This window comes from Cydia splendana, chromosome 25, assembly GCF_910591565.1.
Source record: "Cydia splendana chromosome 25, ilCydSple1.2, whole genome shotgun sequence".
NCBI lineage: Eukaryota > Metazoa > Arthropoda > Insecta > Lepidoptera > Tortricidae > Cydia > Cydia splendana.
Genome location: NC_085984.1, coordinates 2,358,645 through 2,618,151, shown reverse-complemented (window position 1 = coordinate 2,618,151; position 259,507 = coordinate 2,358,645). Strand labels below are relative to the sequence as shown.

General features: G+C 38.4%; 5 protein-coding genes and 1 non-coding gene across 9 annotated transcripts; 1 reads left to right on the top strand and 5 right to left on the bottom strand.

Moving 5' to 3' along the window:
• Positions 1-63,647: 63,647 nt before the first annotated feature.
• Positions 63,648-70,473, top strand: LOC134802807 (isochorismatase domain-containing protein 1-like). 2 transcript variants are annotated; one of them, XM_063775526.1, is made up of 4 exons: positions 63,648-63,843; positions 64,899-65,105; positions 66,893-67,009; positions 69,029-70,473. In XM_063775526.1, the coding sequence occupies exons 1-4, from the start codon at positions 63,712-63,714 to the stop codon at positions 69,188-69,190; spliced, it is 618 nt and encodes a 205-aa protein (XP_063631596.1). In that variant the 5' UTR covers positions 63,648-63,711; the 3' UTR covers positions 69,191-70,473. The 2 variants fall into 2 exon arrangements, with proteins under 2 accessions (XP_063631596.1, XP_063631597.1); XM_063775527.1 differs by lacking the exon at positions 69,029-70,473 and adding an exon at positions 67,414-67,568.
• Positions 70,474-71,135: 662 nt separating this feature from the next.
• LOC134802814 (coatomer subunit zeta-1) lies at positions 71,136-87,266 on the bottom strand. 2 transcript variants are annotated; one of them, XM_063775539.1, is made up of 6 exons: positions 87,114-87,266; positions 86,197-86,342; positions 85,380-85,479; positions 84,834-84,967; positions 81,618-81,708; positions 71,136-71,263 (listed from the first exon to the last, which is right to left on the bottom strand). In XM_063775539.1, the coding sequence occupies exons 1-6, from the start codon at positions 87,144-87,146 to the stop codon at positions 71,216-71,218; spliced, it is 552 nt and encodes a 183-aa protein (XP_063631609.1). In that variant the 5' UTR covers positions 87,147-87,266; the 3' UTR covers positions 71,136-71,215. The 2 variants fall into 2 exon arrangements, with proteins under 2 accessions (XP_063631609.1, XP_063631610.1); XM_063775540.1 differs by lacking the exon at positions 71,136-71,263 and adding an exon at positions 74,084-74,203.
• A 2,956-nt stretch (positions 87,267-90,222) lies between these two features.
• On the bottom strand, positions 90,223-222,160 carry LOC134802758 (uncharacterized). Of its 2 annotated transcripts, none has more exons than XM_063775453.1 (8): positions 222,079-222,160; positions 102,642-102,900; positions 100,742-100,849; positions 97,404-97,608; positions 96,060-96,300; positions 94,573-94,771; positions 90,795-90,950; positions 90,223-90,358 (listed from the first exon to the last, which is right to left on the bottom strand). In XM_063775453.1, the coding sequence occupies exons 1-8, from the start codon at positions 222,126-222,128 to the stop codon at positions 90,299-90,301; spliced, it is 1,278 nt and encodes a 425-aa protein (XP_063631523.1). In that variant the 5' UTR covers positions 222,129-222,160; the 3' UTR covers positions 90,223-90,298. The 2 variants fall into 2 exon arrangements, with proteins under 2 accessions (XP_063631523.1, XP_063631522.1); XM_063775452.1 differs by lacking the exon at positions 222,079-222,160 and adding an exon at positions 103,961-104,026.
• On the bottom strand, positions 135,121-144,189 carry LOC134802771 (uncharacterized). Its single transcript, XM_063775468.1, has 7 exons — positions 143,944-144,189; positions 142,478-142,585; positions 141,074-141,278; positions 137,784-138,030; positions 136,991-137,189; positions 135,958-136,113; positions 135,121-135,258 (listed from the first exon to the last, which is right to left on the bottom strand). The coding sequence occupies exons 1-7, from the start codon at positions 144,148-144,150 to the stop codon at positions 135,199-135,201; spliced, it is 1,182 nt and encodes a 393-aa protein (XP_063631538.1). The 5' UTR covers positions 144,151-144,189; the 3' UTR covers positions 135,121-135,198.
• On the bottom strand, positions 146,047-146,119 carry Trnad-auc (transfer RNA aspartic acid (anticodon AUC)). Its single transcript has one exon. It is a non-coding gene; the product is annotated as a tRNA-Asp (tRNA).
• LOC134802588 (uncharacterized) lies at positions 197,391-219,336 on the bottom strand. The gene is made up of 8 exons (XM_063775224.1): positions 219,329-219,336; positions 218,964-219,219; positions 217,506-217,613; positions 216,116-216,320; positions 215,042-215,282; positions 213,478-213,676; positions 198,402-198,557; positions 197,391-197,689 (listed from the first exon to the last, which is right to left on the bottom strand). Exons 1-8 carry the CDS (start codon positions 219,334-219,336, stop codon positions 197,630-197,632), a joined length of 1,233 nt encoding a protein of 410 aa, XP_063631294.1. The 3' UTR covers positions 197,391-197,629.
• Positions 222,161-259,507: the final 37,347 nt, after the last annotated feature.

The following is a 259,507-nucleotide window of genomic DNA, read 5'->3' as shown; positions in this document are numbered from 1 at the left end:
TACGAATAACATATTAATTACGTATACAAATATACTATGATATATATGTACATGTATATATTATATACCTATATATATATATAAATAACGACGAAACATATTATGAGACTAATACACTAAGATTTTTTCATTCTGCTAGCAAAGAAAGCACGTACGGATTTTTTGAAAGCGAACTTATTAGGCGCATTTTTTATGTTGAAAGGAAGTCCGTTCCAAAGACGCGCCACCTGCACAGTGAACGAATTCGACATGAACCCGGTTCGGTGAGGAGGGATGGACAGAGACATATTGCCAGAAGAGCGAAGTTGGCGGACGCGAGAAACGCCGTAGTATTGAAAGAAGGATTTGAGGTATTCCGGAGAGAGTGGATCATTAAGCACAGAAAAAAGAGTGGAAAGCAAGCGAATATTGCGACGTTGTCGAATGGGAAGCCAGCCAAGCTGAGAGCGAAAAGAAGAAACGTGATCATATTTGCGGAGGCAAAAAATAAAGCGAATGCAGTTATTAAGCAGGCGGTCCAATTTATCAAGAAGCTCTTCGTTTATGCCCGGATAACAGACATCACCATAGTCAATAATGGGTAGTATAAGGGCGTTAACTAATGCAACTTTAGTTTTGGCCGGTAAGAAGTGTTTCAGTTTGTTCAGATAATGAAGTGAGCCCATGACCTTACGACTGATTTCAGTAACCTGTGCTCTCCAACTCAAGGTGTTGTCGAAAAGAACGCCCAAGTCTTTAACGCTCCGACTAAATGTTATTGGGGAGCCGTTAAAGCTTACAGGTGCAAGTGCGTCCAAGTCTAGTTTTTCAAGCTGTTTGGAACTTTGGGTAGTTCCATTTCATAACTTTGACGATAAAGAGGAAAACCCACCTCACCCCGTAGTGCCTCGTATGTGGGGTGAAAGGTGATTTTGGAAGATTGTTGGATCGATTTTTTTTATTATGCGTGTTACTATAGCTCCATTTTAAATTGGAATACATTATTTTTGTAGCAGTAGCCTTAAAATCCCTTCTCACCGGTCTCAAACCTTCTCTCCTCATTCATAACCCACCTCTCCCCGCGAAACCTACTCACCCCGTTTTACGGTATTACCTATATCGTCGGCTAGTGAAATTGTTTATCTGTCTATAAACATAAACAAGCCTTAGTTTGAATCCAGATAGGTCTTCTAAGATTGACCCCAAATATTAAAACGTTTATATTGATTTTAAAAACTACCTACTGCTGAGCTTTTCTGTCAATGTCGAGCGCTCGATTACGTGTGGCTCCCTTCAATACACCTATTTCCACAACTAGGCATTTAAAACCTACTAATACATTTTAAAAAGGAGTGTCAATACCACTAGATTCCCAATTTCTATTGTTCTTATTTCAAAAATATCGATTCGTCGTTTTCCACAGATTTTGGAGATACGAAATCGAGCGCTCGAAATTAAAAAATCGGCCCCAAGTTCTCTTTGTTATATCTTTAGATTGCGAGACACCCTGTAAATATAGATATAAGGCAAAGTGGGATGCATAGAAAGTAGGTTACTTGACGTGAGTGAATATGTCGATGTCGAAACTGGTGGTAGTGGTACTGAAATCGACTATACAATGTGAAAAACTTGCTGACACATGCTGCTTTCCAAAGTTCACACAGTCGATTGCAGGGGGGGGGGCTACCGCAAACCACGTTCGAATTGCTTGTCTTCACACTTACGTACGAATTTACAAGTGTGAAAGAGAGGCAACACGTCGAAAGTGGTTCGCGGTAGGCTCTCTGGATCTGAAGTGCCAGCGACGAGACCCAAGTCATCTTTATTTATTTATTTATATGAGCCTAGAGTGTCCCACTGCTGGGCAAAGGCGTCCCTCCTCCCTTTCCACGTATCTCGGTCTTGACCCGTCTCCCACCAGGTCTTGTCAATGTAACTTGTTAAAAGATAAATTGCATTAAATTGGTTGTAATCAAATAATAACATTTACAGAATTATTTTTATGAATTTTTAAAAAGTGCAGATTTTTTTGGCCCAGTTTGTATTATAGAAATCAAATGTCCGCGTTGTTTTACATTACGGGCGGAATTATTTTGTACTTATGGTTAATATTTTCATTGTATTCATTGTATTTCTTAAGTAAAATGTTTCTCAATATAGGGTAATTCCTGGTCACTTTTAGTAACTGGCCGCCCTAAACTAAAAATGAATTCTATTTATAGGTGAATAGAATTCATTTTTACTGGCGAATGACCCTACTTCTCATTCTCAGGTCCTATGCTAACCACCGTTTAATATCCGCCCGTATTTGATTTACAAAGTCATGTTAGCACAATCGGATTAGGACATTTAAAGGGGCCCACTGATTAACAGTCCGCCGGACGGTATCGGCCTGTCAGTTAGAACAAAATTTTGACAGTTCCGAACAACTGACAGGCCGATACCGTCCGGCGGACTGTTAATCAGTGGGCCCCTTAAGGCTAACCTCGAAATCTCTAGAACAGTCCTAAAATTTGGTATGTATGATTAAAGGTGTATTTTTCATGTCCACACTGACATTTGTGGACATCGAGGATCCGCCGCCATCTTGGAAAATATGTAGAGTTAGACCAAGAAAAGTCTGCAGCGATTTTGATAGCCCACGCAGTACGTGTTATTTTAAACGTCAAACTTCTATGAAATTATGACGTATAAATAACACTTGCACTGCGTGGGCTATCAAAATCGCTGTAGACTTTTCTTGATCTAAGTCTACCATCTTGAAGAAATTTGCATTTTACTCGGAATCTAAGTTCTCTATGACAATAATGTAAGGCAACATTAAAGCTGAATAAATTCTACACAAAACAGTTATAGACACCTTTGCGGATTGGGCTATATTGCAATATTGGCATGTAAGTAAACTAAGGTAAGTACCCCTATTAACGAGGGGGTTAAGCAACTTTTACAAAGACAGCCAAAAATGAAGCATAATCAGGCTCTGTATGAACAAAGACATATTTTTTTATGATAGTTTGTACATCGAAATTTAAAAAAATAATTATTAAACCTGAAACGTCGAAATCGCCTATTATTACCGTGGTAATTGATCATTGCTACCCAAATACCGCGGATATGGGTTCCTTTTTACGAGGGTAGATAAACCCATCGCATTTTTAGTTCCTTCTTTATATACCTACTTATATTTATTTGACAATAGTAATTAAATAAATATTAGGTATTATATTTAATCAGATTTCCAATCATAAGATTCAATTAATATCATCCAATGATACAAGATATGTGAAATCAAATATTAAAAGAAATTTATATTGGATGTACTGCATCTTTTATTAATAACACATAATCCAGACATAATTTTAAATTAATTAAAAACTAAACTTACATATAAATTACATTACATATAAACTAAATATGTAGGTATATTATATAATAAACAACCTACTGAAATCCGTCCCGGGCTGCCCCCGACGCAAAGGTGCCCATCACGCTCGCTGCGTTGCCGCGTTGGATTACGATTGTATGTTGGTGTATTATATGTTCTAATTAAAATAATACAATAGGTTTTATAATAATTATATTAGGAACCTATTTATTTCCTACCAAAGTTGTAGGTGGTTCGGTATTGGGTGCCCATACATCTTATTACCGAGTGATGTCTTTTGTAACCATCGCTAAACGGTTTAATTCACATTATTGTAAAACTCATTTACGAGTAATGAAAATATATAAAAATCGCGTATATTTTGAATACAATCAAAATGGCAGATACTAAATATTACGAAACATTTTATAAAACAGACTTGACAGCCATGCTTTTGTTTTTATATCAACATTTAAACAAGATTCTCATATAATGGTTTCTAAGGAAACCTCCAGTTAAGTGCTTAAAACTGTAGTCAAAATTAAGAGTTCTTGAATAGATTTCATACCACGTTAATAGCTCTTTAGCTTTATAGATGGTTAAATATTTCAATAACATCAAGAGTTAAGGAAATATGTATTTACATATGAATATATAACCCTTCGAACTTAAAATACCGTTTCCGCTATTACCGAGGTATACCTCGAAATTAGGAACCACACCAAAAAATTGAACCCAACACCGAGGTTTTTAATGTCCTGTTTTTTACTATTAGCAAGCAAATATTTACAAATTGAGTATTTGGGAACCATAAATATCATAATTAAGAATTGATATAAAATTTTAGTCTTTCTATAATATTCATCATTACTATGAAAATCACTAAATAAAATACGCGTTTGCTTACTTGAGGTGTTGCGCGTTAGTATGGAGCATTCAAATCCTGCGCCCCCGATGAGTTAGTTTACGCTTTTCGAATTGTTTACTTTGTGTTTCTTTACTAGTGCTATACTTATTCGACAGTCAATAGAGAAGGCTTTGTTTGTGTGTACTTCAATTTTAAAAATGTTAATAGACTTTCTTATAAAACGCCTTTTTGTACATACCGCGGTAATCAGTGCCGATTTTAATGGGCTCGTTAATAGGGGTACTTACCTTAATATACAGACATTTAGAAGTTTTTGTGGCAAAATAAAGTGATTGACAAAATGAAATATCGACATGTCTGTTATATGTTACCTTAACGTTATGCTTGGATATTTATTACATTTTATAAGAAGATAGCTACCGCGAAATACACAACACATTCGATATCTTCTTCTCTTTTGATATACCTATTGGTAGTTTTCTATTATTTTAGCACTGTATACTACAGTTTAATTTTTCATTTTTAAGTACTAAATATAAGTACCTAATTGATTTGCATTATTGAAATTTCTCGGTAAATTACCTACAGCAAGTAGAAGTTATATATTTTAAATATTAACCTATGACTTATCGATAACAGATTTATCGATGTTTCATTTTCTCAAACACTCGTTTATGGCACAAAAACTTCTATGTCTGCTAATAAAGAATAGCTAAAGTATGAATAACACAGAATCTTTACCCCAGGGTTCAAGCAGAGGGGAAAAGGTCAAACGGGGTAATAACCAACCCTACTCGTTAGTTGATTACGAAATATTGACGTAAGATTGCTGTAAAAATAGGTTTGAAAAGCCATTGTTTTATATTTGGCTTTATTTTACTTGATCATTTTAAATTGCTATAAGTTCGGCTATAGATAAATAACTTTAGAGTGCTCTCCATACATAAGTTTATTTAATAAATAATAACTCTTATGGGAAGTATGGTAAAACGTATTATTAATTATAGTTGGTCAAGCAGATCTTGTCAGTAGAAAATGGAAGCAAAATTTGAAAAATGTAGGCGCGAAGGGATATCGTCTCATAGAAAATTTGAATTTCTTGCCTTTTTCTACTGACAAGATTTGCTTACCCATCTATAGTTTAACACTCGCTTAAAAAAACTTACATATTCTTTATGGTTCGACTGAACTCCTTATTTTCTAGGTAGAGAATACGTATTTTTGGTGTTATAATACTTATAATATAGCCCGTCAAACAACTTTATCAGTTGTTAAAGGCGCAAAATTCAAATTTTCTATGGGACGGTTGCCCTTTGCGCCGAGTGACTTGACAGACTTTAGTAATAAATAGGTATTATTAGTAAAATTATCAACTTAACCTACATAGCGAACTTTTTTTACAATAATTACAATGTGAACTACCTAAAACTTCCTTATTAAGATTCATAATAGTTACTATTTATTAAGCATCTTATTTTATTATGAAATAAAGTTACTTTCATATATATATAGAGTAAAATGGCATCAAAAATAAAGTAATACTTCATTAACAGTTTTAATTGATTCTCGGTTAGTTTCACTGCACTTATATCGACCGGGATATAAACCCCGAAAACAATACAAAAGGTAATCAGTAATCACGGGTCATATTCCGGTCAATATAAGTCTAGTAATACTTCATTTCAAACTACATATTATTTACTGTAAGTTTTCTCTAATTACGACTTTGCATAAGCTACATGGCACATTATAAGTACAAACACAAGACACCAAAAGCCGAAACCCCGTAACTCTAATAATTAATCTTAGTTTACAACCCGAAAGACTTTCTGCAACATAGCGCCATCATTTGACAAACTAAACAAGTGATCGCATTATGCCATTGTACATTTTTTCCCCACAAAAGACGGCCTCTTTGCCATTTTTTTTACCCTATAATAGGGTATTCTTCTATTGTTATGGGGGGTCGGTTTTGTTGCGAATTTTTTGTGCTGGCAATACAGGTGAGTTGACTAGTTGAAAGGGGTGCCGATGTTTAGCTAGTTAGTTTAATTATTGTATTGTATTGTATTATGAAGGAATAAATGTTAGATGACATTGTAAGGGCCCGGCGGTGTATGTGGTAGCTGGTAAAGTGTTGCTATACAATATAGATGATTATTATAGCTATTAGGTACTTACTGAAAAGAGCATACCTGATTAGTTTAGTTTAGTCTGTGCTGTATTGTAGTACATACTTATAGTATTAAGAACTGTATTTACTAATGTATTAGTTGACATTCTGTCTTGCAGACGTCCAAGGTACAGGCTCAGCCTAGTTTAGAGTCTCACGGATATATATATGGACATGTTTACAACCTATAATATGATAATAAATAATTTGATTTGATATCTATTTCTATAGTTTACGATTCATACCTACTTGAATTTTGGCGTAAGCGCTTAATAAATTATGAAAATACTATTTTATTAGACACCGGACTCTTCTTAAATTTTTGTCTCGATTCTGTGATATTGATTTATTTTGTACGAGTTTCTATTCATTATGTTTTGTTTCATGTCATTGAAAATCAGGTAGAGTTACACCAAGATAACTCTACAACGATTTTGATAGCACACGCAGTGCAAGTGTTATTTATATGTCATCATTTCATAGAAGTTAGACGTTTAAGATAACACTTGCACTGCGTGTGCTATCAAAATCTTTGCAGACTTGTCTTGGTCTAACTTTAAGGCTTTCCATACTAGTTAGATCAGTTATGTCGGTCTCTGCACTGACTTAGTAAGAAACAGAGTATTAAAAGGCCATCGAATGACAAATTTCTATTTCTAGTCATTTATTTGTTAAAGACAATACATAATGAATAAAAAAATGTTGCAATAAAGAAACAACTTACTTACAAAAGAAAACCTCAAATTATAAATATATTTTTAAAAAACTCTACATATTATCAATCAATTCCTATTAAAATATCGCATGGGAACTTACTATCAGGTGAGATTGTGGTGATATGCTTACTATTATCAATAAAAAAAAGTTATTTTAGTACAGCCACACTTTGTCGCTACCAAGCTATTTTCCTTTAGCACTACATACGACACTTATTACAAAATAGCTTCTAAATGTCAATGTAATAGAAATAGTCCCTTGATCTGTGCAAAAAAGTACTCGAAAGTATCGTAAAAGCGCCATCGCCACCCATACATTTTTTACACAATTCGCATACCTGCCTGCCTGCATCGGTCCAAAACTAATTCACATTTCACGCATTTCACATTTAATTGTATTTAGTGGCAGTTATCGCTTGTATTATTGTATTTTGTGACATTTATAGTTTGTTATCGTGTTTTAGTTATTTTATAGTGTGTTTGGAAATGTTGGTTAGTTTATTAGGTGTTAAGGTGACACAGTTTTGTTGGCAATGGTTAGTAAAAGTAATTCCATTCATTCTTTTTTGTAATTAAAGTTTTAAAGAAAAGTAACTGTCAATAAAATATTGATCTTGTTGCAATAGTATACAATTTATAATCGTAAGGTTGTAGACTCATGATTTAGGTACCTAAGAAGTTTGATTAATTCTGTCTACATATAGTTTGTTTTACATGATTTATTGAGAAATAGGTATAAATGTCAATATAATTTATTTAATGCATCTTTGTAAACTGTACCTAAGTGTTGGAAGAAGAAGAAGAGCTCGCTTTTTTACCTAAGTACCTATAGCTTTTTAATTTTTGACAGTTACATTATAATCTAAGTGTCATTTTACGTTTAATATATATAGTTATAAATGTGTTGGACGAGAATTGATATCCGCACTAAGTTACGATTACGATGCACAAAATATTTACGAGTAATATAATTATGTAGGTATTTTATTTATGTCGCTTAACTTCAAACTCGGATAAATCCATCTGTAAGATTATGCGACTTTGGTGTTAAGAAAATAGGGTAGATGTTTACATTGGGAGGTTCGAATGGATTTATCCGATATTGAAGTTAAGTGACACATTTATTCAGTTACAATGTTTGAAAAAAAAAAATAAACCGGGTACCAAAGTATAAGTAGGTATAGTAGAGTTGCAGGCCAGTATCCCTTGATCGCGAGTTCGAGTCTCATCCGATGCAGTGAATAGATTAATATTACCTTATTTTAAACATTATCATACCCACAGGCTGCTATGTAAATAAACATAATCAGGTTTTAAATATCTTTATTTAATAGCGCTAAGCACAATTTAATGACCTTTTAGTGATTTAATCGTTGAAACGGCTCTAAATTGGTTATTAACACTAACACAGCATTAAACCACTTTAATTGCACAAAATAAATGTAATAAAACATCAATAACCACGTTTCCAAGTAAAATAAATAAACAATAAAATTATAAAAAGCTCTTACTCCATTTTACCCTATTAACGCTTCTAGGAACGATTCTAATTTCAAATTTAAATTTCGAAAAGGAAGCCGGTTCGCGCAAAGTTCTTTATAGTGCTATAAAGCGGTTCAAGCATTATTACGATTATTATAGCATCGCAAAGTTAACTTTGCTGCCCGTGGTGGCGCTAGTATCGTACAAATCCCTAACATTCAGTATAAAGTAATCTTAGTCCTGTTTTTCGCCACCGATGCGGTTAAGGTGGTAGTGCTTATGTTATGGGTGCGTTCCGATTTTTTCAAAATGTATATTGGATGATAAAGAACCTTATTTTGCCGCGCTTTGCACGAAACACATGAAGTATAGAGTAGATCATATTTTTTATTGGACCATAGAAAATTTATTTTATTGGTATTTGTTACATTGCTATTGAATTATACTCGTTCAAGCAAGTTTTCAGTAACAATAGAATACTTATCCCTCTCTTTGGGATTACCTATATAATACTAGTATAAGCAGGCGTGGCTCACTCCGCGATTTCGTCGCTTTGCAACAGGTAGCTAAAAGTACATCCGTTCCACACCAATTTTGGTGGCTAGCCATATGCCGCGCGTGGCCCTGTCGCCACCTAGCGGCCATATCTGTCCTGATAGTAACAGCCGCGTTTTGTTAGAGAGTGAGTCTTCTGTACCTAATACTATTATTTATTCTGTGGTATAAGAAAAAGACAGTAGGTACCTATGATTCTACCTATACTCCACTTACAACTGTTACCAAACTGTATGTTGTATTATGTATTTAAATATGCTCAATTTAGAATATGCAGTAATTATAAGAATAAGCTTTATAAATAAAGTTTTTATTTAAAATGTGAACGTATGTATAGTTCTGTCAGTAGAAAATTTAAAAAAATGGTGCTAAAGGGTTGTATTCCCATAGAAAATTTGACTTTCGCGCATTTTTCTACCGAAAAATTGGTTTTGCCAGAGTATATCAAAGTTATTGTAAGTAAAATAAATGCGATTGAAATCAGTAGATTTTGCATAATACCATAATCAAATTTGTGTAAGTAGTTTTTAAGAAATTATCAGGTACTTTTTATTTACCCCACCATTCCTAATTGACAGTATGTAGGTAGGTAAAGTGTCATTCTATGGAACTTGCCAACTATGTGAACAAAAGTCACTAGAGTTAGACCAAGAAAAGTCTGCAGCGATTTTGATTTGCAGTGCAAGTGTAATTTATACGTCATAATTTCATAGAAGATTGACGTTTAAAATAACACTGGCAGTGCGTGGGCTATCAAAATCGCTGCAGACTTTCTTGGTCTAACTCTAGTAAATTCACATCATTCATCATCATTCATCATTCTTTGACAATTTAAATATGGCGGTTTGTTTACATAGTTAGCAAGTTCCATAGAATGACAGTTAGGTTAATTAGGCCTTTATATAACTAAGATATATTGTGTAAAATATTTGATTTAAACTACCTAATAAAATATGAGTCAAAGCATTGTGTTTTTATTGCTATATCCAATTTCTTTTTTTCAATTTAGCTTAGAATAAATTTAATAGTGGAAAAAATACTGTCTTGGGTGAGACTTGAACTCACGGCCTCTGGATCGATACTCCAGCGCGCTGCCATCTAAGCCACCAAGTTGAGTTGGGTGATTACAAGTCTCACCCAAGACAGTACTTTATCCACTTTTAAATTTACTCTAAGCTTAATAAATGCTGAATATCACATTTGTAAACTCATGTGAACGGTTTTTAGGGTTCCGTACCCTAAGGATAAAAACGTCACCCTATTACTAAAGCCCTTGCTACACGGTCGCCAACGAGCCTTCTAACCGTCTGACCTTGGTCTGTCCTTGGTCCCTTTTGGTCAAATTTTGTTGGAAACAACTGTGTACACGGTCCGGGACGGACCAAGGCCACGCGGTTTGAAGGCTTGTCGGCGACCGTGTAGCAAGGGGCTTAAGACTCCACTGTCCGTCTGTCCGTCCATCTGTCTGACTAAACATTTCACAGATGATATATTTCTGTTGCCGCTATAACAACAAATACTAAAAACAAAATAAAATAAATATTTAAGTGGGGCTCCCATACAACAAACGTAATTTTTTGCCGTTTTTTGCGTAATAGTACGGAACCCTTCGTGCGCGAGTCTGACTCGCACTTGGCCGGTTTTTTTATATCTTTTCACCACACCAGTTCGGAAAGGCTTACTTTGCACTTCAAAAATGGATAGCAAAGTTGCACTTTGCTATCAGTAATTAAAACATGTGAGGCAAAGTAATCAAATGCAAATTTTGAGTTGTTTTCTGGTAGAATTGACTTTTAAATGATGATTTTGGATGATAAATATTTAATAACATTCATTTGGATTTGATTTAGTTTGATTTTGTTTGAAATTTTACATTTAATATTTGCTTCGGGTTGGTGTGGTGAAAAATTTTGTGTTTCACTCGGGGGAAAATTTTGTTTAACCATCGTGCTTTGAATCCCTCGCAACGCTGAAGATTCCATTTATCGAAATTTTGGAATCTTTCGCTTGCCCGGGTATCAATATTAGCACGAGCGGTTAAACAACTACTTTGCTTTGTAAAATAAATAACTACTTATTAGTTAGACACCTAAGGGTTATATCGCGAAACAGAGTCGAAAGCGCCCTGTTCACATGACTGAGACAAATCATCCTCATTACTATCTCGTGCGCATAATGACGGTATATAATGACAATATATAATGATGTTGATTCAACAAATACGAACAAATTGACAGAGCGTTCGCCATTAGATGCAATTGCATGTCAAGGTAGGCTTTTGAGGTTACTCTTTTCATTGTACAATGATGGAAATACATGCACTTGAAAAAGGTAAGTATAAACAATTTTTAAAACCCGGCAAAGTGCGAGTTTTCCATCGTATTTTCTTGGAAACATTGTTATTGGTTATGCTACTTCAGTCAACCTCAGTACTTTTTGTACGGAGACTGAATTAGCAAGACAAGTTCGTACGTTTCCGTGAAAATACGATGGAAAATAATTATGCACTACATCTGTACATGAAGAAAACAAAGAAAAAGAAAAAGGAAAAAAAAGATAAATAAGAAAAAAGAATTACTAGCCACAGTTAAGCGGAGAAAGATTGCATATTTTGGACATCTACATAAAAATTAAAAGTATAATCTGCTGAAAGTTACAATAGAAGGAAAACGGGGAAGGGGAAGAAGGAGGATGAACTGGCTTGACAACATCAAAAAATGAAGAAACATTAAAGACGCGGCCACGCTAACAAGACTGGCCAAGAATAGAAAAGACTTTGCAAAGGTGGCCACCGACGCCCGCTAGGGCATGGCAGCAGAAGAAGACATTCTGTACATCGTTATCGAAGAATAACACGACTTTACCTCTCGTACCTTTTCTAAATTTAAAACCAAAACTTGCCAAAATAAAGTAGCACTCAGGGTTGTCACCAAAAACGCGACGTCATTCCCTAATGCATTTAAAAAAAAACCGCGTTTCGTCGCGTCATCACTCTAACAAATGGACCTGGTAGCACTCATGGCTGTATTAACTCCTGTCAAAATATGTTGAAATATTTATTTTACGACTTAAGATTGAGATTTCACACAATCCTTTGGTCATTTGTCAAAAAATTCAGTTTTTGTAAGTAACAGTTTTGATGGAAACGTCAATACTATTTGCTTGATGAATCGTTTGTAAGGAAAGTATCAATAGTTTTGTACAATCAAGTCCATAAAGAGGTATCTATAAGAATGTTATTAGATCCGGCGAAAATATATAAAAATCAATAGGTAAGTATGTACTTAACGATTTTTAACTATCGACTTGTCTGGCCTAGTGGGTAGTGACCCTGCCTATGAAGCAATTGGTCCTGGGTTCAAATCCTGGTAAGGCTATTTATTTGTGTGAAGAGCACGAATATTTTTGTTCCTGTTATTAATAAGTAACTATAATAATATGAAATCCGTTTCTCAAACTCTGGGCTTTAACAGTGCACAAAATGTACAATAGACGTCAAAGATATGTTAGGTTTTTGTCCATACCCTTTTAGTACATATAATAAGGCGAAAAAAGTAAACATATATTTGACGTTGACTGTACATAATTCGGGCGAAAACATACGGGTATAGTTAATAAAAAGATATCAATGTACTCCAATAATTAAGTAAACTCGATAAAAGGCAATGATCCCTGGACGATCCGAAAAACAGGTAGTCCAAATATTTCGTTAACTATCCTTTTATATTTCTCAAGAGACAATCAAATAAACAATAAAATGTGAAACGCAATTTACTTTGCCACATTTCGCGAACTGACAACGCCGCCATTTTCTCCCGCCAAAACTGACGTGCCACAAACATCAACCTTAACTTTTTAAGCTTAAGCGCGCAGCCAAACAGCCACGCGTTCTAAACGCACAACGATAAATTGGTTAAGAAATAAAAACGTCCAAGCTCCTACTAACAAGGTGGTTTTTAATTATTTTAAAGTCAGTGTTAATTTAGTTTTTTTTTCGACGGAGCGGCCGCGGCGTCTTTGGCTTTCGGCTTTGTTTTTTTTTGGTTTATACAATTTGTAAAATGGCATGTTAGCGCCGTCGTGTTTGAGCCTTTGAGGTCTTTTTAAATTATTATTGATATTCGAACAGTTCCGGTGCGGATTTAAATTAGGATGCCACCCAGTTCTTTACGACATGATGGATAGTAATCTATGGCTGGATGGGATGTTTCCTTTGCCTCTTCAAATATATGAGGAAATTAGCAAACAACGGTCATTAAATGGTTTGATAATCACTGCCGAAAGATAATTTACAGTAGGTACATTTGGTGCTACTTTCTGCGCCTAAGCACTAAATAAGCACTTTCTGTGCTTATGTAACGTTGTACCATACACGTGCGAATAGGGAATTCGCAACTCCCTTCGGTCGTGTTTTAATTTATCACCTCATTGTGAATTTCCTACTTTCCGCCCTTGTATCGTAAATAACTAATGTACGTTAGTATTGAAATATAAATTGTTCGGTGGTATTGTAAATTACATAATTATAAAAGTTTTTGTTATATTGATTTAAAAAATATAAGTAAAAAGAAAATATAAGTAGAAACAGCTCGAAAAGATTTAAATTATTATGGGTATCTATCAAGAAATCTTATATGCCTCTTACAAGAGTCAAATGTTAGATACTAGATTTTCGTTGGACAGTATAATATTCATACTCATAGGACAGGTACTCATAATTTTAGAATAATATGGAGACAAAACTGCAAATTTCTCGGTCCTTGAGACCTCACACTCAAAATTCGACCCACTTTTTTCACCCACACCTTTCTAAAGAAAGCCGGTACCACCATAGCTTTGCCTTCCAAAAAAACTTGCTCCATATATTTTATTTTAACTAACCTAAATTTTACCTGTATTATTAAGTTTGTATAAGCACAAAGGATACCGAAATCATAAGTTGTCAGTGTCATTATTATTTTTATGATGGATGCGTGGCATGTACCGTTTCGGTTTTGCCCAATGCTGTGTCGAATCGATTTTTGTCAGGTAAAGTTTATTATAGAGTATTTTAGCACTAGTTTGGGCAAAAATTATATTTAAAATAATTGCACATGTTCTCTAATCATGGTACTACCGCCTACACTGTTAACTGTACATCGGTCGACCTTATGCCCTTCGAGCAACACGGAAGGGAGGCGGCATTCGCACTATTTCCCCTCTGCCGAGGTACAAGATTAGCGCGTCAATCTAATCTAGCGCGGGTAATAAAACTAGTTGCACTTGGATTTTTCACTAGACCGAGTCCAGACGCGCGCGTGAACACTGCTGCACAAAAATGCCTGTTTGCTCGGTTTTTCGTTATAAAAAGAGGTCGGGGACATCAAATTTACAAAAAGAAAGTGTTACATTTCACATGTAATATTTTTTTTTACATATCATACGTTTAATTACATTCAAACACAATTATTATAGTTTAGTCTCATGTAATTGTTGGATTTATCGATTTTGCTCGCTCAGTACAAATTGCGGATCGGTCGAGCGACAAATCCGACTTCTCATCTCTCAGAATACAATAACATACTTCAACGAAAATGTGTTAGTGTGCGTGTTGTGACACTTGTCACTCGTCCGTACACAAAAAGAGATCGAGATTTGCAAGATTTGTCTTTGACGTGTGTCATTTTCTATGTATTTGTGTCGTCATTACAGATTGGATTTTGTATGTAAGTGTGTGAGAAGTGCGACTGTGTGCACCTTTCCCCCCGCGAAAAATGGCAGAAAGATTTGTACGGTGAGATATCGCTTGGGCCCCTCCCTTCCGATGTGTCGGAAGCCGGTGTTGCTCGAAGCTTATGCCTTTTGTCATAAGTCATATAACTTAAAATCCACCGATGTACAGTAAGGAGTGTTGCTGTTTGTACATATTAAACTCTGGGGTCCCTTTGTTTCCCATAAAGTTTTAAGTCATAATGTACTGTTTGTCATATTATCGTTAGTCATAAAACTGAAACCGTTAACTTGTCAGGATTTCGTAAGGTTATTCTGTAGATATGTTAGGTTAGGTTTGTTTTACGGCAATCCTGAAAAGTTACGCGTTTCTGAGAAAAACCAATTATGACTACCTAACGAAAATTCGGACAAACAATACATTATTTATTACTTAAAACTATTTGGGAAACAATAGAGACCCTTAAACTCTGCATGTTTTCCTCTATTGGAGTCTCGGTTATTGTAACTAGTTTTCTGCTACCTTCTAATTACTACTGTTTAATAGAAAATAACAAAAACTTTATGTATTCTTCATGTTTCCACAAAAGAGCCTTAATAATGTGGGACTAATTAGGTTGATTTGTTATTTGTTGTTAAGAATGGCTATTAAAATTTTTTAGCTTATTTATTTTATGAAATACATGAATAGGTACCTATGTACTTAAATTAAGACAGCGTTAAATCATGAAAGATCAAAGAAAAAGTTAGATTTATAATAAGCCATTTATACATGTATTTGTGAACTTGTGTTTAGAAAGTCTTATCTAAAAAAGTCTAGAAGATATTTATTTTAAGGTATTTGTAGTAACGGTTCTAGAAGACTCCATAATGGACTGTAATAACTACAAAATTTATGATATGTGAGGGGGTCTCTATTGTTTCCCATAAAGTTTTAAGTCATAATGTATTGTTTGTCCGCATTTTCGTTAGTCATAATTTGGTTTTTCTCAGAAACGCGTAACTTTTCAGGACTGTCATAAAACAAACCTGACCTAACCTATATATAGGATAATCTGACGAAAATCCTGAAAGTTAACGGGTTCAGATTTATGACTAATGATAATCTGACAATCATTACATTATGACTTCCAATAATTATGTCAAACAAACGGATCCGTATGTGAGGCAAAGGAGCAGATGATCACCTGATGGTAAGCAATTACTGTCCCCCATGGATACCTGTAACACTAGAAGATGGGAGTAGGTAGGTACGGAATTCTTTGGGCTTTGAAGGTAGTATCATCATCTTCCTCGCGTTATCCCGGCACTTGGCCACGGCTCACGAAAGCCTGGGGTCCGCTTGGCAAATAATCTCGAGAATTAGCGTAGACAAGTTTCTACGAAACTGCCATCTGACCTTCCAACCCAGAGGGTCAACTAGACCTTATTGGGATTAGTTCGGTTTCCTCACGATGTTTTCATTCACCGAAAAGCGACAGGTAAATATAAATGGGGCTTTGAAAGTCGTATCGGTCCATAAATACCGCAGGTAGCAGTTCATTCCATAGTTTCTGTGAAATGCAGGAAGTTTCTGAGGACACACACGGCCCGATTCGAACTTTAAGATACGTCAATAATAGATCTAGAAACGATATGGATTAGATATGTCAGTGTCAAATGTGACGTTTCTTCAAACAAAAACGTCACTTGACCCTGACATATCTAATCCATATCGTTTCTAGATCTATTCATTGACGTATTTAAAGTTCGAATCGGGTAGACAGTTGAGGACTGATAAGTGATAACCATATTTAAGTTATTTTAAGTCACGATAGAAAAAACAGTCTAAAAGACTCGATAGAGGACTCAAATAACTGCTAAGAATTATATATTTATTGATCAAATAAGTAACACAGCATTACAGTATAAAACCAAGGCACTGTGAAACTACAAAATAAAAGACAAAGAAAAACAATACACATAAAAATGAAATTAACTAAACATTAGATTTGGGTGACGACGTAACAGCGTGGCTCCGTAGCGTCGTCTGACTCGGCGTAGAATTCGGCAGGTTGCCCCGGAACCGCCGAAACACCACACCCTTCGGCCAGAAGTCCGCGCTTGCGATGGTGTCCAGCAGCGGCCGCGGCACGCGCACCACAAATGAGCTGAAGTGCATATAGTGACGCGACTGTAACTGGTGCACCCTCAGCGTGTTATATCAAACTCTCTCTCATTCAACTCAGTCATTTTCTTCAAATTCAATCAATTTTACATACATATTTCCTTTAATTTATTAATTTGTTTTGTGAAATATGTAAGATCCACAAAAGTCCGCAAGTTCGTATCTTGCTTGAAGCGGTTAACTTTTATTTTTTCTTTTATAAAAAAAAATGTAGTAGTTACTTAGGTATCGTTTGCAGAGTAGTTCAAACTTTACTAAAAACACCTCTAGTGTGGCATTTTTCTGAAGCTAAATATCTCCAACAACATTTTTGTTACAAAACTTAACGGTATCCTATCCCTCACAAAACTAATACTTTTAATCGCATCTCACGCCCGAGCGACGCCATTGCTCTTGAATGGTCTATGGTAAAAAAACAAATGGTCTATGAAAAAAAAAACAATGTGTATATGCTACTGTATTTGGGATTAGTCTGTTGCCGTTTTTGAAACTGTATTGTGCAAAGATGGTTGAATTTGAACAAGTATAATGTTAAGCATTTAGGGATGGGTTAGAAAATAAACTTAGTGGCTCTATGATTTAAAACCTAGGGAGTCCCCATGACTCCGCCATTTGATAAAAATTCTAAAAACTGTATCAACTGTATGCCCTGCTAATTATAAAGGATGTCTCACGTTAGACCGGGCCGTGTCCGAGCCGGAGCTTCCGGCGCTTACTTTTCTGTGACAGATGACGTGATGATTTCAATAGAAAACGAAGCTCCGGAAGCTCCGGCCCGGACACGGCCCGGTCTAACGTGAGTAATAAATAGTCTATCTGTCTGTTAATTTTCACACAAATAGAAATATATGCCCTTACCACAATTCGAACCTGGGGCCGCTGCTTCGAAGGCAGGGTCACTTCTACTGGCTAGGAGTCCATCTATTTGAGAGTACGTATTTTTTTTGAGGATAAGAAGGTTTTTCTAAAAAAAGCGCTGGTGGCCTAGCGGTAAGAGCGTGCGACTTTCAATCCGGAGGTCGCGGGTTCAAACCCCGGCTCGTACCAATGAGTTTTTCGGAACTTATGTACGAAATATCATTTGATATTTACCAGTTGCTTTTCGGTGAAGGAAAACATCGTGAGGAAACCGGACTAATCCCAATAAGACCTAGTTTCCCCTCTGGGTTGGTAGGTCAGATGGCAGTCGCTTTCGTAAAAACTAGTGCCTACGTCAAATCATGGGATTAGTTGTCAAGCCGACTCCAGGCTCCCATGAGCCGTGGCAAAATGCCGGGATAACGCGAGGAAGAAGAAGAAGAAGGTTTTTCTAGTACCTACATACATACTTATTATCGCTGATATCCTAAGGTACTTTAATTACGTCAAACCGTAAGGGCCACTTGCACCATTCACTAACCCGGGGTTAACCGGGATAAACTTAGAGTTAAAATAAAATAATAATAATAAATATTATAGGACATTTTTACGCAAATTGACTAAGCCCCACGGTAAGCTCAAGAAAGCTTGTGTTGTGGGACTTGTGGGTACTCAGACAACGATATATATAATATATAAATACTTAAATACATAGAAAACAACCATGACTCAGGAACAAATATCTGCATCATCATACAAATAAATGCCCTTACCAGGATTCGAACCCGGGACCATCGGCTTCATAGGCAGGGTCACTACCCACTAGGCCAGACCGGTCGTCGTTACCATGGTTACCAGTAAAATTTAACACTGGGTTAATGGTCTAACCGGTTAACCCCGGATTAGTGGGATGGTGCAAGTGGCGCTAAGGGTCCCCAGCAAGCTCGGTTTTTCCTGGAGCGGCCATATGGCAGATGTGAGCAGAAAGGTTTCAGGAACATTAAGATCTCTCTATAAGTTTAAGAATTTCCTTCCATACAAAGCTCTCATTTTAAAATGACTAGCTAGATTACTCTGAAACTTTGTACTTACAATAGGATTTAGGATATCTAGTCCTGTAACCAGTTTATGTAGCTTCAGATACCGTAGTTACTAAAATACAGCGAATATAAGTTTTCATACAAAACTTGTTTTTTCTCTATTTCGTTTGTTTTATAAACTGGAGCTATATAAACTAATTATAGGTATAGATACACCTCATGTCATTGTATGAGCAATCATTACAATTCAACAAATATAGTTTGTCAAAGGACCGTCTCATTTCAATCATAGACAGAGAGAATCATATTATCTTTGTCTTACACTAGTAGGTACTAGCACCCAAAAGAAAAGGATGAGTATAGTTTTCCTGGTTCTTACCGACTGACAAATAGGTTTGACCAACTATAGTTTTAAAATGAGAACGAAATTCCGTTTGTATGGAAGGGGTCATCCATTAATTACATCACACGTTTAGGGGGAGGGAGGGGGTCAAGAAAATGTGACATGTTGTGACAAGGGGGAGGAGGAGTCACAAACTTTGTGACGTCACTTTAACTTCATCAGTATCTGAAAGTTTATTTAAATTATTTTATACGCTAATATACATTTAAATAACAAGTTTTTGAAACGATAATCGTTTTTATTCGTTTAACTTTATTTCTTAATCAGTTTTGGGTTATAAAATTACTAATATTTCTTTTGTCAAAAATATTTTGATAAAATATTAAATATTTTATTGCCGATTTCGTTGAAGAAATGTGACGTCACACCAGGGGGGAGGGGTTTGCCAAATGTGACCAAGTGTGACAAGGAGGGGGGGAGGGGTAAGAAAACCTAGAAATTCGTGTGACGTAATTAATGGATGACCCCGAAAGATGAAATTCGGCTGAGCTTGCTCTCAAAAATCAGATTCTTCCAAACAAAGATAAAAACACAAAAACCTATATACATACCTCGAAACGAAAAGCTAAACAACAAAAACTCGCGTGCGTACATAAGCGCGGTATAATTGTATATAATCCTTATGTACCGAAGGATATAATATAATTTGCGTCCACGCCGCGGGTAATAACAGGGAGCGTAGCACGCATGCGCCCACGATACACACTAGGTGGTTTTGCAATCGGAATTTTATTATAGTTCGCTCACCTAGCAGGCATTTTTGTTCCATGAGATATTTACGTCAGTTTAGGTATGTCTAAAGGGGCCCACTGATTAACAGTCCGCCGGACGGTATCGGCCTGTCAGTTGTTCGGAACTGTCAAAATTTTGTTCTGACTGACAGGCCGATACCGTCCGGCGGACTGTTAATCAGTGGGCCTCTTAAGGCACAGAATAACTAATAGTACTAAAAGGTCGGTTGCACCAGACCTTCAGTCACCGTTAAAGCGTTCACAAAATTTTATTGTATGGGAAGTTTCATAGTTCTCTGCTGCGTGACGTTGATCAGTCTGTTAAGTGTGGTTGGTGCAACTGGCCCTTAATCGTGCAAAAACCGACTGTAACGTGTGACCGTAACGTGACAAAATAGTGACATTGCCATGGACGTCTGCGGTAAAGTAGGTATTTTTGAAGTGAAAACTTCTTTAGCGGCGCTGTGCACTTTTTGCGATGGGGAAAAAATGTTAAGCTCGCGACAGCCGACAGGTAAGATTCGTAAGTGACGGACACGTAACGAACGTTACGTGATTTAAATGCCATCTAGTGAGTTTCCCTCTAACTGGTACTAATATAACTCGAGTACTGAACTAACAGTGATGTGCTTAGGGGTTTCAATTAATGCGACGAAATAACGCTAGATGGCGTTAACCTCAATTATACATAGTGCTGCAGACATTTTGCACTAGATGGCGCTGTTATTAATATTTTGACGTAAGACGTAAGACGCTTCGTAAGACGGACACGTGATCTGATCGAAAAACTGTTACAATGTCATTAAGTTTTCACTTCTGCCGGCACTCCCGGAGTGCAACCTGTTGTTTTTTTTTTGTTTTTATTAAGGGCCACTTGCACCAATCACTAACCCGGGGTTAACCGGTGAAATCTGTAGTTACCATGGTTACCAGTACAATTTGACACTGGGTTAAAGGGGCCCACAGATTACCAGTTCGCCGGACGATATCAGCCTGTCAGTCGTTCGAAGCTGTCTTTTGCGTTTAACTGACAGGCTGATATCGTCCGGCGAACTGGTAATCAGTGGGCCCCTTAGTGCCACTTGCACCATTCCACCAACCCGGGGCTAACCGGTTAAACCTGGAGTTACCATGGTTAAGTACAATTTGACACTGGGTTAACGTTTTAACCGGTTAACCTCGCGTTAGTGGGATGGTGCAAGTGGCCCTTACCGGTTTAACCGGTTAACCCTGGGTTAGCGGGACGGTGCAAGTGGCCCTAAGTCTGTTTTCTTAGATGCACGGGTGAGTTCTTACTTGACTTGCTTACACGAACACAAAAACAGGCGTGGCTCACTGCGCGATTTCGTCGCGTCGCGTCTCTACAAGTATTTGTAGGCCTATAGGTATATGTATTTGTTTGGCCCACACCCACACCAATTTTGGTGTCTAGCAGTAGTAATTGCCGCGCACCGCTATGGAACGGACGCCTGCTCACGCTTACGCCGCCTTCCCGTAACTGTCGTAATAAACGCGTTTTGTTAGAGAGTGAACCTTAGTACTATTATTTATTCTGTGATAAAAATCGCCTAGTGTGCACGCGCAGCGTTCGGAGACGTAAAAACAATCGCGTTTCCTCCCGCAGACGTGATTGAAGCCGTCTATTGCGGTACAGTCAGCTGCATCTCCACTCAACTTGATTTGTTATCGACCGAGCGTTAGCGAAGGTCTCCGTTTCAGCTTGGGCAAAAATGATTTCGTATGTCCGAAAGTTCTCCTCTGCAGATTGCATTTCTCTACAGATTCTCGTATTTTGTGACCTGGCGGCTTAGCACGGTCGCGTTTTTATCCCTTGTCACCATGCCTGTCACGTTCTAACAAGTATGTAAGTGCGAAAGGGACGCGCATAGTGATAGTCGATAAAAATGGAACCGTGCTGAGCCCGCTGGTTTGATATCTAGATATTTTTCTGTCCTGTCTCTTTTTTGGGAAATGTTCAAAATTGGCATATTAAAAGACCTAAGTCTTGCAATGATGGCGCTAACGCCACTTGCACCATCACACTAACCCTGGGTTAACCGGTTAAACCGTTAACCCAGGGTCTAATCGTACTGGTAACCATGGTAACTCCAGGTTTAACCGGTTAACCCCGGGTTAGTGGAATGGTGCAAGTGGCCAAGCGGCAGTAGGTCTAAAGACTCTAAAGTTATTATTCATTTTCATTCAAAACATAAATTGGCTTTGACTGTATAACGTACTTTTCCAAGTACTTAGATATATCGCTTTTTAGCGATAAGACCGCATGTTGTTTAACCTCTTCTTTCTGTATTATTTGTATTGTTTTTTGTAATGAGGTGTGCAATAAAGAGTAATTGTATTGTATTGTATATATTTAAATCTCTACAGTTTGCGTTCAAAAGTATCTGTCAGTCTAAAGGGGCCCACTGATTAACAGTCCGCCGGACGGTATCGGCCTGTCAGTTGTTCGGAACTGTCAAAATTTTGTTCTAACTGACAGGCCGATACCGTCCGGCGGACTGTTAATCAGTGGGCTCCTTAAGTAATTGTTCTATACGTAAGAGATATACAAGGTGGAACATTTCTAGAGACTGAGCTGAAAGGATAATGTTATCTAAGTGATCTACAATCGAGTTATTATAATCGTAAAGCTGGATTTAAAAGTAAAACAAAATCATTAAAATGAAATATATTTTGATATTAGTGACAACCCTACAAAGTAATTTACATTTTAAACTGACACATGTCATTCAATAAGATGTATTTGCTAGGGTTGAAACATACAGATTTTCGCACTAAAGTTTAACAAGCTGTATCTCAAAAACGGTTAGAAATATTAACGTGATTAAATAAGTGAAAAATAATGTACGTAGCCTGAACAATTTCCAGTTTGTGTAAAAGTCCTTCGTTCTGTTCCACCCGATATAGTCTGTAATACAACTTTGTCAATAGAAAAAAAAGGTGCCAAATTCAAATTTTCTATGGGATTATAACTTGATAACCCAATCGTAAAAATAAATTTAAATAAATAATAAATTTTGCATGCCCATGCAAATATATTGTAGGCGAGATGTGCTAAACATCATCATCATCAATATATTTATTTGCGTGATGTACCATCTAAATTGTTGTACCACAATTCACGCAAATAAATATACATATAGCTGGTCAAGCAAATCTTGTCAGTAAAAAAAGGCGCGAAATTCAAATTTTCTATGGGACGATATCCCTTCGCGCCTACATTTTTCAAATTTGCCGCCTTTTTCTACTGACAAGATCTGCTTGACCAGCTATATTTCTATAACCCTTCGTGTCTACATTTTTTTTAATTTGCCTTTCTACTGACGGAAATGGCTTGACAGACTATTTCGTTTGTTAAGCTATTATTGAATGAATGTTGCTGACTGTACTTACTCGTACTACAGTGGCGCCGCAGCTTTCAGCGCGCGCCGCATCTCCCCTCTCACTCCCTCCCCTACAGAACTCTCTCCGTCTCCCTCCATGCGCAGTGACATAGGCTTTCACTTTCGATGTAATTTAGAATTTCTTTTCGATCTCACGGCTTTTTGAGGTTGCGTGTGAGATTTGAATATTTTTAGGAAAAAAAAAAGGTGCTATCTTGTTTTTAGGGTTCCGTACCCGAAGGGTAAAAAGTCCTCTGTCCGTCTGTCTGTCACATGCCAGGCCAGGCTATATCTCATGAACCGTGATAGCTAGACAGTTGAAATTTTCACAGATGATGTATTTCTGTCGCCGCTATAACAACAAATACTAAAAACAGAATAAAATAAATATTTAAGTGGGGTTCCCATACAACAAACGTGATTTTTTTGCCGTTTTTTGCGTAATAGTACGGAACCGTTCGTGCGCGCGTCCTACTCGCACTTGGCCGGTTTTTTTTAATTACACAAAGCGTGACATAATATTGACGCCTGTCATAATTTTACCTTCTTTTCAGTTTGACCAAGTCCACCGACATTATTTTGAGTTTCAAACTTCAAACCAGTGAAAAATAGTTTGTAGAGTCCGTCTATTAAGGTAACTTTGCCACCAACCTGAACAGAATAAAGTGAGGTAGTGTCAATATTATAGGTACCTACACGTCATATTTTTATAGAAATTTGATAATGATGACATTGCTACACTTGCATACATGCATGGACCGACTGTAGGCAGAGTACCTACGACCAAACTTACCTACTCTTCACCGACTTTCAAGTTTAAAATTACACAGGTAGTGCCATTAGGTAGAACTATTAAGTAAACAACGGACTGCAACTTATATGGGAACTGCACGTCAACTGCAACGTCGGCGTGCAGTCCCCATACAAGTTGCAGTTCGGTTGCAGTCCGTCTGTACCGGCCCATATCTTTTCGGTTTAGCCTTAAGACCATTTTAAGGACTCACGCTAGACCGGGCCGGGCCCGTGCCGAGACGTCCGACATGACAGTTTCTATGACGGCTGATCGTGGTGGTTTCCTTAGAAAACGAAGAACAGGAAGCTCCGGCCCGGCCCCGGCCCGGTCTAGCGTGAGTAAACTAAATCCATGAGAATGAATCACAATTAAGCTGGACCTTTATTCTTTGACCTGTCATCACTTCCATTTAAACCAATTCAAATGTAAAAAACAGGTAGTTGGATGAAGATACTAAAATCACTAATTAATATCTTTACTGTGGTAATATTATATTACTTTACTAAACTAAAATCGACCTTATTAACAGAGCCATAAGGAATATATTTAATGTTATGAACCACCACGTATAATAAAAGGAAAGTTTAAAATTTTAAAAAGAGCGTATGTGTCTTTGTTTATAAAAAGAGTTATGACGTTTTGTTTAGGGCGTCAGATGTGTAGCAGTGAGTCAGCAGTATAGTGTACAGTGGCGAGCAAATAAAATGGAAAGTTAGATTCTGGTCAATTCTAATGTAATAACTTGTTTTGATTTTAGAACTGGCGCATCTCACGCCCGACGTTCATTTTATTTCGAATGCACCAATTAGTTAGTCAATCTTAATAATAACTGTAAGCTTGTATGTTGTATGAATAAACAATAAGAATTTCACAATATGATCGTCAAACACTAAAAAAAAGATGTACTCAGGTACTTACTAATATTGTCTTCGGTTACCGCGATAGTTACTCATAAAATAAAACTATAGAAACGGATTATATCGCGTATATTGAATACATACTACATCCCGACGTTTCACCTCAGATTTCCTCAGGTTTTTCCTCAGACACCCGTTGACCACGAACGCTGTAAAGGGTTTGAAACGTCGGGATGTAGTACGTATTCAATATACGCGATATAATCCGTTTCAATAGTTTTATTTCATGTACTTACTACACTTAGATTAGTTTCGTTTTTAATTAGGGCGAGCGAAGTGAGCCCTATCACTATTCGACAAACTATGCATTCTTATGGTACACTTTACGGAAAAACTATCGCACTGTTAGGTTTGAAATTTAACATAGTAATTTAAATTCATGTCTAGATGTTTTATCAAACAAAAAAATATAATTTTATAAACCTAAAAAATAATAATAATGGAATGCACTTTGTATTACTACTAGCGCCATCTGTTAGAAAAATTATGAATTAAAATTCGTTCTAATGTACTATGTGCTAACAACGATGAATACAAAAGTGGGTTAAAATTTTGGATTCTGACCCATCTCGCTTCGCTCGGTTGGATTCCCAATTTAGCAATTAAGTTTCTGTGAATACTGGAACATTCAATCTTGCTGTACTTATATTCACTGCGGAGGTCAATTTACTCGTATGTTCTGTTCTGTGACGCCGATGTCACAGGTCATATTGTGTTAGTAAACTTAAATCGGATATTTTCAGTTCGAGAAACAGTTTAGGGCTGATTTACACGGCGCGCGAACTCTCATGGGATTTTAGTTACATTGCGGACTGTTGGTTACGTCCAATTCAACCGACCGATCAAAAACGGCAATGTAATGAAACTCGCATGCGAGTTCTCGCATCGTCTATATTAGCAAATGTTGTAATACAAACTTCAGTGACTTCAGCCAATTGCAACGTCGGCGTGCAGTTCAACAAAATGACCCAGAACCGTGGCAGTAGGTACCTAGTGGAACTCAGGTTTGTTGCAACATAGGCACACGCTGTTTTAGTAGTTCGACACGTCTTGATGAGCACTTGGGACAGCAGTACCCAAGATAGAACTGATGCTGAACCCTGGCTGTACCTAGCGGAACTCAGGTTTGGTGCAACATAGACACACGCTGGGTTGGACATCCGACTCGTCATGATGATCACTTGGTAGAGCAGCCAATCAAGATAGCTGATGCTGAACCCTGGCAGTACCTAGTGGAGCTCGGGCTTAATACAACATAGGCACACGCTGTTTTGATCATCCGACTCGTCTTGATGAGCACTTAGGAGAGTAGTACCCAAGATATAGCTGATGCTGAACCCTGGCTATACCTAGTGGAACTCAGGTTTGGTGTAACATAGGCACACGCTGTTTTAGTCATTTGACACGTCTTGATGAGCACTTGGGAGAGCAGTACCCAAGATAGAACTGATGCTGAACCCTGGCTGTACCTAGCGGAACTCAGGTTTGGTGCAACATAGAAACACGCTGTTTTAGTCATTTGACACGTCTTTATGAGCAGTACCCAAGATAGAGCTGATTCTGAACCCTGGCTGTACCTAGTGGAACTCAGGTTTGGTGCAACATAGGCACACGCTGTTTTAGTCATTCGACACGTCTTGATGGGCATTTGGGAGAGCAGTACCCAAGATAGAGCTGATGCTAAATCCTGGCTGTACCTAGTAGAACTCAAGTTTGGTGCAACATAGATACACGCTCTTTTGGACATCCGACTCGTCAGAATCAGCACTTGGGAGAGCAGTACCCAAGATAGAGCTGATGCTGAACCCCGGCAGCACTTATTGGAATCAGGTTTGGTGCAACATAGGCAAACGCTGTTTGGTCATCCGACTCGTTTTTTTGAGCACTTGGGTGATATCCAAGATAGAGCTGTAGCTGAAACCTGGCAGTATTTAGTGGAATTCAGGTATGTTGCAATATAGGCACACGATGTTTTGGTCATCTGACTCGTCTTGATGAGCAGGAGAGTAATACCCAAGATAGAGCTGATGCTGAACTCTGGCAGTAACTAGCGGAGCTCGGGTTTGGTGCAACATAGACACACGCTGTTTTGGTCATCCGATTCGTCTTTTTGAGCACTTGGGAGATACTCAAGATAGAGCTGTAGCTGAACCCTGCAGTATTTAGTGGAACTCACGTTTGTTGCAACATAGGCAGACCTTGTTTTGGTCATCTCACTCGTCTTGATGAGCACTTAAAAGAGCAAATTATAGTTTATGTGCGGAGCAGCATGATTACCGCCAGTAGGTGTACATGTACAGACGGGATAGTTTTACGCTCAATTGTGTGGTGTGGACGCATAAATAAATTCAAGGACATTGGCTCGGTGACTCAACATTATGAAGGAAAGCCAGTTGGCTTCCTTACAAAAAGTACTGGGCGACCGTGTAGGATGTAATAAGCGCTTATGAAATTGTATATTACGTGTGGATGATATTGACAATTTGATTTTGTCCCCTGGACACGTTTGGACAAATTAAAGCTGTAACAGACAGGCGTACCGGATAGCGACCGGGGTCCGGTTAGTATATTTATTTCTTGCTCTCACTTATAGCTGCGTCCTTAACGAACTTATTACGAACCCACTCGATCGAATATGGAACAAGGCTGGATCAAAGTCGCGGTCCGGTACGTTTAGCTAGAAAAACTCCGCGAGCCCTTACAAAGCTCTGCTTTTTGCTAGTTTTATTGTATTTGTAATTATAAGTAGTTTTATAAATATTTGGTAAGTATATTTGTAACACCCAATATTATGGTCAATAAACTTATCCCCTTACTACTAATCTAGAAAGTTTCGAGATTAAAATCTAAAATTCGAAAGTCCTTTAAGTGTCCGCCACTGCATGCACCGGCGCCTATATCAAGTGGCCAGTCATGATGACTCTCTGCAGTTAATGCAATTCATTAACCGTACTACACTTTATACTTCTTGCTATAGACGGCCCATGGATTCCTTCCTTATTAGGTATAAGGACCTTTAGAAAAACATTTTTTTTTTTCATTTTCGTCTAAAGGAGAAGGAGCGTAAGTATAGATCTACAAATATCAGAGCAATTTATTTAGCAATCCAAAAAATTATGTAGTTTTAGTTTGCCATGAATAAATACAATTAGTCTTTATTCTTTATTCAATTTCTATTCTAGACAAGTTTCTAGTTAATAGAATTATAAAGTAACCGATTTTTAATGATAAACAATGCTATTAAGGATTATTTTGTATAATGCATTAGGCGACGAATTAAATTACTCGATATATCAATATTAATTAAAACAAAAATATGTACTTACATATTACATTGATAATTTCTTTTTTTTGCTTTGCTGTAAGCAATGATTAACTAGTAGAAACGTTAATTATTTCACGGATTAGGCGTTATTCATTTATTTAACCCGGCTAACGGCTAACCCGGGGTTAAGCGGTTAAACTGTTAACCCAGTGTCAAATTGTACTGGTAACTCCAGATTTAACTGGTTAACCCTGGGTTAGTGGAATGGTGCAAGTGACCCTAATACGATTTAGGAGGAAGGGGGGTCAAACATATTTTATTTTTTCTTACAAGGGGGAGGGAGGGGGTTTTCATAGTTCTTACGTAAGATCACAAAGATGCGATTTTTTTTAATTCTATGAAATTATGACGTTAAAAATAATACTTCCACACTCTATGCTATCAAACACGGTACAGAGTTAGCTAAAACGGGCTCCAGTACCTTTGTAACGTCGCCTCCAGAAACTCGCGAACTAAATTGACATGAGTTTGACAAATAAAATGATACCAGGAATAGCAAAGAAAAAAAATAGTCACGGGTATATGTCGATAAAATGATATCGATAAGTAAGATATTGCACTTACTACTCATGTCATAATTATAAAGGGGTCACAAACGGTTTCGATTTATATGAATGTGACGAGAAAAGTTGTTGATTCGATTGTAAGATTGTGACGTTACCGATCAAATCAGGAGGTGCGGATGCGAAACTGACAAATTTCCATGTTAGTATCCAGGTTTGGGGGCAAGTTGTTTATTTCAAGAGCTCGGTTGTCGCCATAAATCTAAAATTGGTGATTTAATTTTATACATGTGGCCGGTAGATGAGATTGATCCATAATTATTAAAAAATTTCGAGCTACTTGTCAACTTGAATGCCCGGTTTAGGGACTGGTCTTTACAATCGAAGCAATAGGGATCACCGAGACGATTTAATTTTTGCGTCCACACCACACAAATTAAATGAGAAATTATTGTACGAAATATTTCCCCGTTTGGGCCTACCTTTCTTTGTATTTTGAGCCAAAATCTCTGTTTCTATGTTATCACCTACATCTTGTTACTCTAGCTGTAAATTTTCCTAACACATAAAACAAAATAAATATAATAAAATATTTATTTAATTACGATATATTTATCCAATATCCTTGTCTCTATTACTACAAAATTAAACTATTTTCGAAATACCAAGTTTGTAAAATAACTTAAATTACTTAAAGATACATTTTAACTGACCGCGCAACAGTAGCGCCCCTGGCGGTGAATTCTCGCGATATTCTCTAATTAAAACTTTATTGAAAATATCGATATGAACAGCACTGGCCGAACTGTGGTATCATTTGTGCACATTAACCTGTCAAATTAGTTCGCGAGATTCTGGAGGCAACTTTTAGGTACAAAATAAACATTCCAAAGAAGATTTTTTTTGAAAAATAAACACTAAAACTGCTAAATCAAACTAAACGTGTTCTTACGTAATATAGGGGGGAGGGGGTCAGCCCATTCTTATTTCTTATTAGAAAGGGTGGGAGGGAGCCAAAATCTTTTAAAAATCGTCTTAGTAAAATAGTTTTTGTTTTAATTAACATGGATTTCCGCAAAGTGACGCCCGATTCTATCAATCTTAATTGCGTAGGTTATTCAACAAAATCCTCATTAAATAAATATTCTCATAACTTAACAACAGATATAAACATGACCATACAAAGTTAACATTATTACAACTCCATCAAGCCATCACCGTTTGATACGCCGTTCCGGGAATCGAACCTTGGACTTAGTCATAAACCGCTTTACTGCTAAGCGGGTTAATGTGTTTAGTTTAAGTTATAAATGTAAACGGACAGACAGATGAACAACTTAAGAGTTTAGTGTATTGGATTATACAGGATGATTCAGGAGACGTGAGCAGGAAGCAGGACTAACACTGCGCATTTCGTAAATTATAAGCAACTGTTTCGTATCAGTATTAGTGTGGTTAACGTTAATTTTCTAGTCGTGTTGAAAAAAGTTATTAATTTATTTACGACATGCATGGTCACCCTAAAATTAGAATACTAAACTACCGATATTCTGTGTCAAATTGAATGTCATCACGGTCTGATTACTTTTGAAAACTCGTATCTCACTCAAGTTTGACAGTTTATTTTCTTCGTAATCAAAATGCTGTCATTACGGTTAAAGAGGTTTTATGTTTATTAATTAGGTCTTGTAGGGTGACCATGATTGTAGAGAATTAAATTTGCCCTCACCAAAAAGTTATAAAATAGGAAAAACTGTGGTTGTTTCACCTAAATACGACGGTGGTCGATCAATTATCAGTTATTGAGTGTGCGGGATTAGCCCTGCTCACGTCTCATGAATCACCCTGTATACTTGAAAATATATCGAGAATATTTTTAATAAGTAGGTACCTAAGTATTAAATATATTAATTTATTTTTTAATATTATAGGACATTCTTACGTACACAGATTGACCAAGTCCCACAGTAAGCTCAAGAAGGCTTGTGTTGTGGGTACTCAGACAACGATATATTATATAATATATAAGTACATAGAAAACAACCAAACAAACAAAGGAACAATGTGTCATCACACAAATAAATACCCTTATTGGGATTCGAACCAAGGACCATCGTCGGCTTCACAGGGAGGGTCACTACCAACTACATATATATTCATTACATATATTCTTACTCGTGTTTAACCCATATATGCCCACTGGGTCGTTCTCGACCCACACCCTTAAGGTTACAGGCCCACTGTCCTACTAATTTTAATGTGTAGGAGCTAGAGTTAGACCAAGAAAAGTCTGCAGTGATTTTGATAACCCACGCAGTGCCAGTGTTATTTTAAATGTCAAAGTTCTATGGTCAAATTTCTAAAATAACACTGGCATTGCGTGGGCTATCAAAATCGCTGCAGACTTTTCTTGGTCTACCTCTAGTTTTATTTAGTGGGTCGAAAACGACCCAATGGGCACATGTGGGTTAATACTTTAGTTTTGGGCAGCCTTTGGTAGCTCAGTTGTACCTAGGTCATGTTTGACGCTAGAGTCTGGCTAGCCAAAAATTGTTGACAGATATTTCGTTGTTGTATCACCAATTGTCTATGATTTAAAAAAACCGGCCAAGTGCGAGTCGGACTCGCGTTCCAAGGGTTCCGTATATTACACAATTTTTAACAATCAGTGCCGGATTAAGATATTTTGATGCCCTAAGCATTTCTAGGTGCCCCCTCTCCCTAGGGTCATCAAGATTACATTGATTTTTTGGTAAATTGAGAGAAGTTCATTGCCGCATTACAGCTGAGAATGGAAATCAGTCACATCATTTTATCACGAAAATTGACAGTGCCGCAGCAGTAATGTTGTAACAGAGTACCTAATGCTGTTGCAGTCGCCACCCGAATGTCACCTTTATCATAGCGTAGAAAGTAATACAAACGCGAGCGAAGCGAGCGCGGAAATTTTTCGATATAAAAACGCAATATGATAGACAGTTGTACATTTTTACTTTTAGTATGGAAATCAGTCACATCTGTTTATCACGGAAGTTGACAGTACTGCAGCAGTAACGTTGCAACAGAGTAATGTTGCTGCAGTCGCCACCCGAATGTCACCTTTATCATACCTTATAAAGTAATTGAAAACGCGAGCGAAGCGAGCGCGAAAATTTTTCGATATAAAAACGCAATTTTAGTTTTAGTCCCAACCAGGCGCGAATCCAGGATTTCATACAGAGAAGGGATGGGACAGTTTTCTATCAGCCTAGCTTCGCATAGGGCTCGATATTTAAGGGTCTCAGCGAGGTTGTTTTCATGCATAAAATATGCAAGAAAGCAGAGAGCTTGGAATTGAATTGGCGAAGTGTGAGAAAGTCAGTAGGCCCAGCCTGCGAAAGAGGAAAGCTTGGATTTGGATCCACGCCCAAGTGTAATTAAGGCAGAAGATCAACTTTGCCGTAAGGCAGAAGGCCTCGCATAAGACCTAACGCCGAACCGCAAAAGAGTGGGTTGAAATCGAATCTATGCATGTAATCACGACTCTTCTACTACTACCGATTGTTTCCCAAAGAATTACGCGCCATTATTTTTGCAAATTAGCTTTTGGACAGCTAAAAAAATCGTGTGGTAAAAACGATGTGTCTGTCCCTAATTTTAAAATTTGTTCACCTTTTTCAACCTGGCATTTTGTTGCCCTCCCTGAACGTGGTGCCGTAAGCACGTGCTTGTTTTGCTTATTGGTAACAAAGTCTTTATTAATTCAACCATTAAAGTCGACGAGTACAAAAAACTTTAAGCTAGCTCTCAATTTAACATTTTTTTAAACATTATTTTTAATTTGACCTTACAATTACTCGTAAGTAGGTAAGACCGTTAAATATTTAAAATGATTATCTTATCAGAAAATTATCACCAATTACTCTAAGAAAACTACTACTCTAAGTAATCCGGCACTGTTAACAATGTATTTTTTATGTGAAACGTGAGTGAAATTTCTTTAAAAAATTCGTAGGGGTCGGATTAAAAACTGTAATTAAGTCCGACTCACGCTTGACTGTACATTTCTAATAGGTTTTCCTGTCATCTATAGGTATAGACCTATTTTATGTATTTTTTTCAAAATTTTAGACCTAGTAGTTTCGGAGATAAGGGGGGGGAATGGTCATTTTTTGCCTATTTTCTTGAATAACTTCTAAACTGTTGATTCGAAAATTATAAAAAAAAATTATTTGAAATCCTTACAATAAGCTCTTTCATTTGATATGTAACATGATATAGTTTGAAAAATTTTTTTTTTCATTTTTTCATTTACCCCCCAAAAGTGGCCCCCATGTTTAAAATTCATTTGTTTACGTTACATGTCCGTATTCGGGTCACAAACTTACATATGTGTACCAAATTTCAACTTGATTGGTCCAGTAGTTCCGGAGAAAATCGGCTGTGACAGACGGACAGACAGACAGACAGACAGACAGACGCACGAGTGATCCTATAAGGGTTCCGTTTTTTCCTTTTGAGGTACGGAACCCTAAAAAAGCTAAAAGTCAGTTGTCAATTTATGTCATTCATTCAAATTGTTTGCGGTTTACAAGGTGTTTATTTTAAATATTATTAATAATCTCTATACTGCGTGAGGTCAGCAAACTATTATTTAAGCTCGTAAATAATTACGACAATGTGCGAAGTCGACGTGTAGCGTTGTATAACGAAAAACTGCAATGTTTACAACTCCTAAACAAATGTAAACAAATTAGGAGGTTGGTGCTCTATAAATATTTTGATACTTAGCATTTAGCATATTTGGCATATTACTTACCTATGTAATCTTTTTGGTGATGGATTAATATTACGGTATTGTCGAGCTAGGTCTTATTTACACTATATACAGTTAATTTTTCGCCTTGTTACAATAGTATATGGTGAGAAAGCGTTAACATATGTGTTTATCGTTGACTTTCAGATTTCAGATAATTTATTCATAAATGTACATCTCATTTACATGTCAAACAAAAAATACAAAATATACAAAATAAAAAATTAATTATTAAGTTATTAGTTATTAACATACTGTACAGAGCAGTGTTGGCCGTAATGGTTAATTCTAATTAACAATTAATCAATTGCATTAACCATTAATTCCGCAATTAATCAATTGCATTACGCATCAATATAATTAAAGTTAGTTAGAATTGAATTTTGAGACGTTTAATTACATTGCTTGTCAATCTGCATTAACGTTTAATGGAATTAAATTTTTTTTTTCATAAACTAATAATTAATGTTACTTTTGCTTGGAACTATTAAAATTATAAATAAAAATAACCATTAATACAAGCTTCAGTGAATTATCAGATCGTGATACATATTTTAACATGAGACTCTACACTATATGTTTCTATACACTCATTATAGGTGCATTCCTATTTGTCCCTGCCATATGTGAGTTGGAGACAAATGGGAAACGGGGACAAATGGGATTTATATGCAGAGCCTATTCCGTCTGTTCCAGGTGGGAACAAATGGGAAAACATCAGAAAATGATGTGTTCCCATTTGTCCCCACCTTATTGGTGTGGAAACAAATGGGAAACGGGGACAAATGGGATTTATATGCAGCGTCTATTCCATCTGTTCCAGTTGGGAAAAAATGGGAATGTTTTATATGAATGAATATGAACGGCGGGGAACAAAAGGGATACACCCGATATTAGTGTTCCCATTTGTCTCCGCTCCAATGAGATGGGGAAAAATGAAAATATTTCTATGCAGCGTCTTTTCCCATGTTTCTACACTCATTATAGGTGTATTCCTATTTGTCCCTGCCATATATGAGTTGGAGACAAATGGGAAACGGGGACAAATGGGATTTATATGCAGAGCCTATTCCATCTGTTCAATTCTGTTCCAGGTGGGAACAAATGGGCAAACATCAGAAAATGATGTGTTCCCATTTGTCCCCACCTTATTGGTGTGGAGACAAATGGGAAACGGGAACAAATGGGATTTATATGCAACGTCTATTACATCTGTTCTAGGTGAGAACAAATGGGAAAACATCGGAAAATGATGTGTTCCCATTTGTCTCCACACCAATAAGGTGGGGACAAATGGGAAATATTTATATGCAGTCTTTTCCTATACGTTCCCCGCGGGGACAAATGGGAATACACCCACTGTTGGTTATAATGGGTGCATTATTGGTGTTTCCCACTTGTCCCCTATCCACGTGTCCTACGCCATACATGAGAAGGGACAAATGGGAATACATCATTTTCCGATGTTTTCCCATTTGTTCCCGATTCGCTTGACCTACGCCATGCATGAAGCTGGGACAAATGGGAATGTTTTATATGAAGGAATATGAACGGCGGGGAACAAAAGGGATACACCCGATATTAGTGTTCCCATTTGTCTCCGCTCCAATGAGATGGGGAAAAATGGAAATATTTCTGTGCAGCTTCTTTTCCCAATGTTTCTATACACTCATTATAGGTGTATTCCTATTTGTCCCTGCCATATGTGAGTTGGAGACAAATGGGAAACGGGGACAAATGGGATTTATATGCAGAGCCTATTCCATCTGTTCCAGGTGGGAACAAATGAGAAAACATCGGAAAATGAAGTGTTCCCATTTGTCCCCACCTTATTGGTGTGGAGACAAATGGGAAACGGGGACAAATGGGATTTATATGCAGCGTCTATTCCATCTGTTCCAGGTGGGAAAAAATGGGAAAACATGGGAAAATGATGTGTTCCCATTAGTCCCTTCTCATGTATGGCGTAGGACACGTCGATAGGGGACAAGTGGGAATACACCAATAATGCACCCATTATAACCAATAATGAGTGTATTCCCATTTGTCCCCTCGGGGAACATATAGGAAAAGACTGCATATAAATATTTCTCATTTGTCCCCACCTTCTTGGTGTGGAGACAAATGGGAACACATCATTTTCCGATGTTTTCCCATTTGTTCCCACCTGGAACAGATGGAATAGACGCTGCATATAAATCCCATTTGTCCCCGTTTCCCATTTGTCTCCACACCAATAAGGTGGGGACAAATAGAAATGCACCTATAATGAGTGTATAGAAACATATGGGAAAAGACGCTGCATAGAAATATTTCCATTTTTCCCCATCTCATTGGAGCGGAGACAAATGGGAACACTAATATCGGGTGTATCCCTTTTGTTCCCCGCCGTTCATATTCATTCACATAAAACATTCCCATTTGTCCCAGCTTCATGCATGGCGTAGGTCACGCGAATCGGGGACAAATGGGAACACACCAATAAGCACCCATTATTACCAATAATTACCAATAATGGGTGAATTCCCATTTGTCTTCGCGGGGAACATATGGGAAAACCATGCATAAAAATACAGAGACAAAAATTACGATGTTTATTCTTGTTAATTGTTAATTATCAATCACATTTTTAATTTTCATTCAAAATTGATTTAATTTTTAATGGTTTGTAAAGCAATAACCATTAATTCTTTTTAATTGTTAGTGGTTCGAAATAAATTAATATTAATGCAAATTGATGATCAATGCAATTGATAATTAATTTTCCTTCAATGGTTAATGGTTAATGGCAATTAACCTTTTCAATGGTTAATTTTTAATGGTCAATTGCATTAACGTTCGGCCAACACTGGTACAGAGTATACTTTACCTAGTGGTAGAAATTATGTGAGCTGACTTTGAGTGCACGTCAACTTATCCTTAGGTACCTTACGTGTGCACAGAAAATCAAAAATATTTTCTAGTATCAAAACTTTAATTCCTACTAAACAAAGTGTGACCAGCCCAAGATTTTTTAAATTTCCCGCCAAACATTTGTGTAATATTTCAGTAGCCAGACTCTATCTATTTCATCGGTCATAATCTAATCAAAAAGGATCGGCGAGCTGTCTTTAAATTTTGGCGTCCACACCACGCAATTAAATAGACAATTTAATCAGGTTGTGCCAAAAATGTATCCGTGTGGATCCCATTTAAATTTTAAATTAAGTAGCTGTGGGCTAATCCGGTCTTGTCATAAACTATACCACAGAACTAGAGACAGTCCATGAAAAGTCTGCAGCGGATTTGATAGCCCACGCAGTGTAAGTGTTATTTATACGTCATAATTTCATAGAAGTTTGACATTTAAAATGACACTTGCACTGCGTGGGCTATCAAATTTCTGCAGACTTTTCACGGTCTGACTCTATCTATTTAATCGGTCATAATCGAATCAAGTGGAATCGGCGAGCTGTCTTTAAATTTTTTCGTTCACACCACACAATTAAATAGACAATTTAATCAGATTGTACAGTCGCCGTCAGATATATCGGAGCGGCCAAGATGATCACATTATCTGAATACGCACTCTAACGCCTTGAAAACAGAGGCGAGGTTAATCTGGTTATGTTATAAACTATATACCACAGAACTATACTCTGGCAAACCCACTTTGTCGGTAGAAATTTAGCGTTCGCGTCTACATTTTTTAAAGCCGCTTTTTCTATTGACTGAAATGGCTAGCCAAACTATAATCTGCGAAACAACTTTGCAGTAGGAAAAGGCGCGAAGTTCATCTATGGGACGCTAACACTTCGCGCCTAATTTTTTTAAATTTGCCGCTTTTTCTGCTGACGGAAAGGCTTGCAAGACTATACATTCGTTCAAGACAACAGTCATAATGAAGAGAACAAAACCATTTGACAAATTGTCTATTCCCTGTGAATGGCATTCTTGTAGACTAAGAATTATTACGATTTTTTGTGGACTATCGTGATATGTCTAGATCTAGATTTATTACCGTTGTGTCTGTAACCAATGATTTATTGTGCATAATCTGTGTAACTTGTAAGAAACAGTTGTAATGAAGACGTAAAGGGGGCCCACTGATTAACAGTCCGCCGGACGGAATCGGACTGTCAGTTAGAACAAAAAGTTGACAGTTCCGAACAACTGACAGGCAGATACCATCCGAATCAGTGGGTCCCTTTACGAATATCGCATGTTCGAATAATAGTCAGTCGATCGACTATAGTATACCATAGTAATTTTAAATTTGGCACATTTTTCTACTGAAAAATTCTCTGCCAGACTTATCACTACACCTAATAAAACAGTCCCCCGCCGCGTCTCTGTTTGTGTGTATGTATGTTCGCGAAAAACTCAAAAACTATCGAACGGATTTTCATGCGGTTTTCACCTATCAATAGAGTGATTCTTGAGGAAGGTTTAAGTGTATAATTTGTTAAGGTTTATGTTACCCTTGCGAAGCCGGGGCGGGTCGCTAGTACTTAGGGGAGACCGAGGTGAGTTGTGACAGGGGAGAGTTGTGACACTGTCGATTTTTTGGAATCTAATAACTGTTAGCTAGCTCGCAACAGTGTGCGTTTGTTAGCTCGTAACTTGAACTAACATACGCGCATTATTGAGACCTAGTTTTTAGTTAATAGATTCCAAAAAATCGATGATGTCACAACTCTCCTCTGTCACAACTCACCTCGGTCTCCCCTAATATGTCTGATGTTTTGTTATTAATTAATGACTAAACAAATATTAAACTAATATTTCCAAACATTATAATTGTTAGCTAAGTAGATACCTAGAATCCGTCTAAGCTAATTTTGCACCAATTTAAACAGAACAAATTGAAGCAATGCCATTATAAGCGTCATACTTTAATATAATTTGACATTGCCACACTTTGTCTTGGCAAATGGCATGCAGAGTTAGCTTGGTTCGACACTAAACATAAGAAATTCCTTGTTTATAGATAATTCATCAAACATTATTCCAAACAAAATTATTATTAGGTACTGCGGTATTTAGCCAATTATTTTAGGAGACATATATTATAGAAATAGTTGTACCTATAAAGATATTTTACATTAAAAAAACATCAGACTGCCTAGCATCAAGCATCTTGCGCTGTCGCGCGCGACTCGCGCGTGAGAACGCAAGTCATGCTAGCCGGTCATACAGAATACAGATTACAATTCGAAGACACATATCATAAAATCACAACCTCATCTAACCTCTAACAAAAATAAACAATGCATAACTTTCCCGCACACATTCATTTATCAAACGGAAGTCATTGTTAATGATTTATTAAATATTAAGCTTTCACACGTAATAAAACAAAAGCTTGGGCGATTAATTACTTTTTAATTCGCCATTTTGGTTGCGCCGTGAGTGACGTTTGCGCGGCAATGCGCTGGGTTGCCAGGTTCTACGTGAAATTTTCTAATTTTTTTGAAGTGAAAACTTCTTAAGCGGCGCTGTGCACTTTTTGTGATGGGGAAAAACTCGCGACAGGTCACGTGACCGTAAGATTCGTAAGACGTAAGACGGACACGTGACCTGATCGAAAAACTGTTACAATGTCATTGAGTTTTCATTTCTGCCGGCACTCCCGGAGTGCAACCCGTTGTTTTTTTAAAGTAGTAGCAAACCGTCGTTATGCCTAAATCCAACATGATAATTGGGATGACAACGTGCTAAAACGTTTGAAATGAAAGTTTTTGACCCTCGTATTATTATTATTTTAATTGACAAGAAAGAACTATCTATATCGTGTTCCAAATCGTGGCTATCAGAATATACCTACCCCATGTATGTTAGCCGATTTTTCGTAGTTTTCGAGTTATGAATTTTTTAACTTTCAACTTTTGTTACGAAATTCCGGGGTAGTTTTCCGAGAAAACCGTTTAACGTTTCCGAGAAAATACGATTAAAAACAATTATGCACTACATCTGTGCCTCATGTATGTTGTGTACCTTATGTTGCTAAGTAATAATTTGTCAATCAAAAATCGAACACAACGGATCTGGCATTCTCAACGACATAAACAAACAGCAAGAACCAGGAAACGGCATACACTGGCAACACCGGTCAACTTTTTTTTCTACGAGGCGAGTGAGATGTGCCGATGACCGCGCGGCATTCGGCCTTTGCTGTGCCGCCGAGAATATTTCGAATATTAACATTTCTACGCGAATTTATTTAGTATTGAAATAATACAAAGAGCATGTCGTACAGATGGTTTTATATGTTTGTAGTTGACAGTATAGTTTTGTACTTTTTTTTTGTATTTAGTACAATAACGTTAAAATAAATAAATACAGTCTCTCAATTTCCGTCAGTAGAAAAAACCGGATAGGTAAGTGCGATATTATAGGTTAAGGTTTGCCTGCTAGAGGGCTGCCACTTAGTGACCTATATTGAAAACTTTAACTTGATAATGTCGAACGATATTATTGAACAATGAGGGTTTCCGCGATCGAGTTTTTCACTAGATTACAGCACCGTGGCGAGAGGTCTAGCTGTCATAATCCACCAATCATGTTTAACCATGTTTTTTTTTATTGGTGGATTTTGACAGCAGCTGTCAAAAAGACCTGTGCTGCCATCTAGTGAAAATCTCGATCGCGGAAACCCTCATTGTCATCTCGGCTAGGCCCCAAAGAAGACAGGCAATTTGAAAAGCAAGCCGCCATTTTTTGAAGAGCTGTCAAAGCGCAGATGATTCAATAATCGGACAGAAACATTTCCTATTGTTTATTGCGATGTTAATTGAAGGAAAAATTATAACACAATGGACAATCGAGAGCTTCTTCTTTGCGAGAAAAAATTGGTCAAGGGTGAGTCGGCGCGGAGCTTGGGTTCTGCAGAGCACTGCCTAGCTAGACAACAGAATAAGTAATATAGTAAGTACACTCAACAACAGAGCTATGAATACAGGCAAAGTGCCAAAAATATGTATACACGACCTTAATGTACAGGCAATAAAGTACTGTATACATATTTTTGACACTTTGCCTGTATTTATAGCTCTGTTGTTAACTGTACTATAGAGTCTGTGCGAAAAGAGAAGAGTCGTAGAATGTATGGGCTATTACATTCCATGACTCTTCTCTTTCCGCACAGACTCTACCGTACAGAAAATAAACTTCCTACAAAACCGAAGTTTGACAGCGATTCAGGGACGTATCATGCTGTCCCTTTCTAATGTATGGCACTATACCTGTCAGCTATTTAGGATTGTCAAAATTGAAGTGATTATCTTATCTGTGGACGTCAAATTGTGCCATGCCTAATAATTTCTCGGAGCAATGCTGAGCCGAGCGGAGCCGAGAACACCCGAAAGGATCAGTTTCGCCCTTTCGCCTAGACTACGGTGGCACATGAGAGTAGACTTACGATCCTAGCCGCCTCCATACAATCAAAATTACGCTCTCATTTTATCCCTTTATAAATGGTCATAAGGGTGTCAGATATGCAAAATTTAACCTTATAATCATTACAATCAAATCTTAATCGTAGAATATCCTCTAGCCGCCCAGAGACCTATAAAAAGGTCTCCTGTTCCATTTTAATTTAAACTTTGTGTTGACAAAATAATATTTCATTTTGCTTGGCAAGGTTTGACGTGTGGGTGGCTAGAGGATATATTTCCAACTAGCGGCCCGCCCCTGCTTCGCACGGGTTACACACAACGTTAGGAAATTATACACCTAAACCTTCCTCAAAAATCACTCTACTGATAGATGAAAACCGCATGAAATCCGTTCAGTAGTTTTCGAGTTTATCGCGAACATACATACACAAATTTAGATTTTCGCGTTTACCGGTAGGCCTTTGTTAACAAACCGCCTTGATGCATCAATGTCATATTTTATTGTCTGTGAAAACTTGTCAAAAAACAGTTTAAGGCACAGTATGTATAAGTTACTCTATGGTTTACTAGCTAGCTTAGTGCTGTACTCTGGCGGCAGGACATTGCAGTAATACCCCCTATTGTTATAAAAAGAAAATACAGCGAATACAAGTTTTGTATGTAAAACTTCTACGCGCTTTAATTCTTCGTAGGTATTATTAAAAGCTGTGTGAAGGAATATAAGCTTCCCGAGGATCTCTATAAAGTTCTAAAAATGATTAATGCCTTTTGGAACAAATAAGTTATTCTATAATAAACCTTAGGCCTCACGGTTTAAGGTCTACATTTCAAGAATATAATTCAGCTCTTATGACTCTTATGATAAATTCTTAATGATACATGAACCGATTGTATGATAATGTAGTACAGAAGTTATTCTAATTCTCAGAGACAACTACCAAATAAAGATAGTTAATCTTTATGTCTAGATACCTACATCATCGTTTGCTCTAAACAAAATCGCATCATGGGTCTCTAATCTCAATCTCTATTGTTTACCATAAAGTTTTAAGTCATAATATATTGTTTGTCCGCATTATCGTTAGTCATAATTTGGTTTTTCAGGTAACTTTTCAGGATTGCCATAAAACAAACATAACCTAACCTGACCTACCTATAGGATAACCTTACGAAAATCCCGAAAAATTAACGGTTTCATAATTATGACTACTTAATGATAATCTGACAATCATTCATTACATTATGACTTTCAATAATTATGTCAAACAAAGGGATCCCTCGCATCATGCATTGAATATTTACTGTTTTAAAACATCAGTCAGTCAGGACTTCAGGAACATTGCTCAGGGGGCCGATTTTTTAATTTCGAGCGCTCGATTTCGTGTGGCTTCCTTCAATATAATATATCTCCACTACTAGGCATTTAAATTCTACTAATAGAATTGAAAACGAGTGGTCAATACCACTAGATTCCCAATTTGTATTGCTAGTATTAGGTCCTTACCTATGAAATTGGCGTTTTTGTTCATAGATATAAGTCTGATCCTAGTTTTTTTTTTTTTACAAAAGTACATACACAATTACAATAAAACTACAATATGATTTCGCCAAACTGCTTGACAGCAATTAATTGTTATTTTTTATTGTTAAGTGTTCAGAATTAAGCCTTGAAAATAGGTCTTTTCATGTGCTGTCGGTTCGAGTATTAAAATTACTTATATTTTTCTAATGGTACCAATTTTCAAGAAATGGAGATATTGAAAACATACCTTAAAGGTGTCAAAAATTACTGGAAAAATTTTGTTTGGTTTGAATTAGCCATCAAAAAAATATCCGCAAAATTAATTGTATGGAAATTCGTGTTTCGTTGAAATTCTCCGAACAAAACGCCAATTTCATAGGTAATGACCTAATATTTCAAAAATATCAATTCGCCGTTTTCCACAGATTTTCGAGTGACGAAATCGCCCCCTGGTCGATATGTATTAAGTCAAAACAGGAAATTAGACTCCATTATTTTTAACTGAAAGGGTTTGTGCACAAATCACGCGAGGTCCGATAGGGGGAGCGGGGGTCACGAAAAAAATCACGCTAGATCACGTTGGGGGAGGGGGGGTATAAGGAAACCTCACGTATATTTTTCTATACTGAACAAAACTAAGAAAAAAAGACCATGGGTAGATACTTTTTCTCGGTTACGTTAAACATAAATCTTCACTTTGCAATTCAAAATAGCGAGTCCATTTAAGGGGCTACCCGAGGTTTTCATCGATTTTTGACAAGTTTTGAATCGTATCTCCTTTTTTTGCACTTTAGATAGAATTATAAGACAAACGGTTATCGGTTTTTCAATATTTTATCTCCGGTTTTGTCCACCGGATTTTGATAAAAATGAATACTTATTTTTTTATGAATTTTTTAAAAATTGTCTAAAAAAACACTTTTTTCGTATCTAGTTTGCAGTGAAGGATCTTATATGTACGAAATCTACATATTTGGGTTCGTCTTTGACGTCTCGAAAAACGTGTCCAGGGTTTTAATTTTAAACTAATTAACACAAAAGTTATGGCCAGAAAACCAGTTTTTTAGCCTAAAATTGTTCAACTTTGATGCCATATATCTCGAAGACAATGAACTTTGAAGTAAATATGGGATACTATATTGCTTAAAGCCGTTGCTGTTAATATAATAAGCTACAAAAAACATTAGAAAACTAAGGGATTCAGATCGAAGGTCATTGGCGTGGGGTAGCCCCTTAACGAAAATAGAAAAATAAACAAGATTTTCTATATACAATACTACTTATCTTAAAATTAAATCGAATGAAAAAAATTCAAAAAAATACACGTGAGGTTGTGTGGGGGGAGGGGGGGTAACCAAAAACCTCACCAAATATCACCAAGGGGGAGGGGGGGTCAAAAAGTAGCCGAAAACACCACGCGTGATTTGTGCACAACCCCAAAAGAGAGAACTTTTTCATTTTGAAATAGAAATGCAACACCATCTATAATATCTTCGAGAGTAATAAAAAACATGGCATCGCTTTTACTCTTATGCCTATTTAAACCTCTCTAACCCGCGCTATAATGTAATGAAGATGTAGTTAGACCAAGATAAGTCTGCAACGATTTTGAGACACACACACAGTGCAAGAGTTATTTATACGTCATAATTTCATAGAAATTTGAAGTTTAAAATAACACTTGAACGGCGTGTGCAATTAAAATCGCTGCAGACTTTTCTTGGTCTAACTCTAGAGGTCTTTTATTGGCCTCCTTAGAAATGATTATTATTTACTTGTCTTTGACTATGCTGTAGTAAAATATAATTCTTGTTTTACGGAATTTGATGGCGTGTCGATGTCAACTTGTAGCATTTTTTAATTACAATAGTTGCTAACAAGCGCACAGTCCGTCTGTTAGGAAGCGGACATCGTAGTCTACTGGCAATTAAAACTACAGAGATTTCATAAATTTGCCGCTTTTTTCTACTGACGGCAATTAGAACTACAGAGATTTCTTAAATTTGCCACTTTTTCTGCGTACAGTCTGCCAAGCCATTTCCGTCAGTAGAAAAAAGCGGCAAATTCAAAAAGAGCCTTTGGCCTATTTTTGACAAAAATAGGCCAAATATGATCACATGATTTCTGGACGACTCCATACCGGGCCGGCAGCGAATTTACAAAAGCAATACTATTTCAGTCACGACTCAGATTCTAATAGGTGAGCTATTGTTTATGCATATTATTTAACAATATCTATACCGTTTCGGTAAAAAGTAGTCACTGAAATGCATTAGCTTTATGCATACCTACATATTTTTTTTTCAAATATTGTTCACGACAAAACCTAGTCGTGTTAAGTAAGGTCAGTAACGTTTGAATGTGATATCTAAATTTTAATACTCAAATGTATTAGCTTTTGTCGCGATATATTTAAACATGAATGCTCTCACAAAACCTAGTCGAGCGGGGTTAATCAATTTTTACATAGAATTATTATTAATTGAGTATTATTTGTATGACACTACAGTTCGCTGAATATTGATTTCAACAATTATTATCTTACTAAATTACCTTACACATAGTATTCACATAAATTGCTAAAAAGGAGTATAGGTTTGTTTAGAGCTTCAACCTCCAAGAAAACGAAATGTTTGTGGAAAATTCGGTTATAGGTTGGGATAGAACTATGACTCCCAAGAAAACGAACTGTTACCAGAAATGTGGGTTAGGTTTAATTAGAACTACGACCCCCAAGAAAACGAACTGTTGCCAGAAAAGTCGGTCGTTCGATGTAAAAAAAATCGGTTCGCTGTTTGGTCGCAGTTCAACTAACACGCTCCTCCTCGCTTCGCTCGTCGTCGCACCTATCTTGACTCTGCCAAATGACTAGACGTTATCGTATCAATAAATATTTAGCCAATTGAATAAAATGACCAATAAATGTACTTATTCCAAACGTTGTACCTATACTACACATAATAATAATCTACTTAACAATAATTCTATCAAGTAAAACGTTGTCATGATGAAAATTTGGCAAATGTTGGTTGCCAAAGTAAATCATCTGCGAAAAGTTGGTTGGCAAGTGAAATTCGGACAATAAAATTTAGGAGAAAAGGCAGAACACCGTAGTAAATCTTAGTCCTTAAATAAATCAGCTAATTCGTTATATACCTATGTATTATAAAATACAGTCGACTTATAGGTAATTTTATTACGATTTCAAACTAAATAAGTCACAACTGAAATAGTTCTTCAATGAAAAAAAAAGGCATTGTTAAGCAATTAGCACGAACGATAATTAATTCAATACGATTGGAGGCGTTACTAAAATATTATTTAAGTTTTAGATCGCAACAAACTAGCATTTGTAGCAACAATATCCGAATTAATTTAGTGAATAAAGTCTATACGATTTCAGTCAATTTCTGTACCTACTGTAATGGATTAGGGTTTTGTCAAGTTTTGTCCAAATAAAAGCTAATCCAGTTCAGTTGGCATCTGAACCTTATCAGTATAGGCTTTGTACATTCGCGGGCCGGCAGTATCCAATGAGGATTAACCTCCAGCTCTGATAAAAAAAAGACCGTGTGTTATATATTATGGCTCATCTTACAATAAGCTGATTTTTACTACACTTACAGTGCGACATAAAATAGTAGAAATTAAATAAAATGGAACTAAAAAAATTCCATACTAAATTGTTGCCATGTTTAAGAACTTTACGTCAAAATTGTGACAGTTACGTAGGAAGCGGCGCCCTCAATAATTTTCTACAATTTCTTGTCGGACTATAAAATACCTAAAATAAGCAAGTGCTACTGGCCTTTGATTTTACCAATCACCCATATTTAATGAGCAAAACAAAAGTACCAGTAAAAAGGTGTTTTAGTACTTAAACTATCTTTAAAACAATAATATAACCGCCGGCGCCGTAGGCGTGGCACTCTATAAAACCCGATGTCAGTGGCGCCTCTCTCTGACGTTTTTTTTTTTTAAAGCGACGCCCCGGGGCCAAGGCGTTAGAGCCTTTCGGCCGGATAATTTAATTAATAGATTGTGACATGGATTTTGGCGCGTCGCCATTTTGAAGTCATTCAAGCTTTTCGGCAATTATAAGCTCGTTTGAGTTAATGATTGTGTAATTTATGATAAGTTTGTGATACTAATGTTAAATCAACACGGTGTTTATTTTATTAGGATAATGATTTGATTCTTAAAATAACGGTTAATATTTTTGTCGATATGGTAGAAGAAAAGTAGCTTTTCGGTAGATTTGTTGTTGGAAGTTTAACACACAAATTTATTTAGATATTTAACATTTATAGTTTGTCAAAGGACTGTCTCATTTCAATCATATACCAGAGAGAATCATACTATCTTTGTCTTACACTAGTACTAGCACCCAAAAGAAAAGGATGAGTATAGTTTTCCTGGTTCTTACTGACTGACAAATTGGTTTGACCAACTATAAGTACCTAATAAGAGTTTTTTTTTTCTAAAACAGATTTCTACAATATTTTTTTAAATTAATCCAATAAAAAGAGATTAAAGGAACTGTCATAGGGACCATCTTTCGAAACTGGCAAAAAGCCTCGACTTCAATGATTTCACTATGCTCATTCTTACTGGCCAGTAATTAATGCGCCCTCTGGGATACGTAAAACGTTGATTACGGTTTTTAAAAGTTTAAAAATGGAACATAAAGTCAAAGGCACCGCTTTGCCGCGGGTAACAACCACTGGTCTAAGTATTAGCAGTTTTCGTGAGCTAATTTTTGGATGAGTATTTAATTGTTATTGCTGACTTTTCCATTGAAGTATGAGCATTTAACCAATGATATAAGTATAACTATAGATATATATATATATATATATATATATATATATATATATAACCTATATACCTATCTATAGGTTAGGTCTATAGGTTATATATATATATATATATATATATATAACCTATCTATAGTTATACTTATATCATTGGTTAAATGCTCATACTTCAATGGAAAAGTCAGCAATAACAATTAAATACTCATCCAAACTTTCCATCGATAGACTTTATTTCCTATGAATTAAGGTTTAAAACAAGTCAGTTAAATATGATAATATATATGATAATATGATTATATATATATATATAATCAACAACAATAAATTAATATAACATTTCATTTCATATATTGTCTCAAGGTCACAGTTACCGATTCACCAACTGTGTTAATACTATATGACACATTTAACTGACTTGTTTTAAACCTTAATTCATAGGAAATAAAGTCTATCGATGGAAAGTTAAGTGCCTTGCTGTTAATACACGCTTATGATGACATTCTCAGTAGTACAGTCAGCAGCAAAAGTGGATAACATTTTCCGGGACTCAAAACTATCTCCATACCAAATTTCGCCTTAATCGGTTCAACGGCATACTTACGCGTGAAGAATTACCTAACAGACAGAAAGTCAGACACACTTTCGCATTTATAATATTAACCCCCGGAACTTATGTACGAAATATCATTTGATATTTGCCAGTCGCTTTTCGGTGAAGGAAAACATCGTTAGGAAACCGGACTAATCCCAATAAGGCCTAGTCTTCCCTCTGGGTTGGAAGGTCAGATGGCAGTCGCTTTCGAATAGTGATTACGTCAGATCATGGGATTAGTTGTCAAGCGGATCCCAGACTCCCCTGAGCCGTGGCAAAATGCCGGGATAACGCAAGGAAGAAGAAGAGTACATGGAAGTATGGATCGCACTAATTTGTAAGAGTGATAGAAAAACAGATAGCGTTTCGTTGTCGTACGGAGCGCAAACGATTGGCATCTTGGCTGTGCTTAGGCCGTCCTCTTCCTCTACTGGCCGCGTAGCCAACATGCCAATCCCTAGCAATCGAAACGCAACTGTCACTTTCGCACTAATCTGGAAGAGTGATAGAGAGACACAAAGCGTTTCGTTGTCGAAGCGATAGCGACTGACACCTTGGCTAGGCCGGCTGTTTATGCTAGCTGTACTTACCTATGTATAAAGTATAGTTTACATTGTATATTAGTGTCATGACATATATAAATCATAAGCCGGCATGCCAAGCGTGTTTATTGCTATACGGTACTTGTTTATGGCACTAAAAGTTCAGATAATCTAGGATTACGTAAAGCATAGAGTTATTTAAGTATAATAATATCTATTATTTAACTTGATTTCTGTAGTAAAATATAATCTCTGGCTCTGGTCTATACCCAGAAAAATTAAACGAATTTTAAGCGGGAAAAGACACATTCAGCATATACTTAAAACGGATCACTTTGTATGGAAATTTTGTATCTATACCTAGGTAGTTGGTCAAACCAATTTGTCAGTCAGTAAGAACCAGGAAAACTATACTCATCCTTTTCTTTTGGGTGCTAGTACTAGTGTAAGACAAAGGTAGTATGATTCTCTCTGTCTATGATTGAAATGAGACAGTCCTTTGACAAACTATAGGTATCTACTTCATTTTTAATGGTGAAAAATCTCATAGTAAGTAAGTATCGAATTAAAAATCGGAAATCGCAATTAAATTGATATCAAATTGAAAAATCTTGCCGCGAAAATCTACAATTCGTTATCTGCCTCTCTATCACACTCTAATAATTGTTAACTATAACATATAACAGATAAGATCATTCGTGGTTGTTTTTGTTTATAGCATGTGTACATTTATGTAAATCTCTTCCCTATTTTCGTTTCCGAAATTCGCTCAAAATTATTTTATAATAGCTCTCCAACCAACAATAAAAAAAACAGACCCATTCTCAAACCCGCAGACGTATTATTATACAACAGCACGCAATTTCTCCTAAAAAATCACCCGAATCTTTAATTTGCCAAAAAACTGTATCATTCAGACCTTTTTTCGACTTTTTTCTTTTTCGAACGCGTGACTTTTGACTGACTGTTTAGCCCGGGGCCGTAGCCTATCCCGAACTCCCAACTTTAAAAAAAATAAACAAAATATGGCGCCGGCTCGCGTGCGCGCCGGCGCGGGCTTTTAGAAAAAACTAAGACCATAGACTTTTACCTGTGACGCGGCTAAAGACAAAGTAGAATTTAATTTTAATAATTTAATTGAGGAAGCGGGCATTAGAAAATGTCAGGATAGAAAGTAGTTTGACATGCGATGCAGGTAAGTAATGATATAGTGCAGATTGTAGATCTTTTGCGATGTCTGGGGAAATTGTATGTGGTGGGTCTGGTGGTCACAAAGATCTACAATTTACTGTCAAGTTTAAAAATATGTATGCACACATCATAGGGGTTGTGCACATATCACGCGAGGTGTTTTCGGCTACTTTTTAACCCCCCACCCCCTTGGTGATATTTGGTGAGGTTTTTGGCTACCCCCCTCCCCCCACACAAACACACGTGTATTTTTTTGTTTTTTTTTATCGACCTAATTTTAACATAAATAGTATTGTATATAGAAAATCTTGTTTATTTTTCTATTTTCATTAAATAGACTCGCTATTTTAAAGTGCAGAGTGAAGATTTATGTTTAACGAAATCGAGAAAAAGTATCTACTCATGTGGTAGGTTCTTTTTCTTAGTTTCGTTCGCTGTAGAAAAATACACGTGAGGTTTCCTTATACCCCCCTCCCCCAACGTGATCTATCGTGATTTTTTAGTGACCCCCCCTCCCCCTGTCGAACCTCGCGTGATTTGTGCACAAGCCCATACTCATAAATAATGTCCCATAACTCTAAGGCTCATTTAGACGGTGCGAGTTTCATTACATTGCGGTATTTGATTGGTCGCCTGAACTGGATGTAACCAATAGTTCATTCAAGCGGCCGCTAGCGGCCGTTGTGTGGCTCAAATGAAGTCACGTTTTTATAAGTAGTTGCCTCTTTCGCACTCGCCTTTGAAATAAGTTTCCGACGACGGTCTTTCTTAGAATAACTCTCGTTTTTAAAAGTCGATTAAAATGTAGCTTTCGTTTCATAAAAACGAGAAAACAAACGTACGTGATTCGTAACCTTTTCTGTGCTTCCGGTAAGAACCAAATAGTTTTTGACTGTATTACGAAATCAACAGCTGAAGTAGATGGCGCTATAACGGCGCCATAATGTTTTGTGCTTTTGTGGCAACTAAATACTCACTGCCTTATTCATAAACGCACTACAAGCCTCAATTAGCTAATAATCGTTTGTTCTTAGCTGTCATTTTGACTTATAACTTATAATTGTGTATTTGTAAGAAAGGGATAAAACATAATTTAACTAAATCAGGCCCGTAAAGTTTTATGAATAGGGGTTAAACGTCAACTTTTGATCAACCAGAGATACAGCATATTTTTACTTTCTACGTAAATGCGATAAATGTTCAATGCCAAAGTCTCATCTAATCTATCTAATACCTTTAAACGAGCTATTCCGTTTATTTATATATGTTTCGGGGATCTCAGAAACGGCTCTAACGATTTCGATGAAATTTGCTATATAGGGTTTTCGGGGCCGATAAATCGATCTAACTAGGTCTTTTCTCTGGGAAAACGCGCAGTTTTGAGTAATTATATGTTTTCCGAACAAAGCTCGGTCTCCCAGATATTGTAATTTAAGCATGTCGTTTTAAAATATTAAATAAGAGAGTAACTTGGTTTGTATGGGAGCGGCTCTTTGGCAGCGAGTTAGACTCTTAATACAACGAATGCAGCAAGCGAAGTCATCGAATTTAAACTATCGTGAGACATACTATACATTAAGCGACGTCATATTTAACCACAATGCATTTTAATAATGCAAATGAATAACGTCAGCAAACGCCTGACAATCTTGTCATAGCAAAACAAAGTATGCGAGTGCAAATATTGCTTTTGTATTTCCTCCAGGCGCTTTTCTAAGGATAGTGCTAGGGACAGAAGACTCACTCTCTAAAGAAAATTTACTATTTACTCTAAATGTAATGTGACACCAACCGACGACTATCCCTGTTTGAACTATAGTAGTGCACCCAAGGACAAGCCCCAGTTAGTGTAGCACTATTGTAAGAAAAAGGTAGAAAAAGAAACCGGGCTATTGAGGTGAGTTGCTAGTGGACTAGTAACCGGGACTATGGCACCTGCCCTGCTCATATATTAAAAAAACATGAAAAAATGGGCCAGGTGGTGACTCGCCAACTCACAATATGGGTCCCCGAGATCACGTGAGCGGCTCAGGTCGTGGAGAGGTGTGCACCGCTTTCTACCCAGTGGCTTTAAGCAGCCACTGGGCCAACTCGCGTCTTAGGCATATTTCACTCTGGACGGCCGGTTAAGGCAAGCCAGAGGTGAGAGTCCTGCGGCCCCTGCTCAGTGTTCACTCCAGCCGGCCAATTAAGGCAAGCCGGAGAGGGGCCTGACATGAAAATCCGTTCAGTAGTTTTTGAGTTTATCGCGAACATACATACACACAAACAGACAGCGGCGGGGGACTTTGTTTTATAAGGTGTAGTGATATGTTGTTAAAAATTCATGTTATTTCGGAATGACATTTCGAAATGAGAGTGCAATTTCGATTGTATGCCTGTGCGGTGACTATACTCTGTATCTTTAGGTATTTACCTAAATAAAAGTAAACAAATAATTTGTACATTTTCGGGTAGTTATAACATTTATTGGTTAACCAACCAAATAAAAAACAGCCTGGATTTGTCACTGAATGACCTGACTTTAACCTACATTATTTCATCATGTAATGTTTTCATCTAGCCTCAACTGGCTTAAGGAGCCATTTGAGGGTAGATTTAGTTTACTTTTATTTAAATACCTAAAGATACAGACTATACGTTTATGCTGTAGAGTTAGACCAAGAAAAGTCTGCAGCGATTTTGATAGCCCACGCAGTGCAAGTGTTATTTAAACTTCTATGAAATTATGACATATAAATGACAGTTGCACTGCCTAGGCTATCAAAATCACTGCAGACTTTTCTTGGTCTAACTCTATCTTATCTGGGAAAAAAATATATATTTATAATTTACAATGTACTTTAATAGCTAGTAAGAAACACATTCATTTAAGTTTACTTTCCTAAAATTATCGCACATACAACATATGAAAACGATTCTACGTTTTAAAGGACGATAACATTTATCCAGCTCAAGTATTCTATATGTGTTTGAAGACACACTCAATAGGCCTTTAACATAATTTTTCTCACTAGACAAATTTCTGTTTTTAAACGACCAAACTCGATACATGAAATCAACCCATGCTGTGAATATTTCAAAGACTCCTTCAGTGCTTATATTATAAAACAAACTTAATTCCAAATCACACTTGTTCAGTCTTAATTTCATTAAAGTTAGTAAAAATTGGTCTTCGGTACAAAGGTCACAGTCAAAATCATCTAATTGACTTATCATAGGAGTTAAAGTCGAATATACGAAAAATAATTTCTTGTACGATTCGAAACCGGTGTAAAATTTCATTGCCGCATCATTATTTTTGAATCTATGGATGGTTCCATAGATAAATGGTATATCCACTTTTTTGTCTGTAGATGATTCTAAAGGGTCTAGACTAGGCAATTCTATATCTTCAAGTTCAACTTTTATTTCAACTTCTTTCAATTCTGATGCCAATTCTTTCTCATTTTCTGGATTAAAACATGAACTTGATACTGATATTGTTTCACTTGAAGATGAATCTTTTTCAGTGTTATTCTCTTTGGGACTGAAATGTGGAGTTCCACATTTCTCTTTCTTATGTTTAAGGGTAGACAAAATTCCTCTTTTTTTGGTGAGTGTTTTCTCTTCATCTGCACTGTTTGAAAATACTGACGGTATAGCAGTTTTTTTTAGAAATCTTGATAATGGTTTGTAATCTGAAACAAAAATTTTCCTATATATAAAACCATACACAAATCTACTTCACAACCATTTCACAACCCTCACAAAGTATAGTCCTCAAGGTATCAATATACCTAAGAACTATATAACCAAGCTCAAATAATTAAATATAAATAAATAATCATAGTCACAGGTCTCTTGGTCTAAATTTATTTTAATTTTTGATATATTATATTCAGCTTGTGTGTGTCTAACTCTGAGCGGCTACCGCGGAAACCGAAATTCGCAAATTGCGGGGATCTCTCTCTTTTACTCCAATGAAGGCTTAATTAAAGTAACAAAGAAAGATGCCCGCAATTTGCGAACTTCGATTTTCGCGGTTAATAGCCCTGGTACGGAACAAACATAACAGTTTTACGTTTGTCCATGTAAACGCTTTACTTTGGGCGCGGGAAAATAATTAAAAAAAAACCTGTGTATATGCTCTTCCAGAAATAATCATCAGGTTTAAAATGGGCTCGGCATAAACGATTAGTCGGGTTTGCTTTAAAGTTTGGTCTGTTCAATGCATCCTCCCATGCCTTTCGACGTATTTCATCTTTTGGAAAAAGATGTGCGCCCACATTTTTGCAGTTTGGGGCACTACACTTCGGCATTTTTCTGCAATATTTTTTACTTGTAAAGTCTATTTCAATAGAACTTGCTAACTATGTAAACAAACAACGTAACTTTGTTTTATCACTGTTTCTCTTTGAATTTTTACACCACCTCATCAACTACCATTGAAACCATACACATATACACTATTGAAACGGTCCGTTCCGTAAAATACATAAATATATAACTGTATCTTGGATATTCAATTAAAAGTTTAAAATGGGTTCATAAGTTAGGTTATGAGGACCTGATGGAATGACGGTTTTGTTTCTTTTAAATTCTACAATTGCCTATGATGGGTAGTGTTGTGACTAAAGTTTGTGATATAAACCCGCTACACACTACCCAACCCATGATCTGTACCTACCGCCGCGGTTATAAAATACATCAATACATCATTCTTAAGTACTAATTTGTCTTCTGATCGTGATTAAACAAATTAAAAATATGTAACTACTTGTTTTTTACTTTTGGTATTTTATTATTCGAGATGGTTTGACATTAGTAAAGTAGTAAGTAGGAGTCTTGCCCATCACTAGTAAATTCATCATTCAGAGACAATTTCAATATGGCGGTTTGTTTACATAGTTAGCAAGTTCTATTGAAATAGACTTTAGTGTTATTTGCAAGTTATTTTGTAAATCTATAATATTTGTGTAATTTTTTCGTATGTTTTCCAATTTCAATTTGACAGTTGACATTGACAGTTTTACAATAAAGGCTCTACAGACGGCTGGACTCGCTGGGCATTAAGCCCCTGCTACACGGCAGCCGACAAGCCCCCAAACCGCGTGGCCTTGGTCTGTCCCGGACCGTGTAGACAGTTGTTACCAACAAAATTTCGTTTGACCTCCGGACGCCCTTGGCATGCGAGCGCGCGCCAGCGACCGCGGTCTGAGCGGTCGGTCCGGAACCGTGTAGCCGCCCGACGCCGACCGCACTAGGCCATTTCGCTTGAAGGACGCGCCGTGTGCGCCCGTGTGGTTAATAGCCATGCCATGGGTACTCAGTAGCATTTATAATAATTCATCAAATACTTTCCTCTTCATTCTCAGAAAGTTATGTATGTCCCCGTAGCGTAGTCCAGCGAATTCATTAAGTTGAAATGACTCAACAAATGCCGTTTTTTGAGCCAGCGTTTCATTCATATACCCTTTTCTTTTTTTACAAACTTTTTATTAACTTGCAATATGTTTTATGTGGGCCTTTGACTGTCGCTTCGACCAAGCTGTGATCTATTGTGACGGCTCTTTAAAGTTCATTACTAATGCCCGTTGAATCCAGGAAATTCCAGATTCTTTGGGCCGTAATGCTCTGTACCTCATAGGGTTCCAGTATATGTCGCCCTAGGTAGGCACTTCTTTTGGACATTAGTGGTCCGCAGGAGCAGAGGATGTGCATAGCAGTCTCCTCTGACTCTTGGCAGAACCTGCATGTCGCATCTTGTTTTTTCCCAATTTGAAACATGTGTTTGTTCAACTTGCAGTGTCCAGTCAAAATTCTAGTCACCGCACAAGTTTTGTGTCTTTTGAGCCCTAGAAGCTCCTTAGCAGTTTTGCTGTTGAACTTGCAATATACCTAATGTAAGTATGTAAATATGTTTTTACGGGTCAAATCTTGCAAGTTAAATTAGACCCACTTTCTAGTTTCCGATAGAGCTGAAAATTTGCATACATATATAAGTCGGGTGACAATGCATTATTATGGTACCATAGAGCTGATCTGGTGATGGAGACAGGAGGTGGCCATAGGAACCCTGTGATAGAACAACGCGACCTAATTGTGTTTGGGGTTTTTAGAATTGTCTCGACGAGTATTAGATGCCTCTGGAAAGAAAAGTACAGTCAGCAATAAAAGCTTGTACCAAATATTATTTTTTTGCCAAAAACTTATTTTTTTGTCATTGCACTAGGTTATGAAATTTGGCACCCCGGCCAATAAGTTTTGCCGCCCCAGAAGTGAAGGAAGAAAAACAAAATGCAATCCGCCAGGGGTGGCATACGCCGCCCTTAGGGCCATACGCCACTGAGTAGGTACTAATGCCACGCCAACTTTCTGAAAAGTTAGGGGCCAATTTGTGCGCTTGCAATACGTGTTTTGCCACCGTCTAGCCAGACAACTCAGACGGACCCACACACCAAGGACAGACCAAGGTCAGACGGTTAGTAGGCTTGTCGGCTGCCGTGTAGCAGGGGCTTTATCATGATAACTGATGGTCTAAGCTCCCACATATATGGTCAACCTTCACCAATCTGTCTGACGGCTGAAACTATGAAAATATGAAAGAAAATATGTTCCTGGACATAAATAAACAGGGTTGCCTAAAGAAATATGGTCAAGGCTATTTTTTATAAATTAAAAAAAAAAATTTTTTTTCGGCAATTTTCACCGATTTGTCTGACGATCGAAATAAGTTTCAATGGAAAGTATACAACTTGTACAACATAAATCATCTAGGGTGCCTATCTTTTTCCGGTCACTATTATGTGGTTGCCGTGTTTAAAGAGGTGATTTTATATCGATAATTGTACTCATCTGTCTGACGCTTGAATTATACATCAAAATGATGGTAATTTTATTGCAAATACAATGGCATAGGGTTGCCTGCGAAAATCTGTCAGTTCTGTGTTTAACCACTGACATCCTGGACGCATAGACACTTGTAATATTGCTCTGTGCTAAAGCACTGACATCCTGGACGCTAGTGACGCTACGGGCCTTCGGCCCTACGCGGAGCTCGGCCTTCAGCCTTCGCATTTAGATACTTATACAATTGTTCTGTGATTAAGGACTTAAATCCTGGACGCTTCGGGCCTTCGGCCCTACGCGGAGCTCGGCCTTCAGCCTTCGCATTTAGACACTTATACTATTGTTATGTGTTTAAGCACTAACATCGTGGACGCCTTCGGCCTTCGCATTTAGACACTTGTACTATTGTTCTGTGTTAAAGCACTAACATCCTGAACGCTTCGGGCCTTCGGCCCCACGCGGAGCTCGGCCTTCGCAATTAGACACTTGTACTATTGCTCTGTGCTAAAGCACTGACATTCTGGACGCTTCGGGCCTTCGGCCTTCGCATTTAGACACTTATGCTATTGTTATGTGTTGAAGCACTAACATCCTGGACGCTTCGGGCCTTCGGCCCTACGCGGAGCTCGGCCTTCGGCCTTCGCATTTAGACACTTGTACTATTGTTCTGTGCTAAACCACTGACATCCTGGACGCTTCGGGCCTTCGGCCCTACGCGGAGCTCGGCCTTCGGCCTTCGCATTTAGATACTTATACTATTGTTCTGTGATTAAGCACTTAAATCCTGGACGCTTCGGGCCTTCGGCCCTACGCGTAGCTCGGCCTTCGGCCTTCGCATTTAGACACTTATACTATTGTTATGTGTTTAAGCACTAACATCCTGGACGCTTCGGGCCTTCGGCCCTACGCGGAGCTCGGCCTTCGGCCTTCACATTTAGACACTTGTACCATTGCTCTGTACTAAAGCGCTGACATTGTGGACGCTTCGGGCCTTCGGCCCTACGCAGAGCTCGGCCTTCGGCCTTCGCATTTAGACACTTGTAATATTGCTCTGTGCTAAAGCACTGACATCCTGGACGCTACGGGCCTTCGGCCCTACGCGGAGCTCGGCCTTCGGCCTTCGCATTTAGACACTTGTACTATTGTTCTGTGTTAAAGCACTAATATCCTGAACGTTTCGGGCCTTCGGCCCTACGCGGAGCTCGGCCTTCGGCCTTCGCAATTAGACACTAGTACTATTGCTCTGTGCTAAAGCGCTGACATTGTGGACGCTTCGGGCCTTCGGCTCTACGCAGAGCTCGGCCTTCGGCCTTCGCATTTAGACACTTGTAATATTGCTCTGTGCTAAAGCACTGACATCCTGGACGCTACGGGCCTTCGGCCCTACGCAGAGCTCGGCATTCGGCCTTCGCATTTAGACACTTATGCTATTGTTATGTGTTTAAGCACTAACATCCTGGACGCTTCGGGCCTTCGGCCCTACGCAGAGCTCGGCCTTCAGCCTTCCCATTTAGACACTTGTACTATTGTTCTGTGCTAAACCACTGACATCCTGGACGCTTCGGGCCTTCGGCCCTACGCGGAGCTCGGCCTTCGGCCTTCGCATTTAGACACTTATACTATTGTTATGTGTTTAAGCACTAACATCCTGGACGCTTCGGGCCTTCGGCCCTACGCGAAGCTCGGCCTTCGGCCTTCACATTTAGACACTTGTACCATTGCTCTGTACTAAAGCGCTGACATTGTGGACGCTTCGGCCCTACGCGGAGCTCGGCCTTCGGCCATCGCATTTAGACAGGTAATATTGCTCTGTGCTAAAGCACTGACATCCTGGACGCTACGAGCCTTCGGCCCTACGCGGAGCTCGGCCTTCGGCCTTCGCATTTAGACACTTGTACTATTGTTCTGTGTTAAAGCACTAACATACTGAACGCTTCGGGCCTTCGGCCCTACGCGGAGCTCGGCCTTCGGCCTTCGCAATTAGACACTTGTACTATTGCTCTGTGCTAAAGCACTGACATTCTGGACGCTTCGGGCGTTCGGCCCTACGCGGAGCTCGGCCTTCGGCCTTCGCATTTAGACACTTATACTATTGTTATGTGTTTAAGCACTAACAACCTGGACGCCTTCGGCCTTCGCATTTAGACACTTGTACTATTGTTCTGTGTTAAAGCACTAACATCCTGAACGCTTCGGGCCTTCGGCCCCACGCGGAGCTCGGCCTTCGCAATTAGATACTTGTACGATTGCTCTGTGCTAAAGCACTGACATTCTGGACGCTTCGGGCCTTCGGCCTTCGCATTTAGACACTTATGCTTGTCGCGTTACGTGCTCTGCCAATGAGTTGGTAGAGCACGCAACTGAGCAGCTGGAAAGATGAAGGTTGGAGAAGGTGAGAAGTGATTAAAAGTAAGGACTCAGGGGTAGGTAACGTTTATTTTCCAGGTATATATGGGTGGGTCAATATGGCACTTCTGAGATTTAAGATCGTCCAGTAACAGGGTAGCGGTGGTAGCGTAGTAGGTAGACCGGTGCTCCGGGATGCGGCGCCTGGAGAAACGCGTTCACACGTTCAGGCGCGTGGTGACTAGAAGGGCGCGCGCGCACAGGAGCGCGGCGTCAAGCAGGGCGCGCACAGGCGCGCGGCGTCAAGCAGGGCGCGCACAGGCGCGCGGCGTCAAGCAGGGCGCGCACAGGCGCGCGGCGTCAAGCAGGGCGCGCACAGGCGCGCGGCGTCAAGCAGGGCGCGCACAGGCGCGCGGCGTCAAGCAGGGCGCGCACAGGCGCGCGGCGTCAAGCAGTGCGCGCACAGGCGCGCGGCGTCAAGCAGGGCGCGCACAGGCGCGCGGCGTCAAGCAGGGCGCGCACAGGCGCGCGGCGTCAAGCAGGGCGCGCACAGGCGCGCGGCGTCAAGCAGGGCGCGCACAGGCGCGCGGCGTCAAGCAGGGCGCGCACAGGCGCGCGGCGTCAAGGAGGGCGCGCACAGGCGCGCGGCGTCAGGAGGGCGCGCACAGGCGCGCGGCGTCAAGGAGGGCGCGCACAGGCGCGCGGCGTAAAGGAGGGCGCGCAAAGGCGCGCGGCGTCAAGGAGGGCGCGCAAAGGCGCGCGGCGTCAAGGAGGGCGCGCACAGGCGCGCGGCGTCAAGGAGGGCGAACACGGGCGCGCAGCGAGGGCCACCAAATCTGGGAGGCTTAACGACTTCAAGGTGTCGCACGATGTTCGTAGTTTATAGTGGTAGTATTTTATGGTAGGAAGTTACGCCAGGAAGAGGAGGGTTTCTTGAAGGTGCGGGGCCTCACTTGGCCCCGCACGGACCCTTAATTTGGAATATGCTCAGAAGAGAGCTGGCGATAAACTCGAGTCAGAATGACGGTTGTACCGCTTTTATAGGTGAACTTAAGAACTAGAATTACATAATTTGAAATTTAAAATTAGTTGAGTACCAGTTATTAATTGTAACGAAATTTAGAATAACCTTTGCCGAAAATATACAGACTAGCCTTTTTAGTGGTGAAATCCGAACAGTTGAAGAGTGATTGACGGGTTACGTCAATCATCTTGCAAAATGTAAACAATGAAAGAATCCCGGAATATTCACCATTAAAATTAATGAAATTCCCCTAAGATTACATAAAATAATTGGAAAAACCTAAAGGTATGTATTGAGGTGGCTTAGGGCCGCATTGCATATTGAAAGTCATAGAAATAATAGCCCAAAGTAAGCCAGGCAGAAGTCCCAGTCTCCCCATGTATCCCGAGGGTTGATAAGGACTTTGAGAGTCTTATTAACGTCTGTAAATTTCAGATATAATTCACGAAGAATCGTAATGTGATCGCAGACATAATAAGCAAGTCAGAATGATCGGACGCGGAAAGCTAATTGCTGGAATTGGAATATAGTACGCAGAAAAAGGAAGGTAATGCTACATGCTATTGTTATGTGTTGAAGCACTAACATCCTGGACTCTTCGGGCCTTCGGCCCTACGCGGAGCTCGGCCTTCGGCCTTCGGATTTAGACACTTGTACTATTGTTCTGTGCTAAACCACTGACATCCTGGACGTTTCGGGCCTTCGGCCCTACGCGGAGCTCGGCCTTCGGCCTTCGCATTTAGATACTTATACTATTGTTCTGTGATTAAGCACTTAAATCCTGGACGCTTCGGGCCTTCGGCCCTACGCAGAGCTCGGCCTTCGGCCTTCGTATTTAGACACTTGTAATATTGCTCTGTGCTAAAGCACTGACATCCTGGACGCTACGGGCCTTCGGCCCTACGCGGAGCTCGGCCTTCGGCCTTCGCATTTAGACACTTGTACTATTGTTCTGTGTTAAAGCACTAACATCCTGAACGCTTCGGGCCTTCGGCCCTACGCGGAGCTCGGCCTTCGGCCTTCGCAATTAGACACTAGTACTATTGCTCTGTGCTAAAGCACTGACATTCTGGACGCTTCGGGCCTTCGGCCCTACGCAGAGCTCGGCATTCGGCCTTCGCATTTAGACACTTATGCTATTATTATGTGTTTAAGCACTGACATCCTGGACGCTTCGGGCCTTCGGCCCTACGCGGAGCTCGGCCTTCGGCCTTCCCATTTAGACACTTGTACTATTGTTCTGTGCTAAACCACTGACATCCTGGACGCTTCGGGCGTTCGGCCCTACGCGGAGCTCGGCCTTCGGCCTTCGCATTTAGATACTTATACTATTGTTCTGTGATTAAGCACTTAAATCCTGGACGCTTCGGGCCTTCGGCCCTACGCGGAGCTCGGCCTTCGGCCTTCGCATTTTGACACTTATACTATTGTTATGTGTTTAAGCACTAACATCCTGGATGCTTCGGGCCTTCGGCCTTCACATTTAGACACTTGTACCATTGCTCTGTACTAAAGCGCTGACATTGTGGACGCTTCGGCCCTACGCGGAGCTCGGCCTTCGGCCATCGCATTTAGACACTTGTAATATTGCTCTGTGCTAAAGCACTGACATCCTGGACGCTACGAGCCTTCGGCCCTACGCGGAGCTCGGCCTTCGGCCTTCGCATTTAGACACTTGTACTATTGTTCTGTGTTAAAGCACTAACATCCTGAACGCTTCGGGCCTTCGGCCCTACGCGGAGCTCGGCCTTCGGCCTTCGCAATTAGACACTTGTACTATTGTTCTGTGCTAAAGCACTGACATCCTGGAAGCTTCGGGCCTTCGGCCCTACGCGGAGCTCGGCCTTCGCATTTAGACACTTATACTATTGTTATGTGTTTAAGCACTAACATCCTGGACGCTTCAGGCTTTCGGCCCTACGCGGAGCTCAGCCTTCGGCCTTCGCATTTAGACACTTGTACCATTGATCTGTACAAAAGCACTGACATTGTGGACGCTTCGGGCCTTCGGCCCTACGCGGAGCTCGGCCTTCGGCCTTCGCATTTAGACACTTGTAATATTGCTCTGTGCTAAAGCACTGACATCCTGGACGCTACGGGCCTTCGGTCCTACGCGGAGCTCGGCCTTCGGCCTTCGCATTTAGACACTTGTACTATTGTTCTGTGTTAAAGCACTAACATCCTGAACGCTTCGGGCCTTCGGCCCTACGCGGAGCTCGGCCTTCGGCCTTCGCAATTAGACACTTGTACTATTGCTCTGTGCTAAAGCACTGACATTCTGGACGCTTCGGGCCTTCGGCCCTACGCGGAACTCGGCCTTCGGCCTTCGCATTTAGACACTTATACTATTGTTATGTGTTTAAGCACTAACATCCTGGACGCTTCGGGCCTTCGGCCCTACGCGGAGCTCGGCCTTCGGTCTTCGCATTTAGACACTTGTACTATTGCTCTGTGCTATTTAGCACTGACATCCTGGACGTTTCGGGCCTTCGACCCTACGCGGAGCTCGGCCTTCGGCCTTCCCATTTAGATACTTATACTATTGTTGTGATTAAGCACTTAAATTCTGGACGCTTCGGGCCTTCGGCCCTACGCGGAGCTCGGCCTTCGGCCTTCGCATTTAGACACTTGTACTATTGTTCTGTGCTAAAGCACTGACATCCTGGACGCTTCGGGCTTTGGGCCCTACGCGGAACTTGGCCTTCGGCCTTCGCATTAGCTGTCCACACCACGTTTCACGTCAACCATAGCGGCTGTGTCCCTGATACAGCCTACCTCCATTTTTTCATATTTTTTGGACAGATGTTTCAAAAGTTGGAAGGAAAAACCTTTTTGTTTTCTTTCTATAGACGGTCAAGCAAATCTTGTCAGTAGAAAAAGGCGCGAAATTAAAATTTTCTATGAGACGATATTCCGTCGCCCCTACATTTTTCAAATTTGCCGCCTTTTTCTACTGACAAGATCTGCTTGACCAGCTATACAACCACATAATAGTGACCGGAAAAAGATACAAGTTGTATACTTTCCATTGAAACTTATTTCGATCGTCAGACAAATCGGTGAAATATGCCGAAAAAATATTTTTTTCAAAAATTTATTTAAAATAGCCTTGACTATATTTCTTTAGGCAACCTTATTTATTTATGTTCTGGAACATATTTTCTTTCATATTTTCATAGTTTTATCCGTCAGACAGATTGGTGAAGGTCGGCTATATGGGGGATCTCCTACTATGACAATTGAAAATAAAAATTATACGGTAGCGGTGGTAGACAGGTCAAAAAAGGAGTGTACAGGTTTTTAAATGGTCTGGATGTAATCTGCATGTAACCCCTCTGGAGCTCTAGGCGTCCATTGCCACCGATGTTGTATTAAAAAAAAACTCATTAGTATGTGAAGCCCTTGAGCACCACACATGCGAAATGACATTGACAGCTAAGATTAGTTTACGTTATGTCAGGTGCGAAGTGATCTAGTTTACATTATACTTTTGCTAGTGTATTTTACAAAAAGAAACTCTAATGTGATTGTCTTAAAGACTAATATATCTGAGTAAGAAATTAAAGAACCTTTTTGACAATGACCATATTGGCAACTGTCCAAACGTTATTTTAATACTTTTCTAGTTGGCTCACTTCAGTTCAGTGTTTATTTTGCGTATTAGCCGGTTTAAACACTAAATACCTATAAAATGGCCCGTAATATTGTAAAACTAGGTGCTTTAGAAGCCCAGAGAACAGCATTCCTCCTATGTGATATTCAGGAGACATTCAGGCCCCATGTTAAACATTTCGGCGAAGTTGTTAAAGTTGCTAATAAAATGGTATGTATTGATAACAAGTGATAGTTACGTAAGTTTGATAACAATATCTTCTAATTATCGTATTTGCTTATTTTTTGATAGTTACAGTATAAATATTTAGTTTTTGATGTTAGATTTCTAAAACCGGCTTAGTTCCTAATGTGTAACGTGTTAAGTCTTTATATCTCTTACTAGCGACCCGCCCCGGCTTCGCATGGGTACATTATATATATATAAAGCTTTTTCCTATCGGGTTTTGCCGATTCCGCGTCGACATATTTGGGGGAACCCTTAGTCACCTTAATAAATTATACACTTAAACCTTACTCAATAATCACTCTATTTACACACTACCGCACCGCATGAATATCCTTTCAGTAGTTTTTGAGTATATCACGAACATACATGATACAAATACTAACAGACAGACGCGGCGGGGGACTTTGTTTTATAATATGTAGTGATTAAGCAGACAACATATTATGTTTAAAATTCTTCATTGTGCTCTGAACGATAGGTAGACATTACTAATTTTCTAATTGACTTAGAATAATTATTCAGTAGGTACTACTTCATTCAGCTTTCTTGGCAATTATGTATTTTGTTATAATTGCATACAGGGGTCTCCAAATTGATAACAAGCGACCCGCCCCTGCATGGGTTAACAAATAATACACCTAACCCTTTCTCAAGAAGCACTATTGATAGATGAAAACCGCATGAAAATCCATTCAGTAGTTTTTGAGTTTATTGCGAACATACAAACAGACAAAACGGACAAAATCGACAGGGGTCTTTTGTTTTAACACATTCATTGCCAACCAGGCAAACAAGACATCCACGCCAGGCCACAACAATTTCATCATATAAAGCAGTAGTACCATGATCCCGACTATCGGGTCATCTGGCCTGGAAACGAAATCGTAAAATACCCATTAGTCGGGTTTTCGGCACTGAATGTGTTAATAGAATAGGTGCTGTGATAGATGTTCTATTGTACAATGTATAGTATGATGATGATGGTGGTTGGAACACTGTCCAATGTAAATACTAAAATGTATCCTCCATCATTCCAGATGGTAGCGGCAAAACACTTCAAAATCCCAGTATACGTCTCGGAGCAATACCCGAAAGGGCTTGGACACACAACTAAAGATATTGATGTGTGCAACGCAGCCTTAGTTTACGAGAAGACTAAGTTCTCTATGTACACTCCGGAGTTGCAGGAGAGACTGAAGAGAGATGTGCCGGCGTTGGAAACGGTGGTTTTATTTGGGATTGAGGTTTGTCATAGTTATTTGTTTTACAAGGGGACAAAGTTGTTGTTTACGCGAGTGGTACGAATAATGGAATCTTGAGCGTTGCGAGGGTTTCAAAGCACGAGGGTTAAACAAAATTTGCCCCCAAGTGAAACACAAAATTTTTCACCATACCAACCCAAAGCAAATATTAAATGTAAAATATCAAACAAAATCAAACCAAATCCAAATGAATGTTATTAAATATTTATCATCCAAAATCATCATTTAAAAGTCAATTCTACCAGCAAAGCAAACATAAGAAAACAAATCAAAATTTGCATTTGATTACTTTTCCTCACATGTGATTAAAATGCAACTTTGCTATGAGTTTTTGAAGTGCAAAGTAAGCCTTTTCGAGCTGGTGTGGTGAAATCACATTTACTGCTAAGCTACGGTCGTAGTGCTACCTTGTAGCCGATAACATGGGTTTATTGGTATATAGCAAAAAAAAAAAGGTTGACTGCTGAAGTAGTTGGCGCTGTTTACACAGCTCTAGTTTATGAGTGACTGCTGAACTAGGTGGCGCTGTACGGTGTGACGGAACCACTAGTACATCAGTGACTGCTGAAGTAGATGGCGCTGTACGGTGTGACACGGCTATAGTGTATGAGTGACTGCTGAACTAGGTGGCGCTGTACGGTGTGACGGAACCACTAGTACATCAGTGACTGCTGAAGTAGATGGCGTTGTAAGGCTATAGTGTAGGTACGAGTGACTGCTGTAGATGGCGCTATAAGGTGTGACGTAGCCCTAGTTTATGAGTGCCTGCTGAAGTAGATGGCGCTGTACGGTGTGACGCAGCCCTAGTTAGACTCTCTCTCTCTCTCTCTCTCTCCCTCTCTCTCTCTCTCTCTCTCTCTCTCTCTCTCTCTCTCTCTCTCTCTCTCACTCTCTCTCGCGCTCTCTCTCTCTCTCGCTCAAACTTTCGAGCGACGTGCGAATCGGACGCAGTCTTGCAGTGCAACATTATTGCCAGCTGCATTGTGTCAAATATCTGGCCAGCAGGATCGATTTTGACATTTGGGGCAGCAGGAAACTAAAAATAAAAAATTTCGAGAAATTTATATAAAATTTGACAATTTTCGTCAGCATTTCTGCAGCAGTATTGCAGCTTGCAGCACAGCATTACCTACTGCCAAAATGGATTTTGCTGCCCAAATTTTTTACATTTGTGGCAGCCACGCATTCTGCAGTAATGTCACGCTTTTGCAGTCTGACTGCTGAAGTAGATGACGCTGTATTGTGGAATGTATTTATAGGTATTGACTGGATTGTCAAGTGTCTAGCAATATCTATCATCAGCTACATAATATTTTAGGATATTCGAATCTTGTTTGCCATACAATTAAATAACATATTTTTTTGTATCATATTTGATACAATACAATACATAAAATTTATCTTACTCTCAAACTAAAAATAAGTAACTTGTTGATATTGCTCTATTCTACAATATTATGCATTAATAATGATTTGATTATATCAATCATATACACAGTGCCATTATTAATCCCGACTCATTATAACACTATTTAAACTGCATCATAAAATAGCCTGCGGTATGCTTAGCCAACGATTAATTGCAGGCACTAGTTTTTACGAAAAATAATTTTCATTTCACCCATATTAAAATTGCTCATTGTTAACCACACTCGCACATGGCCAAGATACAGGCTCAGCCTAGTTTGATCTCTGACGGATGTAGTTATATTTTTGTATATTACCTGAATTCGTAAATAAACTTTTTGTATTTGTATTTTCTATTTCAGGCCCACGTATGCATCGAGCAGACAGTGATAGACTTGCTGAATGAAAATATTTCAGTCCATGTCTTGGCTGATGGCGTGTCTTCCAGGTCTTTGATGGACCGTGGCTTGGCCTTGCAGGTAAATATAGTACGGATCAAAATTTAGTAGGTCATGTATCACATATGATACACAGAACTTGGTAAGTCATGTATCACATATAATACACAGAAGTTGGTAGGTTATGTATCACATATTATATACAGAACCAGAACACATACGAGTCACTTGGTACATATAAATAAATTAAATAAATGGTAAGTATGCAGGTAGTAATGTATAATACATGATACATTACACGTGACGATCCATTATCGATTTCACGACATATTTAAATAGGTTCATGCTTCCCTTATAACTCACGTAAAGGGTTCTATAACATCAGAATGTACTATCACATCTCTCCATTTCTGTAATCCAACTTCATTTACCTAAATTATATCTTACTTCTTTATTCGACTACTAACTTACCTTTTCCATTTCAGCGCATGCAATCCATAGGTACCTTCATAACCACATCAGAAAACGTCCTTTTCAAACTGATGAAGGACAAAAATCATCCCGCCTTCAAACACATTTCTAAACTAAATAAAGAACCTACGGTGGATACGCTGGGATATACGATGTCGAAACTGTAAAAAACTAGGTATATATATATATATCCATGTATCATATGTGATACATGAATTTAACATTCAGCCTCGCATTGTCCTAATTATCAAGCAGGGAATAAAAATAAATGTTTTTTTGTACATATCTTGATTTCTGCTTTTTAAGTAATTACTACTATTACAAAAAATAATATATCTATAGTCTGTTATGCCATTAACGTCAGCAGAAAGAGCGGCTAAAAAAAGTAGGCACGAAGGGCAATCGTCTCAGAATATTTGAATTACGCACCTGTTTCTACTGACAAATTGGTTTGACCGGCGATAATAACAATCTATATCAGTTTTTTTTAGAATTCTTAATATTTTTCCTCTATTCTGTATTTTGTGAAAATTAAGTCCACCTCTATGGTATTTGTTAAAATATGACGATTAGACTGGACCAGGCGTGGGTCACTCCGCATTTCGTCGCTTTGCTACAGGTAGCTAAAAGTACATCCGTTCCACACCAATTTTGGTGGCTATAGTTCGTTTTTTTTAGCATTAGAAAGAAGGTAAGCGATCTTGACATGTCTTATAATTGAAAAACGCTTTTAAAAATCAATAACTATTACTTATGAAAGCAGAATAGTATAAATGATCGTATTAGGTTCATAATTGTTACATATTTTCCGTGACTTATTTTTGAAGTGAAAACTTCTTTAGCGGCGCTGAGCACTTTTTGAGGTGGGGAAAAAATGATAAACTCGAGACAGCGTAACGCGTAACGCGCTGACGTCATGTGTGACGGACAATGTTATTCACCAAAGAACTTTAGTCATAACGTAACGTATCATAATCAGGTCAATTATTTAAAACTGGACTGTTAATATATTAAGCAATAAAGCTCAATGTTCTAATCTAGTACGGGCTGAAATACGAGGATCTCACAGTTACATAACTTTATATCACTCCAATATAATTCAATAAAGCTACATCTTGATGAAATCGCTAGTAAAAGTGAACTCTAGTACTGGTGAATAAAACTCAAAATATCATGACCAAATATATTTAGATGCGAGGTCTGCAAGGTAACTTTACAATATCTATTCGAATTTTAAACAATTAACGCTACAAATTTAAGCTCACTGGCTAGCAATTTCGGAGCTCAAGTTTTTCAATAGAAAGGAGGATGGGTCAATTATACATAGTGCTGCAGACATTTTGGACTAGTCATTGAGTTTTCACTTCTGTCAGCACTCCCGGAGTGCAACCCGTTGTTTTTTTTAAAGTGTTTTTCAATTAAAAGACACGTCAAGATTGTTTACCTTTTTTCTAATGCTAAAAAAAACGAACTATAGCCATAAGCCGCGCGTAGCGCTGTCGCCACCTAGCGGCCATATCTGTCCTGATCGTAACAGACGCGTTTTGTTAGAGAGTGAGCCTTCTTTACCTAGTACTATTATTTATTCTGTGACTACTCTTCTTTTTAATACTAATTATTTTTTTCCAGCGCTTCCAAACCATCGGCTGCTTCGTCGGAACGTCAGAGAACGTACTATTCAAGCTGTTGAAGGACAAAAATAATCCGGCTTTTAAACAGATTTCTAAACTCAATGTTACACCTACTCCGGACGAATTTGGAGCGCTAACATTAGACAACGAATTACATTAATACGTATACAGGCTGACCTTAGGCCATTGGACAAGCCCTGAAATCCCACGTAGGGTTACTGCTAAGAAATGCTCGAACGGTAATATTTTATTAAATAGAACAAAAGTTAAAGAAATAAATTATCAAACAAAAGTTATTTCCAATAATCGACAACAAAAAGAAACATACTGTATTAATCATTGGCAGTGCTTTTGACAATTTGTTTGAAAATGTGCGGCAATGATGACATTTATCCTTCGAGCAACACGGAAGGGAGGCGGCATTCGCACTATTTCCCCTCTGCCGAGGTACAAGATTAGCGCGTCAATCTAATATAATACATATAGTTTTTGACAGTGTAATTAATTTCGCCATCATAAATCCGCAGCTAACTCCTGCATCAGTGAACTAAAATAATTATTTGCTTTTAATTATCCGCCATTACATTTCACTTCAAGCTGTCACAGAGCAAGCTTACGATACAAAATGGAAACATCTGCAACCAAAGCAGATAGGGTTAAGGAAAAAATGTGCAATTACCTTCTTGAGTGTTACAAGTATTGACTTTAAATGCTAATATACCATCTAAAGCTGAAAGTATCATCTATATGGCCCTACACTACTAGGTACTCAAATAGTTAGGATTCGCTTATTTGGCACCCTTTTAAATCCTAAATACTTAATCAACGCTATTACAACACTACTTTAGCGCTCTTCTACTACAACAGTTTGTAGTCACCTATATGCAACCCATCTAGCTCCTAAAGAATTAATTAACACTATTGTAGCTCCACTATACCGCTCTTATGTCTCTTTTTTTATCCGCTAACCCTACTGTAGCACTGTTATAAATCTTATGGTGATAAAATTTGTGCCCAATCGGGTTAAAACGGGGTTATAGCCGGCTATAACTCATATTTTTAGAGAACTAACAACACCTAAAGAGTAAATAGGCGCTTATATAAATCTCTTCTAACCCTTAAATTTAGCGCCTAATGTTAGTTGGGTTTCTCATAGTCCACAAACGCTAAGCATAATGGCAAGTTATACTCTTCGGTCTTCTGTATAACTTGCCGCAGCGTATGGATGTGGTCTATGGTACTATAGCCTTTTCGGAAACCGGCTTGTTCGGGAGGCTGGAAGTCATCAAGTCTGTGTTCGAGACGGTTCGTGATGACCCTTGAAAACAGCTTATAGACATTGCTCAGAAGCGTGATGGGTCTGTAGTTCTTCAACAGGCTGTTATCACCTTTTTTAAAAAACAGCACCACCTCGCCTCTATTCCATGTTTCAGGCGTTTTGCCCTCGGACAAGACGGAATTAAAGAGCTTCTGGTGTCCCACTCGCTCTCAGAAGCTCTGAAGTGATTCCGTCTTTGCGCGGCGCCTTGTTGTTCTTAAGCTGCTTCAGGACCATCCTAATCTCGTACAGACTGATGTCCGGGATATCTTCGGTATAATGTCGGGAGAGCTTGGCTCTTGGATCTCCTACCAAGCTGTCAACGGGCTTTGCGATCGAAGTGTATAACTGTCCATAGAACCTGTCGATCTCACCTAAAACCTCCACTTTGCTCGACGCTATGCTGCCATCTTCCCGTTTCAGCTTTGTCAGCTGGCTTTGCCCAATAGACTTGTCCTTTGCGAACACTTTGAAGCCTTGGTTTCGCTCAATAGTCTCTTTAATACGGTTAGTATTAAAGAGACGCAGATCATGTCGCATGGACTTAGATATACGTCTATTGAGCTGCCTATATGACTTCGCGTCATCGGGAGACTGCAACTGTAGCGAGCGTCGTTCAGCCATGAGGTTTAAGGTGATCCCATAGAAAATTTTCATTACGCGCCTTTTTCTACTGACAAAGTTGTTTGACAGACTATGTATATCTATAGAATACTGCATTTATTAAGTGTGATTTTGACAAAAGATTAATATATTTATATGCCATAGTATAAATTAAAAACAAGGCTGTTTGTAAATATGTTTTAATTAATAATAATAATGGAACTTACATAGATCAAAATAAAGTTATACTATGTTTCTTGTTTTTCATTTCAGCAGCGACCATTTCAGCTGCTCCTTCGCTGATTGTAGGACCTGAAAAAAAAGATATTAATCAACCCTTTGGCTGTCAATGTCAATAATACTTTACCAAAATAATAAAAGATACTTCTCGTAATTTTTTTACCGTATGACGTATTACATGCCAATTGAATATAAATATAAAAATAAAAAGAATTTTGGTTTACTCAACTACAATAAAAAAAAATTGCTTATTTATAATCTCATACAGCTATTTAAATATGACAAATACGTATACCACGCGAACTTATACAAACATATATAAACTTTGGTCAAATAAATTATTATTCCTTTAAAATGGGTCGATAACGTATTATCCATTCGTATTTCTTATCGAAATAACTTAAGTTGTAAACACATTGATATTACACACCATAAGCCGTTGTCAGATATGTAACAATGATAAGGGCCATTCCACCGGTGTCACTACTGAACGCTACATTTTTAATACTTTGAAAATATTAGTAAGCCGATTTTTGGTGTGATAATATTCCACTCTTATGTAAGTTCCATTCCGAGAATCAACTATTTCAACCAAATAAAAGAAAAGGTTCAGGTCGTGTCATACCAGAAGGTTAAGGAGTTGGCAGAGGACCAGACGAGTTGGAAATTGCTCCTCCGACAAGATCACAGCTCTTAAATATAAAGAAGAAGAAGAATATTCCATGGTTTGGTTTTAAAAACACTATTAAACTTTCTTGCATTTGGAAATAAATCAAAAGAGTAGCGTTCGTAAACGACACTAATGGATTATTAAATAAAATTTCCTTTAACGTAGGTACTGGCCACTGGGTAGAAAAATAATGCTTAAGCACAAATGTGACTTTCCATAGAGAAGGGTCCTTATGCTTAATGTGCAATAAGGACCATTATATAGGAATTTCTGTTGGAATTACAGATACAAATAGGCCTTGAAGCATAAGGACCCTTCATGGAAAGCCACAAATATGTAAGTACCCATGCGAAAAATTACATGGCCAATTAATGAATTGATTCAAAATTTGTCCATGCAATTATGCAGATCGGTGTAGAATATTTCTTGAGGTACTAACGAAGTTATAAACTTATAACACAGTGTCGTGAAATTTAATTTACTATATTTCCCTCGTGTAATTACGATAGCTTTTACATCTAGGTTTGTCTAAAAAAAAAGCTGGCATACTTGAGGATTAAACAGATAGTATTAGGAAGAATGTGATTGTGGTACCTACAATATTGATGGTGCAGTCAGCAGCAGAAGTTGCTAAGCGGGCGAGGTGTTCAAAATTACCTTGACAATAATTCATCCATTAATTACGTCACACGAATTTCAAGGTTTTTTTACCCCTCCCCCCCCTCCTTGTCACACTTGGTCACATTCGGCAACCCCCCCCCTGGTGTGACGTCACATTTTTTCAACGAAATCGGCAAATCGAATTAAGTATTATTAATTTTTTGTCAAAATATTAGTAAATTTATAACCCAAACTGATTATGAAAAAAAATTAAACTAATAAAAACGATTATCGTTCCAAAAACTTGTTTTTGAACTGTACAGTAAATAAAATGATTAAAATAAAATTTTGGTTACTGATGAAGTTAAAGTGACGTCACAAAGTTTGTGACTCCCCTCTCCCCCTTGTCACATGTCACATTTTCTTGACCCCCTCCCCCCCTCTAAACGTGTCATGTAATTAATGGATGACCCCTTATTCTCTTAACAATAAAGTCGCGTCAAGATAATATTGAACACCTGGCCCGCTTAGCAACTTCTGCTGCTGACTGTACCCATATTATTATTTTTCAGTTTTACTGATTGTCTTTGGCCAGCATCATATTATTATGTATGATTAGAAACCTAGAGTCGGTCCATGCTAACTCTGCATGGTATTTGCGATGACAAAGTGTGGCCATGTCATCATTAATTTAACTATCAGTTTAATTTAATCTAGATTTATAGTAATTTTATGTAAGTTATGATGCTAGTTGGTCGAAATAAAAATGACTTAATTTAATTAATGTAAAATCTCTGAAGATATGTTATACGTTTTTAATAACACATCTTCACTTTGCTCTGTCAAGTCGGTGCAAAGTTAGCTTAGACAGACTAGTCCAGTGGTGGGCAAAGTACGGCCCGCGGGCCAGGTCCGGCCCGCGAAAGGGTTCTATCTGGCCGGTGGGCCGGTCATTTAAAAAAATGCATAATATGGCCAGCAATATAATAAAAATACATTTTTGCTGTAAATCTGGCGCTCCTCTGAAATTCCTTCAAGTTTTGGCCCCTCATGAAGAAAGTTTGCCAACCACTGCTCTAGTCACACCTATAACTGTGTGTGTCTGACTAAATATGGGGTTAAATTGACGCCCAAAGATAATAGGGTAAGTAAAAAGTAAATAAACTTAAGAGCGAATTGAAAATGCAAGGTAGTTAATAATACAGTACTTCAAAAAATCTTAACACATTCAGTGCCAGTGACTCCCTAGGGGAGTTCACTGTTCGTAGGCGCTTTTCGCTACATACGGTTTTTCCCGTGTTATCGGCTACGCTCGTAGCGCGTAGCTCGGGCTGGCACTGAATGTGTTAAGAGATGATATGGCGATTATTTGACATTTTCTTGGCTTTTCCCGACTGTCGGTCATTGTATATATATTATGACAAATAAATTTCGTGTGTGATCCGGTACACATGGTAATGTGTAGTAAAGCAAAGATAATTAGGTATCTAAAATGGAAAAATAAATAAAAAAAAGTATCACATTTGATACATCATCAAGAAAAGGGTTAAATACTTGTGCAATAAACACACTTGCATTTACTAATCACTCTCAAGTCAGAAAAGAAAAATAAAATAAAAATAAAAGTTAACAAAATCTATATTTAGATATATAAAGCTAATAACAATAGTCAATACATAATAATAATTATTATATCCAATTCGTTGTGCTTATTAGTTATCATTCATTATCTTGTAGAGTATCTGAAACGGGCAATATAAAGCATTTGTAATATAATAAAATATAAATATTATAAATAAACATTATTATTAGCAAGTTAGTAGAATAATGTGCCCTTACAAGTTAGGGATTAACAAAATTAAAACAAAGAGTTAGCAATTGTATAAGAGGTGTATAGTATAAGAAAAACTGATGCTTCGAATTTGAGAAGTAGATGGCGCTATGCGGTAACGCTGTTAAAAATGACGTTTGACAATCCAGTTACCGCAAAACGTGTCGTCGCACAGCGCCATCTACTTTAGTTGTCATAGTCGGGGCACGATTTGTTATTATGATTTATTCTTTGATAAAAAGAATTATTGTTGTTTTATATATTGTCTTTTTATTAATTCATTTAATTTTGTCACTCCCATATAGTTACAATAATAAAATAGCATACTTAATTAAGATTGTTAGTGTACTTACAAATGTTTAAACTATTAGGATTAGTTAAAAGTGCAAAATAGTAGATTGTACAACAAGGGCATAAAGTGACCCATCATTAGCCGAGGCAAATTTGATATATGAAAATAGTAGACGAGGGTAAAAATGGACATTTATGCCCTTGTTGTACACTCTGCTTTTCACTTCGATTGCGAGGAAAATAATTATATTTTTCACGGCAATTTACACCACGAAATTGTCGTAAAGCGAAAGAACTTAATACATAACCGCCAATTAACTTTTTAATTATTTTTTTTAATTTTCAACATGTGATCAGAGATCCAGACGCTTGGTTTTCTGCCAAATCAAACATTTCGGAGCAGTTTTGAACGATAATCGACTCCTATTTTTTTATGTGATTTACTAAATTTAATAACAGAAAATACGGATTTCTAATAAATTGTAGCAATAATAAAATAATATAACAAGTTTTGTTATCTACACAATTTTATTGCTCGGTAAAATTGTGCAATAGGTTTTAACTGTTTGGCTGTTGAAACCGATTACCTTAGTCTTAGAAGAAAATTTTACTTTTATGCTCTACGAGCATAAAAGTAATAAATCACATAAAATAGGAGTCGATTATCGTTCAAAAATGCTCCGAAATGTTTGACTTGGCAGAAAACCAAGCGTCTGAAACTCTGATCACATGTTGAAAATTAAAAAATAATAATTAAAAAGTTAGTTGGCGGGAATTGGTTATGTATTATGTTCTTTCGCTTTACGACAATTTCGTGGTGTAAATTGCCGTGAAAAATATAATTTACACTTCTCATGCTCAAAAAGTGCACCTTTATGTCGTGCTCTAGAGCATAAAAGTAAAATTTTCTTCTAAGACTAAGGTAATCGGTCTCAACAGCCAAACAGTTAAAACATATTGCACAATTTTACTGAGCAATAAAATTGTGTAGATGACAAAACTTGTTATATTATTTTATTTTTGCTACAATTTATTAGAAATCCGTATTTTCTGTCATTAAATTTAGTATATCACATAAAATACGAGTCGATTATCGTTCAAAAATGCTCCGAAATGTTTGACTTGGCAGAAAACCAAGCGTCTGAAACTCTGATCACATGTTGAAAATTAAAAAAAAATAAAAAGTTAGTTGGCGGGAATTGGTTATGTATTATGTTCTTTCGATTTACGACAATTTCGTGGTGTAAATTGCCGTGAAAAATATAATTATTTTCCTCGCAATCGAAGTGAAAAGCAGAGTGTACAACAAGGGCATAAATGTCCATTTTTACCCTCGTCTACTATTTTGCCTCGGGTAAGAATGGGTCACTTTATGCCCTTGTTGTACAATCTATTATTTAACATCTTAACCATTTCGCTACGAGTGTTACATATTTGTGACCAATAATTAGTGCTTTTAGGAATTTGATGTTTTTGTCTGCTACAGCAAAAATGATTTTTATGTTTGTAAACTTACATGCATAAAAAATGTTAAACTTAGTATAAGTAAGTGATTTAATGTTACATTGCATTTGGAGTAGAAAAACGTAGTAGAATAATCCAAACAGAAGCGGTATTTCAGCTATTAACCTTTTCGACGCCAATGACGGTTATCCGCACCGTAGGTCCAATGCTAAAGACGGATTAATCCGTCATAGACCACAGAGCAACATAGACTTACGTGCATATGCATAAAGTTCAATTTCAGTTTTGACACCTCGGTGACGTGACGTCCGCGTTCTCGGGGGAGCCTCGCCCCTAGAGAACGCGTCCACAGGCGGCGGATAGTGGAACGCCCGCCTGGAGCTCCAGGAGGGTAGGAGTGAAATAAAATAGCTCCCGCGGACCAACAGGCCGGAGAAGGCTACTCCGTTAACAAACCCCTGTGTCGGGCTTCTTTGACATCTTCAGAGGTGAGGTCGGCAACAGTGCTGGATGTTTGGACTGGAGCATTCAGAAGAGACGGTGGCGGATGAGCCCAACAGGGCCAACGGCAGCGCTCACGTCCTAAGGAGGACGACAGCCTTGGCGTCAGGTGGCAACCGGCCGTAAAACTAATAGCCAAAATTTTCTCCTCGTTCAAATCATGATAAATACAACTAAAAGAATCCAAGTCAATACTAGGGCGTCCCCCGTAAGCGACGTGAGTGCACATGCGAATAACCAGAAAGTTAAGAATGTTAGGGCGTACCCCCAAAGCGACGAACAAAATGACAAGAATATACATTCGCGGACCGACAAACCAACTATCAGACTTGCTACATGGAACCTGGGGTCTCTAAATGGTAGAAGCCAGGAACTTAGCAAAACTCTTGAAAGAAGAAACATTAATGCATGCTGTATTCAAGAGACTAGGTGGAAGGGATCCAAGTCGAGGGACATAGGACTAGGCTACCAACTTATCTATCATGGCACTTGTACCACACGAAACGGGGTAGCCATCGCACTAGACTCTCACCTTAAAGAAAGGATCATCCAGGTCGAAAGAAAAAGCGACCGCCTGATCGCCGTAAAGTTAGCCATGGATAAACAACCGCCTTTAAATCTAATTTCTGCGTATGCCCCACAGGTAGGATGTTCAGAAGCGGAAAAATCTCAATTTTGGGAAGATTTTGATGACTTGATCAATCAGATACCATCCCCAGAAACGAAATATATCGGCGGAGATCTGAATGGTCATGTAGGCGTTTCCACTGATGCATACCCGGGAGTGCATGGAAATCGAGGCTATGGGACTATAAACAAACAGGGAGAAGAGATCTTGGAATTTGGGATGAGACATAACCTCGCCATCATTAACACCTTTCAAAAGAAACCAGAACACCTAATCACGTATAAAAGCTCAAGACATGGTACACAAATAGACTACATTTTAGCAGATAAGAACTTACTTCGAAACTTTAGGGATTGTAAAGTGGTACCGGGTGAAGCGCTGACTTCGCAGCATAGAATATTAGTAGCATGTCTCAAACTACCCAGGCCTATTAAGACAACCATTGATAAAACGCCGAAAATCAAGTGGGGACTACTCTACAGCCCTAAAGGTGAAGACCTTGTTGCTACTCTCAAACAGTATCTGGAGGATGACATGAACAACGAATATAACAACAACGCCGAATGTATGTGGTCAAATTTTGCACGCACTTGTAAAACCCATTCTTCCAGCATCTTAGGAGTCTCAAAGGGAATACTTACTAATAACAAGGACCCAAGATGGTGGAATGATGATGTTAAAGGAGCTATAGCTGCCAAAAGAACTCTATTTAAATTATGGCAGACCACTCAACTAGAGGAGGACCGCATAGAGTACAAAAAGGCCAAACAAGAAGCGAAACGGAAGGTAGCCCAAAATAGAGCCCAATCTCAGGAATGTTTTTATAGCAGACTGGAAGATGCTAAAAATGACTCAGAAATCTTCAAAATCGCAAAGCAGCGTCATAAGTCCACATTGGATATCAAAGTCAACAAATACATCCGTGATGAAAACGGCCTGCTTCTAACAGATAATAAAGACATAAGCCAGAGATGGCGTCAATACTATGAAAGGCTCCTTAACGAAGAATTCCCAAGCCAACCACTGCCTTTAATAAAACCTTCGGCGGGACCAATATTAGAAATAAGTATTTCAGAAGTTAAACTTGCTGTCTCGAAAATGAAGAACCACAGAGCTGCTGGCCCAGACGAAATACCCTCTGATATATGGAAACAAACAGGACCCATAGGGCTTGAATGGCTCACCAAACTATTCAACGCGGTCCTGAACTCAAATAAGATCCCAAATCAATGGCGACAAAGTTCTATCGTTCCCTTTTTTAAGAACAAGGGCGACGTCAGCGTCTGTGGGAATTATAGGGGTATAAAACTCACTTCTCACACCCTCAAAATATGGGAAAAGATATTACACAACCGTTTCTTAGATCACGTTGTCATCTCTGAAAACCAGTACGGTTTCACCGCGTCCAAATCCACTATCGATGCTATACAAGCAGTACGAATCGTCATGGAAAAGCATCGGTGTAGCCGGGAAGACTTGCACCTCGTCTTCATAGACCTTGAGAAGGCGTTTGACCGGGTACCACGAAATCTGGTATGGCAAGCGATGAGAGCGCAAGGTATACAAGAAACATATGTCGCTTTAGTCCAGGACATGTACCATAGATGTAGCGCGAACGTGAGAAGTCTGGCCGGAGTGAGCAAGACGTTTGAAGTAAATGTTGGCGTACATCAAGGTTCAACGTTAAGCCCATTACTTTTCAACTTAGTAATGGACTATCTCACCAAAGATATCCAAACTCCCTTGCCATGGTGTATCTTATACGCGGACGACATCGTACTCATTGACAAAAGTGCACAACAACTGCAAACGACCCTAGAACAATGGAGGCAGGCCCTGGAAAGAAATGGACTTCGCATCAGCAGAAGTAAGACCGAGCATTTAGAATGCAAGTTTAGTAGTGATACCACCATCTCCAACAGGATCTATATCGAAGGAGATCAACTTCCAAAGGTATCCCAATTCAAATATCTCGGAACGATGCTCACGGCCGATGGTGCCATTGAATCCGACGTCACTCACAGAGTCAACGCTGGCTGGCTAAGATGGAGAGCCCTCTCTGGTGTTCTTTGCGATACAAGAATGCCTATCAAAATCAAGGGCAAAGTCTACAAGACAGCCGTGAGACCGGCAATGATGTACGGTGCTGAATGCTGGGCAATCAAAAAGGCGCATGAACAAAAATTACATGTGGCAGAGATGAAGATGCTGAGGTGGGCGGCAGGAGTAACAAGACTCGATAAAGTGAAAAATGAATACATCAGAGGTAGTTACAAAGTTGCACCCATCACAAACAAAGTCATGGAAAGCAGGCTTCGCTGGTACGGTCACGTGATGAGACGCCCCGAAGACCACGTAGTTCGGGAAGCCTTGGCATTGCCGAACAGGGAAGCGAGCAGACAAGGAAGACCTAAAGCCACGTGGTGGTCTACAATGACCCGCGACTTGGAACGAGCCCAACTTACCCCAAAGACAACTCAGGACAGACGGTCCTGGCGCATGAGAACGAGGAGAGCCGACCCCAAATAATGGGAATAAGGCAAAGAGAAAGAAGAAGAGGTGACGTGGCGTCCGAGTGACAGCTTTTGTGTTTGACACGGCGTCGAAAAGGTTAAAATCTGGTTTTGTTTTGACGAAAATCTTTGGGCAACTCAGTCGTATTTGTATAATGGGGCACACTAAGTGCCACCTCACACATAGCGTCTTGAGCGCTGGCGTCTAGTCAGCGCTATGGAAAATGGCGTCGCTGCGCAGTTGCGTCGACGTTGCGTCGAGCAGCGGCCATAGAGTTGACTACACGCCGACGCTCGCGAGACGCTAGTGTGTGGCTAAATAACGCAAGTTAAATATAATAATATAAATTAACGTCAAATCAAAATTATATTATTAATGTATGAAATGTTATTCTACTTTCTAATATAATAGGTACTAAGATTAGGAAGTACATACATGCAAAAATTAAGTTGTAAGCCATACAAAGTATTTCATAGAGCATTAACATAATATTAAATTATAGTGGTCAGTAAATAATAATTAAAAAAAAAGTTTAAAAGTAATGAAAATATTTTGAGGTAGTTATAATATAAGCCCTTTACATATTATCAAAGAGAATTTGAAATAGAGACGGATTGTCAAAGTAAATTATGTAGTCACGGTAAATTTACTGCCATCTTTCAACGGATGTTTAAAACTTTTTTCATCACACTCGCTCAGTAAATGTGGAATTGCACGCAGGTTTAGCGGGAGTTATAGAAAAATCGTTCTCCCTAGGGAGTTATGAAGTTTCTAGTGCCATAATTAACAGTTTTTTGTCTTTATAGTTTTTTTTTGGTTTTTTGTCTTTGTATCGCAAGTGTGATGAAAAACATTGTGTGTAACTAGTGGCGTAATAATATTGCAAGCTCGAGTCTATAAATCGCTCCGGCAAGCCGTCGCGATTTAACTTACTCTCGTTTGCAATATTCAACTTACGCCCCATGTTGCACAATGTACTATAGAACGCCATTTGAGTTTGATCCTTATTCTTTCATTGATATGTGAAAGACACAGATCTCTAACACATATCAGTGAAAGAATAAGGATCAAAGTCAAATGGCGTTCTAAAAGTTTTATACATCTGTCGACAGATGGCAGTAAATTTACCGTGACTACATAATTTATTTTGACTATAGGGACCGTGCGCGTTGGAGGGCCTGCCATCTTGTGGCCTGAATCGGAAACATATGTGCACATGTACATTGCCAAAGCAAGTGCTGCCAATGCTACCATCTACCGTTCTTATAGGTACGTTTCCTTGTGCATAGTAGGTTCTGCCATCTTGTGGGCTACATCGGAATCATAAACTACACATTTACGCTTCGCGCCAAACATCTGACGACTCCTGTGCTGCCCCCTATAGTTCAGGCACTTCTCCTATCGGCCTCGATTTCAAATTCTCTTTGTCTATTGCATACGACGCGGCGCACTGTCAAGCTCGCACAGTAGGGTAATTAGCCAGTAACTGGCCACCTGTTAGTAACTGGCGACCCTAAACTAAAAATGAATTCTATTCACCTATAAACATAATTCACTTTATTATAAGGTGGCTAGTTATTGAAGGCTGGCCAGTTATTGAAACCTTATACTAAAATGAATTCTGTTTATAGGTGAACAGAATTCATTTTTAGTTTAGGATGGCCAGTTACTAACAGGTGGCCATTTACTGGCGAATTACCCTACCTAACATTGACAACCGGAATCAAGAGCGGGACACCAATATTATGCGCGAGAGAGATAGCAAGAGACGGGTCAACGTACGAAAATCTACGTGGAAAGCTTGTCTTCTTTAAGAGGAAAGAAGGAATGAAGAAGGTAGACGTCAGAGCTAGTTAGAGAACGAAAGTAAGTCAGTTCACCAGAGTAAGTTATTTCACCAGAAGAGGGTATTGACGTGTCGTATTACCTGCGCGACGGTCTGCTCGCCGAGCGGCACATCCTCCGTGCGCAGCGCCGCGCGACCCACTATGGATGTAGGGTCCGCGTCCAGGATTACTCTGCAACATTATAAAAATATAAAAATAATAATAAATAAAGAGAATAATATTATAATAATTCAGCCTATATACGTCCCACTGCTGGGCACAGGCCTCCTCTCATGCGCGAGAGGGCTTGAGCTATAGTCCCCACGCTAGCCCAATGCGGTGAAGGAAAACATCGTGAGGAAACCTGCATACATCTGCGAAGAAATTCAAAGGTGTATGTGAAGTCCCCAATCCGTATAAAAATAATCAGATTTTCATTTTTCATATGATTTGTGTCATATGACAGGTTGTGGGCAAAACTGGAGACCGAAACGAGTGTTCCTAGGGAGCTTATTAGTGTGCTTAGGTACTGGTATGAAAACCAAAGCAATTGTGTTAAATGGGCCGGTTCGCTCTCAAAAATGTACAAGCTTGAGTGTGGAGTAAGACAGGGCGGGCTTAGCTCGCCCTGTCTTTTTAACCTGTATATGAACAGCCTGATGGATGAGCTCAGCAGTGCCATGGTCGGATGCTCAATTGACGGAAAAATGGTCAATAACATCAGCTACGCAGATGACATGGTACTGCTGGCCCCATCTGTCAGCGCCCTCAACAAACTGCTGCGCATATGTGAGAGGTACGCGGAGGCCCATGGTCTGAGGTACAATGTCACAAAAAGCGAACTGCTCCTGTTCAAGGCCGGTAGCAAAACATACTCAGTTCCACAGGTAAAGCTGAATGGCGATCCTTTGAAGCAAGTCACGCGTTTTAAATACCTCGGACACTGGGTCTCTGAGTCCATGAGTGATGACCTGGACATAGAACGGGAGCGTAGGGCCCTGGCGGTCAGATGCAATATGGTAGCTCGCAGGTTTGCAAGGTGTTCTAAGAATGTTAAAGTGACGCTCTTTAAAGCATATTGTCAGACCTTTTACACCTGCAGCCTGTGGGTTAACTACACGCAGAAGGCGCTCAGGGCCCTTAGAGTCCAGTACAACAATGGTTTTAGGATGCTGTTGGGGTTGCCGCGATTTTGTAGTGCATCGCAAATGTTTACCGATGCTCACACGGACAGCTTTGCCGCTATTTTGAGCAAAAGAGGGGCATCCTTAGTGAAGAGGTTGAGTGGCAGCCCAAACAGCATACTAAACACCATTGCAGATAGATGGCAGGGGCGCTTCCAGGAGCACTGGAACCGTTTGCATTGCTCACTAGGTTATGTATGATTGTGTTTTGACTGTGATAATATTTATGTGTGTATTAATTGTACTAACGCTAGCTCTTAAGTTATTTTTTGTTACTAACAACTATGGACATATGTTTCCAAAATAAATTATTTGAATGAATTTGAATTTTTAACAAGCAGAAGACGTCTGCGGACGATGCTATTAAGCTTAGAATAAATTTAAAAGTGGAAAAATTACTTTCTTTGGTGAGACTTGAACTGACGGCCTCTGGATCGATACTCCAGCGCGCTGCCATCTGAGCCACCAAGACCTCATCCATAGCCAGTAAACCTTGACCTAATATGACGATAGATAAGATTGATAATGATAAATGACCATAATATGGTGGAAAGATTTGCTGGCTATGGATGAGGTCTTGGTGGCTCTGATGGCAGAGCGCTGGAGTATCGATCCAGAGGCCGTGAGTTCAAGTCTCACCCAAGACAGTAATTTTTCCACTTTTAAATTTATTCTAAGCTTAATCAGATTTTGTCAAAAACGACGTCAACGGTATATTCTATAGGGACCGTGCCGGTTGAAGGGCCTGCCATCTTGTGGCCTGAATCGGAAACATATGTGCACATGTACATTGCCAAAGCAAGTGCAACCATCTACCGTCCTCGTCGGTACGTTTCCTTGTGCATAGTAGGTTCTGCCATCTTGTGGACTATATCGGAAGCATAAACGACACATTTACGCCTCGCGCCAAAAATCTGACGGCTCCTATGCTGCCCATATTAATATTTTGATACCCTTGAGAGTGTCGAAATATGCGTTTTTTGCGGCATTAAACACCGTATCTTTTTTGACGTGAAACGTTAGGTGAACGTCTTTAAAAACCCGTAGCACAGATGACTAAATGTTACCATGTATGCAGGGTAATTCACCAGTAACTGGCCACCGGCCAATAACTGGCCACCCTAAACTAAAAATGAATTCTATTCACCTATAAACAGAATTAATTTTAGTATAACGTTTCAATAACTGGCCAGCCTTCAATAACTAGCCGTAGCCACCTTATACTAAAATGAATTTTGTTTATAGGTGAGTAGACTTCATTTTTAGTTTAGGGTGGCCAGTTACTAACAGGTGGCCAATTACTGGCGTATTACCCTAGGCAAAGACATATGTAACTTCGTATAAGACGAATAAAGTCTAAGGAAAAAAACGTGCCTCAGAATTCAAGTAAAAGTCATTCTCGAATAGATGCCGCACACACCTTTAGCCTATCCTCGGCTAGATGGCGTAACGACACCGTTTCATATTTAACAATTTTAACACATAGATATCAGTGAATGAACATGGATCAAAATGATATAAAAATAATAAAATAATTTATCCATATATATACATTTTTTGATAACTTTATACGTTTTCATTTTGAGTTTTAGTCGTGTGTCAATAGATGGCAGTAAATTTACAGTGACTACAAAATTTACAATGACAGGACCCCTCTATACTATCTATTCTTTTTGCCCTAGGTAAAGTGTACTTGGTGCAATGAGACAGGGACCATAGAGTGAGACCGAGATAAGTCTGCGACGATTTTGATAGATGCAGTGCAAGTGTTATTTTAAACGTCAAACTTCTATGAAATTATGACGTATATATTAACACTTGCCCTGCGTATGCTATCAAAATCGTTGCAGACTTGGTCTAACTCTATGTAGATATGGGTGAATCAACTTTTTCTTGCCAGTTGCCATGGTTACGGTCTCCTGGGTCACTCTTAAAATCCTAGTTTTTTCGTATTTAAATGACCCAAACTTGATTTTTTTGGTAGTTATAAAGCCTTTCCATAATGGGACACCTACTAAGCATGTTTTGAGAACATGGTACAGCAGCTCTTCTAAAACAAACTATGCTACTATTGTCTCCTGGCTGATGGGACAGAATAACAAGAAATAGTTGATCGACCCATACGACACTTACCCGCCATCACAAATCTCGTCGAAAGCCAACATGACGGCGTCCAAATTATCGAGGAGTACTCTCCTCTCGACGTTCCGACGCAAAAGGATACTCACGGACTCGTACAGGGCGTTCAGTACTGACAACAGGATCAGCTGAAATGGGTAATGGTAAATATTATTGTGTGTAAAGAAAATAGATAAGAATTATTGTCAAAAAACTGGCCAAGTGCGAGTCAAACTCACGCACGAAGGGTTCCGTACCATTAGGCAAAAAATATGTTTGTTGTATGGGAGCCCCACTTAAATATTTATTATATTCTGTTTTTAGTATTTGTTGTTATAGCGGTGACAGAAATACATCATCTGTGAAAATTTCAACTGTCTAGCTATCACAGTTCATGATACAGCCTGGTGACAGACAGACAGACGGACGGGCAGACAGACAGACGTCTCCTTAAGTCTAAGTAGGGCTCCCATACAATAAACGTAATTTTTTTGCCGTTTTTTGCGTAAATGGTACGGAACCCTTCGTGTGCGTGTGTTGTTAAAAATAATTTATAATTACCTCATTTTCATGCGAGCTCCCCATAACGTAAAAGAACAGGTCCACGTTACTCTTGTAAACGCAGGTTAGGCCTTCCAGCATTATGATTTCAGCGTTGGCTCTGAAACAGTACAGTAACATCATTTTCACATGTCCTTAGACATCCCACTGTTGGGCACAGGCCTCCTCTAATAACCAGTTAGCCCCTCAAGTGGCTCATGTCATTAAAACTTTATTTCTAATAAGACAATTTTTTATCACCACACCAGCTCGGAAAGGCTTACTTCCGACTTCACTTCAAAAACTGATAGCAAAGTTGCATTTTATTCACATGTGAGGCAAAGTAATCAAATGCAAATTTTGAGTTGTTTTCTTGTTTGCTGGTAGAATTTACTTTTAAATGATGATTTTGGATGATAAATATTTAATAACATTCATTTGGATTTGATATGGTTTGATTTTGTTTGATATTTTATATTTAATATTAGCTTCGGGTTGGTGTGGTAAAAATTTTTGTGTTTCACTCGGGGGCAAGATTTTTATTCCCTCCTGCCTTTGTAACCCTGCTACGCTAGTAATCTTTTGTTAAGATCTTTCACTTGCTCGGGTATCAATATTAGCATGAGAGGTTAAACAACAACTATATAACAAATATCTATAACTTTAATTTTTAACCCTTTATAAGGAATAAGCGTGTCAGAAATTATGCAAAATTGAACCCTATTACTTTGAAACACAGTTCAAAATCATGTGGGAAATATATTCCCTCTACCTTTAAAAGGCTTAACAAGCAGAAACGTCCGCGAACAATGCTATTCATTCTAAACTATTACTTTACCTATGTGTCTTGTTGAATAGGTTCTTCTCAAAGGCCTTCTGCTCCTTGGCCGTAGGGAGTATGTTCTTGTCATAGTACTTGGCGAGTATTCTGTTGCCCTCGTTGTCCAAGATGCACATGCCCTTCACGATGTACAGAGTAGGCTCCTGGAATGTACGGGTATGTTCATGATGCAAGTGTGAAAAATAGGAAATATGAAACAAGTGGTAAATTTTAGAACATGACCGAAGGGAGCATGTATCTGTTAAACAATGTTTTAAAGTACAGGGCCCTTTAAATTTTCGACGTAGTTACGTAATGTGCTTATTATAGCACCTGGTGTTGTAATGTAGCACCTGATGAGAATTTTTATATTTGCAGTGAAGAATTTGCATATTAGTTCAGTTGAAATTGGAACAAAAATTCTTGATGATACTGACTAATAGGTCATACAAATTAGAGGCAAAGACCATAGGACAGTCGCTATCAGATATATTGGAGCGGCCAAGGTACTCAAAAATATCTGAACATGCACTTAATAAAATAATAGAACAACTTGACAATAGGAGCTGTGTTTAGGTATTTGAGAACACCCTTGGCCGCTTCGATATATCTTATGGCGATTGTACTAGATTTTAATTTTATTAATAATATAAAAAAAATATAACTGTTATTTCTAGCAAAAATCTTGCATTGAAGGAGTGACATTCAAATAGATAATTCGTATTGAATTTTTATATGTTTCTTATGAAATATTGGCCAGAGTGAAGCTAAAGGCAGACAAATTCGGACGATCTGTGTTATAATTATAAATGAATACTGAAAAACCACTAATTTCATCAAAACATGCCGAAATTACACCGACAATACCTCATACTGTTCGTTCGATATAACATCATTTGTGACGTTTTATATAGTTAAATAAGTATAATACTTACAAACAAAGATCCCTCCATGCTTGTATGAACCATACTTTAATTATATTTACGCCTAAAACGAGTCTTTTTACAAAAAAAGAAATGCAAATTTATTTACACGCGTTGACGTGTAGATATTTTGACGTTTGACGTGTCGATGGGATTGCCAGACTTATATTTACAAACTCCACCCACAGTGTGTTTTCAAATTATTTTCACACAACGATGACAACGTATAATAAATCAGAATAATATAGAATAATGAACACAACATAAAACGCTATAGTGCTGTGTTAAATACTTTCAACAATAGTTGAAAATATTTCGTCGAAATAAATAAATAAATAAATAAATATTAGGGGACATCTTACACAGATCAACCTAGCCCCAAACTAAGCAAAGCTTGTACTATGGGTGCTAGGCGACGATATACATACTTATATAGATAAATACATACTTATATACATAGAAAACACCCATGACTCAGAAACAAATATTAGTGTGAACAAATAATACTGGGATTCGAACCCAGGACCATCGGCTTCGCAGGCAGGGTCACTATCCACTAGACCAGACCGGTCGTCAAATATTCAGTCGATAACGCCTGGAAGAGCTTCTGGTCCATGAAGGCGCTATTGAAGGGTGACCTTCGCCTGTGTCTCAAGCGCAAACTCATCGACATGCCTATCCTGCCTATCCTAACCAATGGTGCTCAGACATGGTCATTGACTGAGGCTTTAAAGTCCAAACTCAAGGTTCGCCAGCGAGCGATGGAGCGCAGTATACTGGGTGTTCGCAGGACTGATAGAATCAGAAACACGGAACTGCGCTCCAGTACTAGAGTTGTAGATGTAGGTGTCAAGACCGCTAAGCTTAAGTGGGACTGGGCTGGACATGTCTGCCGCATGCACCCTGAAAGGTGGGCCAAAATGGTTACGGAGTGGGACCCACGGAACACCATAGACGGTGCTTGCCGGAGTGCAGGCAGACCGAAAAGGAGATGGCGGGACGACTTGGACGCATTTTATCCGGATTGGCGGGAAACTACAAAAGACAGGGTGGAGTGGAAGAAGCGAGGGGAGGCCTTTGCCCAGCAGTGGGACACTTAACCAGGCTAATTAAACAAAAAAAAAGTTGAAAATTGAAAAATTGATTTATTTGATAATTCTGTTACATTACCCGCATTCTATGGACATATTTTATGTGGTCACCCAATAGTATTAAACTTACTGTATCTGGCATCTAGCGCATAACGCTGGAACTACTGAGCTTTATTTAACGCTGATTCTGGTTCAGGAGTCGTTGAACACTAAGTAAGCGCTGTAGGAATGCTGCTTAGGTAACATAGATGGCGTTATGGTAGACGAGTTTTTTATTTATTTGTACCAATTTGTACCTAATATTGTAAATTTAACCCATACCCCATACCTTTGCCCATACCCCCATACTATAATATTGTTCAAACTCGCTGGAACGCTGACAGGTGTTTATTTTTATTATAATAAATTTATTAAATGAATTCATCAAAGTTAGAATGTATGGATGATTAAGTATAAAATTGCAAAAAACACAATAGCGGCTTGTGTCACCATGTCGTAAACTTAAGTGAATAAATAAATAATAATAAATCCCGCGCGCCTTGAGTGGTTGGGAACTCCTCCTCTTCTTAGATTGTCCGGTAGATGTCGTTAGACTCGCAAACTTGCTGTCTCGCTCACACACCGAGGCGGTGGGCTGATCCGCATCAGTGTGATAACCGCATTTAGCTTATTCAACCTCATTACCACATCGTAGATTGATTCGTCTTCCCGCCAATTCTAACGGTTTTCAAGATGGCAACCGAAATAGCGCTTTGATGTCTCCGCGTCGAATTACAAAAATCGAACTTCCTCCCGTGTGATCTCATTGCTCATTGATCTAGGGTCGGTTGCACCAAACCGTCGGTCACCGTTAAAGCGTTCGCTAAATTTTATTGTATGGGAAGTTTCATAGATCTCTGCTGCGTGACGTTGATCAGTCTGTTAATATAACTGTGGTTGGTGCAACTGGCCCCTAGTCTAGTTTATCCTCGCAAGGCCCAGTGTGCATTACAATGTACATTTCGTTTAAATCTAATTAGGACCTTTCCTAAACCAAATAAAGCAGCATTTATTTTGTTTCATTGCTTTCATTGTTAATAATAATTGAGTAATGTAATGTACGGAACCCTTGGCACGCAAGTCCGACTCGCACTTGACCGGTTTTTTACACAAATAAAATGTACTAACTCGCTATTGTAAGATTCTTAAAATCCCATCACAACCGGTGGTCTTTAACAGTAACAAGACAGTTACCTTTAGTTCCGCGCCGTTCCAGACTATTATAATATATTATATTAAAATTTATCGATTAACAAATGAAACCAAAGGAATTCGTATTTAATTGGTGTATGAGTCAACCGGATTTTAGTGATGGAGGATTTTACAATACATATTTAGATAAACGCAAAAAAAGGTTTAAATACTGGATTATTCACAGCACCTAAACTGACCTAAGGGGTCATCCATTAATTACATCACACGATTTTCTAGGTTTTTTGACCCCTCCCCCCCTCATTGTCACATTTGGTCACATTTAGCAAACCCCTCCCCCTTGGTGTGACATCACATTTTTTCAACGAAATCGGCAAATCGAATAAAGTAGGTTGTACCTACCTATTAGGATTAATATTTGATCAAAATATTTTTGAAAAAATATATATTAGTAATTTTATAACCCAAAACTGATTAAATAGGAAAGCAAATTAAACGAATAAAAATGATTATCGTTCCAAAAATTTGTTATTTAACTGTACAGCGATTTAAATAAGTACAAGTGACGTCACAAAGTTTGTGACTCCCCCCTCCCCCCTGTCACAACATGTCACATTTTCTGGACCCCCCCTAAACGTGTGATATAATTAATGGATGACCCCTAAAGTAATTTCAAAATTAGTAATTATACTTTTTTGCGTTCTTAGATTCTCAATTTGTCCACGAGTGTATAATCCATACTAATATTACTAGCGTTTAGTAGTGCCACTGTATATATATTGTATGTAAATAAATGATAAAAAAAAGATAAATAAATGCCTATTAAATGGTAATATGCATATATTGACTATTCTATTAAATGGACATAATATAAAAAAGTAAGCATTCGAGATATTTCCCCCCACTCCCACCAAATTATCGTTCCCCAGCTAAAGCCTTCAGCATCATGTAATACGAGAACGTAGTCTTCAGGACCTGAAAATAAAACTTACTGTTTATGTTACGGTTTATTTTCAGCCATTCGCAACATTGCACAACACAGCGACGTGCAACGACAACAACAGTTCGGAAACGCGTAACTTTTCAGGATTGCCATAAAACAAACCTAACCTAACATGAACCACTACCTACCACCAGTTTTGGCATTGACAGATACGCTCGCGTCTAAGTAACTTACTTTCTATGCATCTCGCTCGTACTCGCATATTAGTGCAAGCGAGATGTATAGAAAGTAATTTACGTAGACGCGAGCGTATCTGTCAATGTCAAAACTGGTGGTAGCCGTACTAATCTATAGAATAACCTTACGAAAATCCTGAAAAGTTAACGGTTTCAGTTTTATGACTAACGATAATATGACAAACAATACATTATGACTAAGAACTTTATGGGAAACAAAGGGACCCCTTACCGCAGACATAGTATTGACCCCAACAGGAACCACCTTGGCGGCCTTCAGACTGACTGGGGTCTGGATTCTTTGCAGGAAAAACAACACAGTTCTTCTGTTGCGCGTGTCCATGTGCTGCCACGGGATGGCGTATACGGCGTCGATGAGCTGCTCACTCTGAGGATAAAAAAAAATATGGTTATTTGGTAAAATAAATGAAATATTTTGTTACTGTGGATAAAATGCAAATTTTTCATCAGGTTTTGAGAAATAAAGAGAGCCTTTACCGGTAGTACTATTAGTTATTCTGTGCAATACTAGCTGAGGCCCATTTCTCGAACGCCTTCCGAACGAATTCCACAATGCCTGAAGACTCACCTCTTTAACTAAGGTTCTATATCTGAATCCCTAAAGTCTTTTCTCCTATCTTTGCATTCCCTAATATTGTTTGTCATAATGATCAGTTGTCCTAACACTGGTATACCCTAATTTTGGTTTCCCTATTATCGAATGGGCGATTTTTTTGTCCTAATATGTTTTTCCCTAATGGCACTTTCCATATTGAGTATTTATCCTAATGTTATGTAGCATAATTCATTTTTTGCCTAATTATTGTTACCTAATTTTACTTAGCCTATCGTTGCTTGACCTAACACTCCCCAACTAGCAAAATAGATACTTATAGTATTCTTGTACTTATACTTATTAGATACCTAGGCATTGCTATGATCCTGGCTATGGGTGCAGTTATAGGAGCATTGTTTAGTTGTAACGATCTTATAATACACTTTCAGAATCGCAATTTCTTCTATAATGCTCTGAGAAACCACATTTTTAAACACAAATACTCTTATAAGTATCTGATTTAAGTATCTTATTAGAGTAATATTGTTTATAATGAACTACGAACGTTCTTATAGTTATAGTTATAAGTACGATTCATAAACATTTCTTCGTTGTATCGGCCGGTTGGTGACGTGATAAGAAGAATAAATACTTGAAAACAAAACATAATTAAGTATATTTTATCTGTAACTTAATGAAATTTGTTTCATTGTAGAACATAATCTAAGTATTGTAAACACTGTATGTATAGTGTGTGATCTCACCGGGGAATTATTTTTTATTGTAAATAACTACCAAAATTTGTTATATTTCACAATGCGCTTCGAAAAGAAGCTCATATAACATTAGTTATTAAAATAATATTCGTACAATTATTACGAATATCCGCCATGTTTTGAAAATACTCTGCATCGAGTGTGATATAAGACATTTGTAGATAAATTTGGACTTATATCAGTTTCAATCAAGATAACTCGCCTTCATATTAAAATATATTACTAGTAAAGTGATTGATCGAGTATCTTAAGTGATTGTTTAATCTTGTATCGCTCTAACCAAGTACAATTACGTTTAAAAGAATCTTGAACAAGTCTATTAATAAAGCAAACTTATAATAAGTTATAATAAGCTCAGCTTAGTGTATTACTATATCTTGTTCTCTTACAAAATACTACTGTAGGATCAAATATTATTCAGGACTATTTAATCTTTCTGCAGACTATTATAGGATACTTATACTTATTAGAGTCTTATAAGGATAATCTTGTAAGGAACTAGAAGACTGTGATATAAAAACAAATGATCTTGAGAGTATTTACGCTTGTGAAATGTTACTATTAGTAACAGTATCCTGTAACCGTCTTGTGCGCCTGTCTTGTAGCAAACTATAGGAGTGTGATATAAAAACAAATGATCTTGAGAGTATTTACGCTTATGAAATGTTACTATTAGCAACAGTATCCTGTAACCGTCTTGTGCGCTTGTCTTGTAGGAAACTATAGGAGTGTGATATAAAAACAAATGATCTTGAGAGTATTTACGCTTGTGAAATGTTACTATTAGTAACAGTATCCTGTAACTGTTTTGTAAGCTTACCTTTTAGCAAACTATAGGACTAAATATAAATACGAATGCTCTTGAGTATGTTAAAGCTTGCCCAATGCTGTTATTAGTAAAAGAGTCTACAACAATGCCTTTATAAGATCGTTACTAGTAGATACTTACGAATATTTTTTTTAATAGGATTACTTTGCTAGTTGGGTCGTATGCCCTAATTTTGATTTCCCTATTATGGAATAGCCGATTTTTTTGTTCTAACCTAACCCACTTTTATGGCAACAGTTCGTTTTTGCAAGGAACGCAGTTCTAACCTAACCTAACCCACTTTTGTGGCAGCAATTCGTTTTTGCAAGGATTGCAGTTCTAACCTAACCAAACCCACTTTTGTGGCAGCAGTTCGATTTTGCAAGGATCGTAGTTCTAACCTAACCTAGTTTTAACAGCAGTTCGTTTTTACAATGGTCGCAGTTCTAACCCAACCTAACCCACTTTTGTGGCAGCAATTCGTTTTTGCAAGGATTGCAGTTCTAACCTAACCAAACCCACTTTTGTGGCAGCAGTTCGATTTTGCAAGGATCGTAGTTCTAACCTAACCTAGTTTTAACAGCAGTTCGTTTTTACAATGGTCGCAGTTCTAACCCAACCTAACCCACTTTTGTGGCAGCAGTTCGTTTTTGCGAGGGTCACAGTTCTAACCTAACCTAACCTAACCCACTTTTGTGGCAACAGATCGTTACCATTCATTATGGAAAGTAATTGTTATGATAATTGATCAATAGGAAAAGTAACTGTTATGACAATTGATCATTAGTGCAATAGCCATTAGGTCAAAACAGTTCGAGCATGTTATTTTATGCCAAACATTGTTAGGGATTTCGAAGAATATGGTAAAAAACATTAGGGATCTTGATAGTTATGGTACAAATGCTTAGGACAAATGAGTCTTAGGCTAACCATTACATTATGGAAAATAATCGTTATGACAATTGATCGTTAGGGCATGTGCCCATTAGGACAAACCAGTTAGGGCAAGTGACTTTAGGACAAACGTTGTTAGGTATTCAGAAGGACACCCCTTTAACTAATGTCCTGCCCACCATGACCTACGGTGCCGAGACATGGACGCTCACTAGGCAGGCAGTGCATACAATCCAAGTGGCACAGAGAGCCATGGAGCGCGCCGTGCTCGGCATCAAACTTCAACATCGAGTGAGGAATGTCGAGATCCGACGTCGCACCAAGGTGCAAGATGCAGATGCGGATGCAGCTGGGCGGGACACGTTGCCAGGCAGAGTGATGGCATGTGGGCCAAAATGTTAAACGGAATGGTGGCCGCTTACAAACGAAAGGAGTGCCTGGCGTCCGTTGGCTCGTTGGGTGGACGACATTCGGAACATTGCGGGTCACTTCTGGATGAGATTGGCTCGGGATCGGGAAAAGTGGCGTACTCGAAGAGAGGCCTATACTCAGCTGTGGGCGATACAATGCTGATATGATGACGATGATGATTACTCGAACGGTAGTCTAAATTATTAGTGTGTTGCCATGATAATCAATACGATTTGGGGCCCATTTCTCGAACGATATTAGTCTAATATTATTAGTGTGTTGTCATGGCAACCCATACGATTTGACAGTTCGTGGACTAATAATATTAGTCTAATATCGTTCGAGAAATGGGCCCTTGACAGGGGCCTATTTCTCGGACAATATTAGTCTAATATTATTAGTGTGTTGCCATGGTAACCCATACGATTTGACAGTTCGTGGACTAATAATATTAGTCTAATACCGTTCGAGAAATGGGCCCCTGAACGTAGACTAATAATATTAGTCTAATATCGTTCCAAAAATGGGTCCCTGCTGTTGTGAAAACGAATTAAACATGTATAACCTTGGTATTCAACATCTCAAACAATATGGACACTTGTATTAACTGCTGGTGCATCCCAATGGTCAAGGGCCCGTACTTAGCCAGCGCGTCCGCTGTGAAAGAGGTTACTTCCAGCAGTAAGATGCAGGTGATGAACTGCATGAACAGATAGAACGCGAACAAATATTCGCTGAACGCATCCGAGCATCTGTCGACGAATCTGTTAACATGAAATTCTTTAAAAATGAATGCAAAGATTTATAACAGCGTCATTAGTGAGTCCTTTAAGAGCGTTTTCACATTGTCCGATCCGATTTCGGATGTCGGAAGGAAGTAAAATGTAAGATATATGTGTTTCTCTGTATTTATTTATGCATTTAATAATTATCAATCATTATTACTAATAAACTATAAATAACGCAAAAAGGCCAACTTGCAGCTGTTTTTGTCAATGGCGCCTTCTGACATCCGATATCGGTGTACAAAGATGTACATTTTCTGCAGCTATGCATGTGCACTTTGATCTGACCCAAAACAACATCTCAGTGCAAACGATGCATCTGTACTTTGCCCAAAAAGTAGAGCGTCATCTTGCACACGCATCGCAATTTCCCACTCAACCTAGCTGTAATTATTAATAAGATCAACATTTTGTATCCATTGTAATTTCTAACCTTGCAGTAAAAACTCGCTTCTTATATTTGACATCTTTTCGTTGGTGTTTCGGCACCTCTCCTTACATTTGACATTCCTTGACAATTCATTGGCATTCGATATTGACATACATTTTACAATCGGAAAGGCGCTTCCGATAAATTCAGCCATGTCTGAGCCCCCCGTCAGCTGTCGGACCAATAATATTTGTTTGTGTGCGTATGTGTAGGCATAATGTTTATTGTAGTGTGCGTGACCGCTAAAGACGGCACCCGGGCGCGCCCCCGCGTCCTGATTACGGGGATGTAGGATCCTAAATCCGATGTCGGATCGGACAATGTGAAAACGCTCTAAGGATGACTCACGTTAGACCGTGCCGTGTCCGGGCCGGAGCTTCCGGCGCTTACTTTTCTAAGCGGCGCTTACTCTATCTAAATTGTTGAGCATTAGACTTCCGTGCGTCGTGAAATCTATTGTCGAGTACCTACGAGTAGCAGCAGGCGTGGCTCACTCCGCGATTTCGTCGCTTTGCTACACGTAGCTGAAAGTACATCCGTTCGGCCCCAATTTTGGGGAAAGACATAAGCCGCGCGTGGCGCTGTCGCCACCTAGCGGCCATATCTGTGCTGATCGTAACAGACGCGTTTTGTTAGAGAGTGAGTCTTCTGTACCTAGTACTAATTATTTATTCTGTGGTAGCAGTAGTGATAATTCCACTACGTGACGCTAGATGTCGACTACGAAAATAATAAGCGTTTTGGTACCTAACAAAACTGATGTATGAGTGAGCAATTTATGCTTAATTATTTCTCTATGGCCTTAAAATCAATATTTATGTATTTAGCTGTACTTACTTTATAATAAAGTTGTGATGTAATATATTCTCCTTTAACAACATTCGTATGTTATTATTCTCTTCAACTGAGTACATAATACTATTCTCGGGCAGAGGCATGTTTTGCAAATTGTGCTTTAGAATTCTTAGGTGGCCCCAAATTTGGAACACTATCAGGCACAGTAATAGATCAAAAACGCAGAGGCCAATTGTGGTGACGTAGGAAATTGGAATATTGAAGATGAATAGCATCCAGTATCCTGAAAAATCTTATACTAAGCGCCACTTGCACCATCCCACTAAGCGCCACATACACTCTCTTACTTACCCAGGGTTAACCGTTTAAACCTAGAGTTACCAGGGTTACCAGAATAAGTTGACACCGCTTAATGGTTTAACGGTTTAACCCCAGGTTAGTAGGATGGTGCAAGTGCCCCTAACCGGCTAAACCGTTAACCGCGTGTCAAATTGTACTGGTAACCAGCATGGTCACTCCAGATTGAACCATTTAACCTGGGGTTAGTGGGATGGTGCAAGTGGCGCTAAGTGAATTAGTAGGTAAGTATGTAGGTACCGAGAGATATTTATTAAAAAAATCTAGATGTAATTTTCTACATTTTTGATACTTTTGTCTACGGACATGACATCAAACTAGAAATAATTTACTTATCGAAATATGAAATCTGGCTTTTCTCTATGTACTTAATTGGTGTCCCATTCAAATTTAAAGGGGCCCACAGATAACCAGTTCGCTGAATGATATCAGGCTAGAGTTAGACCGTAAAAAGTCTGCAGCGATTTTGATTTGAAGTGTCATTCTAAACGTCAAACTTCTATGAAATTATGACGTATAAATAACACTTACACTGCGTGGGCTATCAAATCCGCTGCAGACTTTTATTGGTGTGACTATATCAGTTAAACGCAAAAGGTGACAGTTCCTAACAACTGACAGGCTGATATCGTAAAAAAAACAAGGAGTAATCAGTATTCCTAGTAGACTAGACTACTAGTAGAGTAGGGGTAATCAGTACCACTTATTTACACCAGATGTCACAAGTGTCGCTACTGACGAAAAATGTACTACTAAAATAATTTACAACTAACATTATAAGCAGAGGGAGTTGAAATATACTTCCAGTTAACCCGGTTAATATCATATTAGCTGAAAATTGTTGATGATTAGAGTTTTCGTTCGCCGCGACATCTATTGTCAACTAGCAGTACTGATCAATTCCGCTACTTGACGGTAGATGTCGACTACGAAATAACTCGCGTTTTGGTAAGAAAACTGATGTATGTATGGAGTTAATCACTCTTTCTTTACTCATATTAACTTAGGTACTCAATGCATTCAACACACCCTCTTCCGTAGTATAAACGGCATCAGGAAAATAATAGTATACAGAGTGTTCAAACGTGCTATTTTCGGGCCGGTTTTCGCCGAACATGTCTCTGCTATAGTTGTTGTACCACGGCATGAATATGAACAGGGACACTCCTATGAACATCTGCCACATCACGTAGATTGTGAACATTCCTGATATGATGTGGATTTGCGCGTGTACCTAAAAAAATTGTGACATTAAAAGCTTTCTGTACAATATCTATTAATTACATCACACGTTTAGGGAGGGGGAGGGGGTCAAGAAAATGTGACATGTTGTGACAAGGGGGAGGGGGGCGTCACAAACTTTGTGACGTCACTTTAACTTCATCAGTAACCGAAAATTTATTTAAATTATTATATTCGCTGTACAGTTAAATAACAAATTTTTGGAAGGATAATCGTATTTATTAGTTTAATTTTCTTTCGTAATCAGTTTTTTGGCTTATAAAACTAACATTTAAAAAATATTTTGAGTAGGTATAAATTAATAATACTTACTTAATTCGATTTGCCGATTTCGTTGAAATGGGACGTTATACGAGGGCAGGGGTTTGTGAAATGTGACCAAGTGTGACGAGTATATGATGGTAAATTAGTGTAACGTAATTAATGGATGACCGTAATTTTATGTCCTAAAAATCTTACTCTGCGTTACGAAGACTAGGTACAGACAAAAAAAATAGTGTTTATTCAGCTCAGAATGAAAAGCTATTCAAAGTTACCGTAAAACGGGGTCAACAGGAATCGCGGGGTGAATAGATAAATTTTGAACCTTTTCTTTCAAGTTGTTATATTTAAAAACGTACATCTCTAAAATTAGATTTTTTTGAATGCGTATATAGTAGACTATTTATTCTCTGCAATCTACATTGATACCAAAAGAACTTAATCAAATTTAACTGCCTAAGTATATAAAAGTTAGATTTTTTTAACTCTAAAGTAAGGTCTCGCCGAGGTAAGAAATGAAGCCTGTCTGAACTTTGTTCTAGCGGTAAATGTTTTGACATTAACTAAGTAAAAGTTAGCTAACCTAGTAATATAGTATCTGTAGTACCTAAATAATAAATAATATGTGACGTCCCACGGTCAAAGGTACCTTATGGCGGGTATGGAGTTATGCATACCCCAGTAATCTACAATAAATAAGCTATCGATAACACAAAAGATCAACCTTCTAGGTTGCGTAGTTACAGAGATATGATTTTTTGAAAATAATGTTGTGAAATGAGCAACTTTACGATAGAGAAGTTTTAAGTTTAGCCGCCTAAAAAACTATGTTCCTGAAGTAAGTTACATAGTTGACTACAAATAATAATGCCTTATATATCTGAGATAAAAAAAATATTGCGACTTGTTCTGTAATGCAAATAGAAACTTTTGATATCGACTGATTTATGTGTATACTAACCAATCTCTTGAAAATAAAGTTTTATTTCATTTTCACGATTGATTGCAATGAGCTCTCAAGATTTAAATTTTATCTATTAGAAAACGACACTGACAGACAGTTTAAGCAAAAAACAATACCGATTTAGAGGTGAAAATGTATTTTCTGACTTTTTCATATAAAATCACAAAATTGAATATTTTTACTTTTAATGTGACACACAATCAATTTTTCTGAGCACATATGAAAGAAATTCTGTCATTCAAATGAAATAAATCCTAAAACCCCAACTAAATACTATATTTAACCCCTTATGCCACTTTAAACTTACATAACAATAACAGTATTTGCTCCATACATTTACGAAAAGGTACCTTATGGAAATAAATCTAATAATACATCACTACAAAACATCAATCATATTATAGTTTATCTTTTATGAATAGAAAATATTAATTTACATTAAACTGCCCCCAATTTAATTAGTTCTTCGTCATAATAATCTTAAAAAAGACCAATAATTTGTATGTAATGAAAAGGTACCTTGTGGTCAAGTTACATGATGAGGCATGATGATGATGGAACAGTTAGGATAAACTAATAATATTTTGGGGTTAAGATGGTATAAATCGTCTATTTCTTATCAATAATATATTTCGGTTGCTATTGAAGATAAGCGGCATTGAGGTTCAATGACCTCAGATATTCCATAAGGTAATGCGTCGGGTATTGGCATTTTTCAGCAAACCAATGGCTGATTTACTGCATGCGACCAAACCAAATGAAGATTATTCTAGTTAAGAAAGACTTGACGAGAGTAACTTTGGTATAATAGCAGTCTACTTGGATTTGTGATGTCGGTCTATGTACGGTTATAATATTTGCGAGGCGCCCCAACCAGAACTGAAATTATCAAATTAGTTTTGCAGAATGCTAATACAGTTCTCTACCAAACTTCTTTTCCCGTATTGACTAGTTTTTTTGGGAATTTTCAATCTTTTTTCCATAAGGTACCTTTTCTACTAAACTCTGAGACGACATTACTAGGCTTATAACTAACTTATAACAAAAATAAAAACAGGTAAACAAACGTTACGCATTAAGGTTTCAGATCACACAATAAAAAAAAATTGAGCATTTTTTCACCTCTTTACAAAACATTTAATATCTCCGAAACTAGAAACCCTCATAAGGTACCTTTTCCCGTGGAACGTCACATATCACTAATTTTCTCGATAATAAAGCATTTTTTTGCAAAAAACCAATAACAAGCAAATTTACGTGATAAAGGGGTCAGTGGACAGGCATATGGGGTGAACAGTTACGCCATTGGGGGGGGTGATTAGATACAACAAAGGGGTGTAAAGACACGCCTTGGGGGTTAAAAGACACGAAAAAATAATTTTGTTTCAAATAGCTGTTTAACAGATATATATACCATTTGCCAATAGAGTAATATCCACATAATAATGACCAAATTCGATGCCTATGACAACTAAAACTTAATATTTCTATTCACCCCTTTCTTGTGTCTATCGACCCCGTTTTAAGGATATGGAGAAAACAGGTAGTTTTCTTTGATTTTCTCTGAATTGGGTTGGTAAAAATTTCTTTCACAAATGCAAAATTGAAGAAAGACTCAAAAAATGATATCAAAATTATTACTTTTATCATTTGGATTATTGGCGAAAATCGTCCTTGAACTTGAAAATCGTGTCTTTTCACCCCGTTTTACGGTACCAAATTTTATTAAATTGAGTCGTAAATAAATTTACAACAAAATACACACACTTAAGATTAAAAAAAACTGCAATCAATATTTTTGTATTCGTAACAGAGCATGGGGTTCACTCGATAACCTAATCCCAAGAATAGGCACAGATAAACAGATATGTATTTGTTCGTATAATTAATATTATATTACCTTAGCGGCGTATGGTGACCGGCCCTTGAAGTAGAACAAGTTGAAGTCAAGTAAATAATCCTTTATTGTCTCTTGATATTTCCTTGTCCTCGCTGTCAAAAGCCTTTGCTGAAATTATAATCATTATAAATAAATATTGCACGCAGAGAAGATGGCCGATGGGGTCGAAAAGTGCTCGAGTGGAGACCACGGACTAGCAAGCGCAGCGTAGGACGTCCATCCACAAGACGGACAGACGACCTTGTTAAGGCCGCCGGAGGACAATGGATGCGGGTCGCTTCCAACCGGTACGAATGGAGGTCCAAGGGGGAGGCCTACGTTCAGCAGTGGACGTCTTATGGCTGAGATGATGATGAAATAAATATTGGACAACACATGCACACTCGGAGTAATTAACAATGGAGCCGCCATGTCTAAAATTTTCGGTACAAAATAGTCTGCCGTTTTTTGCGGGGGAGGGGCACATCAAATGTATAGGTACGTCATGTCAGATAAACGTCAGTCCATACATATGGTTGACATGTGGTTGACCATTGGCCGCCTTTTTTCGACAGAGGGGAACGCCTGTTAATGGGGGCTCCATTGTTAATTACTCCGAGCATGCACATGTAGAATTTTTTGTATCAATTATTTTATTTTTTGTAGGAAAATTAATTCTTTCTTCTTTTTAGACCTTTTCGATCCTTGAGATGTAGGTCTCCTTCAATTTTTGCCATTCTGTTCTATTTCGTGCTCTTTGTACCCATTTTGATATTTTTGATCCAGTTGTTCTTTTGATGTCGTCTGTACCACAAAATAAATAATAGCACTAGGGTTTACTAATGTGTTGCAGAAAGATTTTTGACATATTTTTGTATTGCATAATGTTACTTGGCAGAAATGTCGTTTGGCAGAATTACCTTTCCCATATATCATTTAGCATACAATCATTTCGCAGAGTTTTAAAATCCAGAACCATATTTTGGCATACTGGTGATGATCATAATAGTCTTTTAAACGAGTATTAATTTCGCAGATAAATATATTGCATAATATTTAGGTAGCATAAAGTTATCAAGACGCATTAAAGTTAATCAGATAACCTAACCTAACCTAACCCACTTTTCTGGTGGCCGTTCGTTTTGAATGAGGTCGCAGTTCTAACCTAACCTAACCCACTTTTCTGGTGGCCGTTCGTTTATTATGAGGTCGCAGTTCTAACCTAACCTAACCCACTTTTCTGGGAGCCGTTCGTTTTATACAGGAGGCCGCAGTTACAACCTAACATAATCTTCTTATCTGGCACAGGTTCAATTTTGTTTGGGGGTCACAGTTCTTACTTAACGTAATCCACTTTTCTGCAAGTAGAAAAACATTATGCCATAATGAAAGTATGCTGCAGGATGATTATGGTAGGTACATAAAATTATGCTAAACCAGTCTGAAAAAGTAATCTTCTGCTAAATAATATGCTGCAAAATGTATTGTATGGTTAGTAAGAATAATGCAAAGTAATATTTATGCCTAATTATCATTCTACTAAAAGTGTTTCTGCGATACATGTTATGCGAAGTGTATTTCTGACAAACAATATTATGCCAGAAGAGGGGAGCCCAGCACTAGGTACAGAAGGTCCACTCTCTAACAGAACGCGCCGTTTACGACAGATATGACCGCAAGGTGGCGCAAGCGCGAACAGGCGCCCGTTCCGTAGCGGTGCGCGGCACTACTACTGCTAGACACCAAAATTGGTGTTGGCCGCATGTACTTGTAGCGACGCGACGAATTCGCGGAGTGAGCCACGCCTGGCTGTACTCATCGATGCTGCTCACGTCTGCTGAATCACCATGTGTTGTTGGAACTCAGTAATTTTGTGTATAAATACCCTGTATGTATTAATTTATTATTATTTATTACTTACCAGATATAAGATACAGAAAATCCAACACAAAATATTATGGCCCAGATCAAAAAACGATAGTTTTACTCTATTCACACGTATATAGTTGAATCCTAAAACGCCCAAAATTGTGCCAATGAGTATTAAAATGGCGTTGTACATGGACAAAATGGCGGCTAATTGATTTCGTCCGAATTGCTTGTATGGCCAGGAGCCTATGGTCGCCATCACGAATTCAAGTTGAGTCACATACTTGAAATCTAGAGGCGAGTTCACGTAACTGGAAAAATTAGTAAAATTAACACTAAATTATAATATGATTTAATTTATTTTTCCAATATAAACTGAAATAATAAATTTCGAAGATTGTATATAAGTACAGATGTAGTGCATAATTATTTTCCATCGTATTTTCACGGAAACCTGCGAACGTGTCTGGTTTTTTCAGTCAGTCACGGCACAGAATAAATAATAGTACTAGGTACAGAAGACTCACTCTCTAACAAAACGCGTCTGTTACGATCAGGACAGATATGGCCGCTAGGTGGCGACAGCGCCACGCGCGGCTTATGTTATGGCTAGCCATCAAAATTGGTGTGGAACGGATGTACTTGTAGCTACCTGTTGCACAGCGACGAGATCGCGGAGTGAGCCACGCCTGGTCACGGTACAAAAAGTACTGAGGCTGACTGACGTAGCATGACAAATACGAACGTTTCCGAGAAAATACGATGGAAAACAATTCTGCACTACATCCGTACTCGACAAATAGGACCGGGTACCGCCGTGACGGGGTAGCCGGTTCGAATCCGGACTCTGCCCCTGACGCCAAGGGCTTGGTCACTATTTCTTTAGTATCTACTTATACATATAAAAATTATGTTATACTGAAGATTGTTTATTTTCTGTTTCAGGTACATACAAAACAAACTAACTTATCTATAAAATAAAACTAAAAACGAATACTAAATAAAATTAAAATATGTATATCTAATGGCTCCTCTACACGATGGGCCAACGTCGGCGAATCCAAGGGACGCAGCTATGCGGTAGAATGAGATAGCAATATCACTTGCTCCCTCTAACGCATAAATGCGTCCCTTGGATTGGCCGACGTTGGCCCATCGTGTAGAGGAGCCATAAGAAATAGGGCCCCTTTAGCATGGTGTCGAGGACGCTGGCAGCATTTCCCCGCTGTATTGCGTTGCTAATACGTTGTGCGAGAAAGCTGCGAGCTCTTCGGTCACCAGTGAAGTCTATCAGTCTTTTTAATAGCTCTTTAAAAAGTTTAGTTGATTATGTTATATTTATATGTATTTCAGTTAATGACCCGTGCTTACCCATCATCAAATCTCTCCCTCAAAACCTCATACACTCTTTTTAAAACCATTGTGATATAGCCGAATATTTTTAAGGTTAGGTTAAGATATAGTATTTTATTTGCGAACGTAGGACATTTTATTTAGCAACTTAACTTTGCACTGTGGTTATAACTTCTGCGCAGTTCTAGGGTTTTTACATTTCCTGTTATAATTGAGTATAAGTATAAGGTTCTGTTCCATACGCGAAGCGAGGAGAGGCGAGAATCGAAGAGTAAGTAAGTACCTAAATACAAAAGTTTGCACAATTGTGCAAGGTTTTCGGCAGAGGTTTTAGCCCAGGACCGGGATAAGTGGCGTACACGAAGAGAGGCCTATGCTCAGCAGTGGGCGACTGAAGGCTAGAATGATGATGATGATTTCGGCAGAGGGGTAAGCTCATAAAGGCGACTCCAGTTATTAAATGCTCTAAGGTCTGAACAGTCTACAGTAAGGGACTTTCACAGGTTTAAAATTATATTTTATTTACCTATAACTTGTGAAAGTAATAAAGGTATTCTTCTTGTTATTAGAATACCTTTATTTAATAGTAATAAAGGTACCTACTTATTATTCTTCTTGTTAACACAGAAAAAAATGATATTATTATGACAACAAAAACAATATTTAGAACGTATGAACACTTTTTGGGGCATTTTGTGTCAGCGAGCGTGATGGGCACCTTTGCGCCGGGGGTAGCGCGGGGAGGCCTCTTTCAGTAGTTTTTATATTCCTTGTTTTATTTTAGATATATTTAGGGTTGTTAGTTTTAATTTAGTAAGTATTATTCATAGATGTATTTAGTTCATAAGTTATTTATTTGTCCTTTTACTGTCTTTTACAATGAAATAAATTTTACATTGGTCTTTTGTGTTTGACCCAAACCTTCAATAAATAATGTGTGATAATGTTAATTTTTCCAAAAAATATAATAATGTTATTTTTTTTGTCAAAGCCGTGACGAGTGGCGAAATACAGGGGAGGTCTTTGCCCAGCAGTGGAACACAATATAGACGACTAAAAAAAAATTGGCGTGAAAAAAAAGGGCTAGGAGGGAAAACTAGAAATTTTCTCGCTTCGCTCCACTACTGGATACTTTCTGGGCACGTTCCAATAAGTAGATAACTAGCATATAACTGTTATATATGAGCATACTTATATTGTAATAAGAGGGTAGGCTGTAGCGTAATAAATACTTGCAGAGCAATACGCCTTTTATTTAATAGTTGCGGTAATGATAAAATTATAGTAGTCATACTCATTATGAAAAAAGCTGCACTCATGAGTCACAGTCACAAAGTTGCTAAATGGAATGTACTACGTAGATTCACAAATAGAATACTAAAAAAAAAATATACCTACATACGTACAAACATGAACGCTGAAAACAATACACTCTTTTTTTTGGGCAGTCGTGTAATAATAGGGATTATTTAAGGATTTTTAATTATTATAAAAGTTAGGCTCATTTAAAAAATTGCATTAATCTGTTTTTCGCTCCTAATTTTTACAATAGTCAAAAAATTGGAAAACATCAAACGTAGGGGCATAGCTACGGTTAATATACATCAAATTATGTGAAAATATTTTCCATGATCTCAATGTCCAGAGAGAAAAATGGGGACTACCGTAAACTGGGGTTACTTAGATTCGTGGGGTATTGATCATCGATTTTTGAGGAATAAGCAGTTGATTTTTGAACGTGTACTAAATATTTAATAACATTAATTTAGTAATAACAAACAAAAAGAAAAAAATAAACGTTAAAATTAAAACTAAAATATAATATCTTAAAATAAACTTATAAGTAAAAAATGCTTGTACGTGTACTTAAGAATTTTGTGATGTGGTTGGCGACCACAGAAATACATAATAAAAGTGGCCAGAAACCAACTCCTTATAGTTTAAAAAATTACGATAAATTGACGATAAAGGTTACCCCAGTTTTCAACCCGGAGCTCGCGCAGATCAGCGTACACCACATCCGCCCATCGATACCTAGGTCGACCGACCGGCACAGGACCGGGATCAGTGGCGAGCAGTCGTGTTGGAGGCCAATACACACTTTGGGTCGCTGCGCCAGAGGATCAAAGTAACCCCAGTTTACGGTACGTTTGTATGGAGAAGTCCTTTCCTCTCAAAAGCTTCCTCCGTGTTACGTCTATTTGCACTCAAATGCACTCCGCAGTGAGTGTTTTTACAGTTCCCATGTTTATATTGCGTTTGCAATAATATCACTCATTCCTCCCCCTACAGGAGGAAATTAAATAAGTAAATTATTTTTGTAAACGACGAGTAATGTTGAGCTATTTTCCCTTCTGGGGAATAAAAACATACTTAGAGTCAAACCGAGAAAAGTCTGCAGCGATTTTGATAGCCCACGCAGTGCAAGTGTTATTTTAAACGTCAAACTTCTATGAAATTATGACGTATAAATAACCATTACGCAAAAAACGGCAAAAAAATAACGTTTGTTGTATAAAAGCCCCACTTAAATATTTATTTTATTTTGTTTTTAGTATTTGTTGCTATAGCGGCCACAGAAATACATCATCTGTGATAATTTCAACTGTCTAGCTATCACGGTTCATGAGTTACAGCCTGGTGATAGACAGACGGACGGACAGACGGACAAACTGACAAACGGACAGACGGACAGGCGGACAGGCGGACAGACGGACAGACGGACAGACGGACAGACGGACAGACGGACAGACGGACAGACGGACAGACGGACAGACGGACAGACGGACAGACGGACAGACGGACAGACGGACAGACGGACAGACGGACAGACGGACAGACGGACAGACGGACAGACGGACAGACGGACAGACGGACAGACGGACAGACGGACAGACGGACAGACGGACAGACGGACAGACGGACAGACGGACAGACGGACAGACGGACAGACGGACAGACGGACAGACGGACAGACGGACAGACGGACAGACGGACAGACGGACAGACGGACAGACGGACAGACGGACAGACGGACAGACGGACAGACGGACAGACGGACAGACGGACAGACGGACAGACGGACAGACGGACAGACGGACAGACGGACAGACGGACAGACGGACAGACGGACAGACGGACAGACGGACAGACGGACAGACGGACAGACGGACAGACGGACAGACGGACAGACGGACAGACGGACAGACGGACAGACGGACAGACGGACAGACGGACAGACGGACAGACGGACAGACGGACAGACGGACAGACGGACAGACGGACAGACGGACAGACGGACAGACGGACAGACGGACAGACGGACAGACGGACAGACGGACAGACGGACAGACGGACAGACGGACAGACGGACAGACGGACAGACGGCCAGACGGACAGACGGACAGACGGACAGACGGACAGCGGAGTCTTAGTAATAGGGTCCCGTTTTTACCCTTTGGGTACGGAACCATAATTAAAAAAGGGGGCATAGCTATGGTTATAATTTATCAAATTGTGTGAAGATATTTTTCAATTTATCAATCCAAATCCAAAGAGGAAAATGGGCAGTGTGTTTGTATGGATGCGGTCGGCCACTTTCTTCTTGAGTTTAACATACTGCTGATGATTCACACTACATGATTAAGATATCTCGTATATCTCAAAATATCAAGTTACCCAAACCAAGCCCAGACTAACATGCCAAATAGAAATAGCGATATAATTATTAACCCAGCGTGATTCTGAATATTATACGCGTATTAATATTAGCATAATAAAATACTCATGTCGCCATACGACACGAGGCAAATTCGACTTTTATTCATGTCAGTCCGTGACATGTCTTAGCTGACATATCAGGTATAAATTATGTAATAATATGTATAGATTTTTTTTCTTCCTCGCGTTGTCCCGGCATTTTGCCACGGCTCACGGGAGCCTGGGGTCCGCTTGGCAACTAATCCCAAGAATTGGGGTAGGCACTAGTTTTTACGAAAGCGACTGCCATCTGACCTTCCAACCCAGAGGGTAAACTAGGCCTTATTGGGATCAGTCCGGTTTCCTCGCGATGTTTTCCTTCACCGAAAAGCGACTGGTAAATATCAAATGATATTTCGTACATAAGTTTCGAAAAACTCATTGGTACGAGCTAATATGTATAGAGTGATGAGATGATATGTGTAGGCGTCAAGACCGCTAAACTGGGCTGGACATGGATATGTCTGCCGCATGCACCCAGAAAGGTGGGTCAAAATGGTTACTGAGTGGGACCCTCGGAACACAATAGACGGTGCAAGCCGGGGTTCAGGCAGACCGAAAAGGAGATGGCGGGACGACTTGGACGCATTCTACCCCAAATAGTGGGATAATGTTGATGATAGGGTCGAGTGGAGAAAACGAGGGGAGGCCTTTGCCCAGCAGTGGGACACCAAAGTAGGCTAATAAAATAAAAAAATGTTATGATAAGAATAATGTCAATAGAATTAAATTTTAGCGAAATTATTAAGCCATGACTGTGAAAAAGATTTGCGATATGATGAGATGTCGAATCGAGTCTTCAAAGAGAATAAGCCATACCTAGGTCACATCACTATTAAGATATGTCATATGAGAAAACTTAATGGGAGCATTATTCAAATTTATAAATTGTGACAATAAATAATTTGTATACATTTTATAAAGCTAAGTGTACACTTAATACTGAATTAATTCACGTAACTTTAGTCCACAAATTATAATTCCAGCAAAATATGCATAAATATTTTTCAAATTATGTTGAGTATCCAATATAGAAATGTCAAGTTTATGCTTTCAATGTATCCCACAAGATGGCAGAGATATACTAATGTAGGTATATCTGTCACTGTAAAAGCCCGAAGTACGGCAAAACCTAGGATTTACCGGTAAAACCTAGGTTTTACCGATGCCGATCGATAAAAGCCCGAAATGTTAAATCTTACTAGTTTACTTCGGGCTTTTACCAACACCGATATGGTAAATCCTAGGTCTTACCACGGCGACCGGTAAAGTTTAAATCATGCACTGCCAATTTGCCACGCCCTAGGCCCGGGCCTACTGGGCCTTAGGCAGAGGCGTATTTACAAATTTGGCGCCCCGGGCCATTTTGATTTGCCGCCCCCCTTCATCAGTGACGATAAAGTATAGCTTGTCAAGCAAATCTTGTCAGTAGAAAAAGGCGCGAAATTCAAATTTTCTATGGGACGATATCCCTTCGTGCCTACATTTTTAAATTTGCCGCCTTTTTCTACTGACAAGATCTGCTTGACCAAGTATATTTTATTTAAGAAAAAAAAAAAAACCTGCAACAAGTACCTTTGGGGTGTGAAATAAAAAAAAACTAAACATTTACCATTTACTCACATAGGCATTTACATTGTTTTCCTATGTACAAATTGGTTGACAAAATCATCAATAACGCTGTCGTAATTTAAAACGTTTGTCAGCTCAGCTTCTATATTAAGAAGAGCTAAGCTATTCAGGCGCTCTTCGCTGATAGTGGAACGTAGATAATTTTTTATTCTTTTGAGTGCAGAAAGGTGACGTCACTAATGTCACTATTCTAGATACAGATTTATGGGCCGTTTTTGTCACTCCATGACGATGCGACCTCGTTATATTTGCCTGATCTGATCGGTGACCGGTGGGTACTGCTGGGTTTTGGCCATTGAGAATCAAGGTGAGACATGGCAGTCAGGCTGGATATAGCTAAGGAGTTCGGTCGGGTCTGGCATCGAGTCTGCTCGAGGGACTATGTTATACAAATGGATCGCTAGCTTTTTTTCCGGTAGACGCACATGAGCCGTATAGTAGACGGAAGCTGCTCCGATAGTGTGGACATTACCGCTGGCGTTGCACTAGGTTCTGTGCTGTCATTGCTGCATATCAATGATAATCATTGCTATGCAGACGACAGTAGTAGGGATGCGTATTACACAGGCCGTACCATTATCCCACATTCTGTGGTGCTGGAAAGTCATGAAAAGTATTGTATTTGTACCTGATATCGAGAGCACTCTATCTGTACTGAGTTTCGGCATGGGATCGGAACACTTTAGTGAGATTCAATACCACGAAGACACAAGAACCGCCTGTATGTATATAGTCAGATGGGTCACAAATAATGTTAGGTACGTAAGTGAAAACGCGAGCGTAGCGAGCGCGAAATTTTTTCGAGAAAATAGTAGGTAAATTTTTAGGGTTTCGTACTTTAAAAGGAAAAAAACGGAACATATAAGATCACTTTGTTGTCCGTCCGGCCGTCTGTCTGTCTCAATCTAAAGGGTCTTGACATGACAGAGGTCGGCAAAATCGACAAGGCTTGTTATTTAAATTTTACAAATAAATAGGGGAGCGACAAAATTCTGGTCGACCCTATCTGAACAGCTAATAAAATATTTTTTTGACCCAAATTTGCCGCCCCCTAAAATTTGCCGCCATAAGCTTCAGCCTACTCAGCCTAGTGGTAAATCCGGCACTGCGCCGTACTAATACTTCTTGAACGAAAATGTTGCTTAATTTAGGTACTTGTTGGTAGATATTTTTAGCAATTGGTGGGGTTTGAAGCGTTCGTTTGTTTATTAATTTAAATGTCAATTAAAATATAATAAAAAATATAGCTAAGTTTGATTATAAAAGGCGCCCAGAAAAATCCGCAAGGGGGCGGCTTCGCCGCCCCCCTGCGGCCTGCCGCCCCGGGCCATGGCCCCCTTGGCCCTATGGTAAATACGCCCCTGGCCTTAGGGCAAATCCGCCACTGCCCACAGTACGAGTAATACAGATATAGGTTATTAAGGTGGCCATACGCGTCACGTCCCGACGATTTAGACCTCTTTGTGGAATGGCCAATTTCTTGCCGATTTACCAAGGTAAGATGTAGTACTGCCTTAACAAGAGCTTAACTTTAAACCTAACTTACCAAACATAAAGTGTTAAATATGACAAAAACAAACACCTGTCATTAATCCGTGACAGTACTTTACGCAGACAAACATAGGTACGTGTTAATTAGATAATCTGACAATGTCATTTTTATAGTAGGTACAATATTATTTATGTGGGTGAGGTAGTTTCAAGAAACATTTTTTTGGATTCAAAAGGTTTTTAAACATAGGTACGTATTTGTATCACTTTTAGAGCTAGTTTCGCATATTTGGCCCGGTCTAGGCCATCCATTAATTACATCACACGAATTTCTAGGTTTTTTGACCCCCCCCCACCCATTGTCACATTTGGCAAACCCCTCCCCGCCTGGTGTGACGTCACATTTTTTCATTTTTTCAACGAAATCGGCAAACCGAATTAAGTAGGTTATTGTAATACCTATTTTTAATATTTTATCAAAATATAAAAAAAAAGAAATATTAGTAATTTTAAAACACAAAACTAATTGGAAAACAAAATTAAACGAATAAAAATGATTATCGTTACATAAACTTGTTAAATAACTATACAGCGAATTAAATAATTTAAATAAGTTAGAGTGACGTCACAATGTTTGTGACTACCCCCTCCCCCCTGTCACAATATTTCACATTTTCTTGACCCCCTCCCTCCCCTAAACGTGTGATGTAAATTAATGGATGACCCCTAACGCGAGTCATCATTAATTAAACGTGTAAAAATTTAATATAAAACCTATTTTGTGTTAGCCTCTGCTTAAGTTACTATTATTGTTAACTGTACCACAGAATAAATAATAGTACTAGGTATAGAAGACTCACTCTCTAACAAAACGCGTCTGTTACGATCAGCACAGATATGGCCGCTAGGTGGCGACAGCGCCACGCGCGGCTTATGGTAAACCCCAAAATTGGGGCCGAACGGATGTACTTTTAGCTACCTGTAGCAAAGCGACGAAATCGCGGAGTGAGCCACGCCTGACTGCACCTCTAGTGTCACGGATCTTTTCATCGAATACAATAGTCAACTCACATAAAAGTTTTTCTAAGAACAATTAATACTTATAACAAAGACATATGTAACTTCGTATAAGACGAATAAAGTCTAAGAAAAAAACGTGCCACGGAATTCAAGTAAAAGTCATTCTCGAATAGATGCCGCACACACCTTTAGCCTATCCTCGGCTAGATGGCGTGACGACACCGTTTCATATTTAACAATTTTAACACATAGAGTCAATGAACATGGATCAAAATGATATAAAAATAATAAAATCATTTATCCATATGTATACATTTTTTGATAACTTTATACGTTTTCATTTTGAGTTTTAGTCGTGTGTCGATAGATGGCAGTAAATTTACAGTGACTACAAAATTTACAATGACAGGACCCCTCTATACTATCTATTCTTTTTGCTTATAATAAGGAAATGAAACGGCGTTCTTATAGTCATTGTGAATCATTTCACAAAAAACTGTTGCGGTATTTGGCAATTAATCGATGGTTGGTGAAGATAAAGAAATGTTTCTTTTCTTAGGCTACAGAGTTATACAGCCTAGGGGCTGTCCATAAATTACGTCATCGATTTTTGACCCCCCCCCCTAAAATCATCCAAAAATCATGCTTCGAATGACCCCGTTTCCTCCTACGTCATGCTACCATCATCCGATGTCCAGGTCCAGACCTCCCCCCCCCCCTAATTTGAAATGACGTAATTTATGAATAGCCCTCTAGGTAGGTATGTAAACTTACTAAAACCCATAGAAGGTCCTATAGAAGTGGTATACGCGTGCCTCCGTGAGGGACAAAACATAGGCAATGCGACACTATGATTGGTCGAATTTATTTGTTGCCCACCATAATACATACTAATTTAAGGTGGGGAATAAATAAAAAAAGTGAGACTGTGACAAGGACAAACAATAATAGCGCTTTCGCTGCTACTCCTACTGAAAGATACATAAGACTATCCCGTTCGCTCATTTCCCCCACCCATCATGCCTTATCCAGTTAAAATACTAGATTCATGCTAAAACCAATACTCAAGCCCGTTAATGAATGGGTCACACTGAGCAAATTTTGGCACCAACCCCGTAATTGACTCTCCCATAGAAAATTTCAATACTTGACCAGCAAAATGTATGAAACAACCAAATTTTTTTTCGCGATTTCGGAGTCGGAGCTATAGTAAAAGTTGCTCAGTGTGACCCATTCATTAACGGCCTTGAGTAAATGGTTTTAGTAAGTTTACATACTGTGTAAGTAACTAAAGAGTGGTAACTCCATACATCAGTTTTCTTACCAAAACGAGAGTTATTTCGAAGTCGACATCTAGCGTCAAGTAGCGAAATTTATCAGTATTGCTAGTTGACAAATAGATGTCGCGACGAACGAAAACTCTATAGCTCAACAATTTTCAGCTAATAATATAACCGGATTAACTGGAACTCTATTTTCAACTCCGTCTGCTTATAATATTAGTTGTAAATTGCTATAGCAGTACATTTTTCGTCAGTTGCGACACTTGTGACATCTGGTTCGATAAGTAGCGGACTGATAGTTCCACTACTTGACGTTAGATGTCGACTGCGAAATAACGCGCGTTTTGGTAAGAAAATTGATGTATGGAGTTACCACGCTTTCTTTACTTATATAATATATTTCTCTGAAGCTTAGGCTTAGGTACCTACCTACAAATGGTTCGTAAGTAGGTATATTCTTTTACACCAAGAATATTTGGGGCATTATCTATGAAAAGGGACCTTTTGTCGATGGCGCTTACGCCGCACAGCGCCGCGCGGGATTGTATTTATACCGGAGCATCTTTAATAATGGCGTAAGCACCATCGACAATAAGGTCCCTTTTCATAGATAACGTCACATTTTTAAATGTAAAAAGACACAAATAGAGTTAGACCAAGAAAAGTCTGCAGCTGTTATTTAAGACGTCAATAATGTCATAGAAGTTTGACGTTTAAAATAACACTTGCAATGCGTGTGCTATCAAAATCGTTGCAAATCCTGTCCAGTGCTTGTGCAGCATTAGCTCGGTCCAAATACATCAATACGAGTATCTATAAATTATTAACTAGTCGATTACCGTGTTTCTTTGCATACTATAGCATACATCTTGTAAGTACTAACATTAAACTAAACCAAAGCATTTAATAATGCTCCGACATTGTCCGTTTTGAATTCGTTTATACACATTTTATAGTTAGCCCATACATAGACCTTATGGTAAAGAGGTAAGGACTATTATAAGTCAATTATGTGTGTTGTTATATACGGCATCGTTACAAGCAATTCTGCGTCTGTGCTTGAAGATAAAAAATGATAGACGAGGAACTATAACATTTTGGAGGCGGCATTGTGCATCTCTTGTTTGGCGCTATGGTTGACTGGTGGTGAATGGTAATTGGCATTAAGTCTGCCATCTGTACATTGTTATATATATTTTGTGCAATAAACTTAAAATAAACTAACCACGGAGTGGGTTCCACAGTGTAAACGCTGGCAGGGTCAGCCTAAGACGAGATGGCGGGATGACCTGGACACATTTCTCAGCTGGACGCATGCTGCAGTTAATCGGGAGGATTGGAAGTTTAGGGGTAGGCCTTTGCCCAGCAGTGGGACACCTATAGACTAGTTACAAAAAAAAAGAAAGTTAAAATAAATAAATGAATATAGACGTACCGTTCAGCATTACTAATATCGCACAGCATTACTGCTGCAGTAAGGCAGGTAACCGCAATGCAATTTCCCTCATCATCATTCGCTTGCCCTTATCCCATTCATTTGGGGTCGGTGCAGCATGTTTTTTATCTTCCATACCTCTCTCTCGCCCGTCATCTCATTATTCACTTGCGTTCGTTACATATCATCTCTCACACAGTTCATCCACCTTTTCCTTGGTTTTCCTCTCCCGTTAATTCCCTCCACATTCATTCGTTCGTAATACCTTTCTCGTCACATGACTTTCATCCCTCCGCATCACATGCCCATACCACTCTAGGCGATTCGCTCTTACTTTTTCTACTATGCGTAATGCGACTTCCCTAAGGATATTATAAAATAAACGGATTTTAATGTCTTATTTACGTACTTTATCCTTACCAGAGAGCAACACGTCGAACGTGGTTCGCGGTAGGCCTTCTACGTTTTAAAACCTACTTCTTTAAATTTATATGAAGGTCATAGAAAAATTTATCCAAATGGTTAACTTTTGTCATTTTCACAAAGATGCCGGCTATCACAAACTTTTGACTAGATCTTTAAATTTTGATCTCTTCGCATATCAAAACGACTTTCGTGGCTCCGTGCGTGAGTGACCAGTCGCGAATGCGGGGCAAACGCTTAGTCATCATTATAATACCACAGAGTTACTAATCTCTTTGTAGGTATCCCCCACATTCATTTTCCTAGTTGCTTACAATGCTTACAAATGTCTTTATATAGCATGTATAAAACTAGCTTCAAAAAATATTATTAGAAGCTATAATTTTAAGATGACTCAAGTTTTGATAAAGATGGTACACTGACTTTTTAAAGGCTTAGGACAAAGTAAACTTCTGCTTTATTATATTAACGTTGTATCGATTTGAAAATGTAGCTTATTATTTTGATTAATGTGAGACCTAACTTGTAGGTAAAAGTTAGAAAAATAATGAAAAGTAAACGATCTTTATTATATTTATTTATAAACGATCTTACCATCAGCACCTTAAATATATTCGGGCGTGCTGCAGGGGTCACACCTAAGTCCTCTCTTATTTAATATCTGTTCATAAATATTAACCACGTATTTGTTCTAAAACACAGGGGTTCTACAAAAGACAGGGTTGAGTGGAGGAAGCGAGGGGAGGCCTTTGCCCAGCAGTGGGACACTTAACCAGGCTATTAAAAAAAAAATGTTCTAAAAATAATACTAAAAAACTTCCATGTGCACAGGCTGTACACATATTATATATTATTATAAATAGGTTATAACTTATAAGATACATTATTTTAATGGCATTTCTAAACCTTTGTAACAACGACATCCCAAATTCATGTTGAGAGCGGTCTCAGCGAACAATAGCAATTATTGTCGACACCGATCCGAGATCCGATCCGATCCGATCGAGATCCAATCTCGGCGTGGGGTCAGCTGTGTTATTACAACAGCTCAAGCTCAGGCGAGTTGGGGGCTCATAATCAGAATCAGAATATACTTAGAGTTAGACCAAACAAAGTCTGCAACGACTTTGATGACTGCATTGCAGTGCAAGTGTTATTTATACGTCATAATTTCATAGAAGACAAATCATAATAGTGACATGAAAAATAAGTTTTTGGCAAAAAAATCATTTTAGGTACAAGTTTTTGTTGCTGACTGTACTTTTCTTACCACAGGCAACTAATACTCATTGAGACAATTCTAAAAATCCCAAACACAATTAGGTTTCGGTGTTTTATCACAGAGTTTCTATGGCCATCATGAGATCAGTACGTCTACCATCAGTTTTGACATTAACATATACGCTCACGTCTACGTAACTTACTTTCTATGCATCTCGCTCGTACTCGCATATGCGAGCAATAGTGCAAGCGAGATGTACAGAAAGTAAATTACGTAGACGTGAGCGTTATGTCAATGTTAAAACTGATGGTAGAGGCTCAGCTCAATGGTACCATTACTTGCATTGTCACCCGACTTACATTTATGTACCTATGCAAATTTTCAGCTTCATCGGAAACCGGGAAATGGGTCAAAATTAACTTGCAAGATTTGACCCGTACAAACATACATTAGTACATTGCAAGTTTAATAATAAAAAGCTTGTAATAATATATAGCAACATTTTTGTAAATATGTATAACAGCCAATACCTGGGTAAACACTACATTAAGTATGACTCACGTTAGACCGGGCCGGGGCCCAGAGCTTCTTTTTCTATGGAAAGCACGTCATAGAAAATGACATGCCGGACGCCTCGGCCCGGGCTCGGCCCGGTCTAGCGTGAGTCATCCTTTATGATAATCTTGGAGATCAAGGTACGCTGGTTCGTTAACATCGACTCGTTTGCGCAGACGCAACATATACATACAAACGGACATTACAATACAATTTGAATAGACAGGTACAAAAGCTAAAGCATAAAGCATTGGTCAGTGATTAGATTGACGAAGGTGTAGATAAAGAAAAATGAGCGAGCAAAGCGAAGGTCCCCTTTTCAGCTTGGGAATACCTAATTGTATCATTTAAGTATACCACATGTTTTTGCACCGCCTACAACTTATCTGCTTTGCCTAAAGGTTGATTGGTAGAGAATGCCTTATGGCATTAAGTTCGCCTTTTGTACAGTGTATTTCCTTATGTGCAATAAAGATTAAATAAATAAATAATAATACCTCAAGGCCTCTAGATTGATAATTCAATTGTTGACAACCGTATTGTGATCTAAAAAAGCACTGCGATTTTCCAAAAACTCCGCTAGCAGAACCACCTTAAAGGATGACTCACTTTAGACCGGGCCGGGCCCGAGCTTCCGGCGCTTCGTTGTCTATGGAAAGCACCACGTGATCACCTGTTATGTCATAGAAAAGTAAGCGCCGGAAGCTCCGGCCCGGACACGGCCCGGTCTAACGTGAGTCATCCTTACGGCTGGGCCGGAGCTTCCGGCCTTCCGGCGCTACGTTTTCTATGGAAAGCACCACGTGATCACCTGTCATGTCCTAGAAAAATAAGCGCCGGAAGCTCCGGCCCGGACACGGCCCGGTCTAACGTGAGTCATCCTTACGGCTGGGCCGGAGCTTCCGGCCTTCCGGCGCTTCGTTTTTTATGGAAAGCACTACGTGACCACCGATCAGTCGTCATAGAAAATGACATGTCGGACGCCTCGGCGCGGGCACGGCCCGGTCTAGCGTGAGTCATCCTTAATACGGCAACATACAAAATACTGGTTAACACTCTTTGTATTTTTTAGGGTTCCGTACCCAAAGGGTAAAACGGGACCCTATTACTAAGACTTCACTGTCCGTCCGTCCGTCCGTCTGTCACCAGGCTGTATCTCACGAACCGTGATAGCTAGACAGTTGAAATTTTCACAGATGATGTATTTCTGTTGCCGCTATAATAACAAATACTAAAAACAGAATAAAATAAAGATTTAAATGGGGCTCCCATACAACAAACATGATTTTTGACCAAAGTTAAGCAACGTCGGGAGTGGTCAGTACTTGGATGGGTGACCGTTTTTTGTTTGTTTTTTTTTTTTTTTTTTGCATTATGGTACGGAACCCTTCGTGCGCGAGTCCGACTCGCACTTGCCCGGTTTTTTGCTACTATCGAGCCCTAAGGAGGTCTAAACACACAACCTTCTGTATTTTCTGTCGGTTTAAGGGTTAGTTGACCGCATTATGACCTTATTAATATAACCTTACTAAGACCAGTGGGGAGACACTCCTGACTTCGGGCAAACTCGGCTCCGTTCGGCTCAGCATTGCTCCGAGCAATTATTAGGGTTGACACAACTTGAGGGCCCTACTTTGCGCGCACGACCACAGATAAGATAATTAAGTACTTGAATTTTGTCAACCGTAAATAGTCGAAAGGGATAGTGCCATAAGTTAGAAAGGGATATCATGATTCGACCATGAATCGCTGGCAAACTTCGGTTTTGTAGGAAGTGTCCTTTCTGTACGGTAGTACTTATTCTGTGCTAAGACATACAGACATAGACGTTTTTGTGGTATAAACGAGTGTTTGAAGTCACGATACATCGATAAATCTGTTATCGATAAGTCATAGGTAGATTCATATTTAAAATATTATGTAACTTCTACTTGCTGTAGGTAAGTTACCTAAAAATTTCAATAATGCAAATCAATTACAAAGCGGTACATAATTTCTTTATTACATATATTTAGTACAACCCTTAAACAGGCCTGACGCATTTTTTACTTTTGATTACTGATTCGTTTAGGTAATAGCTTAAAAAGAAAAGTAATTTCTTGTTTTTTTTTTATTACCCCTAATTGAATAAAAAAAAACCCGGTGGTTTTTATATGCCCACTGCTCGTGACCAATGGTGCAACGTGGTCCTTATATGGCCACTGCCTGGTTAGCCATACAGAGTAGTTTTAAGGGCAAGTCATGTGCACATCACATTTACACTTGCGTCACAATATGCACTAACTGCCAGCACTTTCTTGGCTCGCATGGATGTCGTGGCTCGTAAGATTGACCGTTGAATAAATATTTAATTTAAAAACCAAAGGAAAATATATTACTTTCGTACTATGATGATTCATTCATAGTAATGAATCTTACCCTTAAATGTCATGTAAACTCCCTCTAGGGCAGAGGCCACTTATAAACCACTCGAACGTGCCCCAGACGGGCAGAGGTTTCATACGAACCACAAACTTTTAGATCGAATATTTTATCAGAAAACAATAACTAAGGTAAGTTATGACTTACTACACATACATTATCTAATAAGCTACCTTAAAAATACAAAACAAAATACTTACAGTACTTTTTTTGGGCGTAACGAACTTATACAGCGGGAGAAACGTACAAAAACTGCCATTTGTTGTCGATTTGAACTTGACAACTAAATTTTCAAAGAAATTTGTTTTGACACCTGTCATTTTTTTACGTTCCGATATCACCCACTTAATAGACTTTACGGCAATGACATTTTGCGGCCATTGTATTTACTCAGCTCGCCAAAAAAAATCATTTGCTATGTGGTACTTATAGATACACAACCTGTTTAAGGGTTAAAAATTAAAACGTAAACTGCAAAAGTGGCAAAAGAATAGAAAACTACCAATATATCAAAATAGAAGAAGATATCGGAACGTGTTCAATATTTCGCGGTAGCTATCTTCTTATAAAATGTAATAAATATCTAAGATAGATATATAAGAAAAGACAGATATTTCATTTTGTCAATCACTTTATTTTGCCACAAAAACTTCTAGAGTTAGACCAAGAAAAGTCTGCAACGATTTTGATAGCCTACGCAGTACAAGTGTTATTTATACGTCATAATTTCATAGAAGTTTGACGTTTAAAATAACACTTGCACTGCGTGTGGTATGAAAATCATTGCAGACTTTTATTGGTCTAACTCACTTTGTACAACCTTATAGGTTATAGCGTTATAGGTTCTCGCGGGCTTGGTTTCCGCAACTCGACGTCATATTATTGCGCCTATTTTGCGTGGTGGGTTGGCGGTAGGGAATGCATATCGGTTATTTTTTGTATGGAAATAATCAGTTTTTAACCGAAACCGCGGTTATTTCCATACAAAAAATAACCGATTTGCATTCCTTAGTTGGCGGCACTATTCTTGCCAACCCAACTCTACCAAGAAGCCTAGCTAGTCACTTTGTACCTAAAGTCAGTCCATGAAAAGTCTGCAGCGGATTTGATAGCCCACGCAGTGCACGTGTTATATTAAACGTCAAACTTCTATGAAATTATGTCGCATAAATGGCACTTGCACTGCGTGTGCTATCAAATCCGCTGCAGACTTTTCATGGTCCGACTCTAAAACGAAGTTTAAATATCTTTAATTTTAATTTGTCCCCACAGGCTTCGGCCGATCGGGTAAACAGTAAATATTGTCGCAATTCCTTAAGCGTAGTCTAAACAACGACTTTAATTAATTTATTATTGATTAAGTACAGTCGGCACTCGGCACCAAAAGTTGTGGATCAGACTATGCGTCAAAAGTATCTTGTACAAATAGTGAATAGATTCAATTCAGGCGTTATACTCTGCGGAAATCCATATTAATTAAAACCAAAATATTACTTTGCTAATCTTCGAAAAGATAACGTGCTAGTCAATCAGTGCTAACCCGTTATACTGACTTTGTTATATTTATTTACGTATTTATTTTTGCGGTGGGAGGGTGGGAACATTAATTGCATGTAAAAATACGCAAGTAAGTATAACGGGTTAGCACTGATTGACTAGCACGTTATCTTTTCGCGGATTAGCAAAGTAATATTTTGGTTTTAATTATCTTGTACAGTTTGAATACGTCAAACTAGTTTTTATGTTGCTGGATTTGTTGATCGCTTCTTATAGATTGACGAATCCAGCAACATAAAAACTAGTTTAACGTATTCAAAAGGTACCTAAATACAAAATACAGTACGTAGCGGCCCCCTTTTTTAAATATCTTTCGTTAAATTTAAATAATCACGATTATTTCAATATTACGACGGCCGGTCTGGCCTGGGCGGCCTGGCGGGTAGTGACCCTGCCTGTGAAACCGAATGGTCCTGGGTTCGAATCCCGGTAAGGACATTTATTTGTGATGAGCACAGATATTTGTTCCTGAGTCATGGATGTTTTCTATGTAGGTATTTAAGTATTTGTATATTATATATATCGTTGTCTGAGTACCCACAACACAAGCCTCTTGAGCTTACCGTGGGACTTAGTCAATTTGTGTAAGAATGTCCCTATTATTATATTTATTTATTATTTATTATTTAGCAGTGGCGCTAGTGAGCACGTTGTGCTCTAAGTCAGTAATAGACATAACCTAACCTTACAATTCATGTTTTCGTACAATATTTTACATATACTTGTTTGAAACCTGAAAAGCAATTATTTTAAGGCAAGGATTCTCGCATGAGCCAGGCATTAGGGTAAGTAATTAAAAGGGGCGGTCAGAACTGAGATTAATAGTCGCTGGATGTGATTAATTAGTAGCATTTTAGGGTTAATGGATTATTTTTAAGATTTACGGTGATGTCTGTACATTTTATTTTGCGTTTAAGTGTCATTTTGTATGTGATTTTGTGTTTCCAAAACGTCCCGCTTGGCGCGCTGTTCAAAATCCCATACAAAAATAGACATAACGCAAACGCGAACATAGACGTTTGACTTTTAAAATAGCACTTGCAGTGCGTGGGCTATATATCGCTGCAGACTTTTCTTGGTCTAACTTTAGGGGTTCAGAATATCGTTATAAAATGAAAATGTAACTTCGATTGTAACTATGGTATTCATGTACAGTCACCTGCAATAAAATATTACACAACGAAGGCCGCAAAAATATCTGACACGATCTTACTCGTATTAGAGTCATAAGAGCGTGTCACATATTTTTGCGGCCTTCGTTGTGTAACATATTATTGCAGGTGACTGTCCGGCCTATTCGGATTTCAAGATAATCACAAGATCTTGAGACGATTTAGAGATCAACTAGATCTACATTAGATATCGACTAGATGTGACTTGGATATCTAAGTCATAACTTGTCGAAATCGTTCAAGAGGACCTCCAGAATCGCGGAAACGTCAAATTTGATATATATATCTTACAAATATCTTTAAATTATCCGTATCGTAACTTGTTGTAGTCTAGTAGAAATCTAATTCATTTTCCGAATCGAGCCGAGTACCTAACTCTTATAATGAAATATGCCAATTAGGGCAATTACTCATAATAGTACATTACGATACAAGTGCGGAAAATAGGAAGTTCGAAACGAGTGGCGATAAAAACACGACCAAAGGGAGTGTTTTAAATCGACACGAGTAGCGAATTAGGTACCTATTCGCACGTGTAACGTACAACATTTTACAGTATGTATACATATGGCTCTTTTAACTTTCGACATAGGCACAGAAAGTGCTTATTCCCGCACTAGTGCGGGAAAGTAGCTCCATATGAACTACATCAATTTCAATTTCAATAAGCCTTTATTTAACAATATTATAAAAATAGTTTTACAAAATATAATATAAACATCTATTTCTTACTTAAAAATAAAAAAAATAAAACTATTACAATATTTCCGCTGTCAGACCTCGGAGTCAAGATTGTCTTGCTTTCCAGCATAGGCCTCCCCCAAGAACCTCCCAAGTACAGTCGCCAACAGATATATCGGAGCGTCCGAGATGCTCGCAAATATCTGAACACGCACTCTAACGCCTTGACAATAGAGGCGTGTTCAGATATTTGTGAGCGCCTTATCCGCCCCGATATATCTGATGGCGACTGTACCTCTCCCATGTACTACATCATGTACTGTAAAGCCATTTCCACCACTCTACATCCCTGTCCAAAGTTGGAAACTGGTTGAATATCGGATGTGTCTGGATTCGAACCGGCACTGAATTATCGAATGGGGTATTTACAGATTTCGGCGCGTTAAGGGGCCCCACTGATTAACAGGCTGCCGGACGGTATCGGCCTGTCAGTTAGAACAAAATTTTGACAGTTCCGAACAACTGACGGGCCGATACCGTCCGGCGGACTGTTAATCAGTGGGCCCCTTTAAAGCGTTTTGCTGCCCATACAAATTACTTGTGTTCATGTATGATATTATAATAGTGTTTTATAGTACATATGGTACTATTACTTTACCGCACTAGGGCGGGATTAAGGGCAATACGCGCCAATGTCAAACATTTAAAGGGTCATATGTACTGTAAAACGTTGTATAATACACGTGCGAAAAGGTAATTCGTAATGTACTATTACAGTAGGTACATACGGTGCTACTTTACCGCACTAGTGCGATAATTAGCATATTACGACACTATGTCGATAATTTAAAGGACCTTATTTACCTACTGTAAAACGTTGTACCCACGATACCTCATGTACTCCCTTCGGTCGTGTTTTAATTTATCGCCACTCGTTGCAAATTTCCTATTTTTCGCACTTGTATCATAAATAACTATTATGCAACAGGTTTGTAATAAGATTTAATTAGTTACATATTAAGTTTATAAGCAGTGCGTCTTTATTGTAACTTTTACTGTTGAACTTTAAAACCCCTTATTATGTGAAACACTGATTTAAACTTTCACGATTTTTAAACATTATTAAATTACTTATACAACCGAGTCGACTCGAGTCGAGTTGTTGTGTCTTCTCCGAGACCACGGGGACAACGCCGTCCTCGAAACGTCGGAGGTAAATCTTAAAACTTAAATACGCGATTAAGTCCCGTTGTATCATTTAATAACCCTTATTATGTGATTGTTGCATAAAATAATATTTAATAGCGTTCTCGCAACGCGTGTTCCGGTACAATTCAAGGTAAAAGGTGAATGCTGTTAATTTCTCTTTGTGTCTACTCTAACTGATTTCGCGCTGTCTGTGCCGCTTTTAGGTTGAGGATACACTAGGGTTGTTTACAGGTATTAACTCGATTTATAATTCTGTCTTCCTATACTCTTCGCTTTCATTCAACCGTTTTTAAAAATCAAAAAGAGTAAATGTTATTCAACTTCTAAATATTTTCCATTCTCCATGAGTTTTTAGTATGTTAATGACACAATGAAAAACTGCAAATTTTGATAAACGGAAAACCTATAAAGTTTTCCTTTTATCAAAATTTGCAATTTGCAAAACAAAAAAAATAAAGCAAAACTTATAAAAAATCTAGAATATATTATGCTGAAGCGATTGACATCAAAATCAAAGTGATTTGTTACTAAGATGTACAGTTATTCCGTTAGGACGCAAAGCTATTATTCTCTCTTAACTCCACTGTGATTTAGTAAAATCCTTATATAGAAATCATTTAAAAATGTCTTTTTTTTTTCTTAGCCTGTTAATAGTGTAATCCACTGCTGGACAAAGGCCTTTCCCCTTGATCTCCACAACTACCACATCAAACATCAACATTTATTCAGCAAATGGGCCACAAGGGCACTTTTCACGTCAACATGGAATTAGCATACAAGTAAAAAAAACAACATCAAAATCGATATTAAAATCGATTCAAACTAAAGTATTACTTAGAGATGTATAAAGTCTCTAAATGTTGAACTGCAAAAAAAAACTATAATTATCATCATCATTCGCTTGCCCTTATCCCATAAATATGTAAATGTCTCTAAGTGTCAGAAATAAAAATAAAAAGATTATATAGTTAATCAAATTATCCTTAGAGATGTATAGGGTCTCCAAGAGTCAAAATCCTGTATAATTAAAACATTGATTAAGAGAAAAAAAAATACTCTCTTTGTACCTCAGGCTTTCCGCCGCATAGGTGCAGTCTGTAGCCGTAGTAACAGACGGCCGGCTTTGGATATCGATCCCGACACTAGTGCTGTCATAAGTTATCGATAAAAACTATTAGGGACATGTCTGACCACTGCGAACACGAAACTCTCCGTAGGGGGCGCCACTACCACAATCCATCACGATCTGGTGGTTTACCGCGAAACAAGATCTCTATCACTCTTGCATATTCGAGCGATAAAGAGGCAGATAACCAAATTTCGATTTTCGCGTTTCCCGGTAGGCCCTTGTTAACAAACCGCCTTGATGCATCAAGGGTATGACTTAAACTTGTATGCAACCCAATATGGACCCCATTTTGACTTACGTATTTGTAAGAAAAATATAAAACAATGTAAAATAGCTAATAGGGGGTATTACTGCAATATTCTGCCGCCAGAGTGCAGCACTAGCGCGCCTAGTAACTTATACATACTGTGCCTTTAACTGTTTTTTGACAAGTTTTCACAGACAATAAAATATGACATTGATGGGTCCATATTGGGTTGCATACAAGTTTAAGTCATATCCTTGATGCGCATAACAACTTGTGTCATAATCATCATTGCGCATACAAATGAAAAGTCATATTATATTCATGACAAAAACCCAGTTATGCTCAGATATAATTCTGACTAAAGATTTTTATAACTTACAATTTTATGCATAAAGTGTTATGACAATTAAAAATATGACAAAAGTTGTTATGCGACCAGAGGGAGTCCCGTCAAAATGACAGATTGAGACAAAGACACACAAGGTTACATTAGATGGAAGGCAAGCGTTTTTATGAATAAGAGGGTTAAGGATGACTCACGCTAGACCTGGGGGCCGATTTTTGAATTTCGATTGCTCGATTTCGTCACTCGTAAATCGGTGGAAAACGCCGAAATGCAAATTTTTGAAATACGAGCGATCGAAATTTGGAATCTAGTGGTATTGACCACTAGATTTCAATAATATTAGTAGAATTTAAATGCCTAGTAGTGGTGATATTATTTAACGAAATACACGAAATCGAGCGGTAGAAAATCAAAAATCGCCCCCCAGGCCGTGCCCGGGCCGAGGCGTCTGACATGTCATTTTCTATGAAGGCTAATCGGTGATCACCTGGTGCTTTGCATAGAAAACGAAGCTCCGGAAGCTCCTGCCCGGCCCCGGCCCGGTCTAGCGTGAGTCATCCTTTAGTGTCCATGTCCATTCCGATATCATAAAACGTGTTAAACATTTTACTTTTCCCAAAAATCTACTAAACCATTTCAACCAGCCCACAATAAAATTACCTTCGACATTCAATTCAATTACAGCACCGACATTTTCAGATTTTAACTCAATTATCGACATGGATGCGCGCATCCCTAGCTCGCGTTATTTTTATAATTGAGGTAGAGCTTTATTTAACCGTTCGATATTATGAGTTAATGATAGTGTTGTCAGTTATAATTTCATTGCAGATATCGATTAATATGAGAGGTATTTTCGAATTAGAACTAAGTATAATTATTCAAATATTATAGCGGGTCTAAAGTATGGACATATTTTATAACTTCCACGTTTACACTACCTACATTACTTAATTACTGCTTTATTTTCTTATTAATCATTTGGGTTTTAAAAAAAAACCTTGAATTGTAGAAGAAAGTTTTATTGGAATGTAAAAAGCATACTTTATTTTGGATTTAATCAAAACTATTTCGCCTACTCAGGCTGTGATAGATACCCAATAAATAAATTGAATTCTGGATGAAGATTTAAAATAAAATGATCATTGCTATTAAAATATTGTTTCTGCTGTCTATAACTACATTATTTCAATTACAGAGGTAATAAGTAAGACTCGTTTCAATAATAGAGGTAATAAGAAGAGCTAAAACAACAGATTTTTTTAGCACATTGTCAATTATAGAGGTCTTAATTGCGATGTGGTCAATTAGGCACAGAGACAAAATTACGAAAAGCACTAAAATCTAAATTGCAATTATAGAGGTTCCAAAATTTCAATTATAGAGGCTTTTTGGTCTCAAGGGACCGGGACCGGACCTTTGGTTGCAATTATTGAGGTTTCCCATTTATCCAGGTGCCAATTAACCAGGTTTCGCTGTATTTCAAGTAGAGTCGGACCAAGAATAGTTTGTAGCGGATTTGATAGAATAGAATAGAATAGAATATATTTTATTTGTATTAATTGTACATCGTCATATTCATAATTTACAATTAGGGGAACAAACATATTATTATAATATTAAATGAATGTTACATTTATATACAAGTCAATTACGCTAAAATGCAAGTTAGATTAAATATAATGATTAATGAATTATACTAAACATAATTTGAACACAATTTCATTGAATAAAGATGACATGTCATGAAAGTTATAATTATACCTATACATATTCATTCATGGTTTTGACTTTCGACATATTTAGTCATTCATCCAAAAATTCTTTCACCGAGTAGTATGCTTTTGTTGTGCAAAACGTTTTGAGTTCACGTGTGAAGCGTCGTTCAGTACTCAATTCTTTTATTACCTCAGGTAATTTATTATATATTTTGGCATTATGATAGCCCGCGCAGTGTAAGTGGTATTTATACGTAATAATATTATAGAAGTTTGACGTTTAAAATAACACGTGTACTGCGTGGGCTATCAAATCCGCTGCAGACTATTCTCGGTCTGACTCTAAGGTATTTGGACGACCGGTCTGGCTTATACTAGCGGGTAGTGAGTGACAGCTTATGAAGCCGATAGTCCTGGGTTCGAATCCTGGTAAGGACATTTATTTTAGCGAAGAGCATTTGAGCACAGATATTTTTTTCCTGAGTTATTCCGTGGTTATAGAAATGTATTTATATGTGTATATCGTTGTCTGAGTAGGTACCCACAACACAAGCCTTCTTAAAGGGGCCCACTGATTAACAGTCCGCCGGACGGTATCGGCCTGTCAGTTAGAACAAAATTTTGACAGTTCCGAACAACTGACAGGCCGATACCGTGCGGCGGACTGTTAATGAGTGGGCCCCTTTAAATGCAAAGAAAGAACGCTGGTTTTTGTGCGTGAAAAATCGATCTAGCTAGGTCTTATCGCTGGGAAAACTCGCTTTTTTGAGTTTTTATGTTTTTCGAGCAAAGCTCGGTCTCCCAGATATTGTATTTATTATTTTGCTAATTTTAGCAAAGTAGGCAGCGCTTTTCTATTCAAATATTTAGATTCAAAGTTTGAATTTCAAACTCGTTAAAAACTCAAAATACAAAATTGTCACTAGAAGTGGCCGTTTGTAAAATTTCTTTAACCGTTTTCCCTTCGTAATTGGGTAAAAAAGCATCCGTTTCTGTCAAAGAATATCCTTTGAAAACATAACTTTTGAGTTTCCTTGCAAATTGACCCATTTTTTGCTCTTGTGTACCTGAGAACGGAATAGGTTGCAATTAACTCGCAGTTTAGGTAGAATAGAATAGGTACTATAATAGTAGGTATTGTATAATAGTTATTTACGATACAAGTGCGGAAAGTAGGAAATTCGCAACGAGTGTTGATAAATTAAAACACGACCAAATGGAGTGTTATAAATCGACACGAGTTGCGAATTACCTATTCGCACGAGTATAGTACAGCGTTTTGCAGTACATATGGCCTTTTCTTTCAACATAGTTATGTAATGTGCTCATTATCGCACGAGTGCATAAAAGTAGCGCCATTATGTGTCAGTTGAGGATAGGCAGAGATAATCATACTGTAATTTTCTTATGCTTAATGTTATGTTAATTAGAAGTATATGTTAATTAGATTAAAACATTGTGTTTAATGATCATAATTAAGTATCGCGCAGTAAGAACATAAATGATGAAATCCCTTAATTAATAATTGCCTACTGTTTATCGCTTTTATCGTCACATCCCACAATAACTGTACCTAGTTTAGTTAAGACAGAGAAGGATAGTGAGAGAAAGAGAGAGAGCCTATATGTGTGTAGATAAAGTGTCATTCAATGGAACTTGCTAACTAAGTATGTAAACAAACCGCCATATTGAAATCATCATTCAGTGACAATTTTAATATGCGGTTTGTTTACATAGTTAGTAAGTTCCATTGAATGACACTTTAAAGCACTGTATGTAACTGTAGGTACATAATTAAAGACATTAAAACATTCTAAAGATGTTTTTATGAAACTCGCTTTCAGCTCGTTTCATAATGCGCTCGTATTTTAATGCTTTTCGTAAATAGTCACATAAACTATTAAGCATAGTATTCTACATTAATAGTATTTTAAGAATGTAAAGGGCCTCACAGGTTACCATTTCGCCGGACGATATCAGCCTGCCAGTTGTTCGGAACTGTCACCTTTCACGTTTAACTGACAGGCCGATATCGTGCGGCGAATTGGTAATCTGTGGGCCCCTTTAACTAGATCCAAAACGTCATAATTAAGTATCGCGTAGAAGAACATAAATGATAGAGTCCCATAATTACCGTTTATAGTCTTATCGTGGACATCTCACAATAACTGTTTAGTTAAATAATGCCGTATGTACAGGAGACAGGGAAGAAATGACATGGTTAAACGGTGCGTTTCCATTGTTTTTAGGGTTCCGTACCTCAAAAGGAAAAAACGGAACCCTTATAGGATTACTCGTGCGTCTGTCTGCCTGTCCGTCTGTCACAGCCCATTTTCTCCAAAAGTACTGGACCAATTAAGTTTAAATTTGGTACACATATGTAAATTAGTGACAAGTTTTTTTATAATTTTAAAATACATAAGTTCGAAGTTATTTAAGAAAATAACCAAAAAATTACCATTCCCCCTATATCTCCGAAACTACTGGGTACTGGGTCTAAAATTTTGAAAAAGAATACACAAAATAGTTCTTTACCTATAGATGACAGGAAAACCTATTAGAAATGTGCAGTCAAGCGTGAGTCGGACTTATGTACGGAACCCTAGAAACGCGAGTCCGACTCGCACTTGGCCGGTTTTTCTATAAGAAAGAGTGACACGAACCTAGCTGGCGCCATACAATCGAAGGCTTTAATTTTAAAACGATATTATATTAGAGCATTTAATAACTGGAGACACTTTGGCTATCATTTTCTATACAAAACAGTCTGCCGATTTTTGCGGGGGAGGGGCACGTCAAATGTATGGCTATTTCTACATGATTTGTACGTAACGTACAAAAAGCCATGTCAGATAAACGTCAGTCCATACAAAAGTTTGCATAACTGTGCACGCAAGGTAGGCAGAGGGGTAAGCTCTTAAAGACGACTCCGGTTATTAAATGCTCTAAGGATATTACAAAATAATATGAATAAGGCGACATTGGGATACCGAATGCAACATGAATTTGGTTTTTGAACGGGCTTGTTCTTTTCACTCGGTAGACATTTGGAAGCTAGCCGAACTGCATATAGGCCCCGTGTATGAACTATAGGGGGCAGCATAGGAGCCGTCAGATTTTTGGCGCGAGGCGTAATTGTATCGTTTATGCTTCCGATGTAGCCCACAAGATGGCAGAACCTACCTACTATGCACAAGGAAACGTACCGACGAGAACGGTAGATGGTAGCGCTTGCTTTGGTAATGTACATGTGCACATATGTTTCCGATTCAGGCCACAAGATGGCAGACCCTCCAACGCGCGAGGTCCCTGTGTGTAAAAGAAACAGATTAAGGATGACCGGGCCGGAGCTTCCGGCGCTGCGTTTTCTGTGGAAAGCACTACGTAACCACCGATCTGCCGTCATACAAAATAACATGTCGGACGCCTCAGCCCGGACACGGGCCGGTCTAGCGTGAGTCATCCTTTAAGGTTTGAGCCGAAAAAATCAGCTCAGGAAATTTCAACTAGGTATACAGTGTTTCTACTTGAAATAAGAAAAATTTTAATATTTTCATAAACAATTATTTAATTTGTTTCCAATTACAACTAACACTTACGAATAAAAACTGTAAAAAAACCGCTCCCTGCCGTTCCGGTGTAAAGGTGCCCATGATGCTTGTTTCCTAATAATATATGACAGTCAAATCGCATGTCGTATAGCAGTGGAAACGCACAAAACAAGTTGCCGTTTAATCGAAGAGTTCTATTAAACTAACATATGCGCGTATTACCATAAGTTATCGCCGTTGACGTCTCTATCCGCGCGTATTAAATAGACAGGGACAAATAGTTCGACTATTGACGCTTGCGAACAAAAACAAGGTTTAAGGTCAACCGATTTACCTCGGTAACTATGGGGTTATTGCGTCCATTTAAGTTCTTTTTAGGGTTCCGTACCCAAAGGGTAAAACGGGACCCTATTACTAAGACTTCGCTGTCCGTCCGTCCGTCCGTCCGTCCATCCGTCCGTCCGTCCGTCCGTCCGTCCGTCTGTCACCAGGCTGTATCTCAAGAACCGTGATAGCTAGACAGTTGAAATTTTCACAGATGATGTATTTCTGTTGCCGCTATAACAACAAATACTAAAAACAGAATAAAATAAAGATTTAAATGGGGCTCCCATACAACAAACGTGATTTTTGACCAAAGTTAAGCAACGTCGGGAGTGGTCAGTACTTGGATGGGTGACCGTTTTTTTTTTGCTTTTTTTTTGTTTTTTTTTTTATATGGTACGGAACCCTTCGTGCGCGAGTCCGACTCGCACTTGCCCGATTTTTTTTTGAACAACTTTCCTATCTATAGTCTGTATCTTTGGGTATTTAAAAAAAGTAAACAAACAATTTCTACATTTTCGGGTAGTTATAACATTTATTGGTTAACCGACCAAATACAAAACCGCCTGGATCAGTCACTGAACGACCTGACTTTAACCTACTTACATTATTTGATCATGTAATGTTTTCATCTACCCTCAACTGGCTTAAGGAGCCATTTGAGGGTAGATTTTGTTTACTTTTATTTAAATACCTAAAAATACAGAGTATATAGTAAGTCTGAGCTACTTGGAGAATAAAACGTAAGATTTGTCAAAAAAAACTGTCAAAAAGAAAAATAAGTTATTCAAATGACAATTTTTTGAGGATAGATCCTTTTCGCTAAACTATAACTCTGTATCTTTAGGTAAGTATTTAAATAAAAGTAAACAAAATCTACCCTCAAATGGCTCCTTAAACCAGTTGAGGGTAGATGAAAACATTACACGATCAATGAATGTAGGTTAAAGTCAGGTCGTTCAGTGACTGATCCAGGCGGTTTTGTAAATTGGTCCAATAAATGTTATAACTAGGTACCCGAAAATTTACAAATTGTTTAATTTTATTTAAATACCTAGAGATACAGACAGGATGGTAAAATTTTAATACTCGATCTGCTATTAAATTCATAATAAGGAGGAGTTTTGGCCGAAGAGTGTCAAGTTCCGGCGGTTCCGCGGCCGGCTCCCTCACACTGCGGGGTTGCGAACTGCATCGCAGCCATAATTGTGTGTTTTTAGTTTTAAGATATATTTTGTAATAATATGTATGCTATTTTTAAGGTATTTATTTATGGGCCCATTATGGGCCAATAGTTGCATGAAAATAAATATTTTCATTCAATTCATTCATAATCTTAAATAATTTAAAGTCTAAACAAACTAATTAATCCACAGATTGAAGTAAAGGCTAAAAATATTGACTTCGCCGTAATGAAGTAAAAAGAGACGTATTCGCTCATTAGGTGATGAAATCCTTTGATGTGGCGTTGGGGCGTGCTGCGTCTACACCGGCGAAAAAAAACGTTACAATTTTATAATAAATAAATATAAGGGGACATCTTGGGGGCTAGGCGACGATATACATACCGTAAAATGGGGTGAGTAGGGTCAAAACTGAAATTCAAACCTCGATAACATTTTATTTTTACATATGAAAACTGAATGGTGTATATAATAAGTGTTCCGGACGTTTGGGTAGTTTTGGGTAGTTCCATTTCATAACTTTGACGATAAAGAGGAAAACCCACCTCACCCCGTAGTGCCTCGTATTTAGGGTGAGAGGGGTTTTCATACAAAGGTGATTTTGGAAGATTGTTGGATCGATTTTTTTTATTATGCGTATTACTATAGCTCCATTTTAAATTGGAATAAGTACATTATTTTTGTAGCAGCAGCCTTAAAAACCCTTCTCTCCCCCCTCTCAAACCTTCTCTCCCCATTCATTACCCACCTCTCCCCGCGAAACCTACTCACCCCGTTTTACGGTACTTCTTTTTCTTTTCGTGTCGAGGTTCCTTTTTTTTATACGATGGATGTCCAGTAGGCAGCGGTGTGGACAGCCCTGGCTGTCATACTTAAAGTTCGTTTTTTTAGCATTAGAAAGAACTCCACAGAAGCAAGCATACAATTTTTATCAGGCTCTTTAATTGTTAATAATTATTGAATTATCTAATGTAGCATGGTCAATACATATAATTTGCTTCAAATTATTACCGCTAAAAGTGTCGGATTTGGAACCACAAGCTTACTTCTGCGAAGTTCTTTCTAATGCTAAAAAAAACGAACTATATATACATAATAGATGCCATGAAATGGTCACCTATGCAAGCAGTGCCTAAGTAGTAGTAGAATATTTTTAACCTTTGAACGCCACAGACGGCAATTGACGTCAACGCAAAATCGTGACAACGACGCCAAAGACGGCATTTGACGTCGATCGTTTTTTGATGAGAATCTACTGAAAAACACCCCACTTTTAGGTTGGCATTATTTATTCACAAAATTTAACCCCCGTGGCGTCAGTGGCACGGCAAATGGATGCGCTGTTTGGCGTTCAAAAGGTTAATAATTTCGTGATGTATGTTATCACCAGTGTGGCCACAGCATAACAATGTTAGGCGAAAAACGGACGCCGCACATCTGGCAACTCGGTAAGCTCACTTCCGATGCGTTTATAGATGCAAATAAGTACTTTTTGAAGTGAAAACTTCTTTAGCGGCGCTGTGCACTTTTTGTGATGGGGAAATAATGTTAAACTCGCGACAGGTCACGTGACCGACAGATTCGACAGATTGAAAATTCGTAAGACGGACACGTGATCTGATCGAAAAACTGTTACAATGTCATTGAGTTTTCACTTCTGCCGGCACTCCCGTAGTGCAACCCGTTGTTTTTAGGGTTCCGTACCCAAAGGGTAAAAACGAGACCCTATTACTAAGACTCCGCCGTCCGTCCGTCCGTCCGTCCGTCCGTTTGTCTGTCACCAGGCTGTATCTCATGAACCGTGATAGCTAGGCAGTTGAAATTTTCACAGATGATGTATTCCTGTTGCCGCTATAACAACAAATACTAAAAAGTACGGAACCCTTGGTGGGCGAGTCCGACTCGCACTTGTCCGGTTTATTTAGTATCCTTTATTTTATTTATCTTCTTAAATTAGGCATTTTACAATAATATATTATGGATATAAAAATAAAATACTATTTTATTATTATTTTAAAACTTTATTACTTACACGAAAACTTAAGGAGCGGCGTTTTTGACTGTGAAAATGAGGAATACGTTTGTATGAAAAGGCTATTTTCTGCAGGTCATACAATTTCGTCTTAATTGTACCTAAGTGAGATCGAAATAGGTATTTATTCTATTAAAATTACAATATAGAATTAGACCAAAATAAGTCTGCAACGATTATGATAGCACACGCAGTGTTATTTTGACGTCATAATTTCATAGAAGTTTGACGTTGAAAATAACACTTCCACTGCGTGTGTTTTCAAAATCGTTGCAGACTTGTCTTGGTCTGACTTAAAATTCAGTTCATGCTTAAATTCCAAAAAGGTCTTCTAAAAAAATTATCGTAATATTATGTGTATTTGTGCTAGAAATATAAGGATAAATTGTTGGGTAATATTTTAAACGTAACTATTACTTTCTAGTTATATTATCATAATTATCGTCATAATTAGATTTAATATAAATAATTACTGTATTTTTTCTTTTTCTTTTTCGCCATACTTGCGAACTCTTCAACTGCTTTGTACGGTACAAGTGATTCTATAGGCCCAATGCGAACAATACTTATAAGATGTCACACCGATACGATACCGAACTGTCAGTGTCAAAAGTGACGTTTTTGGTTGAGGAAATGTCACTGTTGACACTGACAGATCGCTGTGACATCTTATAAGCATTGTTCGAATTGAGTTGTTGTTTTTGTTGTTGTTGTAGTTGTAGTTGTTATAGTAGTAGTAGTTGTTGTTGTTGTGGCTGTTGTTGTTGTTGTTGTTGTTGTTGTTGTTGTTGTTGTTGTTGTTGTTGTTTTTGTGGTTGTTGATGTCGTTGTTGCTGTTCTTCTTCTCCCACTTCTCCTACCAGATTTACCGTTCACCGGCAAAAGCCTTCAGCATCATGTAGTACGTGACCGAACCCTTCAGAACCTGAAAAGAACCTTCAAGTTCAGAAAACGGAGTTTTTAAAAAGTCGTAGAGCTATTTTGGATCACAATGCGGCTGCCATAAATTTAATTAGCAATGCTGCGTATCAAGAACATCAACTACACATAACAACAACACACAACAATAACACAATAATAAGAAACAACAACACAACAACACACAAAGCTCAGTTGTTTGATGATGATGCTTCACCGCCGTCATAGTATTGACTTCGACCGGCACCATGCCACCAGCCTTAAAACTAGAAGGCATTTAGATCCTGCGTATCAAGAACAACAACTACACACAACAACACACACACAACAACAACAACAACAACAACAACAACACACAAAGCTCAGTTGTTAGATGATGATGCCTCATCGCCGTCATAGTATTGACTCCGACCGGCACCATACCACCAGCCTTCAAGCTGATAGGAAATTGGATCCTGCGTATCAAGAACAACAACTACACACAACAATACACAAAGCTCAGTTCTTAGATGATGCCTCACCGCCGTCATAGTACTGACACTACTGACTCCGACCGGCACCATACCACCAGCCTACAAGCTGACAGGGATTTGGATCCTGCGTATCAAGAACAACAACTACACATAACAACACACAACAACAATACAACACAACACAGCAACAACAAGAACAACACACAACGCTCAGTTCTTAGATGATCCCTCACCGCTGTCATAGTGTTGACTCCAACCGGCACCATACCACCAGCCTTCAAGCTGACAGGTATTTGGATCCTGCGTATCAAGAACAGAACCGTTTTCCTGTTCCTCGTATCCATGTGTTCCCATGGTATGGCGTATATGGCGTCGATCAGTTGCTTGCTCTGAAAAGACATGAAAATAAGTTTTTGGCAAAAAATTCATTTTTGGTACAAGCTTTTATCGCTGACTGTACCTACTTTTCTTACGACAGACAACTAATACTCATCGAGACAATTCTAAAAACCCCTAACACAATTAGGTTGCGTTGTTTCATCACAGAGTTCCTATGGCCACCTCCTGTCTCCATCATCAGATCAGCTCGATGGTACCATAATATTGCATTGTCATCCGATTTATACATGCATGCAAAATTTCAGCTCAATCGGAAACCGGGAAGTGGATCAAATTTAACTTGCAAGATTTGATTACAGACAGACAACGGGACAGGTGAAAGTAAATAAAAGCTTGTAAAGAAGAAGAGGAAGCAGAAGAAGAAAAGTAATTTATTCGATAAAGCACACATACACAGGACAAAAAGATGAAACACAAAGAAAAAGAAAAGGATAACAACAACAATACAAAGACAGCAGATCAAAATTATGTACACACAGACAGAAAAATAAACCACACTTCAGTCCAGCAATGTGTGCAGTAAGGAAAAGGCTTTGGCTCAGCATTTTGTCGCGACATAATTATCTTGTATTGTCGGAGATGGGCCAATCCCAAAATTTCAGGAACTATAGTCCTGTTATTTTTAATTTAAAAGTTAGTGCAAGACCAAGCTAAGCTGGCGGCGATTTTGATAGCACAGTCTGTGCAAGTGTTATTTTAAACGACAATTTAATAGAAGTTTAACGTTTAAAATAACACTTGCACCGTCTGTGCTATCAAAATCACTACCAGCTTGGTCTGACTCTATTAACCTTTTTTGTTTTATATCTTAAATAAATTATTTTAACCAATAAAAACAGTAGGTATAGTTAAATTTATTTGCTATACCTTTGTGTTCAGCATTTCAAAAAGTATAGATACTTGTATTAACTGCTGATGGATCCCAATGGTCAAGGGGCCGTATTTAGCCAGCGCGTCTGCTGTGAACGAAGATACCTCTAACAGTAAGATGCAGGTGATGAACTGCATGAACAGGTAGAACGTGAACAGGTACTCGCTGAATGCGTTGGAACACCTGTTCACGAATCTGTGAAAAAGGATCATACTTTTATGAACTTTTACCAGGGGGGTGTCACTACGCAGTTTAGGTACATATGGCCGGCGCGCCGCCCGGAGCGGCAGGCGTCTGGCAGTGGGCTGCCGATCGACCGCACGATAGATGGCGCTTGCGCAAAGAAGATTCACCGTTCGTGCGCGGTTATAAGTTTTAATTTTGTTGCAGGCGGCGAGTATAGGTATAATTTTATACCTAAATCTGACTTTTGTGAAGGAGTCAATTTTCTGTACGGTAGTACTATTAGTTATTCTGTGCTTTTACAGTGGGAAATAAGTTCTAGTTTTAGTAAGCCAACACAGCTTTTTAGATTCTCTATATTGTACCTAATTATTTTGATGTGATATTATTACTAGCTTTGGCCTGCGACTTTGTCTGCGGGGAATTAATAATGTGTGTAGTTTATTTTTTATCCAATCTGCTAAAGCAGACTAATTGATTCTCCATACAAATTTCCTTTTGCCCAACTCACAATTTATTTAATCACAGTGTAAATGGCTACAAACTAGTCGGTTACTAATTTAAAATAACCCAAATCACACTGAAATTTAAAACATAAATACTCACTTTATAATCATCTTGTGATGTTCATATATTTCCTTCAACAATGCTCGGATTTTAATATTCTCCTCTACAGAGTACATTCCATTTATGCTGTTTTCTGGCGGCGGCATGTTTAACAAGTCATGTCTCAATATTTTAAGGTGGCCCCAAGTTTGGAACACCATCAAACTTATGAGAAGATCAAACTCGAAGAGACCAACGGTTACGATATAAGACGTGTAAGAATTGAAAGCGAATAATATCCAGTAACCTGTAGAACATAATTATTCACGATACAAGTGCGGGAAAGAGGAAATTCGAAACGAGTGGCGATAAATTAAAACACGACCGAAAGGAGGGTTTTAAATCGACACGCCTTGCGAATTACCTTTTCGCACGTGTATCGTACAACGAAAGGGCTATTTTACGCACTAGTGCGGGAAAATAGGACCATATGTACTGTAAAATAAGTTATAGGTATTGGGGTCCCTTTTTTCACATAAAGTTTTAAGTCATAATATTGTTTGTCATTTTAAGGATGTCTCACGTTACACGTTAGACCGGGCCGTGTCCGGGCCGGAGCTTCCGGAGCTTACTTTTCTATGACATGACAGGCGATCACGTGATGCTTTACATAGAAAACGATGCGCCGGAAGCTCCGGCCCGGACACGGCGCGGTCTAACGTGAGACATCCTTTATCCTTAGTGCTAAAACTGAAACCGTTAATTTTTCAGGATCTTCGTAAGGTTATCCTATAGATAGGTTAGGTTAGGTTAGGTTTGTTTTATGGCAAACCTGAATAGTTACGCGTTTCTGAACGAAACAAATTACGACTAACGAAAATGCGGACAAACAATAGATACATTATGACTTGAAACTTTATGGAAAAGAATAGACCCCCTCACGATGTTTTCCTTCATCGAAAAGCTACTGGTAAATATCAAATCGTCGGGTGACAAGCAAAAGTCACTTAAGAACTATCAAAAAACCGGGCAAGTGCGAGTCGGACTCGCGCACGAAGGGTTCCGTACCATAATGCAAAAAAAAAACGAAAAAAAAAAAGCAAAAAAAAACGGTCACCCATCCAAGTACTGACCACTCCCGACGTTGCTTAACTTTGGTCAAAAATCACGTTTGTTGTATGGGAGCCAGTGGCGTGCACTTCATAAAGGCAAAAAGGCACTGCCTACCCTACTATAATTCCGATGTCTATCCTCTTAAACTACTTAATTTAATTTATACCTGATCGTACTATCAGTAATCGATATAACTTAAAACATTCTAAAAATTAATAAGCGCTCCATCTACCGGTTAAGCTTTGTCATCAAGTCATCATCTATAATAATTCTACGCGACGAAGTTTACACCACGCGGCACTAGCGCCGCTACGTGCCTTGCACGGCAAAGACAGAAAACATTTCCGTCTAAATCTTTCTATGTGTGCCTCCCCGTGAGTCGTCGTTACGCGGTTACAGTGTAGTGGACCTTCCTATAAGTACGAGCACACAATTATACAAGTAACGCACACATTTAGACGCAATAGGCAGTGTCTTTCGTACCAAACATAAACGAATGACGCCCGAAAGTTTCCGAATAGTTCCGATGTTTACGTGACTATTTTAAAAAGTAGCATTTGCTATGGTAATTTAGTGCAAAAACGAGACTATTTTTTTATTCGTTTACAGTATTTGGTTAAGTTTATTTACATTTTTTATTCGGTCGCCATTGTTTGTTTGTTTTGGTGAGTTTATGAGATAACAGTTAACAGTTGCCGGAAATTATAAAGTGCGATTAGTGAAAAAATGGATAATTTTATCTGTGAAAGTTGTGGGTGTGGGTGTGGGTGTGTGTGTGTGCAAACTATTAAAAATGATGCGTTTTTGAAGCTTTCGTTTAGCCAAAAAAAGAAGTAATTGAAAAGACTTGACAACAAAATGAAAACCATCACGCAATTTTTTTGGTGAGTTAGTAGCTCTCATTTTTTAAGGTTCCGTAGCCAAAGGGTAAAACGGGACTCTATTACTAAGACTCTGCTGTCCTTCCGTCCGTCCGTCTGTCATCAGGCTGTATCTCACGAACCGTGATAGCTAGACAGTTGAAATTTTCACAGATGTATTTCTGTTGCCGCTATAACAACAAACACTAAAAACAGAATAAAATAAAGATTTAAGTGGGGCTCCCATACAACAAACGTGATTTTTGACCGAAGTTAAGCAACGTAGGGCGGGGTCAGTACTTGGATGGGTGACCGTTTTTTTTTTTGCCTTTTTTTGCATTATGGTACGGAACCCTTCGTGCGCGAGTCCGACTCGCACTTGCCCGGTTTTCTGATATAATTTTGCCTACCCAGTCCCAAATCTCTGTGCACGCTACTGATGGGAGCCCCATTTAAATCTTTATTTTATTCTGTTTTTAGTATTTGTTGTTATAGCGGCAACAGAAATACATCATCTGTGAAAATTTCAACTGTCTAGCTATCACGGTTCGTGAGATACAGCCTGGTGACAGACGGACGGACGGACGGACGGACGGACGGACGGACGGACGGACGGACAGCGAAGTCTTAGTAATAGGGTCCCGTTTTACCCTTTGGGTACGGAACCCTAAAAAATAAAGTAACAATGCACTCTTGTAACACGGTTTACTGTCTAATATTTTCAATGGTGTTAGTTAGTGACTTTTGCTTGTCACCCGACGAAATGATATTGCGTACAGTCACACAACGAAGGCCGCAAAAATATCTGACACGATCTTATTTGTAGAGCCATAAGAGCGAGTCACATATTTTTGCGGCCTTCGAAGAGTAACATATTATTGCAGGTGACTGTACATAAGTTCCGAAAAACTCATTGGTACGAGCCGGGGTTTGAACCCGCGACCTCCGGATTGAAAGTCGCACGCTCTTACCGCTAGACCCAGCGCACACTCCCAGGGTAAGGTGTATTATTTTTTTTTCATTTCTCATGCTCTGCAAGAGGGTCATTGTTGTTCTAAAAGGTGTGCAGAAAATGATACTGTTCTGCACTATCTAGAGCATTTTAGGTTCCAAGTACGATTTAATTATTTTTTTTACGATAAGCAATTGAAATTTGGGTATAATTTAAAAAAAAAACACATGCATTTTACTTTCTTCGTTTTCGAAATGAAAAGTAGACTGTTTAACTCGGGTGAAAGGCATCATTTCAGCCTCGGACTATTGGTGCTCTCACTGCGTTCGAGTGCCAAACTACCTCGGCAGAAATGAGTGCCTTTCATCCCTTGGTTAACAATCTACTATTGTAACAGTTTCATAAATTTTACTGAATATACAAACCTTTTACAGTGGTATAGCAGGCATCAGGCAGATAGTAATAGGCTGAATTCTCGAAAGTGCTATTCTCTGGTCTGTTTTTGCCAAACATGCCGTTTTTGTAGTTGTTGTACCATGGCATGAGCACGAACAATGATACGCCATGAGCCATTTGGCATATAACGTAAAAAGTGAACATTCCTGATATGGTATGGATCTGCGTGTGTACCTAAAATGGGGCATTATCTATGAAAAGGGACCTTATCGTCGATGGCGCTTACGCCGCACGCATAATGGCGTAAGCGCCATCGACAATAAGTTCCCTTTTCATACAAATAAACACGGCATAAGGGTAAATTTTAGCTCCGAATCCGTCGTTTCTAGTACAATCAGCGCCATCTATGTCCGCGGCACAGGCAGTTCCGAGTAATGGCTACTTTCCTCCGTCTTTACCATTAGGGCACACGCGGGGCCCGTGCCCAGGGCCCCTATCCTCAGGGGGCCCCGAAGGACAGACTGTAACATTATATTTGATTACCTATAAAAAATAGAACATAGTAGAAAAACGTTAGTTTAACTAATTCGCTTTCTTTACTTTCCAAAAGGGCCCTAAATTCTTATGTGCCCAAGGGCCCCAGCATAGTTTAAGACGGCGACACATGGTTAATTTTAGCTCCAAATTCGTCGTTTCAGCCCCATCTATCCGCGGTACAGGCAGTTCCGAGTAATGGCTTCTGTCCTGTCTTCTAATATAGGTATTATAGTTATAGAGATATAAGACACCGCGCCATAACACTTTTCGTTACATCTGGTTTTTGATCTGTTCTACAAAAATATGTGATAACTGTAGACTGGAGAAAGAATAGGATTACAGGGAAAATCAGGTCAGACTAAAACAAGTGCGAGTCGGACTCGCCCACAGAGGGTTCTGTACTTTTTAGTATTTGATGTTATAGAGGCAACAGAAATACATCATCTGTGAAAATTTCAACTGTTTAGCTATCACGGTTCATGAGATACAGCCTGATGACAGACAGACAGACGGACAATGGAGTCTTACGCAGCGTACTACGTACTCGGGCGATCTCGTTGCGAACGCGAACGCCTTGGGCCCGACGCGCCGCGCCGCGTCGCGTTCGCGACTTGTTCGCTTACGTAAGACGCAGCGTTAGTAATAGGGTCCCGTCTTTGCCCTTGGGTACGGAACCCTAAAAATGGTTGATATCGAAAATATTGATTATGACTGGCGTCGCAGGCTAACAGAAGAAATATATTCACTCATATCAATACAATATTTCAAATATCAACGGATTTTTCATCATGATCCGATTCACCCTGTGATCTGATTCACCTCGCTCTACCCTATAGCTCTAGCCAATTATGCAAATATGTATATAGAATAATATAAGTATTTTTAATTATAGATACCTTTGCAGCATAAGGCGATCGATCCTTGAAGTAGAACAGGTGAAACTCAAGCAAATAATCTTTAATAATTTCTTGATATTTTATCGTCCGAGCCACCAGTAATCTTAGCTAGAAAAATCAAAATGAATTCCAGAGAAATTCGAAACTAATTGTATACTAAATAACTTTATATACATCATAATAATAATTATTATTACGGCGCGTGTAGTACGTCGGTTCCTCACTCTGCGGCCCTGACCACCGGCAGCTTGGGCCAAGCCCTGCTTCCGGCGGCACCCTAGGTTAGGTTTTATATTATGTGTTTATATGTATTTTTTATTGTTTTGTAAGTGTTTTTATATTTTACTTTTATATTCATATTATAAATCACTTAGCCTAAGAATTCAAATAAATAAAGAAGAATAATAATTTAGCCTATATACGTCCCACTGCTGGGCACAGGCCTCCCTCTCAAGCACGAGAGGGTTTAGGCTATAGTCACCACGCTGGCCCAGTGCGGGTTGGGGACTTCACATACACCTTTGAATTTTTATTTATTTACATCACAAAGGTGGCAAACAAGCATACGGCCCGCCTGATGGTAAGCAGTCACCGTATCATAGGGACGCGCGGATGTATGCAGGTTTCCTCACGATGTTTTCCTTCACCGAAAAGCTAGTGGTAAATATCAAATACATGATATTCCGTACATAAGTTCCGAAAAATTGGTACGAGACAGGATTTGAACCCACGACCTCCGGATTGAAAGTCGGACGTCAGATCCACTCGTCTACCACCGCTTCCTTCAAATAACTTTAGGTACTTTTTTTTTTTTTGCTCTAGAAAATCTATACTTTAGCGCCACCCCACACTAGCGTCTCCCGAGCGTCAGCGTTTAGTCAACTCTATATGGCTGCTGCTCGACGCAACGTTGGTGCAACTGCGCAGCGACGCCATTTTCCATAGCACAGACAAGACGCTGACGCTCAAAAGACTTCAAACGCTGGAAAGTGCAGGGGTCAAAATGTCCATACGGAACCGGCTGTCTATGTAACTAGACGAAGCCCCGCTTCGCGGGGCTCCTATTTCTGGGCGGTTTGCCCTTCGGGCATCTGAAGCTACCTAACGAACCTAACCTACCTACATTTTCCCCAAAGTGTAATGTTTTCATGGACGTCACACTAAATTAATAGGTTAGGTTCGTTAGGTAGCTTCAGATGCCCGAAGGGCAAACCGCCCAGAAATAGGAGCCCCGCGAAGCGGGCTCCGTCTAGCTAAGTTGTGAACTAAATGTTTTTTGAAAAACAAACTCTAGTGGGGAAAAATGCGATCGGGAATAATGCTACGCGGAACTAACGCGTTTGGGGCACTGATCTAGCTACTCGTGTGGGGTCTCTCTAACATTTTATTATGGGTAAAACCTGACAAGTCCGACTCGCACTTGTCCTTTTCAAATTCCATATCAAATGTCACATAACCTTACTCACCAAAACCAAAAGATCGAAAATCATACACAAAAATATGTGCCCCGAATCGAAAAACGACATTTTATCCATCCTCTGCCGCCAATACAGCATCCCGAGAATGAACATCAGAGCACAGATGGCTTGTAGTAGGAGATTATACAGAGATAGTATAGTATGGAGCTTTTGGCGACCGAACAGCTTGTGGGGCCAGGACCCTATGGAGCTCATGATGAACTGGAGTTGGTGGACGTACTTGAAGCTTAGAGGCGAGTCGGCGTCACTGGAAAGAAAAGTTACAGCTAGACTATACCACAGAATAACTAACAGCCATATTCGAACTTTAAGATACGTCAAATAATAGATATTAAAACGATATGGATCGGATATGTCAGTGTCAAACAAGTGTCAAAAGTGAGGTTTCTACAAACAAAAACGTCACTTTTGACACTGACATATCCGATTTATATCATTTCCATATCTATTATTTGACGTATCTTAAAGTTCGAATATGGCTGTAATAGTGTAATAGTACTACCCACAGACAAGACATCATCCAGACTGAGCATAGTTTAGCAAATACGGTAGTTTTACTCCATTTTCGAGTCAAAGTGTCTTTGTGTGACGTCCGTGTCTTTGAATGGAACAATCACGGCACGGGACTCACCTCGTCCCCCGCACCCCAGTATTTTTGGCAGCATCGGTTTCATGAAATAATTGCTCTAAACTCCGTCTAGAGGATTCCTACGGCTCGATTCGGGAAATGAATTAGAGATTCACTAGATATGAAATAGTAAAGATATGTGACGTTCCACGGCAAAAGGTACCTTATGGCGGCTGGCGCTTACGTCGCATAGCGCCGCAATAATATTGGAGCGGCGTTAATAATGGCGTAAGCGCCAACCGCCATAAGGTAGTTTTACCGTGGGACGTCACATATCTTTACTATATCGTATCTAGTTGATCTCTAATTCATTTCCCGAATCGCGCCGCTACTGCCGCTAGTCTATGAGTACAGAAAATTCACTCCTTCACAAAAGTCAGATTTAGGTAAGTATATGATTATACAATAGTTATTTACGATACAAGTGCAAAAAATAGTGCGAAAACTATTCGCACGTGTATTGTACAACGTTTTACAGTACATATTATTATAGTCCTTCAAATTTTCCAGGTAGTAACGTAATGTGCTTATTATAGCACCTGGTGTCGTAATGTAGCACCAGATGACTGTAGGTACTGTAAAATAGTAGATTGTCTCACAAGGTAGCAAAATGACATTATTACGGCGAGGGCGTAATTTGAATCCTGAATCCTGAACGAAGCAAAGGATTCTAACGTAAAATCCTGAGCGTAGTGAGGGATTCAAGTGTGTTACGCCAAAGATGGAAATAATTTTGCTACCATATGAATGTGTCACATACGGCTTTTCACATTACCTATGAGTTAATTATGATGTTTAGAAATATTATTCGAGCTATAAAATATTATGTGCAAAATTTTTTTTTATATTGTATTACAACAGAAAAGGTTTACTTTGATCCCTCCTAGCAGGGACGAAAAGTGCCACGTTGATCCCTCCTGGCAGGGAAGAAAATCTTTTTTTCGAATTGGTGATGTGAAAATAATATTTTCACCTCAGCAGCTCGAACAAGGGTACTTTGCTTCTTAAAAACAGTGAGCAAAATGCGATTTTGCTCACTGAGTGAGACAAAATGACATTCAAGTGACCTTTATAGTCAAATGTCATTTCAACATGCGGGGTTTAATACAAGTTCGAAATACTTGGGCTCTATTATCTCTGTCCCTTTCACACTGTTAGCAAAAAGAAATAGACAAAAAAAAGTTCAAACGACATTCAACGGTATATTGACGGTTTATAATAGACCCGAAAAACGTCAGAACGCATCGTTCCAAACCACGTACGAGTATGAATTCTTAATAATTAATTAATAAAAGTTTAAGATTTGATAAATACTGATAAAAACACAATTTTTAGGTATTTTATTGTACAATTAAAATAATGAACTCAAAAAATACACAGATTATCAAGCAAAATATTAATTATTCTACTTTTAAGACATTCTACTATAAACCTTAGAACAAATTTAAAAGTGGAAAAATTACTGTCTTGGGTGAGACTTGAACTCACGGCCTCTGGATTGATACTCCAGCGCTCTGCCATCTGAGCCACCAAGACCTCATCCATAGCCAGCAAATCTTTCCACCATATTATAGGTCAAGGGGACAATTCAAAGATTCAATTCAAGGATTTAGGACTTTCTACTATAGTTGACAATTAGTACGTATCCGCAATTCGGACCGTATCTTACGAAGTTTTTTTTACCAAAAAAAAGTTGCCAATTGAAGTGTCAGTTGATGTTCGTTATTTCCATACTAATTTACTGAAATTTAGTATTATGTTTTGTTTTTGTGTTCGATTGCGGTAATTAAACTTAATTGTTAGTATATCTTAAGAAAACATGAGTGCATAGATATTAAGTGACGAAGATTGATTACATTTTTCAAGTTGTCTCAAAGGTATGAACTCACTGCTCAGGTGAAAAATTTTGTGTACTACACGAGATCAAAGTTATTTACATCTCGTGCGCTTTTGAATCCCTTACTACGCTCAAGATTCTATTATAGAATCTTTCGCTTGCACGGGACTCAAAATAAGCACTCGAAGAAATATCAAACTTTGATCTCTATTGTTGTACAAATAACTATATAACGGTGGGACGAGGTCTATTTATTTTGTTTAAGCTCTATAATAATAATTTATTTGTTGCGTTAATATTTATTTTTATACCTACTTATAAGTAAACTTACTCATCTGCAAACCTCTTCTTCAACATTTCAAAAACTCCATTTAAAGCCATGACACAATAATTTAAAATTAATTAATTATATTTATTTAAAATTAATGAAATTCTATTTATTTATATTCAATATCAATAAAACAACCGAAGCGTCGTTTAAGTCATGACGTTCGCTTGGCATTGTTTTATTTAATTACTTAAGGCGAGCGAATAGGCTAAGAGCTAAAATACTCTAAGAGACAACTCCGGAAAATAGTAGGTACCGTCAGCATCAAGTAAGATAAAGATAATAATAATAAAGTAAGCTAAAAATAAGTTTTTACACATAAAACAGTACCTACGATACAGAATTGGTGTAACATCAGGTGGTTGCAATAGGGTATTATACTGTATTGAAAATAAATTATTTTACACCATGCATGAAATAAAGCATCAGATAATTATTAAAAAACACAGATAGGAGTTATTTTTAAAGACAAGTTCTATTTAATAAATCGGATAGAAATATAAAAAGTAGGTGAGTTGACCGTGACGTCACGATGTAATGTTTCATATAAATTCCATATTAGTAAATCGTTTTGACAGTTCTAAAAAAGTAACTGATTTGACTTGTAGGAAAATACCCTATTATATTATAGTTTGTGTTTTTTAGCATTAGAAAAAAGGTAAACAATCTTGACATGTCTTTAATTGGAAAACACGTTTTAAAAATAAGTCACGGCAGATATGTAACAATTATGAATCTAATACGATCATATTCTTCTGCTTTCATAAGTAATATAGCAAGTAATAATAGTTACTGATTTTTAAAAAGCGTTTTTCAATTATAAGACATGTCAAGATCGCTTACCTTCTTTCTACTTATAATGCTAAAAAAACGAAGTATAGCATGGTTACATAATAAGGGCCTGTAACGCGGGAGACCAAGTATGCACTTACATGTATACGTGGTCAAGCAAATCTTGTCAGTAGCAAAAGGCGGCTAATTACAAAATTCGCGGGTTAGCAACACTGTTTTCGAATAATTCCAAAATCGAGTATCATCTGTGTTTTATCTGTGGAATGTGGATCGTGAATGACAGCCATCTTGTTTGTTTACATTCTGAATCGTTGCTATTTCAAGAGAAATTTCTGCTGTCACCATTAAATACCAATATATTAAATAAGATTGTGCATGAACTTAAGCAAAGTCAAGGTGCCTACAATGTATAATCGTGCTCGTTGATCGTAAATATTTGTAATATTTGAGGTTATGATAATGACATGTTTTGGTTCGATGTAGGTACATTGCTGCTTTTCTTAACGCAATACTGCTCTTTGAGTGTTGCCCTACTTCACTTTGCTGTACATTGCTACTGACTCATTTGCTTGACTGACTATATGTCATGTGTGACATTTGGTATATACAGGAGTTCTTTTTTTTCAACAAAATATATTTATACAAACAAAATTTGCAGCAATCACTTGTATATGAGAGAAGCATCGATAATAGAGTTTATCGATATAGCAACTCCCCCTATCTATCATTAAATTTTAAAACTTCCGGTATCTGGGGGACTAGCCAAGATGAAACGCTTGCTGGCTCTCTATCACTCTTATATTAATGCGATAGAGAGACATATAGCGTTTCGTTGTCGTAGCGCAAACGATTGGGATCTTGGCTAGGCACACTGATCCTGAATCTTTCTGGAGCTATAGTCTGTAAAGTTTTATGAATAAGGGGGTTATTCATAAAACTTTACGGGACTGATTTATTTAAGTTATGATTTATCACTTTCTTACAAATACATAAGTCAAAACGACAGACAAGGACAAACGATTATTAGCTAATTGAGGTTTGTGGCGCGTTTATGAATAAGAGGGTCAATATTTAGGTATTTAAATAAAAGTGAACAAACAATTTGTACATTTTCGGGTAGTTATAACATTTATTGGTTATAACACTTTAAACTCTCGCGTTTTGTACACATATTTAATTACACAAACGGGTCTACCGCGATATAATTTCATTGTTTTTACCTTTAATTCCGACGTTTCAGCTGAGTTGCACCAGCTGTGGTCACGGAAAGACTGACGTCCCAACAAATGTCAACGGAGATATTAATAAAACACCACTAAACTACCCGAAATTAGTTTATAAAAATGTTCGGGGTACACAAAGAAATTGCAGCTACCCGTTAAAGTTTAATGTTTAACGTCGGAATTAAAGGTAAAAACAATGAAATTATATCGCGGTAGACCCGTTTGTGTAATTAAATATTTATTGGTTAACCGACCAAATACAAAACCGCTTGGATCTATCACTGAACGACCTGACTTTAACCTACATTATTTGATCGTTTAATGTTTTCATCTACCCTCAACTGGCTTAAGGAGCCGTTTGAGGGTAGATTTTGTTTACTTTTATTACCTAAAGATACAGAGTGTAGCTCTCGGCCTATATATAAGCAACTAAAATGGCCTAAGGGTTGGCCCAAGGTGAAACTCGATACTAGTTGTTTAATACCTTGAAAAATAACAGATTGGCCAATTGTTCCGTACTTTCATACGATACGATGGATATACACCGTGAAATTTTTAGGGTTCCGTATCCGAAGGGACCCTATTACTAAGACTCCACTGTCCGTCTGTCTGTCTGTTACCAGGCTGTACCTATCTCATGAACCGTGACAGTTGAAATTTTCACAGATTATGTATTTCTGTTGCCGTTATAACAACAAATACTAAAAACAGAATAAAATAAATATTTAAGTGGGGCTCCCATACAACAAACGTGATTTTTTAGCCGTTTTTTGCGTAATGGTACGGACCCCGTCGTGCGCGAGTCCGACTCGCAATTGGCCGGTTTTTAAGAATAGGTACAATTGCGCATACTTTTGTCATTTCTTTGTTCTTTAATTTGTGCAGTTAAGTTCGCTATTTATGCAATAATCAATCAATAATTATAGTGACACGACTCGTGTATGGATTTTTTTCCACCAATGAGGAGGAGCGAGGAAATTGACTATTACCGTAAAATGGGGTGAGTAGGGTTCGCGGGGAGAGTTGGGTTATGAATGGGGAGAGAAGGGTTGAAAGGGGGGTGAGATGGGATTTTAAGGCTACTGCTACAAAACTAATGTATTCCAATTTAAAATGGAGCTATAGTAATACTCATAATAAACAAAAATCGATCTTCCAAAATAACCTTTGTATGAAAACCCAACTCACCCCAAATACGAGGGACTACGGGGTGGGGTGGGATTTCCTGTTTATCGTCAGTTATGAAATGGAACTACCCAAAATAAAATAAAAACTAAAATACAAACGTCCGAAACACTTATTATTATTATATATATGTTGGCGGCCGATCGTAAGATCAGGCATATCGTGAAATTCCTAGGCATATCGTGAAACGTGAATATTTTTGACTCCTTCCCTGAGTCGACGGAGCCCCGCTACGCGGGGCTCCTATTTCTGGGCAGTTTGCCCTTCGGGCATCTGAAGCAACCTAACGAACCTATCCTACCTATCTATTGAGTTAATGTGACTATCGTCAAAATATTACACAGGAACATTACGATCTGCCTGATCTTACGATCGGCCGCCGACATATACACCATTCAGTTTGCATATATAAAAAAAAATGTTATCGAGGTTCGAATGTCAGTTTTGCACCTACTCACCCCATTTACGGTATAGTACAAGCTGTTGCCCACGACTTCGTTCGCGTGGACGTATTTTCCGATACAAACTTTCAACCCTCCTTTAACCCCTTAGGGTCACTTGCATCATTTACTGACCTCATGCCTGACCGCGAACCGCACAAGCGTCAGCTAGCGGACGCCTTTAAAAAAGAATTTGTTTATTCGGTAAATATTCGGCAGCTCGAACCGAACTATTCGTCCGAATATGAACATTGAAAAATATGCCGAATACCGATTAATTAGATATTCGGTCTATCTCTAATTTCAAGTATGTATTACTCATAAGTACATAATGTATATGTCGGCGGCCGATCGTAAGATCAGACTGATGTTCCTGTGTAATGTTTTGACGATAGTCACATTAAACCAATAGATAGGTTCGTTAGGTTGCTTCAGATGCTCGAATGGCAAACTGCCCAGAAATAGGAGCCCCGCGTAGAGGGGCTCCGTCGACTCAGGGAACGACTCAAAAAATTTCACATTTCACGATATGCCTAGGAATTTCACGATATACCTGATCTTACGATCGGCCGCCGACATATATAATATCAACATTACACAAACACAAACATTAAACAAATAATATTAAAACTTAAAACATTACGGCAACCGTCCAACCCAACACATTGACTACCGTCATCTATTTCTCAATGTAATGTTGGCACTGACATAAACGCTGTCGAGAACGTTACTTACTTTCTATGCATCTCGCTCGTACTCGCATATTAGTGCGAGCGAGACGTATAGAAAGCAGAATAGTACATTACTACAGAGGCCGGGACGAAAGGGGTTGCCGGCCGAAGACATATAGACGGCCGAGCGAAGCGAGGCCGGATAGGTCTGAGCGCGGGCAACCCCATTTCCCGCCGAGGTATGTATAGTGCTTTTCTCAAACATGCAATGAAATAAATAAAATAAAAAATCCACGAAACCCAAGTTTTATTTATAGAAAAAATTAAAAGTAAAGTACACCCAAAATATAACCAACACGTACCTATATTATTATCACGCGTATGTTTTACACGAGTCGTGTATTTTTACTACCCGTATATTTTCATGTATCTTTGATTTTTTCGCCTTGTATCCGTCCGACTGTCGTTTTCGTCACATAAGTTTACATAGTCTTTCATGTTGATATCATGTTTCACATACATCGTTGCTTTATGCACGGAGTAAATAAGTATAATTTCCACAGTGTTGACTAATTTGTAGTTACATCCATTTAAAATATGCCACAAAACTGTTTCTAATAAACTGTAAGCCATTTTTCTTTCTCAAATAATAAAATTGCCATAAGCAACCATATACATACTTCGTCTTTGACTTGGCGGCAGAGGTAGCAAGTTATTAAAATCAATTCTGCTTACGCTGCCAATTCCAACGCCTACGATTACAATTAATATTAATTTCATTATTTCGTCGGAACTCATATTAAAGTAAAAAAATCAACAACGCACCATAAATCCAATAAAACAGAATGAATATTTTTCAACTTTACCTCCATAACAATTTAAAAAATATAACTACGCGTGTTTGAGTAGACCTTTTTACAGCTAACGTTTAGATGAAATATTTTAAATGTTTTTATTTGTGTAGTTAAATTTATAATTTAAAATTATAAAATTATAGAATGTATTATTTATTAAGTTCATGTTGATTTTATACAAATACAACTGCAAATTATAGCAAACATTGTTTTTTGTTTTTTTTTTTATAGGCGTAGTGGCAGAGTGTCATTACGAACCATAAAGCAAATACTGCCTCTAATTTTTTTTAATGGATGAATGCCACGATGCTGTGTCACAAATATCCGTGACATGAAAATTAAAAAAGAGGACTTTGCCGGCCTAGGCCTGCAAGATGTGTATGAAATTCCATTAACGACCTTTTGTCCTAGCCGCACCTGAAACGTCATACTTCGCAGCCTATTATAAGGAACATAACATCAATATTTCATTGCATGTTTGAGAAAAGTAAATTACGTCGGCCAAGGGTCACCAAGGGCCGACCTATATAATTTTGTTTACTCATTTAATAAACTCAAGTAGAACCGGACCGCGATGGTCATATTATTTTTAAAACCGCACCCCTGAATAAACTAATTGGTGACCCCTAACGTCATAGACTAGGAATCCTCTAGACGGAGTTTAGAGTAATTAGAGTCTGACCAGCGAGTCGTGTCACAAGCTATTTTTTTAAATTCTTTATATGGCAATTGTTTTTCCTATCCAATAAGCTGTCAGTTTCAAGCTGTCATTTAATTTCATAGTAATTTTTATGCCAGGTGCGACTCACTGGTCGGACTCTATTTCATGAAACCGATGCTGCCAAAAATACGGGGGTGCGGGGGACGAGGTGAGCGAGGTCCCGCGCCGTGATTGGTCCGTTCAAAGACACGGACGTCACACAAAGACACTTTCGACTCGAAAATGGAGTAAAACTACCGTATATTTGTGGCAGAGGGGGTAGAGACTATGCTCAGTCTGGAGGATGTCTTGTCTGTGCCTAACGTAGACGTTAGCGTATATGTCAGTTTTGACACTGTTAAGGGGCCCACTGATTAACAGTCCGCCGGACGGAATCGGCCTGTCAGTTAGAACAAAAAGTTGACAGTTCCGAATAACTGACAGGCAGATAGGTGGATTGTTAATCAGTGGGCCCCTTTAGTGACTGTTCAGAGTAAGCTTGGTCCGGCTCTACCTCAGTGAATTTTAAAACCACAAAATATTTGCTCTCCACCGTCATCGTAGCAGACACTCCTGAAAAACTGACATCTGGCAATTTTGTAAAAGCACCACGCCTTTTTCCGATGGACATGCAGTCGCATAGAGTTTAGAACGAACAGAAAAGACGCCCAACAAAATAATTTACCGTTTCCTCTCGTCCACTTTCCTCTTAACCCGCCGAACGCCGACCATACAACAAATTGATGCAAAGCAATTTGACCCATATTGATCTGTAGTCACATCTGATACTGAGTTGCTACGACCCAAATTGACTTAGTATCACACGTGTGATGCTAGGGCGCTCCACGGCTTAAGCTAAAGTTAACAATACATCATTCATTTGCGTTATATTATTAAAGAAATACGTCAAAAAATTTAATTTCTTACCCGTTTTTGTACTTTGTCCCATCAGTGACAATAGTTAAAGTCTCTAGCGATTTTCATATTGATTGTCACAATGAAATGGTACCTAAGAAATGGGTCGGAAATTAAATTCTCAGTTAGAAATCGATAGAATACTTTATAAAGCACACCTCATAAAAGAAATAGTACCTATACTTACCTACTAGAAAATGCAATTTATAAAAAATGAAGGCAGAGAAAAAACCGTCTTATCGTTAATCTAGGTATGTGAAGTCGTGAAGCAACCACCTCAACGGAATGAAGAATATTTTTATATTGACCATCAAGAAGAATATGGGGGGTCCGAATTAAAGAAGCCTGTTGTATAGGTACACAATGTATGTCTATTATAATTCCTAAGAATTTTAAACAGACATAATGTAAATCTAGCTGATTTATGTCTCCACACCAATCCTATCATAATACATTTTATTAGCATACCTGTGCTAGAGTTAGACCAACTGCCTTATTCGAACTTCAAGATATTCACAAGAGACGACACGTACTAGATCCATTCTAGATACGTTATAGTTTAGATATCAACTAGTTCTCTTTTGCAGCGCAATTCGGGCAACCAATGGCACTTTTACGTTAGATAGAGTAAGATATCTATTAGATGTGAATTGGATCTCTAAGTCATATCCTGTGGAAATCGTTCAACAATATCTCCAGAATCGCGCAAATGTCAAATTTGACAGGTTAGATCTTAAACATATCGTTATCGTATCTTGGTGATGTCTAACAGATGTCTAATAGATGTCTATTTCAAAATCCGAATCGGGCCCCGAGAAGTCTGCAGAGATTTTGAAAGCACACGCAGTGCCAGAATACATGCCATTCCTAAGAATACAAGTCTTATAGAAATCATAAAAAATTCGTGTCTGTCATTTTGTAAGTCTACAAGCAATCGCCGACACCTCGAAATGGTCGCATCCGGTCGCGGCAAGATGGCGGACTTCCGGCGAACGTCACCGTTCTGTTTCACGAATCATTCCGATATCGGCTGTTTTAACAAATGGATCTGATTTATTAACGATTGCTAGGCGTGGATTTAGCTTTCGTGTTTCGAAAATATGGAAGCATATTCTAATTGTAATAATAATCCATAATCCATACTAATATTGTAAATGCGAAAGTGTGGCTGTCTGTCTGTTACCTCTTCACGCTTAAACCGCTGAACGGATTTAGGTAGTTTAAATTTGGCATAGAGATAGTTTAAGTCCAGGGGAAGGACATAGGATAGATTTTATGTCAGAAGTCATCCCTAAAGAGGGTGAAAAGGGGGATGGAAATGAGAAAATTAATGAAGTGCCTGTTAATTGGTGTAAGCAATTAAGCATATTATGCTCGAATTGCTATTAGATTTTATCCAGGCGCTGTACTTACTCTAACTGCTGGTACTAATTCCACGCAGACGAAGTCGCGCGATGCGGGTCGCTTCCAACCGGTACGTATGGAGGTCCAAAGGGGAGGCCTATGTTCAGCAGTGGACGTCTTATGGCTGAGATGATGATGATGAAGTCGCGCGCAAAAGCTAGTAGGTTATGAATTTGATCTGAATTGGTTTTGATATTAAGCTTAGAATAAATTCAAAAGTGTAAAAGATACTGTCTAGGGTGAGACTTGAACTCACGGCTTCTGGATCGATACTCTAGCGCTCTGCCAACTGAACCACCAAGACCTCATCTATAGCCAGCGAATCTTTCCACCATATGGGTCTAGGGTATTAGCGACATCTACCGTAAGCTTAATAGCATCGTTCACAGACGTTTCTGTTTGTTAAAAAAATAATAATTTGGATATGATTATGTCAGTGTCAAAACTGATGAAAAAATGTAAATTTTGACACAGACAGTTCAGATACCAAATCCGGATCAAACTTATAATATTTTACAATTTAAGCAGAATACGCGGAATGATTTTACCAGCCCTGAATGATGTCGACTACCAACCTTCAAAACTAAGCTATTATTTGTATTATATTTATCCGACCTTGAGGCGAATTATTATTTTGTACCTCTTGCCTTCGAGATAACGGGGTGTTGGGGGTCTGACGCCATAGCTTTTATAAGGGAGGTGGGACATAGAATTAGGGAGAGGACCTATGATGCTCGCGCGGGTTCGTACCTGGTGAAAAGGCTGGCCATCGCTATCCAACGTGGTAACGCGGCAAGTGTGATGGGCACCTTTGCACCCGGTACAACTCGCGGAGGTCTTTTAGATTAAAATAGTTTAATATTTAGATTAAAATATATTAATTTGAGATATTTTTGGATGATTTTATATACCATTAAATCCTTTTGTACGTAGACTGGGATCAACTATAATATATTGTTTGCAAAGTGAAGTAAGTTATTCAGGTTGTATTGTAAAATTAATAGAATATTTTAAGATAACAGCATTGTAAAAGGCAATTTCAAAAAATATGATCTATCGAGCACACATTAAAGTGATTTTATAAAGATTAACTGCTAGGTATATACAATATCAACAAATGTACTTACGAACGGTAAAATTTACTGCTTTGTTCGATGGCCATATGGAACTGTTTAAAGCATTAAATGTTAATGCAATTTCAATTTGTTTTAATGGTTTTTTTTTCTCAGTGTAGTTGTATACAAAGTATACAAAATAATGATCATAAAATTGTTGTGGACCAAAAGAATCTTGCCCCAAAATATTACCAACTATTTAAAAACCGGCCAATTGCGAGTCGGACTCGCGCACTAAGGGTGTCGTACCATTTACGCAAAAAAACGGCAAAAAAATACGTTTATTGTATGGGAGCCCCACTTAAATATTTATTTGTTGTTATAGCGGCAACAGAAATACATCATCTGTGAAAATTGCAACTGTCTAGCTATCACGGTTCATGAGATACAGCCTGATGATAGACAGACAGACGGACAGACAGACAGACGGACGGACAGCAAAGTCTTTGTTATAGGGTCCCGTTTTTACCCTTTGGGTACGGAACCCTAATAATTTTTAGCTAAAACACAAGAGCCGACAAAATTCACAGTACACGATCAAGAAAGCGATCTTCACCATCACTTAAGATACGATCGGACATTATTATTAGCTTACATCTTAAATAATGCTGAACAATTTCCGATACAATTGCTGATTGATAGCGTGACACGGGTCGTGTGAACGATAAGGTCACGGAAGGGCGGCTGTTCACGGACGATTGGCTGCGACTTGTGACTTAAAACAGTTTTCTTTTTTGTTACAAGAAGCATGTTATTCGTGTGTTTATATGTAGCTTAAATGGGCCGAATATTCGGTAATTATACTAATTATTCGGTATTAGGCATATTCGGCATATTTTCAATGTTCGTATTCGGCCGAATAGTTCGGTTCGAACTGCCGATTATTTACCGAATAAACAAATTCTTTTTACAGTACATAATATGGTGCTAGTTTATGTTAAAGTAAAGATTTAAAGGGCCAAATGTACTGTAAAACGTTGTACAATACACGCGCGAAAAGGTAAATCGCAACTCGAGTCGATTTAAAACAGTCCCTTCGGTCGTGTTTCAATTTATCGCCACTCGTTGCGAACTTCCTACTTTTAGCACTTGTATCGTAATGTACTATTAAGGGCGTCCGCTAGCTGACGCGTGTGCGTTTCGCGGTCTGAGATGAAACGGTTCTATTTTTTTTCATAAACATCCCCGGTCGGTCCAGAGCGGAAAGGTTAAAAACACAAGCTGCCGTATTCGAACTTCAAGATATTCACAAGAGACGACACGTACTAGATCCATTCTAGATACGTTATAGTTTAGATATCAACTAGTTCTCTTTTGCAGCGCGTTTCGGGCAACCAATTTCACTTTTACGTTAGATAGAGTAAGATATCTATTAGATGTGATTTGGATCTCTAAGTCATATCCTGTGGAAATCGTTCAACAGTATCTCCAGAATCGCGCAAATGTCAAATTTGACAGGTTAGATCTTAAACATATCGTTATCGTATCTTGGTGATGTCTAAAAGATGTCTAATAGATGTCTATTTCAAAATCTGAATCGGGCCCATGGAGTACTGATCGTGGACCTGTATGAACTTGTTGTCAGCGTTTTTGGCAGTTTTAGCCCAACCGAATATTCGGTTCGGTATGATCTGAACCGAACATTCGGTCGAATATTCGTATTCGACAAAGTCCATATTCGGCCCATCTCTACTTAAATACATGGGACAGGTTAAGATTTATTTCATTTTTTAATTGTAGCTGGTTAGTTTTTTAAACGTTTTATATTTTACTTAATGCGCACACTTTTAACTATCTCATTATTATTAATCTTAATTTTATGTGTAATTCATTTAATTCCCAATCGAAATAATAACTTTTTAAGTCTGCCCGTGAATAGCCCGTACAAAGTTAACCATCACAAAAGGCCGACATACAAAAGAGTGTTAAAAGACGGACGTAGTGAATGTACGACTGATTGCGTGTTTTGATCGCTTACACCTCGGGGATTGCTTCATGCAACATGTGGTCAAGAAGGAAAAAAAGTTTTCTACATATTTAACTGATCGATCGTCGATCGGACGTCCCAGGTATCGCTGAGGCGATGCGGTCGAAGCGGACTTGCGTAATCTCCATGCCGGTAACTGGCGGGAGATGGCACAGGATCGAGACAACTGGCGTGTACTCGTGTCGGAGGCCAAAACTCATTTTGGGTCGCTGCGCAATTAAGAGAGAGCAATTAACAAATTATACAATTCTTCGTCAAGAATCACTATCGATAGGTAAAAACTGCATGAAAATTCGTTCAGTACTTTTTGAGTTAATCGCGAACATACATACGCACAGACAAACGCGGTGACTGTATAAGTAGACAATTTTTTGTCGATCCATACCCAAGTGTTTTTGAGGACTTTTACTCTTGTCACAAGCTTAGCTTGGTGTTTTTATTTGCATTGACTTTTAGAAAGAGTGTTCTATAGAAAACATTGGCTCTGATTCACCGAAATGTATGAGAAGACAGATTTTTTTCGCGATTTCGGGGTTGGCCCTGTAGTAAAAGTTGTTAAGTATATGACCTACATATTCACCCCTCAGAGTTTGGTCGGAGATAAAATTTTCACCCTTTATTCCCTTTTTATTTATATTACTAAGTATTTTCAATATAACGCTTTAAACTCTCGCGTTTTGTACACATATTTAATTATACAACGTAACGTAACGAATTTAAGGTAAAAACAATGATATTATATCGCGGTAGACCCGTTTGTGTAATTAAATATTAGTATATTTTACATAACTTAGGTACAGTAAAGTCAGTAACAGCTGTCATGTCAATACAACTTTGCGTTTTAAGGTTATAAATTGTATGGAGACCACAGCTGTCACCGTACTCAAGCTATGTGAAATATATTATAGGTAAAACTTAAATAAATCAAATTATAACATAATGCATACTCCCATCCAAAGTACAGCCAGCAAGGTGTAGTGATTTCCGTTGCACTTCTTTTGTGCACCGTACCATTGTGGAGTATAATAGGCCTTTTGTCTGTTCTGATTTATTTGGTGATCGTACTTGATTGGAATGGGCTCGAGACGATGACTTTTATGCTGACGCCCTTTTTGGGAAGGTAAAGGCATTTGTATAAGAGTAGGTACGTACTTATAAGAACCAACATATCTGAACCCCTAGTGTTCATTTCATTCGATAGCGTGACGGAAGTACCGTAAAATGGGGAGAGTAGGGTCAAACTGAAATTCAAACCTCGATCACATTTTATTTTTACATATGAAAACTGAATGGTGTAGGTATATAATAAGAGTTCCCGACGTTTGTATTTTGGTTTGTATTTTATTTTGGGTAATTCCATTTCATAACTTTGACGATAAAGAGGAAAACCCACCTCACCCCGTAATGCCTCGTATTTGGGGTGAGAGGGGTTTTCATACAAAGGTGATTTTGGAAGATTGTTGGATCGATTTTTTTTATTATGCGTATTACTATAGCTCCATTTTAAATTGGAATACATTATTTTTGTAGCAGTAGCCTTAAATCCCTTCTCACCCCCCTCTCAAACCTTCTCTCCCCATTCATAACCCACCTCTCCCCACGAAACCTACTCACCCCGTTTTACGGTACCAGATTAGTACCTACGCGTTTGCGTTAAAAGTCTATTTTTGTATGGGATTTTGAACAGCGCGCCAAGCGGGACGTTTTGAAAACTTAAAATCCGATACAAAATGACACTTAAAAGATGACTCACGCTAGAACGGGCCGTGCCCGGGCCGAGACGTCTGAAATTCTAGTAGTCTAATAGTCTAGTCAAAAAAAGAGTTAGATAGAGGCGTGTTCAGATATTTGTGAACACCTTGGCCGCTCCGATATATCTGATGGCAACTGTACATATCTGCCTTAAGCCCATTTAGTACATTTAATAAACTATTTTTTAGAAAAGACGTAAGTACAGTGATTTGATTTAAATAAAAGCCTTACTGAAACTTTACTTTGTACTAAAAACACTGGTCAAGTGCGAGTCGGACTCGCGTTCCAAGGGTTCCGTACATTACCGTAGCCCTTCAAGTGGCGCCAGAAAACGCGAAAAGTAGTCAAGTGGCGTGGTCAGCGCAGATTAAGAAAATTTTACGAAATCGTCGATTTAAGCTTTTCTGTTTGAAAGTATATTAAATCACATATTGTTAGAATCAGCGTTATTGACCGAAGCGTAGCGAAGGTCTACGTTTTGACTCGAGCAATTTGCTTTCGTATGTCCGGATCTTCTCCTCTACAGGTCGCAATTCTTAACTGATTCTCATGAAATTTTGTGACCAGATTCTATGACTAAATAAAATTTTTTTGTCAATCCGGTTTTTGGAAATTTTTAAAAATGGCGGAGTCGTGATACCTGTCGCCTAAACAAATAGTCGTATCGATATCATAAGAGTTTTTTCTTTTTGAGACATGTTTACAGAGTTAATAGCAAAAAATGCAGAAAATAATTATCGCTGGTTTCGGCGGTATTTAGATATTTAGTTTTGTATTTCCGGATGTTCTCCTCTACAGGTCGCAATTCTTAACCGATTCTCATGAAATTTTGTGACCAGATTCTGTGACTAAATAAAATTTTTTTGTCAATCCGGTTTTTGGAACTATTTTAAAATGGTGGAGTCGTGATACCTGTCGCCTAAACAAATAGTCGTATCGATATCATAAGAGTTTTTTCTTTTTGAGACATGTTTACAGAGTTAATAGCAAAAAATGCAGAAAAAAATAATCGCGGTTTAGGCGTTATTTAGATATTTAGTTTTGTATTTCCGGATGTTCTCCTCTACAGGTCGCAATTCTTAACCGATTCTCATGAAATTTTGTGACCAGATTCTATGACTAAATAAAAAAATTTTGTCAATCCGGTTTTTGGAAATTTTTAAAAATGGCGGAGTTATGATACCTAGCGCTTAAACAAATAATCGTATCGATATCATAAGAGTTTTTTCTTTTTGATATATGTTTATAGATTAAATGTCCAAAAATTCAGAAAATTTGTATCGCTGGTTTTGGCGGTATTTAGATATTTCGTTTTTACTTGAGAATGAGTAGCTAAATTTCGTCAGCTTTAGTAAGAACTATCATGGCGCATTTTGCAAACGTTCGCTTTTTTTGTTTGCATCGGGAGGTCCCTGGTTCCATCCCCAGTAATTGTATGCTGCTACACAACTTTTTGTATTTTTTTATACTTAAATTTCGTATCAATTGTTGTTTTTTATTTTATTATTTTATTTTGAAAAAAATCGTATTTTTTATTTATCAAGTGCGGGCTAAGCGTATTCGTTTAATTTTTGCAAGAGATTATGGCTTTTTGCGCTTTAAATAAAATTTGATTCTTGAATATACGGCGCCATACCTTTGGCCTCTATACTCGTCTAGATGGCGACACCATTTTATATTTAACAATTTTTACTCATATCAGTAAAAGAACATGGGTCAAAATCATATGGCGTTCTAAAAATAAAAAAAAACATTTATCCATACATATATACATTTATTGATATTTTTTATTCATTTTCATTTTAATCCTGCATCGAAAGATGGCAGTAAATTTACAGCACTGATTTACAGTGACTACAAAATTTAGTACGACAATAACCCTCTACTATAGGGACCGTGCGCGTTGGAGGGTCTGCCATCTTGTGGTCTGAATCGGAAACATGTACATTGCCAAAGCAAGTTCTACCATCTACCGTTCTTGTAGGTACGTTTCCTTATGCATAGTATAGGTTCTGTCATCTTGTGGGCTACATCGGAAGCATAAACGTCACATTTACGCCTCACGCCAAAAATCTGACGGCTCCTATGCCGCCCCCTATAGTTCACACACGCCCCCTATAGGGACCGTGCGCGTTGGAGGGCCTGCCATCTTGTGGCCTGAATCGGAAACATATGTGCACATGTACATTGCCAAAGCAAGTGCTACCATCAACCGTTCTCGTAGGTACGTTTTCTTGTGCATAGTAGGTTCTGCCATCTTGTGGGCTACATCGGAATCATAAACTACACATCTACGCTTCGCGCCAAAGATCTGACGGCTCCTGTGCTGCCCCCTATAGTCCATGCACGTCCCCTATACAATCTATTCTCTTTAGAATTTAGATTAGTTAGATATTTAAATTCTTACTCGACTAAAATTAAAAGCATGAAACTCCTTCTATTGCGACTCGAGGAGGAACAAAGACTGAAAAGACTCGCAAACCAAACGCGCACGAAGCTTCTCAGTTGCAGTTTACAGGCTAATTAAAAGGTAATGTTGGTTCCCTAACATAAGTAGAGTTAGACCAAGAAAAGTCTGCAGAGATTTTGACACTGGCACAAATAACATTGGCACTGCGTGTGCTGTCAAAATCTCTGCAGACTTTTCTTGGTCTAACTCTATCCACTTTTCTATACAATTAGTATGGCGACGTGGATACTTAAGTTGGGGCACCGATCGTACACTGACATCGGAATGATATTTTTATCATGTTATTTAGTAGTCATCGTGCGTCTCGCTTGCGCCAATACATGTACGGACAAGAACCAGCGAAATGCACGATAACTAAATGACATCAGTTAGACGTCATTCTGATATCAGTGTACGTTTGAATTGGCCTGTTAGCCAAAAATTGTTTCGTATGTCCATCTGTTCTACTCTACTGGTCGCATTTCTAAACCAATTCCCGAATTTTGTAAGCAGGTTCGATAGTTAAGGTTTTAATTGTCAAATTAGATTCTCTAAATTCTTCTAAACAACGAAGCCATACATTATTTACTCAGTTTTAAGCTCAGCTCGCGAGGTCTACAGCTCACAGAGCCACTAGTATAGGCTATTTGAATATAGCAATTAAATTATACATTTGGCCAGACCTAATCAAACTCCGGAAGAATGACAATTTTCCAGCTTCCTTGTTAAAAATGACTACCACCATAAACTAATTGATTATTGGAGGTAATTGCTATTTAATTATCAAAGGAAGACTTTTAACTTTAATATTAAACCAATAAAAGGGACCTAAGATACAATTTCTTTTACAAAACAACCTCTTAAAAAACGAGACTGACCTCGGACTAGGCGGTCGCTCCCGAATCAATGGTCCTCACCTACAAATTTTATACCAAGTGTTTTTGTGTTTCTTATGGTATGTTATCCTTCTCTAACTCGCTACCTAATTTTGGGCGCTAGAAGAGCGTAACTATACTTAAATGCGTTCAATTTCACATCTAAATACGTCAACACCTCATTAACCACTCACTGGTAAATGACAGTTTTCGCATCGACCATTCACGGGTTGACCGCCACTTGAAGGGGTAGAGGTCGAATCAAAAACTTAGTTAATTAAGTCCGACTCACGCTTGATTGCATTTTTCTAATAGGTGTTCCTGTCATCTTTAAGTAAAGAACTAATTTGTGTATTTTTTTCAAAATTTTTGATCCAGTACTTTCGGAGATAAAGGGGGGGAATGGTCGGACAGACAGACGCACGAGATCCTATAAGGATTCCGTTTTTTCCTTTTGAGGTACGCAACCCTATAAAGGTCGTAAGTGCTATAATTCTTGAAGAAGTAGGTATAAGCCTTTTGCAACATATAAAGAAGGGCGTAAATGCAGTGGTTTGATAAGGCAGTTAAGCTCTTTTGTGTGAGTGTGTGCGTGTGGAAGTATGTGATGGATCGCGCGATGGATATTAATGCCATTCGGACATACATACAGGTGGATTCAGTTTTCATACTTTTTTTGTTCATTAAAATTACGGGTCAATTCTGGATGAGATTAGCTCAGGACCGGGACAAATGGCGTACTAGAAGAGAGAGGCCTAATGCTCAGCATTGGGCGATAAAGGGCTGATATGATGATGATGAAAATATAAATATCTGGGAGACCCAGCTTTGCTCGGCAAACATAAAAACTCAAAAATGCGCTTTTTCTCACCATATAGCGAATTTCATCTAAATCGTTAGAGCCGTTTCCGAGTTCCCCTAAATATATAAAAATACAAGAATTGCTCGTTTTAAGGTAGGTAGGTACGTTGGTAGGTAAGGTTAGGTATACATAAGGTTTTTTCATAGAAAAAAAAAACATTCGTCAAATAGGTAAGCACTAAGCATTTAATGTCTTGAGATCTGCAATTGTAGGCAATTGTCGATATTTTTTAGATTAGGTACCGTAAAACGGGGTGAGTAGGTTTCGCGGGGAGAGTTGGGTTATGAATGGGGAGAGAAGGTTTTAGAGTGGGGTGAGAAGGGATTTTAAGGCTACTGCTACAAAAATAATGTATTCCAATTTAAAATGGGACTATAGTAATAACACGCATAATAAAAAAAAATCGATCCAACAATCTTCCAAAATCACCTTTGTATGAAAAACCCTCTCACCCCAAATACGAGGCACTACGGGGTGAGGTGGGTTTTCCTCTTTATCGTTAAAGTTATGAAATGGAACTACCCAAACTAAAATACAAACGTCCGAAGCACTTATTATATACCTACACCATTCAGTTTTCACATGTAAAAATAAAATTTTATCGAGGTTTGAAAGTCAAATTTCACCCAACTCACCCCATTTTACGGTACCTAATTAGATTAATATTTATAACTAAATAAACAAGATAAACAAAAAAAGAAAAATAACACAGGTAACGGGTACTTAACACAAACATTGTCGTTATAATTGTATGTTTTTTTTAAACTGACAATCACAATATAAATGTCTAAAAATAGACCATGTGTAATTTTAAGTGAAATTGTATATTGTGAGATAAGTAACAAGGCATTGCAACGCCGAGGTATACAAATTATAGACGCTACTAGCGACCCACCCCGGCTTCGCACGGGTTTAGGGTTTGCACGACGGATCCGAAATGTATGGGAATATCCGCGGATCCGGATCCAGATCCGGATAATTTCATACATTTCGGATCCGGATTGCAAACCCTACACGGGTTACACAAAACCTTAACAAATAATACATCTAACCCTTCCTGAAGACTCACTCTATTGATGGGTCAAACAGATCACTGTGTTATGTCTTTCCTGTAGACATACACAAGAGTTAAGGGCTATAAAGGTTAATTTTCTTATTTAACCCTTATCCACGTGAAAAGGTCCTCCTTTTATTTAGAGAACTATGATAAAATCATTACTTACATGCCCACGAGCTGTTAACTATTGCCCACAGGAGAGAAAACTAGTGTGTTATCGCGAACAGTCCATTTTTCTCTCCTGTGGGCAATAGTTAACAGCTTGTGGGCATGTAAGCAATGATTTTATCATAGTTCTCTAAATAAAAGGAGGACCTTTTCACGTGGATAAGGGTTAAATAAGAAAATTAACCTTTATAGCCCTTAACTCTTGTGTATGTCTACAGGAAAGACATAACACAGTGATCTGTTTGACCCTGATAGGTGAAAACCGCATGCAATCCTTTCAGTACGTATTGAGTTTATGATGAACAGACACGGCGGGGGACTTTGTTTTATAAGGTCAAAAAGAATAGACAGTATAGAGGGGTCCTGTCATTGTAAATTTTGTAGTCACAGTTAATTTACTGCCATCTATCGACACACGACTAAAACTCAAAATGAAAACGAATAAAGTTATCAAAAAATGTATATATATGGATAAATGATTTTATTATTTTTATATCATTTTGATCCATGTTCATTCACTGATATCTATGTGTTATAATTGTTAAATTTGAAACGGTGTCGTCACGCCATCTAGCCGAGGATAGGCTAAAGGTGTGTGCGGCATCTATTCGAGAATGACTTTTACTTGAATTCCGAGGCACGTTTTTTCCTTAGACTTTATTCGTCTTATACGAAGTTACATATGTATTTGATAAGGTGTAGTGGTAATGATAATCCCATAGTTGACTTTATAACAATGTATTACAGTAGGTACCAGTATCAATAAGTTTTTGCCAAAAATTTCATTTTTGGTACAAGCTTTTATCGCTGACTGTACTTTTCTTACGACAGACAACTAATACTCATCGAGACAATTCTAAAATCCCCTAACACAATTAGGTTGCGTTGTTTCATCACAGAGTTCCTATGGCCACCTCCTGTCTCCATCATCAGAGCAGCTCGACGGTACCATAATATTGCATTGTCATCCGATTTATACATGCATGTAAAATTTCAGCTCAATCGGAAACCGGGAAGTGGATCAAATTTAACTTGCAAGATTTGATTACAGACAGACAGACAACGGTCAGGTGAAAGTAAATAAAAGCTTGTAAAAAGCGGAACACCCTGTATAACAGCCGTGTTACCAAATGATCTATAATGAAATATCACTCGCCTTTCTGCGTGAAATATGAAGTTATTTTGACCTGAGACATAACTTACTTACACACAGACTGAACACTTTCCAATCCAATGGAAAAAGGCCTAAAAACTCTTAGGGCCACTTGCACCATTCACTAACCCGGGGGTTAACCGGTTAAACCTGGAGTTACCATGGTTACCAGTACAATTTGACACTGGATTACCGGTTTAACCAGTTAACCCCGGGTTAGTGGGATGGTCCAAGTGGCGCTTAGGTTAGTAAAGTGGCATCTTGTCTACTTTAGAGCATGAACCGGAGTCGCCTTTAAGAGCTTACCCCTTTTCCAAAAACCTTGCACAATTGTGCAAACTTTTGTATGGACTGACGTTTATCTGACATGGCTATTTGTACGTTACTTACAAATCATGTACAAATAGCCATACATTTGACGTGCCCCTCCCCCGCAAAAATCGGCAGACTGTTTTGTACAGAAAATGACAGTCAAGGCGTCTCCAGTTACTAAGTATACTCTAAGTAGTCTCCTACTCACCCTGGGTGCCAATGTTAACGCTCCGTAGCGAACGAAACGCAACTGTCACTGTCGCACTAATATCAAATATGGAAGAGCGATAGAGAAAGATAACGCTACGCCACGGTACGCTACGGAACGTGAACGATCGGCATCTTGGAGCCAACGGGAGTGGTCATTTCTCCATACAAACGTACTCCTCGTTTTCCTCCGTGGTTTTTGAAGCTAGAGCAATGATTTTTTCAACACAGATTAATATTGTCAATATCTGTGTCGGACCGTTTTGCTTTTTTGATATTTTTGTTTTTTAAGGCGCTAGAGCCCTTCAAAAATGACCAAAATGGCCTAATTGACTATGCCGCAATGAGAGGCGTGGCATTCAAAACTGATGTCAATTAGCCAAAAAAGCAAAACGGTCCGACACAGATAATTTCATAATCATTTAGATTTCCAAATTTGGTTACGATTGGTTAAGTTTTGGAGGAGGAAACAGAGGAGTACGAAACCTCGATTTTTGACATTTTTACGCAGGATTTTTTGCCTTGTCCTTATCGCACTACTTTTAGGTGCCGCTTCCGTTAGCGAGACGGGTATATTTACCTAAAATATTTAAAACTCAGCTCCTGTTTCGTCTTAAGTAGGTACTTATCTACGAGTTTTTAGCCTTTCTCCATCGCAATACCCACTATAGCTACTGAGATCATAATGCTATCTCCTTTACCCTTGTTAAGACCAACTACGAGTGAAAGAGATGGCATTATGACCTGACTCGCAACTTGTAAGTCTGTATCTTTAGGTATTTAAAAGAAAGTAAACAAACAATTTCTACATTTTCGGGTAGTTATAACATTTATTGTTTAACCAACCAAATACAAAACCGCCTGGATCTGTCACTGAACGACCTGACTTTAACCTACATTACTTGATCATGTAATGTTTTCATCTACCCTCAACTGGCTTAAGGAGCCATTTGAGGGTAGATTTTGTTTACTTTTATTTAAATACCTAAAGATACAGAGTTATAGTTTTGCGGCAAGTATAACTAGAAATTGCAAAACTTTAACAGTGAACAATCTTCTTTTACCTAATCCCTATACCTGTTACAGAAAGCTACCCACAACAAAACGACCTAACATTGCAACTATATTCCATCTCACCTTTCTTACCTTAACAAACAGAGACACAATCGGAATGCATGTAATGCGCATAAATCTAGTGTCATAGGTCATGTGACAATGTGTGGGTGGATATGTCGATGAAATAGTGATTCTTAGACAATGTAAATCATTATGAAATATACTTTTCACCACACCAGCTCGGAAAGGTTTACTTTGCACTCCAAAAACTGATAGTTGCATTTTATTCACATGTGAGGCAATCTAATCAAATGCAAATTATGAGTTGTTTTCTTTTGTTTGCTGGTAGAATTGACTTTTGAATGATGATTTTGAATGATAATTAATTAATAATAATAATAACATTAATTTCGAATCGATTTGCTTTGATTTTGTTTGATATTTTACAGTTAGTATTCTCCTTGTGTTGTTGTGGTGAACATTTTTGTGTTTCACCCGGTGGCAAAATTCCCTCGCAACGCTCAAGATTCCATTTTTGAATCTTTCGCTTGCTCGGGTATCAATATTAGCACGAGATGTTAAACAACAACTTTGCCCCCTTGTAAAACAAATAACTATGTATTTCGCGACGATTTCACACAGATCGATAAAATGGCGCTGGCGGGTAATAATGATTTTTAATTTAACCCTTAACCAGGTTGTGTATTTATAAGTACCACATAGCAAATGATTTTTTTTGGCGAGCTGAGTAAATACAACTACCGCAAAATGTCATTGCCGTAAAGTCTATTAAGTGGGTGATATCGGAACGTAAAAAAATGACAGGTGTCAAAACAAATTTCTTTGACAATTTAGTTGTCAAGTTCAAATCGACAACAAATGGCAGTTTTTGTATGTTTCTCCCGCTGTATAAGTTCGCTACGCCGAAAAAAAGTACTGTAAGTATTTTGTTTTGTATTTTTATGGTAGATTATTAGATAATGTATGTGTAGTAAGTCATAACTTACCTTAGTTATTATTTTCTGATAAAATATTCGATCTAAAAGTTTGTGGTTCGTATGAACCCTCTGCCCGTCTGGGGCACGTTCGAGTGGTTTATAAGTGGCCTCTGCCCTGCAGGGAGTTTACATGACATTTAAGGGTAAGATTCATTACTATGAATGAACCCTCATAGTACAAAAGTAATATATTTTCCTTTGGTTTTTAAATTAAATATTTATTCAACGGTCACTCTTACGAGCCACGACATCCATGCGAGCCAAGAAAGTGCTGGCAGTTAGTGCATTTTGTGACGCAAGTGTAAATGTGATGTCACATGACTTACCCTTAAAACTACTTTGTATGGCTAACAAGGCAGTGGCCATATAAGGACCACGTAGCACCATTGGTAACGAGCAGTGGGCATATAAAAACCACCGGGTTTTTTTTATTGAATTAGGGGTAGTAAAAAAAAAATCAAGAAATTACTTTTCTTAAAACTTTCAAAAGTAAAAAAAGCGTCAGGCCTGTTCAAGGGTTAAGAACACTTCTTTCTTCCTCGCGTTATCCCGGCATTTTGCCACGGCTCATGGTAGCCTGGGGTCCGCTTGACAACTAATCCCAAGAATTGACGTAGGCACTAGTTTTTACGAAAGCGACTGCCATCTGACCTTCCGACCCTGAGGGGAAACTAGGCCTTAGGAATTAGTCCGGTTTCCTCACTATGTTTTCCTTCACCGAAAAACGACTGGTAAATACCAAATAAATAAAAACAATTTAATTTATTTCTAATTTAAGAACACGTCTATAATTAAAACAACCACCAATCAATGTTAAGGTTAAGCTTCGATACAGTCATTAACGACTAAACGCTCGTTAAGCTAACCGATCGTTAACTGACTAACTAACGGTTAACGTTATTTGCCGTGACGTAATCAAAGTGAGTTTTACAATCGCGTATTAAAAGTTTTTGATTGAAATCATAATTGGTACAGTCCCTTAGATTCACACCGCTCCGCTCCACTCCGCAAAGCCGCTCCGCGAAGCCGCTCGGCAAAGCCGCTCCGCAAAGCCGCTCCGCAAAGCCGCTCCGCAAAGCCGCTCCGCAAAGCCGCTCCGCAAAGCCGCTCCGCAAAGCCGCTCCGCAAAGCCGCTCCGCAAAGCCGCTCCGCAAAGCCGCTCCGCTCCGCAAAGCTGCTCCCATACAATCGAAGTTACTCTCTCATTTTAAACCGAATGCTTAAATTACATGAAACTTGGTATTAATATTTATACATATATAATAATAATATCTGGGAGACCGAGCTTTGCTCGGAAAACATAAAAACTCAAAAAAAGCGCGTTAACCCAGAGATAAGACATAGCTAGATCGATTTATCGCCCACGAAAACCCCAAATCACATCCAAATCATTACAGTCGTTTCCGAGATCCCCGAAATATATACCTTTTCTTCTATGCATCTCGCTCGTACTGACATATTAGTGCGAGCAAGATGTATAGAAAGTAAATTACGTAGACATTGGCGTATCGGATGGCTCCTCTACACGATGCGCCAACGTCGGCCAATCCAAGGGACGCATTTATGCGTTAGAGGGAGCAAGTGATATTGCTATCTCATTCTACCGCATAGCTGCGTCCCTTGGATTGGCCGACGTTGGCGCATCGTGTAGTGGAGCCATGACAGTGTTGACACTGTCAGTGACTCCCGGCCCGATTCTAACTTTAAGATACGTCAATTGAGTCGCTTAACTTCAAACTCGGGTAAATCCATCTGTCAGATTATGCGATTTTGGTATTAAGAAAAGGTAATAGGGTAGATATTTGCTGAGAGGGTCGAATGGATTTACCCGAGTTTGAAGTTCAGGGACACAATTAGATTTAGTTTTAGATTAAGATTTATTTATTTCATAATTTGAAATTACGATATAAATTATTTTGCACTAATCTGATATCGAATCATGAATCTAGAATATACCTGGATCTGGCATGAGTGGTGGGGGTAACTGACAGAACGGGATAGTCTTATGTATCTTTCAGTAGGAGTAGCAGCGAAAGAGCTATTATTGTTTGTCCTTGTCACAGTCTCACATTTTATTTGTTCCCCACCTTTTTTTTAGTATGGATAATGGTGGGCAACAAATGAATTCGACCAATCACAGTGTCGCATTTGCGTATGTTTTGTCCCTCACCGTGGCACGCGTATACCACTTCTATACGATCCTACCTTCTATGATACGAATTGATATTATGATCGTCAAGTAGAAAAATAACAATTGATTATAATTATACAAATGTCAAGCAATACACAATTTAAAAACCATTATAAGCAATCGATTAATTAACTAAATTATTAACAATGTCAAATAATATAAAATAAAAAAACAATGTCAATATGGCTAAGCTAAGCACGGATATCTCATGATGATGAAATATGTGACGTTTCTTCAAACATAAACGTCACTTTTGACACTGACACATCTAGTCCATATCGTTTCTAGATCTATTAATTAACGTATCTCAAAGTTCGAATCGGGCAGTCACGGTTACTGAAGTCAAAACTAGAGTCAGACCAAGAAAAGTCTGCAGCGGATTTGATAGCCCACGCGGTGCAAGTATTATTTTAAACGTCAAACTTCTATGAAATTATGTCGTATAAATAACACTGGCACGAGGGCTATCTAAATCGCTGCAGACTTTTCGTGGTTTAACACTAGGCGGCGAACTACAAACAAGTCAATCTGTCACAAATGAACGAATGAATTGAATGAATGGTAATATTTGTGATTAGACAAAAGGCCAAAAGCGTGTTTAATTGCTATGAAGTCGTAGGCTTTGTCGGCAATAGTTCTGGTACCGTTTAAAACGGCCGTATGTCACACCGTAGCGTGGCCTAGGCGAACAACAGATCCAAAATGGAGCATTCCCGGGCTGTCCCGTACAAACGCATTTTATTTCCTGTGATGCGGCTTTTTTTCAGCATTTAAAGCAGGCGATTATTTTTCTGTTCATATTTTTGACCATTTGTCATGGAAAAGGAAACTCTTATACCTGCAAATCATCAGAAAATTCGCGTTTGTACGGGACAAACGGTAGACAATATAATCAGATGCTCCAATGCTGCTGCGTTAAGCATAGGAGCAGTATAGTCTGACAAAAAAGAGTATAAATTAAAAAGTGGCAATACTGTAGTGTCGTCCATTTCCAATCAATCTAAGAAAACGGGACATTCATAACCCAACTGCCCTAGTAATCCATACTCACCCCATTTTACGGTACGTCAAATGTTACGGCTAGATACAATATTCATTAGATATGTCAGTGTCAAAAGCGACGTTTTTGTTAGGAGCATTTAAATTTTTTTATAAAATATGTTTATCGCTTCTAATTTTTACAATAATCAAAAAATCTAAAATAGTCAAACGTAGGGGCAAAGCTATAATCAATATACATCAAATTTTGAAAAATATTTTCCATAATGTTAATATCCAGAGAGGAAGATGGGGACTACGTTTGTATGAAGAAGCGGCCGTCTCCTTTCCTCTTAAATAAATAAATATGTATGAAATATTATTACTTAGGTATAAATAGTCCAGACTCAAGGTTTGCCAGAGAGCAATGGAACGCAGCATACTGGGTGTTCGTAGAACCGACCGTGTTAGAAACACCGAACTGCGTTCCAAAACTGGCATTGTGGATGTGGGCATGAAGGTCGCAAAGCTGAAATGGGACTGGGCAGGGCACATCTACCGAATGCACCCAGAACGCTGGGCCAAAGTATCCACGGACTGGATCCCACAGGATGGATCTCGGGGCAGAGGAAGACCCAAACGGAGATTGCGGGATAACCTCGGTACATACTTTGTGGAGTGGCGGGAGTGTGCATTAGACAGAGACAAGTGGCGGGAAAGAGGGGAGGCCTTTGCCTAGCGGTGGGACATACTAATGGGCTAAAGAAAAAGAAATATCCTATGATTTCGGTGTGACAGACGGACAGTTGATAAAACTCATCAATTACTCGCTCATTGTGTCGCTCGAATAAAAAGCTTTGTGCAGACGGACCGCTCATTAATATCTTCACGCGTATAAATATACACGTTAAGGGTTAAGGGTTCCGTCACCGAATAAATAAAGTTAGACCAAGAAAAGTCTGCAACGATTTTGATAGCACACGCAGTGCAAGTGTTATTTATACGTCATAATTTCATAATAGTTTGACGTTTAAAATAACACTTATGCTATCAAAATCGTTGCAGCGATGTGACGAGTCCACTTTTTTTCAATTCGAATCATTCGAATTGATTCGGCCACTGATCCGAGTTGAAATTCGAGTTGACTCGACTCGACGGTTTGCGTGGTTCGCGACAAGGTCACGGGCCGCGGAGCCGCAAACTTGAGTTGAGACGGCGAGTCAAGCGGCAGTTGTTGTAAACAGAACCTTCAGGGCACCGAATTAAGGTTTATTTTTGAATGGCCATACTAGCAGTGAACTCGACTCGGGATGGCGAATCAAGCGGCAGTTCTTGTAAAAAGAACCTTCGGGCTACCGAATTAAGGTTTATTTTTGAATGGTCTTAGTACCAGTGTGATAGCGTTGACTCGGCTCGGAGAGTTGGCGAATTGGCGATTCATTCGCCGAGTTAGCGGATCGGATACCAAGCAGGGACAGGAACCGGTTACCTTAACCGGGGTTTTTCATAGGGTTATTTTAGAGGTGTTTATAAAAACCCCTACCATAACGGTAACCGCTTAATAAGGTAACACTTTGATTCGGTAACCGTATCAGATCGAGTTAACCTCTGTTACCGGTAACCGAAATAAAAACCCAGTCTATTCAGTTACCTCATTATGAGGTTTTTGACCAGTTCAAACGATTGTAATCTTTACGCACACTTAAATTCAACTTATTATTGAATAACCGAGGTTGGCATGGGCGGTCTATGAAGCCTCCAGCACAAACAAGTTTTTTTGCCTTTCCTTTGTTTATCTTTATACCTACTTGTGTGGTGTGTTCTTATTATAAATATTATTATATTATAACTAAAATAATTAAAATAAATAAATTAAATAAATTAATTAAATTAAATAAATTAATTAAATTAAATAAATTAAATAAATTAAATAAATTATATAAATAAAATAAATAAAATATATAAAATAAATAAAATAAATAAAATAAATAAAATAAATAAAATAAATAAACTAAATAAAATAAATAAAATAAATAAAATAAATAAAATAAATAAAATAAATAAAATAAATAAAATAAATAAAATAAATAAAATAAATAAAATAAATAAAATAAATAAAATAAATAAAATAAATAAAATAAATAAAATAAATAAAATAAATAAAATAAATAAAATAAATAAAATAAATAAAATAAATAAAATAAATAAAATAAATAAAATAAATAAAATAAATAAAATAAATAAAATAAATAAAATAAATAAAATAAATAAAATAAATAAAATAAATAAAATAAATAAAATATATAAAATAAATAAAATAAATAAAATAAAATAATTAAATTAAATTAATTAAACAAATATAACAAATTAAACTAATGAAATAAATGAAATAAATGAAATAAATTAATTAAATTAAATAAATTAAATAAATTCAAAAAAATAAATAAATTCAACAAATTCAAAAAATTAAATCAATTAAATCAATTAAATAAATAAATTAAATTAAATAAATTTAATAAGTAAAATCAATAAAATCAACAAAATATAAATAAAGTAAATAAAATAAACAATTTTTTTAGTATTTTTTTTTAGTTCTGACGGCACATCACTAAAACTACTTTTCTCAAAAATGGACGGCAAAGTCGACTTTGCCGTTTAAAAAATAGGTCGCGAAGCGCATAGTTTATGGTCAGTCAAAAATTAAAAAGTTAAAAACATTGCAGTCTAGATTTTGGGACTGCAATGTTGCATACAAATTCCATTATTTGTCGAGTTCCAAACTTTTTAAAAGTTGAAATGGTCATATCAAATGAAGGCACAGGCCCATTAAACAGCCAAACAGATGATTAGTACCGCGACTATTTAGCTGTCTCAAATAGGTTGACGTGTTTTCGGTAGAAAAATACACTTCTATTTTTTTATTAAAAAAAATAAAAAGGCGGCAAAGCTAATTTTTTCAATTGTTTCTACTTTTTTCTGTGAAAATATATACGTAAGAACGTTGCTTTTGTAAAATATTTCTATGATATTTATATTTCTTGCACCATTTTTGAGAAAAGCACTATATATGACTCGGCTGGAAGGCTACTTGCTGGCTTCGGATTCAATTAAACGGACTCCCAAGGTCGTCCGTTTAAAACGAATCCTCAGCCTGCAAGTAGCTACTTCCGAGCCTTGACAATAATGTACTATTAATGTAGCAAACCAGTAAGCAACCGATAATAAAGGTTACCATAACTGAATGAAAACCTGTTAAAAACCCTTAACAAAAACCCTATCGCGATGGGGTTTTGAGATTAACTCGGTTAAAGGTTAGGGTTACCGTTTCAATAAGGTTACCATTACAATCAGGTAACAGTATGATAGGGTTACCGAATGATACGGTAACCGAATCGATTGGGTTACCGAATTGATAGGATTACGCGTAAAGAGGGGTTTTCCGGTCCTTGATACCAAGTTACCAGTTAGTTTAGTGGCCGAGTTGATTCGGATTGCCAAGTCTTGATTCGAATCAACTCATCTGTAGGTTGATTCGGATTATTCGAATCAGATAACTCGACTCGCCCATCGCTAAATCGTTGCAGACTTTTCTTGGTCTAACTTTAATAGTACTATACTTCGTTTTTTTTAGCATTAGAAATAAGGTAAACAATCTTGACGTGTCTTTTAATTGAAAAACATATTTTAAAAATAAGTCACGGCAAATATGTAACAATTATGAATCTAATACGATCATTTATATTCTTCTGCTTTCATAAGTAATAGTTACTGATTTTTAAAAAGCGTTTTTCAATTAAAAGACATGTCAAGATCGCTTACCTTCTTTCAAGTTCTTTCTAATGCTAAAAAAACGAACTATAGGTACAGAAGGTTCACTCTCTAACAAAACGCGTCTACAGATATGACCGCCAGGTGGCGCAAGCGCGAGCAGGCGTCCGTTCCGTAGCGGTGCGCGGCAACTACTACTGCTAGACACCAAAATTGGTGTGGGCCGCATGTACTTGTAGCGACGCGACGAAATCGCGGAGTGAGCCACGCCTGGTTCCGCACTTAATATTTTGGACCAGAATATCTGTGGAGCGAAAACGTAAGGCGAGTCATGACTTCATTGCGTGTTTTTTAGGGTTCCGTACCAAAATGGTAAAAAGGAACCCTTAAGGGTGCGACTCTGTACGTTCGTCTATTTGTCACAATGCAATTTTTTTTATCAATGATGGCTCCTTAAGCCAGTTGAGGGTAGATGAAAATATTACATGATCAAATAATGTAAGTTAAAGTCAGTCGTTCAGTGACTGATCCAGGCGGTTTTGTATTGGTTAACCAATGATAACCAACTACCCGAAAATTTACAAATTGTTTGTTTACTTTTATTTAAAAACCTAAAGATATAGACTATAAATAGTGAAGATGGAGATGTTACAGCGCATAGTCTAATAAAACATGGTCTTCCATTCCCAGAGTGACACGGGGCTACGTCACAACAACATGGCCGCTATATATAGCGCTATCGCATATTATCATATAGCGCTGTCGCATGATGACGTAGGCCCGTGTCAGTTAGGTGACCTAGAAAAGACGGGAATGGAGTACCAGGCGGAGTATATTATTATACCATGTTACAGCGTATCTACGATGACGGATATTTGAATGTAATTATATCGAATGGTTTTCTCATCCGCCGCGGACCCCTAAAGCTGGCAAATTGACTAGCATCACCAATCGATTAGCCCCACAAAGAGGCTTAATTGTGCTCCGTAGTTATTTTATTATTACACCGCCTGATTGGTAGATATACAGGTGAAGACAGTAAAAAAATAATGGCGGGATGACATCATAGTACAGTTATAGCAAAAAGAATAGATAGTATAGAGGGGTCCTGTCATTGTAAATTTTGTAGTCACTGTAAATTTACTGCCATCTATCGACACACGACTAAAACTCAAAATGAAAACGTATAAAGTTATCAAAAAATGTATATATATGGATAAATTATTTTATTATTTTTATATCATTTTGATCCATGTTCATTAACTGATATCTATGTGTTAAAATTGTTAAATATGAAACGGTGTCATCACGCCATCTAGCCGAGGATAGGCTAAAGGTGTGTGCGGCATCTATTCGAGAATGACTTTTACTTGAATTCCGAGGCACGTTTTTTCCTTAGACTTTATTCGTCTTATACGAAGTTACATATGTCTTTGGTTATAGAGAAAAAAATACATAGAGTGCTCATTCCATACATCAGTTTTAGTACAAAAACGACTATTATTTTCGTAGTCGACATCTAGCATCGAGTAGCGGAATTGTCACTATTACCACTGCTACTGGACAATAAATGTTGCGACGAACGGAAAGTCTATTGCTCAATAATTATCAGCTAATATTATGGTCATTTTCATTTTACTGTGTACCATTAACGGCCGGTTAGCAATCGTCACAAAACTGACGGTTAATGTCAAAGCCCATACATTTTGTCAGGAATGAGACGGTTAGACGTTACTGAAACACCACTTAAGTCGCGCTTTAAAGTACAAGTTAAAATGAAATTGCCCTTATAACCGAATTAACCGCAACTCTATTTTCAACTCCTTCTGCTTTCAATATTAGTTGTAAATTGGTGTTCAATACAATTTTCGTGAGTCGTGACACAGGAGAAGTTTAGTATCAAGTCGCGGTACTGATAATTCCGCTACTCGATGCTAGATGTCGACTGCGAAAATAATAGTCGTTTCGGTACCAAAACTGATGTATGGAGTGAGCACTCTATTCTTACTATATTTCTCTATGGTACAGTGAAGCCTCGATAACAAGAATCTAAAGGGAAACGCCAAAAATTTCTTGTTAACGAGTTTTCGTCCTATATAGAGGGCATCGACTTAGAAAGACTCTTATAGGTGTTCCTTCGTCATAAAGAGGTTTCGAATAACAGAGGTATAAAATGAATAAAAAAAATCGTATTAGAGAGGTAATTGTAGATACGCGTTACGAGTTACAGAGGTTTGTTGACAAATAATTAAAAATACAAGGTAAATACACCATTTGAAATCGAATTTACTTTCACCGGAAACTAGGATATTAAATTTGCGTGTGACCCGATAGAGGAAGCGAACAAATTGATCAAATTAAGGTGCTTTTTGATGATAATAAAATTATTTTGTGGAACTCCATTTTGTAAGTAGCGATGATTGCAAAAATATTAGTGTCCGACCGAAGATTCGGATTAGGTTTCGGCCAGCTTCGGCCAAAAAAATCATGTTCCAGCCGTAGTTTCGGCCAAAAAACGGCCGAACCTTTCGGCTGGGCAGATATACCTACGAAATGGTATTTCGTACTATGAAACTATTGTGACAAAGCCTAAAAGTTGCGGAAAAAGTAGGACAACAATATTAAATACCTACTGATTTATATGTATAGTACAGAAATTAATTAGTTTATTAGAACACACAATTCCCCACTGGACGGTGAAACTAAATATTGTGACAAAGAAAAAAAGTTGGGGAACAAGTAGGACAAGAATATTAATAAACTGATTTATTATGTTACAGACATTAATTGGTTTATTAAGAAACACAATTCCTTTCCCTACTGAGGGCCTCACTGGTCGGTCGACGCATTCTTAATAATGACGTGTATAAAAGCGGTTTTATGACATTTTTTCAACGATTTTAATTAGTCTTAATACATTTTCGGTTTCGGCCGAACTCTAGTTTCAGAAACTGTATTGAAATGGGAGCAAAATATAGAATTTTACTGAGGTGGATTGAATAAACGAACTAAGGTAACCTACTGGTGCTCGACGCGGTCCCAATACATGTCATCTTGAAACTTAAGTCATTGTCAATAGAGGTGACGGCCAGGTGTCATCTATTGGGCATTAGCATGTCGAATACTAGTACGTTTTCCTTATTATAACTATAGAAGTCTGAACCCCTTGTGTACATTTTATTCGATAGCATGACGAGCGTTCGCGTTTGCGTTGTCTACTTTGAACTTAAAATGACAATTAACGCAAACGCGTACGTCACGTCACGCTATTGAATGTCACTCTCTGTATCTTTAGGTATTTAAATAAAAGTAAACAAAATCCGAGTGAGTTGGTCTGAGGATGAACATGGACAAGACGAAGATCATGTCAAATGCCCGTGTAGAACCAACTCCCGTTACAATCGGAGACTTTACACTTGAAGTTGTAGACGATTATATATACCTAGGACAGACTGTCCAGTTAGGTAGGTCCAACTTCGAGAAAGAGGTTAATGGACGAATCCGACTCGGTTGGGCAGCGTTTGGGAAGCTACGGCACATCTTTTTGTCCAATATTCCGCAGTGTCTCAAGACGAAAGTCTTCGACCAGTGTGTGTTGCCAGTGATGACATATGGAACTGAAACGTGGCCGCTTACTGTGTGCCTCATAAGAAGGCTCAAAGTCACCCAAAGGGCAATGGAGAGGGCTATGCTTGGAGTCTCTCTGCGTGATCGCATCAGAAATGATGCCATCCGCAGCAGAACCAAAGTAACCGATATAGCCCTCCGAATCGCTAAACTTAAGTGGCAGTGGGCGGGGCACATTGCCCGTAGAACCGATGGCCGTTGGGGCGGAAAGGTTCTCGAGTGGCGACCACGTACCGGAAGGCGCAACGTGGGTAGACCCCCCACAAGGTAGACTGACGACCTGGTAAAGGTCGCGGGAGTCCGCTGGATGCGGGTGGCGCAAGACCGGTCATTGTGGCACTCTTTGGGGGAGGCCTATGTCCAGCAGTGGACGTCCTCTGGCTGATATGATGATGATGATGATGAAACAAAATCTACCCTCAAATGGCTCCTTAAGCCAGTTGGGTAGATGAAAAAATTGCACGATTAAATAATGTAGGTTAAAGTCAGGTCGTTCAGTGACTGATCCAGGCGGTTTTGTAATTGGTCGGTTAACCAATAAATGTTATAACTACCCGAAAATGTACAAATTGTTTGTTTACTTTTATTTAAATACCTAAAGATACATACTTTATAGGAGCTTTATCTCCATACTTAGGAAAATAGTGTAACCTAAAGTCATAGGTACTAAAAAAGATTTTGACAGTTGCTCCACCTAAAATAGATCTGTATTTATAATTAACTGCGTATTTTAATGTATTTTAATGTATTTTCGAGGCAATTAACCGCTAGGGATGGGAAAGTATCAATTAGGCGGTGTCCGTTACCGGTTCATGTTTACGGTTAATTTGTGGCTAAAATTAGACGCGGGGGATTTTATGGGGTGTTTTGTGGGGTATAGTTACGATGTAGTTGTGTGTTCAATCTTATTTAGTTTGAGAAAAAATATATTTGAATGTCTAGATTGTCAAAAGTAACTAAAATCATAGACGTATTAAAACTTAAAACAAAAAGACCGACGCAGTATATACCTACAAATTCGCATTTTAAGGTCCGTAGGGTTCCGTAGGGTTCCAAAGGGTAAAAACGGAACCGTATTACTAAGACTCCGCTGTCTTTCTGTCTGTCACCAGGCTATGGGCCCGATTCGGATTTTGAAATAGACATCTATTCGATATCTTTTAGACTTCACCAAGATACGATAACGATATGTTTAAGATCTAACCTGTCAAATTTGACATTTGCGCGATTCTGGAGATACTCTTGAACGATTTCCACAGGATATGACTTAGAGAGCCAATTCACATCGGGACAAGCAATGTTGTAAAACGAAATCTTAAATCTTCGACTTCGACGAACTTTTAAATCTAAATATCGAGCATACTTGTTAAACGAACAAATCACTTAATTTTCTCTTTTCTGTTTGCCTGCTTGCTTATGATACGTTACCCAATAATCTCACAGTCCGCAACGTTAAGCTTGCTAAAAAATGATAAACTACCGTCTAATTTAAGTTATTTTTTTTTTTGTTGTAGTTTCCCTCTTTTATTGTATGATTGTATTTTGTAATCTGTGTTGAAGTGCGTGTTGTCACTCGTCTAGTTTTAGTTTAGATGTAGATTAGTTTTAAGTCAGGTACCCACTGAAAATCAGCGTCATGGCTTGCCGTGGCATTATGCTGAGTGGGGATCCTGTTTAGCATCTAAGTAGTTTATGTAACTTGTTCTGTATGTTATTCTATACCCAGATGTTAAATAAATGTATTTCTTCTTCTTTCTTCTTCTTCAAATCGAAAAATCTAAAATTGTATTCAGTGTGAATAAGTAACTTAAAAAAAATGTCAATAATACAATAAAAATAAAATGACAATGACAGACGTCTCGTAAATTTTATTTGTTATAATTATATTTTTATACGTTTTTATTGTTAAAACTATTGTGTATTTTGCCATCAAATGAACCTTCGACCTGGCTGAATATGTGGAAACATAAAATATCGGAGTATAATACGTGTAACTCAAATTTTATACACACGCCACGGACATGACGTTTGTTTGACAAAACGGTCAACACAATATTACGGTAAAACGTATAACGTATGAAAACAATGATTACGAGGAGTCAAAGACGTGCAGCGGAGTCGACTAACAACGCACGACCACCACCCCCGCCCACCCCGTCCAGTTCCTCGTCCACATCGTCGTCAGGCGACGAGTTCGCAACGCCGCCTGACACTGACGGGTTCAGTGACGAGGGCGGGCCGCCGCCGCCGCCGCCACGACCACCTGCGCGACGAGGGCGGCCACCGCTGCCGGCACGCTTGGGGCCTGCGGGACATCCTGCCCCGCCCACGGCTCCCGCTACCGGTGGTATAGTGCGACGCATGCGATGGACTCGAACCATGAACGAGAATGTCATGCGCGCCTATTATGGGGCTACAGAGGGGGGAACACAGCTATCCGCCTATCGTTCAAGAATACTGCCTCTGTTTCAGGCTCTTGAACCCACCATCACCGTGTCGGAGCAGCGATTATCGGATCAGGTGCGCGTCATTCAGCGGCTAAAGCGCTTGGATGACGCGACACTTGATCGGCTTCGCCAGGAGGCTCTCTCTGCTCGCGCGGACTCCACCTCGGTGCGAGATCTACCCGCCACGTCGCCGGATCCGGTGCCCGCACCCGACCTGGCACCGGCGGCGCCACGGGTTGATTTCTGTACCGACGAGGGGGACTTCGCGAGTCAGAATGTGAGTACGACTGCTAATGAGCAACTGAGGAGGACTTTGGAAGAGGCGATTACGCAGTATCGCGCCACAACCAACTCTAGGCCACGATTACCACGTCTGCCTATGAATAGACGCAATCTAGCGCTAATGGGAGCCCTAAACGCTTTACTAGAGCCATATTTACGGACTAGTAAAGATTTAGATGATACGCACTCGATCATGTACTGCGGAGCCATCGCGGCGTGCCGTGTTGCTCGCGTCAAGTTTCCGGACGCTGAACGTGCACCTAGGAACGTCGGAGGTGTCCCTGCATGGCAAGCGCGGATCGAGCGACGTATCAGCTCGTTTAGGACTCTCATCGCAAAGCTGATCTGCTTCAGGGGGGGCAACAATCGCCCCCGAGTAATGCGCTTTGTGAACCAGGCGTTCGCGGGGACGGATATCAGGCCCCGCGACTACATGGCCAATGTCACAGAGCGCATCGACTTTCTAAAGCAGAAAGTCTATGCATGGGCAAACCGTATTCGCCGCTACAGAGAGCGTGTGGATCGATTCCAGCAGAATCGCCTTTTTCAAAGTGACCAAAGGAAGGTGTACCGAAAGTGGGAGGAAACCAACCTTCGTACGCCCGACACGCAGCCGCCGGATGCTACTGCCATGACTGACTTCTGGCGTAGCATCTGGTCGGTGCCTGTCGGACACACCGAGGGGAGTTGGATGAGTGTTGTCGAGCGTGAGTGCGAGTCCATCGAACCTATGGGGGCAGTCACCATCAGCCCCGATGACGTGAGTTGTGCCATCCGCACGGCCCAGAACTGGAAAAGTCCTGGGCCGGATGGATTGCACAACTTCTGGCTAAAGTGGTTCCGATGCTCGCACTCGCGCTTGGCAGCACAATTTCAACAAGCCCTCGAGCTTGGTTCTCTCCCACCTTCCTTAACAACTGGTGTCACCTTCCTGCTCTATAAGTCCGGTAGTACCACGGAAGCGAAGAACTACAGACCCATCACATGCTTGCCTACACTATACAAGCTCCTTACATCCATCTTGAGAGCAAAAATCAACGCGCACATTGTTGCAAACAATATTCTGGCTTCCGCTCAAAATGGATGTAGGGTTGGGTCCCGTGGTACTAAAGAGCTCCTCCTCATAGACATGACCATCTGCCAACAAATCCGGCGGAACAAGGGGGCCCTCTCAGCCGCTTGGATTGACTACAAGAAGGCCTATGATTCGGTGCCTCATTCATGGTTGGGGAGGGTCTTAGAGTTGTATAAAGTTGATGCAGCTTTGAGAGCCTTCCTAAGCACGTGTATGGGGCAGTGGACCACAGTCCTTCGTCAACCAGGAGGCGGCGATGACCGCCTTGGCCCGCAGGATTTTATAAGGATTGAGCGAGGAATCTTTCAGGGCGACAGTCTGAGTCCCCTGTGGTTCTGCCTAGCTCTGAATCCCCTCAGCACCCTGCTGAAGGATTTGGGACTAGGTTGCCGGCTTCAGAGAGAGGGTGAAGTCATTTCTCACCTCCTGTACATGGATGACCTCAAATTATTTGCACCAAATAGCCAAGACTTGTTGGAGCTACTGAAAACCACCGAAGTCTTCAGTAGTGCCATCAACATGGAATTTGGTGTCGATAAATGTGCGGTTATGCATGTACAGCGGGGGAGGGTTGTAAATTCAAGAAATTTACAACTCTCTGAGACAATGTCTTTCAGATCTATCTCTGAATCAGAAACCTATAAATACCTTGGTATGTCACAGTCGTTGGGTATTGAGGACGAGGGTATTAGACGGTCGGTGAAGGAGCGCTTTTTCAGTCGGCTTACAAAAGTCCTTAACAGTCTTTTGTCAGGAGGCAACAAAGTGCGCGCCTTCAACGCCTGGGTAATGCCCCTACTCACATACTCCTTTGGCATACTAAGGTGGACTCAGACCGAGCTGGACGCCCTGGATCGGAGGGTCCGATCACTGCTCACCGCACATCGCATGCTACACCCACGCTCGTCAGTTATGAGATTGTACATCCCACGGAAGTGTGGAGGCCGAGGCTTCCTAAATGCCAAGGATCTCCACAACCGCGAGGTGTACAATCTCAGGAATTATTTCCTTAACAACGAGTGTGGGATGCATCGTGATGTGGTGGCAGTAGACAGGAACCTAACGCCGCTCTCCTTGGCAAACGAGAACTGGCGCAAACCTGTGGTACTAAGTACTGCGGATCGCAAGGCGGCATGGGAGAGTAAGGTGCTACACGGGCGGTTCTACAAGGCCCTCACGGGACCCGACGTGGACCTGCTCGCGTCGGTGAACTGGTTACGATTCGGGGACCTCTTCGGAGAAACCGAGGGTTTTGCCTGTGCAATTGCGGACGAAGTGATGATGACGAACAACTATCGGAAATATATCCTGAAGGACGGTACGGTCGACATTTGTCGGGCATGCCGCCGTCCCGGAGAGTCACTCAGGCATATCATTTCCGGTTGTTCTCATCTTGCTAACGGCGAGTACTTGCACAGACATAATCTCGTAGCCAGGATTATTCACCAGCAACTTGCTCTTCTATACGGCCTTGTGGACCGCGAAGTACCGTACTACAAGTACTTACCTGCGCCTGTTCTCGAGAATGGTCGTGCCACGCTCTATTGGGATCGATCTATCATCACTGACAGGACTATTGTAGCCAATAAGCCTGACATCGTGATAATAGATCGATCGCAACGTCGGGCCGTGCTAGTTGACATCACCATCCCCCATGATGAGAATCTCGTGAAAGCCGAGAAGGACAAGTCCAGTAAGTACCTAGACTTGGCTCACGAGATAACCGCCATGTGGGATGTTGATTCGACGATCATTGTCCCGATAGTCGTTTCAGTGAACGGTCTAATAGCGAAGAGTCTCGACCAACATCTTGAGAGACTCTTGCTAGGTGGTTGGATCAAGGGTCAGATGCAGAAGGCGGTGATCTTGGACACGGCGCGGATAGTCCGCCGGTTCCTCTCTCTGCGGCCCTGACCACCGGTAGCTTGGGCCCTGCCCCGCTGCTGGCGGCACCCTAGGTTAGGTTTTTTATAATGTGTTTATATTAATTTTTATTGTTTTGTAAGTGTTTTTATATTTTACTTTTATATTCATATTATAAATCACCTAACTTAAGATGAGAAATGAATAAAGAGAATACAAATAAATATCATCAAAATAGTTAGCTACTTGACATGAAAATTTAAATTTCAACGAATAGACACGTAAATCACACTCAAAAAGCACATTAAAAAAAATATTATGTCACAATGCTATTTTACATACAATTTTTTTTATTAATAAAGGAAAAAAAAAAAAAAACCTTTTTAGCAATAAATTACAGTCAGTAAATCATAAGATCTATAAGTAAGGTACATTGAAAAGTAAACAATACAAATTTAAAATACTTTTTAGGTTGAACAATTATAATAAAACATGTCAATTAAATCAAAAATTAAATAAATATGAACAATGGATTCAATACAAAAAAAAAATTGTCACAAATAAAGTTTATCACAAATTTGCGCGATTCTGGAGATACTGTTGAACGATTTCCACAGGATATGACTTAGAGATCCAATTCACATCTAATAGATATCTTACTCTATCTAACGTAAAAGTGACATTGGTTGCCCGAATTGCGCTGCAAAAGAGAACTAGTTGATATCTAAATTATAACGTATCTAGAATGGATCTAGTACGTGTCGTCTCTTGTGAATATCTTGAAGTTCGAATACGGCAGTATATCTTATAAACCGTGATAGCTAGGCAGTTGAAATTTTCACAGATGTATTTCTGTTGCCGCTATAACAACAAAAAGGTACTAAAAACAGAATATAATAAATATATGTACAGTACTGTACTTTATAGTCACATTTACCTCTATAATTGAGACAGAGAGTGTATTTTACATCTTTTACTGATACTATATTTATAAGATTACATTTTCCTAATTGTTTTTTAGAATTTTATGGGAATTGACCTCTGTATCTGAGATAACGTCAATCTATGACCTCTCTAACTTGGACTTTATTGATCAATTTCCGTATTCTTACTAACTCTTAGGACCAGTTGCACCAACCACATTTGACAGACTGATCAACCTTAGCCGGCGCCCCCCGGCGCTCCACAAATCCACAAATTCCGCATTTGCTTAATTGTGTCTTCGAGCACTTCAAGTTTGATTTTGTTAATTTATGTAGTTAAAACTATCGAAACGAAATCTGAAATCTTGATCTTCTTCTTCATTTGCCATGCCCTAACGGACGTCGGCGACCACCTTTGCCATCTCTCTCCTGCTCTTAGCCATCCTTGCCAGCGTGGCTGCGTTATCCATGTTCGTCCATTTTTTTATGTTGTCAAGCCAGGTGACCCTCCTTCTTCCCCTTCCTCTCTTGCCATCAATTTTCTCAAAACTTGATAAGTAACACGAATAAACAAACTTTCATTTATGAAATATCTAAGACGCAATGAAGTCCGTATCAAATTTAATTTTAATTTTAAAATAATATCTCTCCTTTGGAGAATCATTCAAAATAAATTCAAAGAAATATTTAAACAGACTTAAAAAAGATTTAGGGATAAGGATTATTTTACCTTATTTATTTTTAAAGATAATTACAAAATACCTTATTAACCACCTCTATAACTGAAATACAGTGAAACCTGGTTAATTGGCACCTGGATAAATGGAAAACCTCAATAATTGCAACCAAAAGTCCGGTCCCGGTCCCTTGAGACCAAAAGGCCTCTATAATTGAAATTTTGGAACCTCTATAATTGCAATTTAGATTTTAGTGCTTTTCGTAATTTTGCCTCTGTAATTGACCACATCGCAACTAAGACCTCTATAATTGACACTGTGCTAATAAAATCCGTTATTTTTGCTCTTCTTTTTACCTCTATTATTGAAACGAGTCTTACTTATTACCTCTGTAATTGACCGAAGCGAAGCGAAGGTCTACGTTTTGACTCGGGCATTTTGCTTTCGTATGTCCGGATGTTCTCCTCTACAGGTCGCAATTCTTAACCGATTCTCGTGAAATTTTGTGACCGAATTTTATGAATAAATAAAATTTTTTTGTCAATCCGGTTTTTGGAAATTTTTAAAAATGGCGGAGTCGTGATACCTGGCGCCTAAACAAATAGTCGTATCGATATCATAAGAGTTTTTTCTTTTTGAGACATGTTTACAGAGTTAATAGCAAAAAATGTAGAAAAAAAATATCGCTGGTTTAGGCGGTATTTAGATATTTAGTTTTGTATTTCCGGATGTTCTCCTCTACAGGTCGCAATTCTTAACCGATTCTCATGAAATTTTGTGACCAGATTCTATGACTAAATAGTTTTTTTTTGTCAATCCGGTTTTTGGAAATTTTTAAAAATGGCGGAGTCGTGATACCTGTCGCCTAAACAAATAGTCGTATCGATATCATAAGAGATTTTTCTTTTTGATATATGTTTATAGATTAAATGGCCAAAAATTCAGAAAATTTGTATCATTGGTTTCGGCGGTATTTAGATATTTAGTTTTTACTTGAGAATGAGTAGCTAAATTTCGTCAGCTTTAGTAAGAACTATCATGGCGCATTTTGCAAACGTTCGCTTTTTTGTTTGCATAGGGAGGTCCCTGGTTCCATCCCCAGTAATTGTATGCTGCTACATAACTTTTTGTATTTTTTTATACTTAAATTTCGTATCAATTGTTGTTTTTTATTTTATTTTTTTATTTTAAAAAATGAAAAAAATCGTATTTTTTATTTATCAAGCGCGGGCTAAGCGCATTCGTTTATTTTTTGCAAGAGATGATGGCTTTTTGCGCTTTAAAGAAAATTTGATTCTTGAATATACGGCGCCATACCTTTGGCCTATGCTCGTCTAGATGGCGACACCATTTTATATTTAACAATTTTTACTCATATCAGTAAAAGAACATGGGTCAAAATCATATGGCGTTCTAAAAATAAAAAAAAACATTTATCCATACATATATACATTTATTGATATTTTTTTTTCATTTTCATTTTAATCCTGTATCGAAAGATGGCAGTAAATTTACTGTGACTACAAAATTTAGTATGACAATAACCCTCTACTACATATAGGGACCGTGCGCGTTGGAGGGTCTGCCATCTTGTGGCCTGAATCGGAAACATGTACATTGCCAAAACAAGTTCTACCATCTACCGTTCTTGTAGGTACGTTTCCTTATGCATAGTAGGTTCTGTCATCTGGTGGGCTACATCGGAAGCATAAACGTCACATTTACGCCTCACGCCAAAAATCTGACGGCTCCTATTTTACCCCCTATAGTTCACGCACGCCCACTATAGGGACCGTGCGCGTTGGAGGGCCTGCCATCTTGTGGCCTGAATCGGAAACATATGTGCACATGTACATTGCCAAAGCAAGTGCTACCATCTACCGTTCTCGTAAGTACGTTTCCTTGTGCATAGTAGGTTCTGCCATCTCGTGGGCTACATCGGAATCATAAACTACACATCTACGCTTCGCGCCAAAGATCTGACGGCTCCTGTGCTGCCCCCTATAGTTCATGCACGTCCCCTATACACTTTATTCTCTTTAGATTAGATATTTAAATTCATACTCGAGAATAAGTAACCAAATTTCGTCAGCTCATCTAAATGCTATCATAGCGCAGTTGGAAAGACGCTTACAAGCAAGGATATGGGAATAGGTTCCCGGTTCGATCCCCAATAAATGCATTTTTTTTTATTTATTTTTTGCACTTAAACATCGTATTGCTGATTGATCAAGCGAGCGCGAAGCGCGAGGTAAGCGTATTCGTTTGAGTTTTTGTTTGAACATTTTTTTAGCGGTTTTAGTTCAAGGGCATGGCTGTTCCAGAAGTCAATTTCCACTTACGTTTATAGCATGGGCGGTCACCATCCATAAATCGCAGGGGTTAACATTGCCTAGGGTAGTGGTCGACCTTGGGCTCAGGGAACTAGCTGTAGGTTGCTCGTACGTTGCGCTTTCCCGGGCTTTGCGCTTAATTTGGATCGCCTCGCTAAAATGACCCATAATTTCCGCAAATCATTTTTTCGTCGAGGCAATTACTCTGTTCTCATTTTTTCCCAGTGGAATTTCTTCGCTTTATTTAATTTTTCGTGTACCTACATTTTTTCATAAACTAAATTTTCCTTTTCTCAATTTATTCCCTTTTCTTTTTAATCCCAGTAGTTAAAATAACCAGTAGGTTTTTTTTTTCACTAACTAAATATTCTCTATCTCCACATTTTCTCTTTTTTTTAATGCTAGTGGTAAAAATAACCAGGTTTTTTTCAAATAGGTAGGTTAGGGTTATTTTTTTTGATGACCCTATAAACGAAACTGCTCCCAGAGATAGGTAGGTTAGGGTTATTTTTTTTTGATAACCCTATAAACGAAACTGCTCCCAGAGATAGGTAGGTTAGGGTTATTTTTTTTGATAACCCTAAAAACGAGACTGCTCCCAGAGATAGGTAGGTTAGGCTTATTTTTTTTTGATGACCCTAAAAACGAATCTGCTCCCAGAGATAGGTATGGTTAGAGTTCTTGGCTGGCAGCGTTTGGTTTTTTACTTGTAGTTTTTTAGATTATGTTTTAATTTTAGTGTTTTTGATATTTGTTGTATGTGAAATACCTACAAGTAACAAATATAATTACTACACTATTAACATACAGTAACAAGAAAATATTATCCTAGATATTTAAAAGAACGAAAACTATAAGGAAAAGATTAATTTAAAAATATTAAAAATAGGCGATTGCGGAAGAAAACCATTGGGAAAATATGGCAACGGAGTAATTGCTACCGAGAATGAATGATTTCGGGAAATTATGGGCAACGCAAAATATGAGAACGGAGTAATTGCCTCGAAGAAAAAATGATTTTCGGAAATTATGGGCCACACTCGCGCACGAAGCTTCTTAGTTGCAGTTTACAGGTTAATTCAAAGGTAATGTTGGTTTCCTAACATAGGTAGAGTTAGACCAAGACAAGTCTGCAGAGATTTTGACACTGGCACAAATAACATTGGCACTGCGTGTGCTGTCAAAATCTCTGCAGACTTTTCTTGGTCTAACTCTATCCACTTTTCTATACAATTAGTATGGCGACGTGTATACTTAAGGGGCATCGACCGTACACTGACATCGGGATGATATTTTTATCATGTTATTTAGTAGTCATCGTGCGTCTCGCTTGCGCCAATACATGTACGGACGGAGTGAAATGCACGATAACTAAATGACATCAGTTAGATGTCTTTCTGATATCAGTGTAAGTTTGAATTGGCCTGTTAGCCAAAAATTGTTTCGTATGTCCATATGTTCTACTCTACAGGTCGCATATCTAAACCAATTCCCGAATTTTGTAAGCAATTGATAGTTAAGTTTTTATGGTCAAATTAGATTCTCTAAATTCTTCAAAACAACGGAACCATACATTTATTCAGTTTTAAACTCTGCTCGCGAGGTCTACAGCTCACAGAGCCACTAGTTGAAATAATGTAGTTGTAGATAGCAGAAACAATATTTTAATAGCAATGATCATTTGATTTATATCTTCATCCAGAATTAAATTTATTTATTGGGTATCTATCTCAGCCTGTAGTAGGTGAAATAATTTTGATGAAATCAAGTATGCTTTTTACATTCTAATAAAATTTTCTTCTACAATTCAAGGGAATTTTTTAAACCCAAATGATAAGAAAATAAAGTAGTAATTAATGTAGTGTAAAAGTGCAAGTATAGACAGAATCAATATATAGACCAGAAACCCAGAACGTAAGCGTGTCAATCTACTTTCAATGGTTATTTGCACCTCCATAAAAGAAATTTGTCAGAACGCAACCTCTATTAATGAAAACCTCTATAATTGACACAACGATTTTTTGAACCTCGTTAATTGACACGACCTGCTTAAATGAAAAACCTGGTTAATTGACAAAAATTGCCGGTCCCTTGAGATTGCAATTATCCAGGTTCCACTGTATACTCTATTCTCACCTCTATTAATGGAACCCTCTGTAAATGAGACAGAAATTTATTTGTACCTGGCTAACTGAGAGCCTGGGTAAGTGGAATACCTCTTTAAGTGAGACAAATCTGCTCGTCCCTTGAAGTCTCACTTATCCAGGTTTCACTGTATAAGTGGGGCTCCCATACAACAAACGGGATTTTTTTGCCGTTTTTTGTATAATGGTACGGAACCCTTCGTGCTCGAGTCAGACTCGCACTTGGGCGGTTTTTTAGGTAAATTTAATTTTTCCATTTTTAGTTAGTTTTTTTTATAAGAGACTGGTATAGAAAGAATACTAAGTAAATGTTTACAATTTTACGCGTTCGAGCACGCGATATTTTATCACGTACGACAGTTTTCTTCCAAACACGTCTTTGTTGACTGGACTATAATGAGACGTTCTCAGTTCCCGATTGCTAATAAATAATAAAACTTGGCTAAACCACTAAAACACCGAAATACTTGCTGAACCGAAACGACCTGCTTAAAGCCACATAATTAAAAAAAAACTAAAACCATACTAACATAACCTCTCAAAACTACTCCTACAGTCGCTATCAGATATGTGACGTTTTCTATGAAAAGGGACCTTATCGTCGATGGCGCTTACGTCATTATTAACGATGCTCCGATATAAATACAACGCCACGCGACGCTGTGCGGCGTAAGCGCCATCGACAATAAGGTCCCTTTTCATAGATAATGCCCCATATATCCGATCGGCTAGCTGCTCACTTATATCTGAACACGCCTCTATTGTCAAGGCGTTAGAGTCCCTGTTAAGATATTTTTGAGCACCTCGGCCGCTGCCATATATCTGATGGCTCAAGGAAAGCTCAAGTGAAACTGGGCTTAATAACCAACATAATAGAGCCCATATTGTATGGATAGCGCTGATGATTAGGGGTCAAATTAAGCTGGTATTTATTTCGGGAGGACTCATAAATTTAAGCAGTCGGTCGCCGTCTAAATCATTTTAACGCCAAAACTCAGTTTAGTTGATGTTTTCTGTGTTTTTAGATGTTACGACACGATTGCGTCACGATTTTCAGTTGCATGCTCCCTCTCTCTCTCTCTCTTCCTAGCTAGAGTTAGACCAAGAAAAGTCTGCAGCGATTTTGATAGCCCACGCAGTTGCAAGTGTTATTTTATGTGGCCCACTGATTATCAGCCCGCCGGACGATATCGGCCTGTCAGTTAAAAGCAAAATTGGACAGCTCCTAACATCTGACAGGCTGGTATCGTCCGGCGAACTGGTAATCTGTGGGCCCCTTTAAACGTCAAACTTCCATGAAATTATAACGTATAAATAACACATGCACTGCGTGGACTATCAAAATCGCTGCAGACTTTTCTTGGACTAACTATATTTATCCCACATGGTGGTGGGATCAGCTTTCCTGCTTAAATTAGAAAAATGAAAATTAAAATTCATTTATTTCTGCTCATTTTTTTTAACCTTCTCCACTTCGCCCTGTCCACGACAATTTTCTCAGATAACTCAGTGTTTCATTTGCATGCTGTTTAGCAAAAAATGTGTTGAGTTCTCACATTCATTTTACAAAGATGTCAATTTCAAGCGTCAGTTTTAGTGTTCCGTACAAAACTTTGTTCACGGAACACTTATGGGATCACTTCGGTCTTGCAAATTAGTTAAATGCGTTTTTTTACTTGAAATCTTATAGTAGGAGGCCAAGACAGGATATTTGTAGTTACTCGAGCGTGTCGGATTAATATATGAGCGATATCTTGCTACCCGTGGAGTATAATTAGGAGCCGTCAGATTATTGGGGCGAGGCGTAAATGTGTCGTTTATGCTTCCGATGGAAACTACATTTAATATTTGCTTCGGGTTGGTGTGGTGAAAAATTGTGTTTCACTCGGGGGCAAATTTTTTTTAACCCTCGTGCTTTGAATCCCTCACAACGCTCAAGATTCCACATTTTGACTCGCTACGCTCGTGGTTCAATTTTGGAATCTTTCACTTGCTCGGGTATCATAGCACGAGCGGTTAAACAACAATTTTGCCCCCTTGTAAAACAAATAACTATTTGTATGTTGAAATCGTCGGTCATAAATGTCACCTGCCAAGCGTCAGCCACTCCCGCCGCAGTTGACAGATGTCCGCCGCTAAAATTACCGTCGGAATTATCCCGTAATTTCTAATACCGACTATACCCTCGTCAACGACCGCTTTCTATTGCTACGTGGCAAAAAATATTGATAAGATCCATTGAGATATCCATACTAATCCATACTTAATATTACCTAAGTATAATATACTTAGGTAATATTAAGTATGGATTGGATCATATTATGATTTGTAAAGGTAAATAATAAATAAATAAAATAAAATAAATATGTATTTACCAACACAAAAATCAATGAATTGCATGTACAATCAAAAATCAGGTAGAATATAGAATTTTTTTTTTTTACTAGCCCATGTGTGTGTCCCACTGCTGGGCAAAGGCCTCCCCTCTCCCTTTCCAGTCCTCCCTGTGCTGAGCAAGATCCCGCCAATCCCGCTGGAATGCATCCAGGTCGTCCCGCCATCTCTTTCTCGGTCTGCCTCTGCCTCGACTACCCTGGGGATGCCAGCTAGTGGCTATTTTGGCCCATCTGTCATCATGCATCCGGCAGACATGTCCAGCCCAGTCCCACTTTAGCCTGGCGGTCTTCACCCCAACATCAACGACTCGGGTTTTGGAGCGAAGCTCTGTGTTCCTCACCCTGTCAGATCTTCGGACACCCATGATACTTCGCTCCATTGCCCTTTGGCAAACCTTGAGCCGGGATTTCTGAGCCTCAGTTAGTGACCAGGTTTGGGCACCATAGGTGAGGAAAAAAAGAAATATTAGAAATATTTACGTAGTAAAATAGATGGGACTGAGCGAGACCGCTAACTTTCAGTCCCCAACCAAAAAACTTAAAGCTAATTCTAAACTAAGTTATTTAATAACTAACCTAACTAACTAACCAGACGAATAGTTCGCTGCCACGGCTATGTTGTTGGACAGGTTATCATTTCGATGGCTTTGAGTAATACATCTCACTTCGCTGGTTCGGTCACTACTCAGGATGGGAGAGGATCCGTCTTGGGACGACCGACTGGTAGCCGTCCGGTGGGTCGGCCCAGGTGTCGTTGGGGAGACAGTGTGACGGCGGATCTGCTTCAGCTCCGCGTAACTGGCAGGAAGTTGCGCGGGATCGGGACAGGTGGCATGCTCTCGTTTCGGAGGCCAAGATTCTCTTTGGATCGCTGAGCCAAAATAGTTAGTTAGTTAGTCGAGTACATAGTTTAATAGTAATATAAATAATAGGCAGTAATTAACCTCTGTGTCTGTATCTCTATTTCTGTTACCTCTTCACGCTTAAACCGCTGAACAGATTTAGTTAAAGAGAGTGAAAATGAGAAAATTAATGAATTGCATGTTAATTGGTGTAAGCAATTAAGCATACTAGCTTTTGCCCGCGACTTCGTCTGCGTGGAATTAGTGACAGCAGCTAAAGTAGGTATAGCGCCTGGATAATACTAATAGCAATCATTCAATTCGCGCATTGCTTACTTCAATTATTAGGTCCCCTTTGCACTCTCTTCAGGGATGATTTCCGACATAAAAACTGTCCTATAACCTTCCCCGGGACTCAAACTATCTCTAATACCAAATTTCAAGTAAACCGGTTCAGCGGCTTAAGCGTGAAGAGGTAACAGACAGACAGACAGACACACTTTCGCCTTTATAATATTAGTATGGATTATGCTGAAAATTATTGCCATTAGACTGTATCCAGGCGCTATACTTACTCCGGCAGTGTTACCCATGTCACGGGATGGATCGCACGCGCATCACCAACGTGAATCTTGTAAGTATTTAACTAATAGCTTTGTAAATATGGCGACACTAACATAATTCTTCGTTGCGCTTGCCAAATCTTATATGTGCGAGATCTTAATCAAATGAATTAACACTATGTATTTTGTTGCTAGGTAATTATTTGTCAATCAAAAATCGAAGACATATCAGCTTTGAAAAGCGCAACGACGATATATGTAGACTCACTGTCTATATAAATGCGCGTGAACCTAATGGCTCCTCTACACGAAGGGTCATCATACTGGCCCACTAAAATGGGCCAGCGTGTAGAGAGAGTAATGGCGTAGAATGGCTTATGACGCGATGGGATGGCCACGTTTTTCGTCCGCACATCAAAGGAAAAGGCACCAAATCCTACACCGGAGCATGCGACACAACTGAAAACCGCCGTGTCGCCGAAATAATTTTTAGCTTGTAAGATTTTTACTATTGTATGTATGTTATAATGTTAGTTCGTAAGGTATACTGCGCTGGACCGTCTGTTTACAATCGCTTACCCGATAATGTCAGAAACGCAGCTACCACCGCGGGCTTTAAGTATAAATTAAAAATGTGGCTCATGAGCGAAGTGTTCCACGATTATGCAGAATACTTTAACCTACCTATTATGACATAATACTCGAATTTAAACTGTTGTGAGACATACTAACATTGAATAATTTTAATAATATTATTGATAATTTAATGAATTTTGTTGTTTTTACATTGATCCTTTTTTATAATGAATAATTAAGTACCTATTTGTGATTTTATAATCGTAATTTAGAAGACATAATGTACAGAATGTACCCACTATCCCAACACGACCTGTAACTTCTTGTTATTAATAAAATATTTGTATTTGTTTGTATTTGTATTTGTATTTGGTATCTATGGGCCTTAGTTGCCTGATAATAAAAAAGAATCAGAATCAGAAATTTATTTGTTTAACATAGGTAATAAATACAGGTGGTACTTTTAATACATTTCGATCACTATGTTTTATCCACAAATGCGGATGTGCAAATTTAATGTAATGCCTAACCTAAATAATCACATGCTGCGTGCATACTTTGACATTAATAATATTCTTACAAATATCACAATCAAACTTGAAAACAATATAAAATACTAGTTATTGAAAAAAATATATCTATATCGTGTGATGTCATAAGCTCATAACATATGCAATTTATATAAAAGAAAATATACTATTAAAGAAATGATATTACAGTAAAAATGTGAAAAATAAATTAATATGGGAAAGGAATTCCATTTACAATATTTTTTATCTATGTCGTTTAGGAAATCATTGATTGATGCGTAATAACATTTACGAATTAGTAATTCTGTCAGCTATTTAAATGACATTTAATTTAATTTAATTTAATTTTAAAGGGCCAGCTATGGTGCGTAGTGGCCCATTGCATAGTGCTCTCAACCATCACATGGCCGTCTCGCTGGGCCAGCGCTAGGCCATCATGAAGAGAAGCCATACCCATCGCATGGCCATCTCGCTGGGCCATCGTGTAGGTAAAGGAGAAATAAGTACTCCAGTGAACCATGTGCTACTGTGTTTGTGCTAACTGCTTGTGTTTAAAATACTAGTCCTAATTATTAAAACTCTATTTTTCAGACAGTATAATATTGTTCAATAAGTGCGTGTATTATTATCTGCGTTCCACGTTTTAACACCCACATTTCAATCAATCAATCAATCAATGAATCAATCAATCAATCATTACAGTCAATAAATCTTACAGTTAGTTTCGATTTCTATCACAATTGAAAGAGATGCCAATGAGTGACGTAATAGTGAAATCAAACAGTCGTCAACAGTAAAGAACATTGAGAATCCCTATAATCCAAACGGGAACTTTTTAAATAGAAATTTGGATAATAATGAATGTTTCTAGAAATTTTGAGAAAGTTCTACAACTTGCTTGTAATGTACCTTATTTACCACAGTACCTACTAGAGTCAGACCAACCAAGAAAAGTCTGCAGCGGATTTGATAGCCCACGCAGTGCAAGTATTATTTTAAACGTCAAACTTCTATGAATTTATGACGTATAAGTAACACTGGCACTGCGAGGGCTATCAAAATCGCTGCAGACTTTTCGTGGCTTAACTCTATCTCTGTATCTTTAGGTATTTAAATAAAAGTAATAAACAATTTCTACATTTTCGGGTAATTATAACAGTTATTGTTTAGCCGACCAAATACAAAACCGCCTGAATCCGTCACTGAATTACCTGACTTTAACCTAAATTTTTTGATCATGTAATGTTTTCATCTACTCTCAACTGGCATAGGAAGCTATTTGAGGGTAGATTTTGTTTACTTTTATTTAAATACCTAAATATACAGACTATAAATCATACGATGTAATGTATTTCCAACGGCTCGCCAACACAAACATCACGTGGCTTTGCTCGCAGTCCGACATCGACAGACTTACTGACAATGACGTCACTATGACGTCGCTCGAGACGTCAGTACACAACATTGCTCATTGCTAACTACTCCACAGCTTTATCTTTCTCCAGCTAAAGCCTTCAGCATCATGTAATACGAGAACGTGGTTTTCAGAATCTGAAATAAAAATTGGATACTGAGTATAAATTATCACATTATAGTAGGTAAGTGCCTAATCACTTTATATGACACGGTGGCTAAGAAATAACTGCATTCCCGTTGCCAGGAAGGTTTTGGGATTATACTGAGATACTTTTACTGTGGGACCAACCCCGAAATCCTATAGAAAATGGACCAGCCAAAATGTATGAAACAGTCAATTTTTTTTCACGATTTAGGGGTTGGTCCCATAGTAAAAGTTGCTCAATATAATCCCAAAATCTCCCTGGCAACGGGAATGCAGTTATTTTTTAGCCACCCTGTATATGTAGAAAAACAGGTTCACATAAAAGTACAAAAGTTGAGTAGAGGTACATACAAAGGCGAATTTATCCCTATAAGGGATCTTAACCTTCGTGCTTCTTCTTAACATTGTACTTAAAGGAATGAATTATGAGTTGTAGAAGAGTTTAAAGAGTCACACGAGCCATCAAAAAGCCGCTCCCATACAGTCGAGTTACGCTCTCATTTTAAAACGACATGAAATATTAAGTGAACTGATGACTTTTAAGGTTGACTCACGCTAGACCGGGCCGGAGCTTTCGGCGCGTCGCTTTCTATGGAAAGCACCACGTGATCACCGATCAATCGTCATAGAAAATGACATGTCGGACGCCTCGGCCCGGGCACGGCCCGGTCTAGCGTGAGTCATCCTTAATACTACGCTTACTGCAAACATAGTGTTGACCCCCACAGGAACGACTTTTGCTGCTTTCAAACCGACTGGGGTCTGGACTCTATGAAGGAAAAACAACACAGTTCTTCTGTTGCGTGTGTCCATGTGCTCCCACGGGATGGCGTATACGGAGTCGATGAGCTGCTCACTCTGAGGATAAAAAATGTAATACATATATCACTGCACTGGAGCGCGCGCAGCGCGTCTTATCCATCGAGCTACGCCCGCTTCCTATAAGGGCGCGGAAGACGACTGGCATTGGAGCGAGCGCAACGCGCTCCATACATCAGGCTTCACCTGACTCTTTTATTTACCATCAATCCAATCACTATTATTTTAGTAAACATGACATATACATAGCGGTCAAACAGAAGTCATGACTCGCTTCGCCATAGTCAGGTATCCTGAAGGAATCCTGCGGGCTTAGCAAGGTTATATCATATTGCGCGTGGAATCTACTGTCGTCTTTTAACGATAGTCGTATTTTTATCGTTTTGCTGAACATGGTTACGGGCTACGATAAGAATACCCCGTCGATATCGTATAAAGTTATCCACTATCATTCGTAAGTGACCACGATTGTCTATGCCTAGAGTTTATGAAAAATCCATTTAATGCCTGGCTTTATTAAAATGTCGGACGTGTGTCGGACGATGTTTGAAAACGAATAGTTAGTTTTATTACTACACTTCCAAATTGAAAAATATTTAAATGAGTGACAGCTTTATACAAATTGACTTACATTATAACATGCACGGATAATCGTGTTTTCTCAACTGACAATTCACTTGACATTGACAAGCATCGCGTACGCGCATGATTCAGTGAATTTAGTGAAAATACAAACCAAGTCGAAGAAAAATACTGATTTGCTGTGTAAACTAAAGGAAATGCCACGCAAAATGTAAGTTTCTCTAATTTATTTATAGAAAAAGTTATAGTTCGTTTGATCATTGAAGAAAGGATTGAAGATGTAAGTACACCTTTCTTAAACTAAAATCATGAAAAGTTTCTGGTGCCTTTTAATATTATTGACACTTAATATCTATTTCTTCTCATTCTATCTATTATGTTCTACTAAGTGACAAAAGTTTGTTAAAAACCTGTTCTATCACTACTATAATTGCAGGAAGTTGATTTGGCAACAATGATGTGTAAAAGTTACACTACAACACTACCTATGCATACATTTATTCACACTGCATAAAAAGTGCATACTTAAGGGTTCTAACAAATATTAAAATCTTTGAAACCCGTAGACCTCACTTTAAAAACTTATATATTTTTTTACTCTGTTTGTATATTCTAGAAGCTGGTTTTGTAGCAAGAATAAAAGTTTATTGAAAAAGAAAAAGACACACTTTATGCCATCATAAATCTAAGACATAAAGATAAAATATTATTAATAAGTATTTAGTTTTTATGCCCGTTCCGGATGTCCCGCTCACTTAAACTTTAAGTCCTTCCTCTTCATAACCGTTTTGCAACCTATCTACCTATCTATCTATGGAATGCACTCCCTCTACCTGTAAGACAAGCCCCAAGAAAATTTGTTTTTTGAGTAGTCATGCTCGGTAGTTATCTGCTAAATGTCTCGTCTAGTGTCTATCATCCCATATACATATTAGTACATTTATTTTTATAACATATATGTATGTTTATGTTAGTATGTATATCTAAGATATACCTACTGCATTTGCTTTTTGATTGGTTTTTGCACCAACCTTTAGTGTTTATATGTGACGTCCCACGGGTAAAGGTACCTTATGGCGGTTGGCGCTTACGCTATTAACTATTAACGCCGCTCCAATATTATTGCGGCGCTATGCGACGTAAGCGCCAGCCGCCATAAGGTACCTTTTGCCGTGGAACGTCACATATTTGTTTCTATGGTTGACTAGTAGGTGATAGATAATGCCTTTTGGCATTAAGTTCGCCATTTTTACGTAATTCTATATTTTTGTGCAATAAAGTTTATAAATTAAATAAATAAAGTAGCCATACCCACAAGTAACTTACAAATTCCCTGCAAGAGTTAGGCCGGCGCCCCACTGCTGCGCACGCTATGTACACGACCCACGTTCCTATACAAAATTTCGTGGGCTTGCCCACGGTTTGTATTAAAACGTGGGCCGTGGATGTAGCGTGCGCAGCAGTGGGGCGCCGGCCTTATTCAATACAAATAAATTGTATTAGTACCTATTCTACTAAGATTATAAAATAATATAATACCTACTCGTACAATATTCTTACTTATAACATGTAGGTAATATAGGAATACTAGGAACAGTTATGTTAGCACTAAAGCTGGCCATATACATTTGACAGCTAAGTTTGACCCACTTCCCGATTTCCGATTGAGCTGAAATTTTGCATACATAACAATATGTAAATCGGATGACAATTGCAATATTATGATGACATGGAGCTGATCTGATGATGGAGACATGAGGTGGCCATGGGAACACTGTGATAAAACAACGCAAACTAATTGTGCTTGGTGTTGTTAGAATGGACTCATGGAGTATTAGTTGCCTGTTGAAAGAAAAGTACAGTCAGCGATAAAAGCTTGTACCAAAAATTATATTTTTGCCAAAAACTTATTTATATTGTTAGGGCTTGGGAGTAGAAGCTGGTTTCTTTACTGCTGGCAGCTGGAATATTTTTTTTGTGTTTGGTAAAGTGGTCTATTGTACCTATACCTGACAATGGGAATGATTTTAGCAGCCTATGTATGTGTGTGGGTATGTTTGTGTCGTATATTACCCTAGCATAGAATATCTGAGATACATTTTGATAAATAAGGTGTTCGTTGGTTTGTTTTTATGACGCAAGTGGTACAGAACTACACTTGATACATAATACAACTTTAATAACGGATAAATAATTACTAGAACAAAATTCAATTTATTTTCAATCGATAATTTGGACAACTGTAACAAAAAAATCCCCCTGGCTTAAAAACGAGAGCTTTCTAAAAGTGACATTAATTTCACATAATTTGCCAATGAACCGCTGTAAGTACTAGCCTGCGCCTGACCTCATCTAATATAATTTGTTTCTGTTTCAGTCATAACATATTGGAGGCTTGAAAGTGCACATACCCATAGATTGGACGTTAAGCTCAACGAGACCATGCGATGCATCTCAGGCACTATCCGATCTACAACCGCCACTGGCTGCCGGCATTGAGTCACATTGCCCCTCCTCACATCCGACGACTCAAGGCGTTGAAGAGGGAGGCTGAGAATATCACGAATAACCCCACAATGCCTGTCCACGAGGAATTCTGCCGCCCGACTGCCCGCCGACCCTGTGCTACAGCTGGGAGCCTGAGCAGCTTTAATATTTCGGATAGGTGGATAGCGGAATGGTCAGCTTCGGCAGCTCGGAGTTGCTGTATATCTGACCCAACTAAAAAACCAAAAGGGTTTGACCTTCCTCGGAAAATCTGGTGCCGCCTGAGAACCGGACATGGCCGCTGCAATTCAGCCACACAAATGGAGATAGACGGCTTTCCCACTTTGCGAATGCAGAATGCAGACCACTTAGCATATCTTCCAACGCTGCCCACTCCACTCCTCCTCCACTCCTGGGCCTGTTGAGGACCTGAAGACCGTGACACCTGACTTGGTTGCTTGGCTTGGCAACCTCAAGGTTACACTCTGAATGCCCTCATCAGTTTATGATATGAAATGAAATCACTTTATTGGAGCATTCCACGAGCTGTCCCGTACAAACGCATTTTATTTCCTGTGTTGCGACTTTTTTTTTCGCCATTTAAAGCAAGCGATTAATTTTCCGTGCATGTTTGACCATTTGTCATAGAAAAGGAAACTCTTATACCTGCAAATCTCCAGAAAATCTGCATTTCTACGGGACAAACGGTAGACAATTGCATGGAATGCTCCATTGCCAAAACATGATAAGTTGATGGTAGAAAAAATATTAGGAATACAAACCATATACCTACATATAAATTCTATGTTAAGTATGTACTAAGTTATTCTAGGTTAAGTACTAACTTATTGTCTACTCTATACATAGGTAATTACATTTAGCAAGACATGTTGGCCGTGGGTACCAAGCTCAGCATGTGCTAGACTGGCGTCCAGCGCTGGTTTTCAGTTTGGCCCCTTTTTGTTGGAGGTCTGAGAGGAATGTTGATCTTTTCTGCGCCGTTAAGCATTCTATTTATATTGGAAACGAAACTTATAGATGAGCAGTTATGAAATAGCAATAATACAATAATATGGATATCAAATAAAAGCTAGTGAGAAGACCATTCCAAAAATATATATATGTGTCATACCTATCCACAAATAAAACAACAAACAACCTTTTCAGTTCATTAGTATTATCATTAAGCGTTTTACAACGTAAGTTAGGCCGTCGAATCAGACAGAATGGTAAGGGCCCCCGCTCAGTGGCGAAACTTGGGGGTTGGAGGGGGCACGTGCCCCGGGCGCCGTCCAAGGGGGGGCGCCAAAATGGACTAAAGACTACCTCTCCGCCTTGCCAAAGGCAGCAGGGAAACTTTTGTCAGTCGTATTTACCACCACTGTGAAGTGTGAAATGCGGATGGTAATCTGGCCCACAGCGCAAAAGAGAAAGACGATCTTTTAGGAACTCTTTTTGCATCGAACTCGACCTTGAAAGACGACGGTAGCGCCCTACCGCCCACCATCCCGTAGTGTGAATACTCTATGCCAGAAACTTCTATCGAGCAGAGGGATATTCGGCGGGAGTTGCTATGCTTTCGTTTTATAAGGCGAGCGGGCCAAGTGCTTCAGAGTTGTGTCCAGTGTTAGCGCGTCTTACGTTAGGGGTCTCCTGTCGAAGTTACCATCTTATGGACTGTCCAATAGACTACCTATTATGCAAGTGGATCGCTAGCCCTTTGTCCGGCAGGCGCATATGAGCCGTAGTTGACGGAACCTGCTTCAATAGCTGCTGCTGCATATCTGTGACATGTTGTCTATCGACGACATTCATCGATATGTGGACTACTGAGGCTTCCTATACACTATACAGGATGGCTAAAAAATAACTACATTCCCGTTGCCAGGGAGGTTTTGGGATTATACTGAGTAACTTTTGCTACGGGACCAACCTCGAAATCGCGAAAAAAATAGTTTACCCTCCCATAGAAATTGGACCAGCCAAAATGTATGAAACAGCCAAATTTTTTTTCGCGACTTAGGGGTTGGTCCCATTTCGTTTCGGAGAGGGGGGGGGGGGGGGAGGCGCAAATTTGGTGCCTGCCCCGGGCGCCATATGACGTTCCTGGTACAAAAGCTGTTCATACTTCATAGTAATCCAGCGATAAAGCTGCTGGCATGATGGGCACTTTCACACCGGGTACGGCAGCCAATGATTTGTTTGTACACCTACATTTAATGTGTAAATAAACTTTGTTTAATTTTTTGGCAATAGTTGTTTTATTTACCCATTTATAATATTCTCTCTAGCACAGAGCCGAAATTGTTAACTTATCTATAGAGTTTAGTAAACAAAAAAGACTTGACAATACCACAAGTGACGAGAATTGTCATTCTTGTATCTACCTAAATGGAATTTAACATAGTTTTTAATATTCAACATTAGTTATTGGCGTATTGAGTCTGACCGCAGTTATAGTCACTAAATAGACTTATTAGCATAATAGAGCATTTAGGAATATTCTTATTTGACCTTTTCACCGCCAGACTCACTAGACGCGTCGTTAAGACGCGTCTTTTCATACAAACGTCCACATTTTTCTCTCTGGATAATAACATTAAATATTTTGATACAATTTGTTGTATATCATATCAACATCAACTACAGCCATGCCCCTACGTTTGTTCTTTTTTTTTTTTTTTAATTATTATAAGAGTTAGAAGCATTTAAAAATTTGTATGTAATCTGTCTTCCGCTCCTAATTTTTACAATAATCAAAAATTCGAACGTAGGGGCATAGCTATATGGTTAATATACATTAAATTATGTAAAAATATTTTCCATAATGTCAATATCCAGAGAGGAAAATGAGGACTACGTTTGTATTAACGTACTCAGGATGGGTAATCGTAGCACTTGCGCTATCAAATGAAACCAGTATATATTGACGCTGATTTATTCTTCACCAAGTTGTTGGTACAAAAATCAGAAGCAAAAGAGAGCTCCGTCCCCGGGTACGACCCCTTTCATTAACATTCAGAAACCCCCTCCACGAGTTCAATCAGGTAACTAATATACATACTTTTAAAATAGATTCTAATACAATCAATTACGTATAAGCTCCATATATCATGTAATATTTAGTAACAATCAAAACATTTAATTTTATAATAATAAATTAACTCAAAGGGATAATTGGATTATTGCAATTAATATGGCGGAAATCTCAGTGGCGCCATCTACACGACGCTGTAGTGACGCAATAGGCTACCTCGCAGTAGATGGCGCTTTCGTAGTAGGTCTTCAATAATGGTTTGGCTCTCATAGGTCTTATTATACTGGTTTGGGTGTCGGCAAGGTGGATGACGCTAACACTCGGCCGTCCTGCCATGGCCGTGGTCCACCACGGCCTGCTGGTGGAGCCCTCGAGTAGTTGGTAGATGTGGTTGGACCGCCAGTCGATTCAGGAACCTGGAAAATATAAAGAACCAGCCAAATATATTGTTATATTATATCACCTAATATCAGATATATTGACAGCTTCACACAGATGATAAACGTACATTAAATTGTATGATGATGAGCAAGTTTTATTTTAATTTATACTATCTACTTGGTACACAGATATCTTACATATTTTTCTTAGACTTCAATTCAAAAAACTACTATTGAGTTTATCACACAGATTAGAGGGAATAGTTAAAAAAATGCATTTCAGGGCTTTGGAGACAAGTCATCACACAGTTAAGTAACACACAGTAGGCATTCGACGTGTGTACTGAATCCTTATTTAGTACCATATGCATGCTAGCATCTATTAAACACACAGGTTATGCCATAGGTACTTACAGGAGCTTCACACAGATATATCACACAGTTTTTACTACACAGCTAGTATTAGACACATAGTCCTTATTGCATCACACAGTAATTAGCTATTATATTACACAGTACCTCTCGGTATACTAGTAAACAAAGTATCACACAGATTAGGGGAAATAGTTACTGCGTTTAATTTCCACACAGCAGATTTATTACGACCGTTACTTGTATGCTTCTACCCTGCCATTAAATTTATCTTACCTTATTTTTATGAACTGTCTTGTCACGTGCTTATAATATCTACCCTTTTGTCACAATAAAATAGTTTTGTCAATGTATTTATTTTGTGAGATAGATCTACCATTTGTTTATGTTGTATAGCAGAAATACCCTCTCAGTTTTACGCTTGTGAATTATGAATGTATTAAGACAGCAAATAAGTATACAGGATGTCTATAGAGTTGATATGAAATAAAATGTACGCCGATTTAATTATAATTTCTTTTTAATCGTATGTTACATCATGTAATTTTGTTTTATTAATTGAAATAAAAACTTCAAGAAATATATTTACAGATAAGATTATTATTACGCATACTTTCAATATATTTATAATTAAATGAAGGATCTAATCGTAAGATTTTATTATTGATTATTTACCTTTTATGCTAAGATGATTAACCTTATTATGGGCGTAAACACACTATAATTGGACAAATCAAATATTTTATTAGCTCTCTAAAAGGTCTATAAGATCATCCCTGTCTATGTCGTGGTCACTACCAGAGCTATCATCATCTGATAAGGTTGTTTTATAAGGCCTAAGGACATCTGCTCGTACTACGGCACAGAACCTTTTATAACCTTTCATGCCTTTCACGCTAGAAATTGTATAACGGTCTATACTATGGTCACATTTAATTACCCTGTAAGGTCCTGTATATAACCCGTCAAGCTTTCTTGTAACCTTCGCCTGAGTATCCCTCGCGGATCCACCTTTCCACAAAACTAATTGACCTCGAGAGTACTTCCTATAGGGTTTTCGTTTTTTGTCGAACCTACTTTTCATGACGGTCATGTTTCGGTCAATTCGTAACTTTGCCGTCTTTCTACGAGAATCAAGTTGATTCTGCTGATTAGTTACGTCTATAGGAGTATCAGAGGGGTATGCTGGGTAGCGTGTGTTGCCATGACCAAACATAAGACTAAATGGGGTGAAGCCCGTTGTTGAATTGGGCGTGTTGTTAATTCCCCAGACTACATCGGCTACTTTAGTATCCCAAGTACATTCACTATCAGCCATGGTGTTAAGACCGTTCAGAAGAGTGCGGTTTACCCTTTCCACCTGTCCGTTAGAACGGGGACTGGCTATGGCATTCAAGACGTGTTTAAACTGACACTCTTCTGCAAACTGTTTGAAATACCGGCTCGTGAAGGCTTTTCCTCTATCACTTATTACTTTACAAGGATTTCCAAATTGGTAAATTACGTCCTTAAAAAGTTTAATAGTCTCCATTGAGCTGGCATTTTTCGCAGGCTTCGCAAATACATATTTAGTAAAAGCATCAATTACCACAAGTAGATATGTATTTCCGAGGCGGGTCTTTACGAAAGGACCGAGATGATCTATATGCAATGTGTGCATCGGAACAGCTGTCTTATCTATGGGGTGCAGTTCACCTTCGATTCTACCAAAGTTACCCTTACCGTAGGCACAACGTAAACACGAGTTTATATATTTACGTATGAAACGAGTCATTCCTTGGAACCAAAACTGGGCCTTAATAATTTTCTCGCATTTCTCAAAGCCGGGATGACCTATTTGGTCGTGATATTTTTGTAATAAACCATACTTTGCTAACTTTGGAATGACAAAACGTTCTCCTGACAAAGTTTTCCTATATAAAATCCCTTCTTTTAGCACGTAATTAGAAACTATGTCTGCATTATTCGTACCTTGAGAAAGTTGAGTAATAATGTTTTGTATCGCATCATCTTGCATCTGGAGAGTAAGTAACCAGTCGGATTCCTCTACTATATGTACCTCGCTAATGACAGGGTTCCTGCTTAAGGCATCGGCGTGACGCATTCGGTTACCAGGGCGATATTCTATTTTTAGGTCGAAATCTTGAATAGCAAGCCACCACCTGGCGATGCGTGGAATTAAATCTTTTTTGACAAGGGTGGTTCGTAAAGCCGCGCAGTCAGTGATTACTTTTACAGGGATCCCAGTCAAGTAAACCCTAAATCGTTTTAGGGACTCTACAACTGCTAAAGTCTCGAGTTCATAACTGTGGTAAAACCGCTCTTCCTTACTTGTGACTCTACTGAAATATGCTATAGGTTTGAGACTACGGTCAGGCTGGTACTGAAGTAATATGCCACTAAGGCCCAAGCTACTCGCGTCGGTATGCAATTCAGTTTCGGCGTTCCTATCATATATACCTAATACGGGTCTTTCTACAAGTTTCTGTTTTAACGTTTGAAACGCATGTTCTTGTTCTTGGCCCCAGTGCCAATCAACACCCTTTTGAGTTAGTTCTGTAAGCGGTCTAGCGATTTCGGCAAAACCCCGCACAAACTTCCTAAAATATGATGTTAGTCCGATAAACTGGCGGATTTCATGAACGTTACTAGGTCGTTTATAATTGCTAACACACTCTATTTTAGCCTTTCCAGGTTGTATAGTCCCTTGAGTAATTTCGTGTCCCAAATAGGTAGCAGTTGGTTTTAAGAATGAACACTTTCGTAAGTTCAGCTTTAAATTCGCATCTTTAAGGGATTGTAACACGCGTCTTAAGAGATCTAAACCCTCCTCAATAGTAACAGTAGGCAACATGATGTCATCAAGATATAGAGCTACTTCGGAGTGAACGTTACCTAGAGCCAGTTTTATTAATCGAGAAAACACGGCAGGTGCATTGCACAGTCCGAAAGGCATTTTTAAAAACTCCCACTGGCCTGAACTTGTCACGAACGAGCTCTTATGTATGGAATTTTCTTCTATAGGGACCTGCATGTACCCCTGAGCTAGGTCTAGTGTCGTAAAAAATGCCTTGCCGGATAAACGAGTTAACTGATCGTCTATATTGGGTAAGGGGTACCTATCCTTCACAGTACGCGAGTTTAAAGCCCTGTAGTCTACACATAGCCTATATTCTCCATTCTTCTTTTTTACTAAAACGACGGGACTTGCGTAGTCAGACATAGATTCCCTAATTATACCAGCTTCTAATAACTCTTGTACCTTCTGGTCAACTATGGCGCTCTCACTATGGGACAACCGATACGGTTTGTAGAATACAGGTTCATCAGTTGTAGTTTTGATATTCATACTAATTAGATCTGTACAGCCTAAGTCCTTAGTATCTTTAGCAAATGAAGTACTAAACTCATTTAACAAATTCAAAAGCCTTGCCAAATCTGCCTCATTAAGATCACCTACATCTAACTCGCTAGGATTTATGTTAGTTTCAATTATCCTATCGCACATAGATGAGTTACCAACTGTCATAACATTACATTCATCCATCTCACTTGCATTAATTATTTCGACACGTGCTAATAATTTTCCTTTCGTCCATCGAATTGATTCATCGCCCACATTAATTACCTTTATGAGAGGATTTTGACACGATAAAACAGCTCTGGGAATGAAATAGGATGTACTTCCTAATTCAAAGCACACCGGATGCAATAAGAACGTGTGTTTACCTCCATTTTCATCACAGTCAATACGAACTTCTACTAAACTAGAACTGTTTTTCAACAAAACAACATCTGCGTTTAAGTAAACCGGGTACTTCGTAACAAAATCGGAGGAAGCTAATTTAATTTCTTGTAGGGTATTTTCTAAATCACTCGTATGAAGAAGTGTCACAGAGTTGTTTGTTGTGATCAGGCTAACATTTTCTTGATTTATTAATTTCTGCCCGATAATAAAGTCAATTCCTGTCATTTTATAGCTAGTTATTTCCGCTGAGCCTGACAAAGTGATATTATCTATGTGAACTTCAACTTGTACGGTACCAAGTGATTGTGAATGTGCACCACCAAAACCGCGCATAAGAACTGAAGACGGTGTCATAACAAGTTTCATTTTGTTAGCATGTTCAATGGTAAGTATGTTAATTTTACTACCCGTATCAATGTACCCTATTAATTCGTAGCCATTCACAAACACTTTCTTTTTATAAAGATCAAGGAAAACATCATATGTGATAAACATAACGTTACCGACCTTGATTATTTGTTGTCTTGAGCTCCCGGCAGCAAACCAGCATGTGGCTGCGCTGTGACCGTTGCGCTGGCACACGTCGCAGTGAAGTTGTGTCCTGCAGTCGCGCGCCTCGTGACCTGGCCGTCGACATGCGTAGCAGAGCTTCGGTAATGTGTGTGATGTTGTAGTCGCATTTCCTCGCCTCCACGTTGTTCTTCTCGCATTAGCAGCAGCTTCGATTCTCTTGAAGTTCTCTAATGAAGATAGATACCCATAGTAAAGTTGTTCTGGTGTCTCACATTGATATGCTTTGGCGTTGGCGCGCAGTTCGAATGGCAGGCCTTTGATGATGCATGAAATAGCGTCCTCATTATAGATGTTGCATTTCTTGAGCAATGAAAGCTTGTCGTGAAAATATTTCGTCATAGTTTCGGTATCGATTTTGGTTCTTAACATCATCTCTTCCAAGCGGTCAACAAAATCCGTTGAGCGTGGAAATGCCGTTTGTAGCGTATGTTTCCATTCGTCCCATGTGAGGTTGTAATCTTCTAGGTCGTCATACCAGTCACGCGCTGAGCCACGAAGTCTTATTTGCATAACGAACTGACGATCTTTGTTCTGCCATCCGTATACTTCTCCCAGCTGGTCTATTTTGTGTAGCCATCCTTTCACGTTGCTATTTCTGTCTTCCGGGTTGAATTTGGGGATAACTTCAGCTTCCGTAGGCGTAATTCGTCGTCGTTTAGGTGTGTGTAGCTCGTCTTCATCGCCGCCACGTGGTGTTGAAGAAAAAAAATTCGTTGTTTTTTCGGTGTCGGTGTCAATACTTGAGGCTTTTCTCTTCTTTTTTCGCCCCAAACCATTAAAATATGGGCCAGACATTACGTAGGTATCCCACTTCTGAGGTATTAACGTACTCAGGATGGGTAATCGTAGCACTTGCGCTATAAAATGAAACCAGTATATATTGACGCTGATTTATTCTTCACCAAGTTGTTGGTACAAAAATCAGAAGCAAAAGAGAGCTCCGTCCCCGGGTACGACCCCTTTTATTAACATTCAGAAACCCCCTCCACGAGTTCAATCAGGTAACTAATATACATACTTTTAAAATAGATTCTAATACAATCAATTACGTATAAGCTCCATATATCATGTAATATTTAGTAACAATCAAAACATTTAATTTTATAATAATAAATTAACTCAAAGGGATAATTGGATTATTGCAATTAATATGGCGGAAATCTCAGTGGCGCCATCTACACGACGCTGTAGTGACGCAATAGGCTACCTCGCAGTAGATGGCGCTTTCGTAGTAGGTCTTCAATAATGGTTTGGCTCTCATAGGTCTTATTATACTGGTTTGGGTGTCGGCAAGGTGGATGACGCTAACATTTGTATGGAGAAGCGGAAGCGGCCATCTCCCTTTCCTCTTAAGTAAGAACGTGCCTAAAATGTTTTTATTACCTATGCTTTCATTGTACTATACTGCATATGAGTCGGATTTTACATTTAGAAGCTATAATATCACAAATTTTGTACGCATAAGGCTAAAATGAAAAATAAGAATAAGTGACACCTACATTGAAGCATGCCCGGGAATGGTGTTCTGTGTGAAGATTATCCGTCTTGAATGTTTACTAGTCTCTACTTGTATAGAAATATAGGTAAATTAGGTAGGTATTTGTGTGATAGTAAAACATAGTAATAGGCGAAATATGTATTTATTAAGCTTATTAAGAGCCGGTTTTGTGCATGCTTGCATGCTTAGGAAGTTTTTTAGGAGCGTCTTCTCTAATTTTTCCCTTGATCCACGAGAAGTTTTCTGGAAGAAAAAGAAGGAAATAAGTAAAAGTAGGTTTATGTGGCAGCGATGGAGTAAGTATTTTCACACGAGTGCAGTCTAGTGCACTCAAGATATATACTAAACAATCGCCAGGAATAATATCCATTAAAACAAGGCAGCACATTAGAACTAGGTGCCTTAGTTAAACCTAATAAGTATTGCATTCCCAGATTATATATCCCAGAGATAACTACTTATCATACATAACTATCAAACAATGGGTAGGTACATATCTCAATGCATAATACAGCCGCACTCATACTTATTCAAAAAAGGAAAAGTTACTAAGACAGTCCTTGTGGAAAGTCACAGTTTTTTTATGTCTAATACTTAATTCAGTTCTCAAAAGAACTTACCTTCTGTTTACAGCATCTACAAACTGCTCGAGGTTCAGGCTTACAGTAGTGTGGCCAATCCAGTCAGTAGTGCTCCAATGGACAAGCCATGATCTTGACTAGTCCCACGTTGGTAGTTAATTGCCATCAGCTAGCAGGTGTAACTGTTACACACCAGCAGCAGCTGCTGCTGCTGCTGCTGGTGTAGGTGTGCTGCTGGTGTGGTGTATAGTGTTAGAACCTAAAACAAATAAGTACCTAATTACAGTACCGGCCAATAATATATCACCTCCATGCTTTTACGGTATAACTTTTTTTTATATTTGTGAGTGACTTCCACAGCTTTAGGTAGTTTAGTAGTATTCCTTGTCCAGTGATGAGAAAAATTGGTCTATGTAATGATTTTTTCATAGAGGTTTTTTGTTTTAATGTATGGTCAACTTCATTATTTTTAAAGAGCTTTTTTAGTAATATGCTGAGTCTCTTATTGTAGTTCACAGTATTTCAGTATTCATAATATCTTATACATTTAAACGAGCAATTCTTGTATATTTATTTATTTATATGTATATATATTTCGGGGATATCGGAAACGGCTCCAACGATTTCGATGAAATTTGCTATATGGGGGTTTTCGGGGGCGAAAAATCAATCTAGCTAGGTCTCATCTCTGGAAAAACATGCATATTTATATAAAATGACTAGTAAAATATGAAATCTACAAACTAACCTACTACAAGTTCATACAAAAACACACAAAGGTGATATGTTATTGACCGGTACTGTAAATCTAATTTTGTCAAGTAGATTTTCCCCCTGGAGGTTAGGATATGAATGTTGAAGTAAATAGTAGCTTAAGTAACCTCTGTTAGTAGGTTAGTAGCATAAGTAAGAGATTGTACAACAGATATCTTAACATACTAACTTTTACATATAATAATGAGGCCGGTACCTAGTATTGAAGAGTTTAGTAGCATTGTCATTAAGACGTCTGTTTTAATACATATTAACTTTATAAGAAACACTGCAATTTTATAGCTTTACCTTTGAGATGTTTTGGTAGGTAACCCATCACCGTTTTGAAGCTCGGCGTTAAATTCGGCACATAAGTAAATGCACTGCACACTCCTTATGCACTCTGTAAATATGCCGAAACTCTTCGTCCGTCATATCAAATGGGCTGCAAGTGTTTCTTAAAGCTGTTTACGATATTTTTCTTCAACAGCAGCCGCGAGTAGGAATAATAAAATTTGACTTCCCTGCGAAGAAAATATTGACAATATTATATACAGCGGAACATTGTAACTAATAACTCTCAATATAATCATAGAAAAACTGATATTTACCTGTAATTTATACCTTAAAATATGATTATTCACTACTTTTGCTTTCACGACAAGGCTTATCGTCATCTAAGAAGCACGTAGTTAAAATTAACTAAGTTGAACTGTCAAAATGGGACAATCTGTCAAATTATCCACATCTTATCCAACGACCATGTTATGCAAATTGTCTTCTATCATCTACCGCTGTCAAATGTGGATAACTCCATATATCGTCTGCAACCATAGTATGGATGATAAAACCGACGATAACGGCCGTTTTATCCACACCTATTGCGTGATAACTACCTTGTCGTACAACCTTGCTAAGCCCGCTGAGCGCTTGCGGCTAAAAACTTACCTTAGTGTTTAACATTTCGAAAAGTATCGACACTTGTATTAACTGCTGATGCATTCCAATGGTCAAGGGGCCGTATTTAGCCAGCGCGTCGGCAGTGAAAGAGGTCACCTCCAACAGTAAGATGCAGGTGATGAACTGCATGAACAGGTAGAACGCGAACAAATATTCGCTGAACGCGTCCGAGCATCTGTCCACGAATCTGATGACAAATAAGTGAAATACCTATAAATTAGACTAATAAAAATAAACAATAAACATGTGTTACATGTGCGTGCGGGATATGACGAGATAAATAGATTTATGGATAAATTATTTATTTATTTGACACAAGTGCCACAACACATACAAAATAAAGAAAACAACAACAAGAGCAACACTGAAACATTAAAAAAACCGGCGAAGTACGAGTCGAACTCGCATTTCAAGGGTTCCGTACATTAAATCCGACTTACGCTTGACTACACTTTTCTAATAGGTTTTCCTGTCATCTATAGGTAAAGAACTAATTTGTGTATTTTTTTTAAGTTTTAGACCCAGTAGTTTCGGAGATAAAGGGGGGGGGGGGGGAATCGTCATGTTCATGTTTAAAATTGATTTGTTTACGTTACATGTCCATCTTTGGGTCACTAATTTACATATGTGTACCAAATTTCAACTTAATTGGTCCAGTAGTTTTCGAGAATATAGGCTGTGACAGACGGACAGACAGACAGACGCACGAGTGATCCAATAAATGAGGGTTTCGTTTTTTCCTTTTAAGGTACGGAACCCTAAAAAACAAAAACCATCAATAAAATATAGGTAGGTTTGCTGTGTGCGTTACAGCAAAACAAAACGGGTTCACGCTCAGTAATACGCTCCACTCTTTCGGACGGAGCACTGATAATTCTGCAAGAACAAATCACGAACAGATACAACTCAAATCACAAATAGAACAATAGCGAGAAGTCTGATTATCCTACGTCCACGTATTCAGGTTACTCGGGTAAGTTATCTAAACTTTTGAAAACGCATCCTGTATAAGCCATTAGAATTTAGATTTGTGACCATTTTGAATATCTAACGGTTTTCGAAGTAAGTCAAAAAATGTTTTTGTGACAAATAGTTTTATTCCTTCTCAAATGTATGTCTATCAAGTACTTCTCGAGACCTTTCTAATGAGTCTTAACTCTCTGTGATGTTCCATCGAGGAGTGCCTTTGACTACCTTCAAACTGCATCATCAGATCAGCTCCATGCTAGCATATTATTGCATTGTCACTGGAATTACGGAAGTACTCCAAATTTCATCTGAATTAGATATCAGGAAGTGGATCAAATTTATTTGAATTTAATATACAAAGAAACAAATAAATATATTTACGCAGTGATGCTACATAAAGTGTGTAATAAAATAAAATTTTATATGTATTACAAGATTTTGGTAATGACTTACTCTAGAACGGTTGAGGTCCGGGCCAAGGCGTTGGAACCTTCGTTTTCTATGACGGATGATCGGTGATCACGTAATGCTTTCCTTACTTATGCAATGCTGACTGGTAAAACGTGATGCTGATTGTACTTACTTTACAATAAATTTGTGATGTAATATAATTTCCTCTAACAACATTCGTATTCGATTATTCTCTTCAACTGAATATGATCCACTTTTTGCCGGAATCGGTATACTAAACAAATTATGCTTCAGAATTCTAAGGTGCCCCCAAATTTGGAACACTATCAGGCTGAGCAGGAGATCGAAAACACACAGGCCTATTGTGACTACGCAGGAAATAGGTATGTTGATGACAAATAACGTCCAATATCCTGTAAAAAAAATCATTTTTAATAATTATAGCATTTTGCTTAATACTGACAGAAAAAACAATCAAAACCAACCAGGAGATGTAACTGATTTTAACCCTTAAATGCATGATTTTTTTCTTTTTGCCCGAAATTAATAAATGTATCACATAATTGTTTGCCGATTCTAGGAAAAATAGTTAAAAAAATATAACTTCGATTTTCACTGCGAAATCAGTGTTAGAAGTTGAATTGGCTAAATCATATTTATGTAAATATGTAATTTTCAGTAATAGATATATGATTTTTTTTACTACCATTAGAAAGGTATACTATTTGTGATACACCTGTGATAAAGTTTTTAAATATAAAATAATTACAAACCCCGAAAACACCGTTCAAAATCACATACTAAAAATTATCAACTTCTGGATTTTTCCAAGCTTTCCGACTTGTCTTAAAACGAATGTAATTTTTATAAATAAAAAATATTGCGTAAATTTAACCCTTAAATCATCACCCTACTACTTGACGTTTGGTATAAAGGTGCGTTCAAGAACGTAAACCTTTTTTTTTTATCTGTGAGCTGTCTAATGCTTTGTAGACATTTGGCAACACTATGCATTTAAGGGTTAATAACAAGTTTATAATCTACTATTACAATCCGAGTACGCCTTTAGGTGTACTCCACATTTTGTGCGGTAGGTATACATAACTATTTGACATATGGGGTGCGCTGCGCGCACTCATATGCTGAGCGTCTAGCACCATCATACTAAAAGCGTCGGGCCCAACTTGATAGGGGCGCGCCGCGCGCGCTCCAATGGCGCCTTCATACTAAGCAAAGATACACATACCGTCTATAGTTGTATAAACCGCATCAGGTAGATAATAATACATAGAGTGTTCAAACGTTGTGTTTTGGGGCCGGTTTTCGTTGAACATGTTTCTGCTATAGTTGTTGAACCACGGCATGAATATGAACAGGGACACTCCTATGTACATCTGCCACATCACGTAGATTGTGAACATTACTGATATTATGTGGATTTGCGCGTATACCTAAAAATAATTATATACGGACATTAAGCCTTCCTTATTCAATTAGGGTCTTAGGTTAGGATTTTACAATGTGAGTATAAAAGTAAAATATAAAAACACTTACAAAACATAACAAAAATATATAAAACACATTATAAAAAACCTAACCTAGAGTGCCGCCGGCAGCGGGGCAGGGTCCAAGCTGCCGGTGGTCAGGGCCGCAGAGTGAGGAATCGACGTACTATACGCGCCGTGCCCAAAATTACCGCCTTCTGCATCTGACCCTTGATCCAACCACCCAGCGAGAGTCTCTCTAGGTGTTGGTCGAGACTTTATATACGGACATTAAGCCTTCCTTATTATTATTATATTATTCCGACGTATTAATGGAAAGGGACAAACGATTATTATCGGCTTGTCAACTTTAGTAAATGTATATGAATAAGGGTGTGATGGCGCTGAAACAGCGCGCACACAACATCGCACTCCACCGCCGCGTGACGCACCGAGTCATCGCGCTTCACCGCTGCGCCAGACCACCCACGACGATCGGCCCCCATCGCTCCGCGCACCGCACCCCGCGAGTCGCTATAAAAGCGCGAGCGCGCGCCCGTCCGTCGGCAACCGTCCTCACCGCCTTCTGCCGTGAGCACCGCTGCTCTCCCGGTTGTGCCGGCCTGGGGTTACCGAGTAGGCACCCGGTCCTTACCTTACCCCCTATCCCGATCCTGCGTCCCGGTTGTGCCGGCCTGGGGTTACCGGGTAGGCACCTGGTCCGTAGCGTCCCCCCTATTCCGATACTGCGTCTCGGTTGAGCCGGCCTGGGGTTCCGGGTAGGCCCCCTGGACACAGCGTCGCCCTGTACACCTACCCCGTCTCCATCCCCCTTACCCTTTGGGGATTCCGAGTATCCCAAATCGCGTATAGCGTAGGGATCGCGCACCGTAGTGACTAACGGAGTCACCCCGCGCCGTCTTAGCCTAGGATACCTAGACTTAAGCACTAAATAGTTTAGATTAAATAAACCGGCATAAAAGCCCGTCGATTTGCATCTGTGTTTCTATTAACCGCCCCTCTCTCCTCTGAGCTAACTAGGAAACCCTGGTTCCAGTCTGGAACTGGGGAGTTGTATGAGGCCACGCCCGCCCCGGCGCACGTGACCCCGTCGCAAGGGGGTAAATAACATTTAGCAAAACATCACTGTACCTTAGCGGCGTATGGTGAGCGACCCTTGAAGTAAAACAAATGAAAATCAAGTAAATAATCCTTTACAGTATCTTGATATTTATCAGTCCTTGCGGTAAATAGCCTTTGCTGAAATTATACACATTAAAATAAATTATATTGAGTTAGAACAAGACAAGTCTGCAGCGATTTTCATACTACACGCAGTGCGAGTGTTTATAGATACGTCATATAATTTCATAAAAGTTTGACGTTTAAAATTAAACTTATATAATAAAATAAAATAATAAAATATTCTTTATTTGCTTAAAATATGGTCCAATGAGTTGTTAAGGGTAACATATATCTGTGCTTATACATATTTTGCTAGTTTAGCATGCAAATGTACACTTAAACTAAACTTAACTAAATACCTATTTAACTTCTACTCAATATTATCTAACATGCAAAACAGGTCATCTGTAGTGTAAAACATCTTAGTTTTTAGCCAACGATAAAGTTGTGCTTTAAATGAATTAAGAGGGAGATCCTTAACATTATCAGGAAGAGCATTAAATATTCGTATACACATATAACAACTACTTTTCATGAAAAGGGAAGTATTTGGAACAAAATCAATTACAAGTCTGTTTGGGTTCCTTGTGTTTCTATGATATACATCTTTAGCTTTTTTGAACAGATGTGGGTATTTTTTTACAAAAACAGCTGCTTCAAAAATATACATACATGGTAATGTCAGAATTTCATGCTTTGCAAATAATGGCCTACATGATTCCTGTTGGGGCATCCCACACATTGCCCTTAAACATTTCTTTTGTGCTATGAAAGCCCTAGCCGCGTCACTGGAATTGCCCCATACAAGAAGTCCATATCTTAACTGAGACGCAACATATCCGTGATATGCCATCAGTACTGTGTTCCAACCTGATATGTTGCGAAGTCGTTTCAGAACATATGAAAATTTTAAGAGCTTGTCACACACTGTGTCTATATGGTTTTTCCAACTACAATTAATGTCTAAGGTGATTCCTAAGAATTTTATAGTATCAACTTCCTTAATTTGTGTATTATAACTTGCACTGCGTGCGCTTTCAAAATCGTTGCAGACTAATCTTGGTCTAACTCTATCAATTACGTAGCCTCGGCCCGGACCTGGACGGTTCTAGCGTGAGTTTTCATCGCAGTTTTCGTCGTAATTTTAATTTTTTTAAATAAAAAATTCCTAAACCGGAATACCGATATTCATCCTCTTCAATTCCGGTATTGTAAAGGATGACTCACGCTAGACCGAGCCGTGCCCGGGCTGAGGCGTCCGACATGTAATTTCTCATGACGGTTGATCTGTGATCACGTAGTGCTTTCCATAAAAAACGGATCGCCGGATGCTCCGGTCCGGCCCCGGCCCGGTCATCCTTAACTTGAATTATCTAACATCAAGTTAAATTGAATTTAATTAAGTTTGGCTCCTTCATCACTTACCACATACAGGATATCGAGAAACCAACACAAGCAAACATGGCCAAAATGAAAAAACGTCAGTATTTCTCTATTCCAGCGCATATAGATTGCTTCCAAAACACACGCTATTATGCCAACAGCTATGAGAATGGCATTGACCGCAGACATAATGGCGGCTCGACTTCGTCCAAGTTTCTGGTATGGCCAGGCTCCTATCATGCTCATGAAGAACTGGACTTGTGTCACATACTTGAAGTCCAAAGGCGAATTGACATGGCTGGAAAATAAGTCATAGGTGAAAAACTATTCTATGCACTATACAGGGACAGGGTGTTTATTTAGTCACCTCAAATAATTTAGGGGGGCATACATTTTGGCTGTCTGACCTTGACATTTTCTATGAAACAGCCAATTTTTGTTTTCGCGATTTCGGGATAGGTCCCGCAGTTAAAGTCTCAGTATGATTTACATATTTATTTATTTATTTAATCGTATATGGCTTATACAAAAATAGGCAGTTATATAAATGTCACAGAATAAAAATTACATTACAATTAAAAATTAATATTCAGTGCGTTCAGCCACGCAATTGCGTCGGGTGTTAGGCGCAGCAGGTCGTCTGGTGGTCCCGAGTATGAGTGCAGAGGGCATCGCTGAATTATATGGTCCATAGTCTGGACTTCTTCGCCACACTCGCACATTGCAGAGTCTTTCCACCCCCATTTATGCAGAAGGTAATTGCAACGGCCGTGACCCGTTCTCAGTCTATTTAAGCGACACCACAATCTCCGGGGAAGGTTGAAACCTAATGGTTTAGAAGTCGGGTCTATGGTTTCCACGTGAGAGCCGTATGATTTACATATTCACCCCGTAAATTATTGCTGGTGACTATATAAATACCTTGTATATAAAACTTCTACTCGCTCTATTTTCATTGCATAAAAAATTTTAAGAACTAAAACTATTTAGTACCTAAAGTCAAGTGTAAAAATATGGATGCACCCAACATACTCAAAAATATGTCCCAATAGCTTTTATGTCAGCGAATAGAACTATTTATGGGACATATTTTTGAGTAAGTTGTATGTAGTGTCCGACCGAAGGTTCGGTTTCGGTTTCGGTTTCGGCCAGTTTCGGCCAAAAAATCATCTTTCGGCTGTAGTTTCGGTTACGGCCAAAAAACGGCCGAACCTTTCGGCCGGGCCGAAACTTACGAAATGGTACTTCGGACAAAGACCAAAAGTTGGGGAATAAGTAGGACAACAATATTAATACCTACATATACTGATTCATTTATAGGTAGAGAAATTAATTGGTTTGGTAAACACAATAAATTCCACTAATGAGGGCGTCACTGGACGGTCGACGCAGTCTTAAGAGGCTGTCAATACCTATAACGCGCACACTGTCTAAATTGTATTGGAGTGAATGAGATAGCACTGTCGTACGTTGCCGTTGGCCGAGTATCAGCTCGGCCCGAGTCGACCGATGTCTTTTTCGCTCTTATTCATGCACTCACTTATTCAGTCATTTTCCTATCTATAGTTTGTCAAAAGACTGTCTCATTTCAATCATAGACAGAGAGAATCATACTATCTTTGTCTTAGACTAGTACTAGCACCCAAAAGAAAAGGATGAGTATAGTTTTCCTGGTTCTTACTGACTGACAAATTGGTTTGACCAGCTATACCTCTAATGGCAAATTTTAAGCGAGGCTAAAGGCTACTCTCAACTAGTGCCGCAAAGTTGATTTTCTCAATAGTTCATATTTTGCGAGGCTGAACAGCTGAATATTGATTAAAACGAAGAAAAAACCCTTAAAAGCGTCCCCAGTACAGTTTTTCATACGAATGCTCGACCGTAGCCTCACTTTTTACCTCAATTTACCATTGGTTTGTGTTCCACATGTCCTCTACTTCAGCTTAGCCTTTGGCCTCGCTGCGCCATGCTCGGCCTGCGGTGTCGCTTTTTAATAAAATGGACATTGGTTGGAGTCTGTGCTCAACTACTTATCCTGAAGCCTGAAGCACGGCTTTGACTTCGCATGAAAGTTCGCCTAACTGGGGCACTTCGGACTTTTAGGTCCAGGTGAAGATCGGTACCCGGCCTTGCGATATTGTTAACAAAAAATTTCGCGCTCGCTGCGCTCGCGTTTTTGATTGGATTTTTGGTTGACCCTGTATATATTAGCTTGACTGGTGAATGAATAGAGTTAGACCAAGAAAATTCTGCAATGATTTTGATAGCATACGCAGTGCTACTAGTGCAAATGTTATTTATACTTACGTCATAATGTCATAGAAGATTTGACGTTTAAAATAACACTTGCACTGCGTGTGTTATCAAAATCGTTGCAGAATTATCTTGGTCTAGCTCTAGTAATTTTCTTAAAAAACTGCTTAAGTAACATAAATTTCAAGGACATTGGGTGTTGACAGCCCCATAATATGTGTGTAAAAGCGGTTTTAGGTCATTTTTTCAACGATTTTAACAAGTCTACAAAAGTTTCGGTTTCGGTTTCGGCCGAAACTAGAGCCAAAGCCGAACATTCGGTTTCGGTTTCGGTTTCGGCAAAAGAACATGTTTCGGTCGGACACTAGTTGTATGCTCCCATATTCATACACGAGTAGATATATACTCGTATGTTACGTAAATATTCATGCCAAATTTCATGTAATCTAAGCATGTCGTTTTAAAATGAGAGCAGAGAGAACTTTTGTATGGGAGCGTCTTATTGGCGGCGGGTCCGTAAGTGTGACTCTATTTAGTTAAAGTTATTTTAGTATTCATAAAAAACCGGACAAGTGCGAGTCGGACTCGCCCACCGAGGGTTCCGTACTTTTTAGTATTTGTTTTTATAGCGGCAACAGAAATACATCATCTGTGAAAATCACGGTTCATGAGATACTGCAGCCTGGTGACAGACAGACAGACGGACTGACAGCGGAGTCTTAGTAATAGGGTCCCGTTTTTACCCTTGGTTACGGAACCCTAAAAACAATGTCATAATAATGAACTAATCCTTGGTACAATGCCTCAGGGGCCTATTTTAGATTTAAGCTAGTTATTAATTTCGTTTAGTAGTACCACTGTATATATATTGTATGTAAATAAATGATTTATCATCCTTGCTTACCCATCATTAAATCTCTTCTTCAAAACTTCATACACACGATTCAAAACCATGTCGATTAATAACCGGTGATCCCGTTAATGTATTATTAGTATATTATTTGTAAAACTAAAATAATATATAATCTAAACATAAAACTTAAAACTACGTACGACATTTAATTTAGCATCTAAAGGGGCCCAATGATTAACAGTCCGCTGGACGGTATCGGCCTGTCAGTGTGAACTAAATTTTGACAGTTCCGAACAACTGACAGGCCGATACCGTCCGGCGGACTGTTAATCAGTGGGCACCTTTAAATGATCGTCCATACAAAAAAAGAAAACGTTTTACAATTTCTAAATATTTTTCGTTCTCCTTGATTTTTTAGTACCTATATTATTGACACAATGAAAAACTAATAGGTATACGACGACTGTCAATAAAAATATTGTTATTGTTATTGTTATTGTTATACCTATAGTCTGTTCGAGATCCTGAAAACGGTGAAAAATAGGGATAATAGTCCTAAAAATACATGTGATACTGATACCTCATTCGATTCGTCATGATGCCTAGAAAAATGTATTCGAAGCGTGTATTAGCACACAAAAAATATCAAAAGGGATAAACAAAAAAAGGGGGGAAAAGTAGTTATTTTTTATTTCCCCAATATTTCAAAAAGTATTAATATTTAAGAAACCAAAATTAATATTATAAAAGAGGAGGATATTTCCAATAAAACATTCCCGACTTGCAGAACCGTATCTCCATTATTTATACTTTTTATTTAATGCTGAACACAGTACTCCGCGCCTCATTTTCGGGAAACGCGCGTGGCGTGAAAAAGCGTAACATTAAATATAATATCAATATTGAAAAAAAAAAAAATATATGGTGTATTTAAAACATGTGAACAAATGTACGACTTTTAGAAGTTTATCTTAAAGTTATTTTTTCAACAAGTTAGGCAATTGTTAAGTAACAGAATTTTCTATCACTTCCTTCTTTACTAAAAACGAAAAAAAAATTATAAATAACTATTGTTGATTTTTGTTTATAACTTTTGATATTTTTTTTGTGCTAATACACGCTTCGAATACATTTTTCTAGGCATCATGACGAATCGAATGAGGTATCACACGTATTTTTAGGACTATTATCTCTATTTTTCACCGTTTTCAGGATCTCGAACAGACTACTATAGGTTTCCTTTTTTCATAATTTGCAATATATAAAAAAATTAACCGAAATTTATAAACCTAGAATATATTATGCTCAAGCGATTTAATTAGTGGAAACCGTTTTCTCCCGAAATGGAAATTGTATACTCTTTAGACGATAACGGTTTCACTCACTTGAATTTTTAGTCGGTATCGGCGACATGTTTCGGGCCCTTCGGGGGTCCTTCCTCAGGCTCGTGTGCTCGCGGAAATTGTATGAAAAAAGTACCTTTAATCAGTAGTTATACTTCCCTTTTAACTTTGTTGTGTGTTTTAACTTCTGTTCAGTTCTCACTGTTTCCAGTTTCTTGTTATACCTAAGCTGCTGTACCATTCGCATAAGCGAAGCGAGGCGAAAGTGGTGAAATATGCGCTATATGCAGAATCTTCCATATTTGGGTAGCTAAGTACAGTCACCTGCAATAATATGTTACTCTTTGAAGGCCGCAAAAATATGTGACATGCTCTTATGACTCTACAAGCTCCCTAGGGAGTTATAGCTTTTTTTAAATTTTGTTACTAATTCATACAAACCAAGTAGCGTAAATGTAAACCTTTAAAACACTTACTTACTGACGTTTTAATGTTAAATATTTTTTCATCACACTTGCTCGAAAAATACCTTATTTCATGCAGGTGTACTGAAGGACAAAGGCTTATATCGTTCCCGCGGGAGTTATTGGATTATAAAAAAAGCTATAGCCCTCTAGGGAGTTATAGGTTTTTTTAAATTATGTCACTAAATAATACGAACCATGTAGGTTATGCCGGATAGATCTGTGCCATCGATGCCTAATAGTAACAGGGTGGTTCACGTTTGTATGAGAAAAATTCAAACTCTAGCTAGAAGAAGCGGCACCCCCTCATTTTGTTACACTTGTTATGTTGACAAAATACGCCAAGTTTTGTAATCTTATCTCAACTACAAGGGGGTGCTCAAACACTTTGAAATTTTTGTAAGTTGTATGAAATCCAAAAAAATAAAGTTATTATTTTTTTTATTTTTATGTAAGTAGTAGTTTTCACATTATTTGAAAGTGTGATGTAAAAGTTATTATGTAAAAAAACATTTTTATTTATATTTTTTAGGTGAAATTCTAAAAATCTTACTTTTAAAAATTATAAAAAATAGAAATAAATATGTTTTTCTACTTAAAAACTTATAAATCACATGTGCAAATAATGTGAAAACAGATACTTAAATAAAATTCTGAATAATGAATACTTGTTTTTTTTTGGTTTTCATACAACATACAAAAACTTCAAAGTGGTTGAGCACCCCCTTGTAGTTGAGATAAAATTACGAAACTTGGTGTATTTTATCAGCATAATAAGTGTAACAAAATAAGGGGGTGCCCCGTCGGAAAAAAAATGTTTTTTGAACCACCCTAATGCCTAACCTGTGAATAAAATATAATATGGCGGACGGAATGTTCGAAATGTCACCGTATTTAAGTATTCTTTCGCTAAAAACTTTATTTTTTTCTTCGCAAGTATGATGAAAAACATTGTAGGTCTGTAACGCTGGGGGTAAGAATATAACAAACTCGGGTCTTTAATCCACTCCAGCCTGCGTCTCCAAAATTTCACTAGACTTTCTATCAAGAAAATGCTAGGTGGGAAAATTATTTCCATAATCTCCTCGCTTCGCTCCACTATTAATAGTCTAGTCAGTGGATAAACACCTTTACAGATTCAAGTAAATAGTAGCCCACGAGCCAGGAATATTTATATGACCAATAGCTCAATACCCCAAAGTTTATTAATTAGAAATGTGTATCAATTAAGGTGAGGTGGTTTGGTTTACAGAGGTTGTTCCTCAACCCATCAACGGAGTGGCAGCTGATGTTCACGGGGCTCCATCATACATCTTTCTTAACCATTTTAATGATGAAATTGGAACCAGTTGCATTATTATGAATCACTCGTCTGGCTTCTGCATTATGCTAGATCTTTCCACAGCAATACAGCCGGCTGACTATAATATTTATCCATAATAACATATAAACTATCATATGACAAATTTTCAACTGGCAAGCTAAAAAAAACAGCTGTTCATGAGACCAGCTGACGGTTTTTCCACCGAGACAATCGGCTTACGACTTTTTTACGCGTTTGGGTGTTGCTGCCGTACCTCAGCCCACCAACGGAGCGGCAACTGACATCCACGAGTGTTCATCACACATCGTCCTTAGCCACTTTACGAGTGGGATCGGATGACCGGCTTCATTCGGTTCTTATCTGTTTGTCTTTTAATCACTTGTCTTAATTACTTAGAATTCAAGTCTTGGAGACCTTTTACATCTCTAAGAATAATTTGATTCGTCGTTGATCGTTTATTTATTGTATATATTTTATTGGCTGAATGGACTTAGTGCCGCTTCTTTTCGCCATCGCCCTACGCGACAACATTACCATCTTCATCACTTGGATGGTTGGCAGTCCTCAACTGTGCGTTTCTCCAGAAACTTCCTGCCTTGCACAGCCAAACTGTGGAATGAACTGTCGCCAGCGGTATTTCCGGACCGATACGACCTACAAACCTTCAAGAAAAGAGCGTACTCCCATCTTAAAGGTCGGCAACGCGCTTGCAACCCTTCTGGTGTTGCGGGTGTCCATGGGCGGCGGTAATCGCTTACCATCAGGTGATCCGTCTGCTCGTTTGCCTCCTATTTCATAAAAAAAAAAAAAAAAAGTGTAGACATCTAATTGTGTTTGTTTATAATTTACAATAATGTTTGATATACGATTAAATTAAAATATATTTATCTCTGACACGTAGAAACTTTTACATCTCTAAAGAAATTTAGTATGTGTCTATTGTTTTTCTTTATGTTTTCGACATATAGAGACTGTATATATCTCTAATAAAGTTACAGACCCCCAGAGTTACAGACCTACAATGTTTTTCATCATACTTGCGAAGAAAAAAATAAAGTTTTTAGCGAAATAATACTTACATACGGTGACATTTCAAACATTCGTAATTTAATATTTCATTGATTTCATATTTGTACTTGCTTTTTGGAATTTTGGTTATTTTTATTGCTTGTAAAATTTGACATGTAAATGGGCCCCTATACCCTATTTGCTGAATAAATGTTTGATTTGACGAATTTGCGCCTGGCCCGCGGTCTATAGGCAATTGGAGCATATAAGTAGGCAATTGGAGCATATAAGTAGGTAATAAGTGGGTAGACAGTAAACAAAAGGCAAGAATGATTTCCTTACAAGGACACTCAAATAGGCTAGAAAAAAAAAACAAATTACTTTCTGAAAATCAATAAAGGCCCTAATGTAGAAGTACTAGTGCTCGACGCTGCACTAGTATTCGACATGGGCACTTTATGTCAAAGTGACAAGGATTAAATTTGAATACAGAAAAATCTTCGCCGTTCTTTAACCTATATTACTTTGACATAAAGTGCCCATGTCGAATACTAGTGCAGCGTCGAGCACTAGTACTTACTTTAGTACACAGTGGTCAAGGATGGCCCATGATAAGCCATCGCCATTGTGTTCAGGCAGGAAACTAGAGAGTTCGGGCATACTCGGCTCCGTTCGGCTCAGCATTGCTCCTAGTCCTACGTTTGACTTTTTCATCGTATTTTCGTTTTCACGGAAACGTAAGTAACGTACGTACTATTTCAGTCAGTCATGGTTCAAATAAAACCGGGCAAGTGCGAGTCGGACTCGCGCACGAAGGGTTCCGTACCATAATGAAAAAAAAAGAAAAAAAAAAAAACGGTCACCCATCCAAGTACTGACCACGCCCGACGTTGCTTAACTTTGGTCAAAAATCACGTTTGTTGTATGGGAGCCCCATTTAAATCTTTATTTTAATCTGTTTTTAGTATTTGTTGTTATAGCGGCAACAGAAATACATCATCTGTGAAAATTTCAACTGTCTAGCTATCACGGTTCGTGAGATACAGCCTGGTGACAGACGGACGGACGGACGGACAGCGAAGTCTTAGTAATAGTTGGTAATAGGGTCCCGTTTTACCTTTTGGGTACGGAAAATACCTACGCAGTAGCATGACAAATACGAACGTTCCCGAGAAAATAGATGGAAAACAATTATACTCTACATCTGTAGTGTGTATATTTAAAAATCACAAACCAAAATATTTAATTGACCGAGCGTTAGCGAAGGTCTCAGTTTCAGTTGGGACAAAAATGGTTTCATATGTCCAGATGTTCTCATCTACAGGTCGTACTCGTATTTCTCAACTGATTCTCGTGAAATTTTGGGAGTAGGTTTAAGATTTTTTTTTACGATGTAGTTTTCGGAAATTATTCAAAATGGCGGAGCCATGGGGGTTCGCGAAGTCTTAAGTACACAGAGGCACTAACTAATAATTTTATTTGTTCCCTATATTGGAATAAACATGCTGTATACTGACGTTATCTATGAAAAGGGACCTTATTGTCGATGGCGCTTACGCCATTTTTAACGATGCTCCGATATAAATACAATGCCGCGCGACGCTGTGCGGCGTAAGCGCCAACGACAATAAGGTCCCTTTTCATAGAGAATGCCCCTTAGACCAGGGATGTTGCGGATATTCGCATCCGCATCCGCATCTGCGTTATATCCGCATTATTTTCAACATTCGCATCTGCATCCGCATCCGCATAAAATTGATGCGGAGCATCCGCATGATGCGTATGTCGACCAAGTCGGTAACAGGAACGTATTAGCGGCGGCGCCGGCGGCGTAAGTGCTAGGTAATTTCGTCATTATATATAATGAAATCGTCTAGATCCCGAAAAGTCGGCCAAGTTACTGTTTATTAAATAAAACGCACCTATATTCTTGCTAAAATACTAAACGTTTCGTTTTTTTTTTAATAAAAAATGCTATAAATGTAATATTTGACGTTTTTTAAGTACCAAATCTTGACATCCGCATCCGCGGATGTGAGGCTTTAAATATCCGCATCCGCATCCGCGGATGTCAAAAAATCTGCATCCGCGACATCCCTGATTTAGACTTATAGGATTCTACGAATATAAAATATACAGAGCCCTAAAAATAACTATGCATTCGTATGTTAACTGACGGAGTGATTTAAGAGGGCCCGGGACATGTATAAAAGATGCGCGAGGCGTGGGAACAGGTTCATACATTTACAAGGTTTACAATTTTTTTTCAGTTTAAATTAAATATATTACAAAGTTACAGAAATCGACCTAGTCGCAACTAAGTAAGGGTAATAAAAGACGTATGATGTAGTTGTATTTAAATAAGTACATAAAAACACTTAGAATGATCTTTTCACTAAAAGTCATTTTTAACTTTTTTTTTTGTTTTACAATACTATTTCGTGCAACTATGTACAAAAAAACCGGGCAAGTGCGAGTCGGACTCGCGCACGAAGGGTTCCGTACCATAATGCAAAAAAAAAACAAAAAAAAAAGCAAAAAAAAAACGGTCACCCATCCAAGTACTGACCACTCCCGACGTTGCTTAACTTTGGTCAAAAATCACGTTTGTTGTATGGGAGCCCCATTTAAATCTTTATTTTATTCTGTTTTTAGTATTTGTTGTTATAGCGGCAACAGAAATACATCATCTGTGAAAATTTCAACTGTCTAGCTATCACGGTTCGTGAGCCGTGAGTTCGATACAGCCTGGTGACAGACGGACGGACGGACGGACAGCGAAGTCTTAGTAATAGGGTCCTGTTTTACCCTTTGGGTACGGAACCCTAATTATGATATCTGTAGGTACACGTCATATAAAACAAAGTCCCTCGCCGCGTCTGTGTGTATATTCGCGATAACCTCAAAAAGTAATGAACAGATTTTCATGCGGTTTACACATTTCAATAGAAAGATTCTTGAGGAAGATTTAGGTGTTTAAGTTGTTGTTTTCTGTAACCCGTGCACCGTGTGTGGGGGGGGGGGGGGGGTAAGTCTCCCTATACTCTGTATCTTTAGGTATTTAAATAAAAGTAAACAAAATCTACCCTCAAATAGCTCCTTAAGCCAGTTGAGGGTAGATGAAAACATTACACGATCAAATAATGTAGGTTAAAGTCAGGTCGTTCAGTGACGGATCCAGGCGGTTTTGTATTTGGTTGGTTAACCAATAACTGTTATAACTACCCGAAAATGAACAAATTGTTTGTTTACTTTTATTTAAATACCTAAAGATACAGAGTATAAGTATGAAAGGGGTGAATGTATGATAAAATATGATCTCAAAACAAAAAACTTTTATTCAAATCCAAGTAATAAACATACGCCATTAAGACCTTCGCAAATTGACAGAATGACAGACTCTAGGGTCAATGAACTCGCTAAAAATGGCAAAGCGGAGTCGTTAGGCTGGGAAACTTTAACATAAATAAAAGTAAAGTTTTATGGAATAGACAGGTAAATGATATAGACTGTCAATCTATAAAACTTATAACTTATAACTAGTGGCTCTATGAGCTTTATCTAGAGATGGTCGAGTCCGTCTAAGCTAATTTTGCACCGATTTTAATAGAACAAAGTGAGCATTGTCATTGTATACTTCATATTTTCATAAAAATTTGACATTATTAATGATATTACCACACTATGTCATTCCAAATGCCATGCAGTCATCTTGGTTCGACATTCGACTCTAACTACCCGAGTAAATATCCGAGGGTGGGTATCTATCTCATAGAGATGCCCCGAATAGTGGTTTTGCCGAATACCGAATATTCGGCTCCTTTCTCGGTGAAGTCCAAACTCGGGGTTTGTCAGAGAGCTGGATATGGGATAGCAACCGGAACACCACGCTGCGCTCTAAGTGTAAGGCCTGAGTGGACGCTCGGGGCGGAGCGTTCGGCGGGGCGTGCAGCGTGGCGTCGGGCTCACAAGTGATTTGAGCAGCGTGCACTAAGTCCGCTCCTATACGTTTGCATTTGTTACATGCACGCCGCACGCCCCGCCCCGCCGCTGCACGCTCAACTCGAGCGTCCACTCAGGCCTTACACTCTCAAATAATAGATGTAGCTCGAATAGCGGCCAAGTTAAAGTAGGACTGGGCTGGTATGTCTGCCGCATGCCGAATGACTTGTGGGCCAACATAACCAAGGAGTGGGTGCCCCGTGAGTCGAACCGGGGATCCGTCCGACCTCGTCGGCGATGGCGGGATAACTTAGACTCCTTTTTGAGAGACTGGCCAGATATAGTTCAAAATCGGGAGGAGTGAAAGACACAATAGGCTCGGAATAATAAATAATAATAATAATTTCTCGGTGAAGCGCCGAATATTCGGCATGACAATGACATGCGAACATTTCGGTTGTTTCTGACATTTATATTAACAAGGCCCAATCCAATAACTAGCCACCAGTCTATATTTAACTGGTCTCTAGCATAAACGTAGAGTTTTACATTCAAAACAAGTATCTTACACCCGTCACTCAAAACGGCGTATGTGTATACGACAGTAGATGGCGCTTACGCCCTTTCCGTATAAGTGCTGTATGTAAATCCGGGATGCGCGTGCGGCGGAGACTGATTTGAATTTTGAGGTTTGCGCATTCAATGCTGAGTTGGTAGGGTGACCAGGCTTTTGAAATTATTTATTTATTTAAACTTTATTGCACAAAAGAAAACTTATCGTACAAAAGGCGGATTTAATGCCAAAAGCATTCTCTACCAGTCAACCTTAAGGCAAAGCAGAGAGATTGTGGGCAGTGCTACTAATCACTAAAGCTAATCTAAAATTTACATACATAAGCAATGACAAACATATATATACCTACATAATATACTACATACAATTAATTTAATATACTTAATACACATAATTACATACAATAAATAATTTATATAAACTAAAATTAAACATACTAACCTTCATTCTAACAGCAAAGAAAGACCGTACAGATTTATTGAACGCAAATTGTATAAGGATTCTTTACAAACTTGTTTTAGAGTTCCGTATCCAAAGGGTAAAAACGGGACCCTATTACTAAGACTCCACTGTCCGTCTGTCTCTCACCAGAGTCACCAGCCTGTAATTATCTCATGAACCGTGATAGCTAGACAGTTAAAATTTTCACAGATGATGTATTTCTGTTGCCGCTATGACAACAAATACTAAAAATAAAAAAAGTTAAATTGGTACGGAATCCGACTCGCACTTGGCCGGTTTTTTAAATATACAGAGGCACTACAGTACAACAACTAAACTAAATTAATAACTAGCATAAATCTTAAATAAAAATATCTTAATCTCTGGGTTGGAAGGTCAGATGGCAGTCGCTTTCGTTAAAACTAAGTGCCTACGCCAATTCTCGGGATTAGTTGCCAAGCATACCCCATGCTCCGTGCCGTGGCAAAATTCCAGCATAACGCGATAAAGAAGAAGAAGAATTATCCCCGAACAATACAAATACAATAATGTATAGGATGGTCACCCTACAACGTGCACATAGCTGGCACAGCATCTCAGATGTAACATCGGGCATCATGTCGTATTAGTTCTCGTCCAGAACTGAACTCTGAACATATACAGGATGATTAGAAATATAGCTCTAATTGTATAGGTACATTCAAAGGGGTGTTACTGGCCATTACACCCCTAGTAAAAAAGCCCTGTAGTTTATAAAATACATAAGTATGTATGTTAGTCTGTAAGGTATTTGTAATATGGGCCTTGTTGCCTGAATTAAACTTCTAAATAAATAAATAAGTAAATAATTTAAATTAATTAATTTTAATTTAAGTTTTATTGTTATGTCTATTTTAATCTTATGTTAATGTAAATATTGTGTGTACTGTAATGTGTAATTGTGTATTGTGTGGACCATTGTTGTCTCGAAATAAATAAATTATTATGATTATTACGGAGTCAAAGGAATTCTGGCCCAGATGGGACACTGCAACACCGATTGTCGTATGTGTGGCGAAGAGGAAGAGACAGTAAACACCTAACGTGTAAATGTCACGCCCTCGCCAGACAAAGAATGAAGGACTTTGGAGCAGGACATCTGGAACCAAAGGAATTTAAAACGCTACCCATGAGCTCCATCATCCGGCACATGGAGATGGTGGGAAAAGCTCTTGAGTAGTTGACGGATCTTTCCTAGAGGGTAATTGCACAAAAGATCCATGGGTCGAAGTGTATCCGCAAGGGCCCCCAATGTCCCTATGGCGGAAAGAAGCGGCAGGGATTAATCGGAACAATTCCTCGGAACACTCCCCATTAAGGATGACTCACGCTAGACCGGGGCGGGGCCGGGCCGGAGCGCTTCGTTTTCTATTTAAAGCACCACGTGATCACCGATCAGCCGTCATAGAAAATAACATGTCGGACGCCTCGGCCTGGGCGCAGCCCGGTCTAGCGTGAGTCATCCTTTACTCATCCGTTTCGTGAATCACACTTAATATTTTCTTCTTTTCTTGCTGTTGTTTACGTACAAGTTCGTACATACATGTTTTGTGATCGTCACGAATAAATATCTTTTATCTTTTTACGAAATATACCTACAATAAAAAATGCCGAGCTACGAAGTTAGTTTTACTGGGCATTTTCCGCAAGTCGACAACCATTGTGCCTATTTTGCGTGAAAACGAGTTAGCACTACTCTAGCCACCCCAGCTCCTCCATGAAACCTAGCAGTGTCTTCAAGTTGCTAACTGCTTCCTTCAGTGTGCACGGAGTCCCTAGGTATTGGTTCCTGTATACTTCTACCTGTTTACAGTGTAGGAGGATATGTTTTGCTGTTTCCTCTTCTTCCATGCACGCTCTGCACATGGGGCTGTCTGTTTTACCCATATTATGTAGGTGTTTGTTTAGTGTGTTATGCCGAGCTACTAACTATGAAATACATTGTCCATTTACAGCTATCACCCTGTATATTTCCATCACGATTCGAACACTACTGAGAAATTCCTCTAGACAGCAGATTTAAATCACTTACCGGGGATATTTACAAATAATAAGATTTAAGGAGTGACTCGGGAATATTTTAACCGATTACGGCTATAAAAGGGGTGAAGCTAGTGTTAGGTTTCGACATGTTTCGACGAGCTGATTGGTGAATGTTTTCTTATCTACACACGAACCTCCTTCTGAGAACAATCAAGTCAATTAATCAGTCGGATTGCGGCTGTAGGTATATTAATCGACCATCCCAAACACACAAGTGATAGAACCTTTAAACCTAAGGAGTAAAGGATGACACGCTAGAACGGGCCGTGCTCGGGCCGAGGCGTCCGACATGTCATTTTCTATGATGGCTGATCGCCGGTGATCACGTGGTACTTTCCATAGAAAACGAAGCGCCGGAAGCTCCGGCCCGGTCTAGCGTGAGTCACCCTTAACTGTGACACACGAGGAGGCAAATTGTGCGTGTTCTACCGCTTGTACCTACAATGGGCTGTGCTCTGAAGAATTGTTTGACATGATGCCAACGGCCGCTTTCTATTACCGCACCGCTCGCCGTCGGCCGGGGCGCCGTGGTGGAATGTCATCGATCCCAGTGCGCCCTCACGAACGGCAAAGAGGGTGAAACGCCGGAGTGGGTTTAGTGGGTAGGGCCAAATTCCCCCCCTCTCTTGCCAGGAGAGGGGACAGGAGCGGCGAGTCCCACACACCGTGCGTAAAAGCATTCCCAGTCTGTCAAAAAAAAAGGTGTTCCTTACACCTTCTTCCTCGCCTTATCCCGGCATTTTTTCCACGGCTTATGAGAGCCTGGGGTCCGCTTGACAACCAATCCCTAGAATTGGCGTAGGCACTAGATTTACGAAAGCGACTGTCATCTGACCTTCCAACCCTGAGGGCTTTATCGGGATTAGTCCGATTTCCTCACGATGTTTTTCTTTACCGAAAAGCGAATGGTAAATATCAAATTATATTTCGTACACGTTCCGGAACACTCAGTACGAGCCGGGGTTTGAAACGGCGACCTTCGGATTGAAAGTCGCACGCTCTTACCGCTAGGGCTCCAGTACGGATATGATGGTCGTTCTTGTCTACGTGACAGCGTGATAAAACGGTATCCGTCACTTCAATCGCGCTCTGTTAAAAAGTGACGGATATTTTGTCATGTGGATAAAGCCATCCATAATAAGCCTGCAGTGATCTGCACATGTGATGGACGATGATAAAAAGTATGTAAATTGATTTAAATATTTGGTTCTTAAAATTGTACAATTCATATGAATTGTGTCCGTGTCAATTACACGGAGATATTTTGATGACCGGGTAGGGACATAGGGTAAATCATCGTCGTCTTTCCACTCCGACGGAGTCGCGTGCAGAACTAATATAAAAAAAAAATCTCGCGAAAAGCTGCAAACTATAGTATGTAAGAAAATTGAACAAATCCTTCAAACGCTTGCCTTCATACATCTTATACATATCTCTAAAACAAAGTCCCCCGACGCGTCTGTCTGTGTGTTTGTATGTTCGCGATAAACTCAAAAACTATTCAACGGATTTTGATGCAGTTTTCACCTATCAATAGAGTGATTCTTGAGGAAGGTTTAAATGTATAATTTGTTAAAGTGCAAAGCTGGGGCGGGTCGAGTCAAAGATAAATATGAAAGAAAAGCTACACTTCACCCGTAATATCACAAATTAGTGTTCTGACATCTCTATACGTTTCAAAATGTTTGTCCGCCTCATATAGGAATTAGAGCCTGTGAGTGCTTTTCTACGGTAATAGGTTTCAAAACTAGACAGTCGTGGAAGAGGGAAGCGAGCGGAGGTGACTTGACGATTGACGACCAGTGGCGTATACATACGTACCATTGAGTCACAGTCAGCCCGATTCGAACTTTAAGATACGTCAATTAATAGATCTAGAAGCTCAATCAATGTATATTTAGCAATTAATTAAGTAAAATGTTAGTCTCAATGTTTATGTATATGTCGTAGGCCGATCGTATGATCAGGCAGATCGTAATGTTCCTGTGTAATGTTTTGACGATAGTCACATCAAACCAATATATAGGTTGGATAGGTTCGTTAGGTTGCTTCAGATGCCCGAAGGGCAAACTGCCCAGAAATAGGAACCCCGCTCGGGCCTCCGTCGACTCAGGGAACGAGTCAAAGATTTTCACGTTTCACGATATGCCTAGGAATTTCACGATATGTGTGTGGTGTGTGTGCGTGTGGTGTGTGTGTGTGTGTGTGTGTGTGTGTGTGTGTGTGTGTGTGTGTGTGTGTGTGTGTGTGTGTGTGTGTGTGTGTGTGTGTGTGTGTGTGTGTGTGTGTGTACATGTATGAGAGAGTTAGTATCGGCGGATCAACTGGCGAGAAGAAGAGATCTCCGCATCCTGATAAGTTAAAGACACGAGCCACTTTTATACATTTGCTTTTATTTTCCATAATGTCACAGAATAAATAATTTTACTAGGTATAGAAGATTCACTCTAACAAAACGCGTCTGTTACGATTAGGACAGATATGACCGCTAGGTGGCGACAGCGCCACGCGCGGCTTATGGCTAGCCACCAAAATTGGTGTGGGACGGATGTACTTGTAGCTACCTGTTGCAAAGCGACGAAATCGCGGAGTGAGCCACGCCTGATAATGACAGTTTTGGAATTCAAGAACTTTACATATGTTATTATAAATAGGTATATTTTTTTTATATATAATTATACGTAGATGTATATAGTCGGGTGAACGCTTAACAAGGGCTGATTTGTAATTTGGTAGAGGGACTCTGAATTTTCTTTTAGCAAGAACTTGAGGATAATGTGTAAGTTTTTTTAATTCTCTATTTATTAATATACTCTCGAACAAGTTCGAACATTATTTGCCATCTCCTACCTTTTCTTTCCTCCGTCCACGGCAACCATTAGCGTTACTAACGAGCTGCGCAAACGCATCGCTGTCCGCGCCTCTTTAGCGCATGCGCGGCTATTTTAAAGCACATTTCCGATATGTTTCCCAAGGTGATAATTAACTGAAATAACATTAACTGAAATAAATCTCGTATACTTAGGGCATACTGAAAATTACTCACTCACTCATTACAAATCACTTAGAAAAAAACTGGACAAGTGCGAGTCGGACTCGCCCACCGAGGGTTCCGTACTTTTTAGTATTTGTTGTTATAGCGGGAACAAAAATACATCATCTGTGAAAATTTCAACTGTGTAGCTATCACGGTTCGTGAGATACAGCCTGGTGACAGACGGACGGACGGACGGACGGACGGACAGCGGAGTCTTAGTAATAGGGTCCCGTTTTACCCTTTGGGTACGGAACCCTAAAAATAAGTCTTCTCATATATCAGAATCCAGAAACTTTCAGTATGGGTATGGCCCACTACGAAAGAAATGTGACCAGGGCCTCCAGTGCCCAAGGCTGGAATCGAACCAGCGTCCTCTGCAATGAGGGTTTCCGCGATTGAGATTTTCACTAGATGGCAGCACCGTGACGAGAGGTCTTTTTGGTAGCTGCTGTCAAAATCCATCAATAAAAAAAACATGGTTAAACATGATTGGTGGATTATGACAGCTAGACCTCTCGCCACGGTGGTCCTGTCATCTAGTGAAAATCTCGATCGCGGAAACCCTCATTGCGACAGTCAGTCAGCAGAAAAAAGTTGCTAAGCGGGGGAGGTGTTCTAAGTTATATGAAATGAAAGCTGTATGAAAAGAGTTATAAGAAAGATATATGTAAATATATCTTTGTCATTGGTAACAATAATAACGGGGCCCTTAAAAGGGCGCAGAGCACACAAGGTTTAGGTGTTAAAACGTCAGGCGTTAACAGACAGACAAACATAAGGGCGCTTATGTTGGACTCGTGTTGTCATGTGGGTCTTGCGATGTTTTACTGACTACGGCAAAAATAAAAGGTAGGGTTATGATTTTAGCAGTAGGTAAATTGAGCGTTTCTTTATTTTTTGCCATTTTTATATATTGTGACCTTTTTTGCTACTTTTGTGTAGAAAACGTCACAATATATAAAAATGGCAAAAAAAACTACTTTTAAATTATTTCGCTTTTACTGAACTGTGACGCGGTGGGCAAAGTTTTGTTAAAGGGCAAAGTTTTTTTAATTTTTAGGGTTCCGTACCCAAAGGGTAAAACGGGACCCTATTACTAAGACTCCGCTGTCCGTCCGTCCGTCCGTCTGTCCGTCCGTCCGTCCGTCTGTCAGCAGGCTGTATCTCACGAACCGTGATAGCTAGACAGTTGAAATTTTCACAGATGATGTATTTCTGTTGCCGCTATAACAACAAATACTAAAAACAGAATAAAATAAAGATTTAAGTGGGGCTCCCATACAACAAACGTGACTTTTGACCGAAGTTAAGCAACGTCGGGCGAGGTCAGTACTTGGATGGGTGACCGTTTTTTTTTGCCGTTTTTTGCATTTTGGTACGGAACCCTTCGTGCGCGAGTCCGACTCGCACTTGCCCGGTTTTTTTATTTTTATTTATTGACTAGCGATAAATCACAATTACATAATATTTTGATCCAAAAGCATCGTAAAACCAGAATGGTTTGACGGTACGGTACGGTATGGTGGTTGGACGGTAGGTACCTATAAAAAAAGCAGAAATATAAAAAAACCTTTCTAAATACCCTTACAATGCTAAAATTCTTATTAAACTCATAAGCCCTTATGCAAATTGAATTCCTTATTATGTTAATAATATAATAATATGTGCTTCTTAATAATAATGGAAGAAAATTGACATTACGGGTCCCGCGTACGCTTTTACGAATACTTTGATCGCGTGAGTCAATTAGTATGAATACATTATATCTTTCAGCTCTTGTAATGAGTTTTAGTATAATATTGTTTAAGTAAGTATAAGTTTCAATATCTGGAACACACACAAAAATTTAAAAATGCGCGTTTTCCCAGAGATAAGACCTAGTTAGATCGATTTTTCGCACCAGAGAACGTCTATATAGCAAATTTCATCGAAACCGTTATCGAAGCAGTTTCCGAGATCCGAAATATATAAAGATAATAATGTTTAAAAAACATTTTTATTTTTAGTTTCTCATTTAGCCCACAAAATTGGCCTCCATGTTTAAAATTCATTTGTTTACGTAAGATGTCCGTCTTTGGGTCACGAACTCACGAATTTACATATGTGTACCAAATTTTAAATTATTAGGTCCAGTACCTTTAGAGAAAATGGGCTATGACAGGCGGACAGACAGACGCACGAGTGATCCTATAAGGGTTCCGTTTTTTCCTTTTGGGGTACGGAACCCTAAAAAGGCTTTTGATTGAAAATTTCATATTGTTCAGGCATTTTAGGCAACACAATAATAAATATTATAAGAGTAGGTATATTTTTACTTACTTTATATACGTAAGTAGCTAATTCGATAAACACAAGAATCTATTACCTCGCTCCGATTGTTCTATACAATCTCTCGATAATCCGGAATTTCGGAGTAAAATAAAAACGTTCCGGATCACGGGCCGGAAGCCGTCGAGGGGCTTCAGAGTGATCCGGATAGGCGGGGGGTGCACTGAGAGAAAATATATTATAAACAGAGCCGGGAATTTTCGCGGCAAAACAAAAAAACCGGGCAAGTGCGAGTCGGACTCGCGCACGAAGGGTTCCGTACCATAATGCAAAAAAAAAAACGAAAAAAAAAAGCAAAAAAAAAACGGTCACCCATCCAAGTACTGACCACTCCCGACCTTGCTTAACTTTGGTCAAAAATCACGTTTGTTGTATGGGAGCCCCACTTAAATCTTTATTTTATTCTGTTTTTAGTATTTGTTGTTATAGCGGCTTCAGAAATACATCATCTGTGAAAATTTCAACTGTCTAGCTATCACGGTTCGTGAGATACAGCCTGGTGACAGACGGACGGATGGACGGACAGACGGACGGACGGACGGACAGCGAAGTCTTAGTAATAGGGTCCCGTTTTACCCTTTGGGTACGGAACCCTAAAATCTGTCGCAATCTTGATAGAGTTAGAAACATTTTTCTGTCGGTATCGATACATGTGTAATAAGTGTGTAATAGAAAAAAAACGGTGCACGTTTGTGATATTGATAGGAGTAATTTTCAGTCAGTCAACATTATCTGGGAGTAAACCGTAGTAGTAGCAGGGGTGCGAAACTCCTGACTTCGGCCAAACTCGGCTCCGCTCGGCTCAGCATTGCTCCGAGCAATTATTAGGGTTGGCACCACTTGACTTCCTTTTGCGTGCACGATCACAGATAAGATAATCACTTGAATTTTGACAACCCTAAATAGCCGAAAGGGATAGTGCCATATATTAGAAAGGGATAGCATGATTCGACCCGCGCCGCCGCCCGCACCTGCTGCTCGTGCCGCGCGCCCGCCTAGCCAAAACTCGCAAGTCGCTCGCTGTGTTTGGCGTTAAAATCTATAATGCTCTTCCAGCAGATATTAAAAATTCACCAAACGATGCAATCTTTCTTAAAAAATTAAAAGAATATCTTCTAGGCATGGCCTTTTATAGCATTGATGATTTTTTCGAATCATAGATTATCATCACTAATCCAAAAAATATAGGTAAAATTTGTCAGTAAATAAGAATAAAAAACTACACTCATCCTTTTCTTTTGGGTGTACTAGTGTAAGACAAAGATAATATGATTATCTCTGACAATGTTTGAAATGAGACAATTAAATGCAAAAATTAATGTAAATATATAATATTCAGATAATATTAATATCAATATGTAATAATAATTAATCAGCAAATACCTGAAATGTAAAATAACAGTTGGATATTGTACATATATTTATTGACTTGTAAAATGATTGCCTTTTACCAATAAAACATCTGAATCTGAATCTGAATCTGACCCTGAACCGCTGTCAAACTTCGGTTTTCTAGGAAGTTTCCTTTCTGTACGGCAGTACTATTACTTATTCTGTGGTAGTAGTATCAGTTTTATCACCATAAAGCCATTTATTGCATTATGTAGAACCCTTCGTGCGCGAGTCCCACTCGCATATGGCCGGTTTTTTTACTATTTGGTACGGAACCAACATACCATTTCACATTAAATAAAATTTGCTCCCAGTGTATCCTACAGTCATCTCAAAAAATATGTCAAGTGTGATTTGTCCGTTTGCTAAGACGCCATCGACCCGCGGATAATTGTACTCGTACAGTCGGAGAGAATAATCTTGCTTCATTTAATGTGAAAATCCCATTATTTTAAGATAAGATAAGATATTAGACATTTATTCGTGACACAAAAGCAGATCAAATAGAATTTTGCGAATTATATACTTAGTCGTCATTATATATTATATGGGAGCAGCCAAGGTATTCAAAAATATCTGAGCATGCATTAATCGTCCTGATGCTACTCCGATATATCTGACCGCGGGTTCGAACCCCGACTGGTACCAAAATATGTCAAGTGTGATTTGTTCGATTGCTATGATGCCATTGGCCCGCGGATAATTGTACTCGTACAGTCGGAGAGAATAAATATCTTGCTTCATTTAATGTAAAAAAAATCCTTCAATTTAAGAAAAATGACACCGGAAACAAAAAAACCGGCCAAGTGCGATTCGGACTCGCGCATGAAGGGTTCCGTATCATTACGCAAAAAAATCATGTTTGTTGTATGGGAGCCCCACTTAAATATTAATTTCATTTTGTTTTTAGTGTTTGTTGTTATATATATAAAGGAAAATATCATTAACCAAAAATAGAAAGAAGAAAATAATTAGCCTTTTTTGTGAAACGTGTAAATAAATACATGTCTTGGGAACAAGAAAATGTCAAATATAACCGTAATATCTTATCACAAGGCTGCGTTAAGTATACATATAACATAAGTATACATAAGTACCCTTAATGAGTAGGTAAATAACACCGAAAACATAAAAACAGGAAATATTCATTAACCAAAAATCAAAGGAAGAAAATCATTTACCTTTTTTGTGTAACGTGTAAAATACATCTGTTGGCAACAAGAAAATGTCAAATATAACCATAGTACCCATCTTATCAAGAGCTGCGTTAGGTATACATATAATATATAAGTATACATAAGTAGGCTTAATGAGGACAGGTAAATGACACCGGGCGACATCCCGGCTGAGAGGGTGCGCTCCGCTTGGGCCCGGATAAACACCAAATGTGGCTTTCCAGCACAGAAGGGTTCTTATGCTTCAAGTGCAATAAGGACCTTTTTTATCTCTAATCTCCAACAGAAATTCTGGTAGAATGGTCCTTATTTCACATGAAGCTAGAGTAACTAAGAGGGAATAAAGAAACGCATGTATATTCTCAATTTCTTTTTATTTGAACTTGTATTTATTTTATTTCATCATGCACATTAAAATGTACAGCTTACGCCAACATACTTGTTACATTTATAAAAGTTAAATTATTACCAACCTACAAATCGTACGCAACATGCAACGTTATAAAATTAAAAGTTATTTATAAAATTTGTTACCTAACATTTTTGCGATGCTGTTTGTGTTTAATACTTCAAAAGAATACCGCTATCAATACAATAGCTAGATCCAGTTATACTTCTAGCTTTATCACTAGCCAAAAACAAGATTACACTTCCAATCTCTTCATTGGTTGAAAGATAACCAAGAGCGGTTAATTCTTCCATAATTTTCTTATGATCACTTTTAAGACTTGTATCTCCTCCGTTGTTAGTAAAAAAATCGTTATCTACTGGCCCAGGGTTCACTGTATTCACTCTGATTCCAACAGTTGCTAATTCTAAAGCGGCACATCTTGAAAAATGATCTAAAGCTGCTTTGGATACGTGATATGATGCGCTCGTTGGTTCCTTGCTTGGTCTGAGTGCTGCACCGCTTGACACATTTATTATATTCCCTTTAGTCTTAACTAAATATGGAGCAGCTAAGCTTGTAAGATGAATCACAGCTCTAACATTAGTTTTCATTACTTCATCGTATGCTTCTACTATTTTCCCATTCATTATAGACCCTGGCGAACTAATGCCAGCATTGTTAACAAGTATATCCAGCTTTCCAAAATGATCGATGGTTTTTGATATAACTGTTTCAGCTTCTTCTTCGTTGGAGATATCAGCTTGGATGATGAGTGGTTTCTTGCCAGTTGCTTCGATTTTTTTGCCAATGTCGGTAAGTTTAGCATGATTTCTGGCAACGATTGCTACATTGGCACCTTCTTTGGCAAAAAGAATTGACACTGCTGCTCCGATTCCTGTACTTGCACCCGTTACTATTACTACTTTGGTATTGAACATTTTTGGTGTTTTTTTATTTATTTTTGAGCAGTTTTTATTTGTGATAGCAGTTCATATCCAGTCAGTGCGAACTATGAAATATATATGAGCTACTATCTTGGTAATATGGGATGTTTTCAGTTATCTAATACTCGTAACGATAAGATAAAAATGATAAGACTAATAAGTTTGATATCTATTCTGGCATTTACGTACAAACAAGTATATTATTATTTAGATATACAAATGTGATTGTATATGTATCTATAATCTTATTGATAATGGCATAAAATATATTACCTCTTTCAATACCTATTTGCGATATCTCTTTCAAATTAAACCTACTTATCGTACTTAACTGTAAATATCTGATATCTACACATTTTGACAATAATTAAATTACATTGTATAATAATTCAGTCTATTTTATTGTAAAAGCGTTTATAATAATATATTTAAAAATTACATAACATAAAAAGTGCTAAGAAAAGTAGAATTTAATATAAGTTAGATACTTTTTAAACGTCATACCAAATCGTACCATAGATTTACGCAATTTAACGGTGCTAGTTTTTTTGTTTGGGGGAAAATAATTAGTCAATCGAGCCCCAAGTGGAACAAACCGCCCCACCCCCCTCCGGATATTGATTTTGGTTGTTAGGGATTTATTTATGACTATTAGCTCGTGAGGGCGCGTAATGAGTTCCTATCCGTGACGTCACAATCTGGAACATTCGATGGGGGTAGACATATAACCTTTTAGGTGGAGATAAAAGGTTGACGACCCCTTTAAGGACCAAGACCAGGGGTGCGAAACTCGTCCCTTCGGGCTAACTCGGCACTGTTCGGCTCAGCATTGCTCCGAGCAATTTTTAGGGTTGTCACAACTTGATGTCCCTTTGCGTGCACGACCACAGATAAGATAATGACTTGAATGTGGTCAACCCTAAATAGCCGAAAGGGATAGTGCCATTTAGAAAAGGACAGCATGCTTCGACCCTGAACCGCTGTCAAACTTCAATTTTGCAGGAAGTTTCCTTTCTGTACGGTAGTATTCTTTACCCATACAACCATTTCCAGTCGCCGTTACGACGCGGTGTTGACACATCTTGTGTCGACACCGTCTGTTTCGGTCACAATTCCAGTCGCAGAGTCGTCGCCGTGTCGACACAGTTACCAGAAATGGGGAAGGGTCGACACATGACACAAAGTGACATAAAGTGTGGTCGCCGTGTGCACACATTGTTTCGGGTTTGCGACTACTTTATGCCAAAATCATTCGTTCATTCGTTCATTTTGTTCCTGTCAAATGGAAACTGTCAGATGGAAAAATACTTAAATAAAAATAAGTGACATTAATACGCCATCTCTAAAACGGATTACAAGACGTAATTATATATTGTTTGCATTTATATTACAATATGACTTAAATTATTATGGGGAATTAAACTGCTCGAGTGATTTGATAAACTAAGTGTAATATAATCAACGCGCCACCACATTGTTTTAGTTTAGCCGGAAATGAAATTGTTTACTTCTCAGTGCCTGTGTTCATAACTATATTATTTGAAGCATTTTTAGTACTTCGATGCGTATACTATACTTAAATAACAGAAATAACGCTTTACATACTACGAAACTTGTTAATTATGATGTATAAATATGGTTTAAGGCTGAGAAATATTGCAGTCACAAAGTAGTTGCAATGTTTCGACTTTGTGTCGACTCTGTGTTGACACATGACACGCGCTGTCAAAAGTAATAACAAAGTTACTGGTATGTTACTGGATTTGCAAAATGGCTCCTTCTGTTGATTTGTTTTCAGATATTCTCAAAGTGTAAAAATGCCGTGGTCAGAGATGGGCATTAATCGATTAACTGTTTATTCGACTAATTAATGGAATAAAAAAAGTTAACTCTCAAATTTTAATCGCGATTAGTTTAGTCGACCTAACATAGATTGAAATTGAATTAATCTGAATATTAATCGAATAAATTATCGATTAAATCTCGATTGAAAGTTGACAGGGGGCCATTTTTGTACGTAAAAATAATAGAAATGTCTTGCATGCAGATGGTAGCAAAACACTTTGTCATAAAAGTCGAGATGGGTGTCGATATATAGGTTTTAGGGAGTGCCGATTTCGAAAATAATGACCATTTTGGAATCCAAAATGGCGGCCATGCACTATGCCATAAAAGTCGTCATGGGTGTCGTTTTATAGGTTTTAGGGGGCGCAGATTTCGAAAATGATAACCTTTTTGGATTCCAAGATGGCGGCCATGCACTATGTCATAAAAGTCGTCATGGATGTCGTTTTATAGGTTTTAGGGGGCCCCGATTTAGAAAATGATGACCATTTTGAAATCCAAAATGGCGGCCATGCACTATGTCATAAAAGTCGTCATGGGTGTCGTTTTATAGGTTTTGGGGGGCGCAGATTTAGAAAATGATAACCATTTTGGATTCCAAAATGGCGGCCATGCACTATGTCATAAAAGTCGTCATGGGTGTCGTTTTATAGGTTTTAGGGGGCGCAGATTTCGAAAATGATGACCATTTTGGATTCCAAGATGGCGGCCATGCACTATGTCATAAAAGTCGTCATGTATGTCGTTTTATAGGTTTTAGGGGGCCCCGCTTTCGAAAATGATGACCATTTTGGAATCCAAAATGGCGGCCATGCACTATGTCATAAAAGTCGTCATGGGTGTCGTTTTATAGGTTTTGGGGGCGCAGATTTCGAAAATGATAACATTTTCAATTTAAAAATGGCGGCAATGCACTATGTCATAAAAGTCGTCATGGATATCGTTTTATAGGTTTTAGGGGGCGCAGATTTCGAAAATGATGACTATTTTGGATTCCAAGATGGCGGCCATGCACTATGTCATAAAAGTCGTCATGGATGTCGTTTTATAGGTTTTAGGGGGCGCAGATTTCGAAAATGATGACTATTTTGGATTCCACTTTTATGACAAAATACGTAGCCGCCATCTTGGATTATAAAATGATCATCGTTTTCGAATTCTGCACTCCCTAAAACCTATAAATCGACATCCGTGACGACGCAAGTTATCTTTATTTTCAGATCTAACAAATTGCTACAGAATACAAAGGACAAAAAAGAAGCGAGGAGGTAATGAAACAAGCAAAAATACAGATGATTCCTCGACGCAATTGGGTGATTCTTAAATTGTGTCCAGATTTTTTTGTCATATAAGTTTATATTTTTCACATATTACTCTCACAAGTTCCGTGACATTTCGACCTTGTAATTTTTTAAGTAAATGTTTTTGTTTATCTATGAGGATCTCACTAGAATAGTATAATCAAGGTATGTTTATATTTGATGAATGAAATAGTAACGCAAAAAAAATATATATTTGTGTCTTATATTCCTGCCGAAGACTTTTATTTTACCTTTTCCTTCTACACAAGTTTGGCCAAGTAATAAGAATTTAGGGCTCTCAATTTTATTTTGACTTCTACAACAGTAAAGCTACGAGGCCATGTTTGGTATCGTTTTCGTATAAATTCGCAGTACCAAATTTAGTTAAGGTATCACATTGACACCATTCCGAAGTAAAAACATATAAACTTATTAAAATACTTTCTTTTAAACTCCTCTTCACGCTTAAACTGCTGAACAGTTTTAATTTCAATTTGGTACACATATATTTTGAGTCCCGAGACAGGATATAATAAGTTATCTCAAAAATCATCCTTTAAAGGTGTGAAATGAGGTGTAGGGGGGAATTCAGAATTGACTTCTTGAAGTTAATACTGTTTAAGTTTAGGTTTGAAGTCATGTTTTTTCATCATTTTTAACTAAATCAAAGATGTAGACCATCCCAAAATTCATATAAATCGGTTCAGCGGTTATTGATTTCCCGTACAAATTTCCACGCCACTTTTCACACCTTCAAAAGATGATTTTGGTTATAAGATCTATCCTATGTCCTGTTCCGGGACGCAAACTATTTCTATACCAAATTTCAACGAAATCGGTTCAGCGGTTAAGCGTCAAGAAGAGTTTCAAAAAAACCGGCCAAGTGCGAGTCGGACTCTCGTATTAAGGGTTCCGTACATTAAGTCCGACTCGCGCTTGACTGAACATTTCTAATAGGTTTTCCTGTCATATATAGGTAAAGAACTATTTTGTGTATTCAGACGGACATACATACAGACGCACGAGTGATCCTATAAGGGTTCCGTTTTTTCCTTTTGAGGTACGGAACCCTAAAAAGATTTATTTTTATTTTGTGGAATGGTGTCAATGTGATATCTTAAATGGATTCAGCACCCCAGATTTATACGAAAACGATACCAAACACGGCCTAGCACCTTCACTGATATAGATATATCAAGATAAAATTTAGAGCCCTAAATAAACTTTCAAGAGCGGATATCTCAAAAACTATTCAACATATCGAAAAAATTTACTGAATAAACTTGTAACAAATTAAATTAACTTTCATTTTGTATAAGTGGCCATGTCGCTGAGATGCATAGTTTCCGAGATATAATCGAAAAACGGGAAAATGGGACCTTCAAAGCCCCCTCTCTCCCCCCCGCTCAAGGGCTACGGCCGGGGACTTTTGATATGTTCACCTCCTAACTTGTCAAACCGAGTTACGGAGTCAAAAATTGTGTTCCGAGCATTTCCCTCTACAACTTTTGGAGCATTCGTTGCCTGACCTAAGTAGCTTATTGAATTTCTTTAAAAACTTTTCTGTAAAAGGTTGACGGGTGTTGGGTGTTTATATGGTTTCGGTCGATTATTATCATTTGCATTGCCCATGATGACTTACTAGAATTACGAGCACACGAGACACTAATAGTAGTTTGACAAACCTTGGTTTTCAAGAGGTATTTTATATTGACATTTGCTGTCACAAATTTGCTGTCAGATTTAGTCGCAAACCGCACGCAAAGTGCACACAAATGTGTCGACACCTTGTTACGGAAAAGTGTAGACACGGCGACGACACTTTGTTTCGAAACAATTCTAGACACATTGTGTGGACTCTGTTACGACACATCTGACATTTAGTTACCACTTTGTGATTCTGCGACTGGAATGGTTATATGGGTATTCTGTGCCAAGACATTTGACATTACAGTATTTTTCAAATTCGATGGGTTCTTTGACAGGTGCCATTTCAATATAATTTTGGGATTTGGCGTTTTTAGGTTATAAATTATATGAAGATGACACCGGTCACCCAACCCATCGAGTTTAAAAAAAAACAACGGGTTGCACTCCGGGAGTGCCGGCAGAAGTGAAAACTCAGTCAGTTTTTCGATCAGGTCACGCGTCCGTCTTACGAATCTTACGGTTACGTGACCTGTCACGAGTTTAACATTTTTCCCCCATCACAAAAAGTGCACAGCGCCGCTAAAGAAGTTTTCACTTCAAAAATACTATAACATTTACGTAACATAATAATATCTATGTCTGAGTTGCTATGGCGCCATTCGTTTATTAGGTAAGACGAGTTAGGGGGGGGTGTCAAACATATCTTATTTTTCCTTAGGGGCTATTCATAAATTACGTCATTTCAAATTAGGGGGGGGGGGGGTCTGGACATCGGATGACGGTAGCATGAAGTAGGAGGAAATGGGGTCATTTGAAGCATGATTTTTGGATGATTATAGGGGGGGGGGGGTCAAAAATCGTCAAAAATCGATGACGTAATTTATGGACAGCCCCTTACAAGGGATAGGGAGGGGCTTTTCATAGTTCTTACGTAAGATCACAAAGACAGTTTTTTTTTAAATTTCTGTGAAATTATGACGTTTAAAATAACATTTGCACAATCTGTGCTAACAAAATTGCTGCCAAGTTAGCTTGGCCTGATTCTATCAGACGTAGATATACTTATGTTAAGTTATTTCAGCAAGTCGTTTTAAAATAATAAATAATAAAAATAAGATCGTCACTGAGATTGTATGGGCGTGGCTTTTTGGCGTCGGGCTTGTCTTAAACACCTCATACCTTACTAATTAATAGTTTCAATGAGTTCCAACTAATTAGCCCCAGACAATGTCTAGGTCTCATTTAAAACCTATAAAACTGTCTAGACTGGTCAAAAATCCCATCACTCATTCCTATGTTAAAAGGGTGAGGTAAGTTTCCATGTTTCATTAGGTTGGAAGGTTTTTTCACTTAGTGTTTCATACGAACGTTTTTTCGTTGTTTTATAATTCATTTGTGGAGCTAAAAATTGAAATTTAGTTTTAATTATTTTTCATTTTGTGACTTTATTGTAGGCTTTTTTATTCTTCAAAACTGATGAGGAGGTTGCATTTTATTCACTAGAGTGGCAAAGTAAGTTGATGCAAAATGTTGTTAGAATTGACTTTTAAATTATGATTTCAATTGATACATAGGTACCATTTATTTGGATTTTATTGAATTTGTCATATTTTACAGTTTAATTTCCGCGCGTTGGTTATACATTTTGAGAATTCAAAAACAGGATATCCCGGGCACGCCGATTAAGATTATTTTGATTATTGAGATTGTTGTGTCAAATAAATTCATTTCGTTTCATTTCATTTCGTTCGTTTCGTTTCGTATCGTTTCGTTTCATTTCGTTTCATTTCATTTCGTTTCATTTCATTTCATCTCCCTGACGCTTACGCTCATTGAGAGAAAGAGATGAATCTGAACTGAATTATTTATTCTAAATACCTACATAAATACTCCAAAATCTTCACTTCGCAATATTTAAATCACCATCAAACTCAAGAGCTTAATTAATCGTTCCTCAAATATAATCCATACGTCAACTTTTGTGAATACCGTCAACGATTCTATTCATAATCTTTTCTTAGGAGGACTCCCCTTAAATCGGATTTGAAAATACCTTTACATTTACTGAGGACCCCGGATTGATACCTATGCGGCCCTATTCGGATAATGCTTATAAGATGTCACAGCGATACGAAGAGAGAAGACAAACTGAAAACGGTTAAAAATAGAGATACTACTCCTAAAAATACGTGTGATACCTAATTGGATTCAGAATGATCAGCGGAAAATGAAAATTTGTGTGAAATTCTAAGCGTTTATTGGCACATAAAAAAATCAAAAGTTATAGGCAAAAAAAGGCAGAAATAGAAGATATTTATTTTTCCATGGCGTATTATTTATTCAAATTATGTATTTATGACTTGCACGTCATTGCGCATACACTAATGGGCCCACTGATTAACAGTCCGCCGGACGGTATCGGCCTGTCAGTTGTTCGGAACTGTCAAAATTTTGTTCTAAAGGGGCCCACTGATTAACTGTCCGCCGGACGGTATAGGCCTGTCAGTTAGAACAAAATTTTGACAGTTCCGAACAACTGACAGGCCGATACCGTCCGGCGGACTGTTAATCAGTGGACCCCTTAACTGACAGGCCGATACCGTCCGGCGGACTGTTAATCAGTGGGCCCCTTAAGGTGTAGAGTTTATGAAGTTAGGGCTTGTAGAGTTAAAAGCTTGGCTCTACAAGGGATCTGATAACTTTGACCTCGGAGTAATTAACAATGGAGCCGCCATTAACAGGCGTTCCCCTCTGTCGAAAATAGGCGGCCAATGGTCAACCACATGTCAACCATATGTATGGACTGACGTTTATCTGACATGACGCATGGCGTCTCCGTTGGTTATATCCTCTAAGACTTTGACAGTGCGAGCTTTACGGTTTCGTCTTGGCAACATTTTACATGAAAATGTTTTTGGTGGGATACTTTTGACGCGTTGTGACATAGGTATGCTACTGTTGAAGCTGACTGTATTGTTAAGTACAGTCCAGCAGAAGTTGCTAAGCGGTTCAGGTGTTCAAAATTACCTTGACCCGCTCTTATTCTCTTAACAATAAAGTCGCGTCAAGATCATTTTGAACACCTCGCCCGCTTAGCAACTTCTGCTGATGACTGTACTTTATGCTAATCAAAATTGAACTTTACCAAACAATGATGATCACGAAAATAGAGAAAATCAAACCCGTAACAAATTAATGAACCAGAATCAGGTTTCTTGTCATTTTCACTCGATATACTTAATCGTTAAATAGCCCATTGAAATCCGAGTAATTATAATTTAGAAACGATTTTGTGAGCTTTCAGATTTTAATCCAAAAAGTCGATGTACCTTTTCGGGTAATTTTGGGCTAATTATACGTCAGAGGTGAAGTGGGTATAACAGAAGAGTTACCATTTGTTCTCGATAGAATATTCTTTCGGCCCGATCCGAACTTTAAGATACGTCAATTAATAGATCTAGGAACGATATGGATTAGAAATAAAAATAAAATAAATAAATAAAGTTTTATTTTCAGGCATCACGTACAGTAAGTACACCCATATCAAATTAAATATAAAAACTTAAAACTAAAATAAAAGCAAAGTAAAACAAGTTAAATTAAATACATAGTTAATTGCTACTATTTTTTGTTTCCGTTTCGATGTACTGAAAGCCAGTGCCTAAACATGTTACGAGATGTGTCAGTGTCAAAAGTGACATTTTTGTTTGAAGAATCGTCACATTTGACACTGACATATCTAATCTATATCGTTTCTAGATCTATTAATTGACGTATCTTAAAGTTATAATCGGGCCGTTTGTCAGTGTTTGTTCATAACAAAGTCACACTAGGCCGGCCAGGACACACGGCCTAATTCGAACTTTAAGACACGTCAAAAATTTTGTAAAGATACGATATGGATCGCATAATATATGTCATTTTCAAAAGTGACGTTTCTTTAATCAATAATGTCACTTTTAATACTGACGTATCCGATCCTTGTCGTATCTTTAGCAAATTTTGGACGTATCTTAAAGTTCGAATCAGGCCGCAAATACCTCGATGACAATAAAATTAAACAGATAACAGTCAAAACTGCTAGTTATTATATTATGTCGCTGCGAAGTGGAGCGGTGAGACGCAAATCGGGATGGAGCAGAACGAAGCGGAGCGGACAGAGCGAAGCGGAGCGGAGCGGACAGAATCGAAGCGAAGCGGACAGAGGCGAATCGAAGCTGAGCTGAAGGAAGATAATCGGGACGGAGCAGAGCAAAGCAGAGTTCTATGTGGATCCGAATTTGCAATGTGAAAACCGTTATCACTGAGTTCCCATCGAGAACCGCTAGTAGGGCCGGGGGTAATCAGTGCAGAGTATTCAGGGTGCACTCAGGGAGAAAGTCGCCGATACCGGCCCAGACAGCTAGGGGTGGAAAATATTACTTATTAGAGCGGAGCGGAGAGAAGCAAAGTGAAGCGGATCGTGGAGAAGCGAAGCGGAGCGGAGCAGAACGAAGCGGAGCGGACAGAAGCGAAGCGGAGCGGAGAGAAGCTAATCGGGACGGAGCAGAGCATAGCGGACTTGTATGTGGATCCGAATTTGCAATGTGAAGACCGTCGAATATCGAGTGAGTTCCCATCGAGAACCGCTAGTAGGGCCGGGGGTAATCAGCGCAGAGTATTCAGGGTGCACTCAGGGAGAAAGTCGCCGATACCGGCCCAGACAGGTAGGGGTGGAAAATATTACTTATTAGAGCGAAGCGGAGAGAAGCAAAGTGAAGCGGATCGTGGAGAAGCGAAGCGGAGCGGAGCAGAACGAAGCGGAGCGGACAGAAGCGAAGCGGAGCGGAGAGAAGCTAATCGGGACGGAGCAGAGCATAGCGGACTTGTATGTGGATCCGAATTTGCAATGTGAAGACCGTCGAATATCGATTGAGTTCCCATCGAGAACCGCTAGTAGGGCCGGGGGTAATCAGTGCAGAGTATTCAGGGTGCACTCAGGGAGAAAGTGGCCGATACCGGCCCAGACAGGTAGGGGTGGAAAATATTACTTATAGCTTATTCTATAGATAATGCTTGGTTATATTATATACCCCCTCAGAAAACTTTAGAAGCCTCAATTTGTTAAGTTAATGTTTGATCCCTGTTTTACAAATAAAACTTATAACAAAATAAATATATCAAATTCCAAAATAACTCTAAAAATTTTCATAAAAACATTAAAATCTGTTGTTAAAATTTCCCCCCCTATATTCTCCTTTTTCGGTGGTATTACGACGCCATACCGATATGTTTAAGAACTTTCTTGAATGTTAAAAACCCGTGTTTTGACTTCTGCGCCCAATCCTTGTTAGAACAAATATTATAACCCTTCACCGGTTTAACTTTCACGTTGTTTAACATTTAACCCGTTCAAAGTTCAAACTCGCAAAAAACTTTCCCAAGCGTGTTTTTAGTGTTAGGGCCATAAATTATATTGTAAAAGGTTTTTTTAAGGTGCTTGACGTGAAGTGCGGCTGAAAAAGTGCTACCAGATACACGCATTTAGATAAAGTTACTTTTTACAAACGCTTTTACTTGTATCTTAATTTACTTGGTCAATAACTTTGTCTTTTTTTTGTTGTCTTATTGTTGTAAACTTAAATTTTAAAGGATTTTTTCTAATGCTATTAATTTTAATTTAGTTTCATGCACCTAATTGGTTAATTTATGAGTTTCATTTCTCCACTTCCAAAAGGTTGACTGGAAGAGTATGCTCTTTAGCGATAAGCCCGCCTGTTTCTTCATGTATTATTAGTGATTCCATGTACATTTATTCTGAGGTTGTAAAAAGTTAATGGGACACTTTTAAGTGAAAATGCCCACAACCACATATGAGTTAATTGCATTTTTTTTTTGCATAGGGAAACAAACAGCATATAATTACACATATAGTTAAACGAATTAAGTTAATACAATTGCCAGAACAGTTTCCACTTATGGGTAGCACAGTTATTGCTGTGAGCGAATTAACATGCACTTATATAAATTAACAAGGCAATTACAAACTAAACCTAAAGATTATACAATTAATGACACTATTTATGAAGAAGTTAATTAATGGCAACATTGAAGAAGAAGAAAAAAGAAGCATTTTATACATATTTGCTGCATTATAAGTTAGTGCTCATTGTTTAATGATTATTTATTATTATTATCATTATAATTATACATAGTAAAGCACCTATAATTAGTTTAAAGTTAATTGGTTCCATTGTTTTCCACAATTAAGCTATTTCTATTTAAGTTAGATGCATGAAAGTGTGCACTTATATGTGTACGATTTAAGTACAATAAATAAAATACAATACAATTTACATAGTTAATTTTCGTAACACAAATGAATCAATTAAGTTAAGACTAACCACAGCTTCTTAACTACGCTTAATTACGTACAATTTTTTACCAATTCACTTATATGTAATACGAAATAATTAAATACCTACATTACGGAACCCCAAAACTAAATTTAAGAACACTATAATAATAAACCATATCCTTATTACTGTACTACATTTAATACAAAACCTTAACACATTATACATAAAGTTGGTTTTAGCTTGACATTAAAAGTACTCAGATATGTCATGAAAACATATACATTTTAAGGGTCCTTAAGACCAATTAAGGGGCCATTAGTTTTATTTTTATTAAGGGTGCTATGGTGGTTAAACTCAATAACAAATTGAGTTAAAAATACTTGTGCGTTAAGTGAAGATGATCTCAAAGATAAATCGTTTAAGAAAACAAATGAAAAGTTTAACAAACTCAATGTGTTTATGTTTTTCCATCGAAGAGTTCCTTTGGCTACCTTCCGACTGCATCATCAGATCAGCTCCATGTTAGCATATTATTGCATTGTCATCGGAAATATGGAAGTATGCGAAATTTCAACTCAATCAGACACCCGGAAGTGGTTCAAATTTAAGTTACAAGATTTGAAGCACCATATAGGTATACAAAGAGATATAGGTATATACGCAGAGAAGCTAAAAATAAGTGTGTCAGGCGTGGCTCACTCCGCGATTTCGTCGCTTTGCTACAGGTAGCTAAAAGTACATCCGTTCGGCCCCAATTTTGGGGTTTGCCATAAGCCGCGCGTGGCGGTGTCGCCACCTAGCGGCCATATCTGTGCTGATCGTAACAGACGCGTTTTGTTAGAGAGTGAGTCTTCTGTACCTAGTACTATTATTTATTCTGTGAGTGTGTAAAATAGTGGTATGTACCTACTCGTATTTTACGTTATAGTTTGTATTTTTAATGAAATGATTTTTGATGGCCGAAAATTCTCGGTTTACTTTAATTGTTTATTAAACTAAATGTTAATTGAAGGAAACATTTAAATTCAACTATTAGTTAGCTTAATTAAGCAATTACATAAAAGGCGAAGTCCATACTCATTAATAATTATGTCGGGAAATCACATTATAGTATAAGAGATGGCCCGAATTTTCCACTTCATTTGTCAAAATTTAGATATTTTACCTGTCGTAAAAGACGTCAAAAAAGTTAAATATACCTAATTTAATACTCATACTCATTTATTTATAAAGCCAATTTACATGTCAAAATAAAATTAGAATTATACAGTTAAAATTGAGATCAAACTTAAAATTAAAAGCAAAAGCTTATTCACATGTCGAATTAAAATTAGAATACGTTTAAAATTAAAAACTGAGATTGAGAATAAACTTAAAAATTAAAATCAAGGTCTAAATTAAAATTACAATTAGTTTAAAAACAAATCCGATTTACATGCCAAAATAAAATTGAGATCAAAAATTAAAATAATATAAAAACAAAAGTCAAAATTTAAATTTAAGTAAGTAAATCAACATTAAAGGTAAATATGGTACGATTTTAATACACACACACACGGCGGAACCGGTCCCAATTTCTCGACTATCTGCGCTATGCCTAGGCTCGATTCGGAAAATGAATTAGATTTCTACTAGACTTCAACAAGTTACGATACGGATAATTTAAAGATATTTGTAAGATAGATATTATGTCAAATTTGACGTTTCCGCGATTCTGGAGGTCCTCTTGAACGATTTCGACAAGTTATGACTTAGATATCCAAGTCACATCTAGTCGATATCTAATGTAGATCTAGTTGATCTCTAAATCGTCTCAAGATCTTGTGATTATCTCGAAATCCGAATAGGCCTGTATGTGACTGTTATCTTAGGAAGACAAAGCGTCTTTGACCAAATGTAAGAGCGAGCATTACGTGCTTGCACTAAGAAAGCTTGGAATATATGTATACCTAGTACAAATGTAGTGCATAATTGTTTTCATTCGTATTTTCTCGGAAACGTTCGTATTTGTCATGCTACTTCAGTCAACCTCAGTACTTTTTGTACCGAGACTGACTGAAATAGCAAGACACGTTCGTACGTTTCCGCGAAAATACGAAGGAAAATAATTATAAACTACATCTATAGTGTGACTTGACTACCTATTTAAAAAGTCACAAATCAAAATATTTGATAAAAATAATTTGATTTGTTTTCAAAGTTGTTTTCTGTTCGCTCAATTTTTTTCGTAATACGAATAAAGGGTTGAGAAATTTTCCAAAGCTCTTGGCCTATAATAACAAAGCAGGCAATTTAGCAGTCTGGGCACGCGTGGCATTTCCAGCCTTTTACTCATTCTAGCCAAATTGCAGGCTTATCAATAGGCGGTGTAGACTGGGTGCAAAAAGTGCAGACTTCAGTCAAAAGCCTTATATTTATAATATGTTTGCTATGGATACGGATATGGATGGATAAAAGGAGTGAAATCTCTTATGGTAGAACAGTTGTAAGTGTCCAGCAGTCAGCTGTCAATAATAGTTTAAAATCTCTCCAGAGTAGCGCTAGATTTTTTGGGGCCCACTGATTAACAGTCCGCCGGCCGGTATCGGCCTGACAGTTGTTCGGAACTGTAAAAATTTTGTTCTAACTGACAGGCCGATACCGTCCGGCGGACTGTTAATCAGTGGGCCCCTTAGAACGTAGGCGTTATTGACGGAGTGAAGTGCGCTGTCAACGATTTGATTTTTTTTACACGACTGTCCAAATAAAAGAGTGTACTGTTTTCAGCGTTCATGTTTGTATGTAGGTATATACAGGGTGGAAAGGCACGACGATCCTTCCCGGAAGTATTAGGTCGTTTAAGTGATACAGAGACTATTGGTAATGATAAGAATCGTTAATTGAGTATAAAATAAAAATTGCAAAAATACTACTTTTTAACTGTGGTGATAACCCTATAGCATGTGCACATGACGGCTAGATTAAGGATCTCCGTCGGGAAAGCTCGGGACTTTACACTTTTTTCCGATCGTTGACAGTATCGCAATGATGTATGAATGACGCATAAATGTCAAATAAATCAAATGCATGCAAAAATATTACAAACAATTTTATTACTTTCTTAGATAATTACTTTTTTCCAATATTTAATACTATCTTCTTTTCACATACGGTGTTCAAATGTACCTCCGTGTATTACAACGCCGCCGCAGCCCGTACCCGAGTATGTCGATGCACATGCGATATAGTGTATGCTCTTCGTCATTTATCCTCCGCAGAAAGCACCAATTAGCCTTTGTCTCATTTCGTCCGCAGTTTCACATTCCGTTTGGTTTGGTACACCATATCTTTTACACAGCCCCACAAATTTAAATAGCCACGAGCATCTAACATTTTTATTTGAAGAATATGACATTCAATAAGTATAGTTCAATGAAAATTTAATTTCAAACATCAGACGTCTTGTCTATTTCCTACCACGCAAGAAGGTTTGTTAGTTTGGTATTGAAGAAGTATTTATTCTTGATTTATTCTTAGTATTTCATTTTTGCAAGTTCATTTGGTGCAACTAACACAACCTACATGTTATTTTTAATTATTTTAGATAGTTTCCAATTATTCGAAAATAATTTTGTGAAACGTGTTAAGAAACTAAAACCTTTTTATCAGTCAAGGAAACCAGAGATATTTATAAGACGATTGCGTACTTTTGAGTGGTTGTCAATGTCACCATTTGAACTGTCGTTGTAAACAATGTTGTGGTTAGTATTATTATTATTAAGGAATTACATAACTATTTCATTCAAGTATTGAACAAGTGGAACCACTAAGAAAGCGAAAATCCTGCAATGATTCTTACCGTGCTGTAAGCAGACCTAAAAATGGTTAGATGGCAACAAATTAGCATAATTTCCTGTCGAATACTGATTGTTTACAAGTAAGTTCATTGACCCTGTCACCTGTTAGGGTTAGAACAAAGTAGTTTTTTGCGTGGATGTTTAAAAGGTCATAATTTAGAAACGGTTGCCCATATTAACATAGTTTCTATGGAGAAAATATAGAGCTTAGGCTAAACTATCTCCCATTTCCGGAAAGGATCGTCGTGCCTTTCCACCCTGTATACTGGGTCAAGCAAATCTTGTCAGTAGAAAAAGGCGCGAGCGATTTTCTATGAGATGATATCCCTTCGCGCCTACATTTTTAAAATTTGCCGCCTTTTTCTACTGACAAGATCTGCTTGACCAACTATATGTATTTACACTGATTTAAACTTTCACGATTATTAAACATTATCAAACTGCACAACGGGACTTAATCGCGTATTTAAGTTTTAAATTCCGTTCCAGTCACCTGGCGTTTATAAAATAGATTGCAGTTGTGGTAGTTCCTATATCGGAGAAACTAAGCGCACCATAGCAGAAAGAGTTAAGGAACATATCGCAGCTGTCAAAAATCGTCAGGTCAACAAGTCTGCGGTGGCTGAGCATTTGCTGGAGTCAGGACCAAACCACTGGATTGAGCTGCATAACCCTAAAATCCTCTCCACGGATCGCCATTTCTACAGTAGAAAAGTGCGGGAAGCCATTGAAATCAAAAAACATTGCAATTTTAATCGGGACGAGGGTTTTAAGATCTCATCCACATGGAATCCAGTCATTAGTAAATGTAAGCGGAAACGAATATCGACAGTCGATAAATCGAATATCGTTAGTGTTGTGTGTCGACAGAGTGACATCCCTAGTGCGCAAAACGTTCAAACTGATAAACAAGACCAAGTGCGGGTAGTTCGAAAAACTCGCGCGGCTAGAAGATGTTGATGTCAACTTGAGCCAGTCTTCTCCGAGACCACGGGGACAACGCCGTCCTCGAAACGTCGGAGGTAAATCTTAAAACTTAAATACGCGATTAAGTCCCGTTGTGCAGTTTGATATATGTATTTATTTATCAAATATTCTAAGTATTGTGGCGCCACCTATTTAAGGTTTTTTGATGAAATTGCACGTTTATCAATAGGCGTTGTAGACTGGGTGCACAAAGAGCAGACTTCAGTCAGAGGCGTTGTATTTGTTATGGATACGATCATTTCAAATATTTCTTTTATTCCAGAATATTTTCCACTGACATTTTAAGCTTCCCGTGCATTATAATTATATCTACTTTCATCAAAAGCAAACTTTTTGAATTATAACTTTTTGAAGCATTAAAATGCTTTCAGCGTGGTGAAATACGTACGTACACGTAAATTTGAAATGAAATCGTATTAGAATAAATAATTAAGTTCTTATTAGATTACATGTAAACATTAATTACAGTCAAGTGTAAAAATATGTCCCATAGCTCTTATATCAGCAAATTAAGAACTATGGGACATATTTTTCAAAAGTTGTTATGCATTCATATGTTTACACTTAACTGTACTATTAAGATTGGCTTACGCAAAATTGTAGTTTTTTAGGGTTCCGTACCCAAAGGGTAAAACGGGACCCTATTACTAAGACTCCGCTGTCCGTCCGTCCGTCCGTCCGTCCGTCCGTCCGTCCGTCTGTCACCAGGCTGTATCTCACGAACCGTGATAGCTAGACAGTTGAAATTTTCACAGATGATGTATTTCTGTTGCCGCTATAACAACAAATACTAAAAAGAGAATAAAATAAAGATTTAAGTGGGGCTCCCATACAACAAACGTGATTTTTGACCGAAGTTAAGCAACGTCGGGCGGGGTCAGTACTTGGATGGGTGACCGTCTTTTTTTTCTGCCGTTTTTTGCATTATGGTACGGAACCTTTCGTGCGCGAGTCCGACTCGCACTTGCCCGGTTTTTTATAGCAGCCCGGGCTTTATCGGGTAGAATCTTAACAAATTATACAACTAAACACAACAACAAACAAACACACAATCGAATAATAAAACAAAGGCATCATG

Coding starts and splice junctions, on each gene's coding strand:
- LOC134802771 (XM_063775468.1), bottom strand. CDS start 144,150: ATGAGCTCCATAGGGTCCTGGCCCCACAAGCTGTTCGGTCGCCAAAAG. Junction 142,586..143,943: donor TTTTCGATCTTTTGGTTTTG/GTGAGTAAGGTT, acceptor TGATTTTTCTAG/CTAAGATTACTGGTGGCTCG. Junction 141,279..142,477: donor GATCGCCTTATGCTGCAAAG/GTATCTATAATT, acceptor GCCCCATTTTAG/GTACACACGCAGATCCATAC.
- LOC134802814 (XM_063775539.1), bottom strand. CDS start 87,146: ATGGTTCATACAAGCATGGAGGGATCTTTGTTT. Junction 86,343..87,113: donor GCATGGAGGGATCTTTGTTT/GTAAGTATTATA, acceptor CGTACATTCCAG/GAGCCTACTCTGTACATCGT. Junction 81,709..84,833: donor GACGAGATTTGTGATGGCGG/GTAAGTGTCGTA, acceptor ATAATGTTGCAG/AGTAATCCTGGACGCGGACC.
- LOC134802588 (XM_063775224.1), bottom strand. Junction 217,614..218,963: donor TTCTCGATATCCTGTATGTG/GTAAGTGATGAA, acceptor GTATAATTTCAG/CAAAGGCTATTTACCGCAAG. Junction 215,283..216,115: donor GGTTTATACAACTATAGACG/GTATGTGTATCT, acceptor TTTTTTTTACAG/GATATTGGACGTTATTTGTC.
- LOC134802807 (XM_063775526.1), top strand. CDS start 63,712: ATGGCCCGTAATATTGTAAAACTAGGTGCTTTAGAAGCCCAGAGAACA. Junction 65,106..66,892: donor TGGTTTTATTTGGGATTGAG/GTTTGTCATAGT, acceptor TTTCTATTTCAG/GCCCACGTATGCATCGAGCA. Junction 67,010..69,028: donor ACCGTGGCTTGGCCTTGCAG/GTAAATATAGTA, acceptor ATTTTTTTCCAG/CGCTTCCAAACCATCGGCTG.
- LOC134802758 (XM_063775453.1), bottom strand. CDS start 222,128: ATGGTTTTGAATCGTGTGTATGAAGTTTTGAAGAAGAGATTTAATGAT. Junction 97,609..100,741: donor GGTCACCATACGCCGCTAAG/GTAATATAATAT, acceptor CAATTTTTTTAG/GTACACGCGCAAATCCACAT. Junction 96,301..97,403: donor CGTTTATACTACGGAAGAGG/GTGTGTTGAATG, acceptor AAGATTTTTCAG/GATACTGGATGCTATTCATC.